Source organism: Salmo salar, chromosome 15, assembly GCF_965601325.2.
Source record: "Salmo salar chromosome 15, fSalSal1, whole genome shotgun sequence".
NCBI lineage: Eukaryota > Metazoa > Chordata > Actinopteri > Salmoniformes > Salmonidae > Salmo > Salmo salar.
Genome location: NC_138305.1, coordinates 80421293 through 80709650, shown reverse-complemented (window position 1 = coordinate 80709650; position 288358 = coordinate 80421293). Strand labels below are relative to the sequence as shown.

The window sequence follows — 288358 nt, the reverse complement described above, 5'->3', positions numbered from 1 at the left end:
ATAATTTCCCGTAATAGTCACTTGCTCCTTTTCCCATCTGCCTCTCTCTGTCTGTAATCTTTCTACAAATATTGATTTCCCGCTCCTCTCCAATAACTCTGATCAGGACACGTATATGCCCAGTCGTTACACATTTAGGATCAGAAATGGAAATAAGAGGGGGGTTGAACATGTTTCATTAATTCATTTCCCGTGATAATTCTTAATAGTTAGGTTATGTGTCATTTCCTTTGTCAGAAATAATTTTGTATTTGTTTTTTTAGTGCCTCCATGCAAGCCTGTTGTAGGTACTGCAGCTGGGTATTTTGTTATGAGGAATATAAACATCTTTATAGAATGATGATGACAAAAGCCATCAACAAGCTCATTATCTGGTGCCGGCCAAATCTGACTGGGAGATAAACCTCAGAAAACAGACTTCTGTTGAGCACAGGAACAAGAGAGCAGTCTGTTGTTCAAGGGGCTGATGGGGGTGATATTGTGTGGGGATGGGTAGTGTGGTAAATCTGTTATGTCGTTTGCTGTTCATTACTGTATTGATTTATTGTATTGGGTTTGGAGTTGTCCCCATTGCAGACAAATACAACACTCAGATCCATAACCAAGTCCTGCCCCGGCATACCTCACATTCCATCCCACTAAAGGATTCCCCTCATCATAACACTAACATGGTAGAGAGGGCTGTTAGACCCTGTCTAGCTGGACCAGGGATTGTTATAATTATACCTCATCCTCCATTCCCCTCCACACTAGGTGTAGAAATATGTTAATGTGACAGGTGAGGGCAAATCATGGATTTATGGGTTTGGTTTGTGAGGGTCAATTAAATAATTGTTTTTTGAGGGTCAAATTGCTTTTTTGTCAGTAACGTGCATAACTGCACTGTACATACAGTAGTCCATAGGACTGCAAAATTTATTATATTTTGTATTATCTAGTGTATTTTTAGGATTTGTGGGCTCAGGGCTATATAGGTCTGAATTCCACACTTCCATGAAGTCAGTGGCAGCATTGGCACAGTTAATAAATGATGGACGGACACCATCACACACGCCCCTCTCCCACCATCCATCTTCCTTCCTGCTTCAGGTGTCAAATTGTGGGTTTTGGGGCTGTAATTTCACAGAGCTGTACTCTTCCAGGTGATTGATGCATGGCCATGGTAAGGGAAAATTAACCACTGTGAAATCTAAAGTACCTTCTTGCTTTCATACTGATCGTGTTTGGCTGCAATCAGACGTTTATGTTTAGTGTGTCTATCCTTTGGGCCTGCATACCACCAATCAGGAGCCTGGTCTGTATGGAGGCTCGTTGCCCTGAGAACCGGAGCAGTGTGGAGTAGGATTCAATGATGTGTCTATAACAGAGGTCAGAGGTCATTGAAGAGTGCTGAGTTGACATATTGCAGGTTCCAGCCATGGATGCACAATCACACTCACACACTCTTCCATGTCCAACCATACAAGCACACAAACATACAGTATAAAGCAATGCACTTGAGTGAAGATGCTTCATAGCTCTTTTCATTCAGCTGACAGTTTATGGTATCCACTTAGATTACATTTAGGATCAATATGGGGATTTTGATTGATAATACTTATTATTCATTTGGACATTGAATGATTCAATCAATTAGACTTGCCACGTGTCACTTTTAATTACAAACTCACAGAATAATACACAGTTTCACAAATACAATAATGACTATTTGTTGAAAACTATTAGTGGAAATGATAGAAATACAATTCTGAAAGTACAGCTTGTCATATTAAAGTGAAAAGTAACAGCATAAATTCAACTAAACATTCATCCTCTTAATCTGGGACTGCCCTCTTGTGGAAGATTTGTCCCCGTATTACACACAAATTCAAATTTCACTGACACAAAGGGATTTTTGTTACAATACGAATAACACAGCATAAGCACATTTAATAACACAATAACAGTAGTTATATTACCAATAGTAATAGCTAATGCTTATTTAATAATGCTAGGTTTCCCTTCACCTGTTTATTTGTGAGATACGTAGGTAACTATGTGGTCCCTCAAGCTCCTCCAGGTCATCTAGGAGCAGAGCTGGATTGTTGAGGTAGAGAACATGGGCAGAGTAAGCCTGGTGGAGCTGGGCCAGGTTGAACATATACCTGACCCCTGCCAGGTGCCGTAGGTGACCCCGCTCTCTCTGTCCATCCTGGTCCACAGAGACTTTCACCAACTGTGGACAAAGGGACAGGAAAGTGAAGTCATAGCTGTGTATGAGAAATATCAACCTCAAACATATTTTGTTCTGCATTTTTATCCCTGACTTTTGCTGACAATGTGACCCTGACCAGGAACCGCTCAGGGGCATTACTCATTAGTACTTATTAGCCAGGGTAATGAATAATTAGCCTGACCTCAAGAGACTCAGATTCCTCCTCCTCCTCTAGGTCTCTGAGTCGTCTGGTGGAGTGTTCTCTCAAGGTGTCCCACAGGGCCTCAGCACTCACCTCATCTGACACACAATCAATCAATCAAACGTAATTTACAAAGCCCTTTTTACATCAGCAGTTGTCACAAAGAGCTTTAACGATCCCTAGCCTAAAACCCCAAAGAGCAAGCAATGCAGAGACAGAAGCACAGTGGCTAGCAAAAAACTCCCTAGAAGACAGGAACCTAGGAAGAAACCTAGAGAGGAACCAGGCTCCGAGGGTTAGTTCTGGCTACACAACACAATAAATACATAACACAGAGGCACATTGGTCACATGAAAAGCTACAGACAACACACTGCAAGACACTAGATGGCAATAAATACATTAGCAGTGGGAATTAGTCTGTTGAACCACTAGGCTAGATAATGGGACATTTCAGAAAGGTGAAATGGTGGACATCACAGTGCTTGCTTAGCCGGGCTGTACCACTTCCTCCCGCTCCAGTTAGAACACACTTGAATGCCTTCTGGAAACATTCCAACCAGTTTCGCCACCAAAAAAGGGTGCATTTGCATTCCTCATTTGCATACATCATTGTCACCTAAAAGGGAAGATGTACTTTTATATTATAACAGTTACCTCCCATGTTCTTCATCAGTTGTGTGTACCAGGTGGGTGAGGAAGTGTGGACAGGAGATGGGTTGAGGAAGTACTCAGCTGTCTCCTTCCCGAAGAGCCTACCGAGAGACAGCAGCTGATCAAACAAACACATACACACACCATGCCCTCAGTATGTCAACCCGTACTTTGCATCACACAAACAAACACTTCCGTCCAATTATATTGCCCACATTATATAAAAGCGCAGTGTTGTGAGGATTGTATGATTCCTACAGAGATTAATGCATTCTGAAAAAATGACCTGAGAAGACATACAATTCACACCCATAAACACTAATTCACTAATAATTACTATTACACACACATACATGTAATAGTGCCAGACATGCACACAAACATATACAGTTGGCATTGCTGTTATGATTTCAGTTGTCCTTGATGTCCTTTGTTTTAAATACATATATATATATATTTATATATATATTTTTTTGCATTGTTCTCTGCTTTTTTCTTCTGTCTTTTCCTTTTTTCTCTTCAGTTCATTCTCTTGGTTGTTGGTGCATTGGGGGGTTCTTGGGGGTCGGGAATGGAATTAATTGTTGTTGTTTTTCCGGGGGGGTTGCTGTGGGAGGGGTCTCGAATGGTTGAGGGAAGCTATTGGGGAACTGTGGGGGGATCTTGGAGGGTTCGGGTTTCACAAGATTGTGATCATGAAAAAGGAAACTAAACATATATTTTATATCACCATCATGCACACGCACCCTCACACATAAGGATGGCTCTGTTGCGGAAAGACTCATACATGTTTGATAGTGTCTTGATGCTGTATTGTTTGTCCTTCATGTTCTAATGCTTGAATGTTACCCCTTCCTTGTGTTTTTTGTAATACTTAATAATAAAGAAAAAAAGAAAAAAATAGCTGTAAGTAAACAGATATAATTGGAACATTTCACATCCACACAGTATGCATATGGTTCCAATATACTGTATGTGCAGCATACAGATCTACACTCGCTTACTTAAACCCAAAGAAACACACAGACATCCAGTACCTGTGCAGGTAGAGGCAGTAGTCCTGTTCAGTTCCAGCCCCAGTGTTTGGTTCAGACAGGCTGTGACTGGGCCCCAGAACATCTGTCTCAATACCCTGTGTGCTCATATCGACAGGGAAGCTGAACAGGCACAGGGATGGAGTCCTCAGTCAGCACCAAATTATTTGTATTTGGTTGAATGTATTAGTTATTTTCTGTAATTTCCAACTCATCTGTCTTCTATAATCTATACCCAGTGTAACAGCAACAAAGATAAACATCAAAGTAATCACACATCAGAGATCATACACTCCCTCATCTCTCCTGTCAACAGGAAGAATTACACAATCAGATCCCTAGCTGTTCGGTCCTCATTTAACACTGTGCTCATTATCACATGAAATAGAGAGGTGACAGGACCTCACCAATTCAAACAGATAGCTAATATGTAAAACCTACCTCTGTATTAGGTGATGAAAGCTGCTGTGCGGGGCTTTGTGTGTGTGCGCAGTTTGCTGCTGGGCTGTTTTTATGAAACAGAGAAACGCCTCTGTTTCACATCAGTGGTCAGTGTAGAGACACTGCATCTCTCAGCAGCTCCACAGGGCCCTGTTACTCTAGGGGCAGCGGGTTGTTGTTACGCCCACAGAGAGGTGATGGTTGCCAGGCTGCGGGTAGCACCTGATTCCCCTTGTTGGAAGAGAATACAAAAGCTCTCCTGACTCTCAATCATTCTCTCACTGTCTCCCATCCTGTCAGATGGAGAGACCTCCATCTGACAGGATGTGTGTGTGTCTGTTCCAGTCTAATTATTAACCAAGACTGCGCGCCCAAACTCGCCCTGTTAATCCCAAACCAATCACTAGTCAAAATGTAACAGAATAAATACATTAGTGAGAGACGACAAGCGAGGGGGGTGAGAAAGTCATCTTACATTACAGGCTGAGTAAGACAGAAAGCCTAATGCTTACTGGAAGAAAAACACGACATGCAGTGAATACCATAACTAAACAAATTCAGAAACAGAAAGAAAGTTAGAAACCACTAGTCAGATTTGTCACACAATTAGCATACAGATTCTCACATGCTTTGATCCACTCCATTTTCTCCATGCCAAAATTGTTGTGACATTAAATGTAACCGTTTCAATTAAATGTTAGACCAGTAACGCATATCTCTGCCCCTCTATAAATAAATGAAAACATCTACCTAGCCCTAGGCAGAGTTGCCATAACATGAGATTCTGGAGATAGCAGGAACAGTTTGATGGCTGAGGTCTCCCTTTCTCTCTGTGTTGACTAAGAGGTGCCATGCCCCTTCAACATAACTGATTTAAAATGGTGCTAGAAAGCTCCAGTCCACTCTGAACACCAGAGGAAATCAGTCATGCTGGGAAAAGGCAAAGGTCACAGGTATCAGGCAGCATCTGTCACATCCCTGGAAAGTGGAAACAGAAAGCCAAATTAAATGCCAGCAATAGTCGAAACAAAAATGTGACTATATAGTTGGTAAAGAAATGTATGCCCATATAATAGTGTCTTACAATAAACTGTGTAGATGTTTGATGATCATGATGTTTTTATTACCAATAGAGAAGATTTAGGCAAATGGGGATACCTAGTTAGTTGTACAACTAAACGCATTCAACTGAAATGTGTCTTCCACATTTAACCCAACCCCTTTGAATCAGAGAGGTGCTGGCAGATGCATTTCTCTCAGTGTTATGTCCTATAATTAACAATAGTTGCATCATTAATATTAAGTCATTTTGGCTTGGCTAATATATCAGTGGCTGTGTATCTATGTGTGTCTCTCTCCTGTGTCCACTCCCTTGCAGAGGTCAGACTGAGGTTGTGAAGGGGTTACCTCCAGTGGACATTCCCATGGGCTGGTGTCAGTTAGCATTTCCCTCCAAAATATAGGGTGATTGTGGGGCCTTCCGTACCCCTGCAGTAGCCCCCCCGTCATGGGGGGGGTCAGAGGACGCTGCACCATGTCATAACAGGTTAGCCACGGGCCGCTGCAGCTCAAAGCAGGGTTCCTGCAAGAGAACACGACATTGAAGAGGAACATACACACCATCACATACAGTATATATTCATTAACTTTCCCATTCCCTCTGGTAATGACATATAGAAACCAAGGGCATCCATGTAGGTGAACAAGGAGGATTCATTCCGGAAGGATGCAAACAATGAGAGATCTGAGGCTGGAGAAAATCTAAAGAAATCTATGGGGCTCATTATTCTCACACAAAATATAATTACGTCTTGATTAATCACTCAACTAGTTCATTCTCATTTCATTCTCAATCTTCACCTGTGCTCATATTAATGGGTATTCCCAGGCAGCGTCTCGCCCCCTAATAACATGCCCCACCACTGCCCCACCCTGGGGAGCGTTCTCATCTCCACGTGGTGACAAAGACAGGTTGTGATGGGGGAGGGCAGGAGATCTAGGGCGGTGGTCTCAAATTATAACGCCCTGGCTACCAGCATGTCTAGCATAGCATTGTGCACAGTATATTGTTAAGACAAACCCATTTAAAGTGACCATCAAGACTTGATTATTACTGTTATTTAGCCAGTAGCTATCACATATTTGACAAAATGACGCAAAAGTAGGCTACATTTTTTATAATTGCACATAGATTGAAGGCTGCTAGGACAAAACAACTGAGAAGATTCTGACAACCTAGTAATTTCACACCATAGATATTTCAGTCAAAACAGATCTCTCCCTCTTATGCTGTCAGAAATAATGGTACGGGCAGGGCCTATCATGGTTATTTAGTCTTTTTAATCCTTCATACACAGTATGTTGGTCTACATCCTGTTCTGTGCTATTTAATCATGCAAAAGAAAAAACGTAACTTGGGTTACTCTATGTCCATTAATAAAACTATTTGATTTGCTGTTGTTATACATTAGAAAAGTGAGTAATTGGACCATGAATCTCATCATTCTATCCTTGTTTCATATATCTATAGATGGAACATCATTTGTGAAACAGGGAGGGAGATCAATTTCAACTTGGCCTCCATAACTTGTCCATCTCTCACACGGAGCAGTTACCACCATGTGAGACCTTAGAGGACCTTCGCTCACCACACCCCAGCCTCGGTTACTTTGATTCGTTTCATATATCTATAGTTATAATATCAAACAGAGAAGTTGTCCATCATACCTTTAATGTTAATCTCACAATAACCACCATGTGAGACTCCTTTAGAGGCCATGACTATAATCAAACAAACCCTTGTAAGGAAGACAGTGGAGGAGTATTGATTCAAGGAAAGCAATCAACTCTAAAACAACAACACCCAGCTTCAGTTTCTCTCAGACAGCCACCTCTTGCCCAGTACAGAGTCCAACACCCTGCACAAAGCCGCAGCATGCCATGGCAACACACACTGTGCCACTCCTGTGACTCACACACATTTCTTGCTGGCACACCGCTGGTATTGTTCGGAGAAAAGCCCCTGAATGGTGACCTAAAACAGAACTATCTAACGAACGGCACCTGCATTTTAATATCCAACTACAGCTCCCTGTAACTCTGTCAACGTGCTATGGCGAGAGGATATAGTCCTTTTTGCCCATACTGTTACTCTTCTACATGGATGGACACCCATAGACTTCAATTACTAAATACAACCCCATTTTCATATTTCGCTAGAACTGGACATCCTAGAAGAGAGATATGTACTTACCCCTTGATGCAGTAGGCAGAGTGGTGGCGGTGGTGTCTGAGCTTTGCCCGGTGGCGTGGGCAGGGGGCACCCAGTGCTCCAGAACAGGGCCAGTGCCAGGTCAAACCACTAAGCAGCTCTGACACAGTGACACAGAAACACTACACTAAAGGGAGAGGGGGGAGGAAAGGGGGGTAGGAGAAATTAAATGAGAGGGACAATATAGAAAAGGACAGTAGAGAACATGGAAGAGATGAGGAAAACTAAAAACTAATATTTGTGGGAAATTGTTTCAAAGGAGACAGATAGATGGATGAAACAGGCAATGAAGGAGCGAGCTAAGCAACCAGGGTCGTTAAAAGAGAGCATCAAGAGGGAGGAGGAGAGTGAGTAGAGGAGGCAGGTTCATGCTGCCCCCTTCACTACACAACTGTACCCCTAAGTGCCCTTGTCCTACTATCACATGCAGGCTCTGTGAGGCTCCACCCACACAGCTTTAATTAACTCTCAAAATGAGGGTTTCTGAGAAACAACCCCTTTCTGCATCATGCTGCTTGTCACTATAGTAGGCCTACACATACAAGTGACGGACAAACATGTACACAAATAGATTAGACCCCCTCACAGACACTACATTGTATATCTGTACTAATATACATGCATAACCTCACTATCTCTAGTCACTTTCTTTACTAACACTCACGGTCAGAAATGAATGGTACATTATGTATTGTGTCATTCTGGAGACACTTTTATTGTAAATAAGAATAGAATATGTTTCTAAACACTTCTACATTCATGTGGATTCTACACTGAACAAAAATATAAATGCAACATGTAAAGTGTTGGTCCCATGTTTCATGAGGTAAAATAAAAGATCCCAGAAATGTTCCATATGCACAAAAATATAATTTAGCTCAAATTTTGTGCACAAATTTATTTACCTCCCTGTTAGTAAACATTTCTCCTTTGCCAAGATAATCCATCCACCTGACAGGTGTGGCATATTAACAAGCAGATTAAACAGCATGATCATTACACAGGTTCACCTTGTGCTGAGGTGTCACGATCGTCGTAATAATTGGACCAAGGCGCAGCGTGAGTAGCGTTCCACATCTTTATTATAATGTGAAACTTAGCAAAATACAAAAACAATAAATGAACAAACGAAACGTGAAGACAGTGAAGTGGAAATAGGCACCTACACAAAAACAAGATCCCACAAACACAGGTGGGAAAAATAACTACTTAAATATGATCCCAAATTAGAGACAATGATTACCAGCTTCCTCTAATTGGGAATCATACAAATCACCAACATAGAAATAATAACCTAGAACCCCACATAGAAATAATAAACTAGAATACCCCCCAGTCACACCCTGACCTACTTCACCATAGAGAAACAATAGCTCTCTATGGTCAGGGCGTGACAGTACCCCCCCCCCCCCCAGCCGCAAAACCTGAAACAAAATAGGGAGGGTAAGGGAGGTGATTAGTGTCTGTGGTGGCTCTGGTGGGGGACGAAGTACCCGCTCATCCCACCAGCATCGGGGGCGGTTCTGGTGCGGGACGAAGAACCCGCTCAGCTCGCGGATCCAGCCATGGACCCAGAGTGAACACTGTGCTTGGACTGTATCTCGATGCCGAGGAAGGCTCCTGCCATGGAGCGGGACTGAACACCGGCCCTGGCCTGGACATCGGTGCAGAGGAAGACTCCTGCCATGGAGCGGGACTGCACGCCGTGTTCAGAAGCTCCAGACCGTTGACCCTCGCCGAAGGTTCCGGACCGTGGACCGTCTCAGGAGGTTCCGGACTGGAAACTTTCGCCGGAAGCTCTGGACTGGAAACTGTCGCCAGAAGCTCTGGACTGTGAAGGCGCACTGGAGGCCTGGTGTGTGGAGCTGGCACAGGACGCACTGGGCTGTGGAGGCGCACTGGAGACCTGATGCGTAGAACCGGCATCAATGGTACCGGTTCAATGACACACCTCGCACGGCAAGTGCGGGGAGCTGGCACAGGACACACCGGACTGGGGACCCGCATTTCAGGGCGAGTGCGAGGAGGAGACACATGACGTACCGGACTGGAGAAGCGCACTTGAGGCCAGAAGCGTGGAACCGGCACAGGTTGCACCAGACTGCTAACCGGATCCTCTGGTCAGATGTTGAGCAGAACACACTTGCACAACATCTCACTCTCTCCCAACTTCGCCATTGCCACCCTGACAGTCTCTGGCTCTTCCCTCTGCTCAGTCACCAGCTCCATGTGCCCCCCCCCCCCCCACAAAAAAACTTGGGATTGTCCTTGTGCTTTCTGTAGCCGCGAACCCTGTCGTCGTCGTCGCTGTCCTCCATTATCTCCTTCCGATGTCCAGAAATCCTTCACCTGGTGAACACGCTGCTTGGTCCTGGTTTGGTGGGATCTTCTGTCACGATCGTTGTAATAATTGGACCAAGGCGTAGCGTGAGTAGTGTTCCACATCTTTATTATAATGTGAAACTTAGCAAAATACAAAAACAATAAATGAACAAACGAAACGTGAAGACAGTGAATTGCAAATAGGCACCAACACAAAAACAAGATCCCACAAACACAGGTGGGAAAAATAACTACTTAAACATGATCCCCAATTAGAGACAACGATTACCAGCTGCCTCTAATTGGGAATCATACAAATCACCAACATAGAAATAATAACCTAGAACCCCACGTAGAAATAATAAACTAGAATACCCCCCAGTCACACCCTGACCTACTTCACCATAGAGAAACAATGGCTCTCTATGGTCAGGGCGTGACATGAGGACAATAAAAGGCCACTCTAAAATATGCTGTTTTTTCACACAACACAATGCCACAGATGTCTCAAGTTTTGAGGGAGAGTGTAATTGGCATGCTGACTGCAGGAATGTCCACCAGTGCCCATTGCCAGAGAATTTAATGTTAATTTCTCTATCATAAGCTGCCTCCATTGTTGTTTTAGAGAATTTGGCAGTACGTCCAACCGGAATCACAACCGTAGACCACGTGTAACCACGCCAGCCCAGGACCTCCACATTTGGCTTCTTCACCTGCGGGATCGTCTGAGGGAGCTGGGGTGCTGAGGAGTATTTCTGTCTGTAATAAAGCCCTTTTGTGGTGAAAAACTAATTCTGATTGGCTATGCCTGGCTCCCCAGTGGGTGGGCCTGGCTGCCAAGTGAGTGGGCCTATGCCCTCCAAGGCCCACCCATGGCTGCACCCCTGCCCAGTCATGTGAAATCCATAGATTAGGGCCTAATTCGTTTATTTCAGTTGACTTATTTCCTTATAAGAACTGTAACTTAGTAAAATCTTTGAAATTGTTGAATTTTTATATTTTTGTTCAGTATACCATGATTACGGAGTCTTGAATTGTGAATAATGATGAGAGAGAAAGTTATTTGTGTGAGACAGACACACACATATCATACCCCTCTCACCATTACAATAACATGGGAGGTAGGCATTTTTGGGGGCTATGATAACTGTGTGTCTATAATTTTCTCCCTCATCATTATTCACAATTGATTCAGGACTATCCGTAATCATGGTAGCATCCACATTAATGTAGAAGTGTTCAAAAACATATTCTATTCTTATTTACAATAAAAGTGTCTCCAAAATTACACAATACATTATTTACCATTCATTTCTACTGGGCATAAAATAATCTGAAATACAACCAAAACAAACAGCAAATGCACCCAACAACGTTTTAGAGTCACAAGCTTGATGTAATCATTGCATGCTGGGAATACAGGACCCAATACTAAACTTTAGACTACTTTAATACACATAAGTGAATTCTTTTCCAATAATTTGGTCCCCTAAAATGGGGGGACCATGTACAAAAATGTCTGTAATTTCTAAACAGTTCCCCTGATATATTAAAGCTGACAGTCTGCACTTTAACCTCATAGTCATTGTATCATTTCAAATCCAATGTGCTGGAGTACATTGCCAAAACAACAAAAAGGTGTCACTATCCCAATACTTCTAGAGCTCACTGCGCATGTTGCTAAGACAATTCTTACTTTAAGACTCAAAACATAACTTTTTTGGCAACCCAACCAAAATCACATAGAAATGTGTGTTATAGATCTGTCATTCTCAATATAAATACAAGCAAGTCTAAGAAGCTGTAGATCAGTTCTATGTGTGCTATTTTATGTTTCCCGTTCTTAAGTTTCGGTTTTGTGGCTTTTACTATCGGTTTTGAACAAAAATACAATATTTTTGGTTGGGAAAGGGTATTTCACAGTGGGTTAGATGGTACAATGATTCTCTACACTATACTCGCTTGTTTTGTCACATAAACTGAGATTAGGTGAACTATTCGAATTTTAGCAACCAGGAAATGGCAGAGCGATGTCTGCATAGCGCATCTTTAATGTCTGTTGCGTAATATGGCTTGCGTAAGTCTACATTCATGTATATGGACCGAACGTCTTATTCCTGTATTCATCCTTTGTTGTTTTCTTGATGCATTCAGTGATGAATAAGAATGTGGCTTTGTGCAACATTAATTACAGTCTATATTACCCGTCTATATACCCTTAGCCAATTATAATTGAGATAATTAACCCAAGCATTATTAAAGGATGAAGGACATACAGTTCATATGATTTGGGTTTAGTAGACATCATTAAGGAAGTAATACATTGTCCGCATGCTATCATACCAATTTATTCTAATCAACACAATTTATTCTAGTCAGCTGGAGCATATCGCACAGGTGGACAACAGCAACCCTCCCTCATGCAGGATTTGAATTTGGCCTGACACTTGAGTACTATATCCTGTCAATGCCAGTCTGTTGTGTAACACCTGATTCTGTTGGGTTTAAAAACAAATGATAAAATCATATGAATCTCAGGCATAAATGGGGTTCTGGAAGTTGGTTCTACTTAATGCCAGCCAACATGTGGATCCACCAGTTGGCCTGCACCGTCCAGCCCAGTTCCTCGCACTTTGCTATCTGCTGGTGGAAGTGGTCCCGTGCGTTGTCCTCCCCCTTGTCGTCCTGCAGTGCGTCCCGGAGGTAGCGCATGTCCTCTGCAGCGCTGAGCTCAGGGATCCCCGTCAAGAGCATGAGGGAGAAGAGGGTCACCAGCAGGCGAGAGTGGGAGCGCAGGGACAGGTAGGCCTGGGTACATATGTCCTGCAAGTGGGGATAACCACTCGTTTGACACAACCACACACTTACACAAACATACACAAACTCAGAAGACAAGGATAGACAAAATAATAAATAACTCCAACAGTTATTTAGTCTTCACATTTAAAAGAAAGTGAGGACCTTCAGATAGGCAGCTTACCCTGAACTTCTGGAAGTAGAGACTGGGTTGACCTTTGATCCTGCCCATGACGTAGAGGAAGTCAGGAGTGAGGACAAAGGGGACCCTCTCCCTGCTAACCCCCAGGAACCGTTTGGTGTTCCCCAGGATGTGGCCAAAGTCAATGTGAAACAGATTCCCTTTGGAGCAGAAAAACATGCTTTACATTTTTAACTCTCCACTCACCATATCAAGAGGACATTGAATCAATCAACAAAATGTATTTTATAAAGCGCTTTTTATATCAGTAGTTATCACAAAGGTCTTTACAGATACCTGCCTAAAACCCCAAAGAGCAACCAATGCAGATGTAGAAGCACAAGGGACAGGATATGAAAAGGGACAGGCTGTTTCATTAAGACTGACGACCTTGCAGGTACTGCATGTAAAACTTTATATAAAAAACAGTTGCCACTGACAACTAAATGTACCTGCTTCAATCTGCTCAGAATACATACAAATGCTCATCTTTATTTTGGTCTTTGAACACTGGGCACAAATTAGATTTTGTCAAACAAAAAACAGATAATGCAGAAAAGGTGAACCTGACATGAGTGAAAAGGTCACCAAAGATGTATTTCTGGTGCTGTGTTACTCAACCATGTTCCCTTAAGGCCCACTGTGAATGTTTGAGCAGCTTGGCAAAATTAACTGCAGTTAGTACATCTAATTGGTGCACTAATTCGTCACAGAACACACATATGGTTGATGACAAATCAACAACAAATGTACATATTTTGAACCATTATAATTATTTATATTGGTACATTTTTCAAATGGATGTTAAGGATTCTTGTTAATGGAAGTTATTTGTCAAAATGAAAACCTGCATAGTGCAATTCATTGGATTCAATTAGGTTGCCAGTACCGGACTAGACTCTAGGACTACTAAAACTAAATAAAAACACTGGAGAATATTGAACCAATGGATGCATCTATTTTTTCCAATCCATATGTGTAACGGGCGTCGTAAGGATTAGACCAAGGTGCAGCGGGAACATGTATACTCATCTTCTTTATTAAATCAAAAGAAGGAAAAAAACAAACAAATCACGTATACAAAACAACGAACGACACTAAACAGTCCTGTCAGGTGCACAGACACAAAACAGGAAACAACTACCCACAAATCCCATAGAAAAAAAAACACCCAATTTAAATAACACCTTCAATTAGAAGCAACGAGGAGCAGCTGCTTCCAATTGAAGGTCAACCCCATTAACTAAACATAGAAATAGAAAGACTAGAACTAACATAGAAAAACACTAACCTAGAACATAGACCAAAAACCCCGGAACACTCTAAACAAACACCCCTCTTACATAATAACATAGCCCAACAAACCCCGAACCACATAAAACAAACACCCCCTGCCACGTCCTGACCAAACTGCAATAACAAATAACCCCTTATACTGGTCAGGACGTGACAATATGTGTGATGGGTCTGCACTCAGGCTACAATGGAAGGTTACCGTTGCGTGGGAGAATAAATATGTTTAGGCTTCTATGCCTTCATCAGTGGTCTACAAGCACTGCTACGGACTGATGAAGCCATATAAGCCGAATGTCACGAATCCCACCGAAGGTGGCTCCCCTGCCTGCTCGGGCGGTGCTCGGCGGTCGTCGTCGCCGGCCTACTAGCCGCCGCTGATCCCTTTTTCCTTTTCTGTTTGTAATGTCTTATTGGTTGCACCTGTTCCTTATTGTCTTGATTTGTGTTTATTTAAACCTGCTTAGCCCGCCCAGGTTTGTGCGGGATTATTTTCTGTCAGTGTGCTTTTTTGGATGTGCTGGCTATTCGCCGTAATTTATCTTTCCGGACTGTGTGCCCGTTGTTTCTGGGTTGGTCATTTTGTTCACGTGCCTGTTGTGTTGGCGTTGACCGTTTTCTGTACCGGGAAAAAATGTATTCATTTTTTCCTTACCTTTGCTCTCTGCGCCTGACTCCTACCACCACTCCTAGCAATTCGTGATACCGAAATATGTGCTGTTTTCTGTTTAGAATTGTTTTGTGGTTCGCACTAGCACCTTTTGTTATTCTTTCGAGCATCTATTAAATTACGTTTATTTTTGCATCTCGGCCTCCTTTGTATTCCTTTTCATGGTTTCAACTGTGTCTTCCATTCTTCTTTTCTGTTAGTGAAAGGTATAATACTATTCTCATTCTTACCTTGGTCTGTAATCATGATGTTGTCATTGTGGCGGTCCCCTATCCCCATCACATACGTGGCTACGCAGTATCCAGCACAAGAGTTAACAAACCTCTCCATAGCCTGATAGTGCTGAGATTAGGTGGGCAAAGGTCAGGGAATTGTAAAAGCATGAGCATAAAATGTCACAATGTCACTGGGGAAAAGCGAAATTACTTCTGTACAGTCTCTCATAAACTACTGTATCATGTCTAAGATTGAAAAGGGATTTGTGGAGATAGGAGGTATAGCTATTGATCCATATTGAAATGAGGGAAGAAATTGTGATATTTCTGTGTTATTTACAATCTCTTGGAGTGGACACTTGCCCTTGAGCCACTCAAACAGGGCATCGTTCTTGAAGGCTCCTGTTGTGCCTCCTTGGATCCTCTGCAGGGCAGCGATGGTGACGGCATCTCTCACAATCTCTATCATGCCTGAAAACAGATAAGTAAGTGGTTATCAATGATTGTGACACAGTGCATTTTCAATTAGAGACTGAATATCGAACTATTGTTAATGACCTATATTGTATCCTGTAGAGATGCAGCCATAGGGCACAAGATTCAGATCCAGTGATTTCTCCTGCCATATAGAATCCATCACCACCAGTGTCTGGAAACATCATACAAATGATCAATCAAATATAAGTCAAACATTACCTGACAAGGAAATAAGATACGTTTTAAGTCATATAATCACTTTTTAAATATCGTATTTTCCACCGATCATTTAGCTAGTCTTTACTCACCTGAATCACCAGCATGTCCTGTCGGAGGTCATCCCCTTGTTTGAAGATGATGCCTACAGGGGGACCAGAGGGGCATGGAGAGTCCATGGAGGAAAACTCAAGCCACAGAGGCTTCTTCTTGGAGGCCATAACCTTGCACCTGTCCAGCTAGAGTTGTGGGGATTGGAGGATTGGGAATGGGATTGGCCAGAGGGAAGCGACTGTTAACATATTATAATATGAAATGACAACCAACAACAGGAATTATTAAAGGTCATGAACAGTCAAAATCATGTTTTTCATGAACCAACATTGGAGAAGGACAACATTGGAGAAGGCCAACATCGGAGAAGGCCAACATTGGAGAAGGCCAACATCAGAGAAGGCCAACATCAGAGAAGGCCAACATCGGAGAAGGCCAACATGTGGAGGTGTGTTTGCAGAGGGGCGTGGTTTACATAGCTAGTTAGCTACTCTACTGGTGCCGACATTTGGCTGTAGGGTGTCAGCAAGTATAATTAAACGTTTATACTTCATCTATGGCAAAGATACTTATGTTTCCCTTTTCATCTGTGTCTGGTGTTTGCTAGTTACTGGCTAGCTAAGGTCTTCAGCCAGCATGGAACAAAATAGGAGGGAAGGATCGTTCAAAACTTAACGCAGTTGTCATGTCAACATATCCATCACTGTTGCTGTGAACCGCATCACAAGAGACATGTCAAATTGGAGATATACATTTTTTTACACAATTGATGCAATTTCAACGTTGTTTGACTTGCTTTGTTAATAACCAAATTTGATTGAGATCATTTTATTGCAACATTGCTCACTACACTATATCCAAGTTTGTTGATATAGGCGTTTCAAAGAGCTGTCAGTCAATGCAAGCTCATGAATATAAGCTCCATGCCCACTCAGCCTGTCTTTTCAAACTTCCTGGTAGTTAGCCATGAGAGAAAAAGTACTTCAAAAGGATATTTTACATGGGAATCAGAATGACTGTTAAGATAAATCAAGTTCAATTTCACCTCAGGACTCATTGAAGTTAGAGTGTAAAATACATGGGGGGGTTAGAATCACAGTAAGTTGTTTTTGTGACCCTGAGAGCAACAACACATTCTGGCTAAAATGTCCCTTCCTGCCATACAGACACTGAATTAACTTTACCAGGAGTCTGCCTGCTCTGATGCGTGGGTCAAAGGGCACTTGGAAGTCTGATGGGAGATTACATGTCCTCAGGAGCTCCTGAAGCCTCTGGGCAGCTGGGGAACAAACAATCTGTTACCAGCTTTATATGATTCGATCAAATTTGATTTTATAACACTCCAAAGGCATCTGTATGACCATTCCAACGTTCACAGCAATATATTTAGACCACTCTGACCCAATGAAATTTGTTCTATTTATATTCTATGACATGTTCTATGTTCTACATCCCAGTGGAGCCAGGCCAGAACCCCACCTGTGGATGGGAGGTCCGTCTTGTCAGGGTAGAGTCTCTTGACCACACTGGCCACCTCATGTAGTGCCTCCACAGCCTGCACCTGACTGATGAAACTGCTCAGCATGGCCTGGCCACAGCCCAGCAGGTAGGCCTCTAGCACCACAGCCATACGCTGGCGGAAGAACGGGCAGCCCGCTACCTCACTGCGCAGGTACCAGAAGAAGAAGTGGCCAATTCTCTTGCTCTGTACGCCAGAGGAAAGTTAATTGAAGTATATCTTACTATAGCTAATGTATGTTATTTATGCATTACAAGCATAGCAGGGTACAGGTTCACTCCCGTGACCCCAATAAATCACAGTCAATAATTTCCTTGGAAACTAAAACATAGAAGTTCACACACAGGTCACATACTCTGAGAGCTCTTTGGATGAGGAATCTAGCCAGGAAGCTGTCATGGTAAGGCTCCACTTTGAGAGTCTATGAAAAAGAGAGAAATAATAACACAATACTGGTCGCAAACATCCCAGTGTGCACAGTGAAAAGCTGCCCTTTGTGCTATGTCAATGTTTGCTGAGCAACATGAATGAGTGACTTCTTGGTAACAATCGTTACTCTCTTGTATTCTATCAAATAAAATGTTATGTTACATGCACCGAATACAATGGATGTAGACTTAACAGAGATAATACAATTGTCCAGTTCTAAGAAATACCAGGTAATAACCAGGCTGTAAAATAACATGTTAACCATAGATATCCTATAATTAAAGACTTATTTCAACTTGTTTTTTTCAATGTACAGAAGGACAAATCAATCATATGATTCCATCTATTCCATATTCGTCCCCTATTCAACGTACCTGCACCAGCTGCAGCAGATACTTCAGCATCTCATCATTAGACAAGCTCTCCAGTCTCTGGACAGCCAGCTTCCTGACCCTCTCATCAGCAAAGTCCACACTGAGCAGCTCCAGGGCCACGGAGACATCCAGGTCTGGGGGTTCCCAGTGACTCAGCAGCCAGTGGACATCCTGCACAGAGCTGGGTTTTAGCCAGTCTACGCTGCGCAGGAACTGGGGGAGGTTGGAGGCATACTGGACACTCTCCTCCCTGAACCTCCTCAGACGGGCCCTGTCTGTGGTCACTGGGGACGAGGAGGATCTGGCAAACGGGTCGCTCGCGATGGGAGACAGGCTTTTATCAGATAAGCTGGAGTCGGGTGAGGATGAGGGGAAAGACTGACCAGGAGAGGAGCAGGATCCAGGGGAGGTTGTGCTGTGAGGGAGAACCACAGGGAAACTGTAGCGGTCCAGGAGGAAGGTGATAGCCATGGATTCTGCCACGTCTGGGTTGGTGGCAGAGGAGAGCTTATCCGCCTTATAGGTAAAAGCCTCTTCCTCCATCTCGGGATAGGCCCACATGTGAAGGGTGTGTGGCCCTTGGCTAAGGACGGACCTGTGGTCTATCAGAAGGAGATTCACAAAGTACAGCAGCTTTCCCTTCCCTCTCTGGTGGTCTGGAGCTTTAAGACCAGAGGATGGGGACTTTAATTCCTTTGTTGCGGCACTATCATGGGTGCAAGCATTGATGGTCAGGCCCAGCTTAGCTCCACGGGGAAGATTCCTGAGGAGGATATCAAACTCCAACCACTCGTTCCACAGAACTTCATCAGCAAAGGCCTTGGGTGTGGAACAAACAGAGGTTACCACCTTGCTCCCGTAGAGGATAGAGGCCTCCACGTGGATGAACTGAGGAGGCTTGCCAGGGGGTTGGGGTATGTCGAAGCCCAGGAGCTTCACTCTGAACTTTCGGTTACAGTCCCAGAGTGAAATCATGAGGATGTCGTCCACATCCTTTCCCTCCAGGGCCAGCTCCTCGTGGGAGCTGGAAAGCCCAGTGAAGCTGTCCACAAGGGGCCAGTCTTCGGCCCTCACAGTGTCCTCATCAAGCTGCGCCATGGGGACCACAGACAGATGGAGCGCCTGCATGGACTTCAGACACTGCCGTACCCACAGGGAGTCAGAGAAAGGGAAGTCTCCAGAGAGGAACTCCTCCCTGCCACAGACCTTGAGAACCATGTCACCAGACTCACATTCCAGAGAATGGTCTACCATGATTTTTCGGAAGACTTTTATGAGACCTTCAGGTGTTATATTAATATCCACCTTTACACTGAAGCACACGTCATTGTGATGCATGGTGACTGATATCTTTCGGCTGAACTGTTCCTCCTGGATTTTTGGGACGGGGGCTGAGGTGGTCCATGGCTCTGTTGCATAGGCCCTGGCATCCCGCCTTCTTAGCTCTTCCTGGCGGGGAGAAGCCAGCTTCCTGCGTGTGAAGCTGAGCTCACCGAGCCTATTTGCTGCTACTGTATCCAGGTCATGGCCAATCAGGTTGACCAGGGTACGGTGGTGGCTCTGCCTCTCCTCTGTGTCATCTGGCTGAGGCGACACCACTATGCGAGCTACCTGTCGTCCCCGGGAGTCACGTGACCATGGTACATCCAGAGTCCGGAGAACCTGGCAGTCGTCAAAGATCTCATACCAGTCCTCTCCCTTGGGGTAAAGCAGTATGAACTTTTCAGGGTCCAACAGGCTTAATGGATCGGGATGGCAGTTCAGCTCTTGAGTTTGCATGCAGATACGAAGACGTAGCTGATGTACACTGCATTGTGCTGGTAGCCTCACCACTACCAGGTCTTTCTCTTGCCTCTCCCCAGCCTGGAGGCCCTTACCTGGGCGTAACTCACAGATGAACTCCAGGCTGTTCTCAGAGCAGCTGGCTCCAGACGTATCTGTTGCAAAATCTGCATATTCCCTGATGCCTTGACCAGAGTTCGATTCAGTAGCCATTAAATCTCCTAGACTAACAAGAAAAACAATGATCTAGAATTAAAAGCTTTCCTCGTTTTGATACTGTGCATTAACCGCACGCACACACACACACACACACACACACACACACACACACACACACACACACACACACACACACACACACACACACACACACACAATAGCCTACACATAATTCCCACCTTTCAATGAGACGGTTAATCTGAAATTGTAGATTAGAATGACATCTTACTTGATGATAGAAAGCTTTACTTTCAGATGAACTATATAAAATCTCACCTGAACAGATTTGTCCTTCACCACAGCAACAATGAATGACTGACTCCGTGTGTACGTACTTAAATAAAATTTCCCCTTCTGTAATTCTTGGATACTTCCTCATTCCTTTTTGAGTTGCTACCCATAAGTCAAGTCAAAGAGAAATAAATCCTTGTAATGGCCTGATAAGGAGTTCCTCTATTGTGGTCTGATAAGAGTTTACTGTAAACTGATCGGTAACCTAACAGAGGAAGCATTACCAGTAAAGTCCCTGTGGATTGAAACATGCACGCATGAAAGTACAGAGACAATAACAAAGCATTTGTACATTTGTGGAAACCTGTTTAGCTTGTTGTCACTCATAGCTCAAATGCTTTCCATCCTGGCATGTAAAAGATTTTTTAGTGAGTATACAAAACATTAAGAACACCTGCTCTTTCCATTACGTGGTCTAACCAGGTGAAAGCTATGAGCCGTCATTGATGTCACTTGCTAAATCCACTTCAATCAGTGTAGATGAAGGGGAGGAGACAGGTTAAAGAAGGATTTTTAAGCCTTGAGACAATTGAGACATGGATTGTGTATGTGTGCCATTCAGCGGGTGAATGTGCAAGACAAAAGATTTAAGTGACTCTGAACAGGGTATGGTAGTAGGTGCCAGGCGCACCGGTTTGTGTCAAGAACTGCAACGCTGCTGGGTTTTTCACGCTCAACAGTTTCCCGTGTGTATCAAGAGTGGTCCACCACCCAAATTGCATTGGAGTCAACATTGGAGTCAACATGGGCCAGCATCCCTGTGGAATGCTTTTGACACCTTGTCGAGTCCATGCCCTGATGTATTGAGGCTGTTCTGAGGGCAGAAGAATGGGGGGGTGCAACTCAATACTAGCAAGGTGTTCTTAATTCTCGGATGCTTTCTCTGGTGAGATTGATACGTCTTGCTGTCGGCACCTGGGCTGGTAACTTCCTTCTTGGGAAATCGCATTTGGGAGTTTTTGCATCTAAATTGCACCTGGGCTGGAATAATACATTATGGCCTTTCTCTTGCATTTCAAAGATGATGGTACAAAAAAATAGAAAAGAATGGTTGGTTTTTTCTTTGTATTATCGTTTACCAGATCTATTGTGTTATATTCTACAACATTCCTTTCACATTTCCATTAAAAACAAACGAATTGTGGGGTATAAAAATGAGGTAACACGCATGTTAAATCCCTTTTACATGTGGCAAAGAACTCACAAACTAAAAGAGACAAATGGGTGTTGACCTTCATAAATCAGGCAATGGGTACCAAAAAAATGCTCAAAAAACAAATATACCACTTACCACTATTAAGGGAACAATTTGGTAAAACTTGGTAAAACATATATATTTCAAAAGGAATTGTTTCACCATATTCAAACAACTTGGAGAAATGTTGGGGTTAAGTGGGTTAAAATATTCCTAGAAGTTACAGAGGGTGCACAGAGCAACATGTCAAAATGCAGAATTTTGGCACTTTAGCAAGTCTTCATTCATATTAGAAATCTGATTAAAGGGAACTTGATTTTATATAACAGGCTTTTAAAATTCAATATTGACGCACAATTTCTACTTAAAATATTAAAGGAACACAAAAGTCACTAATTTCATGGAACGACCCAGCAACCCTCTGGTTGCTGGCTCACTCCACCATATTTTTCCCCTTCAACCCTGACATTCAAACTGCACTTCTCTAGCCCTGAGGTTATCACATCCCTCCAGTTGATAACCAGTTGATCCAGCTGGAATGACTGTTTTAGTATTTGGGCATAGTTTTTGGTGGAGCAGTGTCCATGTTTATGCGATAACAGGCATGTAACACCAGGGGGTCCAAGAGAGTTTCAATGGCTCTGCAGAAGAAGAGAGGACATATGTAAAATACCAGCAGGTCAAATTATTCCTAAATTCTACCAGGCAACAGGGTAGTGATTGCAATGAGAACCACTACAACCCATTTGTAAATAGACAATGATCAATTATCATGCAATATCCACTGACACTCTCATCTGCATGAAAATAATATTTTTTATTTATTTAACAAGGCAAGTCAGTTAAGAACACATTCTTATTTACAATGACGGCCTAGGAACATTGGGTTAACTGCCTTTTTCAGGGGAAGAACGACAGATGTTCACCTTGGGGATTCGATCTAGCAACCTTTCAGTTATTGGCCCAACGCTCTAACCACTAGCATACCTGCAGCCTCACAATACATCTTGCAAATCAGGGTTCTGGCCGCCCGCAGGACAAATCCTGCCCACCAGCAATATTATTTGGCCCCCCAAATTAATTATGAATATTTTTTTCATACAAAAATACATATAATCATTTAAAAAATATATCAGAACCGAGATGCAAAAACTCCCAAATGCGATTTCCCAAGAAGGAAGTTACCTTACCTAAATAATGCGAAACTTACATTTTATCTTAACCCTTGTGCTTCGCTGAAAACTATTTTACGTCCATTGTGGTATGGGTCAGATTGACTCGCACAGTTTAAACACACTCAAGACAGTAAAGAATGAAGTAAAAACAGTCCAAACTTTATTTTGTCTTATCAGACATTTTAGAAAGAAGAAATACAAGAACATTTGATTTCAAAAACTCCCTATTTAAGAACTATTTGTTAAACATTTCCCTTCTCACAAACAAGCATTTTCTGTTTGGGGCTCATTTTTGAGTGTTTGTGTCAGAGATCTGCTGCTCTTGCACTGAAAAGGAGAAGCTTGGGAAAGATGTCTGTATCTGAATGTCTGTATCAAGGCACAAGGCGGGACCCAGATGCAGACACAAGAGGCAGATGGCAGGAGTCTTACAATGTTTATTTATCCAAAGGGGTAGGCAAGAGAATGGTCATGGACAGGCAAAAAGGTCAAAACCAGCTCAGAATCCAATAGGTACCGAAGGGCAGGCAGAATCAAGGTCAGGGCAGGCAGAATCAAGGTCAGGGCAGGCAGAATCAAGGTCAGGGCAGGCAGAATCAAGGTCAGGGCAGGCAGAATCAAGGTCAGGGCAGGCAGAATCAAGGTCAGGGCAGGCAGAATCAAGGTCAGGTTAGGCAGGATGATCAGGCAGGCAGGAAAGTAGTCCAGAGTCAGCCAGGGGTCAAAACCAGGAAGACTATAAAAAGAGAATAGAAAAGGAGTACGCGGAAAAACAAGCTGGTTGACTTGACTAAATATACAAGACGAACTGGCACAGAGAGACAGGAAACACAGGAATAAATACACTGGGGAAAATAAGCGACACCTGGAGACAATCACAGTAACAGGTGAAACAGATCAGGGCGTGACATGTCTGTATCGGGAGAGCTTGCTCCTGTAAAGACAGAACAAACAGAAAATACTGTCAACTTGAGGCCTAAATATCTCTGGATAAGCATTCATAATTATGTTAGTATTTACTAATTACAGTCATATAGGCCACTAAATTAGTTACTCAATGGGAAAAGTTGCATTTCCCCTCGGACACTATCTTATGGATGTCGCGTGAGATGGATGTGATTTGATGCGCAGGCAGTCCTCGATTGATTTGTGTGAAAGCAAGATCCTGTGGTTAATCTATACTGCGTTCAAATAGGAAAATTAGGACTCGCAGGCGTAAATCGATCCAAACATTGTTAGCAAATAAAATGCAAGTTTCTTTATTGTGCTGTATTCCTCTGAGCATACCACCCACAACGCTCACAAAGGCACGGCACTCCTGAGTGCACCTCTGAGATGGCTCGATGTCTGGAATTCAATTAGTTCAGGTTGAATTGCGGCCTCATCCAGCGAGGTTATCGTTTTCTTAGCAAGGGAGGATAATTATCCACCTGGGCGGACTTTGAGAGGATCATGTACAAACGCAATGATATCCTTGGGCATGCTGTAGCCTTCAAATCTGGTGGAGAAGTTGTCTGGTCCCTCTGCCTGGCATTCTTCATTGTGCTGAAGTGCAATAGCCTTCCAGATGAAAATCAAACAACTCAAACCTCCTAGTAAAGGCCTCAAGTTTTTCCACCATGTCCGCAACTGTCTTCCCTCTTCCTTATAATTGCAGATTTAACCTGTTTAAGTGACTGAATTGGTCAGCCAAAAAAGCCATGTGTGTAGCTTGCAGTTAACGCTTCTGTCTGGAGCGGGAGGCCACTTTTAAAGTTCCATGTTTAGATTCATAATGACGTCTGATATTTAATTATTCGCAAAACAGCGACATTTTCATTGTAAATAAGACACACTGGCTTGGCATTGGGAAAAGATGGTAAGATGGACACATATCACATATCATGAACACATTCTTCCCTGAAACTTCGATTTTCATTATCCACCTTTCGTTTGATGCTTTTTGAGAGCACATTTTCTCTTGCTATCAATCTAATTGTTCTGAACTAATGTTGACGTTAAAAACAATGGTGTAGCATACAGTAGGCTACGTAGACCCCACCAATCAATGCACATAGAAATAGACAAAGATAATAATAAATAGACACAGGGAGATTTTATGAGCATATTCAGATCGAAATGATTATGTTATTGTCACTGAGTTTATTATGTACTAATCCGATGTTTAACATGTTTCATTTGTAGTGTAGGCCAATTCATTGTGCTAATAGTAATTAATAGTAATTACTAATTATGTTCTGGCCCGCCGACTTGTAGCTCAGAAACAATTTGGAACGAGGCCAAAACTAGTTGATGAACCCTGCAGTAGATTATGTTTGAAAATGTGGCAGAACAATCAGTTGAAGAATAAACCCTGACAACAATCATCTATACTACAGATTGTGTGTATTAATCAGAAGTGCAAAAAACAATATGGGTTCATTATGTTGTCTTTCAATGAAACTGAAATAGAATGCCTGTCATGGTAAAAACATCTCTCAACTGAAGACAATTTCATTAGAGATATAACATGTATTCATTACATTTACATTACATTTAAGTCATTTAGCAGACGCTCTTATCCAGAGCGACTTACAAAATGGTGCATTCACCTTGTAAAGTGGAACAACCACTTTACAATAGTGCATCTAAATCTTTTAAGAGGGGGGGGGGGGGGGGGGTAGAAGGATTACTTTATCCTATCCTAGGTATTCCTTAAAGAGGTGGGGTTTCAGGTGTCTCCGGAAGGTGGTGATTGACTCCGCTGTCCTGGCGTCGTGAGGGAGCTTGTTCCACCATTGGGGTGCCAGAGCAGCGAACAGTTTTGACTGGGCTGAGCGGGAACTGTGCTTCCTCAGAGGTAGGGGGGCCAGCAGGCCAGTGGTGGATGAACGCAGTGCCCTTGTTTGGGTGTAGGGCCTGATCAGAGCCTGAAGGTATGGAGGTGCCGTTCCCTTCACAGCTCCGTAGGCAATCACCATGGTCTTGTAGCGGATGCGAGCTTCAACTGGAAGCCAGTGGAGAGAGCGGAGGAGCGGGGTGACGTGAGAGAACTTGGGAAGGTTGAACACCAGACGGGCTGCGGCGTTCTGGATGAGTTGTGGGGGTTTAATGGCACAGGCAGGGAGCCCAGCCAACAGCGAGTTGCAGTAATCCAGACGGGAGATGACAAGTGCCTGGATTAGGACCTGCGCCGCTTCCTGTGTGAGGCAGGGTCGTACTCTGCGAATGTTGTAGAGCATGAACCTACAGGATCGGGTCACCGCCTTGATGTTAGTGGAGAACGACAGGGTGTTGTCCAGGATCACGCCAAGGTTCTTAGCACTCTGGGAGGAGGACACAAGGGAGTTGTCAACCGTGATGGCGAGATCATGGAACGGGCAGTCCTTCCCCGGGAGGAAGAGCAGCTCCGTCTTGCCGAGGTTCAGCTTGAGCTGGTGATCCGTCATCCACACTGATATGTCTGACAGACATGCAGAGATGCGATTCGCCGCCTGGTTATCAGAAGGGGGAAAGGAGAAGATTAATTGTGTGTCGTCTGCGTAGCAATGATAGGAGAGACCATGTGAGGATATGACAGAGCCAAGTGACTTGGTGTATAGCGAGAATAGGAGAGGGCCTAGAACAGAGCCCTGGGGGACACCAGTGGTGAGAGCGCATGGTGCGGAGACAGATTCTCGCCACGCCACCTGGTAGGAGCGACCTGTCAGGTAGGACGCAATCCAAGCGTGGGCCGCGCCGGAGATGCCCAACTCGGAGAGGGTGGAGAGGAGGATCTGATGGTTCACAGTATCAAAGGCAGCAGATAGGTCTAGAAGGATGAGAGCAGAGGAGAGAGAGTTAGCTTTAGCAGTGCGGAGAGCCTCCGTGACACAGAGAAGAGCAGTCTCAGTTGAATGCCCAGTCTTGAAACCTGACTGATTAGGATCAAGAAGGTCATTCTGAGAGAGATAGCAGGAGAGCTGGCCAAGGACGGCACGTTCAAGAGTTTTGGAGAGAAAAGAAAGAAGGGATACTGGTCTGTAGTTGTTGACATTAGAGATATAACATGTATTCATTAGAGATATAACATGTATTCATTAGAGATATAACATGTATTCATTAGAGATATAACATGTATTCCCAATTATCATGCCAACAGATTAGTTTAAAAACATGATTCATTTTATTCAAAGAAAAAACAGAAATTGGATGTTGAACTTGAATAATCCAGATGTGATCATCTGAAAATCACCTGACCTTGTGTAACTTGAGCAAAATAACTATAAACAGCGAGTGAGTATGTATCAAGGCTGATGGAACATGTTATGACAGTTTCTATCCAGGAAATCTCACAAAGATAAATCAATAAATGAAATACCCCGGAAAGAAGGCAGCTGCTCCTGTAATAAAATGAAAACAATCATACTCTCAGAACATTAAATAAAATATACAAAACGTCCATCTATGACTTTAAACATGTACCCACATCACACTGTTATTGCCTCATCCTCACTGCTTCGCTAACAGAACCTGGGGACACAGGCACACCATCTTTCTTTCATTTTCTGCCTGAGTACAGAGAAAACATTTTCAAATGCAAGACTGAGAGCCAGTGGTGGGAAAAAGTACTCAATTGTCATACTTGAGTAAAAGTAAAGATACTTTAATAGAAAGTACACAGTAAAATACTATTAGAGTTAAAGTCTAAAAGTACCTGCTTTCACATGTACTTAAGTTCAGTGGTGGAAAAAGTCCTCAATTGTCAACAACAAAAAAGTAAATGCTGTACATCAAATTCCTTATTTAAGCAAAGCAGACGGCATGATTATCTTGTTTCTTTAATTTAGGGACAGCCAGTGGCACACTCCAACACTGAGACATAATTTACAAAGTCAGTCATTAGAGGCTGCTGAGGGGAGTACTGCTCATTATATTGGCTGCAACGAAGCAAATGGAATGGCACCAAAAACATATGTTTGATGTATTTGATACAATTGCACTTATTCTGCTCCAGCCATTACCACAAGCCTGTCCTCCCCAATTAAGGTGCCACCAACCTCCTGTGAAGTCAGTATTTGTGTTTAGTGAGTCCGCCAGATCAAGGGCAGTAGGGATGACAACGCATTATATTGATAGGTGCATGAATTGGACCATATTGCTGTCCTGCCTGAGCAATCGAAAGGTAACTTTTGGGTGTCAGGGAAATGTATGGGAGTAAAAGGTACATATTTTATTTAGGAATGTAGTGGAGTAAAAGTAGTCAAAAATAGAAATAGTAAAGTACAGATACAACAATTGATTTTACTTAAGTAGGACTTAATTTTGACTTAGTTACTTTACACCACTATTGAGAGCCACTCATGATGAGATATTGAAAGAGCATACAGCAAAAGAATGAGAACCTTGTCAATGAAAATAAATGATTAAAATACAATATCAAGTGCCTCAGTTTACACTACACAAACAATACACCAATAACAGTCAGTATAATATTATAAAACTGATCATTTTGGTCCCTACTGTACTCTTTGTCCTTACTATGTATCCTTGATAACCATTGTACATTTCCTTCCCAGGTTTTTATCTCTCCTCCCAACTTCAATGCTCCTCATCGTACCTCTCCTCAGTTGCCATATCTGGGAGACCCACGTCCTGTCCATGTCTAGCTCAGGGCGTTCACCCTTCCACCAGAAGAGTCTGGGAAACGCCTGACGCACCTCCCAGTTGCGGAGGCCATAGATGAGGGGGTTGATGCAGGGAGGCACCAGGATGAGAGCCAGGAGAGAAATGTGCAGGGTGCCGGCCGACAGCGAGGTCCCAGCCCCAGAGAGAGTCGTCAGGGGAGCCATCATGGCCCCTGTGCCCTCCAGCTCCCACAGAGCATCTGAGGTGATCTTGAGGAACATAGGGAGCAGCTGCAAGAACAGCATCCCACAGTAGAAAAGCACAGTGTTGCGTGCCTGCGTGTTCACCGTGTTGAAGGGCACCACAGCGTTGTGGGCGTCCTGGTACATCCGCACATAGGCAAAGAAGTAGCTGAGGAGGCAGAGTAGGGTGATGATGAAGCCCACCAGCTTGCGGGTGATAGCCGCTGCCCTGGGGAAACCCATGTGGTGTTCCACGGTGTCAGGCTCACATATGAGTCCAGAGGTTGCTGTGCCATATCCCCCCTCACCCAGGTGTAGTAGGGTGATGTTAATGCAGCCAATGCTGATGGACAAGACCCAGGTGAGGCTGATAGTGAGGCGAAGGCGCAGTGGGGTGAGGATGGACAGGTAGTTGATGGCATGGCACACATACAGGTATCGCTCAATGGCCATGCAGGTGATGGTGATGAGTGTGCAGAAGATACAGGTGCTGCCTGTGAAATACTGGATGAGGCACCAGGTGTCGAAGTTCATTGTCCTTCTCTGCCATAAGCAGTGAGTCACAAATGGGCCCAAATTGATGGTTTGCACAATGTCACTCAGAATCAGGTTCTTCAACAGGGCATAGCGTGGCTCCCAAGACAGGTCCTCCGAGCATCCAAGTCCAAACAAAGTGAATCCGTTAAGAGCCAAAGAGAGGATGGTGAGCATCAAGAACACACAAATCAGCACATTTACTTCATAATCAAATGGCATCATGGACAAAAAGAGGCATCCACCAAGGTCGAAGATGTGATTGTCATCTTCCGTTCCGTTCTCGAAAGGATGCGCAATGCATGGACCGGTGCGGTTGAACACCTGACTGGAATTCATGATTTAGGAACTCATGTGCTGTGGCCTAGCTGAGCGCATTGTTTTATTCTCTCTCTCTCTCTCTCTTGCTCTCTCTCGGTATCGATCACCCGCTTGCGCACTGGAGAAGGATGCTAAGGCTGTGTGTTACACAAAATCCACCTGTAGAATCAGTGGTTGCAGACTTTCATGTTATCTGTTGCTAATTTATCTACAGTCCCTTGTAGGCTACATGTTTAAATGTATATTTTATTTAGTATACTTTTATTACTCATTAGGTTTATTTTTGTCTTATTTATTTATTGCACTATTAGGCTATAAGCTAGTTACACTTTCTACTCAAATTGTAAAGACGTTATATCGATGGCTCCATAATCAACATGATATTGATCTTTGTGGGTTTGATAATACATTATAACAACAGCATCATCATCACCATCCTTGTAATTGACATTGTCATTATCTACTAGCCTTCTATATACAAATGGATTTGCTTGATTTAACAATGGCTTAAGTAATTGTATTGAATATATTCTTGTTTGGTTATAAATAGAAAATGCACTATCCTAAAAAAGCTGTATCTCATCTGCGGCAGCTGTGTGCATATAATTACTTAATTATTACTATGTAATTCGAAATGATGCGTGGGAGGTTGTGTGTGACTTGTTTTCAAGACAATCATTTATTTGATAATGAAAATCATTATCAAAGGTTTAACTTATTTGTAGGCCTAGTTCAAATCTATATTCTCAGCAATCCTACACATCAATTGGGTCAATGCACCAAAAGAGTGCATTTTGGGTAGTCTAATTTGCTAACAAAAAAAAAATTGTGTTGACCATAACAGGGTTGATGATTTAATCTTAAATAACCATAAATTCCCTTGCAAGTTTACATTTCTAGCCTATCTATGGGTAACACGGTTGACTTGTTATGCTTGACTCACACAGTTTTCCACCACAAAACGACCAAAAAGAGTAGAACCAGCTCACTTGCTTTTACTCTATGATTTGACTATTAGATGTTTCTTTTGAAAAAAAAAGAAAAAAGGAGTAGTAATATTAAAACGAGAGTTCAGTTCACATAATAAGGTTGACCTTAAAATGAGGGACAAATGTAAATTAATCACTAATCACATAATAAACTAGCAACGTTGTGGGGCTTGCTATAGCTGTCAAGGATACTCAAGGAAGCAGGAGGGGTGAAGTCAGGCGCAGGAGACTAATGTCCATGAAAACACGTTTAATAGGCACAATCCACAACTGCCAAAAACAGGTAAGGCAGGGCAACAATATAAATAACGGAACGAGCCCGAAAACAGAGTAGGGGCGCAGCCCAAAACTTGCAGCCTTACAAACAAAGGCAGAGGGAAAAAACACCTAGACCAGCCACCCCAGCCTAACAAACCTGACAAAAACAATCACGCACAAACTCAAACCTAAACAGAAAGACTAAATAACCCCCCCACTAATGAACTAACACAATACAGGTGCAAACCTAAACTAGACCTAACCAAAAGAAAATGAACAGAGGATCGGTGGCAGCTAGTAGGCCGGCGACGACGATCGCCGAGCACCGCCCGAACGAGGAGAGGCGCCACCTTCAGTCGACGTTGTGACAATAGCTCTGTAAAAATATTTTTGTGTTAGTGGAAGAAGTTTAAAAAGTTGCACTTTAAATAAATTATTCAAATAGTGAAATTATTTAAATTGCTTATCCTAGTAATTGTGGTCAGTAGTTGTGGTCAGTCGTTGTTTGGTTCAGTAGTTGTGTTGTAAATAGTTTTGTGGTTGTGGTCAGTAGTTGTGGTCAGTCGTTGTTGGTTTCAGTAGTTGTGTTGTAAATAGTTTTGTGGTTGTGGTCAGTAGTTGTGGTCAGTCGTTGTTTGGTTCAGTAGTTGTGTTGTAAATAGTTTTGTGGTTGTGGTCTATAGTTGTGGTCAGTCGTTGTTGGTTTCAGTAGTTGTGTTGTAAATAGTTTTGTGGTTGTGGTCAGTAGTTGTGGTCAGTCGTTGTTGGTTTCAGTAGTTGTGTTGTAAATAGTTTTGTGGTTGTGGTCAGTAGTTGTGGTCAGTCGTTGTTGGGTTCAGTAGTTGTGTTGTAAATAGTTTTGTGGTTGTGGTCAGTAGTTGTGGTCAGTCGTTGTTGGTTTCAGTAGTTGTGTTGTAAATAGTTTTGTGGTTGTGGTCAGTAGTTGTGGTCAGTCGTTGTTGGTTTCAGTAGTTGTGTTGTAAATAGTTTTGTGGTGGTGGTCATTACTTGTGGTCAGTCGTTGTTGGGTTCAGTAGTTGTGTTGTAAATAGTTTTGTGGTTGTGGTCAGTAGGTGTGTGCACTCCAATTAGTATAATATGTTACAAATCTTATGGTATTAATTTGTGGATGTCCATCATACATTTCGTATGATGTTACAAATTAGAATTATGAATGTTATGAATTCCAATTTGTCCGTGATGAGATCTGAACACCCACCCTTTGGGTTGCTCGACATTCGCATTACACACCTACCCATCCACCCTGACCAACCACCCTCCTTTCGTTTTTGCCTTAAGTAACCTTCTGTCTTATGTAACCATACCAGACGTAACATATCATACTCATTTCAGTGTCTCAGATATACATTTACTATGTTATGTCGAGTCTATGAGAGCAGGCTGCCTACCCAGGCCCAAATGCTTCTGCCAAATTTAAGGCCCGGCCCTGCCTGAAACCCAAAATCAGAAATAACTTCCTCCACTAATAAATCCATTAGCTGTTCCTCTCTGTCTGTCACTTGATTTCTCCCTGCATGCAAGCAGTACACTCTGCATACACTCTGCTCATGGTGGCTCTCAGTGTGTAGGTTTCCATAACAACAGCTTCGCTTGGGATGCTCTGCTCAATGAAGAGATGTGAGAGAGCTGTTAGCTACTTCTCATCACTCTAAATTCCGGGCAAAACTCAAGGAGCATTTTTTGTTAAATAATCTCTCCTGCTTTATATTTTTGATGAGGTTGAAGCACTTCTGACACCATGTTGTGATCTTAGTCAGATATGAGTGTGCTGTGCAGAAGAGAATAAGCAAATGACTCAGCTTCAAAATGTTAGTGATCAATTTAGTGATACTCGAGTTCTACCTGTACCCTAGCCCGATGTATAATGTTGGGGCCCATCGGGCTCGGGTCGGGTAGCAGAGCTCTACTAATAAGCATTAGAAATCTTTGCTGTATCATTCCAGGTCATTCAGACCGGGGAAGCATTAGAAATCTTTGCTGTATCATTCCATGTCATTCAGACCGGGGAAGCATTAGAAATCTTAGCGCTAGCTGTTCAGTCCAAACAGTTTCACAGATCATGGGAATTTGTCAACCCCCCCCCCCCCCCCCCCCCGTTAAGTGTTGCTAGGCAACAGTAGCCTTGGCAACACTGCTAAAGCCAGTGTGAGAAACATGCTAGCTAACAACAAACGTTTTTGTTTTAAACTAAATAAATACTGCACTATGACCCACAAAACGTATTTGCTAAATTCATGATAATGTTGTTAGACAAAGCAAGGAAAGTGAACTTAAGAATGTGATGTAGTTTTTTTGGAATCTGCAGTTGTTGTTGGTAAGTAATGCAGTAGATGGGTTACTAAAACAGCTCGTTCTATTGATTGGTCGAAGCTATTCCTAGTAGTGGAAGATTTTTGTCAGACTTTTTGGGGAGTCGTCAAAACCGCAGTTGTTTGCAAAAAGGTTACAGGAAATGTTGTTGATGTAGTTACTAACACAGCTGTAACTTATTATCAGAATAATATATTTTTGTTCAAACGCCAGATGAGTAATAGAGAAGTTAACAAAGACTGTCTAAGTTGTTGCAAAGCAGTCAAAGTAGCTGATTTGTGTCAAAAGTTGCATTATTGCATTTACAGTGAATGGAATATTGGAAGTGATTCATTAGAATGATGAGGAAATGCCATTTAAGTGAACAAAGATTGACAAAAAAGAAGGGCAAACAAAATACAAGTAACTCAATCCAGACCAGTCTACACGTTTTAAAGTTTGAACTGCGTTTCTAGCTTAAACGGTGTAGGAGTTGAGTGCTAAAGAATAACTATATAATAATCATTATTATGTCGATGATTTAAGTTGGGGCTTTTGCTTCGCAAGCCCCACAATAATAATCTTCAGGCATTACTGTGAAAGCTACAAAATAACAAGTGCTTTACAATTATGTACATTTAGGTGGTTAACACTAGAAAAGCCGGGCCTTGAGGGACCACGCTTTGAGCCAACGAGGAGTCATTTTGACTCAAACATTGTAACAGTCTAATAAATACATTTCATATATGCTATTCGAAAAATAAACCTTTGGTTGTATATATGAAGGTCTTGGGCAACATCAGAATACAAAAAAATATTATTTCAAAGAACACAACAGCATTTCCATCATTTTATGTTACTGTAGGCTATCTGTTGTCATGTGCTTCATGGAAAAAGTTATATTTTGAAATAGAGCTCATCTCTCTTCAATTTTGAGAATTATTTGGCAATGGTAAGGGTTTTCCAAACCTCAGAATCTGCTCTTTCTGATACTACAGTTGAAGTCGGAAGTTTACATACACCTTAGCCAAATACATTTAAACTCTGTGTTTCACAATTCCTGACATTTAATCCTAGTAAAAATTCCCTGTCTTAGGTCAGTTAGGATCACCACTTTATTTTAAGAATGTGAAATGTCAGAATAATAGTAGAGAGAATGATTTATTTCAACTTTTATTTCTTTCATCACATTCCCAGTGGGTCAGAAGTTTACATACACTCAATTTGTATTTGGTAACATTGCGTTTAAATTGTTTAACTTGGGTCAAGCGTTTCTGGTAGCTGGGTGAATTTTGGCCCATTCCTCCTGACAGAGCTAGTGTAACTGAGTCAGGTTTGTAGGCCTCCTTGCTCGCACACGTTTTTTCAGTTCTGCCCACAAATTTTCTATAGGATTGAGGTCAGGGCTTTGTGATGGCCACTCCAATACCTTGACTTTGTTGACCTTAAGCCATTTTAAGCCACTTTAGAAGTATGCTTGGGTTTATTGTCCATTTGGAACACTCATTTGCGACCAAGCTTAAACTTCCTGACTGATGTCTTGAGATGTTGCTTCAATAGATCCACATAATTTTCCTTTCTCATGAAGCCATCTATTTTGTGAAGTGCACCAGTCCCTCCTGCAGCAAAGCACCCTCACAACATGATGCTGCCACCCCCGTGCTTCACGGTTGGGATGGTGTTCTTCGGCTAGCCTCCCCCTTTTTCCTCCAAACATTACGATGGTCATTATGGCCAAACAGTTCTATTTTTGTTTCATCAGACCAGAGGACATTTCTCCAAAAAGTAAGATCTTTGCCCCATGTGGTTGCAAACCGTAGTCTGGCTTTTTTATGGCGGTTTTGGAGCAGTGGCTTCTTCCTTGCTGAGCGGCCTTTCAGGTTATGTCGATATAGGACTCGTTTTACTGTGGATATAGATACTTTTGTACCTGTTTCCTCCAGCATCTTCAAGGGTCCTTTGCTGTTGTTCTGGGATTGATTTGCACTTTTTTTCAGCAAAGTACATTCATCTCTAGGCGACAGAATGCGTCTCCTTCCTGAGCGGTATGACAGCTGCGTGGTCCCTTGGTGTTTATACTTGCGTACTATTGTTTGTATAGGTAAACGTGGTACCTTCAGGCATTTGGAAATTGCTCCCAAGGATGAACCAGACTTGTGGAGGTCTACAATTTTTTTTCTGCGGTCTTGGCTGATTTCTTTTGATTTTTCCATGATGTCAAGCAAAGAGGCACTGAGTTTGAAGGTAAGCCTTGAAATACATCCACAGGTACACCTCCAATTGACTCAAATTATGTCAATTAGCTTATCAGAAGCTTCTAAAGCCATGACATCATTTTCTGGAATTTTCAAAGTTGTTTAAAGGCACAGTCAACTTAATGTATGTAAACTTCTGACCCACTGGAATTGTGATACAGTGAATTATAAGTGAAATAATCTGTCTGTAAACAATTGTTGGAAATATGTATTGTGTCATGCACAAAGTAGATGTCCTAACCGACTTGCCAAAATTCTAGTTTGTTAACAAGAAATTTGTGGAGTGGTTGAAAAACAAGTTTTAATGACTCCAACCAAAGTGTATGTAAACTTCCGACTTCAACTATATATAGAAACCAAAACGTCTTTCCTGCATGTGACTGCGATTTGAAAAAGTCACTTTTTGGCACTCTGTAAAAAAATGACGTCCTCTTAAAACTGCTTTTAAACCAATTCTGTTTGTGATATAAAAATTCTTACAACATACACTACAAGGCCAAAAGTATGTGGACATCCGTGACTTTCAACATGGCATCATCATAGGATGCCACCAGTTCGTCAAATTTCTGCCCTGCTAGAGCTGCCCTGGTCAACTGTAAGTGCTGTTATTGTGAAGTGGAAACATCTAGGAGCAACAACCGCTCAGCCGCGAAGTGGTAGGTCATACAAGCTCACAGAACGGGACTGTCGAATGCTGAAGATAGCGTGTACAAAATCGTCCTCAGTCACAACACACACTACCGAGTTCCAAACTGCCTCTGGAAGCAACGTCAGCACAATAACTGTTCGTCGGGAGCTTCATGAAATGGGTTTCCATGGCCGAGCAGCCCTATACAAGTCTAAGATCACCATGTGCAATGCCAAGCGTCAGCTGGACTGGTGTAAAGCTCTCCGCCATTGGACTCTGGAGCAGTGGTAACGCGTTCTCTGGAGTGATGAATCATGCTTCACAATCTGGCAGTCCAACGGACGAATCTGGGTTTGGCGGACGCCAGGAGAACACTACCTGCCCCAATGCATAGTGCCAACTGTAAAGTTTGGTGGAGGAGGAATAATGGTCTGGGGCTGTTTTTCATTGTTCGGGCTAGGCCCCTTAGTTCCAGTGAAGGGAAATCTTAACACTACAGCATACAATGACATTGTAGACGATTCTGTGCTTCCAACTTTGTGGTAACAGTTTGGGGAAGGCCCTTTCCTGTTTCCTGTTTCAGCATGACAATTCCCCCGTGCACAAAGCGAGGTCCATACAGAAATGGTTTGTTGAGATCGGTGTGGAAGAACTTGACTGGCCTGCACAGAGCACTGACTGCAACCCAATCGAACACCTTTGGGATGAATTGGAACACAACAGAAAAACAGAAAAACAGAAAAGCCCATAGATGTATGCTCTGTTGGGTAAATAAATTAAACAAGCTCCAGTAGACTAATCTTTTTGAGTGTGAACTGTATTACTGTACTATAATCTATTATACTGTATGATATGGACTGGAATTATGCACATCTTTCAAACCATGATAAAGCAGGGAGAAAACATGCAATTCTGGTGCAGCACATGCGGCATACAAAGTTACAAGTATAGGCTAGCGAATTTAATTTGAATTTTGAAATATAAAAGCCCTATTTGTATAACCAGTAATAGGCTGACGCATACAGTATATACCGTTTATAATATTTCCCCTAATGTTATTAGCATACCTCCTCTTTCTCTCTATTGTTGCTTCATTCCTTCCTCGCTTTCAACAGTTAAATGAAATAATTTCCTTTGTCATTATCTTCATCATTCTGATGACATCCTTGAATAATATAGGACTAGAATTAGATGCAGAAGGCTTTCACTTCACTTCACAAAGATTGAATGGTTATGGGTCTAAATAAACAACTGCTATAGCCTACCACCATTGCGCGTTTGCTCTTCTTTCAAACAACCCGTGAGTTCTATTGGCTGTTGTATATAACATTCAGCAAACAAGAGCTTGCTTCCCTCTTCGAATAGTCTATTGGTATAAGAAATGCAAAAACAATAATGTCCAGCAAGCTGTTCTAGCTTTTCCTGCATGGGACTCCAAGAGCATGGGACTCCAAGAGCATGGCACTCCAAGAGCATGGGACTCCAAGTAGTGTTTTTTTTTTGATTAGCATGAGGTTGTAAGTAACAAAAATAAATCCCAGGACATAGACATATCTGATATGGGCTGAAAGCTTAAATTCTTGTTAATATAACTACACTGTCCAATTTACAGTAGCTATTACAGTGAAATAATACCATGCTGTTGTTTGAGGAGAGTGCACAATTATGAACTTGAAAATGTATTAATAAACCAATTAGGCACATTTGGGCAGTCATGATACAACATTTTGAACAGAAATGCAATGGTTCATTGGATCAGTCTAAAACTTTGCACACATACTGCTGCCATCTAGTGGCCAAAATCTAAATTGCGCCTGGGCTGGAATAATACATTATGGCCTTTCTCTTGCATTTCAAATACGATTGTACAAAAAAATAATGTTTTCTTTGTATTATCTTTTACAAGATCTAATGTGTTATATTCTCCTACATTAATAGACTATGCTGCAGCAAATGTAGGCCTACCTGTCACAATGCTGAGATGGGCTGTCTGTCCCCACCCTCATTCATCATGCAGAGGCCGTAGAGAAGGCAGATTTAGACATCACATATAGTTTAACAATTTCATTTCACACCATGCTTGTCACGTCCTGACCAGTAAAAGGGGTTATTTGTTATTGTAGTTTGGTCAGGGCGTGGCAGGGGGTGTTTGTTTTGTGTGTTTCGGGGTTTTTGATTTATGTTCTATATTTCCTATTTCTTTGTTTATTCTAGTTTTCTATTTCTATGTTGTATTTTTCAATGACCTCTAATTAGAGGCAGCTGGTTGTCGTTGTCTCTAATTGGAGGCCATATTTAAGTGTGTTCGTTTTTCACTTGTGTTTGTGGGTGGTTGTTCCTAGTATTGTCTGTGCACCTTACTGGACTGTTTCGTCATTTGTTTTGTTTAAGTGTCTTTTCTTTAATAAAATAAAGAAGATGATCAATATACCCACTGCATTTTGGTCCACTCCTTATGACACCCGTGACAATGCTGTTCATATAAATAACTTATTATGATTTACCGTTCTCGCAGTTATTTATCCCTGGAAAAGGGAGTGGTAAATCTCGGTAACCGGGTTCCCGCCATTCACCCCTAGTTTACACAGCGTTTACAACTGGACATTAAAACCAGCGTTCATTTACGGACAGTGTTTAATATAGACAAAATGACAATAGGCTAAATTGAAATGTCCCTTGCCTCAAATAACCTGTTTTGCCATTTTAGTTTTGCGCACAAGTTGCTAGGCAGAAATGTTAGACATAAATGCAAAAGATCTTGCCTATGTTTGAGCAGTCTTTCCCAACTCCAGTCCTGGAGTACCCCTTGGCAGCACACATTTTTGTTGTAGCCCCTGGCTAATTTGTATAAACAAAATGTCACATGAACATATTCAAACCCCCAGTTTTTGGGAAACATAGAAAAGGGTTGGCCAACCCTCTTGGAGAGCTCCCTCTAGGCAACATATTCTACAGTTCTACGGTATTTTAAAGGGATAGTTCACCCCAAATAATTATATATTTACATGTTTGTTTCTTATGGACAAGGAGAGACTGCAATCCATCCTATGGTTAGCCACTGCCACCAACCGTTGATATTAGCATTTTCTAACCAAAAACCAATGTAATTCAATGTCCCCCAGTTAGCAAACTCTAAATGTCACGTCCCAATAATCTCAAAGTATCTTCAAATCAAGTCATGACATTTTTAAGTGGGGGGTTCAACTGTAAAATGTTCCTGAATACACCCGACCTGTGATTTCTAAACATGTTTATTCCAAATGAACCACTGGATTCTTCCTTCCACTTGATGGAGAGGCATTTACACCTTGTTTCATCATGGACAATGTGGGCGTCATGACAGCAAAGAAACCCAGCTGTCTCCATGACAACAATAAGGTTTGCTGCTTATTTAATTAACACACTTAATCAAAGTAGGCACAGAAAATAAATCCTCCACACAATATAATAATGGATTTGATACAGTATATTGCCTCTTCTAGTCCTACTCTTTGCCCTCCTGCTTATAAATACAACATTGACTCCTGTGGGGGGCAACTAACTGTCAGTCCACTAAGCCGTCTCCAAGGACTGGGAAGTGTGAAAGGGACGGAGGGGAGGAGTACACATGCCTCCCCTAGCCTTATTTAGTTTGGAACGTCATGTGGTAGGTCTCGAGCTTCCAGCTGCTTTACTTGGAAATGTCCAAGAATAGAGTGAGAAAAAGAGGAGGATGGGGAGGGGTTAAGGGAAAGGGAGAGAGAGTGAAGAAGAGGCAGGGTGAAGGCATCGGGATCAGCTGGTTCCGTCTGTCAAGGATAGATTAGACACTTGGACTAGCAGAGGTGACATCAGTGGTCCCAGGAAGGGAGGCAGCAGAGGAAGGAGAGAGGAAGGAGAGAGAGAGGAGAGAGGGAGGAGAGAGGGAGGATAGAGAGGAGATGTGTTAACTGAGCCCTCTCCTTGGTATGAGGGAAGGAGGAGATAGATAGAGTCCGACTGCTATTTACGAGGTAGGTTGGATGATTAGAAGCCAAACAGACAGGTGTGTTGTTACACTTTGGATAGCTCAAAGTCTGTGATGACAGGCCACTGAATCTGCAGCTGGTACACAAAGACCTTGTTTTCCTAACCATGTTACACAGTAGTATACTGCATACTTGTGAACCACACTGCACAAGAGAAACGTAGATAAAGACTTCATAATTTGACATTCACTTTCACGCAAAGAGTAAGATCATTGCCCCAACAGTAGCCCTTTTCTGCAGTCAGATGACCTAGTGGCCTCATGGGTGGAATGTTATTAATATTTTTCATAATTTCATAATTAATAAACATTATTTTATTTTTTATGCAGAAAATCTGGTGTTTCTGGTGTGTCTATGTCAAGCAGTTTTGTAATATTTCAGTCTTCTGTGATGTATTTAAAGTGTAATATCGGGATGTGAACTGAAAATGTAATACATTTCAACTCTATATCTGACATGGTACATGTGTCTTCTTTTTTTAAGTCCATAACCATGTGTGTGAGGTGTATACTTTTGTTACAAAGTAGATTTGTTTAAGCCTACCAAGAAACACTGTGCGACCCTGATTTTGCCCACTGCAATAAAAAGTGAAGGAATTTTACGCAAGGCACAAAGGCTGTGTTTACACAGCCACCCTAAGAACGCAATTCTGATGTATTGTTTTTTTCTGTCCACACTCAGTTTTGAATGTGACCCATATCAGATTTGCGCATTCACACTGATGCAGTCTCTGAAGTAGGACACAGATGCAATACTCATTTCCTGTCATTGTTCCTTTATATCTGGGGGTAGTTGTCTTGGTACTGGCAGAACATGTGGAAAAAGCCACAAAAAAAATCCATCTGGACTGAGGTCGCATATGGAACATCAGAATTGTATGAGGTTTCAGATAAATCTGAACTGAAAAGATCAGATTCCATGAAAAGATCAGATACGTATCAAATATGCCAAATAATTAGCAAAAGATCTGAACTGGGTTGCCTGTGTTAAAGCAGCCAAAGTATTGTTGGACAAATTGTCTTATTTCAATGACTAGTGATGATTCCTATTGTTATAATTTTGAGGCTGTTTAAATATCTAAATGTATTCAGCTAGGGACCCTGTTGTTACTGTGTCTGTACAAAACCCTCTGACTAAAGCAATGAAGGAGGTTAAATAGAGTGGTTACATTTACTGTAATATACAATGAGTGTTAAAAACATGAGGAACACCTGCTCTTTCCATGACATAGACTGACTAGCTGAATCCAGGTGAAAGCTATGATTCCTTATTAAGGTCACTTGTTAAATCCACTTCAATCAGTGTAGATGAAGGGGAGGAGACAGGTTAAAGACAGATTTTTAAGCCTTGAGACAATTGAGACATGGATTGTGTACGTGTGCCATCCAGAGTGAATGGGCAAGACTAAATATTTAAGTGCCTTTGAACAGGTTATGGTAGTAAGTGACAGGTGCACCGGTTTGTGTGTGTCAAGAACTGCCACACTGCTGGGTTCTTCACACACAACAGTTTCCCGTGTGTATCAAGAATAGTCCACCACCCAAAGGGCATCCAGCCAACTTGACACAACTGTGGGAAGCACTGGAGTCAACATGGGCCAGCATCTCTGTGGAACGCTTTTGACACCTTGTAGTCCATGCCCCGACGATTTGAGTGGGTGCAACTCAATATTAGGAAGGTGTTCCTAATGTTTTGTACACTCAGTGTATGTCTCTGTGGTTGAATCATGTCATGTCACTCTCAGGATATTATGCCTATTTAAGGCATGTGCAAACTGACTTATCTTTGTAATATACAGTCATATACAGGTACCTGCCAAAATAAAGTGTCTTAAAAGGGCGCTGGGCCGCCAGAACATAGATTCTATAAGTGTCTGGAACTTTATTGGAGGATACCATTTTTCCACGAGAAATGTCATACTTTGGTGTTTTGTTGATGGTGGTGGAAAACAAAGTCTCAGGCACCGCTCCAGAATCTCCGATAAGTGTTCAAATGGGTTGAGATCTGGTGACTGAGACACACACACCCTTTAAACACATAATGCTTCTTTGAGACCTCTCTTTCAAAGTCACTGAGATCTCTTCCAGCCATGGTAGCCAAAATAATGGGAAACTGGTCAACCTAAGCATGATGGGATATTAATTGCTTAATTAACTCAGGAACCACACCTGTGTGGAAGCACCTGCTTTCAATATATACGTTGTATCCCTCATTTACTCAAGTGTTTCCTTTATTTTGGCAGCTACCTGTACAGTACATTCGGAAAGTATTCAGACCCCTTGACTTTTTCCACATTTTGCTACGTTTTTAAATAAAACATTTTCCTCATCAATCTACACACAATACCCCACAAGGACAATTCAAAAACAGGTTTTTAGAAATTTTAGCAAATGTATTAAAAATAAAAAACAGAAATACCTTACTTACATAAGTATTCAGACCCTTTGATATGACACTCAAAATTGAGCTCAGGTGCATCCTGTTTCCATTGATCTTCCTTGAGATGTTTCTACAACTTGATTGGAGTCCACCTGTGGTAAATTCAATTGTTTGGACATGATTTGGAAAGGCACACACCTGTCTATATAAGGTCCCACAGTTGACAGTGCAAGTCAGAGCAAAAACCAAGCTATGAGGTTGAAGGAATTGTCCGTAGAGCTCCGAGACAGGATTGTGTCAAGGCACAGATTTGGGGAAGGGTACCCGAAAATGTCTGCAGCATTGAACGTCCCCAAGAACACAGTGACCTCCATCATTCTTAAATGGAAGAAGTTTGGAACCACCAAGACTCTTTCAAGACTGGATGCCCAGCCAAACTGAGCAATTGGGGGAGAAGGGCCTTGGTCAGGGAGATGACCAAGAACCCGATGGTCACTGACAGAGCTCCAGAGTTCCTCTGTGGAGATGGGAGAACCTTCCAGAAGGACAACCATCTCTGCAGCACTCCATCAACCAGGCTTTTATGGTAGAGTGGCCAGACGGAAGCCACATTCATCAGATTCTCTAGTCTGATGTAACCAAGATTGAACATTTGGCTTGAATGCCAAGCGTCACGTCTGGAGGAAACCTGGCACCATCCCTAAGGTGAAGTATGGTGGTGGCAGCATCATTCTGTGGGATGTTTTTCAGCGACAGGGACTGGGAGACTAGTCAGGATCGAGGTAAAGACGAACGGAGCAAAGTACAGAGAGATCCTTGATGAAAACCTGCTCCAGAGCGCTCATGACCTCAGACTGGAGTGAAGGTTCACCTTCCAACAGGACAACGACCCTAAGCACACAGCCAAGACAACGCAGTAGTGGCTTTGGGACAAATCTCTGAATGTCTTTGGGTGGCCCAGGCAGAGCCTGGACTTGAACCCGATTGAACATCTCTGGAGAGACCTGAAAATAGCTGTGCAATGACGCTCCCCATCCAACCTGACAGAGCTTGAGAGGATCTGCAGAGAAGAATGGGAGAAACTCCCAAAATACAGGTGTACCAAGCTTGTAGCGTCATACCCAAGAAGATTCCAGGCTGTAATCGCTGCCAAAGGTGCTTCAACAAAGTACTAAGTAAAGGGTCTGAATACTTATGTAATTTTGATATGAGTTTTATTTTAATACAATTTCTAAAAATCTTTTTTTGATTTGTCATTGTTGGGTATTGTGTGTAGATTGAGGGGGGAAAAACAATGTAATCCATTTTAGAATAACGCTGTAACGTAACAAAATGAGGAAAAAGTCAAGGGGTCTGAATACTTTCCCGAATGCACTGGGGAACCTAAGAGTTGCACATTTTGGTTTTTGCCCTAGCACTACACAGCTGATTGAAATAATGAACTCATATTCAAGCTTTGATTATTTGAATCAGCTGTTTAGTGCTAGGCCAACAACCAATATGTGCACCCCTGGGGTCCCCAGAACCAAGTTTTTTACGCCAAACCCACCACTGGTGTGAGTGGCCAGAGCTCTATTTTCATGTCATCTGTCATCTGACCATAGCTCCGCCTGGAGTTTGATAATCGGCATTGGTACTTGGATTGGAACTGGTGCTATGGTCAGATTACATGAAAAATGTTGCTATTTGGCCACAAGCACACTAGTGGTGGGTTTGGCATTGAAAAACAGAAACATATACAGAAAAGTACCTCATACCTACAGTAAAATATGGTGGTGGATCTTTGATGTTATGGGGATATTTGACTTCCACTGGTCCTGGGGCCCTTGCCCTCAATGAACTTTACCAAGTACCAGGTCATTTTTGCCAAAAACCTGGTTGCCTCTGCTAGGAGGCTGACACTTGGCCGCAAGTGGGTCTTCCAGCAAGACAATAACCCCAAGCACTAATCAAAATCAACAAATAAATGGTTAATTGACCACAAAATCGCCATTATACAATGGCCATATCAGTCCCGGACTTGAACTCCATTGAAAACCTGTGGTTTGAATTGAAGAGGGAAGTCCATAAGAGTAGATGAAGGATATCAAGGATCTGGAAATATTCTGTATGGAGGAATGGTCTAAGATCCCTCCCTCCCAAAGTGTTCTCCAATCTCATGAAACATTTTAGAAAAAGGCTCAGTGCCGTTATCCTCACAAGGGAAGGGTGCTAGAGTAGAGAAAACAGGTGTTACGGGCGTCGTATAGAGGAGACCAAGGCGCAGCGTGTAGAGTGCTCATTGTTATATATTTTAATGAAAACGAACACTAGACAAAATAACAAAATGACAGCCAACAGTTCCGTCAGGTTAACAAACTAAACAGAAAGCAACTACCCACGAAAACAAAGGGAAAAACAGGCTGCCTAAGTATGGCTTCCAATCAGAGACAACAAATGACAGCTGCCTCTGATTGGAAACCATCCCCGGCCAAAACATAGAACACAACACATAGAATGCCCACCCACCTATCACACCCTGACCTAACTAAACAGAGAAAACAGCTCTCCTAGGTCAGAGCGTGACAACAGGGGTGCCAATAATTCTACTTGTTAAACAAAATCTCTTGCTCTGACCAATTTTATTAGTATAAACTAATATCATTTCCCCAAAAAATGTTTGCATACAATATAGCTCAGCATTTGTATTATTTATTTTATACAGACTTTTTTGCTCATATTTATGAAGGCTGCCAATACCTATGGATCTGAATGTAAATTGGACTCTATCATGTTTTAGAGGAGACCCAGATGCAGACAGTGTCGAAGTAACCAAAGTTTATAACTAGAACAGAGGCAGGCAAAACGAAAGGTCAAGGGCATGCAGAGGTCTGTAATCCAGATCAGAGTCAAAAGGTACAGAACGGCAGGCAGTCTCAGGGCAGGCAGATGTTAATAATCCAGGGCAGTGTGACAAGGTACAGAATGGCAGGCAGGGTCAGGGCAGGCAGAATGGTAAAAATTGGGAAAACTAGAAAACAGGAACTGTAGAAAACGACAGGAGCAAAGGGAAAACCGCTGGTAGCCTTGACGGACGAAACGAACTGGCAACAGACAAACTGAGCACACAGGTATAAATACACTGGGGATAATGGGGACGATGGGCAACACTTGGAGGGGGGTGGAGACAAGCGCAAAGACAGGGGAAACAGATCAGGGTGTGACGCTCTCAGATTTAAGTTTGGGCTAAAGTCCTTATTTTAAATTATTAGATTTGGTCTGGAATTTGATTGTTGCAGTTAGTGCTCTCTCTGTGTTGCGCTTTCATTTGCACTGCAGAATGTTTCAGTGTAGGATGAGTAGCATCATATCCCCACCATCAAAAGGTTTTCCTTTAGTTAGTCTATTTATCTGATCATTAACTTAACAACCACATTAAACCTGATTTGTTTTTGAATGAATGATCATTTGGTAGTGGTTCCTAAATCCTGGTCTTTTGTCACTGTACGGCTGTGTTTACACAGGCAGCCCAATTCTGATCTGCTGTCCAATTATTGGCAAAAGAGCTGATCTGAACGGTAAAAAGTTTTTTTCTTTTAATCAGAATTGGGCTGCCTGAGTAAAGGCAGCCTAAGTTACATGTAATCAATGACATATCGACCTGATAGGTGGATCTGATTTGTTTTTCACTTCACACTGTGAATTAGTGTTTCTCTTTGACAGTATGCTCTGTGTTGGTCTGTTTACTGTAATCATCTAAAGATACAGTGATAGATGCCTATTTGTATGTGTTTGTTTGTATCTTTGTGCACCGGTGAGTCCATGTGAGTTATTTGTAATAAATACATCACATAAGCAGAGGGTGGTACACTCAGCCGAACGCACCATTAGATGCACGCAGCCTGCCCTCCAGGCAGTGGCGATTTTAGCATGTAAATCTTGGTAGGGCAAAAAATACTAAAAGTGGGATGCATGCCAACAAAGCCACTACACAACACAACACTAATACATTAATTGCACTATAACGGTGACAAACAGTGCCCACAAACTGTTAGGGCCTACATGAAGCTGTCCCAACAGCAGAGTCCCAACAGCAGTCCAAACATCTTACCACTGCTACACCTGGCTTTCAGCGGAGCCTTGTCTGGCAGCAAAACAGTTCATTCAGCCTTGTAACAGCTGTCTGAGGAAGAAGTGGACCAAAATGCGGCGGAGTTAGGGTTCGTCATATTTAATTACACGAACACTATGCAATGTACAAAAACAACAAAACTGACAGCCAACACAGTCCTGTCAGGTGCAACCACAATGACAAGCACAATTACCCACGAAACACAAAGGAAACGTAGGCAACTTACGTGTGACTTCCAATCAGGCACAGCTGTAGAGGGTTGTGGTTGATTGGGAATCACACATAAGTTGCCTACGTTTCCTTTGTGTTTCGTGGGTATTAGGACCAAGCGGCGGAAGAGGAAGGAGCAGCAGGAGTACAGCGTGATGGACCAATGGACTTGGGAACAGATCCTGGACGGAGAGGAACCATGGACTCAGGCTGGGGATTATCGCCTCCCGCAGTGGGAGATTGAAGCGGCGAGAGCGGAGAGGCGCTATTACGAGGAGAGAGAGCGCAACGAGCGCGAGAGGCAGCCCCAATAAAAAAAATTGGGGGGGGGGCACACGGGACAGTCGGTGGAGCTGAGGTCGGAACCAGAGCCAGTCGGGATGACATTGGAGGTGAGCGAGGGATATGAGACAGAGACTGTGACGGGGTTAATGGGGAAATTAGGAGAGAGAGAGATGAGAGAGCTGCTAGTATGGTGCATAAAATACGGCATTCGCCCTAATGAGCGTGTCGTGGGAATGATGTCACCTGAGGCAGCTCTCCATCCTCGTCCTGAGGTGCGTGCTGGTTGTCTGGTAAAGACTGTGCCTGCGCCCAGAAACAGGCCTCCTGCATGTCTTCCCAGCCCTGCACGTCCTGTGCCTACGCCCAGAACCAAGCCTCCTGCATGTCTTCCCATCCTGGTCAAGCCCGTGCCTCCTCCACGGACCAGTACTCCAGTGGGTCTCCCTATCCTGGTCAAGCCCGTGCCTCCTCCACGGACCAGTCCTCCAGTGGGTCTCCCTATCCTGGTCAAGCCCGTGTCTCCTCCACGGACCAGTCCTCCAGTGGGTCTCTCCACCCTGGTCTCTCTTGTGCCACCTCCTCAAACCAGGCCTCCAGTGGGTCTTCCCAGACTGGTGAGTCCAGGGCCTGCGCCCAGAGCCAGGTCTCCGTTATGTCTCCCCAGCCTGGTGAATCCTGAGCCGGAACTGCCAGAGTGGCCAGACTGCCCGGAACTGCCAGAGTGGCCAGACTGCCCGGAACTGCCAGAGTGGCCAGACTGCCCGGAACTGCCAGAGTGGCCCTCCTGCCCCCCGGCCCTGCCCGAGGGGCCCTCCTGCCCCCCGGTCCCGGCCCAGCCCGAGGGGCCCTCCTGCCCCCCGGTCCAGCCCGAGTGGTCCGTCTGCCAGGGTCAGCCCGAGTGGCCCGTCTGCCCGGCGCAGCTATCGGCGCCATCAAAGTGGGCAACGCCGAAGGTGGAGCGAGGTCCACGTCCTGCACCTGAGCCACCTCCAGGATAGGTGGGTTGGGGAGGGAGGGTGTAGCACAGTGCCGTCGGTGACGGCAGCCACCCTCCCTTCCCTCCCTTATTGTTTAGGACGTGGCAGTTTTGTGTATGGGGAATGTTTGTATTGTTGATTGGGACTTCCAATTGAAGGCAGGTGTGTTGAGTTGCCTTTGATTGGAAGTCCTATATAGGTGTGTGTGTTTTTCTTTGGGGTTGTGGGTGGTTGTTTTTGCACTGTGTTTCTAGCCTGCAGAACTGTAGCTGTTGTCACCTTTTTTGTATTGTTAAGTGGATGCTTTACTCCTTATTTTGTAATTAAATATGAGTATTCACATACCTGCTGCGTCTTGGTCCATTTATGAAGACAGCCGTTACAAGCCTCATTTACTGCATTTAAAGAAAACATAGCTGATATGGCTGACTTGCTTAAACAAATGTGGTTTCTAATGACAATTGAGATGTACAAAATTGGCATAAGGGGACGACAAGTGGATAAGAGGCAACCCGGAATTTCGATTAAGACATTAATGAGCGAGCTAGGACGGACGTAGTCAATATAACTATTTGTTTAGCACTTTTGAAATGTACAGTGACAGAATTCAGAACATGGCCCATTACAGTTTTCCCCTTGTACACCAAGTCAGAACTGTAGGATAAATAAAGGGCGCATATAAGCAGACAATGAAAGCTCTTACAATATTCGATGATTACATTTCTCAAAAACAGGTTATAGGCTACATGTGTACCACCAAGTCAGAACAGTAGGCTAAATTAAGAGGAGTAAATAGACCGAATTATTAGGGTGAGGCACATGGGCTATTAACATCTTACTACACAACATACAATTAGTATCACTTTCTTAGCTACAGTATACATATCTCCCTGGCATTTTACATCATTTTTGCAGCAGCATACAAGACATTTTTGGACTCGTGTTGTGCTGTGCTCACTTGAACAGGAAGGTGGCACAGCGGTCCTTTGTGGGCAAATTTTGTCATCAAAGTCTGTCATTCTCTGGTGTTATGGTGCTTTCAAAACAACTGGGAACTCTGAAAAAAAACAAGGTCGCATCATGATGACATCATTGATCTTCAGGTCATGGCTCTAGAAAGAGGCCGGATTTACAATTCCGAGTTGGATTACCGTTCAAAACGTATTTTCCCAACCAGAGCTCGTTTATTCCCAACTTCCCAGTTGTCTTCAACTCACTGAAGTCAAGTTCTCAAGTCCAGGTTAACAGTTGGTTTGAGCGCAGCACAAATCATGCTTCATTGACAGCATGGCCAATGTTGAATGTTTATCATTTTAAACTTGGACAAGAGACCCTTAATCCCATATTTGGGACCACACAGCCACTGTCACTGATTCCTTCCAAACCACTCATTGTTGAATTAGCGATTTCCAACTTGTTGTGTAATGTTTATGTCCAATGGCCGATGATCACTGATACGTTCCAGCTATAATTTCTCTTCATTATTTGTCTTCATATTTAATTTTATTTTAAAAAAAATATTATTTAACCTTTATTTAACCAGGTAGGCAAGTTGAGAACAAGTTCTCATTTACAACTGCGACCTGGCCAAGATAAAGCAAAGCAGTTCGACACATACAACAACACAGAGTTACACATGGAGTAAAACAAACATACAGTCAATAATACAGTCGAAAAATAAGTCTATATACAATGTGAGCAAATGAGGTGAGATAAGGGAGGTAAAGGCAATAAATAGGCCATGGTGGCGAAGTAAATACAATATAGCACTGGAATGGTAGATTTGACAGTAGATGAGTGTGCAAAGTAGAAATACTGGGGTGCAAAGGAGCAAAATAAATAAATACAGTAGGGGTAGAGGTAGTTGTTTGGGCTATTTATAGATGGGCTATGTACAGGTGCAGTGATCTGTGAGCTGCTCTGACAGCTGGTGCTTAAAGCTAGTGAGAGAGATAAGTGTTTCTAGTTTCAGAGATTTTTGTAGTTCGTTCCAGTTATTGGCAGCAGAGAACTGTAAGGAGAGGCGGCTAAAGGAAGAATTGGCTTTGGGGGTGACAAATGAGATATACCTGCTGGAACGAGTGCTACGGGTGGGTGCAGCTATGGTGACCAGCGAGCAGAGATAAGAGGGGACTTTACCTAGCAGGGGTCTTGTAGATAACCTGGAGCTAGTGGGTTTGGCGACGAGTATGAAGCGAGGGCCAGCCAACAAGAGCGTACAGGTCGCAGTGGAGGGTAGTATATGGGGCTTTGGTGACAAAACGGATGGCACTGTGATAGACTGCATACAATTTGTTGAGTAGGGAGTTGGAGGCTATTTTGTAAATGACATCGCCAAAGTCGAGGATCGGTAAGATGGTCAGTTTTACGAGGGTATATTTGGCAGCATGAGTGAAGGATGCTTTGTTGCGAAATAGGAAGCCAATTCTAGATTTAACTTTGGATTGGAGATGTTTTATGTGAGTCTGGAAGGAGAGTTTACAGTCTAACCAGACACCTAGGTATTTGTAATTGTCCACATATTCTAAGTCAGAACCGTCCAGAGTAGTGATACTGGACGGGTGGGCAGGTGCAGGCAGCGATCGGTTGAAGAGCATGCATTTAGTTGTAATTGTATTTAAGAGCAGTTGGAGGCCACGGAAGGAGAGTTGTATGGCATTGAAGCTCGTCTGGAGGGTTGTTAACACAGTGTCCAAAGAAGTGCCAGAAGTATTCAGAATGGTGTCGTCTGCGTAGAGGTGGATCAGAGACTCACCAGCAGCAAGAGCGACATCATTGATATATACAGAGAAGAGAGTCGGCCCAAGAATTGAACCCTGTGGCACCCCCATAGAGACTGCCAGAGGCCCGGACAACAGGCCCTCCGATTTAACACACTGAATTCTGTCGGAGAAGTAGTTGGTGAACTAGTCGAGGCAATCATTTGAGAAACCAAGGCTGTTGAGTCTGCCGATGAGGATGTGGGGATTGACAGAGTCGAAAGCCTTGGCCAGGTCAATGAATACGGCTGCACAGTACTGTTTCTTATCAATGGCGGTTAAGATATCGTTTAGGACCTTATATGACCTTATATGACAAGGATTTGCCAGGAGATTGTCGACTTGATTCATGATGATGACTGCTAGCTAAGATTTTGAAAGTATCATGTTGACATGATCAGTCCAATCAAAGCTACTGTACATATAACGTGATTTGACGTCATTTTATCTGTGGCCAATGACCTTGAGCCTTCTTGGATGGGCACTTGTAATGTAACTCTATGGCAGCACCCAAAGGGCTAGAATTTTCGAGGTCTACCCTTAGACTTGGCAGTGACGTAGTGTCCCCATGAGTGACAGAACACTGAGCCAATCACGGCACAACGCTCCGTATTTTCTGCTGGCTTACCCCACCACCACAGAAAGCACTGAGCTAGGCTGAAACACCTACATTTTGGAGCTGCTTCACTCAAGAATTAAAAAAATAAACCATGTTTGTATGCGGCTTTATTAACTTAATGATATATTTTTTTTTACATCGTTTGCAAACTGATATGTGACACATATTAATGCCAAAATAACAGGCAAGCCCCAAGAAAACAAAAATATATATGTATATATTTTTTTTCTGCTAAAAATGTGGTCTCAAAACAGGTGGGCTCTGCTCCACCTGCCCTGAATGACGGGTCGCCACTGCCTCCAGGAGACCTACAACACCTGGTGTCGCAGGAAGGCCAAGAAGATCATCAGGTACCTCAGCCACCCGAGTCACGGCCTGTTCGCCTCGCTCAGACGCGGGTAGTACAGGAGCACCATGGCTCAAATGAACAGACTGGTCAATAGCTTCTACCCCCAGACCATCAGGCTGCGGAATAGCCACCACTAGTCAACCCCCCCCCCCCCCCCCCCCCCATTTAGCACTGTGTGTGCGTGTGTGGGGAGGGGTGGGTGTTGACTTTGATCGCTTGGTTAACAGACAGAGCTGGTATGCCACATGTATGTGAGGGAGACAGTCCCACCTCATGCCCAGCCCATTCCACATAGAACACTATCCTAATGTGTGTGTGTGGTGTGTGTGTGTGTGTGTTAGATCTGCTGTTATGATTCTCAGTTGAACCCTTGCCATAATAAATGTCAATGAGACTGCTACTCTTGTCCTAGTTAAATATGGGGGATAGGAGGGAACTTAAGGAAGAAAGGGGTAGGCAGTATGACTGAGGTGGAGGTTGTGTGGGATTGAAGTAAGCAGCAAGTGCTTTATGCCCAATCCGGATCATATTCCGACAAAGAGTTGCTAGATGAGGGGGTACTTATTGCGTACTCATAAAGCTGTGTATCAACCATATATCAGAAAGCCACTCTTCCCTGCAGTTCCATTAACCTGTCTGTTGTCTGTTGCAGCGGAGCCAGCCAACATACTGTAGAAAGAGTCCGTAGAGGGTGAAACAAAGAGAGAAAGAAGATCATTATATTTTAATGAGCAGATGTTTTAGGATTGTTTCGCTCATTCTGATTTTCCACAGATGTGATCGGATTTTTGAATTATTTTCAGATCTTTTTTTCATTGTGGGAAATGGTGTGGAATTGTCGACTGAAGCTGGACTAATGTTTACCTGGTTTGGATTTTGATGTTTAAGGCTCATATTTTGTTGTTGTGGCCCACACACAAACACTTGTCTTTTTTCAATTCTGTTTTTTGGATTGGCTTTTATGAGAGTGATATTAGGTTGCATTTATCATATACCAAACATCATGCAGTGTTATATGTACTGTATGCATTTCAATTCACGTTGTCGTTGTGTTCGATGTTGGTTAGGTTTTTCAAAGCCACCATGGTCACCAAACGTTACTGAGACAGTGGTTGCTGGCTAGACAGAAGATGGTGACAAAATGATTGAAAGTGACAAAGTGAGTAATTGATAGGTGGAATGCCTGCATATTTATATCCGTGTCACGGGGTAACCATAGTGACTAGTCATGACTTTAGGAGGATCTTTACCATGGCGGCCAGAGGGGGTCAGTACAAGGAGTTGTTGAAGATGGATGAATCAGTATTGTGGCAGAGTGGTGGGACATGGCTGTGATTAACTATCAACTCCCCCTGGAGGTGTTTTAAATCTCTGTCATATTGTTCCTGTTGAACCAATGGTTCAAGGAGCAAAGACAAAAAGAAATAGCCCCATCTTCCTTCATGACTTCTTGGAAATAATCTATATTTTTATTAATCACATGTAAAGACATTAAATAATATTGTTTGATTTTGATTATCTATCATGGACCTTTTCAATACTGTGCGTCCTGTTAATGGATAATTGGTTCTAGACTGAAATGCTAATTGAAAATAAGGTGCTAAAAATGGAACATTTGAGAATCAGGGGACAGGACACGGCTTCCCTTGTAACCCACCACACCAAGTTAGGGTTCAAGATCAACCAGAAAGAAAGCTGTTTGGTGCCCACACAGAGAATAGAATACCTAGGTGTCAATCTGGGTTCTCTCTCTTATCGGGCTACACTATCGGACCACCGCATCACATCGTTCCCGACAGTGCCTCTCCCTGTTCGACATTGGGGCACTCGGTCACGCTTAGAGTGCTGGGGTTGTGGCGTCCACCATCTCCACCACTGGGACTACTGAGAATGGGAGACTTCCAGCGTTGGGTATCTGACCAATGTCTGTGTACATGATGTCACCTCAATCAAAAGATAATGGTAACCTCATAATGTCCCTTGGTTCTCTGTCACTGGAAGAGCCCCTCGATATTTGTTTCTGGCACACCCCTAGAGGTAGTATCAAGGTGGTGACGGCAGACACCACTCACAGGGTGGGGCGCAATTTATGAAGGAAGAGCAGTAAACGGATAGTGTTTCTTTCCTTGAAAAATGTTCTACCCTGCTTTCGAATTGTCACATCCTGGTCCGGACAGACAATACGACCGTGGTGGCATTCATCGACCGCCAGTGTGAAGCAGAGTACACCTACTCTCACTACGCGTGGCTCATGTCCCAGGAGTACTGAATGAAGGAGCGGATTGGAGACTCCATCCACAAGTGGTGAACCAGATCTGGGAGAGATAAACTTCACACCCTTGATGTTTTCCACATTTTGTTGTGTTACAAAGTGGGATTAAAATTGATTTAATTGTCATTTTTTGCCAACGATCTACACAAAATACACCATAATGTCAAATTTGCCTTGTCACCTAAAACCCTCAAAAACATTTACAGATGCACAATTGAGAGCATCCTGTCGGGCTGTATCACCGCCTGGAAAGGCAACTACACCGCCCACAACCGCAGGGCTCTCCAGAGGGTGGTGCGGTCTGCACAACGCATCACCGGGGGCAAAGTACCTGCCCTCCAGGTCACCTACAGCACCCAATGTCACAGGAAGGCCAAAATGATAATCAAGGACAACAACCACCCGAGCCACTGCCTGTTCACCCCGCTATCATCCAGAAGGCGAGGTTAGTACAGGTGCATCAAAGCTGGGACCGAGAGACTGAAAAACAGCATCTATCTCAAGGCCATCAGACTGTTAAATAGTCTATGTATATAGACTTGAAATCACTGGACACTTTAATAAATGGAACACATAAACTTGAAATCACTGGCCACTTTAATAAATGGAACACTAGTCACTTTAATAATGTGTCACGCCCTGACCAGGTGAACTCGGGTATTTTGGGTCAGGGTGTGTCATGTAGGGTAATTTTCCTTGGTTTGTTTTCTATGTTTGGGGTTATAGCCTTGTGTTAGCTCTATGTGGGTTATTTCTAGGTTGGATTCTGTCGATTCCCAATCAGAGACAGCTGTCGCTAGTTGTCTCTGATTGGGATCACATTTAAGTTCCTTTTCCCCCACGCTGTTTGTGGGGTGTTGTCTCTTTGTTTTAGAGCAGTTAACGTATCGGCATTTTCTTGATTTTGTGTACGTGTTTATTTCAAGTGTAAAGAATAAACATGTGTTCGCTCCCAGCTGCGTTTTGGTCTGCTTCCTCGTCACCCGACGACGGTCGTTACAGAACACCCCACCAAACCAGGACCAAGCAGCGGGAGGAAAAGGAGCGCGAGAGATGGGCTCGCGAGGGGAAGGAGTTCTGGACCTGGGAGGAGATCATGTCGGGGAAAGGACCCTGGCGAAAGGATTCCCAGGTCGAGGAGGTAATGCCAGCCTGTGGACGGAGTCGCAGGCGGCGGTCGAGGAGGCCCGGAAGACACCCCCAATAAAAAAAAATTGGGGGGGGCTAATGGGGTGGTCCGGAAGGGCAGAGGAAGAGCCCAGACCACTGCTCTCGTGGGAGGAGACGGAGATGAAGCGGTTGATTGAGGACCTGCTGAGGGAAGATCTGGAGGATGAGCCATGGTATGCGGAGTTGCGCGCTGTGTCGCCAGTGCGCCCGCACAGCCCGGTGCGTCTGGTGGACATGCCCAGCACATGCCGTGCTAGGATGGGCATCCAGCCAGGACGAGTGGCTAAACCGGCTCCACGCTTCAGTTCACTAGTGCGTGTTCACAGTCCTGTCTGGCCCGTTCCTGTTCCCCGCACCAAGCCCACGGTGCGTGTCCACAGTCCTGCCCGGCCCGTTCCTGCTCCCCGCACCAAGCCATGGGAAGCGGAGTTGCGCGCTGTGTCGCCAGTGCGCCCGCACATCCCGGTGCGTCCGGTGGACATGCCCAGCACATGCCGTGCTAGGATGGGCATCCAGCCAGGACGAGTGGCTAAACCGGCTCCACGCTTCAGTTCACCAGTGCGTGTCCCCAGTCCGGCCCGGCCCGTCCCTGCTCCCCGCACCAAGTCAGTGGTGCGTGTCCCCAGTCCAGCCCGGCCCATCCCTGCTCCCCGCACCAAGTCAGTGGTGCGTGTCCCCAGTCCGGCCCGGCCCGTCCCTGCTCCCCGCACCAAGCCCACGGTGCGTGTCCACAGTCCTGTCCGGCCCGTCCCGGCTCCCCGCACCAAGCCCACGGTGCGTGTCCCCAGTCCGGCCCGGCCCGTCCCTGCTCCCCGCACCAAGTCAGCGGTGCGTGTTCCCAGTCCGGCCCGGCCCGTCCCTGCTCCCCGCACCAAGTCAGTGGTGCGTGTCCCCAGTCCGGCCCGGCCCGTTCCTGCTCCCCGCACCAAGCCAGTGGTGCGTGTTCCCAGTCCGGCCCGGCCCGTCCCTGCTCCCCGCACCAAGCCAGTGGTGCGTGTTCCCAGTCCGGCCCGGCCCGTCCCTGCTCCCCGCACCAAGTCAGCGGTGCGTGTCCCCAGTCCGGCCCGGCCCGTTCCTGCTCCCCGCACCAAGCCAGTGGTGCATGTTCCCAGTCCGGCCCGGCCCTGCTCCCCGCACCAGGTCAGTGGTGCGTGTCCCCAGTCCTGTCCGGCCCATCCCTGTTCCCCGCACCAAGCCCACGGTGCGTGTCCATAGTCCTGTCCGGCCCGTTCCTGTTCCCCGCACCAAGCCCACGGTGCGTGTCCACAGTCCTGTCCGGCCCATCCCTGTTCCCCGCACCAAGCCCACGGTGCGTGTCCATAGTCCTGTCCGGCCCGTTCCTGTTCCCCGCACCAAGCCCACGGTGCATGTCCGGCCCGGCCCGTTCCTGTTCCCCGCACCAAGCCCATGGTGCGTGTCCCCAGTCCGGCCTGGCCCGTTCCTGCTCCCCGCACCAAGCCAGTGGTGCGTGTTCCCAGTCCGGCCCGGCCCGTTCCTGCTGCCCGCACCAAGCCAGTGGTGCGTGTTCCCAGACCGGCACGGCCCGTGTCCGGTCCACCGGTGCCCAATCCTGTTCCGGTCGACGGCTCCGCTCCAGAGCCTGAGCATGCCGCTCCACAGTGGTCCAGTCCGGGCCAGAGGGGTAGGGCTAAGGTGGAGGCGGGGGAAAGCCTCCACCGAGGGTGAGGCGCCCACCCGGGTCCCCCCCCTAATAGACTTAAGTTTGGTGCGCCGGGAGTACGCACCGTTGGGGGGGGGGGGGGTACTGTCACGCCCTGACTAGGTGAACTCGGGTATTTTGGGTCAGGGTGTGTCATGTAGGGTAATTTTCCTTGGTTTGTTTTCTATGTTTGGGGTTATAGCCTTGTGTTAGCTCTATGTGGGTTATTTCTAGGTTGGGTTCTGTCGATTCCCAATCAGAGACAGCTGTCGCTAGTTGTCTCTGATTGGGATCACATTTAAGTTCCTTTTCCCCCACGCTGTTTGTGGGGTGTTGCCTCTTTGTTTTAGAGCAGTTAACGTATCGGCATTTTCTTGATTTTGTGTACATGTTTATTTCAAGTGTAAAGAATAAACATGTGTTCGCTCCCAGCTGCGTTTTGGTCCGCTTCCTCGTCACCCGACGACGATCGTTACATAATGTCACTTCAATAATGTTTACATATCTTGCATTACTCATCATCTCATATGTATATACTGTATTCTATACATGCTCATCCATTTATATATTCTTTACTTAGATTTGTGTGTTTTAGGTATTTGTTGTGAAATTGTTAGATATTACTTGTTAGATATTGCTGCACTGTCGGAACTAGAAGCACAAGCATTTCGCTACACTCGCAATAACATCTGCTAAACACGTGTATGTGACAAATAAAATTTGATTTGGAAAGCAGACTGAACCTGGTTTTTCTAAAGGACTTTGCCTGTGCTTTGCTCTATTCCTTTCCTTTTTATCCTAAACAAACTCCCTAGTCCTTGCCGTTGAAAAGCATAGCCATAACATGATGCAGCCAAAATATGAAGAGTTGTACTCAGCGATGTGCTTCGTTGGATTTGCCCCAAACATAATGCTTTATATTCAGAACAAAAACTTCATTTCTTTGACACATTTCTGCCTTATTGCAAACAGGATGCATGTTTTGGAATATTTTTTATTCTGTACAAGATTCTTCTTTTAACTCTGTCATTTATTTGATTATTGTGGAGTAACTACAATGTTGAACCATACTCCGTTTTCTCCTATCACAGCCATTAAATTCTGTAAGTGTTTTAAAGTCACCATTGGCCTCATCGTAAAATCCCTGAGCCGTTTCCTTCCTATCAGTCAACTGAGTTAGGAAGGACGCCTGTATCTTCGTAGTGACTGGGTGTATTGATACACCAAGTGTAATTAATAACTTCCCCATGCTCAAAGGAATATTCAGTAGGTGCCCTTCTTTGCAAAGCATTGGAAAACCTCTCTGGTCTTTGTTATTAAATCTGTGCTTGAAATTCACTGCTCGCCAGATAATTAATTGTATGTGTGGGGTACAAAGATGGGGTAGTAATTTAGCAATTTATTAGATTACTTGTTAAAGGTGCAATATGAAGAAATCGCTCCACCATTTCCTGGTTGCTTAAATTCGAATCATTTCAGTTTATGTGACAAAATAAGGAATGTGTAGAGAATCATTTTACCATCTAAACCGCTGTGAAATATATTTTCAATCACCAAAAATATTATATTTTAAGCTGTTTGAAGCTGGTGTACAAAAACTAAAGTAAAATACGCAAAAACAAAACTTAAGAATGGGAAGCATAGAAATAGAGCACATAGAACAGGTCTCACATTTCTATGTGAATTTGGTTGGTCAGCCAAAAAGTTACATATTGCAGCTTTAAGATAATGTTTTGTCCTGAAGTGATTTAGGCTTGCCATAACAAAGGGGGTGAATACTTATCAAACCATTATTCCACATTGACATTATGGGGTTTTGAGTGTAGATCAGTGGCACAAAGTCTAAATGTAATCCATTTTAAATTCAGGCTGGAACACAACAAAATGTGGAAAAAGTCAAGTGGTCTGAATACTTTCTGAAGGCACTGTACATCTCATTCATATTCTCGAAGAACTGGGGTTACGAAAGTAACCTTAGTTTCTCACCCTGGTTCAATAACTAGGAATACCAAAAGGTAGATGGCCTGTCAAAGGACCTGCCTCATTACGAACCTTTAATGACAATTAGCTTAATTTCCCTTTTAGTTCATGGAAAAATACAGCAGCTGTGTGTTACATTTTTCTAATTTATCTAAAGTGAAATGGCGATGGTGAGGATTTTAATGACATCATGGCCACCAATGGAAAGCCAGTCAATGAGGAGGAATGTACCGAGCTAATGAAAAACGCAGACTTTAACAAAGACAACAGGATTGATTTTGATGGTAAGACACACACGTACTCATACACAGGCTCAATTTTCTCCAATGGAAATAACATTCACATTAATGTATTGTGCTTATGAAACAGAAACTGGTAGATGACTAATGGTCAATAATAATATCAACTTTGACTAGTGATTGGTTTGGGATTAACGGGCAAATTTGAGAACGCAGTCTGTGGGTAAATAATTTGACTGGAAACACATATAGACACACACACACAGACTATTGTTGACATATTATGATGAATATTTAATCAGGATGTTATAGCACAAACAAGCATGGTAATGTGTGTAGGCAAGTTTATTTCTGTTAATTATTATTAATGAACACAAGTCATGACTAAACTCAACTCCCACTGTTCTGGGTTTCTCTACTACTAATATTCAAAAGAGAATACAGTGTTGAGGTCTGGAATCACAGAAGTACCACATCGAGACATGACATATCCAATCATTAACATGAAAAGGCTAATAAGACATTCATCCTCTGGTGACTGGACAAAAACAGGGTTGTGGTTCCCAAGTGACACAGTGGTCTAAGGCACTGCATCTCAGTGCAAGAGGTGTCACTACAGTCCCTGGTTCAAATACAGGCTGTATTACATCCAGCTGTGATTGGGAGTCCCATAGGATGGTGAACAATTGGCCCAGTGTTGAATTTTATTTAACTAGGCAAGTCAGTTAAGAACAAATTCTTATTTTCAATGACAGTCTAGGAACAGTGGGTTAACTGCCTTGTTCAGGGGCAGCTCTGGGATTCGAACTTGCAACCTTTCGGTTACTAGCCCAACGCTCTAACCGCTAGGCTACCCTGCCGCCCCGTATGGGTGGGGTATGCTGGCATTGTAAATAAGAATGTGTTCTTAACTGACTTGCCTAGTTAAATAAAGGTTCAAATTTAAAAAATAAATTGATGATACAGTGCTTTACTATCACTGAAAAAGGGATAAGGGATTGGCTTAAGTGGGAGAGGATCAAATTAACCATTTTTTCTGTGTTCCAGAATTGCTGAAAATTAACAAGACCAACATTTCTTTGTGACCCTATGCATTTGCCACTTCTGCTTGAAGAAAATAACAACTGTTTCTAAATAAAAAATGAAATACACACCCTCTTGAGTCTTGTCAATTAAAAACAGCAAAGAGTACACAAAAACACTACAGGAGAGTGAAAAGGGCGTTTGATAAAAGACAATACATGGAGGTTCTTCACCCTATCCTAGACACTGACCTTTTCAGTCATGTTGACTCTGTGGCTATACATATCTGTCCAACCCTTATAAGACGAAGGCTCTTCCCCTCCCTGCCACCGAACACTTCCCACCCAGCTGCCCCCTTACACCTGCTCCCTCAAGAAATGCTACCCCCCTCCCACTGTGTCTCTCCCCTATCCCTTCTTGAGTGACAACCCTGTGCAGAATGCTTTCAAAATGAACCTACTTTCATCTTTAACGTACGTTTCCAATGCCTTGTCATGTTGTTAGAGTAGACTGGATCATTGTCTACAATTTCTTTGTAGATCTGTATGTCTGTCTTCAGAAACTATCTCTCACGTTCAGTTTTGGTTTAACATTGAAAATGTGCCTAATGTGCCTTTGCCAAACATAATGTGCCACCATCACTCTAATGACTGCCTCGCCTGGTTCACTAACTACTTCTCAGATAGAGTTCAGTGTGTTAAATCGGAGGGCCTGTTGTCCAGACCTCTGGCAGTCTCTATGGGGGTGCCACAGGGTTCAATTCTCGGGCCGACTCTTTTCTCTGTATATATCAATGATGTCGCTCTCTACGCAGACGAAACCATTCTGTATTCATCTGGCCCTTCTTTGGACACTGTGTTAATAAACCTCCAAACAAGCTTCAATGCCATACAACACTCCTTCCGTGGCCTCCAGCTGCTCTTAAACGCTAGTAAAATCAAATGCATGCTCTTCAACAGATTGCTGCCCGCACCCGCCCGCCCGACTAGCATCACTACTCTGGACGGTTCTGACTTAGAATATGTGGACAACTACAAGTACCTAGGTGTCTGGCTAGACTGTAAACTCTACTTCCAGACTCATATTAAGCATCTCCAATCCAAAATTAAATCTAGAATCGGCTTCCTATTTCGCAACAAAGCATCCTTCACTCATGCTGCAAATATACCCTCGTAAAACTGACTATCCTGCCGATCCTTGACTTCGGCGATGTCATTTACAAATTAGCCTCCAACACTCTACTCAGCAAATTGGATGCAGTCTATCACAGTGCCATCCATTTTGTCACCAAAGCCCCATATACTACCCACCATTGCAACTTGTATGCTCTCGTTGGCTGGTCCTTGATACATATTCGTTGCCAGACCCACTGGCTCCAGGTCATCTATAAGTCTTTGCTCGGTAAAGCTCCGCCTTATCTCAGCTCACGGGTCACCATAGCAACACCCACCCATAGCACGCGCTCCAGCAGGTATATTTCACGGGTCATCCCCAAAGCCAACACCTCTTTGGCCGCCTTTCCTTCCAGTTCTCTGCTGCCAATGACTGGAACGAATTGCAAAAATCATTGAAGTTGGAGACTTATATCTCCCTCACTAACGTCAAGCATCGGCTGTCAGAACAGCTTACCGATCGCTGCAGCTGTACACAGCCCATCTGTAAATAGCCCATCCAACAACTACCTACATCATCCCCATATATATATTTTTTTCTGCTCTTTTGCACACCAGTATTTCTACTTGCACATCCTCATCTGCACATCTATCACTCCAGTGTTAATTGCTAAATTGTAATTATTTCACCACTATGGGCTATTTATTGCCTTACCTCCTTACTTAATTTGCACACACTGTATACAGATTTTCTATTGTGTTATTGACTGTATGTTTGTTTATCCCATGTGTAACCCTGTGTTGTTGTTTTGCCTTATCTTGGCCAGGTCACAGTTATAAATGAGAACTTGTTCTCAACTGGCCTACCTGGTTAAATAAAGGTGAAATAAAATAGAAAATAAAAAGAAATAAAACATTCCACTTTCTCCTCCGCTCTCCTATGCCCATATGACAACTATTCCCACTAGACAGTCAGTGTCCTTGGTTTCTGAAAACACTTTAGGTACAAAGTCCATAGAAAACTGTCATCTTGATTGTCTCTGCCTAATCCTGCTGAGGTCCTTGTTCTTGTTCTTCTTGTGATGAATCTTGAAAGACTCATGAAAATATGTGAAAGAGAAATAGGCGTACAACATGAGGTAAAGGAGCATGCAAAGTCAAAAAAAGAAAGGAGGACTAGAATAAAGACAGTAGGCACAGAAAACTTTCAAAGGCCTCTAACTGCGTATATAATGCAACATGCGATAGCAATGATCTTCTCATCACTTGATTGATGTCATCCATGATAACCAAAAAAGAGCTCTCAGCACTCAACAGCAACAAGAATGCTCTGACACTGCTCTGTCTCCAGGAAGAGGCCCCGAAGGATGCAAATACCAGATCAGTACAGTAAGATGCCATCCCCTAGGGCTCTGACAGCGCTGCCAGATGCAACAGCTTATCTTGAAGGCGTCTGGAATAAGAACCTAGAGGTTTTAAATGTGTAGCTAGTAGCACCTAACCAAATCCTTCTAGTTGAGTATATAGCCCTTAACCCCCCCCCCCCACTAACAACATGACATCCCATTCTACCTCAAGTAACTGCTCATCATAATATTCCCATATCCCACCCCTCCTCCTCCCTCTCCAACCCTAGGAAACTTCCACTATACAAGGAGAGTCAGGTCTTGAGTGGATGGCCGTACAACCAAAAATCATCTGGTATTCAGGGCACAGCACAGCCAGCTTCCAGCTCTGCAGCACTTTTCCACAGGGTTAGGGTTTCATACCCAGAAGGAAACGCCATCCCACAGCCACAACCCACTCTGGGCCCACCCTTCTTTATCAGCAATACAGAGGCCTACCTTTAGTTTACAGTATGGAAACTGTCAATCCCCATATTTGCTTGAACTCACGAGTGCATGCTTGAAGATCAACTACACGTTGTTTTAGAAATGACGTTTCCGAATTGATTATTTTCAAATGTTGTTTAAAAGGGCTTACTTTGTTCCCTTCTGGAAATCTGCAAAAGAAGGCGTAATGTTGTTACTTTGAGAGTGGGACCAGAGAGACCAGAATTTGTTTAGGTTGATGAGCAAAAACATTGTGTCTGACAGGGAATACCTAGGCCTACTGTTACATGCAGGTACCTTAAACCTGCTGCACTTACAATCACAAGACAAATGTTGCCTTTCAATAGTGACATCTACCTGAAAACTTCCTTATAGCAACGTTTACCCCGTCAATGAAATGATTGTAGCTTCAAGACCATCACTGTCCACTCCAGATTTCGATTGGCTTTTGGGGGCCTCAGAACCCTACAAGTTCAAGATTCTAAATCTGGAGTCCTGTGAGCACCCGGGGGTGTGTCTTAAGTGACCAGTTTAAAGTGTGTCTGAACTCTCACTTGAGGTTTAGTCTTTGTGTAGGGGTGCACACGGATTGACCACTCCTTTGGGATTTATTTCTGTGGATATTTGGGGGAAAGCTCATTCGCAACCATGGTAAGACCAATCATTTGAACACACAATTACATGAATAAAAGCATGAATAAAAGCATAATAAACAGCGAGTTTGTATAGGGTTACATTTACAAGTTACATTTGGATGGGCAATTAAGATGATTAATTTGCCTAATTTGGAAATAATTTTTTTGACCATCATTTTGACAATGTATTGTCTCTTGCAGTCATGTTCACTATTTCATAAAGGGTAAGGTATAAAACAACTAAAACAGTAGTAATTTCCTTAGACCATGATTATCTGGATCTCATCTTGATGAATAAAAATCACTAAATTGCTTAATTAACCAAATAATATTAAGTATTTATAGTAGTATTTCTGGAGCATGACTTTAGGAAAGTTATGCATGTTCAGCAGGCGCAGGCTAGATAGGCTATGGGTTTATGGGTGCTTATTGAGTAGATACTGAGTATCAGACTGTCACACAACCTAAAAGGTCCGGGAGCAAGGCTGTCCGGGTGCGGATTGTGTTAAGGCGACAAATTCCGTCGGGAATGTATATCCGTATGGCCATATACAGGGGGGGGGGGGGGGGGGGGGGGGGGGGGGTAATGTGTTGAGCCTTAAATAGCATGGCAAATTTGTCAGTATGCCTATAGGCTAAGGCTAACCCTTTTGTGGGGATACCTTTGTGAATGTCAATACGACAAAAATACACTCATCTGATAACATCACTGTTGCCCCCCAAAAATATAGATATAAGTGACCATTTGAGAAATTGTCACTACTATGACCTGACAAATGCGGCGCTGTTTTTCCTCTAGACTGATGCACAACAGGAGGCCCGCTCATTCTTGAGCGAGGAAATGCTTAACGGTGAGTAGGTCCATTGCAAAACCATGTTGCCGTTAATTAATAACTTAAATATGTCAGGTCTAATGAATACAATAATTAGTGTCCCGATACGTATCATCATTCCAGAATTCAAGGCTGCCTTCGACATGTTCGACACCGACGGTGGCGGTGATATCAGTACCAAGGAGTTGGGTCAGGTCATGAGGATGTTGGGCCAGAACCCGACAAGACAGGAGTTGGATGAAATCATTGAGGAGGTCGATGAGGATGGTGAGCAACGGCTGAATCCAAAATATACTATATATTAACCTACATTAATGTATGTAAGCTATATAGTTTAAATGGCACGTGTGAAGTGTGGCGCGTAATTAGGCTACTTTTGGGTAACGTATGCCCATGTTATGCTCAGGTGACCTGAGCATGATACATACCTCTTCATATTGTTGTACTTACCTGTTATTTTCGAGCTTGATGCATAATCGATCGGACCCTTCACCTCAGGCAGCGGCACCATCGACTTCGAGGAGTTCTTGGTCATGATGGTGAGGCTTTTAAAGGAGGACCAGGCCGGAAAGTCTGAGGAAGAGTTGGCGGAATGTTTCCGTGTGTTCGACAAGTATGTCACCGGTTTTAGGGTGAAGGGGTTACGTTTTACAGTTTACGTTCATATGTCAACAGGTTGTTAAACTCCCTCCAATATGTGTTGCTTACGCAGGAATGCCGACGGCTACATCGACAGAGAAGAGTTCGCCATCATCATCCGCAGCACGGGCGAGCAAATCTCAGAGGAGGAGATTGATGAGCTGCTGAAGGATGGAGACAAGAACGCTGATGGCATGCTGGACTTTGATGGTATGACAAAGCTACGACGCCTTTCATAATAATAATGGTGATGCTGATTGGACAATTAGCCTACATATTGACCAGCATTCTCATTTTATTTTTACATTTTTATTCCACCTTTATTTTACCAGGTAGGCTAGTTGAGAACAAGTTCTCATTTACAACTGCTACCTGGCCAAGATAAAGCAAAGTAGTTCGACACATATAACAGCACAGAGTTACACATGGAATAAACAAAACATACAGTCAATAATACAGTAGAAAAAAAGTGTATATACAGTGTGTGCAAATGAGGTAAGATAAGGGAGGTAAGGCAATAAAATAGGCCATAGTGGCAAGGTAATTAAGATATAGCAATTAAACACTGGAATGATAGATGTGCAGAAGATGAATGTGCAAGTAGAGATACTGGGGTGCAAAGGAGCAAAATAAATAAATAAATACAGTATGGGGATGAGGTAGTTGGATGGGCTATTTACAGATGGGCTATGTACAGGTGCAATGATCTGTGAGCTGCTCTGACAGCTGGTGCTTGAAGTTAGATAATGAACATTCATAATGAATGTTAGGCCTGTTATTGACCATGAATTACATCACCGTGATTTAAATGATAATTTTCATAATGGATTTGTCACTCTTTTTCAGAATTCCTCAAGATGATGGAAAATGTGCAGTAAAAGAGAGACTCAAGGACATCCCTTTGACCCCCTGCTGACCTATTCTGATCCTCTTTTGACCTAGTGCAATTCTCCCTCACTCTTCGCCCCTTACTGGTCCATTGCCTATGTTCGTCCACCTCGATTAAACTAAACCTCTTCAACAGACAGTCACCTGGTGGGGGTAACCAGGGCTTTTGAGCCCTTCTTGCGTGTGATTATGATGCCCCACTGACGCCAAGCTGCTGCTGTTCCCCCAAATCAGGATGTGAAATTCACTGCAACATCACAGAATGGGTCAGTGGATCACTTACCACATCAACACCCTCAAGCTGGGAGTTCAGTCTAGATGTAGTCTAGATGGGCAGCTTGTGATAGCTGCTTAGACCAAGGCCAACTGTTGCCACTTCACTGTAATTACAAACTATTGTTTGAACCGAGATAATACATGAACAAACACATGCTCACTGGTAGTTGGTCTGACATAATTATGGTCAGTACGCTATTGTTTTGAGGAATATCAATAAAAAAATATTTTATATATTTTTTCCCCCCCATTTTTCTTTGACCCACACAGCTATAAGGCGTAACAGATAAAGCTAGATCAGGCATATTTACTTATGGCAAAACACAAATTAAAAAATGAATATTATGAAATGATATGCCACACGGAACCTCCTGCCAAGTTTAAATTCTTCATCATTATACAAACTGAACTTTAGGTAATCAAATGAATTACTGATTACTGATACAGTGGGTTAAGGAACAAAGGACAAACATCAACATTTTCTCTACGTCATATTCATCATCTCCAGCACAATCCCAACATCAACACGTGAAAATGACCCGTTTCCATGTAACGATAAAGGAAGATACAGTAAGTTTCCAATGACATCATCAGCCAATTAGTAGGCAATGCCTACTCAAAATTGGTTAAAAGCACACCGATAATGTCATTGGAAACACTTACACTGCCTTCAGAAACTATTCACATCCCTTGACTTTTTCCACATGTTGTTGTGTTGCAACCTGAATTTAAAATGGATTAAACGTAGATGTTTTATCACTGCCTACACACAGTACCCCATAATGTCAATGTGGAATTATGTTTTTAGAAATGTTTACAAATTAATTAAAAACGAAAAGCTTGAGTCAATAAGTATTTAAATCCTTTGTTATGGCAAGCCTAAATAAGTTCAGGAGAAAAATGTGCTTAACAAGTCACATAAGTTGCATGGACTCACTCTGTGTGCAATAATAGTGTTTAACATGGTTTTTGAATGACTACGTGATTTCTGTACCTCACACACAATTATCTGTTTAGTAGTACATTTCAAACACATATTCAACCACAAAGACCAGGGTGGTTTTCTAACGCCTCACAACGGACACTTACAGTTGAAGTAGGAAGTTTACATACACTTAGGTTGGAGTCATTAAAAGTCGTTTTTCAACCACTCCACAAATTTCTTGTTAACAAACTATAGTTTTGGCAAGTCGGTTAGGACATCTACTTTGTGCATGACACAAGTAATTTTTCCAACAATTGTTCACAGACAGATTATTTCACTTATAAGTCAATGTATCACAATTCCAGTGGGTCAGAAGTTTACATACACTAAGTTGACTGTGCCTTTAAACAACTTTGAAAATTCCAGAAAATTATGTCATAGCTTTAGAAGCGTCTGATAGGCTAATTGACATCATTTGAGTCAATTGGAGGTGCGCCTGTGGATGTATTTCAAGGCCTACCTTCAAACTCAATATTTTTTGCTTGGCATCATGGGAAAATCAAAAGAAATCAGCCAAGACCCCAGAAAAAAATTGTAGACCTCCACAAGTCTGGTTCATCCTTGGGAGCAATTTCCAAACGCCTGAAGGTACCACATTCATCTCTACAAACAATAGTACGCAAGTATAAACAACATGGGACCACGCAGCCGTCATACCGCTCAGGAAGGAGACGCGTTCTATCTCCTCGAGATGAACGTACTTTGGTGCGAAAAGTGCAAATCAATCCCAGAACAACAGCAAAAGACCTTGTGAAGATGCTGGAGGAAACAGGTACAAAATAATCTATATCCACAGTAAAATGAGTCCTATATCAACATAACCTGAAAGGCCGCTCAGCAAGGAAGAAGCCACTGCTCCAAAACCGCCATAAAAAAAGCCAGACTACGGTTTGCAACTCACATGGGGACAAAGATCATACTTTTTGGAAAAATGTCCTCTGGTCTGATGAAACAAAAATAGAACTGTTTGGCCATAATGACCATTGTTATGTTTGGAAGAAAAAGGGGGAGGCTTGCAAGCCGAAGAACACCATCCCAACCATGAAGCGTGGGGGTGACAGCATCATGTTGTGGGGTGCTTTGCTGCAGGAGGGACTGGTGCACTTCACAAAATAGATGGCATCATGAGTATTATGTGGATATATTGAAGCAACATCTGAAGACATCATTCAGGAAGTTAAAGCTTGGTCGCAAATGGGTCTTCCAAATGGACAATGACCCCAAGCATACTTCCAAAGTTGTGGCAAAATGGCTTAAGGACAACAATGTCAAGGTATTGGAGTGGACATCACAAAGCCCTGACCTCAATCCTATAGAAAATTTGTGGGCAGAACTGAAAGTGTGTGTGAGCAAGGAGGCCTACAAACCTGACTCAGTCACACCAACTCTGTCAGGAGGAATGGGCCAAAATTCACCCAACTCATTGTGGGAAGCTTGTGGAAGGCTACCCAAAATGTTTGACTCAAGTTAAACAATTTAAAAGGCAATGCTACCAAATGCTAATTGAGTGTATGTAAACTTCTGACCCACTGGGAATGTGATGAAAGAAATTAAAGCTGAAATAAATCACTCTCTCTACTATTATTCTGACATTCACATTCTTAAAATGAAGTGGTGATCCTAACTGACCTAAGACAGGGAATTTTTACTGGGATTAAATGTCAGGAATTGTGAAAAACTGAGTTTAAATGTCTTTGGCTGAGGTATATGTAAACTTCCGCCTTCAACTGTATGTGAAATAAGTCATTGAGTATGAATATTACTTTCTTCCTCTTTTTACCTACAAAACATAGAAACACACCATTTTCACATATGTTGATGTTGGTGCTCATGAATATGACGTTGGAAAATGTAGAAACGTACCTTTAAGGCTCAAACACATCACACCTAATTTAGATCTAGTGTTCATCTGCCAATCATTCAGCACGCTGTTTTAAGGACCACCCACTGTAGATGTCTGACTGCCAACATTTCACATGTAAATTCAGTGCACACTCGGTTCGCAAATTAGGTTCAGATGTACTCTCGGCCAGCAAACCCTATAGGTGTGTCTGAGCCCTTAGTCCTGCGGAGATAATTAAAGTAACATTCAGAGGGTTTTATTCCATTCACAATAAGGTCCATCTACAGAATTTGTGCGTTCATTTGCACAAATTAAACAAAACATTTAAGTTTTGAAGCTATATCCATTGTTTCAAGGTGTAGAAATCAAATTGTATTGGTCACATACATTTCTTTAGTAGATGTTATAGCAAATGTAGCGAAAGTGAAACGTTTCAGGAGACAACCCATCCATGGATTAATATAGAAAGTCTACATTTGAACTCCGCTCTGGGCCCATGTCCTGAAATCTCACAGTAAAGGATGGATGAAAGCGTCAAGGAGTGGGAGTTACTTTATTCATAAATGTCCATTCCACCATTATGTCACTATCCTTACTGATAAACAGGACAACAATTCTCACCTAAGAGACATTTCCTCACAGGACCTAATGATTGATACTGTAATGTGATATCCTTCTGTGGATAAGGCAGAGTATACCATAAATAAAACTACTTTCTAGTATTAGATGTGTGTATGTTAATGGGGCGGCTGGTAGCCTTGTGGATAGAGCATTGGGCCAGTAACCGAAAGGTTGCTAGATCGAATCACCAAGCTGACAAGGTAAAAATCTGTCTTTCTACCCCTGATCCTAGGCCGTCATTGTAAATAAGAATTTGTTCTTAATTAACTGACTTGCCTAGTTAAATAAAAATAGAAAGTTGTCTATAGAAGGCATAAGCATTTCACATGAGCACAAACATATCTTTAGTCACAAGTGGATGGTCAATGAACAGTATCCACATCTGCAACAACAAACTTTAAATCCTAAAAAAAACATGTCAAATGAAGTGAAAGAGTAGTTTAAAAAAGGGAAAGAAGACGTATTTGCGGTGAAGGCCAAATCCCTCTACCAAAGGCCCTAAGAGCCATAGTTCGCTTCGTCAAAGGCCTTGCGGGCTCTCTTCAGCTCCTCGTTCATCGTCAAGAGGTCTTTCACTCTGGCAAACTTCCTTGGATCTTTCCGGATAAGAAAAACAATGTCCTCCACCTGGACACGGCCCTGGCGTCCGATGGACATGGCTTTGTGTGTCATCTCCGTGACGAATTCGATCACAAGGTCCTCCAGGATGTCCACTGACTCGGTGTAGGGATTCTGGTCATCTCCAAATCCATACATCATACACCGAAGTTCTTTAGAGAACAGCCTTTTCCTTTTGCCGTGGTTCCCATCGGCTCCACCCGCCCCGTCATCCAAATCCTCGTCAAAACCAGCTTCGTCTTCCTCCTCCGCCATCCTCACAGACCCAACGGTGTACTAGAGCTAGCAATTGTAGCTAACGCTAGCTGGCGATGGGATTATCTAACTAGTAACAAAACCCAGTGTGCCCAACGATATTTCGCAAAACGTGCAGGTTAGATGCAATTGGAGTCCTGGCCGTTTATTTGTTTTGTTGCGTTGTTGCAGCTTTTTGACTTTATATCAATGACAACAACTCCTCAACCAAATTGTCAATTTCTTCTTCGCTGTAGTTGCCGGAAGTAGCTACAGCAACTGGCTACGTTGTTTTGCTTGGAAAAAACAAAAATACTGCCACCTAGCTGCAGTGCTGGAGTCGGGCGCACTTGATTCAGGTCACCCATTGGACCGGGTAGGCAGAGTGATCCATTGCATTGGACCAAGGTCTACATTCCACCAAGCACCGACGCGCGTCTAGCAAGCAAAATCAAGTGCATCGCTGGTCTGGCTGCGCTTAGTCCACGTAGAGCCTGCGGTTTGTACTGATGAATCGATGCCGTGGCCCGTGTGTAGAGTGGACTAACGGCAACAACAAAGTAACGTTACTGTAATTTGGAAAGTAAAACAATGTTCAATTACTCTGTACAGCCATGTGTTTATATGCATCACTTGATAGCTAAGCTAGCTAGCCAACGGTACCTTATTTAGACGCAGCTTTGTATAGCAGTTAACAGGACCGGTCACACTTTGCTTAGCTAACGTTAGTTAGCTAGCTAGTTTACCTGCTTTCGCCGCCGTTCGCAAGCAGGTGAGTTCAGTCAGACAGTAGCTAGAGTTTAAAATGTTTTCATAAGATATCTGGTTCAGCTAGCCATTGTAACTAGCCAGCTAACAAGTTATCCACTGTCTTCCCCAGTGGCTTGCCCCTCCATATTTTATGTGCTTTGTTAGCCATGCCATATGGCTCAGGTTTATGTTTTCCAGTGCCTTCATCATCAGCAGCAATGCATCTATTTAGTTTGGCAACATAGGCTTATCTGAGATTATAGCTACAATATTAATTATGAGAAAAAAATCAGCACGTTCATGTACAGTATCCCCACAACACACTATGGCTGTGTCAGTGCTAACATACAGCTGGGAGTATGCTCATTACTCACTGATAAGACTGGTCAAACAGATTCCTCAACGCAGTCACATGCTCAGCCAGCAGCAAATTATATCAGTTATTTTGTCTTTAATTATATTGTCAACTTATCCCATCTTTTTCGCTCTTCTCTCCCTTCCCCGCTTTCAGCACATTGCTCCTGTTTGAAGACAGTGCCTCTGCAGTAGTTCCTGTGGGGAAGGGTGAAGCAGCACCATGGCTTGCCCTGTCCAGTTCCTATGCCGGGCTGTCCGCACTGTGGGCCTGGTCCTCGTTTACTATGTCTTCTCCATCGGCATCACCTTTTATAACAAGTGGCTGATGAAGGTCAGTCTGAGGCTGGCTCACACTCCTCATGCGACATAACATTGTGATCTTGGTATGTTTGCTTTGCATGCAGTGCCATGTAGCTTAACTCACTGTCACTGTTCCCATCCCTTTCCCTCTTTCTCTCAGGGCTTCCACTACCCACTGTTTATGACGCTGGTCCACCTCACCATAATATTCTGTCTCTCTACCCTGACCCGCTCGGCCATGCAATGCTGGACAGGGAAGCCTCGGGTCATGTTGAACTGGACAGACTACCTCACAAAGGTTGCCCCAGTCGGTGAGTGCATATATTAGAAGAATGTACGCCAAACAGTTTGAGTTGTATGTGACACGATATAATCAACATGGACTTCAGTCTGCATAATAAAAGGCATAGTCCGTCTGTGTGATAAGATACCACTGTCTGCTCTTCTCTCTACTAATCTAGGCTGTAACTACTTAAATACATCTTAAAGGGGCAATCTGCAGTTCAAACTATAACAGTGGTCACACCCGCCACCTATTTGGTAAATAGCTGAGGGATGGGGTTGGAGAAATGTATCCACTCTCAAATTCATAGACAGAGCTATGGATGGAAGGACTGACCATCCATGAGATCGAAATTATAGTTTTAACCATGTTTTCAGCCTATACAATGTTTGTTTACATTTGAGTCATTTTGCAGATGCTCTTATCCAGAACGACTTACAGTTAGTGCATTCATCTTAAGTTAGCTAGGTGGGATAACCACATAGCACAGGCATAGAAAGTAAGTCAAGTAGTACAAGTGCTGGTTCAGTTCTTTTTGTTATTTTTTTTGTGTGGGGGGGGGGGTTGAGGTGAGGAGGAGGATTATTTAAGATACTGTTTGAAGAGGTAGGGTTTCAGATGTTTTTGGAAGATGGGCAGGGACTCTGCTGTCTTAGCTTCAGGGGGAAGCTGGTTCCACCATTGGGGTGCCAGGACAGAGAAGAGCTTGGACTGGGCTGAGTGGGAGTAATTGTAAACAAAAACTGTATAGGCTGAAAACCTGGTTAAAACTATAATTTTGATATCATTGATGGTCAGCTGCCATCCCGTAAGGGTGGGAGGGCCAAGAGACCTGAGGTGGCAGAACAGAGTGCTCGGGTTGGGGTGCAGGGTTTGAGCCTAAAGGTAGGGAAGGGCAGTTCCTCTTGCTGTTCCATTGGTAAACACCATGGCCTTGTAGTGGATACAAACAAAGGCGTAAAACAACCATATACTGTATTTGAGGTTTTGAGGGGTATACTACAAAGCAGGATCAATGAGTTAGCCATCTAACTTGCCTAAATATAGATGCACTGAAAATGTGCATGGTCTAATCGACTCAACAACCAAAAACGCATCTAAGTTTAGATTTCATAAATGAACCAGAAAATCAAGTTATTTCTGGTTGTTAATCAAAGTTGGCTGACTAACTAATTGATACTGCTTTGTATACTGAAGAAACATGCAACAATTTCAAAGATTTTACTGAGTTACAGTGAGGGGAAAAAGTATTTGATCCCCTGCTGATTTTGTACGTTTGCCCACTGACAAAGAAATGTCATCATTTTAATGGTAGGTTTATTTGAACAGTGAGAGACAGAATAACAACAAAAAAATCCAGAAAAACGAACGTCAAAAATGTTATAAATTGATTTGTATTGTAATGAGGGAAATAAGTATTTGACCCCCTCTCAATCAGAAAGATTTCTGGCTCCCAGGTGTCTTTTTATACAGGTCACGAGCTGAGATTAGGAGCACTCCCTTTAAGAGTGTGATCCTAATCTCACCTTGTTACTTGTATAAAAGACACCTGTCCACAGAAGCAATCAATCAATCAGATTCCAAACTCTCCACCATAGCCAAGACCAAAGAGCTCTCCAAGGATGTCAGGGACAAGATTGTAGACCTACACAAGGCTGGAATGGGCTACAAGACCATCGCCAAGCAGCTTGGTGAGAAGGTGACAACAGTTGGTGAGATTATTCGCAAATGGAAGAAACAAAAGAACTGTCAATCTCCCTCGGCCTGGGGCTCCATGCAAGATCTCACCTCGTGGAGTTGCAATGATCATGAGAACGGTGAGGAATCAGCCCAGAACTACATGAGAGGATCTTGTCAATGATCTCAAGGCAGCTGGGACCATAGTCACCAAGAAAACAATTGGTAACACACTACGCCGTGAAGGACTGAAATCCTGCAGCGCCCGCAAGGTCCCCCTGCTCAAGAAAGCACATATACATGCCCGTCTGAAGTTTGCCAATGAACATCTGAATGATTCAGAGGACAACTGAGTGAAAGTGTTGTGGTCAGATGAGACCAAAATGGAGCTCTTTGGCATCAACTAAACTCGCTGTGTTTGGAGGAGGAGGAATGCTGCCTACGATCCCAAGAACACCATCCCCACCGTCAAACATGGAGGTGGAAACATTATGCTTTGGGGGTGTTTTTCTGCTAAGGGGACAGGACAACTTCACCGCATCAAAGGGACGATGGACGGGGCCATGTACCGTCAAATCTTGGGTGAGAACCTCCTTCCCTCAGCCAGGGCATTGAAAATGGGTCGTGGATGGGTATTCCAGCATGACAATGACCCAAAACACACGGCCAAGGCAACAAAGGAGTGGCTCAAGAAGAAGCACATTAAGGTCCTGGAGTGGCCTAGCCAGTCTCCAGACCTTAATCCCATAGAAAATCTGTGGAGGGAGCTGAAGGTTCGAGTTGCCAAACGTCAGCCTCGAAACCTTAATGACTTGGAGAAGATCTGCAAAGAGGAGTGGGACAAAATCCCTCCTGAGATGTGTGCAAACCTGGTGGCCAACTACAAGAAACGTCTGACCTCTGTGATTGCCAACAAGGGTTTTGCCACCAAGTCATGTTTTGCAGAGGGGTCAAATACTTATTTCCCTGATTAAAATGCAAATCATTTTATAACATTTGACATGTGTTTTTCTGGATTTTTTTGTTATTCTGTCTCTCACTGTTCAAATAAACCTACCATTAAAATTATAGACTGATCATTTCTTTGTCAGTGGGCAAATGTACAAAATCAGTAGGGGATCAAATACTTTTTTCCCTCACTGTACAGTTCATATAAGGAAATCAGTCAATTGAAATAAATGAACTAGGTCCTAATCTATGGATTTCACATGACTGGGCAGGGGCGCAGCCATGGGTGGGCCTTGGAGGGCCAATCAGAGTTAGTTTTTCCCCACAAAAGGGCTTTTTTACAGACAGAAATACTCCTCAGTTTAATCAGCTGTTCGGGTGGCTGGTCGCAGACGATCCCACAGGGGAAGAAGCCGGATGTGAAGGTCCTGGGCTGGTGTGGTGACGCTTGGTCTGCGGTTGTGAGGCCGGTTGGACATACTGCCAAATTCTCTAAAACGATGTTGGAGGCGGCTTATCGTAGAGAAAGTATGATTCAATTATCTGGCAACCAGCTCAGGTGGACATTCCTGCAGTCAGCATGCCAATTGCATGCTCCCTCAAAACTTGAGACATCTGTGGCATTGTGTTGTGACAAAACTGCACATTTTAGTGCCTTTTTATTTTCCCCAGCACAAGGTGCACCTGTGTAATCATCATTCTGTTTAATCAGCTTCTTGATATGCCACACCTGGCAGGTGGAAGAATTATCTTGGTAAAGGAGAAATGTTCACTAACAGGGATGTAAACACATTTGGGCTCAAAATTTGAGAGAAATAATATTTTTGTGCATATGGAACATTTCTGGGAATTTTTTATTTCAGCTCATGAAACATGGGACCAACACTTTACATGTTGCATTTATATTGTTGTACAGTATATTTCACCCCTCTGATGGGGTACAACAGTTGAGCTAATCTCATGAGGCATTCACCTTCCTGTCAGTAAGAAAGAAACCCTTTGTTAGTAGGAATAAAACAGTGTGCCATGATATGATCAACAGTCCTAAAAAGCTGTCTCTTTCAGCCATTGCAACAGCGCTGGACATTGGACTCTCCAATTGGAGCTTCCTCTTCATCACCATCAGCTTGTAAGTGTGTGTGTGTTTACTACAGTGGCTTCAGAAAGTATTCACACCCCTTCACCTTTTCTGCATTTTGTTTCAGCTTGAATCTAAAATGGAATACATTTACATTTGTGTCATTGGCCTACAGTACACACAATTCCCCATAATGTCAAAGTGGAATTATGTTTTTAGAAATGTTTAAAATGAATAAAAAAAGTTTTGAGTCAGTAAGTATTCAACCCCTTTGTTATGGCAAGGCTAAATAAGATCAGGAGTAAAAATGTGCTTAACAAGTGACATAATAAATTGCATGGACTCACTCTGTGCAATAATAGGGTTTAACATAATTTTTTAATGACTACCTCATCTCTGTACCCCACACACACACAATTATCTGTAAGGTCCCTCAGTCGAGCAGTGAATTTCAAACTCAGATTCAACCGCAAAGGCCAGGGAGGTTTTCCAATGCCTCGCAAAAAGGACACATATTGGAAGAGCAACAAAAATACACATTGAATATCCCTTTGAGCATGGTGAGTCAATCCACCCAGTCACTAAAAAGAAACAGACGTCCTTCCTAACTCAGTTGCCGGAGAGGAAAGAAACCCCTCAGGGATTTCACCATGAGGCCAATAGTGACTTTAAAACAGTTAGAGTTGAACAACATTGTAGTTACTCCACAATACTAACCTAATTGACAGAGTGAAAAGAAGTAATGCAAAGAAATGAACTATATGTCCTGAATATAAAGCGTTATGTTTGGGGCAAACACAACACATTACTGAGTACCTCTCTTCATGTTTTCAAGCATGGTGGTGGCTACATCATGTTATGGGTATGCTTGTCATCGGCAAGAACTATTAAGTTGTTTAGGATAAAAATAAACGGAATAGAGCTAAGCACAGGCAAAATCCTGGAGGAAAACCTTGTTCAATCTGCTTTCCAAAAGACATTGGGAGACAAATTCACCTTTCAGCAAGACAATAACCTAAAACACATGGCCAAATATACACTGGAGTTACTTACTAATATGACATTGAATGTTCCTGAGTGGCCTAGTTACAGTTTTGACTTAAATCGACTTGAACATTTATGGCAAGACTTGAAAATGGCTGTTTAGCAATGATCAACAACCAACTTGACAGAGCTTGAAGAATTCTAAAAAAGAATCATATGCAAATAATGTACAATCCAGGTGTGCAAAGCTCCAAGAGACATACCCAGAAAAACTCACAGCTGTATTCGCTGCCAAAGGTGGTTCTAACATGTATTGACTCAGAGTTATGAATACTTATGTAAATTAGATTTTTGTATCTCATTTTCAATACATTTTGAAAAATGTCTTAAAACATATTTTCTCTGTGTTATTGTGTGTAGATGGGTGAGCTGTTTTATTTATTTAATACATTTTTGAATTGGGGCTGTAACACAACAAAATGTAGAATAAATCAAGGGGTATGAATACTTCCTGAAGGCACTGTATGTATCTACCTAACTTTGATCATCAATGTTCTGAATACCATTAGAATGTCTTTGTATGTTTCCTCCAGGTACACAATGACCAAGTCTTCTGCAGTGCTCTTCATCCTCTTCTTCTCATTGGTTTTTAAACTAGAGCACCCGGTAAGTCAATTTCACTTGAGATAGGCTAACTGTTGTTGTTTCTTCTTGGTCATTATTTATCCAGTAGTATTTATGGGTGTTGCATGACAGACAATTGCATTTAAAATTCACTCTTTGTTCATACTACATGTTTGAAAGACAGTGTTCCTGCGTTCGCAGAGACCACATTCACAGTAAACGCTGCATATGTCGGTTCAATCGGAAATTACTTTTAAATGGTGCATTGTCCAAATCCGCGTTCGAATCCTGGCTTTTATAATAAAATGTTGCTGAACTTTGACGAAAAATAAGTACAATGTTCTGTATTTATGTTAAAAGTAGAACAGGTATGAAATGCAAAATAAGGCTTCCTTTTCACTCTGTCAATTAGATTAGTATTGTGGAGTACCTACAATGTTGTTGATCCATCCTCAGTTTTCTCCTATCACAGCCGTTAAATGTAGCTGTTTTAAAGTCACCATTGGCTTGGTTGAATCTGTTTGAAATTCATTGCTCGACTGAGGGACCTTCCAGATAATTATGTGTGGGGTACAGAGATGAGGTAGTCATTCATGCTAAACACTAGTATTGCACACAGGGTAGGTCCATGTAACTTTTTAAGCACATTGTTACTCCTGACCGTATTTAGCCTTGCCATAACAAAGGGGTTGAGTACTTTTTGACATTTCAACTTTTCATTTTTCTTTCATTTGTAAAAATGTAGCATCGAAGTTTCCCTTATGGCTCAGCTCAGGTGCATACATACATCATAGAAATATACATAATTTACACACACACACACACAGAAGTCAGCTCAGACAGATCCAGCTCCATCAGCAACAGTTTTTCATTTAGAATGGAAAATGAATGTGTTTATGCAACAAATGTTGGTGCATTGCATCACATCGAACCACATCGGTTCATTCCTCGAATCCAACCCGAATCGCACCGAATTGTTGTCAACTAAAACGTAGACTATCGTTCTGGTATTGTATCGGAGCCCATGTATTCAACGTTAGATACGTATTGAATCGTCTTGAAAGGGAAAGATGCACATCCCTTATACCTAGGTGTACTGTAGCCGCTCACATGGCTAGCCCATTCTCATTAAAGACTTTCTTACCACACCCCCTCACAAATTACACTGTGTAATATCTGGCTCATTCATTACTACAAAGGCAAGACTTGCCTCATTGAAGTCTCTGCGGTTGCAATCTTCCCACCAAGACACTCACTTTCCAATGTTCTAACGAGCTATAGGATTCAGTGAATGGATTCTCTTTTCATGCATAGGAGGAAGTTCCATTCCCTTCAGGTGTATCTAACTATGTGTATATGCACTTTGTGAAATGTGTGTGTATTTTATATATATATATGGTTGTGTACTCTGGTTCCATGCCCTTGATGTGAGAAGATGAGGAAGTGCATAATGTATGCATGTGGACGAAAGGTTTCTGTTCTGACCCCCAAGTTACTGTTTTTACAGAACCCATACCTGATCGTGGTGGTCCTTCTGATAGCCAGCGGCCTATTCATGTTCACCTTCAAGTCGACCCAGTTCAACCTGAAGGGCTTCATCATGGTACTGTTGGCATCGTTCATCGGCGGGATCCGGTGGACCCTCACGCAGGTCCTGATGCAGAAAGCAGAGCTGGGTCAGTTAACACCTAGTCTCAGATATCCCAAACCGGGAAACAGTGGATGTCGGAACATGGTTAATGTGGGAGGCAACCCTTCTGCCTAGGGAGACTAGTTACCGAGCGTCATTGTGTTGTTGTTTGGACTTGTCCTTTTATTTCCTGATTAGACATTCAGCCCAGTAACCCCACTCTTCCACATTCCACTCCCACAGGGCTCCAGAACCCAATAGACACCATGTACCATCTACAGCCACTCATGTTCATGGGCCTCTTCCCACTCTTCCTCTTCAACGAAGGTAAAACTTTTACTATGATTCTCTCTAACCTGTTTGTGATAATCCATGCCTGTCAGTCTGGGCATGACATAAGTGCCTCTATCTGTGTGTCAGTACCTATCCATTTCTCTCCATCTGATTCTGTCTGCAGGGCTGAGCCTAAGTACCTCAGAGAAGCTGTTCCGTGTGAATGAGCTCTCTCCCCTGCTCTACACTCTGGTCATGCTGAGTATCGGCGGATCACTGGCCTTTGGCCTGGGCTTCTCCGAGTTCCTGCTAGTCTCAAAGACCTCCAGTCTCACTTTATCCATAGCAGGGATCTTTAAGGTAAGGAGGGTAACACAGTATATCACAAGTTACCCTCTCTGTATCCCTTCAGCTCCCTCACTTAAATTGCTTCCTTTTACACCATCTCTCCCTCTGTCTCAAGCACTCCTTGTTTCACCTCCCCTACACTCTTTATTCAAAGTGTATTTTTCATCTCCCCCTAACGTACCCTCGCTGTCCCCACTAGGAGGCGTGTACTCTGCTGCTGGCAGCAGGCCTGATGGGGGACAGGATGAGTGGACTCAACTTGATGGGTTTCGCTGTCTGTGTTTCTGGCATCTCCCTGCATGTGGGGCTGAAGACCTACTATTCCAAAAGTAAGTGTTCATACAATTACTATATGTGGTATCCTACACTGTAAAATGAAAGCAAATTGTTGTCAATCTATCCCTGGTGTAGTCAGTATATTAGGTATGTTGTAATTGCTTGTTAATCAAGCCAGCGCTGCTGAAGGTACCGAGGGTAATGGAAAGGTATTTCAACAAGCTGTCATTCATATCCAGTAATTGGGTGTCCTTTTTCTAATGTACTCCAGGTAAAATTCACTCGTTGAGACAGCTGCCCGTTAAAAACAGCCAAGACCTGGAAGTACCACTATTATGTCATAATGAAGACGAGGGGGAGGAGACAGCTGCTGATGATGATAAAGAGCAGGAGATTCTACTCTGAATCAAACAAGATGGCTGACTGACTGTCTTGTTCCAGAGAGGCAAAGAGAAGGGATCACTGCCTCTACCTCCCTTTCCAACCGAAGTGCATGAGTTGAGGAGCAAACAGGTTGAGAGGAGATTCTGGAACACTTGGAGGACAAATGGAATTAAATTCAAAAAGTGTATTTATTGCAAAAGGTATAGCCAACGTGTTTTGGCTTTCGGCCTTCTTCAGAGAGGCCACAGAGGAACAGAAAGGAAGGCTTCCGACCCTCTACAGCCAACTTACTCCATGATTGTCAGTCTGACCAGCATTTGTCCAAAATCGCTGAGCATTACCGACAGTAACATGGACGGACACCCTAAACTTTATCAAATACATTTACTGTTGCCTTTTAAGGGCCTTCAGTGATGTGAAGGAGAAGTGTTTACCTTATAATGTGAAATGACCAAACCATATGTGCCATTATAATGATACATGTTTCTAGAAATGGGGGACCACTTGCCTAAACATCAGACTGTTACCATGCTTACTCCATGATTGTCAGTCTGACCAAAGTCGCCCTAAAAAAATAAACAATATTCTCTATAAGCCAAAATGTTGAATAAAATTATATTTACACATACTTTACTGCTTGAATGTGCTGTTGGTCCTTCTGGTGGTAGGTGGAGATAGGGTATCCACAGCAAAGTGTTGTTTACCTGACTTTTTGCGGTGCCGGTAGGTTCTGTCGTTTGTATTTTCAATCTCTTGACTCATTGCACGTGCTGCACAATATGTAAACAATAGCTGTTTGCCGTTCGGTCCGTGGTTCGGCTCGGCCATATTGGGCAAGTGCTCGTCACGTGCGAATTGCATCAGTATTGAAAATAAAAACAGGAAATAGAAACTGATATACAGACCAGTGTACTAAAGTCCATGTTGATAATACTTCCCTGTGGATATTTTGTATTAAATTAGGTCCGACATAGGGACAAAATTGGCAGGTGAAGTAAGTTAAACGTTCTGACTGTTTGGAAATACTAACCCTCCGTTAGAGACGAGTGTGTAAATATTTCATTTTAGTAATTTAGCAGACACTTATCCATAGTGACTTACAGTTGTGAGAGCACACCTTTTTCATACTGGTCCCCCGTGGGAATTGAACCCACAACCCTGTTGTTGCAAGTGCCATGCTCTACCAACTGAGCTACACATAACTCCACATTGTCAAATGCTAATTAAATGTCATTATTTGAGTTAAAGCGATTCTAAACAATTTGGTTGTCATTTGTTTATGTTGAATTGGGTAAGCACAGAGCTTTTGTTGCTGCTACTATGTACTGTATGTTATTAAATAAAACATTTGCACAATTATTCAGAACTGTATGCATCATTTCTTCACAGAGGTCTTTCAAATAGCTGTACTCTGTGTGTTATGTGGTCCTCACCTGCTGGCCGACCATATAATCATAATCAGATTTAACATGATGTGCACTGCCAGGCCTTCAGCTGCCTTTATTAGATTTTCTCATTTTGAATCTCATTTCATGAGGAGAGAGCTCCCTCTCATCAATCTGATTGCGTTGACTTAACTTATAAAACCTGTGGTCTTATGAGCACAATTCACTGGGTAGACAGAGATGGGCCCTGTCACTGAGTTTGGAAATGTGGTAACACTGACAACAGGGACGGACTGGGATCAGAAATCGGCCCAGGCCTTTCCATAACAACGGCCCATTATTTTCCTTGAGGCTCCCATACCGGCCCTATTTTTTCTCGAGGCGCCCATTATTAGCCAAATAATTTTCATTCTGTGCAAAACCCCCAATTTAGACAGAGGCACAAAGCAAAAGATGGACCAGCTCATCTGGCATTTGTCCGAACTGCCCTATGGCCAGTCCGTCTCTGACTGACATGGCTATGTGGTAAAACTGTCATCTCTATTGGGTTTATAACCAGAGTAGACCATGAATGTTTACATTCACTTTTGCATTTGCCATTTACTGTTTTCATTGGGTGTTGTGTTTTGGTCCAGTAAATGTTTATTTTGTGTAAGAACCCTTATTCAGTCTTATTCAGAAAACAACACTTTTTTACATTACTTTCTCGCCTTTCATATACTGTATTAACCTGCCTGTTGCCCCATTTTTTTCCCAGGTCGCATGCACCCCAGCTTCAGCACGTATACTAAAGTTCAAAGGAAACAATGAATTAAATAATGTCGATATTCTATTAAACATTATTCTTATGTGCTAAGTGAGGAGAGGCATCTGACTAGGCATGTTAAGTCAAACATGAAAGTAAGGGCTGTTCTCTTGGTAATTTACACGTCTCTGAAACAGTGCACCACGCCCATGTTCGGGTGTAGGAGGGCTGCCCGCAGTGTCGAACGATCATATTTCATCCCCAACTCCAGAAGATAGAACTTGATGGGGGAGCAAAGCAGTCCTAGCGGAAGTTCTGCCTGTTGACATCCTCACCTTTGGAATGCAAAAGTCTCATCTCTCGCTGAAGGAATAACCTGGACGTAACTTGCGACCCCAGGTAGGCTGATTGGCTCTGTAACATGTGAAATTGTTGCTACTTCATTGTTACACTGTAGGCCTACATCTAGTTTATATTAGCCTACGTGATATAGTAGGTGAGTCACAGAACATGCTTCGCAGTCGCGCCTGGTTTGCTCTCTCACTCGCATAGTGCAGGTAGACAGACTGAAACAAAGATGTAACCCAGCCCCAACATCGCTTATCGGTTCTATTTTGAGAGGAGTGTGAAACTCGGGATGTAGTTCAATGGCGGGGGTGGAGTGATAAATCTCAGCAACATTGTATGGCCGTGATGAAATGCCTTGTAGTGTCTCCCGCCCTAGGCTTATAGGAAGCGACCCCATCCACCTGCGAGGTCTACTGAAATAGGCAAGTATGTATGGAATTAATTAACAAAGAAATCACCTGGGCAAATAATTCTATTGGGGTTGTGGTTAACATGCCTTGCAACACTGCTGTCAGAAGTGGGGGCATGGTGTTGTCAGAGGTACCGGTAGTTATGTGAAAAGGCATTAAACAAAGTTGCAGCACGGATAGGTGCTTCCCAAAGGAGGGTCATGGTCAGCATGTTTGACTTGGAACCAGAGAGCTGGGCCTAACAATAGTCACCAAAAGCTGTTTTGTGAGAGAGCAAGCACTGGCAGTATGACACCTTATTTCTAGTATAGACCATTATTTCTAGTATAGACCATTATTTTCCTCTTTCTGGTATGCACAGGAGAACAGTTTTCATTGCATAACCGTAGGCCTACTTTGTTCTGTCCAGTGTCTGACAGACAAGAAGTATGGAAGAAATACAACAGAACCGTCGATTGATTTGCCCTCTACCCCAGTGTGACGAAACATAAAGTTTTACGACAATCAGACAAGTAGCTACATGTCAACACCCTCTGGCTGGAAAGGATGAGTGTACTGTACACATATATAGGAAAATAGTTGTCATATGTAAGCTAGGCCTTTGACTTCTGCAGAAGAGGGTAAAATAATATTACGGAATATTTTGACATTTAAAAATGGTTGTTGAACACAGTTTTTCGTGTGGACTGGTGCCCATTGCATGCCTAAACATGCACCCAACAGTTTCCTGATACACACACACACAGCTGTCCTCTCAGTTTAGTGTCTCTTCATGTTATCAGCCTCACATGACTGCATGCTTTGATGCTGGTGACCCAGCTCTGATGCCCCTCCCTGTCTCCTACCTCAGTCAGACACCTGCAGTATAATGGGTCTTAGAGTGGTGTCTGTCTGTGGAATTAGACCATTCAAATTAGAGGGCTGTCCTAATGGCGGGCAGACAGTATTTAAGCATCTGTACTGGCCTTGGTGTCAGTGGGATTCAGCATTTTCAATGTTCCCATTGGAAAAGCGAGGGACACTTGGGGCAGTGATGGTCCTGGTATTAAGGATGATGGTAATTGGCCAGCCAAATGACTGCTGTCACCATAATAACCGTTCGAATAGCGTTTAAAAAAATATAATTAAAATGAAATAAAAATATATATTAAAATAAAATATATGCGCGCCGAACCAGTCAAAAGTTTACTCATTCAAGGGTTTTGTAGAAATGTATTTATTTATTTTATTTAACTAGGCAAGTCAGTTAAGAACAAATTCTTATTTACAATGACGGCTTACCAAAAGGCAAAAGGCCTCCTGCGGGGACGGGGGCTGGGATAAAAAAAAATATGTGTGTGTATGCATGCATGTACAATTGAAGTCGTAAGTTTACATACACCTTAGCCAAATACATTTAAACTCAGTATTTCACAATTCCTGACATTTAATCCCAGTAAAAATTCCCTGTTTTAGGTCAGTTAGGATCACCACTTTATTTTAAGAATGTGAAATGTCAGAATAATAGTAGAGAGAATTATTTATTTCAGCTTTTATTTTTTTCATCACATTCCCAGTGGGTTAGAAGTTTACATAGACTCAATTAGCGTTTGGTAGCGTTGCCTTTAAATTATTTAACTTGGGTGAAATGTTTCTGGTAGCCTTCCACAAGCTTCCCACAATGAGTTGGGTGAATTTTGGCCCATTCCTCCTGACAGAGTTGGTGTAACTGAGTCAGGTTTGTAGGCCTCCTTGCTCGCACACGCTTTTTCAGTTCTGCCCACACATTTTCTATAGATTTGAGGTCAGGGCTTTGTGATGGCCACTCCAATACCTTGACATTGTTGTCCTTAAGCCATTTTGCCACAACTTTAGAAGTATGCTTGTGGTCATTGTCCATTTGGAAGACCCGTTTGCGACCAAGCTTTAACTTCCTGACTGATGTCTTGAGATGTTGCTTCAACATATCCACATAATTTTCCTTTCTCATGATGCCATCTATTGTGTGAAGTGCACCAGTCCCTCCTGCAGCAAAGCACCCCACAACATGATGCTGCCACCCCTGCGCTTCACGGTTGGGATGGTGTTCTTCGGCTTGCAAACCTCCCCCTTTTTCTTCCAAACATAACGATGGTCATTATGGCCGAACAGTTCTATTTTTTTTCATCAGACCAGAGGACATTTCTCCAAAAAGTAGATGTCCTAACCGACTTGTCAAAACTATAGTTTGTTAACAAGAAATTTGTGGAGTTGTTGAATAACGAGTTTTAATGACTCCAACCTAAGTGTATGTAAACTTCCGACTTCAGCTGTATCTCATCAGCCACCTGGTGGAAGGGACTTTGTAGATCTGAGGCTCTTTTTCCTGTTGCTTCCATCATCCTCCAAATCCCACCAACATGAGTGCAACTGGTCCTTGTTTGGGAACACACACACCAAAGCACGCAACAGGCTGACCAATACAAGGGTTGAAAAATTGGTGGCCATCCGGGCGAATTTGAGGCTTTTTGAGCATGACAATGAGGTTGGAAAGTAGTGAAGATGAGGCCTCAGACTGATGTTCAAGTGGAGGACATTGAGGAGGTCTAGGGAGAAGACATGGAAGCCTGAGAGGAAGACAACCAAAGCTTTAGTTTCTAGACTATCATTTTACAGATATATGTTGAAAATGTTTTTGGGAGATGGATCGTTGGGATCATCAATATTCCCTTTCTTTTGTTGGTCAGTGAAATCATCCAATGTGAAGTGTCAACTCATTTAAATAAAGTTCAATTCATAACAATGTTTTTATTTTTATTTCTATTGGAAGGATTTAAGCATTTACAATTGTTTACTTATGATAATGTAAAAGGTTTATGTTTCTGTCTCCATATGATATGGTAAATATATCCAATGCAAAAAAAATCTACATTTTAAATGGTATTAATATTCATTTAATATTCATATATTTTCTGTTAATTTCCATATATTCCCATGGCAAGTTTCCACCTCCTGAATATTCCCCAAAATGTGCAACCCTAATAGTGAAGACATCAAAACTATGAAAGAACACATATGGAATTATGTGTAACCAAAAAGACTGTTCAACAAATCAAAATATATATAAATATTTGAGATTCTTCAAAGTAGCCACCCTTTGCCTTGATGACAGCTTTGCACACTCTTGGCATTCTCTCAACCAGCATCACCTGAAATGCTTTTCCAACAGTCTTGAAAGAGTTCCCATATGCTGAGCACTTGTTGGCTGCTTTTCCTTCACTCTGCAGTCCAACTCATCCCTAATCATCTCAATTTGGTTGAGGTCGGGTGCCTGTGGAGGCCAGGTCATTTGATGCAGCACTGCATCACTCTCCTTCTTGGTCAAACAGCCCTCACACAGCCTGGAGGTGTGTTTGGTTTAGAGGTCGACCGATTTAAGATTTTTCAACGCCGATACTGGTTATTGGAGGACCAAAAAAAGCTGATCACGATTAATTGGGCGATTTTTATTATAATTTTTTGATATATATATATTTTTTTTTTCCTTAATTTATAAAAAAAAAAATTTCCTTTAATTTTTTAAAATTTCTTTATTTTAAATATTTTAACACATTTTTTCAAATTCTTTTCAAATTTTTTCTTTTCTATTTAAATGTATATATTTTTGTAATAATGACAATTACAACAATACTGAATGAGCAATGAACACTTATTTTAATATAATACATAAAATCTATTTAGTCTCAAATAAATAATGAAACATGTTTAATTTGGTTTAAATAATGCAAAAATACAATGTTGGAGAAGAAAGTAAAAGTGCAATATGTGCCATGTAAAAAAAGCTAACGTTTAAGTTCCTTGCTCAGAACATGAGAACATATGAAAGCTGGTGGTTCAATATTCACAGTTCTTCAGTATTCCCAGTTAAGACGTTTTAGGTTGTAGGAATTATAGAACTATTTCTTTCTATACCATTTGTATTTCATATACCTTTGACTATTCAATGTTCTTATAGGCACTATAGTATTACCAGCCTAATCTCGGGAGTTGATAGGCTTGAAGTCATAAACAGCGCTGTGCTTCAAGCATTGCGTAGAGCTGTTGGCAAACGCAGGAAAGTGCTGTTTGAATGAATGCTTACAAGCCTGCTGCTGCCTTCCACCGCTCAGTCAGACTGCTCTATCAAATCATAGACTTAATATAATAAATACACAGAAATACAAGCCTTAGTTTCTGGATTTGACCATATTAATGACCTATCATTTCGAAAACAAAACGTTTATTCTTTCAGTGAAATACGGAACCGTTCCTTATTTTATCGAACGGGTGGCAACCCTAAGTCTAAATATTGCTGTTACTTTGCACAACCTTCAATGTTATGTCATAATTATGTAAAATTCTGGTAAATTAATTACGGTCTTCGTTAAGAAGAAATGGTCTTCACACAGTTCGCAACGAGCCAGGCGGCCCAAACTGCTGCATATACCCTGACGTGAATGCGCTTTTGTTAAACATCACCCGTTTGGCGGAGTAGGCTGTGATTCGATGATAAATTAACAGGCACCATATTAATTATATGCAACGCAGGACAAGCTAGTTAACTACACATGGTTGATGATATTACTAGGTTAACTTGTGATTATGTTAAGAATTATTGGTTTTTATAAGATGCGTTTAATGCTAGCTAGCAACTTACCTTGGCTCCTTGCTGCACTTGCGTAACAGGTGGTCAGCTTGCCACGCAGTCTCCTCGTGGATTGCAATTAAATCGGCCATAATTGGCATCCAAAAATGCACACTAGCGATTGTTATGAACTTGAAATCGGCCCTTATTAATCGACCATGCCGATTAATCTGTCGATCTATAGTAGGTTTATTGTCCTATTGAAAAACAAATGATAGGCCCATTAAGCGCAAACCAGATGATCTGGCGTATCGCTGCAGAATGCTGTGGTAGCCATGCTGGTTAAGTGTGCCTTGAATTCTAAATAAATCACTGACAGTGTCACCAGCAAAGCACCATCACACCTCCTCCTCCATGCTTCACAGTGGGAGCCACACATGCGGAGATTATCCGTTCTTCTACTCTGCGTTTTAGAAAGACACGACGGCTGGAACCAAAAATCTCCAATTTGGACTCCAGACCATAGGACAGATCTGCCCTACCAAGCAAAAAGGCAGTAACTGCTCATTTGGTCAAATTAGTTAATGTAATTTTTGCTACTTTAAATACATGCTTAATCATGTGGACAAGTATCCTGCCTCTATTGTGGGGGTCATATTAGCAGTGACTGCATAAAGTTACTGTGAAACCAAGGTAAATAATAGCAATTTTTCTCAGTTCCACGCTATGAGCAGTTACTGCCTTTTTGCTTGGTAGGGCCATTGCTCGTTTTTCTTGGCCAAATCATGCGTCTTTTTCTTAATGGTGTCATTTAGTAGTGGTTTCTTTGCAACAATTCAACCATGAAGGCCTGATTCACACAGTCTCCTTTGAACAGTTGATGTTGATGTCTCTGTTACTTGAACTCTGTGAAGCATTTATTTGGGCTGTGTCTTCTGAGGCTGGTAACTCTAATAAAATTATCGTCTGCAGCAGAGGTAACTCTGGGTCTTCCTTTCCTGTGGTGGTCCTCATGAGAGCCAGTTTCATCATAGTGCTTGGTTTTTGCGACTGCACAAAGAAACTTTCAAAGTTCTTGAACATTTCCAGATTGACTGATCTTCATGTCTTAAAGTAATGATGGCATGTCGTTTCTATTTACTTATTTGAGCTGTTCTTGCCATAATATTGACTTAGCCCTATTTGGTAAAATACCATCATCTGTATACCACCCATACCTTGTCACAACACAACTGATTGGCTCAAACGCATTAAGTAGGAAAGAAATTACACAAATTAACTTTTAACAAGGCACACCTGTTATTGAAATGCATTCCAGGTGACTACCTCATGAAGCTGGTTGAGAGAATGCCGAGAGTGTGCAAAGCTATCATCAAGGCAAAGCGTGGCTACTATGAAGAATCTCAAATATAAAAAATGTTTGATTTGTTTAACACTTCTTTGGTTACTACATGTGTTATTTCATAGTTTTGATGTCTTTAACTATTATTCTACAATGTAGTAAAAATAAACAAAAACCCAGCAATGAGTAGGTGTCAACTTTTGACTGGTACTGTATATACTGAACAAAAATATAAATATAACAGGCTTCAATTTCAAAGATTTTACTGAGTTACAGTTCATATAAGGAACTCAGTCAATTTAAACAGATTAATTACGCCCTAATCTATGTATTTCACTTGACTGGGAATACAGATATGCATCTGTTGGTCACAGATACCTTTAAAAAAAAGATAGGGGCATTGGTCAGTATCTGGTGTGACCACTATTTGCCTCATGCAGTGAAACACATCTCTGTCTGTGGAATGTTGTCCCACTCTTCTTCGATGGCTGTGCGAAGTTTCTGGATATTGGCGGGAACTGGAACGCGCTGTTGTACACATCAATCCAGAGCTTTCCAAACATGTTCAATGAGTGACATGTCTGCTGAGTATGTAGGCCATGGAAGAACAGGGATGTTTTCAGCTTCCAGGAATTGTGTACAGACCCTTGCGACAAAGGACCGTCCATTATCATGCAGAAACGCCATCACCTGATGGTGGCAGATGAATGGCATGACAATGGGCCTCAGGATCTCGTCACGGTATCTTTGTGCATCCAAATTGCCATTGATAAAATGCAATTGTATTTGTTGTCCGTGGCTTATGCCTGCCCATACCATAACCCCACTGCCACCATGGGGCACTCTGTTCACAAAATTGACATCCGCAAACTGCTCGCCCACACAATGACATACACGCTGTCAGCCATCTGTCCGATACAGTTGAAACCGGGATTCATCCGTAAGGCACACTTCTCCAGCGTGCCAGTGGCCATCAAAGGTGAGCATTTGCACACTGAAGTCGGTTCCGATGCCAAATTGCAATCAGGTCAAGACCCAGGCTAGGTCGACAAGAACGCAGATGAGCTTCCCGGAGACAGAATTTCTGCACAAACTGTCAAACACAGGTTGTGCAAACCCACTGTTTCATCAGCTGTCCAGATGGCTGGTCTCAGATGATCCCACAGGTGAAGAAGCCAGATGTAGAGGTCCTTGGCTGGTGTGGTTCCACATGGTCTGCGGTTGTGCGGCCAGTTGGACGTACTGCCAAATTCTCTAAAACGATGGTGGAAGTGGCTTATGGTAGAGAAATGAACATTCAATTTTCTGGTAACAGCTCTAGTGGATATTCCTGCAGTCAGCATGCCAATTGCATGCTCCTTCAAAACTTGAGACCTCTGTGGCATTGTGTTGTGTGACAAAACTGCACATTTTAGAGTGGCCTTTTATTTCCCCCAACCCAAATTCCTCCTTTAAGTGAGCATGCTGTTTAATCAGCTTCTTGATATGCCACACCTGTCGGATGGATTATCTTGATAAATGCTCACTAACAGGGATGTAAACTAATTTGTGCAAAAAATTTGAGACAAGCTTTTTGTGTGAATGAAACATTTGAGATATTTTATTTCAGCTCATGAAACATGGGACTATCACTTTACATGTTGCGTTTCATATTTTTGTTCTGTGTATATATGTATATATTTTTTTACGCATGTTCTAAATCGGCCCTTTCCTAATCCATGGATGGAGATTTGGACTTGTGGAATTCTCTGTACAGGCCAATGATTATGATGGCGATTCTGATCTAACCATACATTTGCATATTTTTCCACTGACCTGAGATGATTGAAGGTCAATATGTAGCCTAGTGGGCTCACATTAACTAACTAGCTAGCTAACTTAGCTGGTTCATTTTTGCCCATGTGAGGAAGTTAGGCTACCTAGCTAAAATGATTGCTAGTCTATGAAAACAAAAATGAAAGGTGTACTGAATGACAGAGACATAGACCGTTTTGGTGTCCAAGTTTGTTTTCAGTGTATTAAACTGAGGATAATATTACCTTGTTGATTTGATTATGTTTAAGTTGAAATGGTGCTGGAAGAGCGGAGACAGTGGTCCTGTTGTCTTTGTGCTGACTTGCGGTAACTCTGAGGTTCTAAATCAGTAGTTGTAGAGTAAACTGTCGAATACATTAACTTTCTTGACCATGCTGCAGGTCAACTGTTTTAAGTGCAGTATTTGTCTTGTGGACTTATCCAGACCAATGTGGCTCTCCGGTTTTGTGATGAAAAAATGTATGTGTAGTTGAATTTATTCCGCCACTGTGACTGTTGTCACGGCCTTATTGTAAATCACGGTGGCGAATAAACTAATATGGCTTTTTATTGTCTTGGCTTCCCCAGTGATTTTTACCTACGCACCATGTAGGATTTTCGTAGAATCTGTCATGATTTAGGTTGTGGAATGGGACACAATGTGCTTACGTAAGGCCAATTTTTATATTTTGGTGTGTTTTTGCTGCATAACATGCAGAAGTTGTCCCTTTTCAGGTTTAGAAGAAGTGACTGCTAAATACGAACTCCCGTTCGTATAAACTGGTTAGCATAGCTAGCATACAGAAATCGTTAATGGTAGTCAGTTGTTTTTAACTGTAATGCAGTTGAATGGTAAAGGTGACATGAACATGTGTCAGGGTTGACATCCATACAAGCATTATACTCTGATTTTTTACCTCAACATAGTGTAAAATACACATAAACAATAGCCTAAATCTAGACTAATTTTGCTGGTGGGCAATGAGGAGACTTGGGATCTTTCCCCCATGGCTCTTTTCCCCCAGGTGTTTTCTATGGCAATTCCATTGTTTTGGTCAAGTTCCATTGAGACCTTCACCACGTCTATTGTAACAGTCAAATTGCCGGGGTTAAAGGTTCCAAGCCTGTTCTATTGATTCTGTTTTTATGTGTGCTGTTTCTAAACCCAGCGAGGCAACATCGTGGGACTTCCGGGAACACTTGCGAAGCAGACCAGGCTGGGGTTTGGGAAGTCAAAAAGAGAAGTGAAAATTTACCAAGAGAAAAGTCTTCCTTTAGTTGTTAATATTCTCAAAATCTAAAAGGCACAACCTAGATTCAAGACAATGTCTTAAGTAGTTGAACATGTTATTACTCCAACCACATGAAAGTCACAAACTGACATGTTGAAATTTTAGTCAAATTCAACTTCATAGGCCTCCTGAGTTGCGCAGCGGTCTAAGTCACTGCATCACAGTGCTAGAGGCGTCACTACAGACCGGGTTCAATCCCAGGCTGTGTTGTAGCGGGGCATAATTGGCCCAAAAATATTCAACTTAGATTGACGGCCTGCACATGCGCAGTTCGGCGGTAAACGACCGTTAGCTCAGTGTTGCCAACAGTTTTTCAGTGAGATCCATTATTGGCTCCTAGATTTGTCGCTAAATGACATTTTTACCAATTTTCCTTCCTGCGATTCCCGACGTAGAATTTTTTTTGCCTCTCCCGCCGCACACCCGCCCTCCCCTTGTGCTTCTCTGCCTGTGTGTGTGCCGTTGCTGTGACTTGTGTTGGACAGACAGCTTCTCTCACTCTTGAGTGGGAAAAGTTGCTTAAACCCTTTGTGTTAACTCCCCAAAGGCAGCCTGAAAAGTAGCTGAACTTGTCGCTAGAATCAAAACAATATTGGTTGGGTATTTTACCCCCTTTTTCTCCCCAATTTTGATCTTGTCTCACCGCTGCGGGCTCAGGAGGTGAAGGTGGAGTCATGCGTCCTCCGAAACATGACCCGCCTAACCGCGCTTCTTAACACCCGCCCGCTTTAACACGGAAGCCAGCTGCACCAATGTGTCGGAGGAAACGCCATTCAACTGACAACCGAGGTCAGCCTGATGGCGCCCGGCACACCACAAGGAGTCGCTAGAGTGTGATGAGCCAAGTAAAGCCCCCCCCATATTGGGTCACTCCAATATGATATCCTTATACGCGGCAGGACACATTCTGAATAACAATTTCAGACTCTCACACCTTGCTGTTGGAGGAACTGATATTGAACACAGTCCACCACCGGGAGCAAGTGTGCACCGATGCTTCGCCAGTAGGTTGTGGGGCAGTGTTCAGAGGTATGGCAGCAAGCTGACGCTGGAGCCCCCCATGGAGTGGCAAGCACATCAATGGCGCTCAGGGCGGTTCGCCTGGCACTCCAACAGTTCCTGCCCTACTTGGAGGGGAAGCATGTCCTGGTCAAATCGGACAACGGCACAATAGTGGAGTATATCAATCTCCAGGGGGGACTGAGATCACGGCACCGCCACGAAATGGCTCGGTAGCACTTGATGTGGGCTCAGACACACTCAGCGTTACAGCGGGCAGCGCACATCCCTGGGGTCTTGAACCGGGCAGCGGACATGTTTTTGAGAAATGGCCTGCCGGAGGGGGACTGGAGTCTACACCCTCAGGTGGTGTTATAGCTGTGGGAAAGGTTTAGGAGAGCGCAGGTGGACTTGTTTGCATCTCAGGAGAACACTCATTGTCCCAGCTGGTTTTTGATGTAGGACCCTCCAGGCCCTCTGGGTTTGGCCGGCAACAACACTTTATGCATTCCCACCATTTCCCTTGATCAGAGCTACGCTAGACAGGGCCAGTTTGAAGGGCCACCGGCTGCTCCTGATGGCCCCATACTGGCCGAGACAACCATGGTTCAGACTCCTGTTGTCTCTCCTTTCTGGGACCCCATGGCAACTGCTGCTGAGACCCGACCTGCACTCTCAGGCTCGGGGATGCTCTGGCATCCGGATCCACTCCACTTCTAGCTTTTGGCTTGGCCCCTGAGATGTGTAAATGCGCAAGTGTAGGCATTCAGGACAATGTGGTGAACACGTTGTAGAACGCCAGGTCTTTCTCCACCAACATGTATCAAATGCGGTGGGGCATATTCTGTACTTGGTGTGAGGGTCATAATATTGCCCCGAGTCGTGTAATGTACAAACGGTTTTACACTTTTTACAATCACTGATTGATGCGGGCCGAGCGGCGTCTACTTTGAGAGTGTATTTGGCTATAATTTCGGCGTGCCATGACGATGGCCACCCATTGCTCTCCAAAATTTGTGAAGGGAGCTGGATGCAGACGTCTACTAAGGCCCGCTCAGTGCCAAACTGGGACCTTGATGTGGCGCTATCAGTACTTGCTAGGCCACCCTTCAAGCTCCTGGGGTTAGCGTCTTTGAAGCACCTTTCCATGAAGGTGGCATTCCTGTTGGCTATTACCTCCACTAAGATGGTTAGTGAACTTCATGCTCAGTGAGTGCTGAATGTTTCAGAGTGGGTGCAGACAAAGGGAGTGTTATCCTATGGCCTAACCACTCTTTCTTGCCGAAGGTCGTGTCTGACAGACATGTGAACCGGCACTTACATTTGTCCGCTGGATTTTTCCCCAAGTGTGCTGAACCCAGTGAGGACACTAGACACTTACAGTTGAAGTCAGAAGTTTACACAAATACATTTAAACTCAGTTTTTCACAATTCCTGACATTTAATCCTAGTAAAATTCCCTGTTTTAGGTCAGTTAGGATCAGCATTTTTTATTTTAAGAATGTGAACTGTCAGAATAATAGTAGAGAGAATTATTTATTTCAGCTTTTATTTCTTTCATCACATTCCCAGTGGGTCAGAAGTTTACATACACTCAATTAGTTTTTGGTAGCATTGCCTTTAAATTATTTAACATGGGTCAAATGTTTTGGGTAGCCTTCCACAAGCTTCCCACAATAAGTTGGGTGAATTTTGGCCCATTCCTCCTGACAGAGCTGGTGTAACTGAGTCAGGTTTGTAGGCCTCCTTGCTCGCACACACTTTTTCAGTTCTGCCCACAAATTTTCTATAGGATTGAGGTCAGGGCTTTGTGATGGCCACTCCAATACCTTGACTTTGTTGTTCTTAAGCCATTTTGCCACAACTTTGGAAGTATGCTTGGGGTTATTGTCCATTTGGAAGACCCATTTGCAACCAAGCTTTAACTTCCTGACTGATGTCTTGATGTTACTTCAATATATCCACAACATTTTCCTTTTTCATGATGCCATCTATTTTGTGAAGTGCACCAGTCCCTCCTGCAGCAAAGCACCCCAACAACATGATGCTGGCCACCCCCGCGCTTCACGGTTGGGATGGTGTTCTTCGGCTTGCAAGCATCCCCCTTTTTCCTCCAACCATAACGATGGTCATTATAGCCGAACAGTTCTATTTTTAGTTTCATCAGACCAGAGGACATTTCTCAAAGTACGATCTTTGTCCCCATCTGAGTTGCAAACCATAGTCTGGCTTTTTTATGGCGGTTTTGGAGCAGTGGCTTCTTCCTTGCTGAGCGGCCTTTCAGGTTATGTTGATATAGGACTCGTTTTACTGTGGATATAGATACTTTTGTACCTGTTTCCTCCAGCATCTTCACAAGGTCCTTTGCTGTTGTTCTGGGATTGAATAGCACTTTTCGCACAAAAGTACGTTCATCTCTAGGAGACAGAACGCGTCTCCTTCCTGAGCGGTATGACGGCTGCGTGGTCCCATGTTGTTTATACTTGCGTACTACTGTTTGTACAGATGAACGTGGTACCTTCAGGCGTTTGGAAGTTGCTCCCAAGGATGAACCAGACTTGTGGAGGTCTACAGTTTTTTTCCTGAGGTCTTGGCTGATTTCTTTTGATTTTCCCATGATGTCAAGCAAAGAGGCACTGAGTTTGAAGGTAGGCCTTGAAATGCATCCACAGGTACACCTCCAATTGACTCAAATGATGTCAATTAGCCTAACAGAAGCTTCTAAAGCCATGACATCATTTTCAAGGAGTTTTCCAAGCTCTTTAAAGGCACAGTCAACTTAGTGTATGTAATCGTCTGACCCACTGTAATTGTGATTAAGTCTGTAAACAATTGTTTTAAAAATCATTTGTCATGCACAAAGTAGATGTCCTAACCAACTTGCCAAAACTATAGTTTGTTAACAAGAAATTTGTGGAGTGGTTGAAAAATGTGGTTTTAATGACTCCAACCTATGTAAACTTCCGACTTCAACTGCACGTTACACAGACTAAGCTGTTCGTGTGTTATGTTCACAGGCTCATCTACAGAACTCCACTGAAAGAGACTCTCGCATTGTATTGTGGATACTATTACTACAGCGTATCAGCTGGCCGGCTGTTCTTTGCTGTCTGCTGTGGTGGCACATTCTACTAGAGGAGTAGCTACATCGTGGGTCCTGCTCCGAGGAGTTCCCCTTGATAAAATGTGTGCCTCGGCCAGTTGGACGTCGTCTAGCACTTGCTAGGTACTATCGCGTCAATGCTGCTGCCGCCAACCAGGTCTGGAGAGGGCCGTGTTTAATGGGGTCAACCGCAGCACTACCCGGTACCCGGGACTAATCTGAAATTCTTACTTTGAATGTATCGTAACGAGCGGAAGGATACCATATTGGAGTGATCCTCTGAACCTTGATTACAGACATAAACTTGGTTGTTAGGAGTCGATGTTAACCTCTATGGGCTAGGTGGGACGCAAGCGTCCCACCCGTGGTGCACTCCATCAACAGCAGGTGCATTTCAAGAGCGGCAAATTTGAATCCAAATAAATGTCAAAATTCAAATTTTTCAAACATACAACTATTTTACACCCTTTGAAAGATAAACATCTCCTTAATCTAACCACGTTTTACGATTTCAAAAAGGTTTTACGGCGAAAGCATAAATTTAGAGTATGTTAGGACAGTACATTTACAAGAGTTGTGTGTAATGTTTTGTCAATTCAAAGACAGGGTCACCAAAACCATAAAACCAGCTAAAATGATGCACTAACCTTTTACAATCTCCAACAGATGACACTCCTAGGACATTATGTTAGACAATGCATGCATTTTTAGTTCTATCAAGTTCATATTTATATCCAAAAACAGCGTTTTACTATGGCATTGATGTTGAGGAAATCGTTTCCCTCCAATAACCGGCAGTCAAGTCAGCACCACAAATTAAATAATTCAAATTAGAAAACATTGGTAAAATATTATATTGTCATTTAAAGAATTATAGATTTACATCTCTTGAACGCAATCAACTTGCCAGATTTAAAAAATTACCTTACTGGGAAATCACACTTTGCAATAATCTGAGCACTGCGCCCAGAAAAATACGCGTTGCGATACAGACTAGCCGTCATGTTGGGGAGATCTAAAATCGAAAATACTATGTAAATAATCCATTACCTTTGATTCTCTTCATCAGATGTCACTTCCAGGTATCACAGGTCCATAACGAATGTAGTTTTGTTCAAAAAAGCTCATCATTTATGTCCAAAAATCTCCGTCTTGTTAGCACATGATCTAAGCCAGCCGGACTTCTCGTCATGAACGAGGGGAAAAAATATATTTACGTTCGTTCAAACATGTCAAACGTTGTATAGCATAAATCATTAGGGCCTTTTTTAACCAGAACATGAATAATATTCAAGGTGGACGAATGCATTCTCTTTTATAACGTATTGGAACGAGGGTACCCAACATGAACTCGCGCGCCAGGTGTCTAATGGGCCATCATCGTTCCATGGCTCTTGTTCGGTCAGATCTCCCTCCAGAAGACTCAAAACACTTTGTAAAGGCTGGTGACATCTAGTGGAAGCAATAGGAAGTGCCAAAATATTCCTCAGCCCCTGTGTTTTTCAATGGCGTAGGTTTAAAGGTAATACAACACATCAGGTATCCACTTCCTGTCAGAAAATGTCTCAGGGTTTTGCCTGCCAAATGAGTTCTGTTATACTCACAGACACCATTCAAACAGTTTTAGAAACTTTAGGGTGTTTTCTATCCATATATAATAAGTATATGCATATTCTAGTTACTGGGTAGGATTAGTAACCAGATTAAATCGGGTACATTTTTTTATCCAGCCGTGCAAATACTGCCCCCTAGCCCTAACAGGTTATTAAGGTCGAAACGGACTCAACCACACAAATGCTCGGGCATCACGTCTTCAGGGTTTCCACTAGATGGTGCAGCCACAAAGTCAAAATTGGCTCTATCATAAAAAATCATGAAAACAAAAATGTGCTTTTTGGTCTTAATTTAAGGTTAGCAGTGTGGTTCGGTTTCAAATCTGATTTTAAGAAATAGGCAGGATTTATGACGTTGTGGTAACTAGTGACGACCCATCTTCAGTCGCTGTTTGTTCTCAAAGAAATTCAGCATATTTTCTTTTACAGTTATGACTTATTTTATTTTAATCACTGTCTTCATCCATAACTGTTGGCTATACGGTAATTGTGCCTGTCCTAGCCACACTACCTGCCTAACCATTTGCTTAAGTGAGTTTCTTCGAGATTCAAGTTTGACAAAATGGCTTTCAACACTCTCATTTGTGCTCCCACAGGTTTTGACCTACGCACAGTACTCACCAATATTGGCAATAATCAAATCGTTTTTAACTATACTATTAGCTATGAGCTATGACCATTGTTTGCCTTCCTTTTTCAGGTTTCTATGTTTTAGTCGTCATGCCTCTTCACTGCCTCCGACCTGGCTGCCCAGCGCTGATGGTGCCTTACCTGGTCACTCTCCTGGTGCTAATGAACTCTGGAGTCCATAGCCAAGGTACCATGTACTTCATTACTAATACATCATCACTACTATGTATCAGATCATGTTTGTACCATGTGACCGTAGTATTCAATAGATGTTTTGTTCTAGCTGTAGAAGCATACAAATCCCCTGGCATTGTGCAATCTCTCTAGACTGACATGTAAATGTCTGACATGCAGACTCATGTTAGCAATTACACAAACTCCCAGGACACTAATGTGAACTCATTCACTCCTTTTTGTTGCCCACACACACACTAAGCTGTTTATGTTCGATAATCATATAATATAATAATGACCGGATAATATTATTGGCTGATATTAGTCATGGGTTTAAACAAAACAATTAATTTTGCCAGGTTTTTCAGTGTACCTTTTTTTATGTTTCATTATCAGTATGCAACATTGCTCCTTCAGAGCTCCCAGTGCAGTGATGACTGATCTCTGGGCTGTTGTTGTTATTCATGGGAGTGCGGGGCATTGACCCCAGTCTCCAGATCCCCTCTGATCCTCTGCCAGAACTAGATGCAGAGACAGGGGGACACTACTAAAGCATTTCCATGTGAACAGAGACCCTTGCCCCTTACCCCTGTCCCAGCCCCCACCTCCCTGAATGAAGACTGTGCCTAAAGTCAGGCATTAACAGGAAGTGCTATGATTCATATCTTCACTCCTCTTCTATGTCTTCGGTTTTCCCCATGACGTTGTGTATAAGGTGCCTTCAAACTGACCTTCAACCTAAGGCCCTAAACGGATTTCCTGTTCCTCTTGCTATCCCAGTGGAGAACACAAGGCCTGCTTTGAGCAGACAGGGGCAGCTGGAGAGGAGAGAGGAGGACAGAGAGTGACACATGAAAGAAGAGGATTGTTGGGAATCCCCCGTTGGAAATTATGTAGATGACCTGAAAACAAGAGACTGATTTGATTAGTGAAGGAGGAAGAGGGACGGGCGGCTCCTGCTCCAAAATTGGTTGTCTGAAAAAGGTTTAGAACCTACTAATAAATTCATTTTGGGGGGGGGAATTCCTTTGATCTTAGAACAGCCCACCACAACCACCCATTGCCAAGTTCACCGCCATACTCGTACCCAGAATCACTTCCACAGCAGATACACAGCTCAGTTGGTCTCTCACAACAAGTAATCATTGCATAGATGTTCACGTTTCAAGTGCCTCGTGTTGATTATGCTTTTGTCTGTGTGAGACACAAATCTGTTGCTCCAATCACAAGTTGATTGTTTTGTTCTGTGCTGTGGCGGGTATACTTCTGAATAGCAGTCTGATTTGTCGGATTGATTTGATGTTAGATGTGGACCTATTCCTAACTTGGGTGCGCGTGTGTGTTGGCTCCACTGCAGGGCGTCTGAAGCTGACAGTGCTGTCTCAGGATCGGCTGCAGATGAAGTGGAAGGAGGCTGAGGGGCCGGTCCAGGGATACAAGGTCCGCGTGAAGCCCATCTCAGGTGAGACAGCAGTACTGGTGTGTACTGTGAGGTTGAATCTAACTAAGAGTTGACAATGTTGGGTCACAATGACTCGAAGCTGGAATCCTTAATGGTGAAACTGTCACGTCCGTTTGCGATATTAAAACAACAGTGTTTCTTTCTCTCTGAAGTCATTGCACGCGTGTTAGAACAGCAGCATATGTACAGCATTTTTTTCACCCTGATTAGCGATGCACCCCACCTGGTTTGTAAACAAAATCAATAACAACGGCTATGTTGGCGGACAGTGGTGCTGTTTTCCCCTACGATACTACGGATTACATATTTAACCAAGACCACTTTTAAAAAAATGTATTTAACATTTATTTAACTAGGCAAGTCAGTTAAGAACAAATTCTTATTTACAGTGATGGCCTAGGAACAGTGGGTTAACTGCCTTGTACTTATGTACAGTATATAATTACCCAAATTAAAGTGAATTAACTATAGGTAAGTGCCTCAAATTATTTTCCATTGTGTTTCTTTTATTTGCCTCTTTTTGAATGATTTTCCAGCACCCTACAATTTCCCACCCAGCTGCCTGTTCTCCACAATAAAGCTGCCATGCTGTCCCTCCCACTTAACTCCATGCCATCTGGAGCCAGAGTTGATCAAAGCACTGGCCACTGGCTAGTAAACACCTCGCTCTAATTTAGTTGGAAACCGTTCACCGGTCAAGCTGACAGAGCCACAGGGTACAAGGGCTGCCCTGCTACTCTGTTTAGCTAGACGTCTCTCTCCTTTGTTCTACTTATACAACTCTCTTTACTTTACATTCTCATGTTATATAATAAATAGGTGTGTAACATTATTTCATAAGAGTATTTTCTCATTGTGTCAGCTCTCTTTCCACCCCCCCCCCCCCCTTCCACATTTGTTTCTCACTGTCATATAATCTTTTTGCTTTATCTCCAGTTCTCTGTCATAGCTGTGTCCAGACAGGTCTGTGATAGTAAGACTCAGATACGGTTAACAGTGAAACAGACATGAGACATGCCTGCTTACCCTGCAGCTCTCTAGAGGGAGATGAGGAGATAGGGGGGAACAGAGCAAGAGCGGAGGGGACCACTATGGAAGAAGCACAAGGAGACATTAGGGAATTTGGAGAGATGGGGACGATGAAGAGATTTGGCAGTGGGCTCGAAGAGGGAAAAGGAGTATAGTATATCTGGCTCAGTTGATGTTGTTAACAAAGCCTCAAGGAACAATAGATCTTTTTGATGTTTTGGCTGCTGCAGCGTGAACACACCTGGCTGTGGAGGCTCTCACCTGATAGCTTAGGGAGATATGCTATGGCTTATCCAACCACCTTCTGGGTCGTGACTCACACATTATTTTTATAGAACAACAGATAAGTCGTCTCTCATCCTTGTCGATTTGTTGCCTTTTTATAAAAAACGCTGCACATCTTTTTGTCAGCTTTAATTTTTCTTCTGCTCACTATCTCTTTCTACCATTTGTTGTGGTAACACCAGCTGTATATGTGGTCTGTCTATCAGTTGCTCTCTCACTTCTGTAACAATCTGAGAGACGGTCTGTGATGTGTTCATGTCTCTGTCCTCCAGAGGTTCCCCAGCCGGAGCTGATGCTGACGACCACGCGTGGCCGGGCTACAGTGGCAGGTCTGGACTCCAGCCAGGAATACGCCCTCCAGGTCCTAGTGCTCAACGGCACACTGGAGAAACTCATCGCCAAGAGACGCTTCACTAGTAAGAGATGGCAGCGGAGAGGGAGTGTTGGAGAGGAGGAAGAACATGGGGAGAGGGAATGAATGTAGAGGACTTAAAAGAGGGAGTTGAAATGATGTTAGGAGGAATGTAATGGCGGAGGTTAATGATGAGTAGAATTAGTATAAAAGAGGAAGCAGAGACTATGAAATTAAGGATGTGAAGGACAGGAGGAAGATGGATAAAGAGCCAGAGAGGGAGAGTTTACAGTAAGGGGGGGACTGGAGGGAGAGGGTGTTCGATAGAGTGGGAGGTTAGGTGAATGTTTGGAATGACCGGTATGGGGACATGAGAGCGAGAAGGAAAGAGTAACAGATGTTAGAGAAAGATTACTACTATACAGAGAAGGAGAGAGTGAAGGGCACAGCAAGGGAGAGCTGTACAGATACAAAGATCAAGAGTGACGACATAGGTCTACAAGAGTGGGTCTCATGCCCACCACCGAATTTTGCAAATTCCCTTAAAAACCGCAGTTGACCTCAGTGGGCTTTACCAAATTCACTTTATCTCTGGCTGGTGAACTGGTCATCACAAAGCAACTGTTATTCTCTGTCAGGTAACAAAACATATTATGCCTGTGGGTTGAGAAAAGAATGTCTAAATACCTGTGTGCCTTTGACGTTTTAATGTGTGTGAACACTTCCATGTCATTCCATTCCATGTAACCACACACCCATATCAGCCTTTCTTTCACAAGGGACTGTCTGTAATTGACACATCTTAAGAGGATTCTTGCACAATTACAGGTTGTGATTATTACGGGAGGGAGACAGAAGCTAGGTTTCCATCCAATTGATGACAGATTTACATGCAAATATTCTAAAATCTGCATAAAAACAATATGCTAATTTTCCCTCCAGAGATATTGCCATCAAATTGACTTGTTGCAGATTAAAGGGTGTGCGTGATGACGTAGTCCACATAAAATGCTTTTTGCTGTTAAATTCCCATGTACCGAATATACATTTAAAAAAAAAAAAAAGTTAAATGGGTTTCCATCGCATTTTCAACACTACAGTCGTGGCCAAAAGTTTTGAGAATGACACAAATATTAACTTTCATAAAGTTTGCTGCTTCAGTGTCTTTTAGATATTTTTGTCAGATGTTACTATGGAATAGTGAAGTATAATTACAAGCATTTCATAAGTGTCAAAAGGCTTTTATTGACAATTACATGAAGTTGATGCAAAGAGTCAATATTTGCAGTGTTGACCCTTCTTTTTCAAGACCTCTGCAATTTGCCCTGGCATGCTGTCGATTAACTTCTGGACCACATCCTGACTGATGGCAGCCCATTCTTGCATAATCAATGCTTGGAGTTTGTCAGAATTTGTGGGTTTTTGTTTGTCCACTTGCCTCTTGAGGATTGACCACAAGTTCTCAATGGGATTAAGGTCTGGGGAGTTTCCTGGCCATGGAAACAAAATACTGATGTTTTGTTCCCCGAGCCACTTAGTTATCACTTTTGCCTTATGGCAAGGTGCTCCATCATGCTGGAAAAGGCATTGTTCGTCACCAAACTGTTCCTGGATGGTTGGGAGAAGTTGCTCTCGGAGGATGTGTTGGTACCATTCTTTATTCATGGCTGTGATCTTAGACAAAACTGTGAGTGAGCCCACTCCCTTGGCTGAGAAGCAACTCCACACATGAATGGTCTCAGGATGCTTTACTGTTGGCATGACACAGGACTGATAGTAGCGCTCACCTTGTCTTCTCCGGACAAGCTTTTTTCCGGATGCCCCAAACAATCGGAAAGGGGACTCATCAGAGGAAATGACTTTACCCCAGTCCTCAGCAGTCCAATCCCTGTACCTTTTGCAGAATATCAGTCTGTCCCTGATGTTTTTCCTGGAGAGAAGTGGCTTCTTTGCTGCCCTTCTTGACACCAGGCCATCCTCCAAAAGTCTTTGCCTCACTGTGCGTGCAGATGCACTCACACCTGCCTGCTGCCATTCCTGAGCAAGCTCTGTACTGGTGGTGCCCCGATCGCGCAGCTCAATCAACTTTAGGAGACGGTCCTGGCGCTTGCTGGACTTTCTTGGGCGCCCTGAAGCCTTATTCACAACAATTGAACCGCTCTCCTTGAAGTTCTTGCTTGATGATCCGATAAATGGTTGATTTAGGTGCAATCTTACTGGCAGCAATATTCTTGCCTGTTAAGCCCTTTTTGTGCAAAGCAATGATGACGGCACGTGTTTCCTTGCAGGTAACCATGGTTGAATGAGGAAGATCAATGATTCCAAGCACCACCCTCCTTTTGAAGCTTCCAGTCTGTTATTCGAACTCAATTAGCATGACAGAGTGATCTCCAGCCTTGTCCTCGTCAACTCACACCTGTGTTAACAAGAGAATCACTGACATGATGTCAGCTGGTCCTTTTTGTGGCAGGGCTGAAATGCAGCGGAAATGTTTTTGGGGGATTCAGTTCATTTGCATGGCAAAGAGGGACTTTGCAAATAATTGCAATTCATCTGATCACTCTTCATAACATTCTGGAGTATATGCAAATTGCCATCATACAAACTGAGGCAGCAGACTTTGTGAAAATTAATATTTGTGTCATTCTCAAAACTTTTGGCCACGACTGTACTGATGGTTTTCTCACAAAAAAATGTGCGTTATATAGCGAGTGTGCCCATTCTGGTATTAGCATGTGGACTCTAGCCAACAGCACTGTACATGATGAGATTATTATTATGGATAACAGAGCAAGATTATTTTTGTCAAAATGGCAGCCAAGCCTCAATTATCATATCACCAGAATAAGACGCTCAATATTTATTGTAAAGGAGCATTAAGCTCATCACCTTGCAATTTCACCACACTGTGAAGTTAATTTATTTCCAGGGGCGCAACTTTGTTTTTAGAAGTGGAGGGGACATAATAATTATTCATTTTTTATTCAGTTGGGAAAACACTCGAACCAGCCTACCCGACCGCTCGGAGGCGTCCGCATGGTCCTAACGCACACCTGGTTTTGTATCACATTCCGATGATAAAACTGGTGGGGACAAAAATGCAATTTCAGAATGTGGGGGGATATGTCCCCCGTTCCATCCCCAGTGAAGTTGGGCCCATATTTATTTAATCTGTAGCCTAATAAACTGCATGAGTCCTAGTGGGAGGACCCCACAACATGTCATCATGTGACTCCCAAGTTTACTTCGATATGATGGTTATTATATCAATATTTGTGTATAAAAGCGTTTCCACCGACACAAAAAGATCCCAACTTGTCTAGTGTATTTTGTTTATGTTGACATTTGGAAAGTTTACGTAAAAATGTTCTGTTTCCATCAGGCATATGTCATGACATTTTTTTATCCGATGTACTTTAGTCGCATAAAAAGGTTGGATGGAAACCTGGTTTATGTAAAAAGCTGTTATAGGAACAAAATGCCCTTTAAATTTTTCTTATTGTTGCTAGCTTTTCAGTGATAGTGGGTTACTGTGTCAACAGAAGCGCGTTGGGACAAGTCAGACTTTGGTGTTGACTGGGAAACATCTGGCTGTCATTCAATAATGATCCTAGTCTGGGAGCTCCTTCCTGGCCTCTCTTCTCAAACCCCAGCCCCACTTGTTATTTCTATAGAAATGTCATACTCATTTTCTGTTGCACATTTTCTCAAGGCAACATTTGCCCTTTTCCCGGTGCTCTGTATGTGCTGGCATTTTATATTTGTCAAGCTCTGCATAAAAATGGTATGTTTAGAATGTACAATTATTTAGATTCATTTACTCATCTGCTGTTGTTCCACATTTCCCCTTTCCTTCTCAATTCCTCCTCTTTCTCCTCTTCCTCTCCTTCTCGTTCAACCACTGCTGTCATTACTCTTCCATCTTTTCCTCCTTCATTTGTCTATCCATGAATCTATTTCCTTTCTTCTGTTCTTCTGCTCTCCTCTCTCTATCCTGCCAGTTGAGGGCTTGCGAGAGGAGGAGTTGGTCCGTAGTGGCAGTCGTGAACAGCGGAGGAAGGCCCTACCAGGGGGGTCAGGGTCAGGTGAACTGGATGACCCCATAGAGGCCCTGCTAGCTGTACCCACTGTGGTCTACCATGAGCCGGCAACCACCACCACTACAGGTAGGGGGTGTTCTCACCCAGGGAGGGCTTTTAGGTCAAAGGATTTTACACTGTAGAGCAGGGGTATTAAAATCTTAACCTACAATCTCGAGAGTGCCACTGTTTTTCTTTTATACTTGATAATTAATTGAACCTACCTGGTGACGGCTAAATCAGTCTCTGATTATAATGGGGGAAAAAGCAGTGGAATTGTTTTTCAGGTCCAGATTTGAATTTGACGGCCATAGAGCAATGCCCAAGAACCTTACTCTGGCCAATAAGCACTGACGTTAATATAATGGTCATCCTCAATGTGCTGTAACAGGATTTTATGTTCCGAGGGTTATTTCACTTCCTGTTTACTGTTGTAATTGTATACGTCACACTACAGTGCTGTTGGCAAAAGGTATGCATACCATATCTAATATGTTCAGGTCTGATAATTGCTTTGTTTATGGGTGGCAACAGTGGCACTTAGAGAAAATACAAAACACAATCCCCTCACATCCTCCCCATAGTTGATATTGTGTTCTCCTCTCTGTTTCGCCATGGGCTCTGTCATTATGTGTGTTTAACTGGCAGAGTGGGGGTAGGAGCCTGGAGAGGCGCCTGTGTTCTCACACTAGGTCTGTAATGAGAGCGCTGATGCAGTACCACAGCTGTAAGCTGCCCTGTCCAGAATGGGAGATGGACTGCACTGGAGAGAAACAGGGCTGAGAGGAAACAGGGAGTAGACATGGGGTGTGGGCTAAGGGACGGGTACAAAGGGGTTTTACTAGTTCCCTGTATCTTAACAATGTCTCATAAGAACTGGAGATTGGATATTACTATGATCTATTCCTGAGTGTTTGTCATCATATAAGAACTGGTGGCCTGAAATGATTATGCTGTTGGAATTTCTGTCATAGACGTTGTTTCTTTAACACTACCAACTGTCAAATTGTGTATCTGTAGAACCTCCAACTACTCCAGAAACCACTAGCCAGAATAATGAGTTGGTGACAGAGAAGGCTCCCAAAGAGAAGAGGAAGAGGAAGAAAGAGAAGGATCGCTCCAAGGTGGACAATAAGGAGGAACAGGGGACAACTCAGGGGAAACCAGTAGAGGATGAGAACTCCGGCAGGGAGAAAGTCAGGAAGACAATCCCCACCCAGCCTGTCACAGGTACACCAACTTCCATCCATCCCACCTACAGCAAACAGTTTGTAAAAACACTATTATTATTACTTGAAGATGTACCAGGCAAAATGTTTTTGTTTAAAAAGCCTGTCTATGTATTTTCATTGTTGTAAGTGAAGTACCCTATTTAGAGCCCATAGTATGCACACTCTTCTAACGCTAAAAGATCAAGTTCAGTCCTAGAAGAGGGGTTTGGGCTTTACTTTGTCATCCTCAGCACTGCAATCATAGAGAAAATATTCCAGTGAGTGGCAATTTCAGATCTGATGACAGCGTTTCCTGAGGAGGGGAACACAGAGAGGACAGGATAATGATGGGGCCTCTGGAGCCGAAATGTGCTCGCACTCTCCTGTATTCCTCTGTAACACACACACACACACACACACACACACACACACACACACACACACACACACACACCTACTTCCAATACTACTACTAATGCATTCTCCTTAGTTTGGATCAGCCCGTTTTCTTGATTGGAGAGTGTTTCTTCATTAATCCAGGGGTGTCCACTCGGAAGGCCTTTGAGTGTGACACGACAGCAGCCGCTGACGTGGTCATGTTGGTGGACGGCTCCTGGAGCATTGGACGCACCAACTTCAGACGTGTCAGGGACTTCCTGGAGGGTCTAGTCACGCCTTTCCATATCGGCCCAGACAGGGTGCAGATAGGTGAGACACAGCAGACTCTTTCTGCTGAATTAGCGTTTTGGGTTTCTTATGAAAGGGTGTGTGACGTGATCTCATAATTAATATAATAATAAGCCACATATATAAGACGCCCCCAGGCAGAAGCCTTTTGATCTTAATGATTCTGTTTTGTACATTTTCTTTCATCTAAATCCTGGTGGTTTTGGCCACTTTCCTGTTTCTGCAGCTGTAAATACTAGACCTATAACAGAACTCTCCACTGTTAGGTTTTTACTTTACGGGACACCAATAACTGTCGTGTGGAGTGATATTAACAGTTTATTGCCCCTACGTTTCCCAGCCCTTTCTCAGTACAGTGGGGACCCTCGCACTGAGTGGCAGCTCAACAACTTCACTACCAAAGAGCAACTACTGGAGGCAGTCAGGAACTTCAGGTACAAGGGAGGCAACACCTTCACAGGCCAGGCTCTGCTGCATGTCCTGGAGGAGAACCTGAGACACGAGTCGGGAGCGAGGCCGGACACCCCTCGTTTCCTGATCCTCCTGACGGATGGGAAGTCGCAGGACGACGCCATCGCTGCAGCCAACCGGCTGAAGAACACAGGCGTGGAGATCATCGCTGTAGGTGAGATCTGCCCTGGTAGTGCAGCCGGTTACCTTTGAGGGTTTAGTTTGCATAATAGGAAGTACAGGAGTTTGTGTGGCTTTGTTTGTTTTTGCATGTTATTTATGCTTGGTTGTGTTTGTCAGTAATTTGTGCGTCTGTTCGTGAATGTATTGCCGTGTGAAAAAAGGACTGTCCCTGTGTCTTTCAGGTGTAAAGAACGCAGACGAATCAGAGCTGAGGCAGGTGGCGTCTGAGCCTCTGGAGATCAACGTCTACAATGTGAATGACTTCCCTCTGCTCAGCAAACTGGTGGACCGACTGGTGCACATCCTCTGTGGGAAGATAGAGGAGCGCAGCATTGCTAAGAGTGAGTTTATGCAAACTCTTGCAAAACTCTCTTTTTGTGAGAAAATACCAAGTAGAGTTTCGTCATTCTCTGTTTACTGCGTAGGAAACGAAAGGCCGACAGAGGACCCTATGCTCTACTACCCAAGCCCCACAGACCTGGAGTTCTCTGAGCTGGGCCCCAGGGAGGTGCAGCTGAGCTGGACTGGACCTACCCGACCTGTCCTGCAGTACAGAGTGGTGTTCCACAGCGCCGAGGGACAGAGCCCACAGGAGGTCAGAGATGGACAGAATTGTCTCATTTACAAGACATTGCGGTTATGGAGCTCTAGAACTTTAGTCTTGGGAAAAAAACTTGTGTCAACATGTAGCTATTTGGTGGTTTTGGCTGTGAGTGACTTGATCTGTGTGGCGTCTGTGTTCAGGTGGTTGTGACTGGGACCGTCTCCAGTGTTCTGCTGGGTGGACTCTCCTCCCAGACCCACTACCACATATCAATCTTTCCTGTCTACGATGACAACGTTGGTCTGGCCCTCAGAGGGACCATCACCACATGTAAGGCAGAACCCATCTGCCACATTCTTCACACATCATGTACTTCATAATGCAAATAACTACACGTAACCATGGAAATAACTTCTGATACATTCCCTCTACTGTGGAAATAACTTCTGATACATTCCCTCTACTGTGGAAATAACTTCTGATACATTCCCTCTACTGTGGAAATAACTTCTGATACATTCCCTCTACTGTGGAAATAACTTCTGATACATTCCCTCTACTGTGGAAATAACTTCTGATACATTCCCTCTACTGTGGAAATAACTTCTGATACATTCCCTCTACTGTGGAAATAACTTCTGATACATTCCCTCTACTGTGGAAATAACTTCTGATACATTCCCTCTACTGTGGAAATAACTTCTGATACATTCCCTCTACTGTGGAAATAACTTCTGATACATTCCCTCTACTGTGGAAATAACTTCTGATACATTCCCTCTACTGTCTCCTTCTCTCTCTTTCTCTCCTCTCCTGGATCATCAGTGCCCCTGGCCATGCCAGAGGGTCTGGAGGTGACCCCCTCGTCCCCCAGCAGTCTGAGGGTGCGTTGGGGTGCCACGGCGGGGGCCACTCAGTATATGGTCCTCTACTCCTCCCTCAGCCACGGAGAGCCCGACGATGCCAAGGAGGTGAGGTTATTGGAGTATGGCAGAGTGACGTGTGTAATATGTTGACGTGTGTGTAATATGTTGACGTGTGTGTGTGTGTGTAATATGTTGACGTGTGTGTGTAATATGTTGACGTGGTGTGTGTAATATGTTGACGTGTGTGTGTAATATGTTGACGTGTCTGTTAGGATCATTTTGTGTATTAAATCCCTGTCCCAGGTGAAGTTTGGGGCAGACCAGACTGATGTGATGCTGGGTGGTCTGATGCCAGTGACAGATTACTCTGTCACCCTGTACGCCCTGTATGACGAGGACCCCAGTGACCCTGTCACCGCCATCGCCACCACATGTGAGGGAGTCATCACTGCCTATTATGAATTAACTTTCAATCCATTAGTTTTATTTGTGTGTGTAATTGTACCCCTTTAGTCTCCCCAATTTCGTGATATCCAATTGCGATCTTGTCGCATCACTGCCACTCCCCAACGGGCTTGGGAGAGGCGAAGATCGAGTCAAGCGTCCTCCGAAACATGACCCGCCAAGCCACTCTTCTTGACCCGGAGGCCAGCTGCACCAATGTGTCGGAGGAAAGTTGCAGGCGCCGACCCGCCTCACGGAGTCGCCAGAGCGCAATGAGCCAAGGAAAGCCCCTCCCCCCAGGCCAAACCCTCCCCTAACCCGACGACGCTGGGCCAATTGTGCGCCGCCCTATTGGACTCACGATCACGGCCGGTTGTGATACAGCCTGGGATCGAACCCCAGGCTGTAGTGATGCCACAACACCGTGATGCAGTGCCTTAGCCCGCTGTGCCACTCAGGAGGCCCCCAATCAACCTTTTATCAACTCTTTGTCAACCCAGACAATGTTACAGTACTGATACGCGTGAAGTTTGAAAGATTTATGCGTTAAGTCCTTCCCATTTCACTCTCTTTCTATCCCACTCTCTGCATCCTTTCTACTCTCTCTCTCTCTCTCTCTCTCTCTCTGTAGACCCGTTGCCCTCCCCCGTCAGTATGCAGTTTCCCATGGTGAACCACAGCATGGTCAGGGTCAGCTGGGTTCCTGGAGTGGTCGACGTTCCCGGTCACAGAATCACCTGCAGCACCAACCATGGCAGTGATGTCAAACAGGTGCCCCCCATTTAACTACTGTGGAATAAAACACACCCTACTCAATAAACATGTTTTATTTTAAGATGTTTCCTTGATTGATTCATTTAGTATCTCCTTCTCTCTCTGTCACTTTCCCGCTCGCCTCTCTTCTCTCCAGGTGGAGGTGACAGGTGTGAACTCGGTGCTGCTACAGAACCTGTCCTCTCTGTCTAGGTACTTGGTGTCGGTGCAGTCGCAGTATGAGCAGGGCCTGTCCTCGCCGCTCACAGCCAACGTCACCACATGTAAGATCATGAAACCTAGCACATCACACACACATTTCCACATCCATACATGACCTGTGTATATGACAGAGATTGTGGTTTCTCCCCCCCTCCCCTCTGCCCCTCTATCGGTCTCTCTCTGTCAGTGAGGGTACCAGCCCCCTCTGATCTCAGAGTCACAAACTTCTCCGGAAGTGACATCACAGTTCGATGGGAGTCAGCCGCTGATGATGTTGTCTCCTACCTGATTAAATGGATCTCACTCAGTGGAGGGGACCTCAGACAGGTATGTGGAGGGGACCTCAGACAGGTATGTGGAGGGGACCTCAGACAGGTATGTGGAGGGGACCTCAGACAGGTATGTGGAGGGGACCTCAGACAGGTATGTGGAGGGGACGTCAGACAGGTATGTGGAGGGGACCTCAGACAGGTATGTGGAGGGGACCTCAGCTTGTCTGTTAAGACTAATAAGACGCACCATATTTCAGTGCCAGTTCAGCGCTGTGTTGCATGGATTTTAGTGTTACATTTGCTGTGTGTTTCAGTTGAGGGTGGATGGGGACAGCGAGGGGGCCATATTGGAGGGGGTGCAGGACGATAAGGAGTATCAGATTTCGCTGTCTGCCCTCTACGCCGACGGAGCACAGAGTGAGGCAGTGGCTATACGATACAGCACCTGTGAGTACAAAATACACAGATTGTCACAGACCTGGAGATGTTAATGGGGTCAATATGTAATATTGGGATGTAGTGTTGTAGTTCTCAGCTTAAAGAGCACGCGTTAATGTGTCCTAGTGTCAGGTGGTGGCCCTTCCAGTGTGTCCATCTCAGAGGAGACTGCGGTCAGTCTCCTGGTGAGCTGGGTTCCTCCCAACGCCCATGTACTGCAATACCATGTCTCCTACACCGCCCTGATGGGAGGAGAGACACAGGAGAGCACTGTGAGTAACACACACACACACACACACACACACACACACACACACACACAGGTCAGGTTAGGTTGGTTGTTACAGTGTTATGCCTCTGCAGGTGTTGGTTTCAGGCAGCGAGAGACGAACATTGCTGCAGAACCTGCTCCCTGACACGCGCTACAGCATCCTGGTCACTGCGGAGTACCGCGACCGAGAGGGAGGGAGCGCCTCCGCACAGGGCAAGACCAGTGAGTCACTTACACACTGTCATTAATAGTCTATCACCTGTGAATGCATGGTCTCGCATGCTCTAGTGTACGCAGACGCCCCGTCAGTCTCTCTCTGTCTGTTTCTCCAGTCAGTCTGCGAGTGAGCAGTGTCAGTGTGATGAGGTCTGATCACTCCAGTATCTGTGTGTCTTGGAGGCCTGTTTCAGCAGTCAGCGGTTACCGCATTGCCATCCAGTCTTTCAAAGGTAACAAGACCTTTTCTAGCACATCTCCAAGTGACACGGGTAGTCAGGGATCTTGGTTTTGGAGCTGCCATCCATCGCTGTTTCTTACAGGGATATTGTGTGTGGCGTATGGTTTTTCTCTATGTCCCTGGCTGTGTTTGGGAGCCCAGACAAGCAGACAAAGCAGGAGATAGTGGATGCATCAAGCAGCAGCTACTGTTTCACTGAGCTGGAGCCAGAGACTGTGTACCGCATCAGTGTGCACTCCCGCCTCGACACTGTAGAGGGAGCTGCAGTCTCCATTCTCCACCCCACAGGTCTGTATAACATCAGCATTGGGAAAGGGGGGATACCTAGTCAGTTGTACAACTGAATGCGTTCAACTGAAATGTGTCTTCCGCATTTAACCCAACCCCTCTGAATCAGAGAGGTGCGGTGGGCTGCCTTAATCGACATCCACATCTTCAGCGCCTGGGGAACAGTGGGTTAACTGCCTTGCTCAGGGGCAGAACGACAGATTTTTACCTTGTCAGCTCGGGGATTGATTGTAGATGTGAACAGATCACTGGGGTACATTCCTCTTGATATAGAGTGGATAGATGCAGCGTGAAACACTCAACGTAACATTACACATTCATGAAAGTAGAACTAGGTAGAAGTAATGAGCATTTGGATTTTGACCCCTACAGCATCGGCTCCAGCCAGAATCCCCATTCATCCCAGACTGCACCCAATTCGCAATGAAGGTACTTCTTTATATTACAGTTAACTGTACACAACAGAGCTATATTGACAGTGCTGTAACATAACTTTGTTTGTGAGTAAACACTGCCCTCTTGTGTTACAGTGTGCCCTGAGGTGACCATCAGAAACAGCATTGTAAAAGGTAGGGAAATTATGTTTGTAAAGTAAAAAGCTTTTGTCATATACTCATGGGTGTGTGAGACTGTGTGTGTTTCTGCACCAGGGTTCGATATGATGGAGGCTTTTGGTCTGACCCAGAGGGCTTACTCATCTGTGGAGGGGGTGGCTGCTGAGCCTTTTGTCTTCAATACGCTACACACCTATACTGTGTACAGAGACATCCAACTGACCCAGAGCACAGGGTGAGGCATTTACACACCACACACACACACACACACACACACACACACACACACACACACACACACACACACACACACACACACACACACAGGTCACTTATCTCTATATTGTCCCATCCACAGGTTCATCCACCCAGCAGGCTTTTCTCCAGAGCACACCATCAGTATAGCTTTCCGTCTGCTACAGGACACCCCCAGGGAGCCCTTTGCCCTCTGGCAACTCACCGACAACGACTTCCAGCCCAAGATGGGCGTGGTGCTGGACCGTGAGTCTGAGGAGAAGGATGGGGTTGAGGACTGCCATTTTGAGGGATTTGTAGTTTTTACTGTTTGTTGTGCTCAGGGATCTCACAAAATTTGCTTCAGCCATCCTGGCTGTTTACATTTTAAATTTTTTTGCGACTTAAAATTTGTGCATTCATGTTAAGATAGCTAGGTGAGACAACAATATATCACAGTACATTTTCCCTCAACAAAGTATTTATTAGCAAAGTCAGTGCCAGTAGGAAAAGACAAGTTGGTTTTCTTTTTTGGAGGGGGTTTAGGGGCACCGTGAGTTATTTAAGACACTCTTCAAAGAGGTAGGGTTTCAGACATTTTCTGAAGTTGGGCAGGGACGCCGCGGTCTGACTTTAGGGGGAAGATTGTTTACTCATCATACGGTGGATCATTTCCCCCAAAAAGTAATGCCAACCGTTTTTCGTCTCCCCCTTTCTCTCTCTCTCTGCCCCCCAGCTGTGAGCAAACTGCTGCTGTACTTCAGTCTGGACTACAGAGGGGAGGTTCAGGAGCTCACCTTCGACCAGCAACAGGTCCACAGGCTGTTCTACGGAAGTTTCCACAAGGTGAACGAGAGAGAAAAGACTTGATAAATAGAAGGAAGAAAGGGGGAGAGAAAACGAGGGGCAGTTCAACACCAAGACAATGCTGAGTTTTAGATTGTGATTAGAGAATGTGACCGTAGATAATGTGTTGTCTATGGTTGTGACATACAGCACGAGTCGTTCTAACACACCCTTCTGTCCTGTGATTGGCAGATCCACCTGTCTATCAGCCAGGTGAGCGTATCGCTGTCTGTGGACTGCCAGCATGTGGGTGAGAGGCCCGCGCGGCCCCTGGGGACTCTGCCCACTGACGGCTTTGAGACACTGGGCAAACTGATGAAGACCCGTGGACCACACAGCGGCTCTGCCCCAGTTAGTTGGATCAACACTGTTACTTTTACCCACACATAACATATACTGTAGTAACCAGACTACTGTAGTAACCAGACTACTGTAGTAACCAGACTACTGTAGTAACCAGACTACTGTAGTAACCAGACTCTTTGGGTTTTTTGCCTCCAGTTCCAGCTGCAGTCCTTTGAGATTGTGTGCAACACCACCTGGGCATTAGAGGACACCTGCTGTGATTTGCCAGGCCTGGTTAGTGACACACAGTAACTCTATTAAAGGTTATGGGAAATGAATAAATACCCACGTCTAGAGGAATATGGAGTTAATGACTGCATTAGAAGCGGAGGCCCTCTGGCATCCTGCCCTGAATATCACTAACTTCATTGACTGTAATCCTGCCTGTGTGACTATCTCAGAGGGATGAGGAGAGCTGCCCCGCCCCTGCCTATGCCTGCACCTGTACCTCCGACATTCCTGGAGCTCCTGGGGTCACTGGGCCTCCTGTGAGTCAGTGTTACAATGTTGCATTATGATTACAGCAGAATAAATGGATTCAATTAACTGTAATGTAGTTGTGAAGTTATTAGCAATTGCAATGATTTCATGACTGATCCTAAGATTATTATGCAACAATCCTTGTCCCTGTTTTTTTAGGGCAAACCGGGTCCTCGTGGAGAAAAGGGTGAAAAGGGAGAGGAGGGCCAAAAGGTCAGAGGTCGTGACACTTGTGAAGCCTATACAGAAGCGCCTGAACAGTTCACTATACACAGCTGAACCCCATCTTTATTGCATCATAGCCTATTTTCACATGTACTGTACACCATCATGTTTGTCAGAATGTGATGGTGACAGATTTTCCTATATTTTAACCTCTGTTCACCTCTCCTGTTTTCTCAGGGTGAGATAGGCCCTTCAGGGAAAATGGGGTCAGAAGGCGTTCTTGGGCCCCTGGGAAATCGTGGCCCTCGGGGATTGACAGTTCAGGGCAAAGCGGTGGGTCGATTTTAAATGATTATTTTAGAGCATCCTTATTGCTCTCCGTGTTTAGAAAGTGCTACATTGCTTCTTAAATGCATCTATCATGTTTGCCCTTTTGAATTGGAAAAATATGTTATTGTGATCAATTGTGCAATGTCAGCATATTGGACATCTGTGCCGTGTTATTATGCGATTACAACAATATGTATCACTTATAACCTCTGTCTGTTGCGTCTCTACAGGGACCTCCAGGGGCGAGGGGTGTGAAGGGGGAGGTGGGAAAGCCAGGTGGGCAGGTGAGTCTGATTTACAACATTCCCATTGAATAAACATAACAGCATATTATTTTGATTTTACCAGTCTCCCAACATTTGATTCACTGTGCTGTAGTTTGCATTATGGTTTTCTTCTTTGATCCCTCCACTTTCCTTCCCTATAATCTCCTCCCCTCCTCCATCCCTGTGTTTTCTGTAGGGTTTACCAGGTCCTCCTGGACCCAAAGGGAATGAAGGAGCCCCAGGCCCCAAGGTGAGCTCAATCGCAACCCTTATACAAACACGTTCCACAATCCATGCCTGGCGCTCAAGATTCCAAGTGTTTGTATTATTAGTTATGTGTATCAGTCTGAATCCAGCTCTGACCCTGACCTTTGCCTCCCCGGTGTTTTTCAGGGCATCAGAGGAGTTGAGGGGAACATGGGCGGACCGGGGATTACTGGATCTAGGGTGAGAATCGGATGAATGTCAAGCGAGACATACGTGTCATTGCTTTTCTAGTGATCTCTCTCTCTCTCTTGCTCCTCCCCTAATCCACCCATCTGTGTTTTCAGGGTTTCCAGGGTATGCCAGGACACCCAGGGGTTGTTGGAGAGAGAGGACCTTTAGGGGGGGTGGGGCCGACAGTAAGTACTGAGGCACAAACGGAGCTTCATACCCTGGGACTGTCGCATCCAATATACTGTTGAAAACAACAATCACGCCATCACACAATTTCAGTATGCTCAATGTTAACTCATTAAGTGATAATCCATTGTCTGAGGTGAACCAAATTGTATTTGTAGCGATAATGGTGATCAACTAGTTGATGGTAGTTTCCCTTTCTATTGACAGGGTCTTCCTGGGAATAAAGGTGAAAGGGGAGAAAAGGTATGTTTTTATCATGCAAGTTTGTCTCTGTGCAAGAAAATGTGTTTGTGCTCTCTTGACCCGTTGATTGACAGACATGCTCTGTGTATTAGGGAGAGCCTCAGTCCATGGCAATGATCTTCCAGCTAGTCACACAGGCCTGTGAGCAACTGGTGCACAGTAAGTACTGCAATGCTGTACTTGTGTTAATGTAAGGTGATGTTTGAGTGAGTGCACATAGTTGTGTGTGTGTATCTATGTGGACTTATTCACGATTGTTTTTCAGACGAGGTGCTGAAGCTGGATTTGTTCCTGAATGAGATGAGCCGTAAGCCTGTGCCCATTGAGGAGCCAGTGGGTCCCCCAGGAGAGCCTGGTATACCAGGGGGAAAGGGCCCACCAGGACAGAGGGGGAACCAGGGAAGACTGGGAACTAGTGGGGAACCAGGGAAGTCTGGATACCCAGGAGAGCAGGGTGAGGCCTTGGGTTTTACTGATAATTACTGGTGGTGGTGTTATATATTCAGTCCTGGTCAGACTTCTTAAGTGATAAGTGTCTCTCATCAGTGGTTCCTTCTTCCCTTCAGGACGTAGAGGTGCCCCTGGGGAGAAAGGCAGCTTAGGGCCCAATGTCCAGGGACCACAGGGAATCAAAGGATTTGCAGGTACACTCATCAGCTGTGTCTCTATGAGCAGAAAAATCAAGAAATGGTCCTAAAAGGTTCATTGCAGCTGTCAACTTAGTGATTAGGGTTTTTTGTGATTGTGTTTGTGCAGGTCTCCCAGGAGAAGCCAAGCTGGGCAGTCCTGGCCCTAGAGGAGAGGATGGCCAGACGGGACCTCCGGGCATCGCAGGAGCAGTCGGGCAGACAGGAGAGATCGGTCCCCCTGGTGTTTGTGATAGCAGTGGCTGTCATAGAGGTGCTCAGACACAAGCAGGTACAAGAGCCATATCTAGGACCATTTACAGTAAATATTTCCATATTGAAGATATTACCATAAGTGCTTGGAGATATTACCATGCTATTTTAATGTTTTGACTGCATGTCATTTTTCAGAGGACCCATATTTTGGATACCAGCCTTGAGCACGGAAGCTGAATTGTCTTGTGACATTGTGGTCCAGCTCCTGTCATCTCCTTCATTTTAAGTGGCCATAGAGCACTTGTGCCATTAGACCTGATGGACAGACTGGAGCTGACGAAGCACCACAGTGGAGCGTGTTTGGTGCATTGAAGCTCAGTGACTCAGAGACACATGCACCACTATTAAGGGGAAAAGGAAGTTGACATGGTGCCTCTTCTTCACTTCTCCTTCTCATGAAACACAAATGTATCAAGTGTTTCCACTTACATAAAAACTGATGAAAAGTACATTTTTAAGTATTTGAATAGGTCTACCTGTTAATAAACTCTCTAACATATTGTAAAGGCCTATGTTTTAATGGAGGCTATGTAGTGGATATTTTGGTAGACAGTAGGCCTATTGTTATAGTTAACTGATGTATGTTACCACCTTCGCACTGAAAATGTTAAATCTGTTCCTTACTATGTCCATGTTTTTGTACTCATGCACTGTAACATATTACTTGTTAAGCAGAAATTAAAATATGGTTACTATCTGTAGCTTTTTTTTTTTTACCTAAACTGCCTCAAAATGTTAATCCAAAGAGTTAATTTTGTAAAAAAATATATATTTTGTTTCAAACAAATGATATACTGTGAGAATGTCTTAATTATTTTATAGATATATACTGTATATGATAAATTGAATCTTGTTATTCTCATTATACACTAACATGCAGATTTCCTGTATTACATTTTGTATGTTGTCTCACAGGAAAGCCCTGTTTACAATTCCTGCTTCATGTGTAAATGGCCATTGGCAGTTGTAATGTTGCCATGTGTTCTTGAAAATATTTTGTTTTTTACTTTTTTTCTACTCCGAAGTGTGTGTGTGTGTGTGTGTGTGTGTGTGTTAGAGAGAGAGAGTGCATGAGAGACCAGCATTAGACCAGCTTTTACATAAATATGGTAGTCTAAATACTTAAACAGCAGGAAGCCAATTGAGAGTAATAAAATCATGACCTAAAAAAAGTCAACTGGCCTGAACTGTTTTTTTTTTTTCTTAATCCCTAAACAGTGGACCACTTTTGACTTGAATGAGATAATGATTATGTACTGCGAGACAATGAATGATAGGCTACTGTTACTGGTGAATTGAATTGAATTGAATATTGGCATGATCTGTATTATCCATTATAAACTGGATGGTTCAAGTTCTGAATGCTGATTGGCTGACATACCACAGGTGTGACAAAACATTTATTTTTACTTCTGTTAATACGTTGGGAACCAGTTTATAATAGCAATAAGGCACCTCGGGGGTTTGTGGTATATGGCCAATATACCACGGCTAAGGGCTGTATTCAGGTACTCTGCGTTGCGTCTTTGAACAGCCGTTAGCCGTGGTATATTTGCCATATACCACACCCCCTTGTGCCTTACTGCTTAAATATACCTCGTCAATGATATTTGATGCAAGAGCTCGGATGCAGAGTAGCCCACGTTTTACCAGCATGGAGAGGCCAGAGAAAGCCAGACTAGTAAATTGGGCCAAGGAACCGAAGTTGGGTATTGGATGAAGGCCATCCGCGCGTGTTCTGCAAACAATACAGCAGATGAAGGCGCGGCATGAGCGTGGAGAACGGACAGAAGTGGTTATGGACAGCTAGGAACAATGAGAAGAGCCGAGTGTAGAGGGAAGTTGAGGAAGAATGGCGCCAAGTGGGCCTACAAACCGTACTCTGCTGTCTCTGATGGAAATTGAACCCTGACGAGAGTGGGGATGAATTACCTGCGGTGGCAGGTGTGGTGAAGACTGACCAAGTCCGAGCCTCACCCCAATGGTCATGCAAAGTAGTGATGCGAGGGTTGACTCTAAACCCACAGTCACGGCAGGTTTAGGGTCACGAAATATTGTGTGAGGATAAAGGGTGTGTGGGTGGCGAGTGGGTTGAATAAAAATAAAACGATATCTTTAAAAAATCCCTAAATGTATAATTATTGTGCAATTTATATCTATAGCCTAGACTGAGTTTTTCATTCATTATTTTGTTGCAATTGTGGTGGGGATCATGATCCTGAGTTCCTGGAGTGCCCTGTAAGGGTGAAGGGGATTGAGGTGGCAAAAGTTAGAGCGGTCAATCAAATCTCCTATGGGGAGGCGATTAAAACGATTGAGAAAAGAAGGGATGCTAGTGAAGAGATTTTAGTGGATACACCACAGGCTGCAGTAAATGTTTGCTTCCAGACAAAATATACCCTGTTTGTTAAAAAGGTGGATTTTGTTGCGTTCATTGCCACAGTTATAAACTGTACAGCACAAGTCTCAAAGAAGTCTAAGAAACTGGACATTATTGTGGCTGTGGCATAAAAGGTTTTTTTGGTAGGTGTGGATGACTGGGGGTGATACCTGCTGGGTGGAAACGTATGGTGGTGTTGCCGTTTGTAAAACCAGGTAAAGGTCCCGGGCGGGCAGTTATAGGCCTATCGCACTGACATCAAACGTGTAAGTTGATGGAAAAGATGATAGTGAGTAGGATGATGTATTTCTTGGAAGTTAGGGGTTTGATGAGCGTAGCACAGAGTGGGTTCAGGAGAGGGAGGTCTGGCATGGATGCACTGGTGACAGTTAGTACAGAGATAGCCAAGGCCCTGACAATATAAGGTGATGACTGTTGTGTATTTTGACATTGACATTGAGAAAGCTTATGATACCATGTGGAGGGAAGGGTTGGTGATCAAGCTGAGTTCATTCTGGAGACGTCTGTATAACTGGATCATGGACTTCCTGTTAGATCGAGTCATACGGGTGTGGGTGGGTCAGAATTGTCAATGCCGTTTGAAGTGAACAATGGTCCCCAGGGAAGGGTGGTTAGTCAGATGTTGTTCACCCTGCTGATAAATGACATATTAGAAGACGTGGGTTTAGGATGTCTGTGTCCAAGTCCTGCTTTATGGTGTTTTCTAGGAGGAAGGTTGAAGATGTTAGGCTGAAAATATACAGTCAGGATATAGGTAGGGTGTCTGAGTTTAAGTATTTAGGTATGTGGTTTGATGAGAGGCTTACGTGGAAGAGACATGTTGAGTATATTGAAATGAAGTGTAGGAAGGTGCTGAACCTCATAAGGGCAGTGGCAGGATATGATTGGGGGTCGGATAGACAAACACTGTTATATATGTACCAGACATTGCTTTTAATTTAATTTAACCTTTATTTAACTAGGCAAGTCAGTTATGAACAAATTCTTATTTACAATGAAGGCCTACCAAAAGACGAAAGGCCACCTGCGGGGACGGGGGATGGGATTAAAAATAAAAATATATGAATATAGGACAAAACACACATCACGACAAGAGATACAACACTACATAAAGAGAGACCTAAGATGACAACATAGCAAGGCAGCAACACATGACAACACAGCATGGTAGAAACACAACATGACAACAACATGGTAGAAACACAACATGGTAGCAGCACAAAACATGGTACAAATATTATTGGGCAACAGCACAAAGGGCAAGAAGGTTGAGACAACAATACATCACGCAAAGCAGCCACAACTGTCAGTAAGAGTGTCCATGATTGAGTCTTTGAATGAAGAGATTTAGATGAAACTGTCCAGTTTGAGTGTTTGTTGCAGCTCGTTCTAGCTGCAGCGAACTGAAAAGAGGAGCAACCCAGGGATGTGATTAGGTCATCTTTGGATTATGTGTGCTTTGTATATGGATCGGCAGCCAAAACAGTACTACAGTGCATGGAAAGGATACAGTCAAGGGCCCTGAGATTGTGTGTGTAGTGCCTTCAGGACAACACCTGTTGAGGCATTGCAGGTAGATAGTGGGGAACTGCCACTGAGGATAAAGCGGGACAAACATTAGCGTACTGGGCGAGGTAGAAAGGGAGTTCAGAAGGACATCCTGTGGTCACGTCAACTGGGGAATGCTGGGAGTGAGGAGGGGTTAAGCAGAGGGCACACGGGTGGACAATCTGGCAGAAGGTGGTAGAATATGGACTGGGGGAGAGATTGCATTGGAGAACATTCCTCCGTGGCTGTTCCAAAACAAATGTAGGTGTGGACATGATTGAGGGCAGGAGAGAATGGAGTAAGGACGTGAGATGGTGTTCGGAGAGATATATAGATAATCGGTTTTATTCGTTTTTAAGGCTATATACAGATGGTTGAAAGGATCCAGTCAGTGGAAGGGTGGGGGCAGGGGTGTATATTCCAGATTTCAATGTTAGAGTATGTAAGCGGTTAACTGGTTATGTGTCAGTGTATGCGGCCGAGTTGATGGCCATGATTATAGGTTTGAGATGGGTGGAGGAGGTGAAACCACTCAGAGTGATGATCTGCTCTGATTCGGCTGCAGTGTCGAGTAGTGTGAAGACGGGCAGGTCAGATAGGGGAGACTTGTTTGTGGAGATGATAGTGCTGTTGGAGAGGATGGAGTGGTGGCAAACGTTTGTAGGGTTCCCGCCCATGTGGGTGTGAAGTGTAATGAGAAGGTCGATGTGGTGGCTAAGAGTGCAGTGAGGAGAGAGGGGGTAGATATTCAGGTCAACTGGGCCGCAGGGAAGTCAAGTCCTTGATCCGGCCAAAAAGGCTCAGTCTTTGGCAAATGGAGTGGGATGCTGGTAGTAAGGGGAGGCAATGTTATTGCATGTCGATATCAGTGAGTAAAGGAAGAGGAGGGAGCATGGGATGTAAGCGAGAGGAAGTTGTGTGGAGTAGACTACGGTTTGGGCACACAGGTTTGAATGTCACGTTGTGGATGATAGGGAGACATGAAACAGGTCTGTGTGATGAGTGTTTAGTGGAGGAAACGGTGGACCATGTGTTCATATTTTGTGAATTGTATGACTTAGATGGGGAGAGATTGTGTGATAGGGTTAGAGAGGCTGGACGGGGTTGGGGTTTGGGTGGTGTAGTGGGGGGAGGGAAGTGGTGTCTAGGGCTCTATTTCACTTTCTTAGAGGAACATGACTAATGAAGATCATTTAATGTAGTTAGTCTGTGACTGGCCTCACACTCCGGTGGTGATGTATGCACATTGAACGTTGGATGCGATCTGCCAACCCAATGCCGAAGAAGAAGAAGAAGAAGAAGAAGAAGAAGAAGAAGAAGAAGAAATCCCGTACAGTCAAATATATTTATAACTACTGTATGTGGCGGCACCTAGTGGTATGTATAATATTAGGAACCAAATTTTGAAGAATTTGTTGCAGGGGTCAATATTTTACAACGCACCCGCATCCGGCTCAACAACATTCTAACCAACATGGCAAGCCGAAAAGGTTCACAGCAGAGCCGGGGAGGTGGTGATAAATACTCGGTGTTGTTGCCCACTTACAATGAACGAGAGAATCTACCGCTTATTGTGTGGCTATTGGTAAAATACTTCGGTGAAAGGTAGATCATTTCAGGTTATGTTGTCCAGAGTGTGTGACAAGATGTCAGTGATGAGCTGTCACTAAAATCAGATTTTCCAAGAGGGGACAGCCCTCATTGGGATAGTCAATGGCTTACTTTTGCAAACTGTTGCGGGTGAGTATAATTTGTGGAACATTCCAACAGGAATCTGTTCCAAAAACTTCTAAAGTATTAGGTTGCCAACAAACAACGCATCCAAAGTAGCATGATCAATTCACCTAGCTAACTAGTTGCCAAATACGCATCAACTCACCACGTAGCTTATTCCCTAATGTTTGTCCATAGGCTACCAGAGTGAGAACAGACATTTTTCGGGAATAAACGCGGTGAGTGAAAAACGTATTAAATAGCCCATTCCCTACCCGGTATCTTATTCTGCCGCTATACAACTTTGTATATACTAAGTTGATGGAACGTTCCACAAATTATACCCACCCATCTTTTGCTGTGATTACCAGCCGCTCATTGATTATTTCAGCTAATGACATACCCTCTGATTTGTGTGTGTGCCTATGTGTGTGTGTGTGTGTGCATATTTGAAAGACTGACTGAAATTCAAGCTGTAACTGGAACTATGATGGTGCTCATTGTTTTCATCCAATGTCAGATTAGCATTTGTTGTGTGATGGTTTGAAACGTCTTTTTACTTATTCACAGTGGATACGACTACGAGATTATTGTCATTGATGATGGAAGTCCAGATGGGACACTTGAGGTGGCAGAACAACTGCAGAAGATATACGGAGAGGACAAGATAGTAAGTGAATTTAATAGATGAGTTGTTATTTTTTTTATATACTTTAGCATTCACTGCTGGCATAGCAAGACACTAATTCACTCTCTGCTCTTTGTGGTTATTTTTCAGCTCCTTCGACCAAGAGCAAAGAAACTAGGGTTAGGTAAGTGTCACATACTCATTCATCGGAGTGAACACCGTGTTATTGAACACTATCTCAGGTACACATGTCAGGTAATGTCCTTTTAATTCTGCATTCAGGAACTGCCTACATCCATGGCATTAAACATGCCAGAGGGAACTATGTCTTCATAATGGATGCAGACCTCTCCCATCATGTGAGTGGATCTCCTGTATATCTGGACAATACAGTATCAGAGAAGCAGGTTGGGATAATGGCACCGGACCCTGTACATACAATAATAACAATTTAAAAATGTTTCCAAGAACAGGCTATTTTCTAGTCCCTTTTTCTAATCAGGAGGTTACTTGTGGTGTTACATTGCTTGGTTGGATATTTGTATCAAAATGCTTCATTGCCAGGATAATCTTTTATGGAATCCTTTGAATGCTTACATCCTAAAATACATAATTTTATCTTTCCTTGCAGCCTAAATTTATTCCAGAATTCATAAAGTAAGTCTATCTATTTTAATTCATCGCAAAATGTGAATGTGCATATTTTTGGGGAAAATGTAGAACATAGAATTCTGAATATAGTATTTCTGCTAGCAATCTACATCTCTACCATATGATCGTCTGTTACCAAGTATCTGATGTGAATGTGTTTGTCTCCAAGGAAACAGAGAGAAGGCGGGTATGACCTTGTGTCAGGCACCCGATACAGAGGAGATGGGGGCGTATACGGATGGGACCTGCGCAGGAAACTCATCAGGTGACTGCAGGGGCACACTCCCGTCTGCTACATCTACACTACCATTCAAAAGTTTGGGGTTACTTAGAAATGTCCTTGTTTTTGAAAGAAAAGCTACTTTTTTTGTCCATTTTGTTGTAAATGACTATTGTAGCTGGAAATGGCAGATTTTTAATGGAATATCTACATGGGCGTACAGAGGCCCATTATCAGCAACCATCAGTCCTGTGTTCCAATGGCACGTTGTGTTAGCTAATCCAAGTTTATAATTTTAAAGGCTAATTTATCATTAGAAAACCCTTTTACAATTATGTTAGCACAGCTGAAAACTGTTGTGCTGATTTAAAGAAGCAATAAAACTGGCCTTCTTTAGACTGGTTGAGTATCTGGAACATCAGCATTTGTGGGTTCGATTACAGGCTCAAAATGTCCAGAAACAAAGAACTTTCTTTTAAAACTCATCAGTCTATTCTTGTTCTGAGAAATGAATGCTATTCCATGTGAGAAATTGCCAAGAAACCTAAGATCTCGTACAACGCTGTGTACTACTCCCTTCACAGAACAGCGCAAACTGGCTCTAACTAGAATAGAAAGAGGAGTGGGAGGCCCCGGTGCACAACTGAGCAAGAGGACAAGTACATTAGAGTGTCCAGTTTGAGAAACAGATGCCTTACAAGTCCTCAACTGGCAGCTTTATTAAATAGTACCCGCAAAACACCAGTCTCAATGTCAACAGTGAAGAGGTGACTCCGGGATGCTGGCCTTCTAGGCAGAGTTGCAAAGAAAAAGCCATATCTCAGACTGGCCGATAAAAAGAAAAGATTAAGATGGGCAAAAGAACACAGACACTGGACAGAGGAACTCCGGCAAACAGGCAAAGCGTCAATACAGGGCTAAGATTGAATCGTACTACACCGGCTCCGACGCTTGTCTTATGTGGCAGGGCTTGCAAACTATTACAGACTACAAAGGGGAGCACAGCCGCGAGCTGCCCAGTGACACGAGCCTACCAGACGAGCTAAATCACTTCTATGCTCGCTTTGAGGCAAGCAACACTGAGGCATGCATGAGAGCATCAGCTGTTCCGGACGACTGTGTGATCACACTCTCCGTAGCCGATGTGAGTAAGATCTTTAAACAGGTAAACATTCACAAGGCTGAGGGGCCATTAGGATTACCAGTGTATGTGCTCCGGGCATGTGCTGACCAACTGGCAGGTGTCTTCACTGACATTTTCAACATGTCCCTGATTGAGTCTGTAATACCAACATGTTTCAAGCAGACCACCATAGTCCCTGTGCCCAAGAACACTAAGGCAACCTGCCTAAATGACTACAGACCCGTAGCACTTACGTCCACACCCATGTGGACCAAGTGCTTTGAAAGGCTGGTAATGGCTCACATCAACACCATTATCCCAGAAACCCTAGACGCACTCCAATTTGCATACCGCACCAACAGATCCACAAGTGATGCAATCTCTGTTGCTGTCCACACTGCCCTTTCCCACCTGGACAAAAGGAACACCTACGTGAGAATGCTATGCATTGACTACAGCTCAGCGTTCAACACCACAGTACCCTCAAAGCTCATCACTAAGCTAAGGATCCTGGGACTAAACACCTCCCTCTGCAACTGGATCTTGGACTTCCTGATGGGCCGCCCCCAGGTGGTCAGGGTAGGTAGCAACACATCTGCCATGCTGATCCTCAACACTGGAGCCTCTCAGGGGTGCGTGCTCAGTCCCCTCCTGTACTCCCTGTTCACCCACAACTGCGTGGCCAGGCACGACTCCAACACCATCATTAAGTTTGCAGACGACACAACAGTGGTAGGCCTGATCACTGACAACCATGAGACCGCCTATAGGGAGGAGGTCAGAGACCTGGCCGGGTGGTGCCGGAATAACAACCTATCCCTCAACGTAGCCAAGACTAAGGAGATGATTGTGGACTACAGGAAAAGGAAGACCAAGCACGCCCCCATTCTCATCAACGGGGCTGTAATGGAATAGGTTGAGAGCTTCAAGTTCCTTGGTGTCCACATCACCAACAAACTAGAATGGTCCAAACATACCAAGACAGTCATGAAGAGGGCACGACAAAGTCTATTCCCCCTCAGGAAACTAAAAACATTTGGCATGGGTCCTCAGATCCTCAAAAGGATCTACAGCTGCAACATTGAGAGCATCCTGACTGGTTGCATCACTGCCTGGTACGGCAACTGCTCGGCCTCCGACTGCAAGGCACTACAGAGAGTAATGCGTACGGCCCAGTACATCACTGTGGCTTAGCTGCCTGCCATCCAGGACCTCTACACCAGGCGGTGTCAGAGGAAGGCCCTGAAAATGATCAAAGACCCAAGCCACCCCAGTCAGACTGTTCTCTCTACTACCGCATGGCAAGCGGTACCGGAGTGCCAAGTCTAGGACCAAAATGCTTCTCAACAGTTTTTACCTCTAAGCCATAAGACTCCTGAACAGGTAACCAAATGGCTAACCGGACTATTTGCTTTGTGTGCCCCCCAACCCCTCTTACGCTGCTGCTACTCTCTGTTTATCATATATGCATAGTCACTTTAACTATACATTCATGTACATACTACCTCAATTAGCCCGACAAACCGGTGCCCCCCACATTGGCTACCCGGACTAACTGCATTGTGTCCCACCACCCGCCAACCCCTCTTTTATGCTATTGCTACTCTCTGTTTATCATATATGCATAGTCACTTTAACCATATCTACATGAACATACTACCTCAATCAGTTCGACTAACCGGCGCCTGTATATAGTCTCGCTACTGTTATTTTTCACTCTTTTTTTTTTTTTTACTGTTGTTTTTATTTCTTTACTTATCTATTGTTCACCTAGTACCTTTTTTAACTTAGAAATTGCACAGTTGGTTAGAGCCTGTAAGTAAGCATTTCACTGTAAGGTCTACACCTGTTGTATTCGGCGTATGTGACAAATAAACTTTGATTTGATAATCAAACCCACAAATGCTGATGCTCCAGATACTCAACCAGTCTAAAGAGGGCCAGATATTTTGTTTCTTTAATCAGCACAACAGTTTTCAGCTGTGCTAACATAATTGCAAAATGGTTTTCGAATGATAAATTAGCATTTTAAAATGATAAACTTGGATTAGCTAACACAACGTGCCATTGGAACACAGGAGTGATGGTTGCTGATAATGGGCCTCTGTACACCTATGTAGATATTCCATTCAGCCGTTTCCAGCTGCTATAGTCATTTACAACATTAACAATGTCTACAGTCGTGGCCAAAAGTTTTGAGAATGACAAAAATATTCATGTCCACAAAGTCTGCTGCTTCAGTGTCTTTAGATATTTTTGTCAGATGTTACTATGGAATACTGAAGTATAATTACAAGCATTTCATAAGTGTCAAAAGGCTTTTATTGACAATTACATGAAGTTGATGCAGAGAGTCAATATTTGCAGTGTTGACCCTTCTTTTTCAAGACCTCTGCAATCTGCCCTGGCATGCTGTCGATTAACTTCTGGGCCACATCCTGACTGATGGCAGCCCATTCTTGTATAATCAATGCTTGGAATTTGTCAGAATTTGTGGGGTTTTGTTTGTCTACCTGCCTCTTGAGGATTGACCACAAGATCTCAATAGGATTAAGGTCTGGGGAGTTTCCTGGCCATGGACCCAAAATATCGATGTTTTGTTCCCCGAGCCACTTAGTTATCACTTTTGCCTTATGGCAAGGTGCTCCATCATGGTGGAAAAGGCATTGTTCGTCACCAAACTGTTCCTGGATGGTTGGGAGAAGTTGCTCTCGGAGGATGTGTTGGTACCATTCTTTATTCATGGCTGTGATCTTAGGCAAAATTGTGAGTGAGCCCACTCCCTTGGCTGAGAAGCAACTCCACACATGAATGGTCTCAGGATGCTTTACTGTTGGCATGACACAGGACTGATAGTAGCGCTCACCTTGTCTTCTCCGGACAAGCTTTTTTCCGGATGCCCCAAACAATCGGAAAGGGGGTTCATCAGAGAAAAGGACTTTACCCCAGTCCTCAGCAGTCCAATTCCTGTACCTTTTGCAGAATATCAGTCTGTCCCTGATGTTTTCCTGGAGAGAAGTGGCTTCTTTGCTGCCCTTCTTGACACCAGGCCACCCTCCAAAAGTCTTTGCCTCACTGTGCGTGCAGATGCACTCACACCTGCCTGCTGCCATTCCTGAGCAAGCTCTGTACTGGTGGTGCCCCGATCGCGCAGCTCAATCAACTTTAGGAGACGGTCCTGGCGCTTGCTGGACTTTCTTGGGCGCCCTGAAGCCTTATTCACAACAATTGAACCGCTCTCCTTGAAGTTCTTGATGATCCGACAAATGGTTGATTTAGGTGCAATCTTACTGGCAGCAATATCCTTGCCTGTGAAGCCCTTTTTGTGCAAAGCAATGATTACGGCACGTGTTTCCTTGCAGGTAACCATGGTTGACAGAGGAAGAACAATGATTCTAAGCACCATCCTCCTTTTGAAGCTTCCAGTTTGTTATTCGAACTCAATCAGCATGACAGAGTGATCTCCAGCCTTGTCCTCGTCAACACTCACACCTGTGTTAACGAGAGAATCACTGACATGATGTCAGCTGGTCCTTTTGTGGCAGGGCTGGAATGCAGTGGAAAGGTTTTTGGGGGATTCAGTTAATTTGCATGGCAAGGAGGGACTTTGCAATTAATTGCAATTCATTTGATCACTCTTCATAACATTCTGGACTATATGCAAATTGCCATCATACAAACTGAGGCAGCAGACTTTGTGAAAATGTAATATTTGTGTCATTCTCAAAGCTTTTGGCCACGACTGTACACTGTATTTCTGATCAATTTGATATTATTTTAATGGACCAAAAATGTGCTTTTCTTTGAAAAACAAGGACATTAGTAGTGTAGGTTGTTGGCTGTCATTTATTCTGCTTATACAGAAGGCAAGTATTAAACTCTCATCTGTGTGTGTCCCTCCCTCTCTAACAGTCGGGGAGCGAACTATGTCACACAGGTGCTGCTGAGACCTGGGGCATCAGACCTGACTGGCAGCTTCAGGTAAGGGGCTAAATGTAAATAGGTGTGAAGAACAGCAGGCACAGTAATCACACCGACAGTTGAAGTCGGAAGTTTACATACACTTAGGTTGAAGTCATTAAAACTCGTTTTTCAACCACTCCACAAATTTCTTGTTAACAAACTATAGTTTTGGCAAGTCGGTTAGGACATCTACTTAGTGCATGACACAAGTAATATTTCCAACAATTGTTTACAGACAGATTATTTCACTTATAAGTCAATGTATCACAATACTAGTGGGTCAGAAGTTTACATACACTAAGTTGACTGTGCTTTTAAACAGCTTGGAAAACCCCAGAAAATGATGTTATGGCTTTAGAAGCTTCTGATAGGCTAATTGACATAGTTTGAGTCAAATGGAGGTGTACCTGTGGATGTATTTCAAGGCCTACCTTCAAACTCAGTGCCACTTTGCTTGACATCATGGAAAAATGAAAAGAAATCAGCCATGACCTCAGATAAACTGTTAGACCTCCACAAGTCTTGTTCATCCTTGGGAGCAATTTCCAAATGCCTGTAGGTACCATGTTCATCTGTACAAACAATAGTAAGCAAGTATAAAACACCATGGGACCACACAGCCGTCTTACCGCTAAGAGATTAACGTACTTTGGTGTGAAAAGTGCAAATCAATCCCACAACAACAGCAAAGGACCTTGTGAAGATGCTGGATGAAACAGGTACAAAAGTATCTATATCCACAGTGAAACGAGTCCTATATCGACATAACCTGAAAGGCCGCTCAGCAAGGAAGAAGCAACTGCTCCAAAACCGCCAGAAAAAAGCCAGACTATGGTTTGAAACTGCACATGGGGACAAAGATCGTAGGGGGAGGCTTCCAAGCCGAAGAAAACCATCCCAACCGTGAAGCACGGAGGTGGCAGCATCATGTTGTGGGGGTGCTTTGCTGCAGGAGGGACTGGTGCACCTCACATAATAGTTGGCATCATGAGGAGTGAAAATTATGTGGATATATTGAAGCAACATCTCAAGACATCAGTCAGGAAGTTTAAGCTCGGTCGCAAAGGAGTCTTCCAAATGGACAATGACCCCAAGCATACTTCCAAAGTTGTGGCAAAATGGCTTAAGGGAAATAAAGTCAAGGTATTGGAGTGGCCATCACAAAGCCCTGACCTCAATCCTATAGAAAATTTGTGGGCAGAACTGAAAAAGCTGTGCAAGCAAGGAGGCATACAAACCTGACTCCGTTACACCAGCTCTGTCAGGAGGAATGGGCCAAAATTCACCCAACTTATTGTGGGAAGCTTGTGGAAGGCTACCCAAAACGTTTGACCCAAGTTAAACAATTTAAAGGCTAATTGAGTGAATGTGAACTTCTGACCCACTGGGAATGTGATGAGAGAAATAAAAGCTGAAATAAATCATTCTCTCTACTATTATTCTGACATTCCACATTCTTAAAATAAAGTGGTGCTCCTAACTGACCTAAGACAGGGAATTTTTACTGGGATTAAATGTCAGGAATTGTGAAAAACTGAGTTTAAATGTATTTGGCCAAGGTGTATGTACATTTCTGACTTCAACTGTACTTACATACAGGTACATCTTCCTTTATCAGTGTGCCAGTTTGTGTTATCTCACTGTTTTGTTTTTTATGCATGGTGTTCTCAGGCTTTACAAGAAGGAGGTACTGGAGAGTCTGGTGGAGAGGTGTGTGTCCAAAGGCTACGTCTTTCAGATGGAGATGATTGTCCGTGCTAGACAGCTGAACTACACCATTGGAGAGGTGAGGCCTTTTAACCCTTTGTGTGTTTTTTGTGTTGTGGGTTTTGTGTAATTTTGTTTAGTTTCTTAATCATGAGATGTTTTATTTGTTTTTACTGTCGAGGACCACATTTGGACACAGTGTTTTAATTAATACTTTTAAGCGCTATCCTATGGGAATACATTATACATCTGTTGTATATGTTTTTACCCAAATAAATTAAGTTCTGTTTATCATGTCAATAGGTTGTATGTAGCTTAGTTAAAGAGACAGTTTTATCTACTTTCCCACAGCCTGATTAACTTGTGGATACCATTTTTATGTCTCTGCGTGCAGTTTGAAGGAAGTTGCTATCTAGTGTACAGTTGCTAACTAGCGTTAGCGCAATGACTGGAAGTATATGGGAACACTACCTCTAACTTTCTACATACTGGAGGCAGATACATAAAAATGGTATCCTGAAGTTCATCTGACTCTTCATTGCCAAAATCCAATCTATCCCTTAAACTATATTTTTCCTTCTTCCAAACAGGTTCCAATTTCGTTTGTGGATCGTGTTTATGGGGAGTCTAAACTGGGAGGAAATGAAATAGTGTCGTTCCTGAAAGGACTGCTTACTCTCTTCGCGACAACATGATTTATGATGCTCTAGGTTTGGACTCAGCACTGCTTTTTAGTTTTTCAGTCATGGCCTTTAGTGCAGTAATTAACCTACATCAAAATCAGTGGCGTAGGACGCACCCCCGCAGCCCACGCGAGGCGGGGGCCCCCAAGATTTAGGGAGCATCAAACCAACTTTTATTTTGGTTGGGGCACCCCTAAAACTCAGGGAGCCTCCCAGAAAGCAAATGAACACTTCATAAGCCCTGGCAAAATGTTTAGAATTACAGGAAATTTGCTTTAAAACGGCAACATTTTCTCTCACTCTCATGGCACAATGTATAGAATAGCATAAGATTAGCTATAAAAGTGCATATTTTTCTCTCAGCCCCATGGCAGAATGTGTAGAATTGAAGCAAATTTGCTTTAAAACAGCAACATTTTCTCTCAGGGGTGGGGGTGGGGGGGGGACCTCGCGAAATTCCAGTATGTCACTGATAAAAATGAGAGTAGGGGAAATGGACAGACTATGCTCCTTTCTATGAGTAGTTGATTATTGACAAGTCAAAGCACAGAAAGTAATACATTAAAATATTCAATCTTCACTGCCTCTGCTTCAGATGGATCTCCAATCATACATAAAGATGTTGAAGCATCAAGCTTCTTCCTATGTATTATTGTAGATTGATTAACTGCTTTCTGTTCATTACTTTCACATTTTGGTGGGTTTACACTACCGGTCAAAAGTTTTAGAACACCTACTGATTCAAGGGTTTTTCTACATTTTCCTATATTTTTCTCTCAACCAGCTTCACGAGGAATGCTTTTCCAACAGCCTTGAAGGAATTCCCACATATGCTGAGCACTTGTTGGCTGCTTTTCCTTCATTCTGCGGTCTAACTCATCCCAAACCTTCTCAATTGGGTTGAGGTTGGGTGATTGTGTATGCCAGATCATCTGATGCAGCACTCTCCTTGGTCAAATAGTCCTTACACAGTCTGGAAGTATGTTGGGTTATTGTCCTGTTGAAAAATAAATGATAGTCCCATTAAGCGCAAACCAGATGGGATGGCATATCGCTGCAGAATGCTGTGGTAGCCATTCTGGTTAAGTGTGCCTTGAATTCTAAATAAATCACTGACAGTGACACCAGCAAAGCACCATCACACCTCCTCCATGCTTCACAGTGGGAACCACACATGCGGAGGTCATCCATTCACATACTCTGCGTCTCACAAAGACAAGGCGGTTGGAACCAAAAATCTCTCTTGGACTCATCAGACCAAAGGACAGATTTCCATCGGTCTAATGTCCATTGTTTGTTTTTTTTGGCCCAAGCAAGTTTATTCTTCTTATTGGTGTCCTTTAGTAGTGGTTTCTTTGCAGCAATTCGACCATGAAGGCCTGATTCACGCAGTCTCCTCTGAACAGTTGATGTTGAGATGTGTCTGTTACTTGAACTCTGTGAAGCATTTATCTGGGCTGCAATCTGAGGTGCAGTTAACTCTAATGATCTTATCCTCTGCAGCAGAGGTCATTCTGGGTCTTCCTTTCCTGTGGCGGTCCTCATGAGAGCCAGTTTCATCATTGCGCTTGATGGTTTTTGCAGCTGCACTTGAAGAAACTTCAAAGTTCTTGAAATATTCCACATTGACTGACCTTAATGTCTTAAAGTAATGATGTACTGTCATTTCTCTTTGCTTATTTGAGCTGTTCTTGCTATAATATGGACTTGGTCTTTTACCAAATAGGGCTATCTTCTATATACCAACCCTACCTTGTCACAACACAACTGATTGTCTCAAACGCATTAAGAAGAAAATAAATTCCACAAATTAACGTTTAACAAGGCACACCTGTTAATTGAAATGCATTCCAGGTGACTACCTCATTAAGCTGGTTGAGAGAATGCCAAGCCTGTACAAAGCTGTCAAGGCAAAGGGTGGCTACTTTGAAGAATCTCAAATATAAAATATATTTTGATTTGTTTAACACTTCTTTGTCTACTACATGATTCCATATGTGTTATTTCATACTTTTGATGTCTTCGCTATTATTCTACAATGTAGAAAATAGTAAAAATAAAGAATAACCCTTGAATGAGCAGGTGTGTCCAAACTTTTGACTGGTACTGTATATATTTAAATATAAAATCATAATCACCAAAGTAGTGCACTGACCCTTTACTAGTCCTTAATTAGCAGACCGAGATAGCCATCTGTGGAGCCGTTGACAAATAAGTCTCCGGAAAAATATAACAGCACCCCTACCCCCAAACTACTTCCTTATGGTCAAAGGGTATGAATACTTTCTGAAGTCAATGTAATTCCGCTTTGATATTATGGGGTATTGTGTGTAGGCCAGTGACACAAAATCTCAATTTAATCCATTTAAATTCAGGCTGTAACACAACAAAGTGTGGGAAAGGTAAAGGGGTGTGAATACTTTCTGAAGGTAATGTATGTAAGTACAGCTGATAGACTCGAATGTACCCGACCACGGCTCTGCATAGCCTAGAGCAGTGGTCACCAACTGATCTCCATGGAATTCCTAGTCGATTACAAAACATTTCTGTTAATAAAACCCCAACGATAAAGCCTTGGTTCCTGTTTTGTATTGGGTTTTTTTGCACTGTTGGCAGTAGGTAGACTTGATTGAACAGCCCAAGTGCCAGGAAGGCAAAGTGTTCCCATTTTGAACCATTTCATGTGTCTGAAGGTAGAACTTCGCCTACCCAGTAAAGAGCAAATCAAGTGCAGTTATAGGCCTACCACTGGCCAATCACATAGCTCAGATCACTGTATCTACACAGTTTTCTCCATAGACTGAAAAATGAAGCCTTGAATGCACAGGAAAGTTGATGTGAGATTTCAAAACTTTTAAACAATGACTAGAGAGAGACTCGACCAATACAGCGAAGGGACAGTGTCGGTGATTCGGGTGAGAGGCAGCTTCACCGCTGCTCCCTCCCTTCCCTCAGACTGACCATCAGATGCAGGCCATCAGTCCAGAAATATAATTGCAAAATGGTCTGAAAAGAACAACATTGTAAGGGCAATTTAAGCATAGCCAATATGCATTGATTATGTATTGGGCCTATAGCCTACTACACATACCTCATTGCTTTGTAACTGTTTTTAATTGGTTAATATTGCATAGGCTTACGTTTTTTTAAGTCATGTTTGTAAAACAAATCTGAGCGTTAGGTCTCGGCTTGCATTTTGACTCAAAGTGCTCTCGCTTTGGATAAAAGCTTGATTTAGACAAGGTTGGTGACCACTTGCCTGTAACATATTTATTTTACACTAATAAGGTGAATGTATTGACATATAGAAGGCCTAGCCAGCATATAAAGACCTATTCATTAACCAGAAGAGCAACTTGGCTGATAAACATTTTTTTTGTCACTCAGGTCCAATTTGTTTTGTTTTACCTTTATTTAACTAGGCAAGTCAGTTAAGAACAAATTCTTATTTTCAATGATGGCCCAGTGGGTTAATTGCCTTGTTCAGGGGCAGAATGACAGATTTTGACCTTGTCAGCTCAGGGATTCGATCTTGCAACCTTTTGGTTACTAGTCTAATGCTCTAACCACTAGGCTACATGCCGCCCCAATGGGTCTGGTCTAGACCCAGACCCGTTTGGGTATGGGTCTAGGTCTGGTTGTCGTTGGGTCTGTTTGAGTCCGGGTCCCCCTTTTAAATAATGATCGGGTCTGTCCGGGTCTGATTGTCCTCAGGTCCGTTCGGGTCCGAACCCGAGAATACCTCTACTTGGAAGACAATACATGCACAGCAAGAAGCTGAGAGACCTCCAACGAGGCCATGTTATATTATCCATGTCATACTATCACCAATCAATTGAAATCCAGTATTCACATGATGAGGTCTCTCCATCCACCCCCACCCCAATCTCTCCAAGGGGCCCATGCTGAAATGGACAGAGAACAATATGCTCTCAGGCTTGGTAGCTGCCCAGTCTCTGAGGAAAGTAGTCCCGGTGAGTTAAGTGCCAGCATAGAACAGCGCCACCTACTGTTCTCATAGCACTCTGACATTGGGCAAGTGCAAAGGCACTGTGTTAGTACTGAGGCACTGTATACATCCGACCCTCTGCAGGGGAGGGCGCCAGTTGTAGCTAGTCCTAACGCATGCGTTCACGCTCAACTAGAGGGCGCCTCCTGTTGGTTCAATCTGGTAATTGCAGATCGAGCTTGTTTACCCCAATCCCCCAGGCATAGACTTTGACAGACGTTGAAGAACGACCGAGACCAAATTCTGAGGCCTGTCTTGCACGGTAAGAGGTTACATTTGATTACCACACAGTAATTTAGTTTTATAAGTCTCGACTCATTTTGATATCACAATTAGCTTTTTATGCTAATCAAACATATGTCACTTCCGCCCTTTCAATTGCGCCATTTTGGATAGGGCAGTTTATAGTCTAGGATGGGTGTATTGTCTTTATAGGGAAGAGATGGGTATGCATTATTATCAGTAAACAGTCACAGAGTTTACACAGTTTTGGATGAGGGGTAACTACGTCGTAATATTTAAAACAACGCTACTTTATCTTTTCCTGCAATGGGCATTTTCGATGTTTATCTAGCTAAATGAGTTCCAGCGGCACTTCATCCCCGGCATCCGAGAAGGATACTCTGTGTCGGATAGTGAGAGGAGTCGAGCTCCCTCACGGTGTGGTGTGACCGCTTGGAGAGTAGACGGCAAGGCGGTTATTCCCGGCTGCTTATTTGGAGGAATAGGAGGGAACGTGAGTGCCCAACGATTTATCTCACCGTTTCTCGTAATTGAAATCATTTACACCAACGGGACCACCGTATTTCAAACCAGGTAAACTCGTCACTCCGCTTTTCATACAACATCGCTAGCTAGGAGGGTTAACTACGATGATGCGTTGCCGCTATTCGTTCTTTGCTAAGGTCGGCGAACAATGTAGACTTAAGCTTTATGTCTTGATGATAACAAATTGAACAATATTACGTGGAGTGATATGATGCCGTATATCATAAGTTGTCGGTGACATTGTACCACTTTTGGCCAGCTAAACTTGGGCACCGAGTAACGCTCAAAATCAGCACCTACTGAAGAGCTCATGCGGAGCTCCTTTCTAGTACTCTCATGTAGCAGCTGCTAGCTCGCTGTGTTTTACTTGCGCTTCCCTTTGTGGTGGGTGACTAGATACTGCGAGGAAGCAATCAGCTATCGTTCTGGTAACAGTATTACCAAGTCAGACGTTATTAAGGTGTAGAACCATGAGGTATGATACACGTAGTAGCTAATCGTGTAAGAAATATTAGTATCCTCTTTCATTGGTCGACCAGATAGCCATATACGATATTCATCATTGACTTCAATCAAAGCCATCATTTAGCCAAATTGAAGGAGGGAGACGATAGCTCGTAACCTCCTCTAACGTCACTCCTAGTTAATAGACACATTTGACCTTTATCAAATGTAATGGTATTTCCCCCCCCCCCCCCCCCCCCCATTATTTAAAATATAACTGAACCGGGGTGTTATAATCTAGCTGGCAGCGAACTGGTACGTTAGTCAGACTCATTCAGCAACTTGCCTACAGCGTGTGTGTATAGGTGACAAGGAGTTGTGATCTGCAGGTCGCACATTTGATTTTGAATGTGGAAACACAAGTGACGTCAGATGGCTAAGTAGTCTCACCTCACGTTATTCACCTCACAATTATCATAATGGCTATCTGAAATAATGTTGCCAGCAACTTATATAAGGTGTCAACATGGTCTTCGAGGTTGGTTTTATGCTGGTACTCTATTGATTTAACCATATGTTCCCATGGTCCCTGTGTGAGGGCCATCAGGAGAAACAATGTGGTGGTCCTGATTTAACCTTAAGGTCATTTAGATAGGTGTTCTACTTAAATGCCAACTCCCTTCTTTTTGGTGTGTGTATGGTCATAGGTGACAATTTGCTAAAAGAGGATATGACTGATACAATCAACTTTTATTTTTGTAAACAATGTGAGTTTGGAGGATCTGATGGTGACCAGAGGGAATGTCGTCATTGATGCTTTGAGGACAGAACACACTTATAGATTTTAGGTAGTCTATATTTTACCCATTAGGCCTAATATAGACTATCTCCTTTTGTGCTATCCTCCTCTTCCTCTCCTCCTCTTCCTCTCACCTCAGCTGTAGAGAGTGGCTATTCTCTGCCAGCTACCCACCCAGCCCCCACTCCCCTCCCCCCAAAAATACACTGCAGACATATTGTAAATGTTGGGCTCTGCTGCTGACTCAATAGGAGGCGCCATTCCGTGATTGCAGAGAGGCTGCAAAAAGGGGGCAGGCAGAGCAATGGAAGCCTTACATAATGGAGGCAGAGCTGTCCTCTAGCGCCATCTACAAGCGATGGGAGAAAGCATAGGAGGGAGTAAGCCCAGCCAGCAAGGGAGTCAGACAGACAGACAGCCAGGCAGACGGCATTCAGCTCAGCAGCACTGTACCATAGTTGCATCTTAAGGAACATACAACTAGAGCTATGACATCACTGGATAGGTGAAGAGTGTTTGGTCTCATGCTGCTTGTCACTAAAGCATCTTGTCCTATCTGACCTTTGACCTGAGTAGAGAATCCATTCTGCAGTGTTTTGATTGTTTAGCGTTGACTGGAATATATAACAAACCAATCAGTCCAGACAGACATAAAGATGGTGGTAGGATCATTATGGATAGACATGATGAGTAATGCCGCTGAGGAAAATGATTGATGGTTTTATGACGAAAGGTGGCTAACAGACAGCTAGTTCTCTTGTAGCACATAGGTGCACTAGTCACTCCAGTGATTATGTTAATGTCACTCTAGTGTAATTCTTTGGGATGTGTGTTTCGTTCACCCTGGGTAACACTAAGGTTTTTGTGTTGGGTCTGCGGAACTCTGCTCTCTACAACAATGCTTTGTACATATGTTGACCTACCTGACCTCACCTATTAGTCACACCTGTGTCCCTCCCTTCTCCAAGTGGCCAGCATGTTCCAGCTCCCGGTCAACAACCTGGGCAGCTTACGGAAAGCCAGAAGAAATGTCAAGCGGGTTCTGGGAGACATCGGCCTGGAGTTTTGTAAAGACCATATTGAGGTGAGCAGCACATGGAGTTCACTATTATCTGTGAATGAGCATCATGCCTTTGACCACACTGTTTTTTCAAACTTTAAGAAATAATAGCTCATTCATGAATAGCTCATTAAACAATCAGTCATTGTTTCAGCCATCAACACAGGAGTTGTCAAATGTCTCACGTTTATGATGTCCATCACTTTGTCAGTTTGTTATATTAAGCCCAGTCCACAACCATAATAACTTTCCCAAAGGGTGTGGCCTTTAAAACCCCTCCTAGCAAATCACCTCTATCTGACTTGGTTTTTATTGATGTATATATTAATTGTGATTATGTCATTCTCTCCCCTTAGGACTACAAAGACTATGTCCCTAATGAGTTCTACATCAAGCACACCACCTGGGATGATGTGTGTATGTGGGATCCTTCACTGACCAAAGCTCAGGTGAGTGGCTCACTGGAACCCACTGTTCATTGTATTGTTATTGTGTCTGCTTATTTTCAATAAACAATGCATTTACATTTGATTAACATCAACAACTGACTTGCCACTGTCGTCTTATTTTCCCCTTGTCTCCCAGGACTACAGATCAAAGCCTTTCTGTTGTTCCGGCTGCCCCTTCTCTTCCAAGTTCTTCTCGGCGTACAAGAGCCACTTCCGCAATGTCCACAGCGAGGACTTCGAGAGCCGCATCTTGCTTAACTGCCCCTACTGCACCTACAATGGGAACAAGAAGACCCTGGAGACGCACATCAAGCTGTTCCACATGCCCAACAACGTGGTGCGACAGGGTCCCGGAGGCATGCAGGGGCTAAAGGATGGCATGCAGCTGGGCAAGAGGCCTGGAGAGAGCATCGAGCAGGCGGTGTACTACTGCAAGAAGTGCACCTACAGGGACCCGCTTTACAACGTGGTGCGCAAGCACATCTACAGAGAACACTTTCAGCATGTGGCCGCACCCTACCTGATTAAGCCTGAGGAAAAGACCACACCTAACGGTGCTGCAGCAGGTGCGGGCACAGGGAACACAGACAGCAGCAGCAACACCAATGTCAATGCTAACAGCAACACCATCCACTGCAAGCGCTGCCTCTTTGTGCTACGTACCTATGAGGCACTCGTGCAGCATGTTATTGAGGACCACGAGCGCATTGGTTACCAGGTGACTGCCATGATTGGTCACACAAACGTGGTGGTGCCACGGGTCAAGCCTGTCATCATGGTATCCCCCAAGCCGGGAGAAAAGACTGTCATTGGTGTAGGACCCAAAGGTCAGCTGGTGACCACCACTGTGGGGGGAGTCCGCTCCCTTCCCACCCAGCAGCTCAGCAGGATCGTCATCCCAAAGCCAGGCCTAAGCTCAACGGGACTCCTGTCTGGGTCTCACCTGAAGCAGGGGGCTTTTGGGTTAAAGAGTGGGACCACTCAGTCCTTCTCTATAGGTGGGCAGCAGGTGAGAATCACTCTACCTGGCAATGCACAGGTCTCTGTGCCCCAGCATTCGCAGGCTGCCAAACAGAACCTCCCTGGTGGCTTGCGGAGCCCCATAGTGGTGAGTTCCTCCTCGTCTACACTCAAGCCCACCCAGCTGAACTCCCGGGTCCAGGCAGCTGCCACCACGGTGGCCTCAGTCACAGCCAAGGGGAAGGGGGGCACTTCAGTCCTGGGCACATCTTACACCCAGAAGTGGAAGATCTGCACTATCTGCAACGAGCTGTTCCCTGAGAATGTGTACAGCTCGCACTTTGAGAAGGAGCACAAGGCGGAGAAGGTCCCTGCAGTAGCCAACTACATCATGAAGATCCACAACTTCACCAGCAAGTGTCTGTACTGCAACCGCTACCTGCCCAGTGACACTCTCCTCAACCACATGCTGATCCACGGCCTGTCCTGCCCGCACTGCCGCGCCACCTTCAACGACGTGGAGAAAATTGTGGCACACATGCGACAGTCCCACCCGGACGAGACGGTGGGGCCCCGCACTGACTCCCCTCTGACTTTTGACCTCACTCTGCAGCAGGGCAACCCCAAGAATGTCCAGCTGATTGTCACCACCTACAACATGAGAGACGCACCAGAGGAGTCAGTGGCCTTCCATGCCCAGAGTGCCTCCTCTTCCACACAAACTGGCAAGAGGACAGTGCCCAGCCAACCCCCAAAGATGCCCTCTGAATCCGAAGATGGTTCGCCTCCCAAGAGTGCACCTCAGGCGGCCGTGCCGTACAAGAAAGACGTGGGCAAGACTCTGTGCCCGCTGTGCTTCTCCATCCTCAAGGGCCCCATCTCTGATGCACTGGCACACCACTTGAGAGAGAGGCACCAGGTCATCCAAACAGTGCACCCAGTGGAGAAAAAACTCACCTACAAATGTATCCACTGCTTGGGTGTGTACACAAGCAACATGACTGCCTCCACCATCACACTGCACCTAGTGCACTGCCGTGGTGTGGGAAAGACCCAGAACGGGCAAGACAGCAGGCCTGCGCCCTCCCCCAGGGTCTCCCAGGCTCAGGGCACTGCCCTCAAACGGGCTGGCTTTGAGAACTGTGACCCTAACGACCCAAAGCGCCGTAAGCTGGCGCCTGGAGAGCATGAGGGCTCTGCGGCTTTTGTAGAGAACCCAGACGATCCTGTCAACCTGGTCCTTGACCCCAAAGGCCACGAGGATGAGTCGTACGAGGCGCGGAAAGCCTTCCTGACGCAGTACTTCAACCGTGAACCCTACCCAATGCGTAGGGAGGTGGAGAAGCTAGCCGCCAGTCTGTGGTTGTGGAAGTCTGACATCTCCAGCCACTTCACCAACCGCAGGAGGATATGCACGCGGGACTGTGAGACCCAGAAGGCCAAGGTGTTGCTGGGCTTCAACATGCGGGAGGTCAGTCGGCTCAGTCACGAACTGACCTTTGACCCTGAGTGCTTGTCTGAGGGCAAAGAAAGTGGAGAGGCAGTAGAGAGGCGGACGTCTAGGACGTGTATCGGGCGGTCTGAGCAGGCCATCCTGCGCATAGAGGAGAGAGCTGCGGCTAACGATGGTACTACACACCAGGAGGGTACGCCAACAGGGTCTGACAGTGGGGCCAGTGCCACCACCCAGCCCAACGGTGGTGCCAAGAGTGACCAAAACAAGATAATCGAAAGCACCTTAAAACAGAGAGGGCCTCAGTATCTCTCAGAACCCATCGCTATTGACTCAGACAGCAATGAGGATGAAACGGATGATGGTGACGAAGAGGATGATGAAACAGGAGTAGTAGAACTGAATTCCACGGGTAATGACAGGCTGGCTGCAGAGGGAGAGGTATTAGGGACAGGAGCCCACTCCAGCTCAGACCTAGAGGATATGGAGGATGGGTCAGAGGAGGAGGATGAGGAGGAAGAAGAGGGTCATGTTGAGAATGGATATGGCTCCTCGGCGTTGCCGGAGAGACAGGTTAAAGGGAAGGAAGCTATTGCCAAACTGGGACACTCGGAAAGTGGAAAAACAAGTGTCCAACTCGGCAAGCAGCAGGTCTGACTAATGGACACACACACAGGCACACATAAACAAATAACACGCACACAGATAAGTTACTAACATGTGATCCATGCCAACAACTCTGCCTCACCAGAACTCTAGAGCTGGAAATGGTCAATGGTGACATGAGGGACCACGAGGGGAGAGTGTTAAGGAGAGCTTCTTCCCTTTTCACTTCAACAAGCCATCCAATGGCGTTTGGTCAAGTCAAAAGCCAATTGAAGCTGCTCTGCAGTGAGAAGTAGTTAGGAGAGACATAAGATTTGTGAACAAAGATTCAACTTTTCCTCCAGGGGGAAAAAAAAGAAACACTGAAGATGCACCAAACGATAGGAAATGGGTTGCCTTCTATTTACTTTACTACAAAATTCAAATAAGTACTTATTCTTGTCCAATTGGCCACAAGTTACAGTGTGGCAAAAACATTTGAGTCATTACAAGTTACTAGGTTTGAAGTAAAACTAGACTATCCCAAATGTTTCATTTAGTCATGCAGGAATAGCTCATGTATATTTGTACAGTCTTTTAGACATGTTTGGAGAGAAGTTGCTGTAGATGTACTCGTACAATATTAGCTATTCTTTCTGTATACAAGCTAGCCTCTTATGTTCTACATTGGTTCGCTAGACGATAGATGTCGCTTTGGTGGCTGGTATTTTCTGTATGTTTTTGTTTATTTTTTTAATAAAACCATTACATTTTTGCTAAATAATATATCTATATATAAATGCAAATTTAAATGAACATAATCGATTGCTTTAGTTTTTCGGTCTTTGCTGACGATTGATTGATTGTACTTTTTTATTTGCAGTATAACTTTGGTTCTATTAAAGAAACTGTTTCTCATATCTTTATCCTCCCACTTGGTTAGAGTAAAGGGGCATTTCAACTGTTCTCTGTAGCTCAGTGTTTTGTAGTCTAGATTGTACTTGCTTTGTCTCTTTTCATGTACCTACCTTTTTACTTATTCCCCCCCCTCCCCCCGAGAATGGATGTTTGCTGTCGCCTGTGAAACTGAGAGAGCATTTGCTATTAATTACTTTTCTGTGGGTTTTAATTTGTGATCTTCAATTTGTGTATTTGTTTTTGTTTTACATTTTTCACTTATGAACAATAAAGTGCTATATTGTGCTTCTCACAGTTCTCCTAATCTTGCCTTTTTTCCCCCCCATTTCCTTTGTCTTATTCTCTTTCATGTGACACACCCCTTCATGTGACACACCCCTTTATGGACACTATGTACTGTTGTTTCAAGAAGTAGCACCATAAGTTAGGTGTTCCAAATGAAACTCACAAACAGTCACTGGTGGTGACATCCTGTTATCGCAGGTATTTATAGAGAATCCTAAACAAGGTTTAGGTCTGTAATATATGGGGTTCCAATGCTTTGTGAATTGTTTTATTTGGCTATGAGCTATGCTAGTCTGTGAAAGTGACTGGAGAATGATGTATCTGAACTAAATGCACCCAATGGTGAGATGTTGATGAGAAGTCAACAGTTGGGCTCAGAAGAGAATGAATGTATTAGGCTAACCCATTGGTGAGGCGCACCAATGTGTATCAATCAGGTGCCAAACCAAAACACAATGACTGAATCCTATTGACTACCTTTGTTTGATTGTGTTGTCAGGATCATTTATAGATGAGGAAATCATTATGTTACAAATGCGGGGGTGTATTGTGCTTATGTTCCATACCATAGACAGGCTGACAGTCACTTGCCTCCTGGTAGGAAGGATATAAAATGGAGCGAAATTGCCCCTCTAAAGAGAGAGAGCACCCTCTCCCTTGCTGGCTTGCTCAGTGTTGCTATGCTGGTATGAGGAGCAGCAGGGAGGGAGGGAGGGAGTGGCAGGGGGAGGTTGAAGGGAGGCGGGGGAGGCTGGAAGAGAGGCCTAGCAGACTGGGGGACGTGGAGGCCTCATCTGCAGTGCTGTGAGCAGCAGGAGCGCTAAGCAGATTGAGGGGGAAGGGAGACTGAGCGAGAGAGGGGGGAGGAAGGGAGACTAAGCGAGAGAGGGGGAGGAGGCGAGGGGGGAGGGGAGCAAGGGAGGCAGACAGGCAGGCGAGGGGGGAAGGGAAGGATGTGAGAAAGGGAGGGAGACAGGCGAGAAGGAAGGTGAGGAATGAAGACGAGAGGGAGAAAGGGAGACCGAGAGAGAGAAAGGGAGGGAGGGGAGAACGGGAGGGAGGGAAGCAAGGGGGAAGGGGAGAGAGGGAGAAAAAGAGAGGGAGGGGAGAATGGGAAAAGAGGGAGGGAGGGAGTGAAAAGGGAAGGGAGTGAAGGGGGGAGCGGAGAACGGAAGGGAGTGAAGGGAGACTGGGAGGGAGGGGGAGGGGAGTGAGGCGGTGAGGAAATGGAGCTATGACTGGCGCCCCCTGGAGTTAGAGACTAGCTCTTGTCTCTGTAATGTCTAGTGTTAGACAGCACTGCAAGCATTGAGACAAGTGCACCAAAGGTTAGGGACAGTCAGCAGAGGTATTTTTGACGTTAAAGCAGAGGGCACAAATGCCACAGGGGATGGGGGGACATGTACCCCCAATATTCAGAACAGGTCGATTCCCCCAGATCGATTTCTTTAAAATAAAAAACACGTTATAAACAATGGTAAAATGTGTTGAATTGCAGGAAATTAGCTTTAATGGTCGACTTTGGGCACGAAAAACAGTCCAACTCCACCTCTTTCTCAGTTTTCAAATCTGTGGGGGTTCATCGATGTGTCATCTGGTCATGCTTGCCCCGATATAGCTAGTTCGTTAGCTAAGCTAGCCACTTGTAGCTAGCCAGTAACTCCTCCACTATATTTTGATGTCATTTCAAAGGATTTGTTTTTGGACGGAAGCTGTAGAGATCGGTAAGAAATGGCACTTCTGTAGCCAAATATCTTATTCATAATCTTGTTTTTAAGCATTAAATGACCTGGTATAATTAAGCAATAAGGCCCGAGGAGGTGTAGTGTATGGAAAATACACCACGGTTAAGGGTTGTTCTTACGCACAACACAACGCGGAGTGCCTGGATACAGCCATAAGCCGTGGAATATTGGCCGTATACCACAAACATCTGAGGGTGCCTTAATAATGCTGTTATAAACGGGCTACTAACGTAATTAGAACAGTAAAGTCGATCTTCAAAGTAACTGTCCAATCTTTCCAGATTTCTATTAAATTTGACCTATAATTAATTGCAATATGAGTGAAATACACTTAAAAAAATATAAAAACACAGAATGTAAAGTGTTGGTCCTATGTTTCATGAGCTGAAATAAAAGATCCCTTTTCCATGTGCACAAAAAGCTTATTTGTCTCAAATTTTGTGTATACATTTTTTCACATCCCTGTTACTGAGCATTTCTCCTTTGCCAAGATAACCTATCCACCTGACAGGTGTGGCATATCAACAACAACAAAAAATAAAATGCATGATCATTACACAGGTGCGCCTTGTGCTGGGGGGGCAATAAAAGGCCACTCAAAAACGTGCCGTTTTGTCACACAACACAATGTCACAGATGTCTCAAGTTTTGAGGGAGTGTGCAATTGACATGTTGACTACAGAAATGTCCACCAGGAATGCTAATTTCTCTACCATAAGCCACCGCCAACGTCGTTTTAGAGAATTTGGCAGTAGGCTCATCTGCCTGCTCGTTGTCCTCACCAGGGTCTTGACCTGACTGCAGTTTGGCGTCGTAACCGACTTCAGTGTGTAAACGCTCACCTTTGATGGCCACTGGCACACTGGAGAAGTGTGCTATTCACGGATGAATCCCAGGATCAACTGTACCGGGCAGATGGCAGACAGCGTATATGGCGAGCGGTTTGCGGATGTCAACGTTGTGAACAGAGTGTGCCATGGTGGAGGTGGGGTTATGGTATGGGCAGGCGTAAGCTACGGACACAGTTGCATTCTATCGATGGCAATTTGAATGCACAAAGCTAATGTGACGAGATCCTGAGGCCCGATGTCGTGCCATTTGTCTGCCATCACCTCATGTTTCAGCATTATAATGCACAAGCCCCATGTCGCAAGGATCTGTACACAATTCCTGGAAGCTGAAATTGTCCCAGTTCTTCCATGGCCTGCATATTCACCAGATATGTCACCCACTGAGCATGTTTGGGAAGCTTTGGATCGACGAGTACGACAGCGTGTTCCAGTTCCCGCCAATATCCAGAAACTTCGCACAGCCATTGAAGATGAGTGGGACAACATTCCACAGGCCCCAATCAACAACCTGATCAACTCTATGTGAAGGCCATGTGTCGCGCCGCATGAGGCAAATGGTGGTTACACCAAATACTGACTGGTGTTCTGATCCACGCCCCTACATTTAAAAAACGTATCTGTATTCCCAGTCATGTGAAACCCATAGATTAGGACCTAATGAATTAATTTCAATTGATTGATTTCCTTATATCACAAAAATCTTATAATTTGTTTGCGTGCCGCGTTTATATGTTAAAATCCATGTTTTCATGTTGTATATCTTTTAGTTGTCGCATTAAATGCTTTCTATATTTGTATATGCATTTCTACAATTTAAAATTTGTTTGAGGTTTTTAAGTCATTGAAATGTGGAACTATTGACATTTTTTCATATTGGCCCATGCATATTGTGTAATTTAGGCTACTGATAGTCCCTAACTATATCAAATGTCCAACCAAATGACCATGGGCATTACGTTCTGGGTCGTGTGCAGCTGCGCTCAGAATTGCTGATTACTTGGGTGCTAACTGCCAGCTGTGGGCAGAATTGAAATAATGTTGCGTGCAAAAAAACCCGGAACTCGGAAATCTCCGACTTCCTTCAGTTCAGGACAATTGGAAACTAATTATTTATTTTTTTAAATAGCTGTGACTGGGAAAAATCTTTTTGAATGTCATCGTACTCAGAATTCCAATTTGGGAAATCTGGCCTCTTTCTAGAGCTCGAACTTGCCGACATGAAGATCACTGACGTCATGACTTGACTTAGGTTTTTCTGAGTTCCCAGTTGTCTTGAACGCATTGAACGCATCACAAACGCATCCAAGGAAAACTGTTATGGTAGCCTTCATTGCACGACATACCATTTTTCCTATCATCTTGCAAATCTCCGTTTTTGACGAGACTTACTTTATGACAAAAATGTTCCTATTTACACATTGTAGTACATTTTGACACTAAAATAAATGTTTCTGACTCATATAATCAATGTTACAGGCCGTTTTCAAATGAAAAGGTTGCTTTTTATGAGCAGTCACTCTTTAATGCTGTCATGGTTTTCCCATTTATAACAAAGTTTTACATCTTTATAGGGGGTTCATATTGATGGCTCGATTGTCTCATCATCATGACAGTTGTCCAATTTCTTGTGAATCTTGGGACAGAGGCAGTGGAGCACACTATATTTGAAAGAGAACACAATGAAATACTGTAACAGGGGTAAATGGAAACATATTGCAGTAAGTGAGTTGAAAGGAAGAATAAATACATTATATTAGTTAGATGTGATATTATATGTCAAATCACAGTATTTGAAGACATCAAACAGATAAACCATACATATTCTGTGATGCTTCATACTGTACGTACATTTGAAATTGCTGAATTTAGTCTTTTGATGACGATTGTCTGCGCTAACACCAGATGGCCACAAGATATCGCAATTTCATAAGATACAAAGAGCTATGAGTGGGAAAGGAGTGGAGCAAACTCACCTTGGCCAAGGTGAATTTGTGAATGTTTATATTTGATTTACTTTATAGACAGAAATATATCACCTGTAGTTCTTAGGGCTACTTTGTTTGTACTAAAAACACTTTACCATTATAAAATACACTTGAGGCATTTATTCACAATTTAGGACATGCAGACAAACAGAAAAACAGTTAGACAAGATTATTTGATTATGTGGACAAGAGACAAACATTGATTGACTTTTCGGTTACGTCATATAAACTAATACGTTGTTACAGGTGAAAAGTGATCAAGATAAGTTGTACTTGAATCTTACTAGCGGGAGCGCGCCTGTTGGGAACGAGTGCAGTTTCCTGGGTGCGTGAAAGCGTCACACAGGACAATGAAGTGGTTAGCTGGGGATGTGGCGAGTATGAGAAGATAAATTACAGCAGGTTGGTTGGCTGGCGTTGTCGCATTCTCGGAGGAGGACAACGCAAACGAGGGAATTAAAGTGTCTTATGAGGACACACAGACAACTGGAATACCTGTGTTGATATAATTTGGGATATAGGGGAGTGCGAAGGAGACGAGGGCAGCCCCGCGAGGGCAAGTGTGTGCTGCTGTGGCGGTCCTGCTAGCGAAAGATGAACAAGCACCACCGAGTGCCGAGCAACCGAACTCTGAGCTCCGTGGAGGTGAAGAGCAAGGTGCGTTGCTTGCAATATTAGCTAGAAAGTTGCTAGTATAAAACAGCTACTATGTAACTATTGTATTAGTTATTGAAGGCTCTTAGCTTGCTACTTGCATATGATGGCAAAATTTGCCTGCTAAATGGCTTGTCAGCAAGTTATGTTGTAATATAATTGTCTCGTCTGCGCCAGCTAGCTGTACCAGTTTGCTTGCTAGCTAACGCGTTAGTTGGCCAGCCAGTGATTTATCCAGCGAACGAACAAGTGTGAAATTTGGATTGGTATGAGGAAGGTATGTGTTGTTATCCGATGCATGGATGGATGTTTTACCACATTGTCTTATTTGTACGAATGAAATTATTATGCCGTGGTCGGAACCCTGTCAAAAGCTTTGGAGATTAGGCAATGTTGTGACTGTACCCAGCCACTCACGTAATGAGCGAATACTTGTCAACGAACCACACATTGCTGTGGTTGAGTTTGCACAATATGTTATACAATTTTATATGATCTGATTGGATGAATGTTTGTTTACAATGAACTAACTCAAATAAGCATACTGAACAAGCTTCAAAAGCATCTGAGAGACACATCTGTGATTGCATCGCCTACTGTCTGGTTGTTAATTAGGTTTGCTTATCGTTTATGAAGGTTGTTGGCCTAGAGTGCTGACAAGTCATTCAGCTGTTTATAGTCCCGTGCGCAGGTGCCAAAGGCACAAGAGATCTTGGTTCCTTCCGCATAGGATTGCTAATAGTAAACAAAAAAGTAATTGCGCAGTTTGGGTTCATAATTCGTACCTCCTAAATAGCTACATTTTCCATTATTGGGATCATCCCAAAATGTAATATCCAGTCTTACTATTGGAATGTCACATAATAGTAATAGTAGTAGTAGTAATAATAATGCAGGGGTCCCTTCATCCATTCAAAACACGAACTTTTTCATCAGCACATGTTATGAGATGTTGTCAAGACTACAGACATTAGTCTCATGAAAAGGATGACGGTGGTACCAATCCCCAGTTTCCCAACTGAAAATAATGAAGAATACAATTTGTTTGTGGTCTTCAGCCTGATTAGACAATGGGGCGCTAATCAACCGTACAAACTCAGTCCCCCGCACTGTGCAGCAGTAACCACAACACTGCTGGTCGCTGGGGGCACCTTCGTAATGCAAAAAAGGGACGGGAGGGTCCAACCCTTGTCTTTCAACTCCAATGTTACACTTTGGCAACAGGCATTGCTCCAACCATGTCGAACAAAACATGTTTGTGGTAACTGCCCTCACTAATAGAGTACCACCAACAAGAGTTACTGTCACCAGTGTAATTGATTTGGTAGATTTCAGGTAAGTATTTTTCCTATCGATGTGACAGCGACAGAGATGGGTGTGTGAGTCCCTATTTCTGTAATTATAGACTACTATGACATACACAGGCACAATCATACACACATCTGCATTTTGAACATTTAACTGATGCACAGATTGTACTCTTTTTCACACATATGAGCCAAGGACACATAATCAGAATTTGTACTAAATGAGTGATGCTCTGGTCTTCAAGACTCGACCTATCACATAGTGGTCCTGAGTCAATTGTTTGAGATTAATTTGATAAAAGGTTGAATTTTGTCTTTACACTTATAAACCATAGAAACACATTGAATAACACACTCATAAATGGCAAACAATAATACATCATAAGGTTTTGAAGTGTCTGTCCTATATCAATGAGGTATACGAGCTCAGGAAATATTGTAGTTTTTTTAGACACATATTTAACCCCTTTGTTTGTTTGCACAAAACGACCTATATACAGTGCATTTGGAAAGTATTCAGAGCCCCTGACTTTTTACACATTGTTACGTAACAGCTTTATTCTAAAATTGATTTAAAAATTCCCCTCAATCTACACACAATAGCCCATAATGACAAAGTTAAAACAAGTTTTTAGAAACGCTTGCAAATGTATAATTTATTTTTAATTTCCATAATTATTCAGACCCTTTACTCAGTACTTTGTTGAAGCACCTTTGGTAATGATTACAGCCTCGAGTCTTCTTGGGTATGACGCTACAATCTTGGCACACCTGTGTTTGGGGAGTTTCTCCCATTTTTCTCTGCAGATCCTCCCAAGCTCTGTCAGGTTGGATGGGGAGCGTCTCTACACAGCTATTTTCAGGTCTCTCCAAAGATGTTTCAATCGGGTTCAAGTCCAGAGTCTGGCTGGGCCACTCAAGGACATTCAGACTTGTCCCGAAGCCACTCCTGCGTTTTCTTGGCTGTGTACTTAGGGTCGTTGTCCTAATGGAAGGTGAACCTTCGCCCCAGTCTGAGGTCCTGAGCACTCTGGAGCAGGTTCATCTTTCCCTCGATCCTGACTGGTCTTCCAGTCCCTGGTGCTGCAACCACCGTGATTCACCGTAGGGATGGGTGCCAGGTTTTGTCCAGATGTGACGCTTGGCATTCAGACCAAAAAGTTCAATTTCGGTATCATCAGACCAGAGAATCTTGTATCTCATGGTCTGATGGTCTTTAGGTGACTTTTGGTTAACTCAAAATGGGCTGTCATGTGCCTTTTTACTGAGGAGTGGCTTCAGTCTGGCCACTCTACCATAGAGGAACTCTGGAGAGCTGTCAGTGACCATCGGGTTCTTGGTCACCTCCCTGACCAAGGCCCTTCTCCCCCGATTGCTCAGTTTGGCCGGGCAGCCAGCTCAAGGAAGAGTCTTGGTGGTTCCAAACTTCTTCCATTTAAGAATAATGGAGGCCACTTAGGGACCTTCAATGCTGCAGGAATGTTTTGGTACCCTTCCCCACATCTGTGCCACGACACAATCCTGTCTCTGAGCTCTACGGACAATTCCTTCCACCTCATGGCTTGGTTTTTGCTCTGACATGCACTGTCAACTGTGAGACCTTCTATAGACAGGTGTGTGCCTTTCCAAATCATGTCCAGTCAATTAAATTTATCACAGGTGGACTTCAATCAAGTTGTAGAAACATCTCAAGGATGATCAATGGAAACAGGATGCACCTGAGCTCAATTTTGAGTCTTATAGCAAAGGGTCTGAATACTTATGTAAATAAGGTATTTCTGTGTTTTATTGTTATTACATTTGCAATTCAAATGTAATAACAATTCGTTTGTATAAGTTACCTTCAGATGAGTCCCGTGACACTGTGGTGGTCATGGAGAGAACACCACCGTTTTTAGGGATGTCTCATGGTTCGACAAACACCTCTGTAGCTCGGCCACCTTCCACCTCAGATGCAAAAGGTCAATATAGGCGGATGTGGTGGATTGAGATGCAGCCGAGCTTATTAAACTGACGGATTTTGCTGGGGATTTTTTTGGTACTTATACAGAACAAAAATATAAACTCAACATGTAAAGTGTTGGTCCCATGTTTCATGAGATGAAATAAGATATTCCAGAAATGTTCCATCCTCACAAATAGCTTATTTCTCTCAAATTTTGTTCACAAATTTGTTTACACCCCTGTTAGTGAGCGTTTCTCCTTTACCAAGATAATCCATCCACCTGGCAGGTGTGGCATATCAAGAAGCCAATTTAAACTGCATGATCATTACACAGGTGCATGTTGTGCGGGGGACAAAAGGCTACTCTAAAATGTCCAGTTTTGTCACAACACAATGCCACAGATGTCTCAAGTTTTGAGGGAGAGTGTAATTGGCATGCTGACTGCAGGAATGTCCACCAGAGCTGTTGCCAGAGAATTTAATGTTACTTTCTCAACCATAAGCCACCTCCAATGTTTTAGAGAATTTTTTATAATGTGTCCAACCGGCCTCACAACAGCAGACCACATGTAACCACGCCAGCCCAGGACCTCATATTTTTGTTCGGTGTGGATTTGACATATTTACTTATTCCAACCACTGTGTAATGTTTTTCTGTTTTGTCAAAACTGTTTGCTGCCAAATTCTTTCTACAAACACCAAGGTCATTATCCTTTCTCCTATCCAATCTTTTAACTGCGGTCTGTCTGTGTCTCTGTCTGTCTGTCTGCGCATTCCTATATGTCCCAGTTTGGGGCCGAATTCCGTCGGTTCTCCCTGGACCGGTCGAAGCCGGGCAGATTTGATGAGTTCTATGGACTCCTGCAGCACGTGCACCGGATCCCCAACGTGGACCTGCTGGTGGGTTATGCCGACGTCCACGGCGACCTGTTGCCAATAAACAACAATGACAACTACCACAAGGCCATCTCTGTGGCTAGCCCACTGCTACGGCTCTTCCTGCAGAGGAAAGGTAAGAAAGGATCAATCAAATTTATTTTACATCCAAAAGCAAGCAATGCAGAGGCAGGAGCACAGTGTCTACAGAACTCTGCCTTGAAGGTAGGAACATAGGAAGAAACCTAGAAAGGAACCAGGCTCCGAGGGGTGGCCAGTCCTCTTCTGGCTATACCGTGTAGAGAAGGATCGCACAGAGCCAGGGGGCAGGTCAGTATGGGGCAGAGGGAAGGATTATGTTACTCTTTTTTTTTATTGTATCTTTTTACTGCTGTTTGAACGTCTATGGTGATTGTAGTGAATTGCTTACTTGATATAAAAAAACAAGCTCTTGTCATGTGAGATTCAAATCACATTTTATTAGTCACGTGCTGAATACAACAGGTTACAGTGGAATGCTTACTTACGAGCCCCTAACCAACAATGCTGTTTAAAAAAAATACGGATAAGAAATAAAAGTAACGAGTAATTAAAGAGCAGCAGTAAAATAACATTAGCGAGACTATATACAGGGTACCGGTACAGTGTCAATGTGCGGGGGCATCGGTTAGAGGTAATATGAATATGTAGTTAGAGTTATTAAAGTGACTATGCATAGATGATAACAACAGAGAGTAGCGGGGGGGGGGGACAGGCAATGCAAATATTCTGGGTAGCCATTTGATTAGATGTTCAGGAGTCTTGTGGCATGGGGGTAGAAGCTGTTTAGAAGCCTCTTGGACCTAGACTTGGCGCTCCGGTACCGCTTGCCGTGCGGTAGCAGAGAGAACAGTCTATGACTAGGGTGGCTGGAGGCTTTGACAATTTTTAGGGCCTTCCTCTGATACCACCTGGTAAAGAGGTCCTGAATGGCAGGAAGCTTGGCCCCAGTGATGTACTGGGTCGTTCGCACTACCCTTTGTAGTGCTTTGTGGTCGGAGGCCGAGCATTTGCCATACCAGGCAATGATGCAACCAGTCAGGATGCTCTCGATGGTTCAGCTATAGAACCTTTTGAGGATCTGAGAACCCATGCCAAATCTTTTCAGTCTCCCGAGGGGGAATAGGTTTTGTCGTGCCCTATTCACGACTGTCTTGGTGTGTTTGGACCTTTCTAGTTTGTTGGTGATGTGGACACCAAGGAACTTAAAGCTCTCAATCTGCTCCACTGCAGCCCGTCGATGAGAATGGGGGGGTGCTCGGTCCTCTTTCTTTTATAGTCCACGAACATCTCCTTAGTCTTGATCACATTGAGGGAGAGGTTGTTGGCCTGGCACCACATGGCCAGGTCTCTGACCTCCTCCCTATAGGCTGCCTCGTTGTTGTCGGTGATCATGTCTACCACTGTTGTCATCGGCCTATTTAAGGATGGTGTTGGAGTCATGCCTGGCCATGAAGTCATGAGTGAACATGGAGTACAGGGGGGAACTGAGCATGCACCCCTGAGGGGCTCCAGTGTTGAGGAGCAGCATGGCAAATGTGTTGTTACCTACCCTTACCACCTGGGGGCGGCCCATCAGGAAGTCCGGGATCCAGTTGCTGGGGGAGGTGTTTAGTCCCAGGGTCCTTAGCTTTTTGATGGACTTTGAGGGCACTATGATGTTGAACGCTGCACTGTAGTCAATGCATAGCATTCTCACGTAGGTGTTCCTTTTGTCCAGTTGGGAAAGGGCCGTGTGGAGTGCAATAGAGATTGCATCATCTGTGGATCTGTTGGGGCGGTATGCAAATTGGAGTGGGTCTAGGGTTTCTGGGATAATGGTGTTGATGTGAGCCATGACCAGCCTTTCAAAGCACTTCATGGCTACAGACGTGAGTGCTACGGGTCGGTAGTCATTTAGGCAGGTTAGATTAGTGTTCTTGGGCACAGGCTGCTTAAAATATGTTGGTATTACAGACTCGGACAGGGAGAGGTTGAAAACGTCAGTGAAGACACTTGTTAGTTGGTCAGCGCATGCTCACAGTACACGTCCTGGTAATCCGTCTGGCCCTGAGGCCTTGTCAATGTTGACCTGTTTAAAGGTTTTACTCACATCTGCTGCGGAGAGCGGGATCACACAGTCTTCCGGAACAGCTGGTGCTCTCATGCATGTTTCAGTGTTATTTGCCTCGAAGCGAGCATAGAAGTAGTTTAGGTCGTCTGGTAGGCTCGTGTCACTGGGCAGCTCTCGGCTGTGCTTCCCTTTGTAGTAGAGGTCGGCCGATTATGATTTTTCAACGCCGATACCGATTATTGGAGGACCCGGGGGGGAAAGCCGATACCGATTAATTGGCCTATTTTGAAAAATGTTTTTTTTTTGGGGGGGGGGGGGGGTGTAATAATGACAATTACAACAATACTGAATGAACACTTATTTTAACTTAATATACTGCTCAAAAAAATAAAGGGAACACTTAAACAACACATCCTAGATCAGAATGAAAGAAATAATCTTATTAAATACTTTTTTCTTTACATAGTTGAATGTGCTGACAACAAAATCACACACAAATAATCAATGGAAATCCAATTTATCAACCCATGGAGGTCTGGATTTGGAGTCACACTCAAAATTAAAGTGGAAAACCACACTACAGGCTGATCCAACTTTGATGTAATGTCCTTAAAACAAGTCGAAATGAGGCTCAGTAGTGTGTGTGGCCTCCACGTGCCTGTATGATCTCCCTACAATGCCTGGGCATGCTCCTGATGAGGTGGCGGATGGTCTCCTGAGGGATCTCCTCCCAGACCTGAACTAAAGCATCCGCCAACTCCTGGACAGTCTGTGGTGCAACGTGGCGTTGGTGGATGGAGCGAGACATGATGTCCCAGATGTGCTCAATTGGATTCAGGTCTGGGGAATGGGTGGGCCAGTCCATAGCATCAATGCCTTCCTCTTGCAGGAACTGCTGACACACTCCAGCCACATGAGGTCTAGCATTGTCTTGCATTAGGAGGAACCCAGGGCCAACCGCACCAGCATATGGTCTCACAAGGGGTCTGAGGATCTCATCTCGGTACCTAATGGCAGTCAGGCTACCTCTGGCGAGCACATGGAGGGCTGTGCGGCCCCCCAAAGAAATGCCACCCCACACCATGACTGACCCACCGCCAAACCGGTCATGCTGGAGGATGTTGCAGGCAGCAGAACGTTCTCCACGGCGTCTCCAGACTCTGTCACGTCTGTCACGTGCTCAGTGTGAACCTGCTTTCATCTGTGAAGAGCACAGGGCGCCAGTGGCGAATTTGCCAATCTTGGTGTTCTCTGGCAAATGCCAAACGTCCTGCACGGTGTTGGGCTGTAAGCACAACCCCCACCTGTGGACGTCGGGCCCTCATACCACCCTCATGGAGTCCATTTCTGACCGTTTGAGCAGACACATGCACATTTGTGGCCTGCTGGAGGTCATTTTGCAGGGCTCTGGCAGTGCTCCTCCTGCTCCTGCTTGCACAAAGGCGGAGGTAGCGGTCCTGCTGCTGGGTTGTTGCCCTCCTACGGCCTCCTCCACGTCTCCTGATGTACTGGCCTGTCTCCTGGTAGCGCCTCCATGCTCTGGACACTACGCTGACAGACACAGCAAATCTTCTTGCCACAGCTCGCATTGATGTGCCATCCTGGATGAGCTGCACTACCTGAGCCACTTGTGTGGGTTGTAGACTCCGTCTCATGCTACCACTAGAGTGAAAGCACCGCCAGCATTCAAAAGTGACCAAAACATCAGCCAGGAAGCATAGGAACTGAGAAGTGGTCTGTGGTCCCCACCTGCAGAACCACTCCTTTATTGGGGGTGTCTTGCTAATTGCCTATAATTTCCACTTGTTGTCTATTCCATTTGCACAACAACATGTGAAATGTATTGTCAATCAGTCTTGCTTCCTAAGTGGACAGTTTGATTTCACAGAAGTGTGATTGACTTGGAGTTACATTGTGTTGTTTAAGTGTTCCCTTTATTTTTTTGAGCAGTGTATAATACATCAATAAAATCAATTTAGCCTCAAATAAATAATGAAACATGTTCAATTTGGTTTAAATAATGCAAAAACTAAGTGTTGGAGAAGAAAGTAAAAGTGCAATATGTGCCATGTAAGAAAGCTATCGTTTAAGTGCCTTGCTCAGAACATGGGAACATAGGAAAGCTGGTGGTTCCTTTTAACATGAGTCTTCAATATTCCCAGGTAAGAAGTTTTAGGTTGTAGTTATTATAGGACTATTTCTCTCTATACGATTTGTATTTCATATACCTTTGACTATTGGATGTTCTTATAGGCACTTTAGTATTGCCAGTGTAACAGTATAGCTTCCGTCCCTCTCCTCGCTCCTACCTGGGCTCTTACCAGGAACACATCGACAACAGCCACCCTCGAAGCAGCATTACCCATGCAGAGCAAGGGGAACAACCACTCCAAGTCTCAGAGCGAGTGACGTTTGAAACGCTATTAGTGCGCACCCGCTAACTAGCTAGCCATTTCACATCGGTTACACCAGCTTAATCTTGGGAGTTGACAGGCTTGTAGTCATAAACAGCGCAATGCATTGCGAAAGCTGCTGGCAAAACGCACGAAAGTGCTGTTTGAATGAATGCTTACGAGCGTGCTGGTGCCTACCACCGCTCAGTCTGATTGCTCTATCAAATCATAGACTTAATTATAATATAATAAACACACAGAAACGAGCCTTATGTCATTAATATGGTCGAATCCGGAAACTACCATCTCGAAAACAAAACTTTTTTTTCTGTCAGTGAAATACGGAACCGGTCCGTATTTTATCTAACGGGTGGCATCCCTAAGTCTAAATATTCCTGTTACATTGCACAACCTTCAATGGTACGTCATAATTACGTAAAATTCTGGCAAATTAGTTCGCAACGAGCCAGGCAATGAACGTAAGAGCAGTGACACAATTTCATGTTAGCAGGCAATAGTAACTAAATATGCAGGTTTAAAAATATATTTGTGTATTGATTTTAAAGAAAGGCATTGATGTTTATGGTTAGGTACATTGGTGCAACGACGGTGCTTTTTTCGCAAATGCGCTTGTTAAGTCATCACCCGTTTGTCGAAGTAGGCTGTGATTCGATGAGAAATTAACAGGCACCGCATCGATTTATATGCAACGCAGGACACGTTAGATAAACTAGTAATATCATCAACCATGTGTAGTTAACTAGTGATTATGTTAAGATTGATAGTTTTTTATAAGATAAGTTTAATGCTAGCTAGCAACTTACCTTGGCTTCTTGCTGCCCTCGTGTAACAGGTAGTCAGCTTGTGGAGTGCAATGTAAGGCAGGTGGTTAGAGCGTTGGACTAGTAACCAGAAGGTTGCAAAAAAGAATCCCCGAATCCCCCCTGAACAAGGCAGTTAACCCCCGTTCCTAGGCCGTCATTGAAAATAAGAATGTGTTCTTAATCTGACTTGCCTAGTTAAATAAAGGTGTAAAAAAAAGGTGTAAAATAAAAATAATTAAATGTCAAATTGGTGGCCAAAAATACCGATTACCGATTGTTATGAAAACTTGAAATCGGCCCTAACTAATCGGCCATTCCGATTAATCGGTCGACCTCTACTTTGTAGTCTGTAATAGTTTGCAAGCCCTGCCACATCCGACGAGCGTCAGAGCTGGTGTAGTACGATTCAATCTTAGTCCTGTACTGACGCTGTGCCTGTTTGATGGTTCGTTGGAGGGCATAGCACGATTTCTTAAGTGTCTGGGTTAGAGTCCCGCTCCTTGAAAACGGCAGCTCTAGCCTTTAGCTCAGTGCAGATGTTGCCTGTAATCCATGGCTTCTCGTTGGGGTATGTACGTACGGTCACTGTGGGGACGACGTCATTGATGCACTTATTGATGAAGCCAATGACTGATGTGGTGTACTCCTCAATACCATCGGAGGAATCCCGGAACATATTCTGGTCTGTGCTAGCAAAACAGTCCTGCATTAAAGTCCCCGGCTACTAGGAGCGGCGCCTCTGGGTGAGCGTTTTCTTGTTTACTTATGGCGGAATACAGCTCATTCAATTCTGTCTTAGTGCCAGCCTCCGTCTGTGGCGGTATGTAAACAGCTACGAAAAATACAGATAAACTCTCTAGGTAGATGGTGTGCTCTACAGCTTATCATGAGATACTCTACCTCAGGTGAGCAATAGCTCAAGACTTCCTTAGATTTCGTGCACCAGCTGTTATTTACAAAAATACCAATTCCGCTGCCCCTTGTCTTGCCAGAAGCCACTGTTCTATCCTGCCGGTACAGCGTATAACCTGCCAGCTGTATGTTGATAGTGTCGTCGTTCAGCCACGACTCCGTGAAGCATAAGATATATATTACAGTTTTGAATGTTCCGTTGGTAGTTTAATCTTGCGCGTAGGTCGATTTTATTCTCCAAAGATTGCTCGTTTGCTAGCAGAATGGAAGGAAGTGAGGGTTTAGTCGATCGCCTACGAATTTTCAGAAGGCTGTCCGCCCTCTGGCCCCTTTTTTCTCCGCCTCCTCTTCACGCAAATCACAGGGATCTGGGCCTGTCCCGAGAAAGCAGTATATCATTCGCGTCGGGCTCGTCAGACTCATTAAAGGGAAAAAAAGGATTCAGCCAGTCCGTGGTGAGTAGTTGCAGTCCTGATGTCCAGAAGTTTTTTTTTCTTATCATAAGAGACGATAGAGGCAACATTATGTAAAAAATAAATAAGTTATAAACAAACAAAAAAACAGAATCGGTTGGGGACACGTAAAACGTCAGCCTCCTTCTCCGACTCCATTGTTAGATTCCATGTGTGTAATGCCACAGTCTTTCCTCCTAAATCTCTGTGCTTTTTTGTTGCATTTTAGCTAACCCTTTTTCTAACCTTAACTTTATTATCCTAACCTGCTGTGTTAATTATCATAACCTGCTTCTTAAGTTTTCCCAAACCTGCTACAAAAAGTCAATTTTGACAAAAACTGTACCCTACTAGACAAAATAAATTAAATGTTTTCTCTTACTTCATGTAGCTAACACATTCATGCTTCGCTTATTCCTATCTGATTTATAAGATACAAACAACATACTGAATTAGACCTACACCAGCACTGGTATCAGGATGTATTAGCTAGCTACATTTGCTCGGACTCAGTACATTTATTAGCTAGCTGACTGGCTAGCAAGCTAACTAGCGGTTAGCATTAGCCGTTGATATGATTTATTTTAGCCACAACTTGCTAAGAAAAGACAAACTAGCTGTTTGCAGACTGTAAGATACAAAAACTAATAGTGTAATTATAGAATGTGTGTGGATTTATATTAAGAAGCGAAGTGGAAAGCAGCATCGTTGTCATCAAATCGAGCTTTATTTATACAGCACATATCAGACATGGAATGCAAAGCAATGTGCTTACATGAAGAAACAGAAAATAAAAGCCTAAATATTTACTACATTACAAACATAAGATTAAAAAAAGAAATGACACGAACTGAACAATTTAAAAACAATTTAAAAAAGGAAAAGCAAAGCTAAAAAGATGTTTGAAGATCTCTTTTTCTGTTAAACGTTTCAGCCCCCCTCAAGTTCTCTGACAGGCTATTCCAGAGGTTGGGTGCATAGTAACTAAAAGGATGCCTCTCCATGCCTCTTGGTCCTAGGCTTTGGGATAGTTAAAAGGCCAGTGCCAGAGGACCCGAGGGACTTACTTAAAAGCATGTCTGACATGTATAGGGGTGCACAATCGTGGATTGATTTAAAAACCAATAGAAGAATCTTAAAATTAATTCTACAACTCAGTCAGCCAGTGCAGAGAACTTAAAACCGGTGTAATGTGTGATCTCCTTCTGGTCTTGGTCAGTACCCGTGCTGCAGCATTCTGTATGTTTTGTAGTTGACCAATGTCTTTCTTGGGTAGACCAGACAGGAGAGCCTTACAGTAGTTAAGACTGCTTGTAATAAAAGTATGGATGAGTCTCTCTGTATCAGCCTGAGAGAGAAACAGCCGAACCTTGGCAGTGTTCCTCAGATGGTAAGAAGCTATTTTGGTCATATTCCTAATGTGTGAGCCAACATTTTGTTCAGAATCTAAAATAACACCTAGGTTTTCTACCTGGTGTCTTGTCTTTTTTGCCTGTGAATTAAAATGTGTGGCTAGATTCTCTCTCTGCTTTGGCTCCAACAATAAGTACCTTGGTCTCCTCTTGATTTAGGTGGCTGAAGTTGTCAGCCATCTAACTATTTAAATCACTAGTATAAGAATTTATCTGTGGAGCTAAAATCCTCTGGTGACATAGAAATGTTAAGTTGTGTATCGTCTGTGTATCAGTGAAATTCAATGCTGTGCTTTCCAATGATGCTGCCAAAGGGGTTAGATATATCTGAACTGTACCGGACCCAAAGTCAAACCTTGTGGAACGCCATATGTGATATGTATTTTCTCTGAGTTATGTTCACCAAGGTTGACAAACTCTCACCCTGTTAAATGGGTCCTAAACCAATTTAGAACTGGACCTGATAGGCCAACCTACCTCTCCAGTCTATCCAGAAGGACATTATGGTCAACCGTGTCAAATGCAGCAATTAAATCTAAGAGTACAAGGAAAAAGAGCGGTTTGGCATCTGTGTTGGCTATAAGATCATCTACCACTTTAATTAATGCTGTCTCTGTGCTGTGGTGGGCACAAAAAACAGATTAAAAAAAAAATACAGTTGGCACTTAAATATTTTAACTATTTGAACATCAATTTTGCTTAAGAATGGAAGGTTGGAGATTTGTCAAATTGCTAAGAGCAGAAGAATCTAAATTACTTTTCTTCAGAAGGGGTTTCACCATTTTTAGTGCAGTGGGGAAAGTGCCTGAGAACAGAGTGATTAACAGTAGCTTTCACTTCTTCATATATGCAATTAAAAACTATTTTGAAGTAGGTGGAGGGGATAGGCTCAAAAAGGCAGGTAGAAGGCTTAAGTTGGGATATCACTTTCCTGAGCATGTCTGTGTCAATCAGCGAACATATATCCATAGTGCCTTTGTGTGGTAAGCTAGGGCATATATCATCAAACTTCTCATCAGGTCTTGCTTGACTGATACCCAGCCTAATGTTGGTTATCTTATCTCTGAAATATGCCACAAACTCATCACATTTAGATGTGGAGGAAAGTTCACAGGTTTGCAGGGATAGGATTTGATCAGGCCGTCAATGGTCAAGAAGAGCACTCAAATTATTAATAGTGATCAAGTTAGAAAAAGGAGCCCGTCTGGCATTTTTAATTGCCTTGTTAATATGTGACAAGTTGCTCTCTCAGTATATCATAATAGACCTGCAACTTTGACTTTCTCCACTTCATCAACATATTGTTGCATCTGTTGCATTTATCATGCAGACTGAAAAGGGAACGATCAGCAAACGATCTCGTGGTCCAGCCACTGAGGTATAATAAGAACTGGAGACTGTGTCCAAACTGTCTGACTGTTTAAGATACTCTACTCATGTTCGCATACACCGATTCATGGACCGTCTATATCCGGGGTGCATCTGGTCTATTCTTACCAACATTGCATGCACACTAGCACTCATTGCGCACAGGGAGCAGTGAGAGCAGCAACAACATCACGTTATCCAAAAACATGGCCGACATCAGATGAATATAACATTTTCATATCTTTGGATTTGATAAGATCCTGGACCCTTGGGTCGAGCAACAACAACTGCGCTCCTTGAGTGATGGGGCAGGCTTGGTGAGAGCGAGACGACTCAAGTAGCGTTTAACAAGCCTAACATTTGAAATGCGTTATAGAAGATAAAGTAAAAACCCAAACCGGTACGTGCATCAACACCGTTATATAGTAAAATACGGTATACTGCCCAGCCCTAATTTAGCCTTTGCTATAGTACCATGGTACTATAGCATTCTGGACATTTTGATAGTCGTTGAACAATGAATTAGGCCTAGTTGTGTGTGTCCATTCAGTAAGTTTTTCACTGAGGTGATAATTGCTGTTTTTAGTATGGGTGTTGAACTCAGTCTTTAGTCCTTTTTGTCATAATTGAGTGTTCAGTGCAATCTGGTCAATCCAGAGAGACTGGGGCAGTGGGGGGTGAGTCTAAGCTGTCTCAATGTGCCATATGACCTATAGATGCTAAGCCTCTTTGTCAGGGGGGGATTACAGGGGTCACTGTGTCACGCTGTGTGGGCCCTGTGTTTCAATTACATGCTAGACACTAACGTCTTTGGCTGCAGCAACTCACCCCTCACACACACACACACTCTTGAAATCTTTGCCCACCGCCTTTACCCAACAGTGTCGGAAGCAGTTCATTCTGACTGCCTAGTAGTGCTGAGCGGTTAGTGTTTTATTATTTTAATGTTTTTACATTTAACGTGGGTTGAATGATGTAACACAGAATAAAACAATTAATACAATTCCCAGCTTATCACTTATTAACCATTATTTATTATTTTACTTTAATAAAATATTTTAGTTGTATTTGTTTTATTTGACCTGGAGTCATTATCTCGTCTCTATAGAGCTGCTGCCTATGCTGTCTGACAAAAATCACTATTTTAGTAGTTATTCAAAGTAAATAATGCATGACTGCTGAATACCTACTATGAATCACTTAGATCATGTATTTTCAGGTAGAGATGCCTCGCGAAGCAACTGCTCTCAGTCCCTCTCCAGCACACGTTCTTTTGTCTCTTCTCTCCCTTTCCATCTCTGCCCCACACTAACCTAACATAGCAGGAGTAAAAGAAACGCACAGACCGGATAAGTAGGCACGCAATGGATTATGGCCATTGTAGTTAATTACCACATTTTCTGCCCTTAAACTATGTACAATATTGGCCTGTTGGCATGGTTACATCGCACAGTTTGGGATTGGTCTGATGAATCTTTAGAGAAACTTCGCATTGAGCTCACAGGAAAAAACTGAACGAAATGGAATTCAAATAATTTAACTATGTTGGTCAATTTGTTGTTTTAAAAATGTCACTTAATACTCCACACTACTGCATGGCCATCGGAAGTTGTAGGATGTGGGTCTATGTATTGTCTTCCTTTACTAATGGTTTCTGGACTGCTAGGCTAGACGATGGTAGGGTTCTTAATATCAAATGACGATGCCTGTATCAGCGTTGTCTCTTTCTCTGGGCTCAGTCTGTGTTAGGATGTTAAGAGCAGGTTGTGCTCTTTAGCTGCCTATTGCTGTCTTTACTCCCCCTCTGCAGTCTGGGAATTCTTTCTAGGCTGTAAGTTTGTTTGAGAAGAACTCATGGGGGTTATAAAAGAGCTGTATGTGTTTAGCCAGAATGTTTTCACTCTAGCCATGGCTGACCTTGTCACTGTGGAAGTAAACTTGACTTTTTAAGCAAGTGGCAGACTTTTTTTTTCTTTAAATCCAGATTAAGAACAAAGTTGTCATTGTATTGATGTTTTGATGAGCTGTGTGGATGTGGAATATTGTACATGTTGATGGGGATTCTGTGGAATGTGTGTGGAGTTAATATGTTGGCAACACACATTTTAAATATGCAGGGGTATTCAAATAATATGAATGAAAGATGTTCTTTGTATATCCACGTGCCGTTTGTGGGCTTCAGATGTGGGGGTTGTGAACTTTTTGGACATGATATATCTCTGGTAATGTATGAAATCATTCTTGGGCAGTGTTGGCTTGCCTTCTTTAGGCCTATTTGAGTGTGTGTCCAAATGATTGATTTCAGTATGTCAAGCTATTGATGATTGAAATGACCTAGTGATTCTCTCTCACTCACTCTTACACTCACATGTTTTCCAATCAAAATCCTATTTTTCCTAAACCTAAGTGTAACCCTTAACCTAAGTCTTTGTCCTTGTGGGAGACCTGGGAAATGTCCCCATGAAGGAGAACTTCTTGTTTTGCTATCCTTTTGGGGATTTCTGGTACATAATGAGGATAGTAATATAAACAAGCATAGAAGAAAAAAAAACAGTCTTACTCGTAATGGTGGAAAAAATGTAGTTGTATATTTCGGGATATAATATCTGACGATGTATTTTGACAATATAGCAGTAATTTTTGTGATATTTGGCTGTACCTGCACTAAAACTACAGTATTTTTCATTCGTACTGTAGCTGGTTCTCCATCTTCTTTTTATATGGTGAGCCAACATGTTTTCAGCACTTTTATTTCCATGACTGATCAAAACTCTCTTGTCCCTCTGCAGCAGGCATATGGTGAGCAATATGTTGGAACATAAAATCACATTATCAAATCGCAATACATATAGAATAGTGAGAATCGCAATACATATCGTATCGGTACCTAAGTATCGTAATAATATTGTATCGTGAGGTCCCTGGCAAATCCCAGCCCTGAATCTTACACAATGTCTGGATGGCTGTAGTGCAGCCAGTCCCATGCCTGTTTACCTGTTGCCATGGTAGCCCTGAAGAGGCCTGTGCACCATTGTATTAATGGCCCTGGGTATTGTTTAGGGATGATGGGAGCTGCAAAGCCTGCTGGGGTAAATACCCACACACACAGACAACAAACATTGACAGTTTTTATACTTTTTTTTCTTCTTCTGTCACTTGTGAAGTTAAAGGGTTATGTTTATGAATGACACTGTTGCTTCGGCCTGCATGACAAATTGGTTGGATTTAAGGTGGTCAGTTGTGAAGCTGCTTTATTTGTTCTCAGTGCAGTATGTTCTGACATAGACTCCTCTTGTTTCCTTTTTACTGAATGAGACCAGCAGGAGAGCAGTGTGCCTTCCCCTATCTTCACCATGTCATACAGGCACACTGTTTTTGCTGAGGTCAGTGTAACAGTGTTTATGGTGGTCAGCCAGACAAAGAGAGCTGTACTCCTCTGTTCTCATCACTTAAACACTATTTAGATAATGTGCTCTTTTTGGCTGGTGCCAGGGCGGCGCAAGTGTCAAACGTACGTCAGTTGCCGATTTCAGGCATGCAGAAACCAGCGCTCTGGTATTTTCCACCCTTTTCGTAAGATTATGCAATTTACCTGTCTAACATCAGCTCGCTTGTGCTGAGGTGGGAGGGGTGGCAATATTTGAGGTGTGTCCTTAAACGAGCGCAAAAGTGACAACTTCATTTAGCGCGAATGGGGAAATTTAGCGGCACCACTGTTGGTTATGGCATGGATTTTGACAGCGGAAGCGCTGCCTATCCAGTAGGGATGTGAAAAATGAACAGGGTTGCATAACATTTAAACAGCAAAAAAAAAGCATTGGTTTTCTGTTAAACAGACCTTCTCTGGAGATAGTTTTGAAGCGCCATTGAACAGGCATTTTACTTGTCTGTAAAGGAATGCAGCTTTTGAAGTGGTACTAACGTCCATCACTAGACGACCAGAACTGTCAATCAAGTAATCTCGAGCTGCCTGTTCACAGACCACTCTCTCCTAAAAAAGTATTTTTAAAAGTTTGTTGAACACTGTGACATACCAAGACATTTTAGTAGAAAGAAAACACATCTTCCACTAGGAATCAATTCCTAAGATTCAGTATTTTTTTGGAATGGAGGAGACTGATTAGTTGCCGTACTTCAGAGAACACAAACACTTGCATGTTTCATAGCGAGCGAGAGAGGGGAAGGGCACAGTATAGGCATGTCTGCCACCAGGCAGATGGAGTCAGAACCATGCACTAGGACTATCTGTCGGCAATCAAAAGCTGTATTTCGTAATGGAATGCTGCAGGTCACAATTCCTTGATTTAAAAAAATATATATATTTTATTTGATCCTTATTTTACCAGGTAAGTTGACTGAGAACACATTCTCATTGATAGTTACGACCTGGGGAATAGTTACGCGGAGAGGAGGGGGGATGAATGATCCAATTGGAAGCTGGGGACGATTATGTGGTGATGATGGTATGAAGGCCAGGTTGGGAATTATTCAGGACACCGGGGTTAACACCCATACTCTTACGATAAGTGCCACGTTATCTTTAGTGACCACAGAGACTCAGGACGGCCGTTTAACGTCCCATCCGAAAGACGGCTTGCAAAGTCTCAACTTCAGTAAAGCAGTAACTTAACGTTAACGATCCCAGTTATGTTTAAACCTTCACACCTCTACTAACCAGCTGTGATGTACAGTGCCCGTATACCCATGGAGCAAGATTTTTTTGGGGGGGGTTTTGTGCCCGTGAACCTTGTTTTTAGAATTATTCTTTTTGTAAAACCATTTTTAGTTGTTGATTAAAAACCAAGCATTGCGTTCCCTCCCCACAATGAAGGCTGTTTTCTTTTTTTTGGTCTTGCCCATTGCATTCGCAGGTTAGTGTTTTTCGTCATTTATCTTGTTCTGGAGGCAGCTCTGCAGAGTGGTCACTAGCTTGCACAGCTACGGTCATAAAATCTGATTTTAAATCTACCCTTAACCACATTGCTAACCCTAACTTTTTAAACCTTAAAATTAAGACCAAAAAGCCAATTTGTTTTCATACATTTTTACAATATAGAGAATTTTGACTTTGCAGCTGGCCCAGCTAGTAGAAATCGCTAAGTTCTGCATCAAGGACAAGACTCATCCCAACAAACATCAACTTGCAATGCATTCGCCATGTACCCAAGACTCTCAAGAAAAGGTTTGGCTCGTGAGACCACTTTGAAATAAATCTTAATCACCAAAGCTTTATGAAAAGATCAAGTTTGGGAGCAGCAAAACAGTGAGCGGACATCCCCTTTTTATCTATGTACATTATTTTAACCAGTTTCTTTTTTTTTATGTGTGTAAAACCCCCTTCATGCATGCTACATGCACATCATGGAATGAGAGATGAGATGATGCAGGCGACCCTGGTATTTAGAAACATTGAAGTTATTTTCCTTTTCATTAGATTAAAAACCAAGCACTCAGTAAGTTACCCCAACTTGAAAGCTGGTTCAACAGCAATGCGTCGGGTGTCTTCCTTATCCAGGCCATGTATTAGCCAAGTAGCCTATCCATAAAAGGTTTCTTAATGGTCTTCTCCTGAGGCTTTTGCATTATTCACAATTCATAGGCCGTACCTGCATACTCCATTTCGCTTGTAGCTTATCCATCACAATTTCCAAAGAGCGCGTCTTGTCCAGTTAACAAAGGTCCTACAAACATATTCAAATTACTCAGTCCTATAATGCCATAGCCTATCCACCATTGATATCCTGCTTACTGCGAAGTGCCTCGCACACCGCCTACAATACATTTTTAAGGGGAGCCTAGTATTTATTTTTTCTGTAGAAATGCAATGCCTAAAGGCATGTGAATGGTCAAGCCCTCGTCCCACCTACAACTTATTTATTCATCGAAACACACCCCTATCGCACCACCGCCAGCTATTGCGCCCATTATTCCCACTGTAAAAATAGCTAAAATATTGTAGTGTGACCTATAGCGCTATTACTAGCACTAAAATCTACCGTTAAGTTTGTTAATATAGAGCCCAATGTGTGTCCATCAGTGACCACAACAGTTTGAACCTCCTGGTCTCGTTGTGGTTACCATCATTATCATTAATAAATGCAGACCTCTGTAGGGGACACCACTCTCAAATACAGTAGGTAAGCTTTGCTATCAGTTGTCACTGGAATGGGTTTGTCAGACAAGTGGAACACAGGGTTGTCGTAATAGAATTCATTGTTTATCTGTGTCTGTCATACAGAGCAGAACACTCCACCCTCGCTTCACCTTCTGTCCTGTCCTCACAGCATGAGGCTGTCCAGGTTTCCATACTGATGGAACCCAGGTACTCAGGGAAGATGGGTGTGTTTTGTTCAACTATGACATCATCGTCATAGTTTCAATTATAAAAAGCACAAGGGTTTTTATGAGGGCGAGTGGAATTACTGTGCTGTTCGAGCAATGACTGGCAAAGTAATTATTAACTATGACTCAAAGAGAACAACACTACATAGTGTTTGCGTACACGATACAGTCTACCCACACAGTAAAACAATCGATGAAGCATGATAACTGAGTTTAAGGGTGACCGAGTAAACAGAGCATGGAGACAGAAAAGTAATGAGGGAGAGAGAGCGAAAGGAAGAGCAGTGAACAAGTGAGTGAAGAATGCAGTGTGGATGGAGGCAGAGTGAGGCCTTAGATGGGGGATGGGGAGCTGGAAGAGGAGGGGGGCTTCATTGAGTGGAATGTGGCTAGCCTCTGATCACCACTGCTGGGCAGATTGAACAGGACAGCATACCGTACACAAGAGTGGAGCCATGGGACAGGAGTTAGCTGGACCACCCCGCTAGGGAGGGAGGGAACAAGTACGGGACAGTGGAGAGGGAGATGGCAGGGGGAGGGAAAGCGAAACAAAATGACCAAGGGATGAGGGACTCAATTGGTGGGAAAGTACAGGTGGTATTGTTTGCCATGTTGGTCAAAGGGCAGTGCTTTTATGTATTGTAGTACTGTACTAGCATTTAGAGATAAGAAGGTAGATTTCCTCAACGGATGCTATCTGTTTGTAGGGCTGGGTGTTATCCTGATCACGATATGAATGTTGGAGATATGCATATCGTTTGGATTTCATAATTCCTTGATATTTACCCTGGTTCTCCACATACTACAGCCTACCAGGGTAACACTCATTTGGCTGCTAATATCTCCAATGGAGCCTGTTGTGCCACCCGAACATGTCCAATATAATTAAGGCTTATTCATATTCATAAACGCTCATTTACACGGTCCTATTGTTATCCATGATGTGACGGGAATTTGTCTCTATTGTCCAGCTCCTAGTTAGGCAGATAATGCCCTATACAATGTATATCTGACTATACACTAACATTTCCTCTTCAGAGCCTAGATCAAAGTGACAGCCGAGCTCCCTGTCTTTGATGAACTCAAGGAGGATGAGACCGAGAGATGCACTGTGAGTGAGAGAGAAAGGTGTTCTGAGCCAGGCTAGCCCATGTGCCTCCTCCTCCCTCCCCTCTGTCCTCACCCCTCTCGCCATGGAGACTGCATGTAGCAGGCTGCAGCAGGAAACTGGAATACAGCACAGGCATGGTCCAGCATCACCAGCAGCAGTCAGTCAGACAACCGAGAGAGGCAGGGAGAGACTGCGAGAGGCAGGGAGAGACTGCGAGAGGCAGATGTATGCCCCAGGAAGAACTCTGCCGCCCCAGGAAGAACTCTGCCACCACTCCTGAAGAAATTCCTAGTGTAAACAGTTGATGAGTGATAAATTGCTTGAACTTTTGGCCCATATGCTGGGTGTGTTATTGTTAGAGGTGTTCCGAATAGTCGGACAAAACAAGTATTGTAACGGATATGGGCAATGTTCTGGATCAGATTATGATCCAAGTATTTTTTTCAATTCCGTCATCGGAATGCAAATTTCTTGACTTGACAAGTTAAATAAAATAAAATTCACACGTCAGTCAAGTGAGGTGCTACGTGGTCTAAACTCAACTGGCTAGTTTGCCTGTGTGTAAAGAGATGGGCGGGCTGTATGTTGATCTTGCTTCTCTGATTGGAAAGTGAAGCTGTATTTCTCTGTCCACTTATTTCATAAGTTCACCCAATCACTTTCACTTCTCTTATTCGGTCTGATCATTGACTGCTGCTGTCTCCTGTTAGCCTGCTACTAAGATGCAATCAATGTGTCTTTAATATCTAACAAGCAGGGCGAGGGTAGGGGAAGAAATATGAAATGCAGATGCGGCTCCTAATCTGCAGCTTGTTTGGTCTATAGACTTGCAGGGAGGTAGACATTTTGGCAAAATCTACTTCGACATATTAAAACATTTCTGTTTTTTTCCCGATCACGACTATCAACTGTCAATTTACAAAACAACTACGAATAGGGTTGCACAATTTGGTGAATATTCAGAGGTGGGAATTAACAGAAAATATATGCGAATGAATATTAATACCATTTAAAATGTAGATTTCTTTTGCATTGGATATATTTACCATGTCAAATGGAGACAAACATAAACCTTTTACCTTATCATAAGTAGACAATTGCAAATGATTAAATCATTCCAATAGAATAAAAAAAAAACGATTTAGTTACGAATTGAACTTTAATTAAATTAGTTGACTTTTCACATGGGATTTCACTGAACAACAAAATAAAGGGAATATTGAATGATCCCCAATGATCCATCGCATATCGCAAAAATGTTTTCAACATATATCTGTAAAATGATAGTCTAGAAACTAAAGCTTTGGTTGTCTTCCTCTCAGGCTTCCATGTCTTCTCCCTGGACCTCCTCAATGTCCACCTCTTGAACATCAGACTGGGGCCTCATCTTCACTCACTTTCCAACCTAGTTGAGGATGGCTCGTTGTCAGGCGCAAAAACCTCAATATTTCAACCCTTGTCTTTGGTCAGCCTGTTGCATGCTTTGGTGTGTGTGTGTGTGTGTGTGTGTTCCCAAACAAGGACCAGTTGCGCTCTGAGGTGGCTGATGTTGGTGGGATTTGGAGGATGATGGAGGCAACAGGGGAAAGAGCCTCAGATCTACAAAGTCCCTTCCACCAGGTGGCTGATGAGATATGTTGGTACGACTGCCATATTGCATCTCCATCCCAAAGCCCTTGCTTGGAAGTGTACATCGCCAGACTGCTAAGAACCTTGCCCTCATTCAGGCCAAGGTGGCAAGACACGGTAGTGATGACACCATAAGCCTTGTTGATCTCTGCACAAGACAGGATACTCTTGCCAGCATACTTTGGGTCCAACGTATGCTGCAGTATGTATGGGTCTTCACGCTTTTTGATGCATTTCAGAACTGCAGTTTCCTCTGCTTGGAGCAACAGTGAAGTGGGCAGGGCAGTACGGATTTCTTCTCTTAGATCTGCAAGAAGTCTGAACATCAGATAGGATGGCATTGTCTCCCTCAATCCGTGCAATGGCTACTGCTATAGGTTTCAGGAGTTTCCACTCTCTCCCAAAATACATCATCCAGGAGGATCCTCTTGATGGGGCTGTCCATATCGGGAGACTGTTATGGCCATTTCTTGGAGAGACTCCTTCCCCTCCAGGAGACTGTCAAACATGATGACAACACCACCCCAACAGGTGTTGCTGGGCTGCTTCAATGTGGTGCTCTTATTCTTCTCACTTTGCATGGTGAGGTAGATTGCTGCTATAACTTGATGACCCTTCACATACCTAACCATTTCCTTGGCTCTCTTGTAGAGTGTATCCATTATTTTCAGTGCCAAGATATCCTTGAGGAGCAGATTCAATACATGAGCAGCACAGCCAATAGACCAAGCAGCCTTCATGTTCGCAGCATTGTCTCTCACCAGTGCAAATACCTTCTGTGGTCCAAGGTCATTGATGACTGCTTTCAGTTCATCTGCAATGTAGAGACTGGTGTGTCTGTTGTCCCTTGTGTCTTTGTTCTTCTCGAATACTGGCTGAGGGGTGGAGATGATGTAGTGAATTATTCCTTGCCCACAAACATTCGACCACCCATCAGAGATGATTACAATACAGTCTGCTTTCTCTGATTTTCTTGACCTTCACTTGAACTCTGCATCCAGCAAATCAGTAGATAAAGCATGTCTGGTTGGAGGGGTGTATGCTGGGCGTAGAACATTCAGAAATCTCCTCCAATACACATTGCCTGTGAGCATCAGAGGTGAACCAGTTGCATACACAGCTCGAGCAAGACATTCATCAGCATTTCTCTATGTTCCTCCATTGAGTCAAAAAAACCTTCTGATTCCAAGAGGACCATGAGCTGTTGCTATAGATATGGTGTCTGATTCATCATTTTCATCTCGTATAGAAGTAGAGGGACTTTTGTCAGAGGTTGCTTGTTCTGAGCGCTGAGGGAACTTTATGCACTTGGCCAGATTCTGCGTCTTTGTTGCATTCTTCACATGTGATTTGGCACAGTATTTGCAAATGTACACAGCTTTTCCTTCTAAATTAGCTGCAGTGAAATGTCTCCACACATCAGATAGTGTCCGTGACATTTTCCTGTAAAGATTAGAAAAAATGGAGTAAAAGAAAACCAAATACAATTCCATGTACAGATACAGTTGAAGTTTACATACACTTAGGTTGGAGTCATTAAAATGCGTTTTTCAACCACAAATTTCTTGTTAACTTCTTTGGGCTAGGGGGCAGTATTTTGACATCCAGATGAAAAACGTGCCCAAAGTAAACTGCCTGCTACTCAGGCCCAGAAGCTAGGATTGGTAGATTTGGATAGAAAACTCTAAAGTTTCTAAAACTGTTAAAATGATGTTTGTGAGTATAACAGAACTTATGTGGCAGGCGAAACCCCGAGGACAAACCATCCAGCAAGGAGGCCTACAAACCTGACTCGGTTACACCAGCTCTGTCAGGAGGAATGGGCCAAAATTCACCCAACTTACTGTGGGAAGCTTGTGGAAGGCTACCCAAAATGTTTGACCCAAGTTAAACAATTTAAAGGCAATGCTACCAAATACTAATTGAGTGTATGTAAACTTCTGACCCACTGGGAATGTGATGAAAGAAATAAAAACTGAAATAAATCATTCTCTATTATTCTGGCATTTCACATTCTTAAAATAAAGTGGTGATCCTAACTGACCTAAGACAGGGAATTTTTACTAGGATTAAATGTCAGGAATTGTGAAACTGAGTTTAAATGTATTTGGCTAAGGTGTATGCAAACTTCCGACTACAACTGTTAATAGTTAAGCAGGTAGATTAAACAACTCCTTTGTAAGATAAATGTTTTAAAATGAAACATGTATGGGAACAGGTGAATTAACAATGTTAGCAGGCTCTAGCAAGCTAAAACCCACATGGTAGCAAAAACAAACCAGCAGAAATTAAGTTAGAAATGATTTATACACACTTTGCAGTATTTACTAGTTAACAAAAAATCATGTATGTCATTATAAAATATATTCACCCCACCCAGTATTGTAATCAAAACTTACCAGAAAGCATGTAGTCCTTGGCTCACAGTGTAGTTGTGTGGGCTCAATAGCATCTCATTACTGTGCAAGATCTTGAGAATCAGCTGTACATGTGATGGAAAAGTGCACTGTACATGTGATGGAAGAATGCACTGTGCATGCAGAGGGTTGCAATTCCATTGAATTGGGGATAGTGTAACCAAAATATGCCACAAGACCTAAAATTGCCTTGTGTACCCCATAAAAAAAGGTTCACTGTTTCAAGCAAACATTTTTTGATGAATTTAAGCAAAATTCCCGGGCTGAACTTTTCATGGAAAATTCCGGAAATCTACTGAAAAGTTTCAGACCCTTTGCAACCCTAATTACGAATAGGAGTATGGCCATGTTGGCACAACCCCTAGTTATTGTATGACCATTATATAATGATAGCAATGTAGCTTAGTCAGCGTTTTATTTTGTCTATCCCTTCTACATCTGTCCCGTCTCTTTTCCCATCTACCGTTAAATGTTTCACCTACACACTAGTCTCTGCTCCCCACTTCCCTTTATGAAAGGCCTGGCTTTACCCCTCTTGCTCTCTCCCCCTCGTTCTTCCCATTGCTTTTCTCCTTATCCTCCCCCCTCTCTCTCATGCTCTCCACTGCTGTTCTCTCTTATTCCTTCTCTCCCTCCTCTTATCAGCACACAGCTCTTTTTATCTCGGCTGTACCAGGGAGGTATGTTAACTGCTAGCCTGAGGACTCGCACCAAATTCTTCTGCTGCTCTGTCGTTCGCTACATACTTTAGTCTGAGACTGCCATCATTGAAGTCGTCTGTGGTGACGAGGGCTGTTGTACAAAACAAAGTCATCAGCGATTAGATCGTCTGTAACCAATCAGAGTATCAAAGCCAATAACACATTTTCAAACTGCCGCTTTACCCTTTACCCCCGTGTTTTCTGGCTCTGGCCCAACCCATCTGTTTCTGGACCAATCAGATGACCCCCGAATGTGTTGGCATTCGGTCAAGGGTCGGGGAGGTATTCGGATCCAGGCTCATTGCGGAGAAGAAACTAACGTTTGCGGGTGTAGCGTTTGGAGTCTGGGTAGTCAGGCAAGTTCACTGAACCCAGAATAGAAACACTACAGGATTATTTTTTTCGCCCCTCACCCTTCCCCCCATTCTTTAATGATCATTCATTATCCTCTCCTGCACTCACCCCCTCCCTCAGTCACCCCCTCACGCACTCCCTCCACGTTTTATCGCTCTGTGACTGGAACCCCATGGTACTCACCATGTTGGGGATATCAGGGCCTGTTGTCAACATATGGCTGTTTCTAGAGCAGTTCTTGTTGGGGAACATTCAGAACAGATGCAAAACAGTGTTCCCTATAGAGTTCAACACCTTGTCATGTCATTTTGAAAATGTTCAGTTCACATGTACAGTTAAACTCAATTCAATATCTGTATTTAGATGACTGATGATTGTGTTTTCATCTTTATTAACTCACAGTACTCTAACGGTCATGGGTGATTGACAGTCCTGTTGCTCTGTGAAGGTAATTGTGTCACCTTGAGCATGGGGTCACATTACACTGCCATGGCCCTCTGCTCTGTCTGTGACTAACAGACAGGATGTCCGGAGGCTCCGCCAGGGATCATGTCACCAGATATAGATATTGTAGCAGTACCTTTTTGGAAATCAAGTCATATTTTATTGGTCACATACACATATTTAGCAGATGTGATTGCGGGTGTACCGAAATGCTTGTGTTCTTAGCGCCAACAGTGCAGTAATATCTAACAATACATACAAATCTAAAGTAAAATAATGGAGTTAAGAAATATATAAATATTAGGACGAGTAATGTCGGAGTAGCATTGACTAAAATACAGTATATACCTATTGAGTGAGTAAAGCGGTATGTAAAAATGATTAAAGTGACTAGTGTTCCATGTCTATGTACATAGGGCAGCAGCCTCTAAAGTGCAGGGTTGAGTTACCGGGTGGTAGCCGGCTAGTGATGGCTATTTAACAGTCTGATGGCCTTGAGATGGAAGCTGTTTTTCAGTCTCTCGGTCCCAGCTTTGATGCACCTGTACTGACTTTGCCTTCTGTCTGGTAGTGGGGTGAACAGGCAGTGGCTCGGGTGGGTGATGTCACAGGAAGGCCAAAAAGATCATCAAGGACATCGGGTGCTGTAGGCAGTGTGTCCCCAGTGATGCGTTGGGTAGACCGCACCGCCCTCTGGAGAGCCCTATGGTTGCGGGCAGTGCAGTTGCCGTACCAGGCTGTGAAACAGCCCGACAGGATGCTCTCAATTGTGCATCTGTAAAAGTTTGAGGGTCTTAGGGGCCAAGCTGAATTTCTTCAGCCTCCTGAGGATGAAGGATGAACTTGAAGCTTTTCACCTTCTCCACTGTGGTCCCATCGACGTGGATAGGGCCTGTTTCCCTCTGCTGTTTCCTGAAGTCCACGATCAGGTCCTTTGTTTTGTTGAGGGAGAGGTTATTTTCCTGGCACCACTCCACCAGGGCCCTCACCACCTCCCTGTAGGCTGTCTTGTCATTGTTGGTAATCAGGCCTACAACTGTTGTGTCGTCAGGGAGTACAGGAGGGGGCCCCTGTGATGAGTATCAGCAAAGTGGAGGTGTTGTTTCCTACCTTCTCCAACGGGGGGTGGCCCGTCAGGAAGTCCAGGACCCAGTTGCACAGGGCGGGGTTCAGACCCAGGGCCTCAAGGTTAATGTTGAGCTTGGAGGGTAGTATGTTGTTAAATGCTGAGCTATAGTCCATGAACAGCATTCTTACATAGGTATTCCTCTTGTCCAGATGGGATAGGGCAGTGTACAGTACCGTGGCGATTGCATGGTCTGTGGATTTATTGGGGTGGTATGCAAATTGAAGTGAGTCTAGGGTGTCTGGTAAGGTAGAGGTGATATGGTCCGGAACTAGCCTCTCAAAGCTCTTCATGATGAAAGAAGTGACTGCTACGGGGCAGTAGTCATTTAGTTCAGTTACCTTTGCTTTCTTGGGTACAGGAACAATGGTGGACATTTTGAAGCAAGTGGGGACAGCAGACTGGGATAGGGAGAGATTGAATATGTCCGTAAACACACCAGCCAGCTGGTCTGCACATACTCTGAGGACGCGGCTAGGGATGCCGTCTGGGCCGGCAGCCTTGCGAGGGTTAACCCGTTTTGAATGTCTTATTCACGTCGGCCACTGAGAACAAGAGACCACAGTCCTTGGGAGCGGGTCGCGTTGGTGACACTGTGTTATCCTCAAAGCGGGCGAAAAAGGTGTTTATCTTGTCCGCTGAGAAAGACATTTGTGTCCGCGACGTGGCTGGTTTTCCCTTTGTAATCCGTGATTGTCTGTAGACCCTGCCACATACGTCTTGTTTGAGCCGTTGAATTGCGTCACTTTGTCTTTGTACTGACTTTTTTCCTGTTTAATTGCCTTACGGAGGGAATAACTACACTGTTTGTATTCGGCCATATTCCCAGTCACCTTGCCATGGTTAAATGTGGTGGTTCGCACTTTCAGTTTTGCGCAAATGCTGACATCTATCCACGGTTTCTGATTTGGGTAGGTTTTAATAGTCATAGTGGGAACAACATTCGCTATACAGTTTGTGATGAACTGTCACCGTGTTATTGTCAGAGGCTACCCGGAACATATCCCAGTCTGCGAGATCACAACATTCTGGAAGCATGGATTCCGATTGGTCAGACCAGTGTTGAATAGACCTTAGCATTGGTACTTCCTGTTTGATTTTCTGCCTATAGGAAGGGAGGAGCAAAATATTGTCGTGATCTGATTTGACGAAGGGAGTGCGGGGGAGGGCCTTGTAGGCATCCCCGAAGTTGGAGTAGCACTGGTTGAGTGTTTTAGCAGTGCGAGTACTACAGTCAATGTGTGTTGATAGAACTTCGGTATGATGTAGACAAAATATCTCACTGACTATCCATGATGAATAGGGCCAGGAGCTGATGAAGATACCTTTTTATGAGGATTAAACACTGTATTTATCAAGCGCCTCAGAGTGGGAGTGCTGGTCTATGACAAGGTCCCACCTGTCCATATAATGTTGTTTATTATGATCTAAAAGGCTAAACTGATTCTAGATTGGCACTTCTATCCTAAGACGGGCCTTGACCCCAAAGATCGATCGAGTGAGTTTTTATGTGACTATTGTTTAGGTATAATGTAGTAAGTAGTGACTCGAGGTGGAACTCCTTAACGGAGAGGAGAGTCTCTACTTTAAACAGACCCTGTGGGGGTTGGAGATGCATTAGCGCATTCCATTCATAGTACACACTTGTGTGCAAGAGAGAGTTTGAATGTCATGTCTCCCTCTGCTGCTCTGTTCTCTTTAATCTTGGCCTGTTTTTGCCATTCTCTCTCCAATGACTCTATTCAAACGGTGTGTGGGAAATCATAATAATCATAGCATATTTTGAATAGCTTAGCTGTATAGACCCATGAAAAAGGTCTAGCTATTGGATTTTATCCAGTATGCCAGGGTTGGGGTTGCAGTCATTTTGAGTTTTTGAAAAGGGGTGCCATTTTTTTTTTTTATTCAAATATTTTTTATTTCTGTTTATTTCCAGAGTTTATGACTGAAATTTTAATTGACCCCGACTATGTCTCCTACACAGGTCTGATGTTTAACAACTCTATTGATTCCACTAAATGACTCGCATTCAGCCTACAAAAACAAACACATAAAACCAAATAGCTTTGTACCCAACCCTCACCTAACTCCTGAGTGTTTGTATTTACTTCCTCCCCATTTACCACTGATTGGTTTGATTAATTATTAACTCACATATACAGTGCCTTTTGACTGGTACTGTACCATTCATGCTACGAAGAAATTCACATTCTATGGATGCTAAAAGAGGTCTTAGTTTTCTCTGGAAATGTTGTTAAATATTCATTTAACCTTCAAACAACCAACATACAGCCTTCATTAAGTATTCACACACATTGACTTTCTCCACATTTTGTTGTTACAGCCTGAATTTAAAATGTGTTAAATGTAGATTTTGTCACTGATCTATACTCAAAACCCCATAAGGTCAAAGTGGAATTATGTTTTTTGAATTGTTTACAAATTAATTTAAAATGAAAAGCTGAAATGTCTTGAGTCAATAAGTATTCAACCCCTTTGTTTTGGCAAGTCTAAATTGGTTCAGGAGTAAAAAATGTGCTTAACAAGTCACATCAATTCCATGGAATCACTTTGTGTGCATTACTAGTGTTTAACATGATTTTTGAATGACTACCTCATCTCTGTATCCCACACATATACAGTTATCACATACAAAGTTCTCTCAGTCTAGCAGTGAATTGTAAACGCAGATTCAACCACAAAGACCCCGGAGGTTTTCCAATGCCCCGCAAAGAAGGGCACCCATTGGTAGATGGGTAAAAAAACAAACATACATTGAATATCCCTTTGTGCATGGTGAAGTTGTTAATTGCACTTTGGATGGTGTATCAATACACCCAGTCACTACAAAGATACAGCTGTCCTTTCTAACTCTGTTGCCAAAGAGGAAGGAAACTGCTCAGGGATTTCACCATGAGGCCGATGGTGACTTTAAAACACTTATAGAATTTAATGGCTGTGATAGGAGAACTGAGGATGGATCAACATTGTAGTTACTCCACAATTGACATAGCGAAAAGGAAGCCCATAGAGAATATAAAATATCCCAAAACATGCATCCTGTTTGCAACAAGGTACTAAAGTAATAATGCAAAGAATGTGGAAAAGCAATTCACTGTTTGTCCTGAATATGAGCTATTTCGGTGTCTAAAGAAAGTATTCTGACTCCTTGACTTTTTATGCATTTTGTTACGTTACAGCCTTATTCATAAATGGATTACTTTTTTTTAAATCCTCAGCTATCTACACACAATAACCCATAATGACATACAGTAGCAAAAACACGTTTTTAGAAATGTATGCAAATGTATTACAAATAAACACACCTTATTAACTTAAATGTTCAGACCCTTTGCTATGAAACACCAAAATTGAGCTCCAGTGCATCCTGTTTATATTGATCATCCTTGAGATGTGAATGTGTTAATTCAATTGATTGGACATGATTTGGAAAGGCACACGCCTGTCTATATAAGGTCCTACAGTTGACAGTGCAGGTCAGAGCAAAAACCAAGCCATGAGGTCGAAGGAATTGTCCGTAGAGCTCCGAGACAGGATTGTGTCGAGGCACAGATATGGGGAAGGGTACCAAAACATTTCTGCAGCATTGAATGTCTGCAAGAACACAGTGGCCTCCATCATTCTTAAATGGAAGCAGTTTGGAACCACCAAGACTCTTCCTAGTGCTGGCCGCCCGGCCAAACTGAACAATTGGGGTAGAAGGGCCTTGGTCAGGGAGTTGACAAAGAACCCAAATGTCACACTGACAGACCTCCAGAGTTCCTCTGTGGAGATGGTTGTCCTTCCGGAAGGTTCTCCCATCTCTGCAGCACTCCAACAAAGCAAGCCTTTATGGTAGAGTAGCCAGACGGAAGCCACTCCTCAGTAAAAGGGACATGACATCCCGCTTGGATTTTGCCAAAAAAGGTACCCAATGACTCTCAGACCATGAGAAACAAGATTCTCTGGTCTGATGAAACCAAGATTGAACTCTTTGGCCTGAATGCCACGAGAACCTGACACCATCCCTATGGTGATGAACAGAGCAACGTACAGAGATCCTTGATGAAAACCTGCTTAGAGCGCAAGGTGGCTACTTTTTAAAATATCAAATAACACTTTTTGGTTAGTACATGATTCCATATGTGTTACATCATAGTTGTGATGTCTTCACTATTATTCTACAATGTATAAAATAGTAAAAATAAAGAAAAACCCTCATGAGTAGGTGTGTCCTAACTTTTGACTAGTATTGTATGTAAATGAGATTTCTGTATTTCATTTTCAGTAAATTTGCCAACATTTCTAAACATGTTTTCACTTTGTCATTATGGTATATGGTGTGTAGATGGGTGAAAAAAAAAGTCAATTGAGTCGATTTTGAATTCAGGCTGTAATAAGTCAAGGGGTATGAATTATTCCTGAAGGAACTATGCTCACTACATTGCATTCCTGAAGTTTGAGTACTGTATTTAAGGAGCATAAAGGTGAACTCGTATCTACACTGCTGGTGTTATTTTTGTTTACTTAATTATTAGTCTGCTGACTTCCAACCATTGTACATAATGAGGATAACTCATAAACTGACTCAAGACACTGAATGTGACAGTGACCCCGGCGGCCCTGCCCTAGGGAAATGTGCTGGGACATATGACAGTGGGGGACCCCCAAAGGGACTCTCACCAAGAGCGTCACAGATGATTAGTCTGGGTCCATGTGGCTTTAGCGCCATAGTATTGACTATTTACACCCGCTTGCTTTATCGACCATAGGAAAACAGCGATGGCGGGTTGGAGAGAGAACTTAGGAGGGGTCAACTCTTCGATTTGGTGTGTGTGTGTGTAAAAGGCATGTTTGTTTGTGTGTAGTCTAATGAGACTGAAAGCTGTGCTTGCTGCTTTAATGAGATATGAGAAGGGATTGGTTTTCACTGGCATCAGTTGTCAGAGAGAGGATCATTAGAGTCAGAGAGAAACACTCAAGGGATGGAGCAATCAAATCTACATATATTTGCCACATACGCCGAATACAACAAGTGCATACCTTACCGTGAAATGCTTACTTACAAGCCCTTAACCAACAGTGCAGTTCATGAAAGAGTTAAGAACATATTTACCAAATAAAGTAAGGATAAAGTGACTTTGCATAGATGATGAACAGCGAGTAGCAGTAGTGTACAAAACAAATGGGGGGGTGTCAGTGTTTGTGTGTAAGCAAGGGTAAGTTCTGGTTTGTGTGGGCTGTTATGCAGCAGTTGGTGTGCGTGGCTGTTTATGCGACTTATAGAACAGCTTGTCTTTGAGGCTGTATGAGTGGCCCTCACGGGCCTCCTATTCTACACTATATCCTTGACTATAACCTCATTGTTAGACTTTCCTTTTGATATTTGGGGGGACTGTGTGAAAGAGGAGAAAAATGTAGACATTCACTGGTATGCTTGACAGGGACCAGTCTGCCAGACCTGTGCATGCCTGTCCTTTAGAAATGCCCTACTGTGTGTAGATGTAAACATACCTCTGTGTGAATATCACACATACTTTTGTATATATAGTGTATGTGGACACCCCTTCAAATTAGTGGATTTGGCTATTTCAGCCACACCCGTTGCTGACAGGTGTATAAAATCGAGCACACAGCCATGTAGTCTCCATAGACAAACATTTGCAGTAGAATGGCCTTACTGAAGAGTTAAGTAACTTTCAACGTGGCACCGTCGTAAGGATGCCTGCTTGCCAATAAGTCAGTTTGTCACATTTTGGCCCTGCTAGAGCTGCCCCAGTCAACTGTAAGTGTTATTATGTTGAAGTGGAAACTTCTAGGAGCAACAACGGCTTAGCCGTGAAGTGGTAGGCTACACAAGCTCACAGAATGGGACAGCCGAATGCGCGTAGGGCGTGAAAGTCGTCTGTCCTCTGCAACACTCACTACCGAGTTCTAAACTGCCTCTGGAATTAACGTAAGCACAATAACTGTTCGTCGGAAGCTTCATGAAATCGATTTCCATGGCCGAGCAGCCGCACACAAGCCTAAGATCACCATGCATAATGCCAAGCGTCGGCTGGAGTGGTGTACAGCTCGCCGCCATTGGACTCTGGAGCAGTGGATACGCGTTCTCTGGAGTGATGAATCACGCTTCACCGTCTGGCTGTCTGACAGACGAATCTGGGTTTGGCGGATGCCAGGAGAACGCTACCTGCCCAAATGCATAGTGCCAACTGTAAAGTTTGGTGGAGGAGGAATAATGGTCTGGGACTGTTTTTCATGGTTCTGGCTAGGCCCCTTAGTTCAAGTCAAGGGGAACTCTTAATACTACAGCGTAGCACATTCTGTGCTTCCAACTTTGTGGCAACAGTTTGGGGATGGCCCTTTCCTGTTTCAGCAGGACAATACCCCCGTGCACAAAGCGGCGTCCATACAGAAATGGTTTGTCGAGAACAGTGTGGAAGAACATGACTGGCTTGCACAGAGCTCTGACCTCAACCGTTGGAATGAATTGGAATGGCGACTGCGAGCCAGGCCTAATCGCCAAACAACAGTGCCCGACCTCACTAACGCTCTTGTGGCTGAATGGAAGCAAGTCCCCGCAGATATGTTCCAACATATAGTGGAAAGCCTTCCCAGAAAAGTGGAGGCTCTTATACAGTAACAGCGAAGGGGGGACCCAAAAATAATACGGATGATTTTGGAATGAGATGCTCGACGAGCAGGTGTCCACATACCTTTGGTCATGTAGCGTATTAGCTGGATGCTTCAAAAACATTGAGTCTGGATTATTGTGTGTGTTCATATATTTTAACTCAACATTCCAGTGTGTTTTTGTGAATATGTAAACCTATAATTTGTTTTGCAGTTATTCGTCCTGGTAATAAATGTATGTCTCATGGGAATTGAAATGGGATACCGCTTCTCTGTACAATTGATCCTTTGTTTTTCTTGTTGGTATGGGGAGGGGAGGAGGGAGTACCTGTCAGAATCTGAGTTCTGGAATCCTTATCTTCAACCTGCCTGGACCCTATCCCAGATCCACACAGTCTATAGTGACAACGTAACTATCCCTGGACAATTATAGATGATGCTGAGGTGCATACAGTATATCCACATCACCTGAGCAAACTTCAGTGTACACTACGTTACAACACCATGGGGTACGGAAACATGTCTTTCATTCTAGGACATACAGTACCAGTCAAATGTTTGGACACACCTACACCTACTTTTTTTCTACATTGAGATGGTTTGGGATGAGTTGGACCGCGGCGTAAAGGAAAAGCAGCCAACAAGTGGTCAGCATATGTGGGAACTCCTTCAAGCAAAGCTGTCATCAAGGCAAAGGGTGGCTACTTTTAAAGAATCTCAATTATAAAATATATGTTGATTTGTTAAACACTTTTTTTTTGGTTACTACATGATTCCATATGTGTTATTTCATAGTTGTGATGTCTTCACTATTATTCTAAAATAAAAATAATTACAATAAAGAAAAACCCTTGAATGAGTAGGTGTGTCCAGACTTTTTACTGTGTGTGTGTGTGTCTATCCAGCGGGAGAGAGAAAAGACAGAGCGATCGATAAAGGGAATGAGTGGGGCACACAACACAGGAGGGAGTTAATGTTTATGATAATGTTCAGCATCTGTGTGCTGGTAGTTAACCATTAGAGAGCCATTGCCTGGTTCTCTCTGTCCTCCCAGACCTTTGATCTAGTATAGAGCCCTGTCCCTGCTCTGAGCCATGCTCAGGTATGTCCCACAGCAGCACGGTCGCCATGAGTAAGCCTGTGAGGAATTCAGAAAGCCCTTTCATGAAATAGAGACCGGAGTCTACGCTTCCATTTACTCCACATGAGGAATAATACCAGGGAAGGGAGGGCAAAGGAAAGCACTGAAACAAGTCTAGTGAAAGGAGGGAGTTGCTCTAAGCTAAGTGAAGCCTCAGGCTTAGAGCAACACAATTGCTTTTGCATAACTACAGTAAAGTCTGCATTAGAATGTCAGTAATGAATTATAGTTCCACCATGATAATGATTGCCAGTAAGCATTTATGGGATGATATTGGATCCCATCTGCACTGATGTGATATTGATGTGGTTGGTTCTAATACATATTATGTTTTCCCCTCTCTTTTTGCAGAGGAAGCAGACTACTCTGCGTTTGGTACGGACTCTCTGACCCGTCCTAAGAAGACTGTCCTAGCGGCCGTGTTGCTGCGGCCTGATGCCAACCGGAAGAAGCCCCCTGTGATCATTAGCCTGCCCAGGGACTTCAGGCCTGTCTCCTCCATCATCGACGTGGACATCCTCCCTGAGACCCACCGCCGGGTGCGCCTCTACAAGCACGGCCAGGAGAAACCATTGGGTTTCTACATCCGCGACGGCTCCAGCGTCCGGGTCACACCCCAGGGTCTGGAGAAGGTGCCTGGGATCTTCATCTCCCGCATGGTGCCTGGGGGCTTGGCTGAGAGCACTGGCCTGCTGGCCGTCAACGACGAGGTGCTTGAGGTCAACGGCATCGAGGTTCAAGGCAAGTCTCTGGACCAGGTGACTGACATGATGATCGCCAACAGCCACAACCTCATTGTGACGGTGAAGCCTGCCAACCAGCGCAACAACATCATACGGAGCAGTGGTGGAGGGGGTGGGGCGGCTTCCGGGAGTTCGGGTCGCTCTTCCGACAGCGGCGCCAGTTTCTACGGCTATTTCACCCCGGGCGCTGCCATAGCGACGACCCCAACTCACATCATCCAGAACTTCCACCCAGAGGAGCTAGAGAGTGATGAGGATGATGAGGACCTGGTGATAGAGGCAGATGGGGAGGCTGTGCCCATCCCACGGGCAGCCTCGGCCAGCTGCAGCATGCCCTCCCTGCCCCGCTACGAGCCCCACCTGAACCTCCGCGCCACAGCCAACGGAGCCCTGGCCTCCAGCACCGGTTCACTGAGCACGGTCAGCACGCCCGACAGGGGCCTAGAAGGAAGGAGCCTTGAGGAGGACGGCACACTCATCACACTGTAGACACATACACCCTTCATACTTGCACAATAATTACGGCACACACACATCCATACTTAAATAGTTTTACTCTTGCTCTTATATGCAAAAACATAGTCTTGCACATACATTCAGATACCTTCATGCATACACAAAGAACACAAACACCAAGACCTACGCATGCGTGCCATAGTATCGCCACAGCCCTCCCTACACTGTGACCGACAGACACATTAATTACACATGGTGTTTTTGTGGAAGGGGAAACTCCTGATTCAAAACCACAAAAAGCACTTGTTTCTATTTCGGGAGGGGGAGACCCTTTCTATATTCTTCCTCTTGAGGGCAGGAATGAGAGGGTATTCTCAGTTGTGTTTTTTTTTTCAATTTTGTGAACTGTACGAAAGGACTGATTTAATGAAAGAAGTGGGCAAATGAATGCGCATATGTATGCTCTGACCTCTCCCTAGCTATTCTACCCTGGCTTGTTAGATAGAAGAGACTGTGTCTTGAGCACATTTGACAATCTGCTTTTGCCTGGTCACTTTGCAAATGACAACAACCCCTCCCCTAGGTGATTACAGCATGTGGGAACTAAAGCAATGGCTTCCATCCTACCTGTTACCATAGTAACCAACAAAGAGCAGAGGTCTGCAATAATACATTAATTTAGTCTGATGAGAAAAAACAAATATGGGCCTCTTTTGTGTGGATCCGAACAGGGTTAACCACTATCCCTTTTTTTTTTACCCCCCAAGCTTTTAATGTTGATAATCATTAAAAACCAACTATAAGCAATTATGCGAAGCAACTGGACTTTCGAAAATCTCTAAGGTTTAATGCTGTTTTTTTTTTCTCCAGTTTTATTTCAATCAAATGATTTACTGTATGATTTTTATTTTGTGGAAAATAAGTGTACCGCAACATACCATATTGGAATTCTAAGGACCCATGGGTAAGGACCATATCTCTACATTACTGTCATCGGTCAATAATCCAGGATGTTGTTGTGTGGGTGAGGATGAAACATCTTTCTTGTTTTTAGTTTTTATTGAACTTTTCTTTCCTCATGACAAGGGCTATTTCCCCACTTTGTCTATAAAGCGTGACAGTATGTGATTGTATATGTGATTCTCTGATTTCTCTGACCATGACTCTTCACTCTCAGTATGTTCCTCATGTTCTCTCTTTTTCATCTGTCTATGTTTTATATGGGCGGAAGTACATGTAACCAATAGGGTGGGCTTTCTTAGTTTTCCATCTCTAACTTCACTTCGATGTGGCCTGAATCATTCGTGTGTGAACAGTGCCCTCACTTCATATACAGTATTTGTCCCTATTTCAAAGAATGTAATACTGGTATAGATTGCACATGAATAACTGGACTGTGACTGATGTTACATAACTTAGAGCTAGGACACTAATGCCCCAAGAGAGGAGGGATGGAACTGTTGAAGAACCAAGTCGGCAGGAAGAAGTTACTATTTTGACACACTCTCACACATACCGACCCAGTCTCTGTGTTTGCACCTTGTGTTTGAGTAAGGTGGAGTTCGATTAGCGCTACGCATTGTGTAACTTGGATCAGGTGAGGAAGTGCGTATTCTCACCTGTTGCTGGTCACATGTCTGTCACCTGATGTCTGTACCTGTGGTTGTTCAGGAAGGTCAACACCAGCAAGGTGATTAGAATGCCGGTAGCATAGATCCAACAGACTTGCCCAAAACACTAGACAGTTTTTCACTGCAACACCCCCCAGCGAAGAAAAACAATTGCAGCACCCCTGCCCACAAGCTACTTCCCGTGGCTATGCACCAAACTACAAATGCTTAACGTGAAACTGATCAGGCGAGTACTGCAGAACGTCTTCATTCAAATAGATTGTAGTTTTATTCTCTGTGTTATTAGTTGCCATTGAGCTGTTGTGAAGTATATTTGGGAATTAACACTAAGGCTGTACTCAACATGTAAACAGTAATAGAAGCTAACATACTCCTTTGAGAGCAGATGGGGAACTGATGTGCATCATTTCTCATTGATTTTGGCTTTTGCTATGGGAAACAAAATGTACTGGGAACAGTTGCCTTACTCCCCTCTAACCCCCTCTACTGAGCTGGACTGCAGTCTGTCTTACAGGCAGAAAAACGTAATGAGAATCATAAACACTGGATCCGTGATCGAACATCTGCTCAGAGCAGGTTATGTGAATTGAACTTCCACTCATACTGACTCATTGACACTGAGGTACTACTCCATTCTCTGTTATGGTACACACAGTGTTGAAGAGTTGCGATTTGCTTTGTCTCTCATTCCAAACAGTTCTGTAACATTCAAAGCATGACGAGTGACATTTTGAATGGCCGAATTTTAGAAATCTGTTTAATTTATTTTTAACTACACAGGGCATTGGGATTGTTACCACCGCTATTTATTTTGTAGTCATGTTTCAGCATAGCAGTGAAAAGTCATATGTTTAAATTTCATTTGTGTAACTGATCCACTATGTTAATTCATGGTTGAAGTTCATGATCTCATCTATTCCTGGTAGGTACTTCTTCTTGTCCTATTTAAAAGTAGTTTGATTCAATTGTTTTCCTGTACAAGCAGTTTATAGGGGTGTAGATTATAACTCACTTTGACAGTTTTTTTTTCCCCCCCTCCCCATACTGTGAATTCCTTTATTCCTGGAGAGACCCTGTGTTTCAGAATTATTTTGGTTTGTGTCGGTTCGTTTTTTTTTTTAAGATAATGAGCAAGGATTTTTGCTTGCTAGATAAATCCTAAGGTATAGATTTGTACTGAACATTTTCAGTATTTTCTTATCAATACTATATGATGTACATTTTTATCACATTTAATGAAAATGTTTTAAAGTAGTAAAGAAATGTATGAATATAGATGCACATGTATAATTGTTGATTCCATGAGCTGGAAAAATAAACTAATATGTAGCAATCATTGACTATACGTTTTGTTTCTTTTATTATTACAAAAAACAGCATTTTAAATAATGTAAAGCTTTCAAGACCCAAAAGTAACATAAAATGCTGAGGATCATATCATGTTCAAGTGCTCCCATCATATCTTGTCATGTTCCAGACTTGGGACCATTGGCTTGGGCACAGTTGAAACATAGTAGCAAAGATGCTGGTAACGCATTCAGTTGTTCAATGGAAGAGGTATCAGCCTTTCTCTTTCCATCATGTTTCTAGAAAACAAAAAACAATTTTTTTACCTAACTAGATAACCCCAGATATTTTTGGGCTACACTGCTGCTTTCAGAAGAATCCTGATCAATTAAACTTGTATTAACGAGTCACGTCGGGGCTAAAATATTATCTGTACGAAATATGTATAAAACCCTTATCAGCATGACGTATTTCAGGTTTTGTTGGGGGAACTGAAGGGATCATTCGATCCAGTGGAGGGGGCCAAAGCGTCAAATAAAATCACTTTAGAATCACGTGACGTGACGTGTAAACAACATGGCGACTCAGTGCTGAGGTAGCAGCCCTAACAAACTCGGTGGATAGACACACCGATAGCCTGGTTTCGTTAGCATTTCTCTCGCCTGCATCTACGCAGGGTCAGGCCAGAGATGCCGGCCTGAGAGAGGAGCAGTTATATCAAAAGATGCAACAGCAACAACGTCTTGCTCAACAACAACACCAGAAGCAGACGGAAAGCACAAAAACCAAGAGCATGTTTCTGTCTAGGGCGCTGGAAAAAATCCTGTCGGATAAGGAGGTGAAGCGGAGCCAGCACAGCCAGCTGCGTAAAGCATGCGAAGTGGCTCTTGGTGCGTGAGTTTCATTTTTTTTTTTTATTGGTGGACGTTGCATCCTTGGTGTTATTTCTTCAACGTAATATTTGAGCTACTTAACGTTAGCCCTTCCGTGATAACTTGTTCATTTTGTTTGTTAGCGAGCTAGGTATGGCGTTCAATGGCCTCCTGTCAAGGTAGCTAGCTTGCTAGCCAGTTCGATTAGCCAGATTGGTGGCTAGATAGCTACTAACACCACGCAGCATAATGTTCAATGCTTCCAGTCTTCGAAAACTGGGTAATGATCGTGGAGCCTTGTCATAGATCTGACTGCATGTGAACACTAGGCTATTATATTCAGTCATATGCTATGTCTTCAGATTGCATTATCATCCCTGTCAACTTTGACAGCTAGCTACCTAGCTAGTTGGCTAACGAGTTAGCTTGCTAGCTAGCCATTGGACCAATCATTGTACAGTACGTAGCACTGTCACCTTCAGTCAGCTGGCATTTACTTCAATCAGGATATTCTGACGTCTATTTTCCACTGAGCAGTGGAGGGATAGTTTTACACACCCACGCATTGCTTTTGTTCTGTGTTTTTTGTTGTTGTTGATAAATACTGCTAAATTGTAAACATGTTGGAGACATGGCAGCTGTACATTTTTACTGTTAATGAGTACACGTGTGTATTTTACTGTAGTTGAATGCCGTTCTGAACTAACAGTAATAATGACCATAGTTGCTGTTGTCCAAAAAAACACGAGGTTCTTGAGCAGGGTCTAACCCAGTGATGTGTGTAAACCCATCATTGGTCTAATCTAGAAGAATTTCTAGCTCGATGTTTAAAGCTACCAGAAATTCCAGTTGGGTGATGGCATACTTCCGGGAACTTTGAAGCCTATTGTCCAGTCACTCCCTCATTTATTTTGAGATGGAAATAAGTTTGCGCTTTGACCCGGTCCTGCACTGTACATTATTTATGATTCATGGCAGGTAGACAAGCAATGGTTTCCTATTCACCACTTAGATTCCAGGCGACACATTGTCACAGACAGGTAACCCCATACTGAAGTAGCTCCAGATTCATCAGGTGGGTAAATGTTGACTTTGCTCCCTTTAAATGAATCTCTCCATATTTACATTACCCAGCCCATTCATAGACTATCATATTTGGTACACTAAACAGTTTACTTAGGCTCTAGTCTATTCATTGCATACTTCTCGTTGGCATAGATGTTGCGTTCATCCTGGTTTGGAGTGGTGTTGGGAGAACCTGCCTGTCACCGCTACACTTCATTGCCCAAGTTCTTTGTTATAATGAGCATTGTTAATCTGATAACATGTTATAATGAGAGTGCCACAATGAATCTTTATCCTCCTCTGACAAATATTAGCCACTCTTTTTCACAAACTGAGTGGCCAATGGACTGTGGTTCCCCCTAGTTTGTGTACGCACACACATGCCATCGAGCAATTAGGCTAAATGTCCTGGGGGGGGGGGGGTTCCACTTCCAACAGACACTGTCTGGCACCATAGTTTGTTCATTTGCGCTTTACTGCACTGTAATGTATCCTAGGTTGTGACATTTAGACTATTGCACAAGTTGTATATCCTGATTATATTTTAAAGGGGAGATGAGCGACTGGAGGTGTCCAGTGGTGCAATAATTATAATGCTGCTTCCACATATAATGTAATGTTTATAGATCCCACAGGTAATGGAATGTTTGTGGATCCCAGATGAGCCTTGGGAGATTGAGGGCATCTTTTTTTTCCCCTTTCTGATTAAGAAGTTTTCACATGTACAATACAACTTAATTGTCCATAGTAACAACGGAAATGTCCCCCCCCACCCCCAGAGAGCACACAGACACACAGTTGAGGGGCACAGGGTCAAGCTGCAGTTGAGATAACTGCCGTAGGCTATTTCCTCAGTCCATAGTCTATGCTCCCTGTTCTGCTGTTAGGCATGCCTTGCCTTGAGAACAACTTTGTGTGTCAGCAGTTGCCAAGAATATCTGTATGTGGAGTCCTTGGGTATAGCAGCAGTTGGTCATCTGGATGTGTGTGATACAGCCCTTGATCACATCTGGCCTTGTATGCTAATGCTTAGGCCTAATACATAAGCAAAATTGTGACGTTGACTGGTGCATTTAGGCCTGTTTCGACAGAGCTGTTATGAGCACAGGCCCTTATGTCACAACTTTGACATATCAATATCAAGGGGATACGATTGTGTCTGGTCATTAGCTAGAGGTTTATGGGTTTTGCGGTGGGGGGAGTGTAGGCCTACTTTAATTTAAGTTCGCCTAACACCATAATCTCAATTGTTTGAAGTCCGTTTGATTTGTTTTTGCTAATGTAACTGTATAAATGGGTATGTAGATACTGTCATTTCTATGCTACTGAAATGAATTGAGTCACAGAGGAGACACTTCTGAGGGGTATAGTACAAAGCAAGATCAGTGAGTTGGCTAGCTAACTTTGACAAAAACAACCAGAAAGAACTGTTGATTTTCTGGTTCGTTAGGAAACCTGAACAGGTACGTGTTTTGGTTGTTGAGTCAATTATACCATGCCTATTTCAAGCTTATCTTTCTAAAAGTTAAAATGTATTTCAGAACATGTAGGCAAGTTAGCTGGGGGAAATTCCACCATAACAGAGTGGCGCTGGGACCCACTTTTTCTTTTTTCAATGTATGCCAACCAAAAACCATTAATTGGAAAGTTTAACAAATCATGCTCAAGTCTACTTTTAATAATTGCCACTGAACATTTTACTAAAACACATTTACTTGAGGAACAGTGCAGGTAGAAAGTTGGGTAACAGAATAACAATAAAATCTCATTCTGTTTTTTTATGTGACCACGTTCTCCAAAAACTCTAAATTATCTACTCCGAATTAAGATTGAAATATGTCTGCAGAAAGAATGTGGTGTCAGCTACGATATGATGTCTTTTAGTTATTGAACTACAGTAACAGAAGTGGATCAAAACCTGGTAACAGAATGTCATCATGGGTCCTTGATCTGTACTATATAGAAATGCGTTCTTATGAATGTCATTCTCTTCATGGTGATGTGTCCTGAACTGGTACACACATTTTGCAACCCTACTGGCATGCATAGTATTAATATCATCCCTCTGATTACAATGTAGAGCAAGATATACACTCTCTTCTGGACCAGCTGCAGCTTAACTAGGTCTTTCTTTGCAGCACTTGACCTTATGACTGGACAATAATTAAGATAAACTAGAGCCTGCTGGATTTGCTTTGTGGAGTGTGGTGTCAAAAAAGCAGAGCACCTCTTTATTACGGACAGACCTCTCCCGATCTTTACAACCATTGAATCTATATACTTTGACCATGACAGTTTACAAACTTAGGTAATACCAAGTAATTTAGTGTCTTCAACTTGGTCATCAGCCACACCATTCATGACCAGATTCTGCTGAGGTCCAGAACTTAAGGAATGATTTGTACCAAATACAATGCTCTTAGGTTAAGAGATGTTAAGGACCAGTTTATTACTGGCCACCCATTCCAAAACAGACTGCAACTCTTTAAGGGTTTCAGTGACTTCATTAGCTGTGGTTGCTGATGAGTGTATGGCTGAATCATCAGCCTACATGGACACACATGCTTTGTTTAATGCCAATGGCAAGTCATTGGTAAAAATAGAAAAGAGTAGAGGGCCTAGAGAGCTGCCCTACGGTACACCACACTGAGGCTCCTGAGTGGCGCAGCGGTCTAAGGCACTGCATCTCAGTGCAAGAGGCGTCACTACGGTCCCTAGTTCGAATCCAGGCTGTATCACATCCGGCCGTGATTGGGAGTCCCATAGAGCGACGCACAATTGCCCAACGTCGTCCAGTTTTGGCCGGTGTTGGCTGTCATTGTAAATAAGAATTTGTTTTTAACTGACATGCCTAGTTAAATAAAGGAAGACCTTTTTAATTTTTTTATTTATATACATATATATTTATTTTCAATGACATATATGACATTAGAGAAGCTTCCATTAAAGAAAACCCTCTGAGTTCTATTAGATAGCTCTGAATCAACGATATGGCCGAGGTTGAAATGCCATAACACATAGTGGTTCCTCCTTTAAAAGTTGTGAGTTTATGCCGCGGGACTTAGAGGTACCCAGCGTCACGGCTTCATTGCTCCAGACCACAGCAGGGTGGAGTTAGAGCACTCATTATGCTTTTGGGTCCCAAGATTTTTATGTGAACAATCATATTGAGTGGTTCCTATGACGAATTTGACGTTATGCCACCTGTCGCTGGTGACTTTCTTAAGCAAAGATGTCTGACAAAAACATTACGGTGGAAGCAAATGTAAGTAATTCTAATGTCATAACGAGTCAAGCAAAAAATGTACAATTGAGAGGAATATGTTAGTCTTACATGCTGACCAGACCGGACACGTCGCGTGCGCGAGCGTCGCAAAATAAATTTAGAAATCCATGTTATTAACCTCTTAGGGCTAGGGGGCAGTATTTACACCGCCGGATAAAAAACGCACCCGATTTAATCTGGTTACTACTCCTACCCAGTAACTATAATATGTATATACTTATTAGATATGGATAGAAAACACCCTAAAGTTTCTAAAACTGTTTGAATGGTGTCTGTGAGTATAACAGAACTCATATGGCAGGCAAAAACCTGAGAGATTCCTTTACAGGAAGTGGCCTGTCTGACCATTTATTGGCTTTCTTTGACATCTCTTTCCAAAACAAAGGATCTCTGCGGTAACGTGACACTTCCCACGGCTCCCATAGGCTCTCAGAGCCCGGGAAAAAGCTGAATGTCGTCATTCCAGCCCCAGGCTGAAACACATTATCGCCTTTGTCAAGTGGCCGATCAGGGGACAGTGGGCTTAGGCGCGTGCACTGGTTGCCCCCGTCTTTCTTTTTTTTCCTCTATTTACCGAAACGCAGATTCCCGGTCGGAATATTATCGCTTTTTTACGAGATAAAAATTGCATAAAAATTGATTTTAAACAGCGGTTGACATGCTTCGAAGTACGGAAATGGAATATTTTGAATTTTTTTTGTCACGAAATGCGCCATGCTCGTAACCCTGATTTACCATTTCGGATAGTGTCTAGAACGCACGAACAAAACGCCGCTGTTTGGATATAACGATGGATTATTTGGGACCAAACCAACATTTGTTATTGAAGTAGAAGTCCTGGGAGTGCATTCTGACGAAGAACAGCAAAGGTAATAACATTTTTGTTATAGTAAATCTGATTTTGGTGAAGGCTAAACTTGCTGGGTGTCTAAATAGCTAGCCCGTGATGGCTGGGCTATGTACTTAGAATATTGCAAAATGTGCTTTCACCAAAAAGCTAAAGCTGTTTAAGTGTTCCCTTTATTTTTTTGAGCAATATATATAAAACATTTTCTTACCGAGCCTTTCCAAAAGTCCACGCAAGTTTCTTCAACTCTCTTCTGACTGTGATTAGAGCGATGTTGATGTTGTGCCGTGATGCCAGCAGATTCCAGATTGCCTTTGCCGACCGCTCATCGTCTTCATTCATCAGTGAGTCGATGGAAATTTAATGCAATGTAAAAATGTGCAGCATACAGTAAAGACCAACAGTCGATTTATTTAATTGTTATTTTTAGCATTTTTTGCCTACTTTACAGTATTGTCGCCTACTGTACCTGTTTATTTTCCTGGGCTTTCGAGTTTGGCGTAAAACGGGCATCTGATGATAGTGTTTGCGAATAGCACTGTCCGTTACCAAAATCCCCAAGTCTACCAGTATTTTTGAAATATCTCCAGTAGATTTTCCGATCCTCCTTAAAGCCCTATGCTCAGTTAATAAATGAATAGAGATCCTGGTCATAGTGCTACAGTATGTTGTACAGCATAATCAAAGTGAGGACAATCGGCGATCTGCTGTATACTTATAGCAAGCATATTGTAACCTGAAAGTCACACCTTTCCTCACCCCGCCCAAAACTCCACCCTTAAACAGCTGGTTTTTGAATGGTAACTGTGTTATCTAAAAAAATGACATTGCGACCAGAGAACAGACTAAATGGATTTCGTTTTCATCAAGCCAGCTATAAGCAAGTGATGTCTGCTAAATAATCAAGTTAGGTTTCTCCGTAAATAAAGAATTCTAAATAACAAACGGGCTTTATTTACAAATTAGTGAGAATGTCTCACCCCATGTTCAAGAATTGCCTTTTTCTCGCTCACTCTAGGTTAAATGAAAACGAAATCTCCAAAATATTGTTACTTTTTAAACAAAGGAATATTATTATTATTAATTAATTTAGAATTATATAAAAAAACGTAGATATAAAAGCCTATTTTAGATATTCTAAATTAATTAATTATAATATTCCTTTGTTTAAAAAGTAACAATATTTTGGAGATTTCGTTTTCATTTAAGTATGAGTGACTATGATGGTTCGTTGTTAGCATTTCCTGCCGAAGTTTTCCCACTTTGCCAATGAAATAATCGCCGACATCAAATGGCTTATTCATCACAAAACCATCTGATTCGATGAAAGATGGAGTTTCTGCCCTTAATTTCATTTAAAGTAATTACAATTTTTCATATCATTGATCTTGGCTTCATAATACAGTTTCTTCTTCTTTTTGAGTTTAGTCACATAATTTCTCAATTTGCAGTAAGTCAGCCAGTCAGATGTGCAGCCAGACTTTTTAGCCACTCCTTTAGCCCCGTCTCTTTCAACCATACAGTTTTTCAATTCCTCATCAATCCATGGAGCCTTAAACAGATTTTAGTCAGGTTCTTAACAGGTGCGTGTTTATCAATAATTGGAGGAAGCAATTCATCAAGTGCAGCGTCTGGATGCTTTTTATTAATCACGTCAACAAATATTTTTAACATCATCCACATAAGTCTCATTTCTCTGTCATTGTTATAATGAATTCACATACAGAACTGATGTGCTCTCTAAATAAGTGCTGTCTTCTTGCCGTTGTCCTGTTTAAACTCATCAAGCTGACCCTGGGAGAACTGTGAACTGTTCTTCAGGTCCTGGTCCTCTGGTCAGGTCGTCCATTCTTTTATTAGTTGATGTCATCAGTATTTGGACAAGATGCTGGAAGTTATTTTCTTGTTGTAACAACTGCTTGTAGAACTGTTTTTGTAAGTTTAAAAGATCCTTCACCTGTGATTGACACCACTCTCCTCAACGGTACTCCCACCGGTTTTGGTCTTTGTCATGGTAACAACGTAGGTTATGCTGTTACTCCTTGCAGTTCCAGACAGGGCAGGTCACAGGGAAGACTGAAAACAACAACAACAACAACAAAAAGCAGGGGTCTAGACAGCCACAAGCCCGGGACAATCCGCAGTTCCAGCCACAATGGCTAAACAAGTCGCGGGTTGTGTTCAAGCTAGCTTGATAGGCTGCAAGCGAGTAATTTCTCGCATGAAATAGCCTTCATTTCTCAGAACAAGAATAGACTGACGAGTTTCAGAAGAAAAGTTATTTGTTTCTGGCCATTTTGAGCCTGTAATCGAACCCACAAATGCTGATGCTCCAGATACTCAACTAGTCTTAAGAAGGCCAGTTTTATTGCTTCTTTAATCAGAACAACAGTTTTCAGCTGTGCTAACATAATTGCAAAAGGGTTTTCTAAAGATCAATTAGCCTTTTTAAAATGATAAACCTGGATTAGCTAACACAACGTGCCATTGGAACACAGGAGTGATGGTTGCTGATAACGGGCCTCTGTACGTCTATGTAGATATTCCGTAAAAAATCTGCCGTTAAAACCTGTTAGGGCTAGGGGGCAGTATTGACACGGCTGGATAAAAAACATACCCGATTTAATCTGGTTACCACTCCTACCCAGTAACTAGAATATGCATATACTTATTACATATGGATAGAAAACACCCTAAATTTTCTAAAACTGTTTGAATGGTGTCTGTGAGTATAACAGAACTCAAATGGCAGGTCAAAACCTGAGCGATTCCTTTACAGGAAGTGGCCTGTCTGACCATTTCTTGAACTTCTTTTCCATCTCTATCTTTTACTAAGGATCTCTGCTCTAACGTGACACTTCCCACGTCGTCCATAGGCGCTCAGAGCCCGGGAAAAAACAGAATGTCGTCATTCCAGCCCCAGGCTGAAACACATTATCGCCTTTCTCAAGTGGCCGATCAAGGGACTCTGGGCTTATGCGCGTGACCCGACCGCTCCCGCCTTTGTGATTTTTTTCCTCTGTTTGCCGAAAAGGAGATTCCCTGTCGGAATATTATCGCTTTTCTACGAGAAAAATGGCGTAAAAATTGATTTTAAACAGCGGTTGACATGCTTCGAAGTACGGTAATGGAATATTTAGAATTTTATTGTCACGAATTGCGCCATGCGCGCGACACTTCTTTACCATTTCGGATAGTGTCTGGAACGCACGAACAAAACGCCGCTATTCGGATATAACGATGGATTATTTTGGACCAAACCAACATTTGTTATTGAAGTAGCAGTCCTGGGTGTGCATTCTGACGAAGACAACAAAAGGTAATCAAACTTTTATAATAGTAAATATGATTATGGTGAGTGCTAAACTTGCCGGGTGTCTAAATAGCGAGCCCGTGATGCCTGGGCTATGTACTTAGAATATTGCAAAATGTGCTTTCACCAAAAAGCTATTTTAAAATTGGACATATCGAGTGCATAGAGGAGGTCTGTATCTATCATTCTTAAAATAATTGTTGTGCTTTTTGTGAAAGTTTATCGTGAGTAATTTAGTAAAATGTTAGCGAATTCCCCGGAAGTTTGCGGGGGGTATGCTAGTTCTGAACGTCACATGCTAATGTAAAAAGCTGGTTTTTGATATAAATATGAACTTGATTGAACAAAACATGCATGTATTGTATAACATAATGTCCTAGGGTTGTCATCTGATGAAGATCATCAAAGGTGAGTGCTGCATTTAGCTGTCTTCTGGGTTTTGGTGACATTATATGCTGGCTTGAAAAATGGGTGTCTGATTATTTCTGGCTTGGTACTCTGCTGACATAATCTAATGTTTTGCTTTCGTTGTAAAGCCTTTTTGAAATCAGACAGTGTGGTTAGATTAACGAGAGTCTTGTCTTTAAATAGCTGTAAAATAGTCATATGTTTGAGAAATTGAAGTAATAGGATTTTTAAGGTTTTGAAAATCGCGCCACAGGCTGCCAGTGGCTGTTACGTAGGTGGGACGCAAGCGTCCCACCTAGCCCATAGAGGCTAACAATGTCTACACTGTATTTCTGATCAATTTGATGTTATATTAATGAACAAAACTTTTTTATTTTCTTTCAAAAACAAGGACATTTCTAAGTGACCCCAAACTTTTGTATGGTAGTGTATATACACATTGATTCTTGAATATGAATTATGAATGCCTCATGAGCTTAGTTGAACTGTCGTACCCCACCAGAACCCAAAATATAAGCCTGGTTTATGCCAATGTTTGTAAACATTGTAAACGTAAACAATCAAAACATGCCTTAAACAATCATTTTGATATCTTGGATGGTCAGTCCTTGCATCCATAGCTCTGTCTTTGAGTTTGAGTGGTTACATTTCTCCAGGCCCATCCCTCAGCGTTTTACTAAAACTGAGGCAGGGTGTACACTTTGTTTAGCTGCGGATTGTCGCTTTAAGGTAAATGTTCGGACATCGCTAATCTTGTTCCTTTTGTCTTCACAGATGAAATTAAAATCGAGCTTGAGAAGCAAAAGTAAGTTCCAACCCCTTTCCATCTTTTATATTTATATTTCATGGGCAAGTGATTGGTTTTATGCACCTATTAAGCAGTCACCACTGTTATTAGTGCTTTTTAAGTTAGTAATGTCCTGAGGCCTGCATGATTTAATCTGTATTACATTAACATTTTAGTCATTTTTCAGACGTTCTTATCCAGAGCAACTTACAGTGCATAAATATTAAGATTATAGTTCCTGTTCTCATTTACCTTTCCTTTGGCCTGCAGAGATGGCACTGTGGTCCCGCCCCGAGCAAACTACATTGAGGCTGACAAATATGTGCTACCTTTTGAGCTTGCCTGTCAATCTAAGTCCCCACGCATTGTCAGCACCTCGTTGGACTGCTTACAGGTATGTAGTGATGGGGGAAGAAGTTACATTGGGATATTATTTTGGATGATACAGTGCCTTCGGAAAGTATTCCGATCCCTTGTTAGGTTACAGCCTTATTCTAAAATTGATATACCGTAATTTCCGGACTATTAAGCGCACCTGAATATAAGCCGCACCCACTGAAAATGTAAAAAATAATATTATTTTTGAACATAAATAAGCCGCACATGTCTATAAGCCGCAGGTGCCTACCGGTACAGTGAAACAAATTAACTTTACACGGGCTTTAACGAAACACGGCTTGTAACAAAAATAAATAGGCTTTAACGAAACACGGCTTGTAACAAAAATAAATAGGCTTTAACGAAACACGGCTTGTAACAAAAAATAAAACATTTGCAGTAAGCTTTAGTTGTCTTTTTGCACTGAGTCAATTCCTCACGCTGCTGTTTCCAACGTCTTATCGACTCATTAAGACCAAGCTCCCGTGCAGCAGCTCTATTTCCTTTTCCAACAGCCAGATCAATCGCCTTCAACTTGAAAGCTGCATCATATGCATTTCTCCGTGTCTTTGCCATGATGAGGGTGACAAAATGACTACCGTAATCAGAATGATGGGAAGTTTGAGAGCGCTCGATTTAATCTAAACAGTAAACAAAAAAGTTGTTTGACCTTAACCCGTTCGGCAATTTCATTGGTCTAATGAAAGCTTCATGCCGCCAAAAAACTGAGCACGTCACAGAATGTTTTGTTTTTTGGAGAAAAAAAAATTGTAAGCGGGAAAAATCAATTTTTAGCCGCATCATTGTTTAAGCCGCGAGGTTCAAAGCGTGGGAAAAAAGTTGCGGCTTATAGTCCGGAATTTACGGTAATAGTCCCCCCCCCCTCAATCTACACACAATACCCCATAATGACAAAGCAAAAACAAATTTTCAGTTTTTTTTTTGCTAATTTATAAAAAAATAACTGAAATGACATTTACATAAGTATTCAGACTCTTTATTCAGTACTTTGTTGAAGCACCTTCTGCAGCGATTACAGCTTAGTCTTCTTGGATATGACGCTACAAGATTGGCATACCTGTCTTTGGGGAGTTTCTCCCATTCTTCTCTGCACATCCTCTCAAGTTCTGTCAGGTTGGATGGGGAACGTTGCTGCACAGCTATTTTCAGGTCTCTCCAGAGATGTTCGATCGGGTTCAAGTCCAGTCTCTGGCTGGGTCTGAGGTCCTGAGCGCTTGAGCAGGTATTCATCAAGGATCTCTCTGTACTTTGCTCCGTTCATCTTTGCCTCGATCCTGACTAGTCTCCCAATCCCTGCCGCTGAAAAACATCCCCAGAGTATAATGCTGCCACCACCATGCTTCACCATAGGGATGGTGACAGGTTTCTTCCAGACGTGACACTTGGCATTCAGGCCAGAGAATCTTGTTTCTCATGGTCAGAGTCTTTGTGCCTTTTGGCCAACTCCAAGCGGGCTGTCATGTGCCTTTTACTTGGGAGTGGTTTTAGTCTGGTCACTCTACCATAAAGGCCTGATTGGTGGAGTGCTGCAGAGATGTTTGTCCTTCTGGAAGGTTCTCCCATCTCCACAGAGGAACTCTAGAGCTCTGTCAGTGATCATCGGGTTCTTGGCCCTTCTCCCCCGATTGCTCAGTTTGGACGGGCGGCCAGCACTAGGAAGTGTCTTGGTGGTTCCAAACTTTATCCGTTTAACTTTTCTGGCGCAGGCGTTCCGCTAGCGACTCACCTCAACAACATCCGGTGAAATTGCAGAGCGCCAAATTCAAAATACAGAAATAGTCATAATAAACATTCATAAAAAATACAAGTGTTATACATCGGCTTAAAGATTAATTTATTGTTAATCCAGCCGCTTTGTCAGATTTCAAAAAGGCTTTACGACGAAAGCATACCATGCGATTATCTGAGGACAGCGCCCCGCTTACAAAAGCATACAAACATTTTACAACCAAGTAAAGGAATTACAAAAGTCAGAAATAGAGATAAAATTAATCACGTACCTTTGAAGATCTTCATATGGTTGCAGTCACAAGAGTCCCAGCTACACAATAAATGTTTGTTTTGTTCGATAAAGTCCCTCTTTATATCCCAAAAACTCTGTTTTGTTGGCGCGTTTTGTTCAGTAATCCACTGGCCCAAAGGCGGTCAAAACATGCAGACGAATACATCCTAATAGTACCGGTAAAGTTCGTGAAAACATGTCAAACGATGTTTATAATTAATCCTCAGGCTGTCAATTGTTTAAATAATCGATAATATTTCAACCGGACAATAGCGTATTCAATAGAAAGGAAAAACAACAAAGGGCGCGTAATCGGTCACGCGCGCAAACCAGCTCTGCAATCTTCCTCAGTCCACTGACAGAAAGGTCTCATTCTTCTTTATTTTTCAGAAAACAAGCCTGTAACAATGTCTAAAGACTGTTGACATCTAGTGGAAGCCATAGGAACTGCAATCTGGGTCCTAACCCATTAGATACTCTATAGGCATTCAATTGAAAATGCCCACATCAAAAAAATCCCACTTCCCTGATGGATTTTCCTCAGGTTTTCGCCTTCCATATCAGTTCTGTTATACTCACAGACATTATTTTAACAGTTTTGGAAACTTTAGAGTGTTTTCTATCCAAATCTACCAATTATATGTATATCCTAGCATGCTTCTCATCCAGATGTCGAAATACTGCCCCCAAGCCATAAGAAGTTAAGAATGATGGCGGCCACTGTGTTCTTGGGGACCTTCAATGCTGCAGAAATGTTTCTGGTACCCTTCTCCAGATCTGTGTCTCGGAGCTCTACGGACAATTCCTTCAACCTCATGGCTTGGTTTTTGCTCTGACATGCACTGTCAACTGTGGGACCTTATATAGACAGGAGTGTGCGTTTCCAAATCATGTCCATTCAATTTAATTTACCACAGGTGGACTCCAAGTTGTAGAAACATCTCAGTGATGATCAATGGAAACAGGATGCACCTGACCTCAATTTCGAGTCTCATAGCAGGGTCAGATTACTTATGTAAAAACATTTCCAAAAACCTGTGCAGTATTGTGTGTAGATTGTTGAGGATGTTTTTTTATTTAATACATTTTAGAGTAAGACTGTAACATAACAACATGTAGAAAAAGTCAAGGGGTCTGAAGGCACTGTATATTGTATCGTTTTGACAGTGTCACAATATTATTTTTGAGCTAGTTGGCTGTACCTGCATCAAAACTGCAGTATTTTTCCTTCACAGCTTGTTCTCCATCCTTTTAAAATATGGAGCCACTTTGTTTTCAGCACTTTTATTTCCATGTCTGATCAAATATGTTTAACATGGATTTGCAATTAACCTGTTGGGGCTACAGGTTAGCAATGAACCCCGAGCCGGGATTGCTAACAAGGCTGGAAATTCAAAACATCAAAAATCTAATAATTTCAATTTCTCAAACAATCAACTATTTTACACAATTTAAATGATAAACATCTCCTTAATCTAACCACATTGTTCGATTTTCAGAGGCTTTACGGCAAAAGCATAAAGTTAGATTATGTTAGGACAGTACATATCCACAAAAGTACAAACATCCATTTTCAATTCAAGGTCAGGCGTCACCAAAAGCAGAAACCAGCTTGAATTATGCACTAACTTTTGTCAATCTCCATCAGATGACACTCCTAGGACATTATGTTATACAATACATGCATTTTTTGTTCCATCAAGTTCATATTTATATCCAAAAACAGCATTTTACAGTAGCGTGAAATTCAGATTTTTTTCTTCTCTGAAATGCTTCCGGTGAACATAACAAAATTACTATTCGAAAACATTGGTAAATTATAATATTGTCATTCAAAGAATAATATATTATCATCTCGTAATTGCTACCGAATGGCCAGATCTCAAAATAACTTTACTGGGAAATCACATTTTGCAATAAACGGGGTGCTATGCTAAGAACAACAGGCTATGCTATACAGTTAGCATCATCTAAAATCGATAATAACATTGTAAATACCCCCTTACCTTTGATTATCTCCATCAGAAGGCAGGATCCCAGGTCCGGAAGGCATTCCAGGTCCGGAACAAATGTGGTTTCTTTTGACAAAGTTCATAATTTATGTCCAAATAACACCAAGTACTTAGCGTTCATTATGCTCCCACAAAACGTGGTGGGGGACTGGTAAAATCACGCCGAAAAGCTAAAAAAAAACCTAGTAAATAATCTATTTATGTCCGTTCAAACATGTCAAATGTTGTTTAGCATTAATCTTTTGGTCCATTTTTAACGTTAAACATCAGTAATATTTTCACACAACCTATCCTATGTCTAGATAAAAAATGATGACAAACTCACGTTTCTCAGATTTATGCGCAGGCGTAAAAAAATGAAGTGATGACATGTCAACTTCCTTGGATTCTAATTTGCTCTCTGTTTATCATAGACGCTTCAAACAACTTTATAAAGATCGTTGACATCTAGTGGAAGCCGTAGGTGTTGCGAAATGAATCCTTTCTCACTATGGTATCTATAAAACAATGACACTAAATAGTACAGTCACAGAATTCACATTTTTTTGGATCTATTTTTCACAGGTTTTTGCCTGCAATATGAGTTTTGTTATACTTACAGACACCATTCAAACTGTTTTAGAAAATTCAGAGTTTTTTCTATCCGAATGTGTTAATAATATGCATATCCTAGCTTCTGAGTTGGTGTAGGAGGCAGTTAAAAATGGGCACATATTTTTTTCAAAATGTCTCAATACTGCCCCCGAGCCCCAACTACAGTATCAAATCGCAATACATATTATTTTTAAAATTTAATTTAACTAGACAAGTCAGTTCAGAACAAATTCTTATTTTACAATGACGGCCAAACCCTCCCCTAACCCGGACGATGCTGGTCCAATTGTGCGCCGCCCTATGGGACTCCTGATCACGGCCGGTTGTGATACAGCCTGGGATCGAACCAGGGTCTGTTGTGACGCCTTTAGCACTGAGATGCAGTGCCTTAGACCACTGCGCCACTCGGGTCCCCAAATGTATATAGAATCATGAGAATCGAAAATACATATCGTGTTGGTACCTAAGTATCGTGATGATATTGTATCATCCCTGGCCATTCCCAGCCCTACAGGTCCTCAAGTTTACACATTAAAGTATGCACACGCCCGTGTAATTGTGAGAGGGAGCTGGGACTCAATTGTGGGTGGAAGGTAATTTTAAGTCCCTACTTGTAAGTGCCACTGGTTGGAGAAGTTCAAATGTTGTTACCCCTGTTGTGCAACTCCTCGGAGTTGTGCTCCTAAATATCAGAGATGTATACATTCTCCGCAATCTCTCATCTCTCCTTTCCCCCCTGTTGCAGAAGCTCATTGCGTATGGCCACATCACAGGCAACGCCCCTGACAGTAGTGCTCCAGGGAAGAGGCTCATCGACCGGCTGGTGGAGACCATCTGTAACTGTTTCCAGGGCCCACAGACAGACGAGGGGGTGCAGCTGCAAATTATTAAGGTGAGTTTGTCAGGGACTCCATTCATCTTAAACCTTTCCTTTATTTATAGCCTCATATTTATACCGATGTACCATATATAGCCTAGTTGCCTCTCAGGACAAATTGCTGCCCATTATTTCCCACCTCCCATTCCCCACTGTGATACTACAGGTATATCCGGAGGCAAATCTGTCTTTTATGGCTGTACAGAATGCGTGATGCATAACCAGAGCTCATTTAAGTTTCACATAGTGGAACTCCAAAGTTGAGGGTCCAAAGTCTGTCTTGTTCACACAAGCCACCAGTATTGTCACTGTTGATAACAGGTTTTATTGGACTGACCAGTCTTCCTACCGTATTTGAACATCTATAATTCACAAAGGTAGTGCAAGACATGATTTTCTTCTATTTCCCCTGACTGTTCTGACCCCCCCCCCCCCCCTCCTGTTCTCCTCCAGGCTCTCCTGACTGCAGTAACCTCCCCTCACATTGAGATCCACGAGGGGACTGTTCTACTGACTGTGCGTACCTGTTACAACATCTACCTGGCCAGCCGCAACCTCATCAATCAGACCACCGCCAAGGCCACGCTCACACAGATGCTCAATGTGATCTTCACCCGCATGGAGACACAGGCGGTCAGTATACTGTCCAGACCAGCCCAGTTCACTCTCATATTTACTTGTTCATACATGCAGTCATCTAAACAAAGCGCTCGACTCCGTCTTAGACCCTGGTCTGTATCCTCTTAAAGCAAGCTGATTGAGTAATGGAGATTAAAGAAAATCTTGATTGTCTGGAAATGGAGACCTTCCTTGTGTCTCAATAATTTCTCCATAAGTGTATTTGTCAGTGTGTTAACTGTCTGTCTCCTAGCCGACTGGCTGACTTGTTCATTGGCTGTTATTTACATGTTGTTTGGTGTTCCGGCTAGTTTTATTGATCATGACCTGTCTGTCCATCTCCCTGCATCTATACAGGCTCTGGAGTCTCACGAGCAGGAGAAGGATAGACTGTGTTTGCCCCATCAGAACCCTTCCACTTCCCCTGGGCGGATGTGTGGTTCCCCCCGGTCAGACCGCACCCTAGACTTAAGCGGGACCCCCTCTCCTGCGGCCAGCACCCCAGACCTCCATACCACGCCCCTGGCCTCAGACACACCCTCCGTCAATGGCCAACCAGAGGAGTGCAGGACTGAGGAGGATGTGGCTGTTACAGAGGAGAAAAGGGAGGAGACACCACCTCCAGGTATTGGCTTTGAGTATATTTATACTTGGCGTCGATCAAATGCTTCTATTGCATGACATTTCGGAAGCCTACATCATCCTCATTCATTTGACACGTTCTTTTCTCATCAACAGTTTTTGAAGATCCAGTTTCAGAGACCCCAACAACAGTAAAACAGCCAGTCGAGGAAGGGCATGAGGTGGGGCAGGGGGAGAAATCAGAAGTAGGAGAGGAGGAGAAACCAGAAGTTGATTCAAAGCCAACAGAGCAACCAACGAGTGAGGTGGAAGAGGAAGTGGCTCCAGCACCTGAACCAGAGCCACAGCCCCAGACCGCACCGGGTTAGTCATTGGTTGTAACCATAGGTGGTGTGATTGGACAGAGTTTGTTAATCAGGGCTTGTCTTGGTCTATCATTTACACACCTGTATCTGACTGGACTTTTCCACCTCTCCACACAGAAGGGGATCATCTGCCTGAGCAGACCATGGTGGCGCCCCCTAGACCCAGGACAGATACGAACCAAATGAACGGCATTATGGATGACCGTGGTTCAGTGTCCTCTACAGACATCCTGGTGAGTTAGCTCTTATCCGTGGAATGAGGATGGATCACATCAAAGGTTCTATGGGAGAAAACAGTGATTTGTGATTATTTTTGCCCCTATGCATTATACATAGTTTTGGTAGTTTAGTTATACATTGACAATTGCGTTGTATAGTTTGAGCCTGTTCTGTTTAGTTATTTGCTCTCTGTCTTTAGGATGCAGAGTCTATGCAGGGTGGCCAGAACACTGCTCGTTTCTCCCACATTCTGCAGAAAGACGCCTTCCTAGTCTTCCGCTCCCTCTGCAAGCTCTCCATGAAGCCCCTGGCAGACGGACCCCCTGACCCAAAGTGAGACATGATCCACTTGTCCTTCAGCCCCAGTTTCCCCTCTGTTCAAATGCACAACTCCTCCCTTGTTCCCATCACCTAATCCAACTCAAAGTTTCTCCTGGCTTTCTCTACACAATACTATGTACAGTGCCTTCAGAAAGTATGAACACCCCTGGACTTTTTTCACATTTTGTTATAAAGTGGGATTCAAATGAATTTAATTGTCTTTTTTTGTCAATGATTGACATAAAATACTCATGTCAAAGTGGAAGAAAAATATTTATCCAAAATAAAACAATATATCGACTAGATAAGTATGTCAACCCTGCTAAAAGGTGAATTTGTCTCCGAGTGTCTGGTGGAAAGCAGACTGAACCAGGTTTTCCTCTAGGATTTTGCCTGTGCAGCATACCCGTAACACCATGCAGACACCCCCATGCTTGAGAATATGAAGTGTTACTCATTGATGCGTTGTTGGATTTGCCCCAAACATAACGCTTTGTATTCATGGACAAAAGTGGGACATATTTATCAGTTTTACTTTAGTGCCTTGTTGCAAACATGATGCATGTTTTGGAATATTTGTATTCTGTACAGGCTTCCTTCTTTTCACTCTGTCATTTAGGTTAATATTGTGGAGTAACTACAATGTTGTTGATCCATCCTCAGTTTTCTCCCATCACAGCATTAAACTGTGTAATGGTTTTTAAAGTCACCATTGGCCTCATGGTGAAATCCCTGAGTGGTTTCCTTCCCCTCCGGCAACTGAGTTGGGAAAAATACCTGTATCTTTGTAGTAACTGGGTGTATTAATACACCATCCAAAGTGTAATTAATAACTTCACCATGCTCAAAGGAATATTCAATGTCTGCTTTTATTATTTTTACTGATCTACCAATAGGTTCCCTTCTTTGCGAGGCATTGGAAACCCCCCTGGTCTTTGTGGTTGAATCTGTGTTTGAAATATACTGCTCAACTGAGGGACCTAACAGATCATTGTAGTCATTCAAAAATCATGTTGAACACTATTATTGCACACAGAGTGAGTCCATGCGACGTATTATGTGACTTGTTATGCATATTTTTACTCCTGATCTTATTTAGCCTTGCCATAACAAAGGGGTTGAGTACTTATTGACTCAAGACATTTCAGTTTTTTCATTTGTAAACATTTCTAAAAACATAATTCCACTTTGACATTATGGGGTGTTGTGTGTAGGCCAGTGACACAACATTTAACTTGAATCCATTTTAAATTCAGGCTGTAACAACATAATGTGGAAAAAGTCAAAGGGTGTGAATACTTTCTCAAGGCACTGTAAATAGCTTCCACTTGGTATATAGACTGTTTTAAAGATCAGTATACCCAGGTTTGCTGGAGGTTTTACATTCGTGACTGGGCTTCTTCAGTTGCTGTAATCTAAAACCCTAAGGCTAGGAGTCTGAATAGGCAAATGAAAGCTGAGCCTGATCACTGCATCCAAACGTATTCGACAGTGACGTGCTATAATTTAAACCTAAATAACTGTATTGTACTAAGGCTATAAACTGTACAAGTCATTCATATACTAAACTGTTGAATATTTATTTACACTTCCCACAATCTCCCTTTCTTTGGCTCTTTCCCATGTCCTTGTCGTCTCTCCTTTCTCCAACTCTCATTTACCCTCTTCATTGCCTTTTCCTGTCTCCTCTCCCCGTCTAACTCCTTCTCTCTCCCCTTACTCTCTCCCCCTCTCCTCAGGTCTCATGAGCTGCGCTCCAAAGTGGTGTCTCTGCAGCTGCTGCTGTCTGTGCTCCAGGGGGCAGGGCCTGTCTTCCGCACCCACGAGATGTTTGTCAATGCCATCAAGCAGTACCTGTGTGTGGCCCTCTCCAAGAACGGGGTGTCCTCTGTGCCCGAGGTGTTTGAGCTCTCCCTCGCCATCTTCCTCACCCTGCTCTCCCACTTTAAAGTCCACCTCAAGATGCAGATCGAGGTTCGGGATACAGGATTTATATATTTTTATCTGTGATTTTGAGTCCTTATACTCAATTCAAAATGGGCAACAGAATGGAAAATAAAATTACTGATGCAACTACTTACCACTTTTAATTCCCTCACTCCCACCCTCACTGTCCCTACCTCTCCCAGGTGTTTTTCAGGGAGATTTTCCTGACCATCCTGGAAACATCATCCAGCTCCTTTGAACACAAGTGGATGGTCATTCAGACCCTCACACGGATATGTGCAGGTAAAAACACACACAAGCCTGATGGACACATTTAGTGTGCATTGCTGTTTATGTACACTACCGTTCAAAAGTTTGGGGTCACTTAGACATGTCCTTGTTTTTGAAAGAAAAACACTTTTTTTGTTCATTAAAATAACATCAAATTGATCAGAACTATAGTGTAGACATTGTTAATGTTGTAAATGACTATTGTAGCTGGACAGGGCAGTTTTTTTTTTATTGAATATCTACATAGGTGTACGGAGGTCCATTATCAGCAACCTTCACTCCTGTGTTCCAATGGCACGTTGTGTTAGCTAATCCAAGTTTATTATTTAAAAAAAGCTAATTTATCATTAGAAAACCCTTTTGTAATTATGTTAGCACAGCTGAAAACTGTTGTTCTGATTAAAGAAGCAATAAAACTGGCCTTTAGACTAGTTGAGTATCTGGAGCATCAGCATTTGTGGGTTTGATTACAGGCTCAAAATGTACACCACTGTGTACTACTCCCTTCACAGAACAGAGCAAACTGGCTCTAACCAGAATAGAACGATGAGTGGGAGGCCCCAGTGCACAACTGAGCAAGAGGACAAGTACATTAGAGTGTCTAGTTTGAGAAACAGACGCCTCACAAGTCTTCAACTGGCAGCTTCATTAAATAGTACCCGCAAAACACCAGTCTCAACGTCAACAGTGAAGAGGCGACTCCGGGATGCTGGCCTTCTGAGCAGAGTTTCAAAGAAAAAAAACATATCTCAGACTGGCCAATAAGAAGAAAATATTAAGATGGGCAGAAGAACACAGACACTGGACAGAGGAAGATAGGAAAAATGTTTTAAGTTTGAGATGTTCGGATCACAAAGAAGAACATTCGTGAGATACAGAAAAAAATTCAAGATGCTGGAGGAGTGCTTGACGCCATCTGTCAAGCGTGGTGGAGGCAATGTGATGGTCTGGGGATGCTTTGGTGGTGGTAAAGTGGGAGATTTGTACAGGGTAAAAGGGATCTTGAAGAAGGAAGGCTATCACTCCATTTTGCAACGCCATGCCATACCCTGTTGACGGTACTTAATTGGAGCCAATTTCCTCCTACAACAGGACAATGACCCAAAGCACAGCTCCAAGCTATGCAATAACTATTTAGGGAAGAAGCAGTCAGCTGGTATTCTGTCTATAATGGAGTGGCCAGCACAGTCACCGGATCTCAACACGATTGAGCTGTTGTGGGAGCAGCTTGACCGTATGCTACGTAAGAAGTGCCCATCAAGCCAATCCAACTTGTGGGAGGTGCTTCAGGAGGCATGGGGTGAAATCTCTTCAGATTACCTCAACAAATTGACAACTAGAATGCCAACGGTCTGCAAGGCTGTCATAGCTGCAAATGAAGGATTCTTTGACGAAAGTCAAGTTTGAAGGACACAATTATTATTTCAATTAAAAATGATTATTTTTAACCTTGTCAACATCTTGACTATATTTCCTATTCATTTTGCAACTCATTTCATGTATGTTTTCATGGAAAACAAGGACATTTCTAAGTGACCCCAAACTTTTGAACGGTAACGTACATATACCAAATTTTTATCTTCACTCCCCCCCATCTTAAAACCCTTCACCCCCAGATGCTCAGTGTGTGGTGGATATCTACGTAAACTACGACTGTGACCTGAACGCTGCAAACATCTTTGAGCGGCTGGTGAACGATCTATCTAAGATTGCCATGGGGAGGAGTGGCCAGGAGCTGGGGATGACCCCTCTACAGGTTACCTCAAAGATGTTGACATCATGCTTGGATTTTGTCTGTTGTTTAGCTGTTTCTCTGGGGTAGGAAGTATTTTTGAGCTCTGTAAATGATGTGACAGACCGGTTAACATGAGACATATTGCAGGAGCTGAGTCTGCGTAAGAAGGGTCTGGAGTGTTTGGTGTCCATTCTGAAATGCATGGTGGAGTGGAGCAGAGACATGTATGTCAACCCCAACCTGCAGGCCAACCTCGGTGAGTATAATGAGCATTGTGTGTGTCTAGTAGGGATTCCGTTAGGAAAATGTTGTGCCGGACAAATGACTGGGAAGATTTCAATTTATCGGACATTTGGGAAATTTGCATTGGGTGTGTAACTCAGGACATCCGTCCGCACCATCAATAAACGAGGGATATTGACCAAATGAGCCACATTTTACATGTCCTTAAAAACAGCCTTTAACAAATAATAAAAACACTACCTTGTGTTTCGATGTGTAGCATATGCAAGAATGTATAGCCTAATGTTTTTTTACTTTACTACAACAATTGTCCACTTCACGGTTCAGCTTGGAGATTTCAGCACTAAATGCATCAGGGCATTATATGTATTGGCTTTAAAGATAAGCATTATATTGTTAGATTATAGGAGTTACTCTGGTAGGCGTAAAACATTCAACCTCAAGTGCAATTGTCGGAGTCAGTTCTTCTTAGGCCTGCAGTACAAAAGGCTAATAGCCACATCACACCTTCACAAATGTTTCTAAACTTTATTAGATTCATATCAAATCTAAGTCTTGCCATTGTTTATAGGGAAAATACAAGCTGGATCTTATATTGTGGCAAACGCAACATTACAATATGAGCTTAATTTGTTAAAAGAAAAAGACTCAACAGAATGAAACAAAACACTTTCAAACTGGTTTAAACATTCACCAAAGTTTTGAACACGCTATATTGCAGCAATTACCAAGAAAGCCTAGTGCCTACCGTACCCAACAAATGACTGCAATAAGCTAATGATATTTATATTACAACAAGCCTACTTATAACTTATCTCAAATTAAATACGGAGGGCACAGACAGTTCGAACTTAATTTAGCCAACGAAAATATATCAACTGAATGAAAAACAATCCCTCTTGCATATTTAAAGAAATGGTTTAGATTAATACATGGGCCTACAATAATAATTATGAAACAAATAATTATAAATATTAGGGGGAAAAAATAAAGTAAAAAAAATGCATCCTACCAGAATAGCGGATTGCACAGTAGCCTGCATTTGGCCGCACCAACGTTCTTGTCATATTTGTCCACTACAATATTAAAACTTGTACTTATGGAGGACATTCCCCTTTTAGGCTTTTCACTATTGGCATACTATCTTACTTTCATTAGGCCTCCATCTTGAAAATCAACAGTACCCAAGGCTCCTCGCTCTCTCTTTCCTCAGCAGCAGGTGTGTGCACGTAAAAGCAGTGCGCAAGGAGTTAGACAATGGTGCTGAAGTGCAAAATCTGAATTTATGACATGCATCCCTGGACAAGTTGGCCGGCTACAATTGTATTTATCTGATTTTATTTTACCGGTCAAAAGCCTTCAATTAACGGCTAACGGAAACCAAGGTGGTGTGTGTGTCTAGCAGCACCTCTCAGCCTAAACAGTGTGTATCTTGACCCTTTTGTGTGTGACCCAGGCCAGGAGCGGCCGTCAGATGGTGAGGGTCCGGAGCTGAAGCTTCCTGACCACCTGGCGTCTCGTAGAGACAGCGTCAGTTCTCTGGACTCCACCATGTCATCTAGTGTCCAGTCCTCCCAGCCTGACCACCCAGAACAGTATGAGGTCATCAAACAACAGAAGGACGTCATCGAGCACGGCATTGAGCTGTGAGTCTCACACTTTGTCCTTCCCTTTGACTTTCTTTATTTTACTCTGTCTATATACAGTATCAGTCTGGGAGGTAGTGTTAATTTCGTCAACAATAACTGATGAAAAATATTCGTCAACCACCTATTTTTCCTGACGAAAGCTAATGACGATACTGAGACGAGATGCCATGAAAAAAACTGTCACAAATGAGTTTTCATTTTAGGTGACAAAAATGTAGTTGTGGAAAAAGTACCCAATTGCCATACTTGAGTAAAAGTAAAGATACCTTAATAGAAAATGACACAAGTAAAAGTGAAAATCACCCGGTAAAAAACGACTTGAGTCAAAGTATCAAATGTACAAGTATACATCATTTTTAATTGCTTATATTAAGCAAAGAAGACAGCCACATTTTTCTAGTTTTAATATATTTACGGACGGCCAGGGGCACGCTCCAACATTCAGACAATTTACAAACAAAACATGTTTTTAGTGAGTCCGCCAGATCAGAGGCAGCAGGGATGACCAGGGATGTTCTCTTGATAAGTGTGTGAATTAGACCATTTTCCTGTCCTGCTAAGCATTCAAAATGTAACGAATACTTTTGGGTGTCAGGGAAATTGTATGGAGTAAAAAGTACATCATTTTCTTTAGGAATGTAGTAAAGTAAAAGTTGTCAAATATAGTAATGTACAGATACCCCCAAAAAACTACTTAAGTAGTACTTTAAAGTTTTTTTACTTAAGTACTTTATACCACTGCAATAATGTGACTAGACGAGAATTCCACATGAGACTAATGCACATTCAATTTGACATGAAGCTCCTTTTCATCTGTTTTGTCCAGATATGCAGAATATTTAATGCAATCCTCTTATTGGCAGATTTAACGTGTTTAAGGTACGCGTTCTTATTGAACTGATCTGCCTGACTCCCACACAGCTCCCGGGTGGTCACTTCAGTCACTCGCTCACTTCAGTCACTCGCACAGCATGGACACTTCAATTGTAACCTACCTCAACTAGAAACAATTGTTTACTCTCTTACTTTCACATAGGCTATTTTTGCTTTGATCACATAAGCTCTATTTTTCCGTCTGTGCTGTTTTTCATCTGTTTTGCCACACTCGCGGTCCGCAAATGCCAGTGCAGTTGTATTTCCCCCCGATTTGAAATGTTTATGCTATTTCCTGAATATCAGTATCACATTAATAATTCTGACATTGTTGGAAACTGTATATTCTCCCATTTTTAAGGGAATCACTGTTATTTACCCTCATTGTAAGGTTATGATTGGGGGGAAACAGCTCTGTATGCCTAAATTGTTTAATCTGTAGGAAAGGCTTTGTAGCCTGTATGGTAAATCATGGCCGGCATTGGTTACAATCTTCTACAATAGCAGTGTGCCAGCTATTTGAGGGGATAGTAGGCCTAGTTGAACCAGGCTATCTTAATGTGTACATGATGGAAGTTAAATATGAATTATTTAATGGGGGAAAATACACTGACTAATGTGACTAAAATACTGACTAGTCAACTGATAACTTAAACTAAGGATGAAATGACTAACATATGACTAAGACTAAAAGGTATTTTAGTCAAGACTATAAGACTAAATCTAAAATGGCTGCTAAAATTAACACTGCCTATCTAGTTATACAGTATATCTGTAGTAGCCATAGATTATTTGTCTCCATCTCTCAAGTTTCAACAAAAAGCCCAAGCGAGGTGTCCAGTTCTTACAAGACCAAGGCATGCTGGGGAACACAGCAGAGGACATTGCCCAGTTTCTGCACCAAGAGGAGCGCCTGGACACAGTGAGCACCTCACCACAACCTTGTATCACTGTACAAACATGAATGCAACAACCGGAAGTTATTGTGATGTGTTCGAACTCGAGTTTGTACGAGAAAAGGTTGTCATTGTAGATGCCAGATCTTCATTGTAAATGCCAGGTTGTCATTGTAAATTAGAATTAGTTCTACCTTTTACATGGTTATATTTATATAAAATACATAAATAAAAAGGTTTGTCAGAGTTTCCTATCTCTGACACAGCTCTTCATCATTTCCCCATCTCTCCTTTCTCTTCTCTCTAGACCCAGGTGGGGGAGTACCTGGGGGAGAACGTGCGTTTCAACAAGGAGGTGATGTACAGCTATGTGGACCAGCTGGACTTCTGTGGCCGGGACTTTGTCTCTGCTCTGAGGGCTTTCCTGGAGGGCTTCCGGCTCCCCGGAGAGGCCCAGAAAATTGACAGGCTCATGGAGAAGTTTGCTGCCCGATATCTGGAGTGTAACCAGGGGTAAGGGAGACATGTCAGTGACTGTTTGCTACCAGCAGGGGGAGGAGTTGAGTTTGCATACACGCTCTGGAAACATGTCATCGAGAACATCCTCAATTATAGATACTGCGTGGACGTGTAGCCTCTTTGAATATTCATTATGTAATTTCCAGTGGTTTACTGATGCAGCACCTTGTTTCCTCAACTGGCCCTAACCTCTTGCCCCTGCAGACAGACTGAGTTTGCCAGTGCAGACACAGCCTACGTCTTGGCCTACTCCATCATCATGCTCACCACCGACCTGCACAGTCCACAGGTCAGAACACCATCCAATCAGTCTATTTAGCCTATTCATCTATCCATACACGCACTTGCAGTTATTTGTATTCACTGTTGTTCCTCACCGTTATTTGACCTGTACAGGTGAAGAACAAAATGACCAAGGAGCAGTACATCAAAATGAACCGTGGTATCAATGACAGTAAGGACCTGCCTGAGGAGTACCTGTCCTCCATATACGATGAGATCGCTGGCAAGAAGATCGCCATGAAGGACAGCAAGGAGCACACTATCACACCCAAGACTAGCAAGCACAGTAAGTAGAGATAACAGGGATATGACAAACCAGAGCCAGATATATTTAGAGTTGGGACAACTTGTAGAATTGGGAATATTGTTCTCATCCTAGGCATTCACTTATGAAGCATTGCTTATGAAGCATTGTTTAAATATTCCCAGTGTTATTAGCATTGAGCGTGGGAAATGCCCTTTACAAGTGAAGTATAATTAATGTTAATGGTGAGCCTACATGTCTGCCATAGAATGTTGTAGTGTCATGTAAATGCATCAGAATTCAGAAACATCAATGTCCTAACGCTCTAAATATATGGCTCTGTGACAGACGATCTAAAACTGTATTATCATCAACTGAACACCTACACCACCCAGCTTAGTGGGAATTGTAAGGCCACAAGTTACCGTGAAGAGTATGTGTTGGTCATGTGATAATCTAGGCACTCTCTCTTTCTTTTCAGGTGTAGCCACTGAGAAGCAGCGTCGTCTACTATATAACGTGGAGATGGAACAGATGGCCAAGACAGCCAAGGCCCTGATGGAGGCTGTGAGCCACGCCCAGGCTCCCTTCTTCAGCGCCACCCACCTGGAACACGTCCGGCCCATGTTTAAGGTACTGGAGAGCCACCCTCGTAGTGACTATGTCCTCTGTAGTTCACTTGGTAGAGCATGGTGCTTGCAACACCCGGATAGTGGGTTCGATTCCCGGCACCACCCATAAGTAAAATGTATGCACGCATGACTGCAAGTTTCTTTGGATAAAAGAATGGACTAAATGGCATATACTATTATAGTATCACCTCATTAGGACTACTGCACCACCATCTGCAGTGGCTGGGATGGGTAATGCTTGTGAATGTGTGCCAGAAGGTGTCTGTATGACCAATGCTCTTCGCGGAGGGAAAGGATTCAAGTGTGTGCTCTGCGTGTGTGTTTCAGTTGGCGTGGACCCCTCTCCTGGCAGCCTTCAGCGTGGGGCTGCAGGACTGTGATGACCAGGATGTGGCCTCTCTGTGTCTGGAGGGGATCCGCTGTGCCATCAGGATCACCTGTATCTTCAGTATGCTGGTCAGAGGCCACAGCAAAATAATTGAATGTATCATCCTAACACCCTTTACTATCCGTGGAATAGGATTCATTTTGTTAACCCCCCATCAAACATATGGTTCTATGCTCAACATGAACTTGAAACTCCTTGAAAAGCCTGTTTTGTCTGTGTTTCTTTGAATGACTCGTCTGTCTGTGTCTTCGGCGCTGTGCAGTTGGAGAGGGATGCTTATGTCCAAGCCTTAGCTCGGTTCACCCTGCTCACAGCTAGCTCCAGCATCACTGAGATGAAGCAGAAGAACATTGACACCATCAAGACCCTTATCACTGTGGCCCACACAGATGGAAACTACCTGGGCAACTCTTGGCATGAGGTAGGTCAGGGCTTCTCCCAACCTGGCTTTCCCAACCCTGCCCCTCATCTCCTCTTCTGTGAGTCAGATATCCACCCCATATATCTGTCTGTCTCTATGCAAACAAATCCAGTGGAAGGAGAGCATAGCACTTGACTTGGTAGAGACGTCATGAACAGAACATGGAGGCTGACCTCTAACCCTTGGCCTGTGTTTCTCTGTGCAGATCCTGCGGTGTATCAGCCAGCTGGAGTTGGCCCAGCTGATTGGCACGGGGGTGAAGACACGCTACATCTCTGGAGTGGTCCGGGACAGTCAGGCCGGCATCAAGGGTTTCCCAACCGGGGGAGAGGAGTTCATGCCCCTGGGACTGGGTAGGTCACACAGGGCTTTGAAAATCAGGGACCGTTAGTGTGTGTGTGTGTGTGTGTGTGTGTGTGTGTGTGTGTGTGTGTGTGTGTGTGTGTGTGTGTGTGTGTGAAGATGTGGTCCTCTAAACGGTGTCCACCAACTCTGCCCAGAGTGGGTGAAAATGCACTTTGGTGATGAAACTTCACTTCCTTATGTTATAGAAATACATTTTACCAAGACAAGTATGAATATTCATGTTCTAAATCGTTCAGTGGGGTCTTTCTCTAACATATCATTAAAGGAAAACTTTTTAAAGAATTGGAATTTCAAATAAAAATAAAGCGTATATACTAAAATATGAAAATACTATATTTCAAAATCGATATCCTTCTTGCCTCCTATATTGTTTTATATCCTGCGGATTCGAGAAGAAAGATGACGAGTTCAAACTGGGAAAGTGAGTCAGCCAGTGGCCTTAATTCTTGCATAGAATCCATCCTAGCTGGCGAGATGCAATTTGACTGATTTTCGACCAATTTATTTTCTCTGGACTCCATTGATGTAGTCACCCTAATTCTGGCCATCCTACAAGGGTAAAAAGTCCAGTAACTTTTGAACGGAGTATGATGGAGACGTGAGGTTTGGACCATTGGTTTTCTTAGAGGATTATCTACCCAACATATCATTTTACCCATTGGTCAAAGATGGATTTTTGATTGGACACCCTATCCTCTGTAGCTTAGTTGGTGGAGCTTGCAATGACAGTATAGTGGGTTCGATTCCCGGGACCACCCGTGTGTAAAATATATGCACGCTTGACTGTAAGTCACTTTGGATTAAAGTGTTGGCTAAATGGCATAATATGTTAAATAGTGTGTCTGAAATGGGTTTCTTGTTGCAGGGACCCTGGTGGGAGGTCCAGACAGGAGGCAGATGGCTCATATCCAGGAGTCAGTGGGAGAGACCAGCTCTCAGAGCGTGGTGGTGGCTGTAGACAGGTGAGAGATGCATGTTCAACGTACATCCATGGCTGCAGACATCTGTTCTTTATCATTTATGTCCATGGGATTTTTGGAAGTACATGTCTTGTAAATCTGACCTGTGTTTGTTGTTTGCAGGATCTTCACTGGTTCCACAAGGCTGGATGGAAATGCAGTTGGTAAGTGGATCTGTGTGTTTCTCCACGTGTGTGTGTGTGTGTGTGTGTATCTGACTGGCAATGCGTGCGTTTACTGATGTTGTTGTCCTGTGTCCTTTTCCTAGTGGACTTTGTGCGGTGGTTGTGTGCGGTCTCCATGGATGAACTAGCCTCTACTCACCAGCCGAGGATGTTCAGTCTGCAGAAGATAGTAGAGATCTCCTACTACAACATGAACCGCATCCGTCTGCAGTGGTCACGCATCTGGCAGGTCATCGGAGACCACTTCAACAAGGTGAGCTCCTATCTTCAGGAAGGAAGGTGTCCTGGAACCATATTCCTGGACTAAGAAACACTTTAAATTGAGATGGTCCATTGAGAATTGTTAGTCCAGCAGTAGTCTAAATGTTTTAATCTAACCTGATTGTGCAGAGACTTAGTCTATCAAGCCTCCAGACTAACATTTTCCACTGGCTGTAATGGTGCTACTATCTTTTTCAGTTGGTGGCACCAGCCCATGATTTGGTCTGGTCACACCATTTTGTTTTTTCTGCGGCATACACAACATAGATTTTTCTAAATCACCTTATAACGTAATTGACAGCGCTTTAGACTGTGTAATAGACTACTGAGATGGTAGGCTATTCAATAAATAAGTTGTTTCATCTAACATGTCCAAGCAGGAATGAATGATCCAAGATATTTTGATGTGCAACCTAATCCAGTGATTGTCATGAATTGTGGGTTGACAATAGGCTATTGTTATATTGTACTGTTGAAATAGGCCTCCAGAATTTTGTTGATCAAAAGAGATGAATCTTTATGTGCACTAATATCATAGGCTAATTCACCACATGAGGAAGTGAAAGCTCAATGCACATTAGCTAGATCAGGAACACTAAATATAAAACCTACTGCTAGTAATCATGTATTAATCTAAGTCCAATGAATGTCCTAAAAAGACTTTGTAGTTGTAGCTTGTTACCTTATGCACTCGCATTGGCCTACTTGCACTTTGTATCTTAAAGCCAAATCAAATATCTTGGTTGTATAGTTGCTGTTACAGTTGCTGTTGAACTCTATTAAAGAGATGACAAATACAAATGATATCCACAGAAAGTTGAGAACAACAGTAGTTACCTCCAAAGGTAGGTATTTTCCCGCAGTTGAATTTTGAAAAGTTCTACAATCAGAAGCCTTTTTTCTCTATCCTGGAGTCCACATTGGGGGAGAGGGAGAGAGAGTGGCTTGCTCATTACAGCAGCAGGCCCCAGGGAAACGGGCCCAGGGGCAGGGCGGACACTTTCATTACAGGAATCATGAGGATAATGCACTATACTGGTTTTCGACACCCCAAAAAATAGGACGTTTGGAACTTTTGAGTGAGGTGACCATGCAATGAATGTTCAGCTCGCACTGATGTGTCAAGTACATTTTTTTACTTGCACAGCCAAGTCAAAAGGGTCGCAAAAACAAAATGTATTGTGCCCTGCTATGTACTGACTGTGGATCTATGCCTGTGCGTCTGCTCCTCCACCAGGTGGGCTGCAACCCCAACGAGGACGTGGCCATCTTTGCGGTGGACTCTCTGAGGCAGCTGTCCATGAAGTTCCTGGAGAAAGGAGAGCTGGCTAACTTCCGCTTCCAGAAGGACTTCCTCCGGCCATTTGAACACATTGTGAAGAAGAACAGGTAGAGACTTGACCAGGGGAAAGAGGGGGAAGGGAGAGTTATTGAGAGAGGAAAATGTGAGAGGAGTAGAAGGAGAGACGCAGAGGTCATTTGGAACAATCTAGGGGATATGATGGGGAAAAACCCTGCCCGCACAGAACCAAATCCAGCCTACACACTCGCTACAAACACTTGACTCCTTGTCCCTCTCTGTCTTTCCTCCACAGATCTCCCACTATCAGGGACATGGTGATCCGCTGTGTGGCCCAGATGGTCAACTCCCAGGCAGCCAACATCCGCTCCGGCTGGAAGAACATCTTCTCTGTGTTCCACCAGGCCGCCTCGGATCACGACGAGAACATTGTGGAGCTGGCCTTCCAGACTACTGGCCACATAGTCAGTGAGTACCGACACTTTAGGACTGGGGCTCAACCATTGTTTTGTCTCAAAGGGCATGGCCAGCTCGGTGGAGAAATGGACTGCTTGATAATAATTCTCCTTTCTCTTCTCCAGTGAACACGTTTCAGCAGCACTTTGCAGCAGCCATAGACTCCTTCCAGGATGCAGTGAAGTGTCTGTCTGAGTTTGTGTGCAACGCTGCCTTCCCTGACACCAGTATGGAGGCCATCCGGCTCATACGCCACTGTGCTAAATATGTGGCTGAACGGCCGCAGGTAGGCATCCCACAGAATTCCAAAGCACATCCCAAACCTAGATCACAAAGTACTAAAGTGCTTTCTAATCAAGCCTGCAACCGAACAGCATTTTGGAGTGGATTCTTTATTTGCATCATGGTTAAGTACATGATGGTGCCAGTCCATCATGATAATGTTCCTCTGATGGGTCTTCCCTGTCTGTCCCCAGGCTCTGCGGGAGTACACCAGTGATGACATGAACGTGGCCCCAGGGGACCGGGTGTGGGTGAGAGGCTGGTTCCCCATCCTCTTTGAGCTGTCCTGCATCATCAACCGCTGCAAGCTGGACATCAGGACAAGGTAAGGAATCTGACCCGTAGCTCACCCTACATGTGTAGAGGCACCACAAATGTAATCCTTTGAGCCCAATAGAAATTCATGTACGCTTGACGTGTGTGTCTTTCTGTCACAGGGGTCTAACTGTGATGTTTGAGATTATGAAGAGCTACGGACACACCTTTGAAAAGCACTGGTGGCACGACCTTTTCCGCATCGTCTTCCGCATCTTCGACAACATGAAGCTCCCTGAGCAGCAGACGGAGGTGAGAGGCTGTAGGGATTGTCATTGGTTCCACTGTATGACTGTTTGTTTTGAGTAGGCATTTCTGTAATGAACACTGGCTTTTGCATCAGTCACTCACTCAACCTCGTGATTTGTTGTGTTGGTCGCCTGTGTGTATTTTGTGTCTTGTGACTTATCGTAGAAGCATGAGTGGATGACCACGACCTGTAACCACGCCCTGTACGCCATCTGTGACGTCTTCACCCAGTTCTATGAGCCTCTCAGTGAGGTCCTGCTGGCTGACATCTTCACTCAGCTGCAGTGGTGTGTCAGACAAGGTGGGTCCTATACTCCCCACAGAGAGGGGGAAAAGAGAGCAGATGACTCACACAGAGACACACACCAGAGAGAGGGGGAAAGAGAGCAGCTGACTCATACAGTCACACACCAGAGAGAGGGGGAAAAGAGAGCAGCTGACTCACACAGAGACACACACCAGAGAGAGGGGGAAAAGAGAGCAGCTGACTCACACAGAGACACACACCAGAGAGAGGGGGAAAGAGAGCAGCTGACTCATACAGTCACACACCAGAGAGAGGGGGAAAAGAGAGCAGCTGACTCATACAGTCACACACCAGAGAGAGGGGGGAAAGAGAGCAGCTGACTCACACAGAGACACACACCAGAGAGAGGGGGGGAAAAGAGAGCAGCTGACTCACACAGAGACACACACCAGAGAGAAGGGGAAAGAGAGCAGCTGACTCATACAGTCACACACCAGAGAGAGGGGGAAAAGAGAGCAGCTGACTCATACAGTCACACACCAGAGAGAGGGGGGAAAGAGAGCAGCTGACTCATACAGTCACACACCAGAGAGAGGGGGGAAAAGAGAGCAGCTGACTCATACAGTCACACACCAGAGAGAGGGGGGAAAGAGAGCAGCTGACTCATACAGTCACACACCAGAGAGAGGGGGGAAAGAGAGCAGCTGACTCATACAGAGACACACACCAGAGAGAGGGGGAAAAGAGAGCAGCTGACTCATACAGTCACACACCAGAGAGAGGGGGAAAAGAGAGCAGCTGACTCATACAGAGACACACACCAGAGAGAGGGGGAAAAGAGAGCAGCTGACTCATACAGAGACACACACCAGAGAGGGGGAAAAGAGAGCAGCTGACTCATACAGTCACACCAGAGAGAGGGTGGAAAAGAGAGCAGCTGACTCATACAGTCACACACCAGAGAGAGGGTGGAAAAGAGAGCAGCTGACTCATACAGTCACACACCAGAGAGAGGGTGGAAAAGAGAGCAGCTGACTCATACAGTCACACACCAGAGAGGGGGGGGAAAAGAGAGCAGCTGACTCATACAGTCACACACCAGAGAGGGGGGGGGAAAGAGAGCAGCTGACTCATACAGTCACACACCAGAGAGAGGGTGGAAAAGAGAGCAGCTGACACACACACACACTTAACTAATTCAATTCAAGCTGTATTCACTGTAATATTCTTTGTGAAACATTTACCAGGAATTTGAAGTTGGGTGACGTAATGGTGAATGGCACCACTATTTTCTCTCCACTACCCCAGATAATGAGCAGTTGGCCCGGTCAGGGACTAACTGCCTAGAGAACCTGGTCATCCTGAATGGGGAGAAGTTTAGCCCAGAGGTGTGGAACGTCACCTGCTCCTGTATGCTGGACATCTTCCAGACCACCAGCCCACACGCGTGAGTTCTGCTGCTGGCTGTTTTGTCACCCTGATGTTTTCACTTTTGCAACCCATCACCATACACAGGCATCCAACAGTAATTCTCAATGTGTTTTTAAATATTTATTTGCACACATAAACCAAAAACGCACTGTTATAGTAAGAGATGCTGATCTTGTATTTGCGTTGCATTACAAGAACAAGTCTGATGTCAGATGTTGTAGTCATGAGCAGAACTTTCAGCGGGCCATGGTAAGTCATGGACACAGGAAACCCTTCCTACAATAGACCACATGACTGATGATGTGCACATTCTATTTTCTCCTCTCAACAGCCTGTTGACATGGCGACCAGCTGGTCAGGAAGAGGAGGCTGGTGATGGGAAACACATGGTGGGCAAACAACAACATTTATGAAGCTTCAGATGGGCTCAATAGCTTTAATTTGACTAACTATAGACACACATGAGTATATGGCAGTGATTTGACTTTTGAAAATAAGTATCTTGCCGTTTTGTTTGTGTCACGAGTTGTTTTCTCTCAAACTTACTACAGGATGTAGATTTTGACACCCAATCCCAGAGCAGCTATGACAGAGCCCTGTCAGAGAGAGGAGGTCAGAGCCAAATGTCCACTGCCAGCGATGAGACCTGGAAGGGTAAACCCCATGCCAGTATGCAACGAATTACAGAAACCTTTTGACCCTCTCACCTCAATTCACATTTCTATCTTTATATGTACCTCATCCTCCTCCTTGTCGTGTTCCACTTTTCCACATTTGACCTCAGTCTCTCATGGGTTCCTATCTGTCTTCCTGATCCCGCTGTGCTCTGTGTCTGTGGCAGGAGTGTCAGACCAGAAGCTGTTTGCTGGACTGCTCATCAAGTGTGTGGTGCAGCTGGAGCTGATCCAGACCATTGACAACATTGTCTTCTACCCGGCAACCAGCAAGAAGGAAGATGCCGAAAATATGGCTGCTGCACAGGTTTGTCATAATGGAGCTAAACTACAATGGCTCGAAACTGAAGTCATGACCCTTATTCACATTTAATCAGGGCTTTTATGCATCAATTTAGTAGGGTGTTTTGGGTGTACTGTATGTTGTTGGAGGATTGACCTAGACTCTGTGCTATGTCTCTCCCAGAGGGATGCTCTGGAGGAGGCTGCAGAGGAAGGGGACCCTGGGCAGGGGGAGCAGGGCATGTACAGACACCTCTCCTCCCAGCACCTTTTCAAGCTGCTGGACTGCCTGCTGGAGTCACACACCTTCGCCAGAGATTTCAACTCTAACAACGAGCAGAGGACTGCACTCTGGAGAGCAGGTGCGTTCAACTGTCTGTGTGTCTGGTGTGTTCAGATGATCTGTCATACAGGATGCTCTTGTCATCTCTGTGGTATGTCCATCTAATTTCATATGTCTGTCTGCCTCTCTCTGTGTCTCAGGATTTAAGGGGAAGTCGAAGCCCAATCTGCTAAAGCAGGAGACCAGTAGCCTGGCCTGTAGCCTGCGTATTCTGTTCCGCATGTACTGTGACCGGCAGCTCCAGGACTCCTGGCCTGACATCCAGACACGACTGCTGCTGTGAGTGTCCTGGGGGAGGGAAAGACAGGGAGAGGGATCATGTTGTGAAAGCTCTTTACAATTGTAAAGTGACTTTGGGTCCTTGAGAAGCGCTATATAAAGACCATGTATTATTATTGTTCAATTTGTAAAAGTTACTTGTGCTACTTGAACAACAAGACTAGCTTGAATGTAAATGTGATTACATCATGTCATCCTTAGTCTTCCTGATTGGCCCATCTGTAATAGGTTCTTCATCAATGGTTTGTGGGGGTGTTCCCCCTCTGGCAGTGAGATATGTGGTAATGTTGGTCCTGTGTGTCCTGTCCTCTCCTCAGCGTGTGCAGCGAGGCCCTGGCCTACTTTATCAGCCTGACCTCTGAGAGCCACAGAGAGGCCTGGACAAGCCTGCTCCTCCTGCTGCTCACCAGGACTCTTCGACTGACCGACATCAAGGCACACACTCATTTATTCACAAGTTACACACACTACATACACATGGACTGAAATATTTGCCCCACAAGATTGATCTGTTTTTTAAAATGGTAATATTACCCTATGAAGACTGTTTGTGAGGGACTGTCTGCAAGCACCATTTCAACTATCTACCCCAAGTCAGTAAAAGCGATGAAACGAAGACTGTCCATTTCCCCTGATGTCCATTTGGAGTAACCTAATAGTGAAAATGGTTTGATTATTGAGCAGTAGGACAGACCTTCATTGGCCTCTTTTCCCCTTAGGCAATGAATTTGACTTCCGTAGAGGAAGGAGTCAGATTATTTGACAGTTTGTCTGTGTAATGACCTGGGTATGTAAAAGAGGACATCAGATGTGTGCAGGCAGACCAGGGACAGCCCCGGGGCCTTGGGATACCTCGGCTACATTAAGGATCTCTGAATTAGACTCTCGGGTTCAGTGTAGATTTCCCGTATAGGGTGTCCAATCAGTTAACCTGAGCATTGTTCTTACTTCTTGAATTATATTCAAGTTGATTTGGGGCAGCAAGTAGCCTAGCAGTTAAGAGCGTTGGACCAGTAACCGAAAGGTTTCTGGTTCGAATCCCCGAGACGACTAGGTGAAAAATCTGTCTGTGCCCTTGAACAAGGCACTTAACCCTAATTGCTCCTGTAAGTCGCTCTGCATGAGAGCGACTGCTAAATTGCTAAAATGTAAATTTGAGTAACAAAAGGAAGGTTGCTTAGGTACCAACAAGTTTCTGCACATATCAATCGGATATGAACAGGAAGTATGCAGCTTTAGGGGTCATTCTGACTTTGATTAACAAATGTTTCCCCTTTGCAAATCCCACCAACAGGTGTATTACCTGGTCGTATTTAAACAAACAATGTTGACTTTCAACTTTGGACATATTTCAAACAATTCAGTCTTTGACATCACACTCCACTCGAAGCTTAATTTTCATATAGCTTTTCGATGCTAAATAGCCTGCTCTTTTCCCCCTCTTCAGTTCAAGCCTCATGCCTCCTGTTACTACCCGCACCTGTGTGAGATGATGCAGTTTGACCTGATCCCAGAGCTCCGTGCCGTTCTACGCCGTTTCTTCCTCCGCATCGGCTCCGTCTTCCACATCGCTGCACCTGAGATGGGCCAGCCACGGCCCCCGGCGCCCTAGGAGGGTCTAGAGATGGAACGGGGAGGCTGGTGGGACTCTGAGGTGTATGGGAGCTCCCCTATCAGAAGTAGGGGAATGTGTAGTGATGCAAGAAATCAAAGCAAAGATTGTTACCCTCAGGGGCAGATGCTTTGAAAGTCATCAGTTCCTGTTTATCTTCTGCAAAGGAAAGGCTTGGAGTGTTGGTGATAAGTTCCGGTGCCCTACTGACTCCCCCTAGAAATTCTAGAGCCCTTGCTGGGAGAAAAGCACTGTGACGGGACAGAGCGCTCTACTAACTGTTTCTCAACACTCTGACGTTAAATGTCAAATGTAATGGAAAATGAACTACAATTATTTATTGATGCTATTATATATATATACACACACACACAGTGCATTCAGATAGTATTCAGACCCCTTGACTTTTTCCACATTTTATGTTACATCCTTATTCTAAAATGGATTAAATCGTTTTTCCCCTCATCAATCGACACACAATAATACCCCATAATGACATGGCAGAGGTTTTTAGAAATTTTTGCCAATGTATCAAACATTTAAAAAAAGATCACATTTACATAAGTATTCAGACCCTTTACTCAGTACTTTGTTGAGTCTTCTTGGGTATGATGCTACAAGCTTGGCACACCTGTATTTGGGGAGTTTCTCCCATTTTTCTCTGGTTGGATGAGGAGCGTTGCTGCACAGCTATTTTCAGTTCTCCAGAGATGTCGGATCGGGTTCAAGTCCGGGCTGTGGCTAGGCCACTCAAGGGACATTCAGAGACTTGTCCCGAAGCCACTCCTGCGTTGTCCTGTTGGAAGGTGAACCTTTGCCCAAGTCTGAGGTCCTGAGCACTCTGGAGCAGGTTTTCATCAAGGATCTCTTTGGACTTTGCTCCATTCAACTTTCCCTCGATCCTGACTAGTCTCCCAGGGCCTGCCTCTGAAAAACATCTCCACAGCAAGATGCAGCCACCACCATGCTTAGGGATGGTGCCAGGTTTCCTCCAGACGTGACACTTGGCATTCAGGCCAAAGAGTTAAATCTGGGTTTCATCAGACAAGATAATCTTGTTTCTCATGGTGTGAGAGTCTTTAGGTGCCTTTTGGCAAACTCCAAACGGGCTGTCATGTGCCTTTTACTTAGAATTGGCTTCCGTCTGGCCACTCTACCATAAAGGCCTGATTGGTGGAGTGCTGCAAAGATGGTTGTCCTTCTGGAAGGTTCTCCCATCTCCACAGAGGAACTCTTGAGCTCTGTCAGAGTGACCATCGGGTTCTTGGTCACCTCCCTGACGAAGGCCCTTCTCCCCAGATTGCTCAGTTTGGCCGGGCGGCCAGCTCTAGGAAGAGTCTTGGTGGTCCCAAACTCCTTTCATTTAAGAATGATGGAGGCCACTGTGTTCTTGGGGACCTGCAGAAATGTTTTTGGTACCCTTCCCCAGATCTGTGCCTCGACACAATCCTGTCTCAGAGCTCTACGGACAATTCCTTCGACCTCATGGCTTGGTTTTTGCTGACATGCACTGTCAACTTCGGGACCTTATATAGACAGGTGTTACCACAGGTGGACTCCAATCAAGTTGTAGAAACATCTCAAGGATGATCAATGGAAACAGGATGCACCTGAGCTCAATTTTTTTTAATTTTTTTTTATAAATGTGCAAAAATGCCTAAACCTGTTTTCACTTTGTCATTATGGGGTATTGTGTGTAGATTGATATGCAAGATTTATTTATTTTTTAATCCATTTTAGAATAAAGCTGTAATGTAACAACATTTTGAAAAAAGTCAAGGCACTGTGTGTATATATATCTATCCTGTACCTGATTTTGTTTGTCCCATTTGTTGATTTGATTACTTTCTGTTTTTAAGACTGAACAAACATGCATATCCAAATGCTAAAGCAAATAAAAAATAATTACTGAATATGCTGAAAAGTCCACTGGCAGAGAGGCTCATTGGAAACCTGTGTCGATAAGCAAATGATAAGACAGGAAAGTATCCTCAGTGTCCCCCATTGTGATGAGCTTGTTGATCTGATCCAAAAATATTGTAACTGATTGGCCTGATACCAAGGCTCATCCCTATTACTGTCCCTTTTCGTTATGTAAAATGTCTTCTAATTTGACGTTATTGGTGGTTGGTTTTTGGCCTCCTGTGTTTTTTGTATTGTAGTACAACCTGTATTGAGCGTCCCACGCTAGGATGACCATTGATGGGAATGGCTGGCTGTGTTCGGGGCTCCACTGGTTCCAGAGAGAGCCCTAATGGATAAGCCCTATGGCTGCACTTGTTGGGTTGTTCCCCTGCCACCATTCCCCATTAATTACATTGTGTCAATCACTATGGGCTGTTTTTAACATTCCCTATTTTACTCATTTGTTGTTTTTTATAATTATTTTATAGTGATTATTACATGACAGTTTACTTGAGGGGCTCGTTGAAAGGTTACTGCATGTTCTTTTTCACATTTCCTGTTTTCTCCCCAAACTTGAGTCTTGGAGGGTTCCAATGTTCTGAGCGCAAAAATGTATTAATTGCTATTTTCTAGAATGAATCTATTGTCCTGTAAAGGTCTACAAGGCAAAGCCCATGGTAAATAGCAAGGATGAGATTTTATTATCCCATCAAACGGTTCTATTTTTCTATTTTCCCTGTTCTGTTTTACACCTATGGAGTCTGTGTGAACAGAGCCCTCTCGTATTAACTTTCCAGTACTTTCTCAGCCTGTCAGTGAAAATACACCAGACAGGAGAAAGAATGAAGCAAAACCAAACGTTTCTCCTAAACATGTCGGTGTATAGCTATCCACTTTACCATTTGTAGTTTAATACTGTCTACATTTTTTTTTGAAACAAGGATGTATGTCATTATTTGAAGTGCATTTAAATATTTTTGAGAAGCATTCCTCCCCCTTCCAACTATGGAATTCTACTTTTCCCTAAAGATTGGGGATCTATATATAAATATACAGTATATGGGAGAAATACAAACTGTAAAATAAATATACAAATAAGTGCTATACATATTGTGATGTAATCTTCCAAGCATTTGGTGAAGTATTCAATAAACCTTGAATTCAGCTCTATAGCAGCACTTTTGACTTGGGTTGGTTGTTTCAGTGGATGGAAAGTGTGAAATAATCTCAACTGTTGTAGGTTAGTGTAGCGATTTTTGACAATGTGTTTCTAAAGATGACCAGTGTGGCGCTGTAACCCCCCCCCCCCCAAACGTCCGAATGTGTCGAATGCAATTGGTGGGTAACAAAGGTTACCATGGAAATTCGTAACATCCTTTGTTTGGGGTTTAGCCACAGAAAAATTAACAAAATCTAACCTGGTATAGCTACAGTCAATGTTCTGGTACAATTAAATCTGTATGTTTCATTTACTTCTGTAAAGACTCAAACGTTTATTGAGAAAGAGATGTGTATTCATTTTCATCATGTAAACCCTAGTATGTTTGGAACCAGTGAGTTCTCTTTTGATTATGAAAATGTTAGGTCGAAGAGGGTTGACCCTCTTTTGGTAGGGTGCTAGCTAACGTTAACTTCTTAAACTCTCTATAGCTCGCCAGCTGGCTAGTTTATTCCACACAGGCAGCTTTTCATGGAGTTGGATGAAGTAGGAGTCATTCAATGTCTGTGAGCGGAACAGCTATCTAGTAATGTCAGCTTTAGCCAGCTAACCTAGCAAATACTTTTTACAGTAATGTTAGTTAACAAAAAAATTGAAAGCAAGCTTGCCAGAACAGCAGATCCGATCCCCTTGCTTACAGCAGCACTAGGGTCAGACAGTCTTCCTCTGAATGACAAAACGGTTAAAATCTAGTACAATCTTCTCGGTGTAACAGTAGGGATAATTTGGCATACAGTGCATTTTTCATCCCTGGATTGAGGTACGTTTTCCAAGCCATCTCTCACATCAGTTCGGTGGTGTCTTAAAGGCGATGTCTGCCTTGACCGTGCAGCATTTAAGATGATATAGCATCTGCACAAGTCAGGGCATTCATAATTCTTGCGCTTCACAGAACAGAGATGTTGTGAAGGAAGTGAGTTTGTGTTTATACAGAACCTCCTGCCCCCATCTACCATCACGACAATGCAGAGCTGTACTGGAACCCTCCACATTGTTACAGAATTTGGGTGATGCAGTATGGTGCTCAATTTTGCCTCTGCATGCCTCAGGAGGCTCTGCAAGTGCTTCACACCCATACAGCGCCTCCAACCACATTTTCTGATCAAGCATAACTTGGCTCTTAGTCTACATGTGAAGCCTGTCAGACCCTAGTGCAGTTGTAAGCAAGCGGGTCGGATCTGCTGGTTAGCTAGCCAGTCAGTCTGCGAGTGCTCCTCTTGCTCCAGCGGAAATGTCGGATATGATCCTATTTGCTGATGTTTGGATTTCGTGCCAACAATTCAAGTTTCTACAGTAAGCGTTTCGTATTGGTTAGCTAATCAGGTTGAATGTGCGGCTTTTAGTAGCTAACGTTACCTCCAAGCTAGCTAATTGTATGAGACAATGTTTACGTCAGCTAAAGAACCACTGCTAGCTAGCCATTCTCATAAAATTAAATGGGAAAGACGTTAGCTAGCTAGTCAGAGGAAATATGACATTGTTACAAGCTTAGCTAAGCGAGCTAAACAAGCTAGCTACATTTCCTTCGGTCTTATGCAAAGAAATTGTGAATTTAGACCAGTTTCAGTAGCCAAAATAGACATTTCAGGTGCAAGTCACAAGCCCAAGATAGTCATACAAGATGACTGGCGACGAATTATAGCACGGACATTTAAAAAAATATTAGGTTAAATCGGCCTCGGCATATTGCAAATGTAGCCAACTACCTTTTATGTTAAAATTGTAAAAACCATAGCCGATGTTACCCAACAAGACATATTGCTGTGGGTGGGTGCAGTGGTTAAAGGTCTCCGACATAAGTGTTGATTGGTGGGAAATGGGGATTGGCTGCGTTTACACAATTCTGATCTTTAAACCACTAATTGTTTGTTTGACCAATCACATCAGATATTTTCACAAAATGTATTTTTCACAGATCAGATTGTTCAAAAGACCAATTAGTGAGGAAAAAAAAGATCAGAATTGAGCTACCTGTTTAAACGCAGCCTTAGTTACGTATTGGATTGAGAAGTCTGGGCGCACACACACGAGAGCAGGGGATTCACGACAGATAGATACTCATACCACATCGAAATAGTTCATTTCCCTTCTCGGATTTTGACAGCAGGACTGGTACAATAGGATTTTTTAAAGCAGCTCAGTGAAGTGTTGCCGTTGAAGATATTCCATTTTTGGTGTAGGTAGGTAAAATAACAATGTCCGTTGTAGACCGTCTTGAATCCCCTGTTTATAACTAGCTACGTGATAATAACATTAGCTTGTTCTTCGCTAAGTAAGACACAAATCAATGGCCACTTTGATGAAACCTCAATACAAACGAATTACTGTATTATGTTTTGATAAAGTTGGAAGGTTACTGTCAGTCTCTAATTTTTCAGTATTATTTGCCCTCAAAATTATATGGACGGGCTGTCATTTTATTTGATAAAAGTTACATTAAACGCTCCATGGAATTCTGAGAATTTAGCAACACGTGCTGGTTAGCGGTGGCTTATGTAAAGTTAGTACGCTCAATAGTACAGCCAATGCAACAAAGTAACCTACTAACTAGTAATTTCTAGTGTTCTTATTTTCGATTTAGTCATCTTTGCTTGGAGTTCCCACTTATAAAATAGACACTTAACGCTCCAGCCGTACTAGATAGTGACATTTTGGACTATTATTACAATTAGAAAAGGTAAGGTGGGTGAGAGTGTATGAGGAAGGTAGATGCACCTCGTTTCTCCCACGTGCTGTTTTGTGAAGGGTTATAACAACAGGGGTCCTTACTATCCGGGATCCTTGTGGTGTCACTACTCTATTGACATGACATTTTAAAATGGTTAAGGTTTTATGGTTAAAGGTTAGGGTTCAGGACCAACAGTGGTCTTACAAGACACGAATGCGCAAAGTAATGAAGAAATAGGGTATCTACAAACGGGGTTGGTTAGGTTACATTATACATGTAATCTGTTCCAGTCACTAGTTAGTTACCTGTCCCAAAATGATCAGTAATGTAATTTTGATATTACCCAAACCCGGTCAAATAATCGTATTGCTTTCAGTTACTTTTGCATTACTTTCCAGGCATTTTTCTGGATAAAAAATGGGTTTAGTTGGTGAATGTGGCAGCCCATTCGGGCTGGATTTTAGAGGCCCCCATTTTGGCGGTGTAGAGACATTTCTTTGTGTTTAAGACCATTTCCTGCAATTCAACAAATTTGGCCATGGAGCTGAGAGAGAATTTAAGTTTAAAACTAATTTTCTGCAATTCTATTCATTTTGGCTTGGCTAATGCTGTTTTTATTTTTTGCAACAAAAAAAATAACAAAACCATTGTTTTGGGAATTTCCAATTCTCCCTGACTGTCCAGTTTTTTTATTTTGGTAATTGTTAGTTCTCAAAGATTATATTATAAAAAATATATAGATAGGTCCATTTTATTTTTTTCTACATACTTTATATCAGGTTGTAGTCATTACAAGTTCGCACTTTCCATCTTGAAAATTACATTTTGGATTTAGGTGTTTATTGGCAGAAAAATCCCTGCTTTACCCATAAGAGGCATTAGAAGAAAACAAAAAGGATCCATTGAATGCATTTGGTGTGTCATCATAGTGGTCTCTGACTTGTGGTCAGATTCACTCAGGTGGAACAAACTTGAACTTGCACCTTTTATTCAGTGCTGAATTTAATGTAATTGAGAAAACAGAAAGGTGTCAGGTTTTTTTCTCGCACACATCTTTTCTGAATTTTAAAGTGATCCAAGACGTAATCTAGTTTTTCTGAAGTATCTTTTATCTGAATACAGTAGTTTTGCTGGTAACGTAGCTGTTTAATTTGTTTGTAATTAGGTTATATGGAACTGATTACATGTAATTGGTTATTCTCGAACCCTGTCAACAAAAATGTTTTTGTAATTGTTTTTGTTCTTAGTTTGGGGTTTACTTGTGAAAATAAGTTAATCACTGTTAATACTTATCTGACTACAGGTTACTAAGTAACATTAGGTTAACTGTTATGTGTTCATACTATATATATGTTTATCTAATACTGGCTATTCTTGCAAATTAGAATGTGTATTAACCTACATGGTAAAATAAAGGTAAATAAAGTCTGTAGGAAGTCAGAGCACCATGCCCTGTCACGACTGTTCCAAAGCCATGGGGAAAAGGGAGGTTGTCTGTGGGGGCAGGCAGGTAATGACAAACATTGCCATCTGTTTCATCCCCAATTAAAGCGATGCACTTTGACCCCACCTGTCGAGGTCTAAATTTGCCCACAGCAGCTCCCCTCCTCCCCAACCCACCTATGCTTATTGTATTGAATTATGTTCATTATGATCTCTATTGTTCTCTTACCACAGGGTCTGAGCCATTGCACCAGCCTTGTTTTTTGTCTTCAAGACATCCATTTTCTGAATACAAAGAATGACACCGATTTGAAAAAAATACAGAGGCCTGATCTGAAGGGGTGTGTCATTAGCAAGTAAAACTAAGACCCGGGGGCAAAGAAGAAACCCAAGGAAACAAATTATGACTTACAACAACAGAGAACTGGTGGTATACTATATTACCTATAAACTATCACAGAGAGACTACCCCTTCAACCACATTGGGCTCACAGAAGCTCCCAGTCGGACTGAGGGGGGACAGGCGGAAGGGGGGGCGGCAGTCACGACACACCCCAACGGCGCAGCGAACGGGACGAGTCCTGGGACTCCACCGCGACAGTCTCCCCCCTCGTCCCCTCAGCGGACAATGGGCCTGGACGCAGTGAAAGAGGCATTGCGGGACTCTGCCAACGAGTTTGAGCTGCGTTATGCCAGAGCGTTCAGTGACCTGTCCTCCCAGCTGCACATCACGCCGGCCACAGCCTACCAGAGCTTCGAGAACGTGATGGATGAGGTTTTCCGTGACGGTGTGAACTGGGGACGTGTGGTGGGCCTGTTTGCCTTCGGAGGGGCCCTCTGTGTAGAGTGTGTGGAGAAGGAGATGAGCCCACTAGTGGGACGGATTGCAGACTGGATGACTGTCTACCTGGACAACCACATCCAACCCTGGATCCAGAGCCAAGGAGGATGGGTGAGTCATGACTGAAAGATGTGTTTTGGGGAAAGGGCAGGGGTTAATTTTAGCTCGTTTTTTGAAGCATCAGTTCCAGAGGTCGTTGATAACATTATCAGATTGTGCACGTTAGCACCCGTTGTCTCTGTGTGTTGCATCATGTCAGTTTGTGTGAGCTGTGTGTATCTGGTGCCTGACCTCTGATATGAGAGGCTAATTTGTCAGCCAAGGAGAACCCAAGGAGAAAGAACCAGAGAGAAGATGGAGATGTTTCCCTCTGGTTAGCTGGGCATTGATCAGCTTCTTTGAGTTTTCAGCTGAATCGAAGTGAGCTCTTATGGCTGAGATCGAAGTCTTCATGGGTGGGATGAAGTATAGGCTTAGGCTAGGCTTTACAGATCGCCCTTTGTTTTCCCCTGGTTGTTTTTCACTTTCTCCTCTGTTCTGAGCCATCTGCCTGCAGATGAAAGCAGTGTTTTCTCTTGGGTCAGCTGAGAGAGGGGTTGTCCTGTTCCTGGTGGGTGGGTGGGTGTGTTATGGGATGGAAGGAGGACACTGTTAAGGTCTGCTCTTTCTCTTTGTGTGGGCTGACATTTGATTGAGTGTGGAATGGGAAGGGGATGTTGGAACAGTCTCAAACGATGGGTCTTATGAAAACTAGCATTTGATTGGGTACATTGTGTGGGTAGGGGCCATCAGATTGGATGGCGTGTCTTCTGTTGCTTGCAGAGCTGAAATTGATTTTAAATCATTTTAAAACAGGCAGATGACTGACACAGCTCTGCATCTGTCATATTCTGCCATCACACCCAGAAGCACCAGAATAAATGCCTCAAACCACTAGACGCTTTTAAAGTGAATAGTAACTCATCACTTTCAAGGTCTCTATTTAAACAAAGTCCAGGCTGTGTTAATGTTTGTGCAATTAATGCTGATAAAACACCCAAGCACATGTCCCTTCCTACACCTGAGCTCTCTCCCCGAAGCACCTTAATGAATCTGAACATTGTTCTTGATGTCATCAGGTGTTGAATGTTGCTGAAGGCATGAATGGCAAGAATATTGAATGGAATAGTGTGTTCAGTCAAGCAGATTCAGTCAAGTAGTTTAGTTTCACTTCTCCTTGTGGTGTTGGAATAGCACCTCGGTCAGATGTAATTTCCTCAAAGTGTGTAGTTTGGTAGACACACACACGCATCCCAAATTCAGTTTGTTTTGCCTTCAAGCCATACAATACTAAGTGATCACAACATGCATTCCTCGGACCCATACTCCTATGCACACACATTAACATACTGTTTATCTTCATGTTATGTGTGTATCTCGCTTATACCGGGACAGTCCCAATTCATCATTCCATACTGGTCACAAAATGCACACAACTCTGAAGTAGCTGAGAGAGATTTGAATTTGTCTGTTCTCTTCATGACATAGAAACCAGCTAACACTTGCCTCTCTGAGTAGCACCTGGGACATCCCCGCACTACTGGGGGGGGGGGAGGGGGGAAAAAAACCTATATTTCCCGATAACAAATGCCCACTCGTTTACTTATTTCTATCTAACTCTCTTATGTGGTTTTCTTTTGTCACACTAACCTGTTGAACCACCTACACATTCTCTTTGTTCCTGTCCTCAGGAACAAAGACACACACACACACACACGCACACACACACACACACACACACACACACACACACACACACACACACACACACACAGCCGTAAGCAGCTGTAGGATGTATAGAGAAGCTATTACCTGATTGTGTCGTAAGAGAGAGCGGCTAGTCCAGGGGTACTCCAATACTATTTGAGAAGGTCGATTACCACAAATGTCCCTGCTGACTCCCATTTTTTATTTGTGTAAGATAAGGGAACTAAGAGGAAAGAGGGTTTTGAAACTGAATGGAAGGAGTCAGTAGATTGAGAAATAAGGACAGGGAGTGAGGTGGAATCCTCATTGAGTGAAAGGGAAACGTGTTAAGCCTTAGACACACCAAGGATACTGACTGCAGAGAGGTACTTAGAACCTCTGCCCGGAGTGTCGGCAGTCAACTTTTTGTTCTTCAGATAGCACAGATCGTATGCCAATCAGCCTCGTTAAAATCCTCCAGACCACAAGTTGGCAGTAGCTTAAGAGATGTTTAGCTGGTGCCTGCTGTAGATGGCTAACTTTGGCGAACTAGCAAGCTGCGCTAATGTTGTTGCTAGTTAGAATTTCTAGTAATCCCATATTGATACTAGCCAAATGGCCACCACTAGATTACTAGTGTAGCTAGCAACATAATTAAATCACAATGGATTTGTTTTTGAATGAAGCAGCTGCCTGTTTCGCTGCCGAGAGTCAGTGGAACAGCTAGCGATGTTCTAACTGGCAAATGTCGACGCAAACGTTAGAGGTATTCAGATACTTTGTTTTAGTTCGAACAATTCTGATGAAAAGCAGGTGGATTACACTGGGGAAAATGCTCTCGTTCTTACTTGTCACTCCTGTCGGCTCCCCCACGTGGAGGTTTGTGCGCTCTGATTAGCTCAGTTGCGTTATCGGCCACTGACGAGAAGGGCGATTCAACAAGTAGAAACCGCAAGCTCGGCGGAACGCAGCAGGTATATCTTTTGTTCTAGCAAGAGAACATCAAAAGCTGGGACCAAGAGACTGAAAAACAGCTTCTATCTCAAGGCCATCAGAGTGCTAAATAGCCATCACTAGCACATTAGAGGCTGCTGCCCCATATACATAGACTTGAAATCACTGGTCACTTCAATAACAGAACAATAGTCACTTTAATAATGTTACATATTTTGCAGTAATCATCTCATATGTATAATGTATTCTATTCTACTGTATCTTAGTCTATGCCGCTCTGACATTTCTCGTCCATATATTTATATATTCTTCATTCCTTTACTTGAGATTGTGTGTATTGTTAGATATTACTTGTTAGATATTACGGCACTATTGGAGCTAGAAACACAAGCATTTCGCTACACCCGCAGTAACATCTGCTAAACACATGTATGTAATGTAGCCTACTGCTATATGGCCTGTACAGGAGGGATGGAGAAGTGGTGGGGTAGGCAGGCAATGGAGGGAGGGAAGTGCGGGTTGTAGGGAGAGAGAATGCCAGAGGGGGTTTGGGTTATTACCAATTATGGGTGAATAGTATCTGGATGTGCTCGGTAAATGCTTTTGTTCTGACTGCGCTAGAGTAGCACACCCCCCTGCAGGTACACCTGAAAGACAGGCCCCCCATATAGCAAATGAACATGTTCTTTTTTTTTATTACAGGAAATATATTTTGACAATGTGTAGATTAGCTCTAAAATGTATCTGACTCATGGCAAAATGTGTAAAATAGCACAAGATTATCTATACAACTGCACATTTTTCTCTCTGCCCCAAGGATTCAATAACGGAAAAAAATTGTTTGGAGGGGGGCTATGCTCGGACCTTGCTCTGGCAGACTAATGTAGTAATTGATAACTCATTTGGAATGTCAGTGGGAGAGAGCAGCTCTGAGAATGATAGTTGGGACTGGGAAGAGGGGGAGGACGCAAATAGAGAAACTATTCAATTTCCTGCGTTTATCCTTTGTCTCTGAGGTCTTCATGAGTCTCCTGTGAAAGTCTTGTTCTACCGTTTGTTTACCAATCCGACCATCCATCCATCCATTTCTCCTAATTTCTTTCGATCCGTTTGACTTGATCACCAATCACGGCTGACGGTATCCTCCCCCACCTCTCCCCTGACAGGTGAAGCCTCTTATAACCCCCTCCCACCTTCGCATCCCTGGTCACCATTTGCGTTTTCGTGTGTACATTTCATAATATAACTTGTGTTTAGTATGTTGTCTCTGAATTAAAATAAAGTTTGCGTGAATGTGTTAGCTTTTTGTGCTGTACTTTGCATTATGAGAAGGAATAGCACCATGTAGACCATTCACCTGCCCACCTTTAACAAAGGACCTCTGGCTGCACACACACGTACCCCCCACACACACACGTACCCCCCACACACACACGTACCCCCCACACACACACGTACCCCCCCCACACACACGAACCCCCCACACACACACGTACCCCCCACACACACACGTACCCCCCACACACACACGTACCCCCCACACACACACGTACCCCCCACACACACGTACCCCCCACACACACACGTACCCCCCACACACACACGTACCCCCCACACACACACGTACCCCCCACACACACACGTACCCCCCACACACACACGTACCCCCCACACACACACGCACTGTAATGCGGTTTGCTATCTGCTGTGCCCAGCTGTCCCTACAGGTAAAGTGCTGCTATGTAAACGCATAGTGACAGTCATTGTCATCGATAGATTGTAGATGATCTGGACGTTGTCTGTCTGTTTCTCTGACCTACACAGTGCACAGAATACTCAAAGCCTTGTTTGCAGTTCTTCAATGGTAACAGTGTTGTGTGCTCAAAAACAACAACCCCCATTATGTTTTATGTTGAGTATAAATTGTTTACTTGTGTTCAGTCTTCCATCCATGTATTTTTTTGTGTGTTGATGTTCAGTGTGAGTGATGGTGTCAGTGACTGAGTGACAATGGCAGTAAACAGATGGTGTGATTCCGTCTCCCTCAGCCTTGTTACAAAACCATCAGTCTAAGGCAGTAGGTTTGATGCTGAGGGGAGAAGAAGAGACTGGGCCAATCCATTGCACTGGGATTGTAGGGGGAGCGGATGGGGGGGCTCTGCTCAACTCACCTTCAAGGAAGGTTGGTTGCTCCACTCCTCCGGGGTTGGACGGGGATCCAGCCACCATGACCTGTACGCTACAGGCTGGATGAGATTGCAGGATGCAGCCAGGGGACAAGACACTAGTCAGTGTCTAGGGATCCAGTGCATTCGGAAAGTATTCAGACCCCTTGACTTCATACACATTTTGTTACATTACAGCCTTTTTCTAAAATTTATTAAAACGTTTTTTCCCTTCATCAATCTACACACAATACCCAATAATGACAAAGCAAAGGCAGGTTTTTATAAGTGTGTGTGTGTGTAATAACTGATCACATTTACATAAGTCTTCAGACCTTTTACTCAGTACTTTATTGAAGCACCTTTGGCAGCGATTACAGCTTTGAGTATTCTTGGGTATGACGCTACAAGCTTAGCACACCCGTATTTGGGGAGTTTCTTCCATTCTTCTCTGTAGATCCTCTCAAGCTCTCAGGTTGGATGGGGAGCGTTGCTGCACAGCTATTTTCAGGTCTCCAGAGATTTTCGATGGGGTTCAAGTCCGGGCTCTGGCTGGGCCACTCAAGGACATTCAGAGACTTGTCCCAAAGCCACTCCTGTGTTGTTTTGGCTGTGTGCTTTGTTGTCCTGTTGGAAGGTGAATCTTCACCCCGGTCTGAGGTCCTGAGCAGGTTTTCATCAAGGATATCTCTGTACTTTGCTCCATTCATCTTTTCCTCAACCCTGACTAGTCTCCCTGTCACTGGAAAAACATCCCCATAACATGATGCTGCCACCACCATGCTTCACCGTAGGGATGGTGCCAGGTTTCCTCCAGATGTGACACTTGGCATTCAGGCCAAAGATTTCAATCTTGGTTTCATCATACCAGAGAATCTTGTTTCTCATGGTCTGAGAGTCGTTAGGTACCTTTTGGCAAATTCCAATGTCATGTGCCTTTTTTTTTACTGAGAAGTGGCTTTGGTCTGGCCACTCTACCATAAAGGCCTGATTGGTGGAGTGCTGCAAAGATGGTTGACCTTCTGGAAGGTTCTCCCATCTCCACAGAGGAATTCTGGAGCTCTGTCAGAGTGACCATCAGGTTCTAGGTCACCTCCCTGACCACGGCCCTTCTCCCCCGGTTGCTCAGTTTGACCGGGCGGCCAGCTCTAGGTAGAGTCTTGGTGGTTCCAAACTTCTTCTGTTTAAGAGTGATGGAGGCCACTGTGTTCTTGGAGATCTTCAATGTTGCAGAAATGTTTTTGGTACCCTTCCCCAGATCTGTGTCTCGGAGCTCTAGGGACAATTCCTTCGACCTCATGGCTTGGTTTTTACTCTGACATGCACTGTCAACTGTGGGACCTTTATATAGACAGGTATGTGCCTTTACAAATCATGTCCAATCAATTGAATTTACCACAAGTGGACTCCAAGTTGTAGAAACCTCTGAAGGATCATCAATGGAAACAGGATGCACCTGAGCTCAATTTCGAGTCTCATAGCAAAGGGACTGAATACTTAAGTTATTTCTGTTTTTATTTTGAACTAATTTGCAAATATTTCTAAACCTGTCTTTACTTTGTCATTATGGGGTATTGTGTGTAGATTGATGAGAAGAAAAACATATATTTTAGCACAAGGCTGTAATGTAATAATGTGGAAAATGTCAAAGGGTCTGAATACTTTCCGTGTAGATGGTTGTGTTGACAACAGTGGATCTCTGGTCTGACTTCGTATGTGTTAGTTTGTGTCTGCGTAATGAGGTCTTGCCCAATGGTGCCGTCCATTTAGCGGCAACTCCCCTCGCTTTACAGTGTCTTTTAGAAAGTGTTCACACCCCTTGACTTTTTCCACATTTTGTTCCAGCCTGAATTTAAAATGTATAACTTTTTTTTTTTTTTTTTTGGCGCAACTACCTCCACACCTCCATTTAGAGCGAAAAGGAGAACACCATGTTCTTGAGAATCTCCCCTTTCCGTAGTGGGGTCATACTAGTTTGTAGCCCAAACGGTTTGAATGCTACAGACAGAAGTTGGCACATCGGCGGTACCAACTTCTGATGCGACCTGTGACACTTTTGGGGGTCGTAGACCAAATGGAACACACCATCATGTTTGTGAGCGTCTCATCTTTCCATAGAGTGGTTATATTAGATTGTAGCCCCAAATGTTTGGACGCTACCATTTAAAAAAAAATATATAATATCATGGTCTGACAAACACCGCTGTAGCTCGGCCACCTTCCTGATGCGGAAGGCCGACATCGGCGTATGCAGTGGATTTGAGATGCAGCCCATGCAAAAAAAGAAATAAAATCTAGCTAAAACTGATGCATTTTATGGTGATAGTGGTCGCTGCATCATGTTATGGGTATGCTTGTTTGTAATTGCGATGGTCTGGAGAGTTTTTCAGGATAAATAAACTGAATAGAGCTAAGCACAGGCAAAATCTTAGATAACCTGGTTCAGTATGATTTCTGGGAGATTAATTCACCTGTCAGCAGGACAATAACCTAAAACACAAGGCCAAATCTACACTGGGGTTGCTTAACAAGACAACATTGAATCTTCTGGAGTGGCTGAGTTAGATTTTCAAAAAGATTTAAGTAAAAGCTATGGCAAGACCTGAAAATGGTTGTCTAGCAATGATCAACAACCAATTTTGAAATAGCTGGAAGAATTTTGAAAAGAATAATGAGCAAATGTTGCACAATCCAGGTGTGGAAAGCTCCTAGAGACTTACCCAGAAAGACTCACAGCTGTAACCGCTGCCAAAGGTGCTTCTACAAAGTATTGACTCCGGGTGTGAATACTTATGTAAATAAGATTTCTGTATTTCATTTTCAATACATTTGCCAAACTTTCTAAAAACATTATTTCACTTTGTCTATGGGTATTGTAGAAATCAATTTTGAATTCAGGCTGTACCACAACAAAATGTGGAATAAGTCAAGGGGTAGAAGTACTTTCTGGTGGCACTGTATAGCCTCTATCAGCCAGCGATGTGGAAGCCTGACCTGCAGCACTACTGGCTCACTTGGTGTACTTCAACGCAGCTTGCCATCCAACTTAGCATCACCACACTGAGCAATGAGCCATCACTGTGCTCTATATATGGCTGCATGCGTCTGATTCTGCACGGAGCTCCAGACATCCAGCTGTGCTGATCTGGCTCAGTCTGTGTGCAGCAGGGTGGTGGTGGCTAGGTCTTCTGCAGTCGGCAGGCGGAGTCTGGGGCATCATGTAACCTACTGTACAACCGTCACGCTAATAGGGCTACAGGCAGCAGATGCATTACTGTTGCTACTGCTGGGCCCTGGAGACATACAGCCAGGACTGTTTGAGCAGCGTTAGTTAGCTACCTGAGATGGGGCCACAATGACTCAGCGACACCATGAATGTCTGCTGTGTGTTAGTTGTATAGAACTAGAGCAGCAGCAGTCTGTTTTTTGGTGCACTCTTGGTGGAAAAATTGGGCCTGCTTGGCTGCTGCTCTCTCTGCTCCAGTTCTGAGCAGGCTTAGTGTGGAAAATCAGGTCATGAGCAATTCTTTTCCCCCCTCCCTCATTCTCACTCTTTCCCTCATTTTCTCCCTTTCTCTGCCTCTCTCTGTCCCTCTGAATATCTGCCTCTTGCTGTTTCTCTTATTTACTGCTTTATTCGACTCTATAGGCTACATCTAACCCCTCTCTTTAGCATGTTCTTCTCTCGCTCTGTCTTCTCATAACTCATATCAGATTATGGGATTAGTGTGGTAGATGTGATGTATGAAACTGACAGATGGTGATAATGGTGCCCAGGAAATATGACAGAATCTGATGGCACTGTAATGACGATAAAGCTGACTATAATCATAATGATCATTACCAACCAGTCGCATAACAAGGTAATAACAACAAAGCCATATTGTAGAATGTTTTCTTTTTTTCTTTCCGTTCCTGCCCTTATTGCACCCCTCACTATCTCATTAATCTCTTCCTCTGGCATACATTATCATGTTCTCTTCTCCCTCTCTTTTTCTCTCTTTCAGACAGATGGTAGGTCTTTGCCGCTTTTTGTAAGGGGTGTTAGTGGGGGCGAGTGTTTTTTGGGGGTTCAAGTTTATGTGGTGCTGCTGGTGACATTTCTCTGTGTGGCGGCTGTGGTCCCTTTTTTTCCTAGACTGTACACAGTGCAGTGGTGACAGAATGGGGCTGCGCTGCTGGTGAGACCCAGTGAGAAGGGGAACAGATTGGTGTCTGAGCCTGAATGTCCTGACTCATTAATCTCGTCTTTAATTCATGGATTCACCTCCGGATGGATCAGCAGGGACACATATACAAAAACCCATTCGAAGACGAGAAAGGGGTCAGACCCTCAATGCCAGCTCCGTCATGTATAGAACCTACAGTAACTGTTACAGCCACCTGGGATGTCACCATAGGACCTCATCTGGGTTCAAGTTCCTTGATCCCTATTTACCTCCTTACCAGACCACATCCTAGCTAATGTATTGTTGTCTCTAACTTCACCCTTGCGTGGGTGTTTTAATTAAAGGGGCATGAATGGCAGTGTTGCTTAGTGTGGACTCTTGTGTTTAATCAGACACCAGTCTTTATAGCTAGATGGTGTTCTCCTTGAGCAGGCAAAGTTAAAGGCAGAACAGAACCTACCCCCGGGGACTTGCCTGGTTTATTAACCCATCCCCTCCCCCACACTGCAGTGCCCCATGGTTTGGCACAAAGCCCGACTCTCACACTCTCTGGAGGATGACTGTCTGCCAGTCCTCATAGCTAATTATGATGATCTGCCGACAGGCATGGTGAGTTGTTTTCTGAGGGTGGGAGCAGTGCCTCAACTCTAGTCTAGTTTCGCCCTGTATGCTTCAATGCAGCATCACATGATGGCAGATAAAGGGTCAAACTGTGATCATTATGAGCATATTCAGTTCACCATATTTGGCCAGCAGCAAGATGTCCTGAAACGCCACGGTTACTCAAAAAAGAACAACTCTGACGATGTGGAATTGTACTTTTGCACCAGAAGCACAACATGTCCTGTGTGTTGCAATAAGCAGGAAGAGTTGCTTTGGACTAGACTATAGCTGGTCTAGTGACAGCTTGTTCTTTACACTGTCATCCTCTCATGTTAAAATCCCCCCTCAGCTCTTGATTGTAACCAGCACCCTGTCTACGGTCACACAACTGGGTCAGAGAGAGAGACTTAGTTCGTTATGACTCAGCAAAGGTCAGAGGAAATTCAAAACATGTCCAAGACATGTCCTTCTTATGAGGTGATGTACTCATTACTCAAGTACTGGATTCAATTCAGATCTCCAGTCCAATCACTGAAGAATGCAGCATTTGACAGGACATCCGGCCAGTGTGACCAATAGGTTTTGCAACCCTCCATTGTCTTTCTTTGGGCTGGTTTAAAGCGGATTCTGGCTTTTTTTTTTCTATTTAGAGGCCTCTCGGTGCTCAGGGCCATGCCAGCATTCTGGAGTTCACAGAAGTAGTTGAACATTCTGGATTACTTTCTGCATTTGAATGGAACGTTCCCCTTTAGCATTGTTTTAATTCTTTAGCAACCATGTCCTGCTGCCGTTTTTCCCTTTTGCTTGCCAGACTGAAGCTTCTATTGAAAGAGACCTGACCAGATCAGCTGCTGCTGAGTTGGTTGAGAGGCTCTGGCCAATTCAGCCTCTCTGGGGAATTAAGGGCTCTATTATGGAGAGAAACACTTCGGTTTTGAAGTTTAGACTCCAAATATTCCTTCAGTCTCTAAAGTAACCAATTTCATTAAAACAGTTGAAGTATTCTGACTAATCTAGTGCACAGTTTCACCATGGAGACATGGTTACAGGTCATGATGGTGGTGCAACAGTGAAGTAACCCATTACAAACTCAGGGGCCGGTGTTGATTGCCTTAATGTTCTGTCCTCTCAGGAATCTAGTCTTGGGCAATCTATCAGATCCGAGCACACCGATCAGCTGCTCTCTGGTAACCATGGCAACATTCAAATGAAATCTTGTTTTTACTCTGTCCCACAAACCCTTCTCTTTCCCTCTTCCCTCTTCCACCTTTTTCTTTCTTCATCTAACGGTTGAAAAACACCGAGAGAACCTGAGGTTGGAAAACACCTTAGAATGGCTGCTGCTTAGCACATAGCATCTCTGGGGAACAGGTGCTGCTTAGCACCTAACATCTCTGGGGAACAGGTGGAAAAGTCTTTATGGAGAGAGCGAGCAAGTTTAGGCTTAGCTACCTTGCAGTAGTGACTGAGACCGAACCAGTCAAAGACGTACACATAAATATTAATGTGTCAGTGTGATTTACTGCCTGTAATTTAACATGTAGGCCTTTTCAAAACCCAGTTCACTAGGAAAGTGTGGTTATACAGTAGGCCTATATAGATTCAATCGTGTGTGTGTGTGTGTGTGTGTGTGTGTGTGTTATAGGCATGTCTGGGCAGGTACAATGTGCTTCAGACATCTATAAGCACTGATGACTACAGGGTTGAGTATGTTGCTGCCATGATGGATCGCAGGAAGCAGAGTGGAGCTTAGAGATCTGAGTACTATTGCTCCATTGTGCAAGACAAACAAAGATACATATGAGCATAGATGGTATGGTTGAAAAATAGGGAGATGGTGACAAGTAGCTATTTGGCAGAGGTGAAGTGAAATGTAGTAAATTTCATGAAAACAATGACACATTGTCTCTGTACTCTAACATGCCTTATCGTAATCATGAACTGCAATCTTTATTCTCTACACCCACAACATTCCACCCATACCTCTTCAAGGAGTTCTCACAGGGAGCGATACTCTCCATGGCTTCACCTCTTGTGAAGTGCTGCTGGATCCTGTGCTAGTTACATGTTGACATGCCTACAGTAGCTTGGTTTGCCCCTGGTTGTTTTTTTAATTGAAGTGTTTCCACCGGAATCAATTAGTCAAGTGTGCGGTGATGAATGTGAACACTGGGTGTAATTGACAGTATTCATGGGAGTATGTTTGTATCTGTAGCCCTGCAGTATTGTCTGTCTGGCAGTGCTAGCTGAAGGTCCTCAAGACTGGTCATTTTTTGCGTTTCGTTACCTCTCTGGCCCTGATAAAAATGATTCTCCGTCTCTATTGCTCTGTTATCTGCCCCCGCCATGTCACCGCCCCACTCTTTTTCTCAGAAACGGCCTCTCCTAAGAAATCAATCTCTCCGTTCTTCAGAAGCCCTTTACCAGACGCACACACATGCGTGCAGTATAGTAGACGCTCTTATCTAGAGCACCTTACAGGAGCAAGTAGGGTTAAGTGCCATGCTCAAGGGCACATCGACAGATTTTTTTTTTCTTCACCTAGTCGACTCGGGTATTCGAACCAGCGACCTTTTGCATACTGGCCCAACACTCTTAATCGCTAGGCTACCTGCCACCACACATGTATACACACCAACATAGCCGTCTTGGCGTTGTCCTGCTGTTTCTGTGCTTCCCTCTTCCCATATTCCGTTGTTAAGTTTTCTGTATTGTTGAAGTCAGCAGGGAGGAGGAGTGATGATGTATCACCCTGTTAGAGCGGAAGGAAGCGGGGTGTCAGACGCACACCACACGTCTTTAATCAAATCAGCATGTTTGGAATGTCTCCAATGATTCTGTCTTATTTGAGGCTGTGTCTGATTGGGCTCTTCTGAGTCCCCATATGCATGTTCAGTTATGTCAACTATTTGGCTTATATAGTAATCAGTTTTGTTTCAGAATATTTATTTATTTATTTTACTGCCCAGTCAAGACTGTCCACTATTCACTGCACTAAAGCACCCACCCCAGCCAGCCATAACATCAGTGCCAGACAAGCGGATGAATCATCCAATGGGAGCTTGTTCCCTCTTGTGGCTGCAGCCAGAACTGCAGAATGTTATGTCAATGTTCTGGGTTGTTCTCGAATGAATTACTGGAAGGGGTGGGCTAAGGATGACACCATGGTGGTGAAATTGTCAACAAGGAAAGATATTCACTTGGGGGTTACTGCAGTTCAAATTAACGGCATGGGGAGGTTTTGTGATGGTGGAGGTGCTGGTGACATTTATATTTTTGTCTGTAGTATTGATGAAAATGTCAGAACACCCCCCCCCTCATTACTATTGTAGCTTGGAGGTGTAGGGACACTTGTGGTTGTGAGGGGTGGGGATTGATTTTGTGTGTGGTTGTAACTTGTCTCAACAGACACATTAAGCATTGCCAACTAATTCTGGTTACTTTCTAATCCGATTTGGCTCTGATTTTAAGATTACTGCATATGATAAAGGGTGTAATTTCACCTAATTCTGTTGAGTTTAGGGAGGATCTCATGTCTAATGCTGTTGAAGTGTTGTGGTTGCAAGTTCACCTTCCTCATATAAAGCCTCTTATTTTGCTATAGGCCACCAAGTGCTAACAGTCAATATCTGGATGATGGTGTATATGATGTTAACATGACCTGAATATAGACTGGTTTTCATCAAGCTGTCCGCTCAAGTGGAAGCTTCTGACTGTAACCAGTGCCTGTAATCTGGTTCAGATTATTAATCAACCTACCAGGGTGTTTACAAACACTACAGGAACTATATCATCTACATGTATTGATCACATTTTTACTAATACTGTAGAACTTTTTACTAGTGCTGTATCCAGACCCAGTGGATGAAGTGACGATAATATAGTGGCTCTATTTAGAAAAGCCCAAGTTCCAAAGGCTGTGTCTCAAAATAGTGTATAAGAAATCATACAAGCCGTTTTGTAGTGACTCCAATGTTGAAGATGTAAAAAGGATTTGGTCTGATGTGTGTAATGAGAAGCTTTCAGACGCTGCACTTGATGCATTTACAATGTTTCTTCCAGTTATTGACATGCACCTATTAAAGCGACTCTCCGGTACTTTTGTAGTAGTTCTGGACATGGCACTAACGAGCCAGAAGTGGTCCCTGAAAATGGCATACTATGTCACATATGGGCACCATGTCATTGCGCTCTGTGTGCATCTTGCTAGCTGTCACTCAAATGGCGAGGGGCTGAAGCTCATTGACTAGAACTCGAGTTCCTAGGGAGCTGGCCCAGAGTATTTATTACACATTGACACATCCAGCCTAGAGTTGGAGGTTAAAAGATACTTGGTATTGGCCAAAGTTCCAGAGCATGTCTTTAAAACCTCTTAAGGATCCTCCCCTCTTTAAACATTTTCGCCTAAAATGTCATACCCAAATCTAACTGCCTGTAGCTCAGGCCCTGAAACAAGGATATGCATATTCTTGGTACCATTTGAAAGGAAACACTTTGAAGTCTGTGGAAATGTGAAAGGAATATAGGAGAATATAACACAATAGATCTAGTAAAAGATGATGCAAAGAAAAAAAAAAAACTTTTAGAATTGTTTTTTATGTACCATCAATGAAATGCAAGAGCAAGGCCATAATATCGTTCCAGCCCATGTGCAATTTAGATTTTTGCCACAAGATGGCAGCAGTGTATGTGCAGAGTTTTAGACTGAACCATTGCATTTCTGTTCAAAATGTTGTATCAAGACTGTCCAAATTTGTTTATTCTTAACTTTTCATGTTCAACATTGTGCACTGTAATAGCTACTGTAAATTGGACAGTGCAGTTAGATTAAGAAGAATTTAAGGTTTCTGCTAATATCAGATATGTCTATATCCTGGGAAATGTTCTTGTTACTTACAACCTCATGCTAATCGCATTAGCCTACGTTAGCTCAAACGTCCCGTGGACGGGACACCGATCCCAAAGAAGTTTTAAGAAACTGACTGTTAAGGCTCCATGGACGTGAGCCATCATATTCATGCATGAAAGATCTTGGTCCGTCAATAATGAGAAGCCATCTCTTATTGACGACTCAAATGGAAAGCTACTGAAGATGGTAGTAGACTACATTGCCACTCCTCTTTGTCATATCTTTAATCTGAGCCTGGAGAAAAATGGTGGTTCTCAGACAATCAGATTGCTGCCGGATCCTAGCAAAAAAAATAAATTGATAATTTGACCAGATCCAATGCTTCAGTGCAACCTTTGATCTTATTGATAATAATCTGTTATTGGAAAAACAGATGTGTTATGGCTTTACATCCTCTGTATTATAATGGGTTGAGCGCTATCTGTCCAATAGAACAGAGCGTTTTCTGCTTCTCTAATGTAAAATATATCAAGTGTGGTAATCCACAAGGCAGCGGTCTTGGCCCTTTACTGTTCTATTTTTACTAATGATCTACCACAAACTTTAAACGAAATTTGACGAACTGACTTGTTGGGAAGGTGGCATCCTATGACTGTGCCACGTTGAAAGTCACAGCTCTTCTGTAAGGCCATTCTACTGTCAATGTTTGTCTATGGAGATTGCATGGCTGTATGCTCAATTGTATACACCTGTCAGCAACAGGTGTGACTGAAATGGCAGAATCCACTAATTTGAAGGGTTGTCCGCATACTTTTTATTTTTGTATGTATACTTACCCCACCGGACTTGCCACCAGGGGACTCTTCACAGTCCCCAAATCCAGAATGAATTCAAGGCCACCCACAGTATTGTATTGAGCCATGATCACATGGAACCCATCTCAAATTACTCAAGCAAAACAAATAAAACAGCACAACGCCTCTACCCTATCTGACCTAGTTAAGGTAAATGTAGTAATGTAAGTCTGTTTTTAAATGTGAAGTATTTTTGTCTAATGTATTTTTTGTTATGCGTCGGACCTGCTGTCGCCATTGGCTGTTGGGGATCTAAAACTCTTAAACGCTAACTCCCTCTCTCTCTCTCTTGTCTCCAGGACCGGTTTGCAGAAATCTTTGGGAAGGACGCTGCAGCTGAGAGCAGGAAGTCTCAGGAGAACTTTAAGAAGTGGTTGCTGGCGGGGATGACGCTGGTTACAGGAGTCATCGTAGGGTCACTCATTGCTCAGAAACGCCTGTGAGAACGACAAGCACAGACGCCATCTTGTAGGGGGCGAAAATGAAGGAACTTTTTTTACTTTCGTATTTCTCCTTTTATTTGCCAAGAAAGGACACGTTTACGGTTTAACTTTACATCCCACAATGCACTGAGGTCTCTCTGACAAACTGTTGAGATTAAAGAGAGAGTGATGGTCACTATAATGTTACCCTCATCAAACACCTCCCTGCAACACAAGAAAATGGAGATGGATAGAACTGTCTTGGACCAAATGTTCCTCAGTTTCCTTTTTACTCTTGCCTGTATCTTCTCCAATTGCTGTATTCATTTGATTTTACAAATTGACTTTGATTTTGCATGATGTGCTCCATCTATAGGCAAGTCTGTGCTGATGGGGCTAGTAAATTCCATCTGAGTTTTCTTGTTGATGGTCTCTAACCCCCACCAGTATGATGGTTGCCATATGGACAGACAGAAGGAAAAACTTGCCACCTGTAAAAGAAGGGGGGGAAATGGCACTGAAAATCAACATCTGTCCACCTCAGTGTAGTTTTGACATGTCTGCTTTGTAGATGCAGTGCGCTCCAAACAACCTAGCCAAAAGACAGCCAAAATCACACTCAGTAGCTCAATATATTAATTGTAAATGTATATATATTTTTTTCATCTCCAAGTTGTAAGTGGTTAAGTGTAACAAGTGATTGAGACAGTTTTCGATCTTGACTCTAGTACACCACGTCAGGCGCATTGACCTGAAATGAGTGAGGTGATACAATTTTTCCGTGTGTGTTCATTGGTTTGTGTTATTTTTTTTTAAACCATTAAAACCCACGTGATAATTTCCTGTCCTGATGCTGGTAAATGCGTACCTGACACACACACTGCCCTGGCTAGACAGAAAACACAAGGTGCACAACAAACTAAGAGCCAGGGATGAAGAGGAGTATTCTAGCAGCTGTTGGTACAAAGGCTGTTTTCTTTTTATAATGGAGAAAAGGATTGTTCAGTATTTACGACTTGCAACACAGCCTAATGATGATTTGTCTCGCTAATAAGATAGCTGAGTGACGCAGAAACTTTTATTTAGTGGGTTAACAGATCCGTTAGACTTCTAACGTGCATATAGCTCTTGAGACATGAGGAACTGTTGGCAGGCAAGCTTCAGGGTGGGACCCATTCAACCTGCCACCTCTGTCTCCGTGCCTTTGTGTGCACACAATGTGGCACATTCATTTCTGTTCTCCCTGTCACGGCAGCTGAGGGCGTGCGTCACTCAACACAGGCCCACCTGCTGTTCAGAGCACATCTCCTGTCAAACCTAGTCGACAGAGACGGAGGAAAACCATTCCTTAGTTTCCAAACATCTTTAATTTAAACACTGTCAGTCAGGAGGGTGTTTGTCATCTGGCGATTTTTATGGTGTCACGCTCCTGAGCTGACAGGAGAGAGGCGGGATGGGTGCAACCCATCTACTCACATTCTAACCTATCTCTGATTCAGGGAACGGAGCCCTAGGGACATAGGGGGTCCTCTTGTGTAGCAGGTACAGTTGTAAACACAGTCCACACTTACATCAGCCAGAGGCTCCTGTTTGCAGCCGTTTCCTGTTTCAAAGCTGGATTGATGCTCTCACACTTGCAGTGTTTTTTTTTTTCCCCACACATTTTTATTTGAAAAGTGTAGCAGAGCTATGTTTGGACTGAAGGCATAACTTTTTTTCCTATGCTGTATTTTATGTCAAAGCCCTGAGTATGTTTATTCAGCCTGTGTTTTCTATGCATTTCCTGCAAACTATTGGTGACATAACAGATTTAAAAGTACATGTCACATTTGTCTGCTTTTCTCTGTTGGCAATGAATAACTTTGGTTTCATTAGGAAACATTTCTGACTGCCAATAACCTCTTATATCAGAGACAAGGTTTTCACTTTACCTATGACTAAATGCTACATTTAGATAAATATTCACCAACTGATCATAAAACACTATTTCATCACATATCTGATTTGATACATTCCAATACAGTATATATTTTTCTAGTTTGTGCCCCACAAAAAGCTGCTTGCAGGCTTTTCTGCAATGTTACCTTTTATGTGAAGAAGTTCCCTCCACCTATGAGATTGTGTGCATGCGTGGAATGGACTCTGGCAAATGTTTGCAGGAGGTACAAGAAGGAATTTAAAGCGCATTGACACAACTATATATACTAGTTATTTAAAACAATGATTTAGAATAGTATCATAGCTTAGTAACATATTTAAGAAAGTTACTGAAATGTTATTTAAGATATTTAGGGGCAAGTTTAGTGTCCCTTCAAAATGGCCACGTCACAGCAGCCTAATTTATTTTTTCCCAATCATTTTCAGTTCTGAATTGGGGCTGTGTTTAAATGTATCCTTTGTATTTGTGTTTTAACTGCTGAAATAGTTATTTCCCCATTTGATAGCTTAAAGCAGGGGTATCAAGCTCATTCCATGGAGGGTAAAGTAGCTGCAGGTTTTTCCTTTCAATTATGTGCCAGGTGTGGAGAGCTCATTAATTAGTGACAAGGGAAGAGCACAGACACTCAGCCTTCTGGAATTAGTGTGATACTTATGGCTTAAAGGAGTTAACATGTTCAATGGTCTGTCATACAATTTCAATGTAATGTGTAGATTACATGAAACCAATAAAGACCCATCTGGAACATGAAGAACACTGAATTTTTATTTCTACTGAACTAAGATTCTTTGCAATTTTAACTGATTTTAGGGAAGGAGAACAGAGGCACAAGAGTCTGTTTAGACACACTGACCATTTGAGTAGAAATTCCTCTAAAGAGTTTCACAGCAAGGGGATAAAACACATAGGCTGTGTTTTTCTTTTAGGGTCCTGACATATTCACTTAAGGACAAACCAGACACACAACCACTAAAGCAGAAATTAGGTTGAGGACAAGCAGCCCATAATATTATACAGTTATTTTCTCAGAGGGAGAGAAGGAAACAACCAGTTTAGTTATTTATTACTTAAACAGTAAGAGAATGGATTCAGCTGGATGAATTGCAGTTATGGTGGCTGAACAGAGGCTCAAGGTGTCAAGTCGAACCATTCTTCCTTCCTGCAGGGGTCTAGTCCCTTCCTTTACTTCCATTGTTTGTTCTTGTAGTCCCACTGGGCAGAGAAGCCCTCAATTGGGTTTACCCGCATATCCAGCATCCTCTGGATCTGCTTAGCCTGCCACTCCTCACCAAAGGTATGAGGTTGGGGTGGGTACACTGTGGGACACACAAAAGAGAAAGAGAACAGCACGTTTAAGGATGGAACAATCACCCAGCCATGTGATAATGGCTTGAGGAAGTTTAGCAATCAACCTTGAGAAATGCAGTTTCATCAAAATAGTTTAGACATGGCATAAGGTTGAAGGAATGAGGCATCTGGAGAGCATGCTCCAAATGTTAAAATACCCTTTAAGTCTTACTATAGTGGCACTGCCAAAAGACCACCAGACCAGTGATGCCAAAGACTATGAACATCCCACCAATCACAGTCTTCCACTCATGGGACGGCCTCTTCATCTCAGGATAGGTATGGTTGAACTTCAGCCTGTACACTGGGATACAGAAGGAGAAATATTAAGAATGGCAGGATTAAAGGCTGTGAAATGAGAAGGAATGAGAGAGGGGCTTACAGGCGATTTTCTCCTCCTTGGACAGTGCAGTCCAGGGACCCTTCTCCTTCTGTTTCAGGCTCTTATCTGTAGAGTCCAGGACGTCCTTCCATGGTCTGTCTGGCAGAGGGGTGTCCAGACGATCCCAGTACATTGGCTGTGACATGTCCAAGTTGTCGGAGACCTCTACAGTACAGGAGATGGGACACATCGTTGATAGAAAGTATGTGCAGGAGAGTTTGCGGTAAGGACCTCAGGTATTTGTGCTTGTAGCACCATTCACTACTTGTAAGTCAACACCACCATCTGCTGATAATAAATGCAATGGCACAGCAGGCCATGCTATTTCAAATGTACCTAGCTTGAATAAAAGGGTCTACACAAAACCAGGGCTCTCCAACCCTAATCTAGCACACCTGATTCTAATAATTAGCAGGTTGATAAGCTGAATCAGGTTAGTTACAACTGGGGTTGGAGTGAAAATATACACCAGGGTAGCTCTCCCGGAACTGGTTTGGAGAGACCTGAACTAGGCTGTGTAGGGACTTAAAACATTTGAAAAAAATATTAAATCAATTATGCCTGCAGTTCAACGTCAATGATTACCCTGGTGGTCATGGCTTGACATCCTCGCGCCACTGTTTGTCAGTGCCAAAACTGCTCGCCTGGAAAGCAAGCACCCCACACATCCTTTTGTCAGGTGAAGCATCTGAAAGACAGGTGAGGAAGAGACAGAACAATATTCATCCAATAAAATGTCTCCACATAACTGATCAGTACAAAAGTGACCAGGTATTTTAACAATAACCCAGACCTTCCCTCTCTGCGCAATGCTGTAAAAACAAAGGTTAAGATGAAATGGCCTAGTTTCTTTACGGACTTCTAAGACTAATTTGCAATCACAGAACAAGTCAAATCCATGGGCTAACTGGCTACTGAAGTTGCAGCCCACAAGCTCACCTTCAGAAAGTGATTAAGAATTTCTTCTGACACCTGTTTATAGGCTATGCACTGATTGACTAATCACTCTCACCTGTGCAAGGCTAACCCTTCTCAAATCAATTAAAATCAAATGTTATCGGTCACATACACATATTTAGCAAACGTTATTGTGGGTTTCATGACTCCAACGGTAGATGTTGGGATCTGTCAGTGTGTGAGAGAATGGCGGAAGCGGATACTGACTTTGAATTTGATGGCACTAGCAAAGATGACAATGAGGGTGCTGAAAATACTGGATGGACTACAGTCGCTAAAGCATGGATAACGAGAGCTAAAATCACAGTTAAAACGCTGTCTAGTTAGCATACTCCTCATGTCGCAACTACTTAACAGTTTTGTAGTAGGAGTGCAGTTTGAGGATGGGAAGATGTACCTGGGAGATCCGCTTTGATGTTGCCAAGATGGTGAAGAAAGTGATGGGTTCTGTGGAATCTGTGAGGGGGACCAGGAGTGGAATTTTGTAGATTTTTTGGTAAAACAAACGGAGCGTGTATTGCGCCTCACAGAATCAAGGAGACTGCTTTCGATTTTCAGAGCAGGGCACCAATCAAGGGTGTTATTTCTGGAGTCTTTGGTGACGTTGGGGCTGAGAAGAATGAACATTTATGAAGTAGTTGGGGCTTGACGATTGACGCATATGTTCAATGAAAAGAAAATAAAGAGCATGTCTGTGTTACAGTTTTTGATGTGGAGCCGCTCCCTACACATGTCAAGATGGGATATGTGAGTTACCCTGTGAGGGCATTTGTCCCCAGGTTACTGCAGTGTTCCAACTGCAAATCATTTGGGCATGACATTGTGTCAAGTGTTTGCAGAGAGCATGATTTGACTGATTATTTTTCCTGCAGAAGATGATGTTGGATGTCGCAATTGTGGTGGGGAGCATGCACATGACTTCTCTGAATGTCCTGTAAGGGTGAAGGAGGCAGAGATGGCTAGGATAAGAGATGTTCAGCGTGTCTCCTATGCCGAGTCAGCTAGAAAATTCAAGAATGTTCTAGTGGCTTGGTTGTCCCGGAGACACCACAGTCCAGTGCTATGGGTGCCGTTCACAAGGTGCAGGATACCCTTGTCGTGAAGAAAGTAGATCGTTTGGCATTTATTGCTATGTCGATAACCTGCACTGCAGGTGTGGAAAGATCAATAATCATTGTATCTGCAGCTGAACGCTTCTTGGGAATGAAGGATGTATGGCTGCATGGCTTGCTGACTGGAGCAGTAGTTCCGTCCTCTTATGTCACCAGATCTGAGTAGGGCCCTGAGTGTATTTTGAAGGACTGAGCATTTTTGGTTTGTGTTTTGTATTACTGATGTTGGAGTGGATTAAAGGTCCCGCACAGTAAAATAAAATAAAATGTTATTTGTCACATAAATAAACAGGCAGCGTCATCCTACTTCCCAATAAAAAAAAATGTGCATGAACAACACATCACCCATCAAATTTTTACGCTATTAAAATGCTCAGAATTGAAGAAATCGTACATTTTCTACCATGTAACTATCAGGAAGCCTGAAAGAACAGGCTGAGTGGGCGGGGAGTTTATATTCATGAGCTCGCCTTGACTGACAGTTGTTTGAAACACCATTGTGGTCGTTGCCAGGTAACAAGGTAAATAATGGGCCACGTCCTTCCGAGCCTAAATAGTATAGACCCTGTCCGTATTAAATAGAATGTCACGACCCTGTTCACCTGTGGGGAAAACAACCTGTGGTTACCTAGGTTACCCCATTGGCTCACAGCAAAAACTTTACCTTTTTCAAACGCAATTTTCTTGTTCTCTGATTTGTTTTAGTAAATTACAAAACTACATTTAAGAAAAGTACCACATGTCTAAAGATTACTTTTCAAAATGGTCTGCTTCCGAGTGTTCTCACTACTTAGAAAAACATAATATTGTATGTCTTCATTCATGCCCCTTTTCATGACGATGCTAGCAGTCCCTCGAGTGAGTACTAGCTCGCTACCGACCAGAACATTAAGCTTGCCAAGACCAACAACACAAACAAACGGACTATATGTAACCGATGTGAAATGGCTAGCTAGTTTGAGGGGTGCGCACTAATAGCGTTTCAATCGGTGACTTCACTCGCTCTGAGACCTTGAAATAGTTTTTCCCCGTGCTCTGCAAGGGCCGCAGCTTTTGTGGAGCGATGGGTAACGATACTTCGTGGGAGGCAGTTGTTGATGTGTGCAGAGGGGTCCCTGGTTCCGGGCGAGGAGAGGGACGGAAGCTAAAACTGTTACATATACAGCTACGAGTCGTGAGTGGATTTACAAATGGCAAAGAAAATTCAAGGAGAGGGAGTACAAAAATGGTCAGATTAATACTGCCATTGAGATAAAACAAAACATGACCTTTTTCAAGGTCAGTCTCACAAAAAGAAGCATTCTTGCCTTCTAAGACCCGCTATTAAAAGTGCTCTGAACAAATTAAAGGAATCGTTCACAAAAATTGGCACATTCTAAGATCCGATGGCAGTATTAGTAATGTGTTTTCGGACCATCCCTTGGTCATATTCTCGCGAGGCAGAAATCTGAGATCAACTGGTAAACTCTGATTTACCACCCCAAGATATCCCTGTACAACGTCTATTTGCGCCCCAACTGGATGGAAACTACTAGTGTAATGGCTGTGCTCAATGCAATGGCACTTATAAATATAGATCCTTCAAACACCCACAAACAGGGAAAACAGATCCCAATCAAAGGTGTTATCACGTGCTCCCCTAAGGCAGTTATTTATCTTGTGGTAAAAATGATGTGGGTAAAACAAAGCGCAAATTAAAAGTACGAATCTTGGAGCATCGAAGCACCATTAGGTGCAAAAACTCAACTTACCTAGTTGCGTCCCACTTTTTGGAAGAAAACCATTCGATTTTGTCCCTACGCTATATTGGCATCGAACATGTCACCCTCCCTAGGAGAGGGGGTGACCTCAATAATTTATTGTTAAAACGAGAGGCTGCCTGGATCTTTAATTTAAAGACCCTTGCTCCCTTCGGTCTCAATGTAGACTTTGATCTGAAGCCATTCTTGTGATTATTGGGATTTTGCTATTGTAAATGTTTGTAGGCCTATGTAGCTAAATTGTATCTATGATCGTATGCTAACCATTTATGTTTTTTGTATGCTATTTTAATATATAACAATTAACCAATGATATCAGGCCACACCCGGCCATGATTACAGACACCTGTGTGTGTCTTTTGACACTATATAAATGAGTCACCCCACAGTGTTTGTCATTATACCCTGATGAAGACAGCTTGTCTGTCGAAATGTTGGACATTAGGTTATTACATTTTTGCATATGAGCTCCAAGAGTGTGCGGCTCTCCTTTAAATTTTTAAGGGTTCTTGCCAGCACCTCACCTAAATAAGTGTGTGTTTCTTTCACCTCTGAATCAATGAAGATAGCCAGTAGTGGACTTGTGATATTTGTTTGCGTTTCTTCTGACCAGAGGGAGCAGGTGTTCCGTGTCACGCAGCTTGGGTCAAGATCTGTTTCTTGCTTTGATCTTAGGAACAGGGCACCGTTGAAAGGAGGGATTTCTGGGATAGAGTTAAATGTGGAGTTGAAGCAATTGAAGTTGAAGATTCCTGGTGTTTGTGATGCCTGTTGTTTGGTGCGACACAGACCAGGTGGTAAGCGTGGTGAAATGAAGGAGTAGCTGTCAGTCCTTTTGAGTCAGTCTTTACCCGACAGTCATGTTAGGATATCAGTTGTCCTGTTAGAGCTTTTGTGTTGAATCCACTGTACTGTTTCAGGTGCAATGTTTATGGTCATGTCGCAGGAGTTTGTAGGAGGGAGATTCCAAGATGTGGGAAGTGTGCAAGAGGGCATGGGATAAACGATTGTGTAGTTTCGGTGGATAAAGTGTGTGTGTGTGTGTGTCAAATGTAGGGGTCCAGCACAGAGGGAAAGGCCAAAGAGTGATATATGCTTCAGTAAGGTTTGTTTCTTAGTGTTCATGGCAATGGTTATCAACTGTAATGCAGAAATGGAATGTAAATCCCAGAAAATAGATGTTGTGGAGGCAGCTGCATAGAAGAATTTGGGTATATGAAATTTGACTTCAAAAGAGTTACAGGGTGTGTTGAGTGGTGGTGTCCTGTCCTTCCAGGCCGTTGTTCAAGAAGAATGGTAGAAAGTTCCGGTCCTTTAAGTTTGTTTATTTCCGTTTTGGGTTTCCCCTCTTATTTTCCACATCCAATAGTGAATGCAGAACTTACAAATGAGCGAGAAATAACAAAAGGTTCAATTACTACATACCATTAACAGGTTAGTGTTTCCTCACGGCTATATCTCCATGTTACAGCGCTTGTTTACGGAAGACAGACGGAAGAGGTGACCACCTGTGCTAATTGGCTATCTAGCATGCCCTGAACACCTGTGTGTGTAAACGTAACTGGGCAGGAAGTGTAGTTGGTAAACTGGAGGCACACAACGTATGGATCTGTGTAAGTCTGTTAACGTTACAGTAAGTGTCTGTTTTTTTATTGAAGTAACATTTTTATATTTGGTGTAAAGTCTCTTCAAATGGTCTTAAATTTCATCTTTGCATTGCGTAATTGTTAGGTTTTTTTCCGTTATGTTTACATATTTAGCATTATTCATCTCATATGTATATACTGTATTCTATAATACTTTATTTTAGTCTATGCCGCTCCAACATTGCTCGTACAAATATTTATGTATTCTTAATTCCATTCCTTTAGATGTGTGTTGTGAAATTATTTGATATTACTGCACTGTTGGAGCTAGAAACACAATCATTTCGCTACACCCGCAATAACATCTGCTAATCCTCTTATGTGACCAATAAAATGTGATTTGATTTTAGAGAAAAAACAAGGAACTCCATGGTGTATAGTCTGTTTCTATTTCTTACGATTCCAATGTAATGTCTTAGATTACATACAGCGACCAATTTGGAACATGGAGAGAACGCTGACATTTTATTTTGATGGTTTGGGAGGGATAAGGGGAAAGGCCAGAAGACATTCATTGAGGAAAACTCAAAAAAATTCATGACTTGTTCCTAAAGGACAACATCCAAATAAATGTTAGCCTGTAAGTTAATCTAATGGTGTCCCTTGCCTGTAGTAAAGCTGCTCAGAGCGTCCGGCCATACATGATCTTTAACTTGTTTGCCATCCATCTTCACTCCTAGACTTTTTAATAGTTTTCTACAGAAAATGTTAATGTTCTTTGCAATTTTAGGACTGATTTTAGCGAATGAAAACACAAAGGTACAAGGATTGATTTAATATTTTTGTTGTCATTGAGTTGTGTTTACACATTCAATAGGGTGGACCATTTTGGAGTAGAATATCCTTTGTTAATGTTGAATGTGTCAGGACCACCAAGGCAATGGCACATCTCACAATACTCACTTAGGGCCAAACTAGACACTACCCCAGGAACACTAAAGCAGAAATTGGGTTGAGGACAAGCAGCCCATAATATTATACAGTTATTTTCTCAGAGGGAGAGAGAAGGAAACAACCAGTTTTTAGTTATTTATTACTTAAACAGTAAGAGAATGGATTCAGATGGATGGATTGCCGTTATGGTGGCTGAACAGAGGCTCAAGGTGTCAAGTCGAGCCATTCTTCCTTCCAGCAGGGGTCTAGTCCCTTCCTTTACTTCCATTGTTTGTTCTTGTAGTCCCACTGGGCAGAGAAGCCCTCAATTGGGTTTACCCGCATATCCAGCATCCTCTGGATCTGCTTAGCCTGCCACTCCTCACCAAAGGTATGAGGTTGGGGTGGGTACACTGTGGGACACGCAAAAGAGAAAAAGAACAGCAAGTTTAAGGATGGAACAATCACCCATCCATGTGATAATGAATTGAAGTCTATCAATTTTTGCAATCAACCATGAGAAATCTTACCATAGTGGCCCTGCCAAAAGACCACCAGACCAGTGATGCCAAAGAAGATGAACATCCCACCAATCACAGTCTTCCACTCATGGGACGGCCTCTTCATCTCAGGATAGGTATGGTTGAACTTCAGCCTGTACACTGGGATACAGAAGGAGAAATATTAAGAATGGCAGGATTAAAGGCTGTGAAATGAGAAGGAATGAGAGAGGGGCTTACAGGCGATTTTCTCCTCCTTGGACAGTGCAGTCCAGGGACCCTTCTCCTTCTGTTTCAGGCTCTTATCTGTAGAATCCAGGACGTCCTTCCATGGTCTGTCTGGCAGAGGGGTGTCCAGACGATCCCAGTACATTGGCTGTGACATGTCCACTGAGTCGGACACCTCTACAGTACATGAGATATAGGACACAAGATAAGTGAAGGGGAGGTTGAGGTAAAGGGAGCGGTGGTAAGGTGGGGTGTAGAGGTTTATAGACCTCAGAGCATTGTCTCACGTCAGATGGTGTCACTCCTACGTGACACTTGTCCCTCAACCAAATCAGATCAGTGCAAACGGCCATCATGCTATCTGACGTGAGATAATGGACCTCAGAGAAGAAGACTACACTGGGTGGAAAGCAGGGACGGATTACGAAACAGGCACGCAAGGCACGTGCCACGGGGCCCCCATATTCCTTTTTGGGGGGGGGTTGGGGCCCCACTGGAGGTCGGGGGGCCTCCAGATAGCATATGATAGCAAAATGTGTAGAATTGCAGGAAATTAGCTTTAAAATGGTAACAAATGTTGAGAGGAGCTATTAAACACCAACAAAAAAAATATCTGCCCCATGACAAAAAGTGTAGAATTGCAGGAAATGTTCTTTAAAATTGTAACATTTTCTCTTAGCCTCATGACAAAATGTGTAGAATAGCATTATAAAACAGTATATTTTTTGCTCTGCGCCATGGGAAAATGTGTAAATGCAATAAATTAGCTGATCAAAGAATAGTACCGTGGTGGCCATGGCTTGACATCCTCGCGCCACTGCTCGTCAGTGCCACCACCGCTTGCTTGGAAAGCAAGCACCCCACACGTCCTGTTGTCAGGTGAAGCATCTGAAAGACAGGTGAGGAACAGAGACAGAACAAGATTTATTCCCCGTCAAAATATGTCTCCTCTTAACAGACCAGTACGTCTGGAGACTCCCTCTCATGGTGACTAGGTATTTTAACAATAACCCAAAACTTCCCCTCTGCACAATGCCGTAAAAAAAATGGTTACTGATGAAATAGGAACTTCAAAGGCTATTTGCAAAAGCAGATCAAGATTTGGCATGAGTCCTCAGATCCTCAAAAAGTTATACAGCTGCACCAATGAGAGCATGCTGACTGGTTGCATCACCGCCTGATATGGCAACTGCTCTGCATCCGACCGCAAGGAGCTACAGAGGGTAGTGCGTACATCACTGGGGCCAAGCTTCCCCCATCCAGGACCTCTATACCAGGCGGTGTCAGCAGAAGTCCCTAAAAATGTTCAAAGGCTCCAGCCACCCTAGTCATAGACTTTTCTCTCTGCTATGGCACGACAAGCGGTACCAGAGCGCCAAGTCTAGGTCCAAAAGCTTCTACCCCCAAGCCATAAGCCTGCTGAACAGTTAATCAAATGGCTACCCGGACTATTTGCATTAACTCCCCCACCCCTTTTTTACGCTGCAGCTTCTCGCTGTTTATTATCAATGCATAGTCACTTTACCCCTACCTACATGTGCATATTACCTCAATTATCTCAACTGACCTGTACCCCTGTGTAACAGTGTAGGTTCCGTCCCTCTCTTTGCCCCAACCCGGGCTCGAACCAGGGACCCTTGCACACATCAACAACTGACACCCCACGAAGCATCGTTACCCATCGCGCCACAAAAACCGTTGCAAGGGGAAACCCTACTTCAAGTCTCAGAGCGAGTGACGTCACTGATTGAAACGCTATTAGCGCGCACCACCGCTAACTAACTAGCCATTTCACATCGGTTACACCTGCACATTACATTTACATTTTAGTCATTTAGCAGACGCTCTTATCCAGAGCGACTTATAGTAGTGAATGCATACATTAAAAAATAAAGTTTCATTTTTATTTATTTTTTTGTATTTATTTTTTGTACTGAGAATCGAACCCACAACCCTGGCGTTGCACACATCATGCTGGTGTTGCAAACACCATGCTCTACCAACTAAGCCACAGGGAAGACTGACTTGGTACTGGTACCCCCTGTTATTGTTATTTTATTGTAACCTTTTATTTAATATTTAGTAAATATTTTCTAAACTCTTTATTTTTCTTAACTGCAATGTTGGTTAAGGGCTTATAAGTAAGCATTTCACCGTAAGGTGTTGTATTCGGCGCATGTGACAAATAAAACGTTATTTAAAATCCATAGGCTAAGTAACTAGGCTAAGACATTACAGCCAAAAAGCACAAGCTCACCTTCTTCTTCTATGGTATTATGGCATCTGCAAACAAGCGTTAAAGATTTATGCCGCCACCTACTGTAAGGGTGGCAAACTATAGAAAAAATAACACTGTGACACAAAAAGGGAAGGGAAGAGGAAAAGGGAAGAAAAATTGCCCTACCAACTAACCCTACACCCATTAAAACCTCACCACTATTCCACTACTCAGTCCTACTGATACTACACCATGCCAACAGCCTGGGAGGACGGGACACTATCGTTCAACACACCTTGTAACTCTTCTGCAGTAAAATCTTGTACACCCAAGTCATTCTCGGCAACTGCCACCACAACATCTACTTTCTGTGATTTATGTTCCATTTCTGCGGTACAGCTGAAAACTAAGGCTATTAAAGCTAATAAACCAACCTTACTGAAGCACATTATTCCTATCATTCTCTATTGGCCTTGGCTTACTCACAGGGATCCTCTCAGGATTCCTCGCCCTGTACCCATCTTCCTCTACTACTCTCTTCACTGCCTCAGCATACGACACATTCTGTACTACTCAGATCCTGGCAACCTCAACCTGTCTTTCTCTCACCAGACACCTCTGATCTCCAGCAACATGGGTACCCCTACAGTTAACACACACAACTTTTTCCACCAATACTACACATTCCTTTGTCTCATACCCTCCTGCACACTTCTCACATCTAGGAATCTCCCTCCTACACACTGCTGCAACATGACCATAAGCTCGGCACTTAAAACACTGTAATTGGTTTGGGACAAAAGCTCTTATCAAAACTCAGCAGAACAGACAGTGTCTTCTCTGTTTCACCACGCTCTCCACCGGGTCTGCGTCGCACCAAATGGGGGTCCCAGACACCGGGAATCTTCAATTTCAGTTCACCCTCCTCAGCACTTTATGCCACCCCTGTTATCACTACTTTCAACAGCGACCTGCTCCGGAGAGCAAAGCCATTCACAGTTCTTGTCCCTAGTCGCGTGATGCGGACCGCCTGTTCTCTCTGGACGGCAGAAACAGTCCCCAATCTCTTCTCCACCCAACCTGACACCACATATGGATCAGCCAGAAGGCAGGGGTCCACTTTCTCCAAACATGTCACTCCTACTGGACCAGAATCATCTGCTTCATGACCTCCATTGCAAGGCTCGGACATAGAAGGCTTCTCCACACCTTCCTTCCCACACAATTCATCCTCACTCTCACCCAATTCACCTCCAGAGCTACTGGAATACTGCTCACCCCACTGGCACTTGACGCCACTCACCCTCGCCCCATTGTCTCCCTCGGAACTCAACTCCTGATTTATCAGGGGATGCTGCAGCCTACTTCCCGTGGCTATGGGCTAGCCCCATCTAAACTTAATGTAAACAAATGACAGAAGTTACATGCACAACTGGCTTGTTGCCTTTAAAATAGATTTAATGAACTTATTTAATTTAAAATCACAAAAATAATAGTGTTTTATTGTCTAGTGGGCTGTATGAATATTTCAAAGCCTCATTACCCTTGATTTGATAATGGACTCTTTGAAAGAGACCATGAAGTTGCTTGGCACCAATATGTTATTTATGGTAGGTAGGATTAAAGGTCTTGTTATGGTGCCGTAAGGGGCCTCGGATGAACTTAAAATCCAGGCTTTGTCTGGACACCTACAGTTAATTACACTTTAGACCCCATTTCGAGGCTTACAGTAAACTAGATCAGAGGGGTATACTACGAAACAAGTTTGAGGAGTTACCGAGATAACTTTGGTCAACTCTGAGTTCAACTCGGGAAAACTGACACCACGAAAGTGGCTCACCTTTTAGCCAGGTACATTTCTATGGAAACAAAGTCTTCAGAACTAATTTGCTCCAGGGCAGGCTAACTCAGGGCAAACTCTATTTATCCTGAATGAAGTGCCTGAGCCGCAAGTTGAGGACCAATGAAATCATATTCCCTCACTCTCGCGAAGATTGCATCATCATCCCCTTCATTTGAGTATTTGTTTTATTATATACAGTTGAAGTCGGAAGTTTACATACCTTAGCCAAATATATTTAAACTCAGTTTTTCACAATTCCTGACATTTAATCCTAGTAAAAATGTCCTGTCTTAGGTCAGTTAGGATCACCACTTCATTTTAAGAATGTGAAATGCCAAAATAATAGTAGAGAGAATGATTTATTTCAGCTTGTATTTCTTTCATCACATTCCCAGTGGGTCAGATGTTTACATACACTCAATTAGTATTTGGTAGCATTGCCTTTAAATTGTTTAACTTGGGTCAAATGTTTCGGGTAGCCTTCCACAAGCTTCCCACAATAAGTTGGGTGAATTTTGGCCCATTCCTCCTGGCAGAGCTGCTGTAACTGAGTCAGGTTTGTAGGCCTCCTTGCTCGCACACACTTTTTTTTCAAATTTTCTATAGGATTGAGGTCAGGGCTTTGTGATGGCAACTCCAATACCTTGACTTTGTTGTCCTTAAGCCATTGTGCCACAACTTTGGAAGAATGATTGGGGTCATTGTCCATTTGGAAGACCCATTTGCGACCAAGCTTTAACTTCCTGACTGATATCTTGAGATGTTGCTTTAATACACCCACATAATTTTCCTTCCTCACAAAGCACCCCCACAACATGATGCTGCCACCCCCGTGCTTCACGGTTGGGATGGTGTTCTTCGACTTGCAAGCCTCCCCCTTTTTCCTCCAAACATAAAGATGGTCATCATGGCCAAACAGTTCCATTTTTGTTTCATCAGACCAGAAGACATTTCTCCAAAAAGTACGATCTTTGTCCCCATGTGCAGTTGCAAACCGTAGTCTGGCTTTTTTATGGCTGTTTTGGAGCAGTGGATTCTTCCTTGCTGAGTGGCTTTTCAGGTTACGTCGATGTAGGACTCGTTTTACTGCGGATATAGATACTTTCGCATCTTCACAAGGTCCTTTGCTGTTGTTCTGGGATTGATTTGCACTTTTCGCACCAAAGTACATTCATCTCTAGGAGACAGAACGCGTCTCCTTCCTGAGCGGTATGACGGCTGCGTGGTCCCATGGTGTTTATACTTGCGTACTATTGTTTGTACAGATGAATGTGGTACCTTCAGGCGTTTGGAAAATGCTCCAAAGGATGAACCAGACTTGTGGAGGTCTACAATTGTTTTCTGAGGTCTTGGCTGATTTATTTTTATTTTCCCATGATGTCAAGCAAAGAGGCACTGAGTTGAAGGTAGGCCTTGAAATACATCCACAGGTACACCTCCAATTGACTCAAATTATGTCAATTTGCCTATCAGAAGCATCTAAAGCCATTACATAATTTTCAATGAATTTTTAAAGTTGTTCAAAAACACAGTCATCTTAGTGTATGTAAACTTCTGACCCACTGGAATTGAGATACAGTGAATTATAAATTAAATAATCTGTCTGTAAACAATTGTTGGAAAAATTACTTGTGTCATGCTCAAAGTAGATGTCCTAACTGACTTGCCAAAACTATAATTTGTTAACAAGAAATTTGTGGAGTGGTTGAAAAACGAGATTTAATGATTCCAACCTAAGTGTATGTAAACTTCCAACTTCAACTGTATATATACCTATCACATTGCACATTTAGTAATGACAGAATGCATTTGAAACTTCATGCACAGTAAAACCTTTGTAATAAAATTATTTTATCATAAGAGTTAGATTTTTTTTGATTGTGCATTAACCTCTACGGGATCGGTGTCCCTAAACCGGGATAATGCGATATGCGATAATTTGACTAGAATTACGTTGTAAACAACAGCCAACTTTCCGGGACATAGACATGTCTTATACGGGCAGAAAGCTAAAATTATTGTTAATCTAACAGTGTCCAATTTACAGTAGCTATTACAGCAAAAAAATACCATGCCATTGTTTGATGATAGTGCACACCAACAAAACACTTTTATCAAGGCAACTGGTTTGATACATTCATAATGTATCAATAATGTACTTATATTCAGTAATCTTGCTCTGATTTGTCATCATGAGGGTCCCAGAGATAAAATGTAGCATAGTTTTGTTTGATAAAATCAATTTTTAGGAACTGGATTCTACAGTTTGACCCCACTGCTGTATCTGGCTCCACACCCACCCCACCCAGCCATCTAGATGTGTGAAGGTTAGTGTATTTTCTGTAGGGAAGCTAATGATCCATCACATATGACATTCCTGGGAGTGTGTAAACTTATTTTTTTTTAATCACCATAGCATTTTTGTATATTCTCTATAGTTATGTACTTGAAAATGTATAAATTGACCAATTTGGCACATTTGGGCAAACTCCTGGCAGACTTGACACAAAATATTGTGTAGTGATGTAATTCTTTACTGGATCAGTCTGCACACTTTGCACACACACTGCTGCCATCTTGTGGACACCATCTAAATTACAACTTGAATCCTATCTCAATGTATGGCCTTTCTCTTGTATTTCAAAGACTATGGAACAAATTATTTTTTGAAAACTAATGTTTTCTGGTTTGTATTGTCTTTTACCAGATCTAATGTGTTATATTCTCCTACATTAATTTCACATTTACACAAACTTCAAAGTGTTTCCTTTCAAATGGTATCAAGAATATGCATATCCTTGTTTCAGGTCCTGAGCTGCTGGCAGTTAGATTTGGGTATGTCATTTTAGGCGGAAATTGAAAAAGGGTCTGATCCTTAAGAGCACACCAAAGTACAAAGAAGGCATTGATGTTTCAGCATTGTCTCAATGAAGAGTTTGGCATTCGACTAGCCATGTGTGACATGTACATGCAGTTACAAGCCTGTTAGAGTTAAGCCTTTCGCAGGCTTCCCAGTCAAAACCGTTTTTCTTGAGGCAAATCGAAGTTCGGTAGCCGAAGTCTAGGCCCCTTCGTTGGTGATTGGTCAGCAGTACTACTCCTATTAGGAGTGGGAACTATGGATGGGATTCTTCAATTAAGTGTTTCTTGTCATTTAACAAGACAACTAGTTTTCATGCAAATTTTTTCACTTGAGAAATACTGCAACAAACAATAAGTTAGATGTAAAATTGCGTGACTAAGACCTCTTAGGTAAAAAATGTTAAAATGAATTTCAGATTTAGATTAATTCTGGCTATGTTGTTGCTACGGCGTCTCAAGAGTGTTTTTCAAGCAAAGTTCTTTGAGTATGCTTGACTTTCACCTAGCTGAGTTCTGCCAGGAGCAAACCAAACTTAGTATGTGGGCATCTTTTGCGGAAAGCGCACGAGCAATATCCACCGTCGTAATACGGATGAAGCCTGAGATGGAATGTGAAGCTAACTGAAGCTGGCTAGCTTTAGAACTCCCTGAGTAGATCTAGCTTTCATCGTAGTATACCCCTAAGCTAATTTGTTTGTATTGCAAGAGTCTAAAATGGTCTCTCTCTCTCAGATTCAGATAAGCTCTATTAGCATGAATGGCAAGGTGACTGTTGCTCACTCTCTCTCTTTCACACACACACACACACACACACACACACACACACACACACACACACACACACCCCCCTGAAGCCAATAAAAATGGTGGAAACTGGCAGTTGGTCAACATCAGCAACCATGTCACCACGTCCTTAATGACCTCCACACACAGTGTGGTGGACTGTCAAACAGACACATCCATTACATTACCCACTTTATGAGACCTTTATGCAAAAGTGTTTGACATAACTTTTGAGTGTTGTTCTCTAAAAAATGCACAAAGAAACTATCTTGTGCAGACATATTATCAAGGAGTACAGTGTGAATTGATGTCCAAATATGGAGTTGTGTCTGTCTTCTGCGGTGGAGATGTTTACAAATTTAACTTGTGGAGTCTTGAGTTGACGCATATGGCCAATGCCCTGATGCATCATCTCAAAAGGCATTGAGGGAGATTACAATTATTTGGATCCAAATACAATACTGCATGCTATTAACACAATCCCTTTCACTTTCCCTCCCACAACAGCCTGAGTTGGTATGTTACCAATGATCATGCCTTTCGTGCATTTCAAAGCATTTTTGTATTCTAGAAGTCTGTCTGCAGAATCTGTGTTAGAGTTCATGCATGCCCACTCCTGACCCGAGTAAAGGGTCTAAATGACCACCCCACCCCGCTCCTACCTGACCCAAATAACCAGTCCTCTTTGACCCCAGAAGTTCAGAAGCATTCAGCTACTCACAGTTGTCCTGAGAGTGGACTTTCAGGTAAAAAAAAGATGGACAAATAAGAGCAACCCCTCTTCACTTTGCTCTGGCACACTGTCGCTGTGTCTCACCCTTGGATCTTATCGCCAACAAACAATCACACTGACCAGGAAAGGGGGGTGAGAGAAGGGGAGGGCTAGAGGCAGGGAGGAGGCGGGTGAGAGTTTAGACCGAGAGAGACTAAACGAGTGCAAGTAAACAATCTGAGAAAGCATGTGATGTTACTGGCAGACTGGACCAGGGCTAGGGTTGCACTGTAAAATATATTTCACAGCCCCTATATTTGAGGCTCCTGTCTTCTCTCTATCACTCTCTTTAATAATCTTCTCCTTTCCACCTTCACAGATCTTACAGAAAACTCCACAGTAACAGAAAGAGGGAGCCATTGGAATGCAGGCAGGTCAACTTTGGGTCAGTTTATACAAGAAGGAGGGATCTTAAAGAAGAGTTGCTTTCACAGTGAAGAGTAAAACATCCCTAGAGAGAGTGAGATACAGAGAGGCCATGTGAAAGGCTGAAATAGTGTGACCAAGAGAGAGTGAGAAAATGTGAGCCGTCACAGTTTGTGATAAGGGAAAGATGAGGGACGACATGGATCAAGTTCAGGCCTGATTTAGGTTTAGCTATGCAGGACCTGGGCCAGTAATACCCCTGGCAGTTGTTTGACTGCTAGTATGTGATTCACAAGAGGGCAACCAATGGTGGAGGCCGCTGAGGGGAGAGAAGGGGAGTGGCAAGAGGGGTGAGTTATGGACAGGCTGGCTGCACAGTACTGTATGCTGTTGCTGTTCAGCCAGCAACCATACACAGCAGCTGTTCAAGTATTTTTTGGTGAAGGTCAATGTTACAGCAACCATACCCTCTTTGGCAGTACAATTTACTTTGCTCTTTTAGCAGAACAATGTAAGCTAATGACAAAAATACTAGTCAAAATATAGTCATATTCTTGAAATAATAATACAATCTATATTAGAAACTGGGTGGTTTGAGCCCTGAATGCTGATGTGCTGACAGCCATGGTATATCAGACCATATACCATGGGTATGACAAACATTTATTTTTACTGTTCTTTTTACGTTGGTAACCAGTTTATAATAGCAATAAGGCACCTCGGGGGTTTGTGGTATATGGCCAAGCGCTGTATTAGGCACTCCACGTTGCGTCGAGCTTAAGAACAGCCCTTAGCCGTGGTATTTTGGCCATATACCACAACCCCTTGGGCCTTATTGCTTAATTAACTCAGAGCCGGCCAATGAGATTCCGACAGTCTGTAAAACTGTAACTGTCCTCTGATTCACTGATAAACAGTGTTTTTGCTGGTACATTACATAACCCTCAGAGTTCACCTTACCTCTGGAGCACAAGCAACCAGTGTCAGCTTAATTGGGGAGGACGGGCTCATAGTAATGGCTGGAGCAGAATAAATGGAATGATATCGAACACATCAAACACGCGGTTTGATGCCATTCCATTCACTCCATTCCAGTCCTTATTATGAACCGTCCTCCCCTCAGCAGCCTCCTGTGCTCTGGAGTAACCCTCTCACTGTTTGTCTCAAATGTTGATGGTTTGTATTATGTAACTACACTCAATCTGCTTGCTGATCTTTCATTAGCGCTGGTTGTGTTTTTACTGCGATGGTAGACGGAAATGGAGATGTCGTCGATGTGATGTGTACATGCTTTCATGTGCTTCAATTTATAGTACATGATTATTCACCAACAGGAGTGTGCTGCAGACCAATGGTTGTTAGAAATACAAAATGGATAAATAGTGAAAAAGTTCAGCCTTAAATCTTCATGTTAGTTATTTTACTTCTCAATGTTACCGCAATTTAATTGTGGTTACTACATTTAGCCACAAGATGGCAGCATGAATGTATCCTTAGAATCAACCGTATTGCCAGGGATTATTGGTGTAGCATGGTCATGTATGCCTAATACAGATACATTTCATCTGTTGGCATTGTATTAACTTGTCAATCAGGAGGCTGTCAGAGACCAAAAACATGTACTCACAGAGCTCTAGTCCCGGATACAAAGATAAGGCTACTGGGATTTGTTTTTCCATGGATTTGGTGGATAAACTGAGGCTGTACCATGAGTTATTAGGAATTAGTCAGAACGTTGTTTTTCTCAATCGGAAGTGGATGATCAGTTGTATACACAAGAGCCTTATTGGATATAACAAGGTGTGTGACAGGCCTGATCCTGTCTACTATACAGTGCCTTCAAAAGGTATTCACACCCCTTGACATTTTCCACATTTTGTTGTGTTACAGCCTGAATTTAAAATGGATTAAATTGAGATTTTTTTGTTGTCACTGGTGTATGCAATATCCCATTATGTCAAAGTGGAATTATGTGTTTCCAAAATGTTTCCAAATTCAAAGCTGAAATGTCTTGAGTCAATAAGTATTTGACGCCTTTGTTATTGCAAGTAAAAATGTGCTTCACAAGTCACATAATTTGTTGCACGGACTCACTCTGTGTGCACTAATAGTGTTTAACATGATTTTTAAAAGACTACTTACAGTTGATGTCAGAAGTTTACATACACTTAGGTTGGAGACATTAAAACTTGTTTTTCAACCACTCCACAAATTTCTTGTTAACAAATTATAGTTTTGGCAAGTCGGTTAGGACATCTACTTTGTGCATGACACAAGTACTTTTTCCAAAAATGTTTACAGACAGATGATTTCACTTATAATTCACTATATCACAATTCCAGTGGGTCAGAAGTTAACATACACTAAGTTGACTGTGCCTTTAAACAGCTTGGGAAATTCCAGAAAATTATGTCATGGCTTTAGAGGCCTCTGATAGGCTAATTGACATAATTTGAGTCAAATGTAGGTGTACCTGTGGATGTATTTCAAGGCCTACCTTCAAACTCAGTGGCTCTTTGCTTGACATCATGGGAAAATCAAAAGAAATCAGCCAAGACCTCCACAAGTCTGGTTCATCCTTGGGAGCATTTTCCAAATGCCTGAAGGTACCAGGTTCATCTGTACAAACAATAGTACGCAAGTATAAACACCATGGGACCACGCAGCAGTCATACCGCTCAGGAAGGAGACGCGTTCTGTCTCTTAGAGATGAACGTACTTTGGTGCGAAAAGTGCAAATCAATCCCAGAACAACAGCAAAGGACCTTGTGAAGATGCTGGAGGAAACAGGTACAAAAGTATCTATATCCACAGTAAAACGAGTCCTATATCGACATAACCTGAAAGGCTGCTCAGCAAGGAAGAAGACACTGCTCCAAAACTGCTCTAAAAAAGCCAGACTACGGTTTGCAACTGCACATGGGGACAAAGATCATACTTTTTGGAGAAATGTCCTCTGGTCTGATTAATCAAAAATGTAACTGTTTGGCCATAATGACCATGTTTATGTTTGGAGGAAAAAGGGGGAGGCTTGCAGGCTGAAGAACACCATCCCAACCGGGAAGCACGGGGGTGGCAGCATCATGTTGTGGTGGTGCTTTGCTGCAGGAGGGACTGGTGCATTTCACAAAATAGATGACATCATGAGGCAGGAAAATTATGTGGGTGTATTGAAGCAACATCTCAAGACATCAGTCAGGAAGTTAAAGCTTGGTCGCAAATGGGTCTTCCAAATGGACAATGACCCTAAGCAAACTTCCAAAGTTGTGGCAAAATGGCTTAAGGACAACAAAGTCAAGGCCATCACAAAGCCCTGACGTCAATCCTATAGAAAATGTGTGGTCAGAACTGAAAAAGTGTGTGCGAGCAAGGAGGCCTACAAACCTGACTCAGTTACACCAGCTCTGTCAGGAGGAATGGGCCAAAATTCACCCAACTTATTGTGGGAAGCTTGTGGAAGGCTACCCGAAACGTTTGACCCAAGTTAAACAATTTAAAGGCAATGCTACCAAATACTAATTGAGTGTATGTAAACTTCTGACCCACTGGGGATGTGATGAAAGAAATAAAAGCTGATATAAATCATTCTCTCTACTATTATTCTGACATTTCACATTCTTAAAATGAAGTGGTGATCTTAACTGACCTAAGACAGGGATTTTTGTCTAGGGTTAAATGTCAGGAATTGTGAAAAACTGAGTTTAAATGTATTTGGCTAAGGTGTATGCAAACTTCCGGCTTCAACTGTATCTCTGTACCCCACACATACAATTATCTGTAAGATCCCTCAGTCAGGCAGGGAATTTCAAACACAGATTCAACCAGAAAGACCAGAGAGATTTTCCAATGCCTCGCGAGAAGGGCACCTATTGGTAGATGGGGGGGAAAACATAGACATCTTTGTGCATGGTGAAGTTTTTAATTACACTTTGGATGGTGTATCAATACACCCAGTTTATACAAAGATACAGGCGTCCTTCCTAACAGTTGCCAGAGAGAAAGGAAACCGCTCAGCGATTTCACCATGAGGCCAATGGTGACTTTAAAACAGTTACAGAGTTTAATGGCTGTGATAGGAGAAAACTGAGGATGGATCAACAACATTGTAGGTACTCCACAATACTAACCTAAGTAAAAAGAAGGAAGCTTGTACAGAATAAAAATATTCCAAAAACATGCATCCTGTTTGCAACAAGGCACTAAATTAAAACTGCAAATACAATCCAATACATTACTGAGTACCACTCTCTATATTTTCAAACGTAGTTGTTATTAAAAAATAAACGGAATGGAGCTAAGCACAGGCAAAATCCTAGAGGTAAACCTGGTTCAGTCTGCTTTCCACCAGACACTAGGAGATTAATTCACCTTTCAGCAGGACAATAACCTAAAACACAAGGCCAAATCTACACTGGAGTTGCTTACCAAGACAGTGAATGTTCCTGAGTTACAGTTTTGACTTAAATCTACTTGGAAATCTATGACAAGACCTGAAAATGGTTGTCTAGCAATGATCAACAACCAATTTGAAAGAGCTTGAAGAATTTTGAAAAGAATAATGGGCAAATATTGTACAAACCAGGTGTGCAAAGCTCTTAGAGATTTACCCAGAAAGACTCACAGCTGTAGTTGCTGCCAAGGTTCTTCTTACAAAGTATTGACTCAGGGGTGTGAATACTTATGTAAATGAGATATTTCTGTATTTTATTTTCAATACATTTGCAAAAATGTTGAAAACATGTTTTCACTTTGTCATTATGGGGTATTGTGTGTAGATGGGTAAGAGAAAAACAAATCAATTTCATCCATTTTGAGTTCAGGCTGTAACACAACAAAATGTGGAGTAAATCAAGGGGTGTGAATACTTTCTGAAGGCTCTGTAGATGGTTTACTGGTATCTCTGTCTCAGTCTCACATGGAGGGTTAACCTTTGAGCTAAAAATCCACTTGAGTTTTCTTTTTAGAGTAGATATTTTAGGCATACACTCGCACACAACTCATCATAGTCACATGCTCACACATGTTCATAAATAATCTATTGTACTATGGTACAGCTACAGGATGTGAATGTGGTGATAGTAGAGGTGAGGGTTTTCTTTATGTTTTTGTTACGTTGGCTGTTGGGCATGACATTAACAACAGCTGCGAGGACAAAACAGAGGGCTGACATAAACGTCACAGGCCAAGGACCCCCACTAACACACACACATGCACGGATGCGGCACGTGTCCCCCTGATTCATTCATAGAAACTAAGCATAAACCGTGACGGTGCACACATCCACCCCACCCCCCATTCGATTCCCCTATTGTCCACCCCCACCCCCCTATTGTGACCTCCTGCCTCTCACTGCCTCCCCCATTAGAATTTTAGATTTGAGCGTTTCTCTCTCTAGAGGAAACACGGAGGCCATTCTGCATTTTTTTCTCTTTGTTCACGTTTCTCTTGTCTCTTTTTATAACAATAAAAAGGCAGAAATGAAGATTGAAGGAGGAATTAGCCCCTGACTGTCAGTTTGAAGTCAATCTGGCACACAAGCAAACGACAGACGCCACCCTTGCTAACCACCCTAAAGGCAGATCCCTAAACCGCACTCACTACAACATCCATCTGATGTGAAGAGATAATAAATATTCAACCCACTGGTTTCTGACACTTATCTCTGCGGAGTGACTGCTGCTATAAGGGCAACGCTCTAAAGTTCTCCATTATCTATGAAACATCCTTATTGATTAAAAATACTGCTTTTATTTTATTTACCCTGCTTACAGAATTTGGTTTCTGTGGCAACTTCCAGTTTTATAGAATGAATACCGATATTAAAAATGTGGATTATCTGTGTACATCAGGAAGTTGTCAACACCAACCTGGCCATGTGTTAATGACTTCCTCTATTTCCAGTACTTAATGAAATAAGTCACAATTTATCATCACACATTCTGTGATGTACACTGAATCGAGCATGCACCAAACTACCACAGGTTATTTGTTATCTGCATGCAGGAGAAGGTGATGGAAAACACTGTAAGCAGCATCTCAAAGACAGAGAATATATCATGGGTCTAGTGCTATAGATTTTCTTCCACACATCTGTGTGGTCCGCCGCAGTCATCCATGGGATTTCATCAGACTATACAGTACATTATCTCTGGGAGCAGACCAGGCTCTGGCTCTAGCTGAGGCTGTCATGGTGGCCCCTACATGCCCAGGCTAGCTGAGTCGTCTCGTCTCTCCCATAGAGCTTGTTCCCATGTTGGCTCCCTGGCCCTGGCAGCACAGGACAGTCCCCTCCTTTGAAGCCCGGTGGCCTGATGGGTAAGTGGGTCAGATTCCCATCATAAGCATTCCGAGGCTGGTTCATTTTTGTTCTCCCTCTGCTGCCATATTCTGCCCTGCTGCTTTGTGCTCTTTTTCGGATTGTCCCTTCCCTTCCCTTCCCTTCCCTGGAACCCCTTTCTAAGGGGATATCGATGCGTGCAGGGGGATGTGGACCTGGATAATGATGAATGTGCCATGGAGCCACTGTTGTGAGTCTAGTGAAGACCTCGATTAGTGCCTCATCACTGTTTGTTGCGTTGGTTTCTCTTCATTAAAATAAACTAGAGGAAGGGGGAGCACTGGTGCACCACAATAACATTGTCAGTTGTCATTCTTATCCAGGGCAAGTCACCTAGGTTGCAGTTTTACATATGATCTACCTAATGACGCAAATTGGGTTAAGCATCTTGCCTGAGGGCAAAGAATAGCGTCCTTCATTCTACTTGTTGTGGCTCTAAAATATTTGGCAACAAGTGCTGTGCCATACCGGATTAGGCTACTGTTTTTCATCGATTTTTATTAATTCATTAAATTAACTCATGAAATTATCTCATTACATTGTATTACATCATACATAATAAAATAAACTTCAAAACAATATAACTTCTGCACCAAATCAAATTAGTTTGTAAGTAAAACGTGGCAGTTGGACTTTTTTCTTCAGTCTTTTGTATTCCAGACGAGTTGGTCTTTGCAGACTTGTGTCCATTGCCAAGGCAGCGTAAGGTCCATTCTGTGCATGGCCTTAGAGTTAGGGGCCTTCCTTTGGGTGTCAGAGAGTGTCCTGTGCCTCTGAATAATCAGCTGGGACACAATGCAGGGGGAAAGCACCAGAGGGTCTGGAGAATCTTTATCCCAATTAATCTACAGGTCAAACCACCCATTCTGTCACTCTTTGTTTTTAAATGGGTTCAAAGAAGGAAACATGGTGGAAATGAATCAGCTTTCATTTAATTGATGGTAATGGGTTTCCCTAAAGTGAGACAGGAATGGTAAATGGTCACTGGGTTATGTCCAGAATTGGAGCAGCTCTTTGAGTGTCTTCCTGCACACCTGTAGACACTGATGAGTTAGGTCAGGATGTCACCGCAATAGCGATGGAGGTCACTGGTATGTTGCTGTATGTACAGAATAAGTGAGGGTAGCAAAAATAAAAATAGATGTTCAATATACACTCCGCTTGCTCTTCTGTTGTGCTAGCGAACATGGCATATTTATTTCAACTTTGTTGGGAAGCAAACAAGGCCACTGCTCCAGGGCATGTGTGTTTGCGTATCTGTATGTGTGTGTGTGCTTGTGCCATGCATGTGTTCATTTGTTGGCACACTTTCTGTGTCAGAGCGGCTTGATTTTGAACCTACTGAACTGGTCCTGGGTGTCAAAATACAACAATCTATTAATACACAAAAAATATACACTCATAGACTCACACACACTTGCTTATCGCATTCCACCGTGCACATAAAGTCAGCCACTCTATATGTATTGATGGTGTAGTACGGTGTGCCCTCACATTGACTTAAATACGCTCAAACAAATAGTTAAAAAGCACTCCACTCATAGTCACATGTTGGCACCTCCCACTCACCGCACAACATAAAGGAGAAGAGGTGTGTCTGGAAAATAGCCAAGAATTCTCTGTGGAATGCCATTAGATCACTTTGAGACAGGTGACCTGGAGAGATCAGGAGCTTGGCAAAGGCTGCAGACAGCCCAAGGTGGTTCGGGCTAGAATGGGAAGACCCTGGTACTGTATGTGTCGCATGTTATTGCTTCATTTTGTATCTCAATTATGAAATTGTTCACAACCCCATGCCCCCTCTACTGTGCAATGGGGCCTGTCTGCTGCATAGGGTGGCCTGTCTGCTGCATAGGGTGGCCTGTCTGCTGCATAGGGTGGCCTGTCTGCTGCATAGGGTGGCCTGTCTGCTGCATAGGGTGGCCTGTCTGCTGCATAGGGTGGCCTGTCTGCTGCATAGGGTGGCCTGTCTGCTGCATAGGGTGGCCTGTCTGCTGCATAGGGTGGCCTGTCTGCTGCATAGGGTGGCCTGTCTGCTGCATAGGGTGGCCTGTCTGCTGCATAGGGTGGCCTGTCTGCTGCATAGGGTGGCCTAGTTCTTTCTTTCTTGTAATTTATTCTAGTCAATCATTCTAAGCTTTGCGTGCCTTGACTGTCAACTGTGGATTTAAGCAATAGTATTGACATGAGTGATGAGAATAATCTTTATAAACGCAATACATTTCGGTTGCTAAGGTTTTTTTATTCAGGTCAGCAAATAGAGCTGATGATATTCTGTATACTCCTTTGGGATTCTGCTGTAAATTCCAAAGATTAGTGAAGTATAGGTGCAGCAGATATTATGAAATTGGTTGAACTAATGGCTTAAAAGGTCATAAACAAGTATCCAATCCAAACTTGTCCGAACCGCTGTCACTGCTCAGTGCTGATTCAGTGGCGTTCATAGTGGAGTGTCAGCCATAATTACACAGCTTCAGGACAAATATATTATCTCTGATCTATTATTCATTCCTTTATGATCCATAATTCATAATTTGGTTAAGGGTCCTTATGCATCGAGTCTCGACTGTGTTCCTTACAGCAGCATGACGGCTTCAGCCACACATCTGTCCCATATTAAAGTAGGGAGAGCGAGAGTGAAAGAGAGTATTGGGGGATGTAGGGCAAGTGTTCTGGTGAGGATGGAGGGGGTGATCATGACGTTTTTCTTCCCGGGCCCCCTTTGTGATCATGGCCCAGTCCCCTGGGTTCTGAACCCTGTCTCTGCTGATCGACCCAGTAATGAGTGTCTGTGGGTGTGTGTGTCTGGTCGGAGTGTGTTAGTGTGTGTGTGGGGGTTCAGTGACTTCACAGAGAGAGAACACAAAGAACCCCGGTGAATGCAGGTCTGACCTCCGAACCTGAGGCGTCTAGTCACACCCATTCGATCCCTCCCTCTATCCCCTCATCCTTCTCTCCTGGGGCACTGCTTTTGCCCATATGGAGGTGTGGAGATGCAGCTGGTTGTCTGGTGAGAGAAGGAAAGTGGAGGTGGATGGTTAGCAGGAAGGCACTGAGGGGCGTGTGGCTAAAAGAGAGGGATGGACAACAACAAAAAATACTTTGTTTTAACCTTTGGCACAGTTTTATGCTATTGTCAGATGTTGAGTCACCCTGGCTTGCTCTTTAGCTAAGTAGTTTTAAATGTATTACCACTCTTTGTAGGCTTCTCATCATCTACAAAGCCACTGTTTTAATGACATTTATGCAAATATAAATATGATAAGAAACACTGACTCAAATTCTACAGAAATTCATAGAAATTGTGTATTTGATGGGTTTCTGGGTTTTTGTGCTTTGCAACACTAAATACATATTTTTAGAACTTCGACATATTACTGGAATAGATTGTAGCAATGTAGATATTTATCCATAACTATCTTCATACCTCTCTGCACCGGCTGTAAATCTCCATCTGTCGCAACTGTGATCACCTGACCCTAAACTGACAAGACCTTTAGCCCCAGCCTCCTACTCTGCCAACAAACGAGCAGGCCTGATGGTCTGTTACCCTATTAGAGACACACACACACACACACACACACACACACACACACACACACACACACACACACACACACACACACACACACACACACACACACACACACACACACAAATAAGTAGCCCTCAACGTGCAAAGTCTCAAACACACACAGAGACACTCAAGTACCTTGACTGTGGATATAATGTCAACACAACAGCAGTCAGCAGCCTTGACTTTGTCTCTGTAGGCCCTATGTCTCTGAGCCCCTCCTCCTCCCCCTTCCTCCCCAGGTCCCTGTGATGATAGGGGGAGTGGGTGGGTGAATCTGTTTAATTCAGAGTGTGCCTTGGCAGCTTAGCATCTGCTGACCCCCTCCACTGGGGCTGTGTGGTGAAGACCCCTAGGGACCAGGGCAGGCCCAAGGCCAGGAGGCAGAGAGATAGGGGGATACTGAGGTATTGGGGTGGAGGGAGAAGGGGGAGGGGCAGAGCATGGGGATATTAAAGGGAGAGAAAGTATTGCGTCTTTCTACCTGTATAATTGAACAAAGGATTCTTCTTCTGTGTGAAATAAATAACAGAAAATGGGTTACAACACATAGCAGAACATACCAAAATCCCCTCAACATTGTTCCCACATGTTGGTAAGCTTGTTTTGTTTTTTATATGCCTCTGAGTTTTAGTGGAGCTGGAATGAGTGGCTGTAAACTGTGTGATGTCAGTGTTTCTATTCTCTCCCATTCCAGAGTGGGAAGGTAATGGAGCTGCGCTGTGCTCTGCTGTTATAAAACCCTAAAGAACTTTGTGGTCAGGTTCTCTGGGATGCTCTGCTGCTGGGGCATTTTCTTCTCTGCTCAGGTTTGCGAAACCCAAACGAAGTTCATTACGTTTCTTCAGCTCTAGTGTGGACTGTCTCTGTTTTGCCTGAAAGTCTGTCTGTTTTGTATCAAGTGTCTGCCAATCTTCCATCGGTTTGTGGGCAACACTTAATTTTAAGGGATCCGTATTACAGTGTAATTACATAAGTAATTACACTGTAACAGTGATTGTAATAATTAATAGTTACACTGTAATAGCATGTAACTGGTGGTAATTGCAGTCTGTAATTACAGGGGTGTAACAACGAATGTTTGTTACCATGCTAGTTACAAATGTCAACGTTTCGGATAGCATCACAACGCACCATATTTCTGCCTGTACAAATCAGGTGATAAGTGTTAGCCAATTGTAAACTGACCACTCATTGACACAACTCTGCAATAAAGGGCTCTGGAGTCTGATGCCCAGACCCAATGCCAAAAACATGGGTTCACAAACGGTTCACATACAAAAATACTTTAAATTGTTAAATCATTTAACAGTGCATTTGACAATGGATAAATTATATTAACCATCAAAAAACCGAATTGTAAGCCTATTTATCTTGGTTGAATAGTGGTTTATAAATGCACTTAAAATGGTCATTTGACAAGCTCTTATTCCATCATACAACCTTGCAAGGGTTTCACTGTTGGGGAACATTCTCACCTTTGGATGGGATTTTTTATGTATCCCAGGAATTAACGCATGTCGAGATCTGCCCATCTGCGCAACACGCTTGAAATAAAGAAGACCTCGAACGTGCCCGCATGTGTTGACACTGAGGTCATGTAACAGTGTGCAAAGAACAGGGTTGAGAAGGTCAGTGTGCAAAATCCAGACACGAAAGAAACAAAGTGTTGTAGGTCAAAAAGTATAGAAAGTACGTTTTCCATGCAATTTGTTTTGCTTGTTTGGATACATTAATTCTGCTGGATGATTTAGCATAGGTAGTTAGCTAGTGTTTGCTAGCTAGATAGCCTAGTGTTGGCTAGATAGCTAACTGTAGTTAGCCAGATAGAAAATGTTAGCTGGCATCTTTGTTGGGCCTACCAATTAGGCTAGCTAGCTAGTTACCATCTACAGAATAGACTTCCCATGCAATCGGTTGAGTTGTTTTTGATTAGGTAGCACACTAGCTAGCAGGCTAGATTTCGAACCTTGACTAGCTAGCTAACTAGCTAGCGTTAGCTGGGCTCGATGGTCTTATCTTCCCTGAACCTTGTTCTCAGGATATCCGTTACCCAATGGTATTACGTGAGACACACCCAGCATGTTAACGTTAGCTAGCTAGCTAATTAGCTAGCCACTTGTGTCAACACACAATGAGTAACATTAGTTCCTTTCATTGTAGCTAAACATTAGCTAACGTATTCGTGTTAGCAAGCACTATGCTAGCACTATGCTAGCTGGATAACACAACAACTTGCTAGGTAGCTAGCTGGGCCTAGCTAGATATATGCCTAAACTATAGAAATTATGATGATAACTAGGGGTCATGTAGTGTCTTTGCTAAATTGTCATACATTATTTTTCACTACCACAGATTCTCACAAGATATGAAAACGATTGCAAGAAAGAAACCGATGGTCAGTCAGAGACAGAGTTGGTGATTTCCATTGTTAGTTGTAATGTTAAAAAGGGAAGAAAAAACAATCCAATTTTTTAAATCCTTATTATTTTGTAAGAAATGTAAGGTATTTTTACATGTTGCAATAGTTGTTGCAAAAGTTGACTAAAGTAGAAGCTCATCTTTTCTTTGTAGGTATTTTCACTTGGTAATGAATAATAAGGTCTCAACCAGATGACGCCAGAGGGGATGGCTGCCGTTTTACGGGCTCCTAACCAACTGTGCTATTTGGTTTGTTTTTTTGCATTGTTTGTAACTTATTGTGTACATAATGTTGCTGCTATTGTCTCTTATGACCGAAAAGAGCTTCTGGACATCAGAACAGCGATTACTCACCTCGAACTCGCCGAATCTTTTTTCTTTAATGAGTCCAACGCCAAGGACATACTGCTTCCCCGAGATTAGGCCCAAATCCCCGTCATTTGCTTGAAGAAAATACGGAAATACAGGGGGCGGATGTCAGGGTGCTTATGAGAATTCTTTGGCGAGTGGGTAAACCACCTTAAGCATCCGTTCTATTGGCCAACGTGCAATCCCTGGAAAACAAACAGGATGATCTACGATCGAGACTATCCTACCAATGGGACATTCAAAACTGTAATATCTTGTTTCACCAAATCGTGGCTGAACGACAACACGGATAATATAGAGCTTGCTGGGTTTTCCATGCATCGGCAGGACAGGACATCATCTGGTAAGATGAGGGGTGGGGGTGTGTGTCTATTTGTCAATAACAGCTGGTGCGCGATGTCTAATATTCAAGAAGTCTCGAGGTATTGCTCACCTGAGGTAGTGGGTTCTACAGCTTATCATGAGGTACTATCTACCAAGAGAGTTTTCATCTATATTATTCGTAGCCATCTATTTACCACCATAAACCGATGCTGGCACTAAGACCGCACTCAACGAGCTGTACAAGGCCATAAGCAAACAAGACAATGCTCATCCAGAAGCGCCACTCCTAGTGGCCAGGGACTTTAATGCAGGCAAACTTAAATCTGTTTTTACCTCATTTCTACCAGCATGTCACATGTGCAACCAGAGGGAAAAAAACTATAGACCACCTTTACTCCACACACAGAGATGCATACAAAGCTCTCCCTCGCCCTCCATTTGGCAAATCTGACCATAATTCTATCTTCCTGATTCCGGCTTAAAAGCAAAATCTAAAGCAGGAATTATCAGTGACTCGCTCAATACGGAAGTGGTCCGGAAGATGACGCGGATGCTACGCTACAGGACTGTTTTTCTAGCACATACTGGAATATGTTCCAGGATTCATCTAATGGCATTGAGGAGTATAGAACCTCAGTCACCGGCTTCATCAATAAGTGCATCGGCGATGTTGTCCCCACGGTAACCGTATGTACATATCCCAACCAGAAGCCATGGATGACAGGCAACATCTGCACCGAGCTAAAGGCTGGAGCTGCCGCTTACAAGGAGCGGGACACTAATCCGGACGCTTATAAGAAATCCCGCTATGCCCTCAGATGAACCATCAAACAGGTAAAGCATCAATACAGGACTAAGATTGAATCCTACTACACCGGCTCTGACGCTCGTCAGATATGTCAGGGCTTGCAAACTATTACGGACTACAAAGGGAAACCCAGCCGCGAACTGCCCAGTGACGCGAGCCTACCAGACGGGCTAAATGCCTTTTATGCTCGCTTCGAGGCAAGCAACACTGAAGTATCCATATGAGAACCAGCTGTTCCGGACGAGTATGTGATCACGCTCTCCGTAGCCGAAGTGAGCAAGACGTTTAAACAGGTCAACATTCACAAGGCTGCGGGGCCAGACGGATTACCCGGACGTGTACTCGGTCCATGCGTGGACCAATTGGCAAGTGTCTTCACTGACATTTTCAAATTCTCCCTGACCGAGTCTGTAATACCTACATGTTTCAAGCAGACAACCATAGTCACTGTGCCCAATAAAGCGAAGGTAACCTGCCTAAATGACTACTGCCCCGTAGCACTCACATCCGTAGCCAGGAAGTGCTTTAAAAGGCTGGTCATGGCTCACATCAACACCATCAACCCAGAACCCGTAGATTCACTTCGATTTGCATACTGCACCAACAGATCACGCAATCTCAATCGCACTCCACACTGCCCTTGACCACCTGGACAAAAGGAACACCTATGTGAGAATTCTGTTCATTGGCTACAGCTTAGCGTTCAACACAATAGTGCCCTCAAAGCTCATCACAAAGCTAAAGACCCTGGGTCTAAACACCTCCCCCTGCAATTGGATCCTGGACTTCTTGACGGGCCACCCCCAGGTGGTATGGGTAGGCAACAACACATCTGCCACGCTGATCCTCAACACTGGGGACCCTCAGGGGTGCGTGCTTAGTCCCCTCCTGTACTCCCTGTTCTCCCATGACTGCGTAGCCAAGCACGACTCCAACACCATCATTAAGTTTGCTGACGACACAATAGTGGTAGGCCTGATCATCGACAATGATGAGACAGCATATAGGAAGGAGGTCAGAGACCTGGCAGTGTGGTGCCAGGACAACAACCTCTCCCGCAATGTGAGCAAGACAAAGGAGCTGATCGTGGACTACAGAAAAAGAAGGGCCAAACAGGCCCCCATTAACATCAACAGGGCTGTAGAGGAGCAGTTAGAGAGTTTCAAGTTCCTTGGTGTCCACATCACCAACAAACTATCATGGTCCAAACACACCAAGACAGTTGTGAAGAGGGCACGACAAAACCTTGTCCCCCTCAGGAGACTGAAAAGATTTTGTATGGGTCCCCAGATCCTCAAAAATTTATGCAGCTGCACCATCGAAAGCATACTGACCGGTTGCATCACTGCCTGGTAATGCAACTGCTCGCCATCTGTCCGTTAGGCGCTACAGAGGGTAGTGCGTATGGCCCAGTTGTCAAAGACTTCAGTCATCCAAGTCATAGACAATTTCTCTCTGCTACCGCACAGCAAGAGGTACCGGAGAGCCAAATCTAGGTCCAAAAGGCTTGTTAACAGCTTCTACCCCAAGCCATAAGACTGCTGAACAATTAATCAAATGGCTATCTGGCCATTGACCCCCCCCCCTTTGTTTTTACACTGCTGCTACTCGCTGTTTATAGTCTATGCGTAGTCACTTTACCCCTACCTACATGTACAAATTACCTTGACTAACCTGTAACCCCGCACATTGACTCTGTACCGTCACCCCCTGTATATAGCCTCGTTATTTTAATTTAATTTTGTTACTTTTTATTTAATGTTTTACTTTAGTTCATTTTGTTCATATTTTCATAACTCTATTTCTTCAACTGCATTGTTGGTTAAGGGCTTGTAAGTAAGCATTTCACGGTAAGGTGTTGTATTCACCTGTTGTATTCGGCGCATGTGACAAATGAAGTAATTATATAGAAATTGCTCAATAGGTAACTAGAAAGTTACACTTGACTTTAAATAGCTAAATCCTGTTTAATAACTAACGACAACCTAGTATTTATGCAGATATTACTCTATGGTGTATTAGTGTGTTTATTTTCTCACTTGGAAGGCGCTTTCAGAAGCTGACTATTAGATTGTTTTAACTATCTAAAGCCAAATTAAACTAATTCAGACAGGACAAACCGTTCAGTAAGGGAGAGGAATGGTTAAAAAAAGGGAATGTTTCCGATTATGGAGTGTAGTAATTACATTGTACTTATGCAGATATTACATGTACAGTGCATTCGGAAAGTATTCAGACCCCTTGACTTTTTCCACATTTTGTTAGGTTACAAACTTATTCTAAAATGGATTGCATTTTTTTCCTTCGTCATCAGTCTATACACAATACCCCATAATGACAAAGTAAGAACAGGATTTTTTTTTTTTTTTGCAAATGTATAAAAAATAAAAACTGAAATTTTACATTTATATAAGTATTCCGACCCTTTACTCAGTACTTTGTGAAAGCACCTTTGGCAGCGATTACAGCCTCGAGTCTTCTTGGGTTTGACACTACAAGCTTGGCACATCTGTATTTGGGGAGTTACTCCCATTATTTTCTGCAGATCCTCTCAAGCTCTGTCAGGTTGGATGGGGAGCATCGCTGCACAGCTATTTTCAGGACTCTCCAGAGATGTTCGGTTCAAGTTCGTGCTCTGGCTGTGCCGCTCAAGGACATTCAGAGACTTGTCCCGAAGCCACTTCTGCGTTGTCTTGGCTGTGTGTTTAGAGTCGTTGTCCTGTTGGAAGGTGAATCTTAGCCCCAGTCTGAGGTCCTGAACACTCTGGAGCAGGTTTTCATCAAGGATCTCTCTGTACTTTGCTCCGTTCATCTTTCCCTCGATCCTGACTAGTCTCCCAGTCTTTGCCGCTGAAAAACATCCCCACAGCATGATGCTGCCACCACCATAAAGCTCTGAGACACAATCCTGTCTCAGAGCTCTATGGCCAATTCCTTCGAGCTCATGGCTTGGTTTTTGCTCTGACATTCACTTTTAACTGTGGGACCTTATATAGAAAGGTGTGTGCCTTTCCAAATCATGTCCAATCAATTTAATTTACCACAGGTAGAAACATCTTGAGGATGATCAATGGTAACAGGATGCACCTGAGCTCAATGTTGAGTCTCATAGCAAAGGGTCTGAATACTAATTTAAATCATGTAATAAAAAAAAGAAATTATGAATTTGCAAAAATGTCTTAACCTGTTTTCACTTTGTCATTATGGGATATTTTGTGTAGATTGAGGGAAAAAATAATTGAATCAATTTTAGAATAAGGCTGTAAAGTAACAAAATTTAGAAAAAGTCAGGGGATCTGAAAACTTTCCGAATGCACTGTACTTTGTTGTGTACTTGTGGTTACATCCTCTCACTTGGATGGCAAGGAGGTTCAGGTTGTCATAATGGGTAACGTATACATTCATTATTTGTTATTATAATCTGGGTTGACACCCGTATGGTAGACCACATTCCTGGGTAGGTCATTAGAACCTATTGAGCTTCCAACCTTTAATCTCGGACACCCAGCGCATCTGTCCACAAGAGATTACAACCTTGTGACAATTATTACTTAATCGGATGCAGCTGAGATGGAACTAAACACTAAATTGGGGAATTTAGTAGAAACTTGCCCATTTGTAACAAGCAGGGTAATAAGCATTTTGTTACACCTCTGTAATTAAAGGTTGTAATTAGTTCCAGTTACATGTTATTACAGTGTAACTATGCATTATTACAA

General features: G+C 43.2%; 13 protein-coding genes across 20 annotated transcripts; 8 read left to right on the top strand and 5 right to left on the bottom strand.

The window, feature by feature from the left end:
• Nucleotides 1–1632: 1632 nt before the first annotated feature.
• On the bottom strand, nucleotides 1633–4753 carry si:rp71-17i16.6 (uncharacterized). Its single transcript, XM_014145945.3, has 5 exons — nucleotides 4525–4753; nucleotides 4087–4206; nucleotides 3053–3150; nucleotides 2397–2494; nucleotides 1633–2215 (listed from the first exon to the last, which is right to left on the bottom strand). Exons 2-5 carry the CDS (start codon nucleotides 4191–4193, stop codon nucleotides 2003–2005), a joined length of 516 nt encoding a protein of 171 aa, XP_014001420.2. The 5' UTR covers nucleotides 4194–4206; nucleotides 4525–4753; the 3' UTR covers nucleotides 1633–2002.
• A 5474-nt stretch (nucleotides 4754–10227) lies between these two features.
• Nucleotides 10228–20922, bottom strand: si:rp71-17i16.5 (phosphatidylinositol 4,5-bisphosphate 3-kinase catalytic subunit gamma isoform). The gene is made up of 11 exons (XM_014145947.3): nucleotides 20619–20922; nucleotides 18342–20349; nucleotides 17894–17959; nucleotides 17499–17724; nucleotides 17204–17298; nucleotides 16058–16204; nucleotides 15831–15921; nucleotides 15613–15743; nucleotides 15288–15399; nucleotides 13098–13255; nucleotides 10228–12940 (listed from the first exon to the last, which is right to left on the bottom strand). Exons 2-11 carry the CDS (start codon nucleotides 20334–20336, stop codon nucleotides 12683–12685), a joined length of 3279 nt encoding a protein of 1092 aa, XP_014001422.1. The 5' UTR covers nucleotides 20337–20349; nucleotides 20619–20922; the 3' UTR covers nucleotides 10228–12682.
• Nucleotides 20923–63609: 42687 nt separating this feature from the next.
• Nucleotides 63610–67233, top strand: LOC106572105 (troponin C, skeletal muscle). Its single transcript, XM_014145948.3, has 6 exons — nucleotides 63610–63761; nucleotides 64545–64596; nucleotides 64702–64845; nucleotides 65077–65191; nucleotides 65291–65427; nucleotides 66064–67233. The coding sequence occupies exons 1-6, from the start codon at nucleotides 63759–63761 to the stop codon at nucleotides 66093–66095; spliced, it is 483 nt and encodes a 160-aa protein (XP_014001423.1). The 5' UTR covers nucleotides 63610–63758; the 3' UTR covers nucleotides 66096–67233.
• A 2515-nt stretch (nucleotides 67234–69748) lies between these two features.
• On the bottom strand, nucleotides 69749–70950 carry taf13 (TATA-box binding protein associated factor 13). The gene is given in 1 exon segment (NM_001140921.2): nucleotides 69749–70950. A coding segment is annotated over 1 exon segment (375 nt). The 5' UTR covers nucleotides 70704–70950; the 3' UTR covers nucleotides 69749–70328.
• Nucleotides 70951–71008: 58 nt separating this feature from the next.
• On the top strand, nucleotides 71009–81953 carry slc35h1 (solute carrier family 35 member H1). 3 transcript variants are annotated; one of them, XM_014145950.3, is made up of 10 exons: nucleotides 71009–71242; nucleotides 71944–72120; nucleotides 72250–72400; nucleotides 76063–76126; nucleotides 77653–77725; nucleotides 79191–79359; nucleotides 79557–79640; nucleotides 79771–79946; nucleotides 80134–80263; nucleotides 80482–81953. In XM_014145950.3, exons 2-10 carry the CDS (start codon nucleotides 72010–72012, stop codon nucleotides 80613–80615), a joined length of 1092 nt encoding a protein of 363 aa, XP_014001425.1. In that variant the 5' UTR covers nucleotides 71009–71242; nucleotides 71944–72009; the 3' UTR covers nucleotides 80616–81953. The 3 variants fall into 3 exon arrangements, with proteins under 3 accessions (XP_014001425.1, XP_014001428.1, XP_014001427.1); XM_014145953.3 differs by having other exon boundaries at nucleotides 71106–71265; XM_014145952.3 differs by having other exon boundaries at nucleotides 71106–71454.
• A 1003-nt stretch (nucleotides 81954–82956) lies between these two features.
• Nucleotides 82957–119470, top strand: col20a1 (collagen type XX alpha 1 chain). The gene is made up of 41 exons (XM_014145949.3): nucleotides 82957–83123; nucleotides 98908–99024; nucleotides 100369–100473; nucleotides 102060–102203; nucleotides 106141–106305; nucleotides 107239–107448; nucleotides 107970–108137; nucleotides 108457–108741; nucleotides 108932–109090; nucleotides 109175–109344; nucleotides 109494–109623; nucleotides 110119–110264; nucleotides 110463–110592; nucleotides 111235–111374; nucleotides 111514–111640; nucleotides 111766–111905; nucleotides 112165–112297; nucleotides 112415–112560; nucleotides 112652–112781; nucleotides 112892–113008; nucleotides 113158–113304; nucleotides 113677–113733; nucleotides 113835–113873; nucleotides 113955–114093; nucleotides 114217–114359; nucleotides 114829–114938; nucleotides 115131–115289; nucleotides 115440–115517; nucleotides 115685–115771; nucleotides 115923–115976; nucleotides 116166–116261; nucleotides 116489–116542; nucleotides 116721–116774; nucleotides 116918–116971; nucleotides 117076–117147; nucleotides 117356–117391; nucleotides 117484–117550; nucleotides 117657–117845; nucleotides 117958–118035; nucleotides 118148–118309; nucleotides 118429–119470. Exons 2-41 carry the CDS (start codon nucleotides 98928–98930, stop codon nucleotides 118455–118457), a joined length of 4746 nt encoding a protein of 1581 aa, XP_014001424.3. The 5' UTR covers nucleotides 82957–83123; nucleotides 98908–98927; the 3' UTR covers nucleotides 118458–119470.
• A 4198-nt stretch (nucleotides 119471–123668) lies between these two features.
• On the top strand, nucleotides 123669–133234 carry dpm1 (dolichyl-phosphate mannosyltransferase subunit 1, catalytic). The gene is made up of 9 exons (XM_014145955.3): nucleotides 123669–123847; nucleotides 124526–124625; nucleotides 124734–124767; nucleotides 124866–124942; nucleotides 125215–125240; nucleotides 125404–125499; nucleotides 130490–130558; nucleotides 132212–132326; nucleotides 132838–133234. The coding sequence occupies exons 1-9, from the start codon at nucleotides 123717–123719 to the stop codon at nucleotides 132940–132942; spliced, it is 753 nt and encodes a 250-aa protein (XP_014001430.1). The 5' UTR covers nucleotides 123669–123716; the 3' UTR covers nucleotides 132943–133234.
• Nucleotides 133235–137058: 3824 nt separating this feature from the next.
• Nucleotides 137059–144667, top strand: adnpb (activity dependent neuroprotector homeobox b). Of its 3 annotated transcripts, none has more exons than XM_014145957.3 (4): nucleotides 137059–137201; nucleotides 139919–140034; nucleotides 140367–140459; nucleotides 140596–144667. In XM_014145957.3, exons 2-4 carry the CDS (start codon nucleotides 139927–139929, stop codon nucleotides 143527–143529), a joined length of 3135 nt encoding a protein of 1044 aa, XP_014001432.1. In that variant the 5' UTR covers nucleotides 137059–137201; nucleotides 139919–139926; the 3' UTR covers nucleotides 143530–144667. The 3 variants fall into 3 exon arrangements, with proteins under 3 accessions (XP_014001432.1, XP_014001433.1, XP_014001431.1); XM_014145958.3 differs by lacking the exon at nucleotides 137059–137201 and adding an exon at nucleotides 137235–137675; XM_014145956.3 differs by lacking the exon at nucleotides 137059–137201 and adding an exon at nucleotides 137235–137755.
• Nucleotides 144668–149537: 4870 nt separating this feature from the next.
• Nucleotides 149538–189548, top strand: LOC106572110 (partitioning defective 6 homolog beta). The gene is made up of 3 exons (XM_014145959.3): nucleotides 149538–149898; nucleotides 153937–154159; nucleotides 185729–189548. The coding sequence occupies exons 1-3, from the start codon at nucleotides 149836–149838 to the stop codon at nucleotides 186607–186609; spliced, it is 1167 nt and encodes a 388-aa protein (XP_014001434.1). The 5' UTR covers nucleotides 149538–149835; the 3' UTR covers nucleotides 186610–189548.
• A 504-nt stretch (nucleotides 189549–190052) lies between these two features.
• LOC106572111 (ADP-ribosylation factor guanine nucleotide-exchange factor 2 (brefeldin A-inhibited)) lies at nucleotides 190053–230484 on the top strand. 2 transcript variants are annotated; one of them, XM_014145962.3, is made up of 39 exons: nucleotides 190053–190384; nucleotides 200060–200090; nucleotides 200343–200466; nucleotides 205825–205971; nucleotides 206410–206589; nucleotides 206932–207199; nucleotides 207313–207519; nucleotides 207639–207754; nucleotides 207940–208073; nucleotides 209801–210035; nucleotides 210191–210290; nucleotides 211895–212034; nucleotides 212161–212269; nucleotides 213713–213902; nucleotides 215589–215700; nucleotides 215982–216187; nucleotides 216398–216482; nucleotides 216590–216761; nucleotides 217201–217352; nucleotides 217679–217807; nucleotides 218002–218160; nucleotides 218366–218513; nucleotides 219392–219488; nucleotides 219609–219649; nucleotides 219754–219923; nucleotides 221169–221320; nucleotides 221527–221699; nucleotides 221813–221973; nucleotides 222164–222294; nucleotides 222407–222536; nucleotides 222699–222834; nucleotides 224089–224227; nucleotides 224543–224600; nucleotides 224763–224865; nucleotides 225053–225192; nucleotides 225352–225529; nucleotides 225651–225789; nucleotides 226107–226224; nucleotides 227237–230484. In XM_014145962.3, the coding sequence occupies exons 1-39, from the start codon at nucleotides 190219–190221 to the stop codon at nucleotides 227399–227401; spliced, it is 5541 nt and encodes a 1846-aa protein (XP_014001437.1). In that variant the 5' UTR covers nucleotides 190053–190218; the 3' UTR covers nucleotides 227402–230484. The 2 variants fall into 2 exon arrangements, with proteins under 2 accessions (XP_014001437.1, XP_014001436.1); XM_014145961.3 differs by having other exon boundaries at nucleotides 224763–224880.
• A 1160-nt stretch (nucleotides 230485–231644) lies between these two features.
• bcl2l1 (BCL2 like 1) lies at nucleotides 231645–253911 on the top strand. 2 transcript variants are annotated; one of them, XM_014145964.3, is made up of 3 exons: nucleotides 231645–231818; nucleotides 234871–235588; nucleotides 251096–253911. In XM_014145964.3, the coding sequence occupies exons 2-3, from the start codon at nucleotides 235040–235042 to the stop codon at nucleotides 251237–251239; spliced, it is 693 nt and encodes a 230-aa protein (XP_014001439.1). In that variant the 5' UTR covers nucleotides 231645–231818; nucleotides 234871–235039; the 3' UTR covers nucleotides 251240–253911. The 2 variants fall into 2 exon arrangements, with proteins under 2 accessions (XP_014001439.1, XP_014001438.1); XM_014145963.3 differs by lacking the exon at nucleotides 231645–231818 and adding an exon at nucleotides 232400–232705.
• A 297-nt stretch (nucleotides 253912–254208) lies between these two features.
• LOC106572114 (cytochrome c oxidase subunit 4 isoform 2, mitochondrial) lies at nucleotides 254209–255576 on the bottom strand. The gene is made up of 4 exons (XM_014145967.3): nucleotides 255472–255576; nucleotides 254887–255051; nucleotides 254677–254808; nucleotides 254209–254473 (listed from the first exon to the last, which is right to left on the bottom strand). The coding sequence occupies exons 1-4, from the start codon at nucleotides 255572–255574 to the stop codon at nucleotides 254340–254342; spliced, it is 534 nt and encodes a 177-aa protein (XP_014001442.1). The 5' UTR covers nucleotides 255575–255576; the 3' UTR covers nucleotides 254209–254339.
• Nucleotides 255577–261377: 5801 nt separating this feature from the next.
• On the bottom strand, nucleotides 261378–270581 carry LOC106572113 (cytochrome c oxidase subunit 4 isoform 2, mitochondrial). Of its 2 annotated transcripts, none has more exons than XM_014145965.3 (5): nucleotides 270390–270581; nucleotides 262748–262850; nucleotides 261975–262139; nucleotides 261765–261896; nucleotides 261378–261647 (listed from the first exon to the last, which is right to left on the bottom strand). In XM_014145965.3, exons 2-5 carry the CDS (start codon nucleotides 262848–262850, stop codon nucleotides 261514–261516), a joined length of 534 nt encoding a protein of 177 aa, XP_014001440.1. In that variant the 5' UTR covers nucleotides 270390–270581; the 3' UTR covers nucleotides 261378–261513. The 2 variants fall into 2 exon arrangements, with proteins under 2 accessions (XP_014001440.1, XP_014001441.1); XM_014145966.3 differs by having other exon boundaries at nucleotides 270331–270487.
• Nucleotides 270582–288358: the final 17777 nt, after the last annotated feature.

Coding starts and splice junctions, on each gene's coding strand:
- si:rp71-17i16.6 (XM_014145945.3), bottom strand. CDS start 4,193: ATGAGCACACAGGGTATTGAGACAGATGTTCTGGGGCCCAGTCACAGC. Junction 2,495..3,052: donor ACTGATGAAGAACATGGGAG/GTAACTGTTATA, acceptor ATTGTGTGTCAG/ATGAGGTGAGTGCTGAGGCC. Junction 2,216..2,396: donor AGGAATCTGAGTCTCTTGAG/GTCAGGCTAATT, acceptor CTTTGTCCACAG/TTGGTGAAAGTCTCTGTGGA.
- si:rp71-17i16.5 (XM_014145947.3), bottom strand. CDS start 20,336: ATGGCTACTGAATCGAACTCTGGTCAAGGCATCAGGGAATATGCAGAT. Junction 15,744..15,830: donor CTCTACAGGATACAATATAG/GTCATTAACAAT, acceptor ATCTGTTTTCAG/GCATGATAGAGATTGTGAGA. Junction 15,400..15,612: donor AGTGTCCACTCCAAGAGATT/GTAAATAACACA, acceptor ACCTAATCTCAG/CACTATCAGGCTATGGAGAG.
- LOC106572105 (XM_014145948.3), top strand. Junction 64,597..64,701: donor GAGCGAGGAAATGCTTAACG/GTGAGTAGGTCC, acceptor TCATCATTCCAG/AATTCAAGGCTGCCTTCGAC. Junction 65,428..66,063: donor TGGCATGCTGGACTTTGATG/GTATGACAAAGC, acceptor ACTCTTTTTCAG/AATTCCTCAAGATGATGGAA.
- slc35h1 (XM_014145950.3), top strand. CDS start 72,010: ATGGCTTGCCCTGTCCAGTTCCTATGCCGGGCTGTCCGCACTGTGGGC. Junction 72,121..72,249: donor ATAACAAGTGGCTGATGAAG/GTCAGTCTGAGG, acceptor TCTTTCTCTCAG/GGCTTCCACTACCCACTGTT. Junction 79,360..79,556: donor GATGCAGAAAGCAGAGCTGG/GTCAGTTAACAC, acceptor CCACTCCCACAG/GGCTCCAGAACCCAATAGAC.
- col20a1 (XM_014145949.3), top strand. CDS start 98,928: ATGCCTCTTCACTGCCTCCGACCTGGCTGCCCAGCGCTGATGGTGCCT. Junction 108,138..108,456: donor CCCAGACAGGGTGCAGATAG/GTGAGACACAGC, acceptor TACGTTTCCCAG/CCCTTTCTCAGTACAGTGGG. Junction 113,734..113,834: donor GCACCCAATTCGCAATGAAG/GTACTTCTTTAT, acceptor CTTGTGTTACAG/TGTGCCCTGAGGTGACCATC.
- dpm1 (XM_014145955.3), top strand. CDS start 123,717: ATGGCAAGCCGAAAAGGTTCACAGCAGAGCCGGGGAGGTGGTGATAAA. Junction 123,848..124,525: donor GTAAAATACTTCGGTGAAAG/GTAGATCATTTC, acceptor ACTTATTCACAG/TGGATACGACTACGAGATTA. Junction 124,768..124,865: donor AGCAAAGAAACTAGGGTTAG/GTAAGTGTCACA, acceptor TTCTGCATTCAG/GAACTGCCTACATCCATGGC.
- adnpb (XM_014145957.3), top strand. CDS start 139,927: ATGTTCCAGCTCCCGGTCAACAACCTGGGCAGCTTACGGAAAGCCAGA. Junction 140,035..140,366: donor TTTGTAAAGACCATATTGAG/GTGAGCAGCACA, acceptor CTCTCCCCTTAG/GACTACAAAGACTATGTCCC. Junction 140,460..140,595: donor CTTCACTGACCAAAGCTCAG/GTGAGTGGCTCA, acceptor CTTGTCTCCCAG/GACTACAGATCAAAGCCTTT.
- LOC106572110 (XM_014145959.3), top strand. CDS start 149,836: ATGAACAAGCACCACCGAGTGCCGAGCAACCGAACTCTGAGCTCCGTG. Junction 149,899..153,936: donor CCGTGGAGGTGAAGAGCAAG/GTGCGTTGCTTG, acceptor TATATGTCCCAG/TTTGGGGCCGAATTCCGTCG. Junction 154,160..185,728: donor GCTCTTCCTGCAGAGGAAAG/GTAAGAAAGGAT, acceptor CTCTTTTTGCAG/AGGAAGCAGACTACTCTGCG.
- LOC106572111 (XM_014145961.3), top strand. CDS start 190,219: ATGCAACAGCAACAACGTCTTGCTCAACAACAACACCAGAAGCAGACG. Junction 213,903..215,588: donor ATCGAGCACGGCATTGAGCT/GTGAGTCTCACA, acceptor CCATCTCTCAAG/TTTCAACAAAAAGCCCAAGC. Junction 218,161..218,365: donor TGGGCAACTCTTGGCATGAG/GTAGGTCAGGGC, acceptor TTCTCTGTGCAG/ATCCTGCGGTGTATCAGCCA.
- bcl2l1 (XM_014145964.3), top strand. CDS start 235,040: ATGACTTACAACAACAGAGAACTGGTGGTATACTATATTACCTATAAA. Junction 235,589..251,095: donor TCCAGAGCCAAGGAGGATGG/GTGAGTCATGAC, acceptor TCTTGTCTCCAG/GACCGGTTTGCAGAAATCTT.
- LOC106572114 (XM_014145967.3), bottom strand. CDS start 255,574: ATGCTTCACCTGACAAAAGGATGTGTGGGGTGCTTGCTTTCCAGGCGA. Junction 254,809..254,886: donor CAAGGAGGAGAAAATCGCCT/GTAAGCCCCTCT, acceptor TCTGTATCCCAG/TGTACAGGCTGAAGTTCAAC. Junction 254,474..254,676: donor CTTTTGGCAGTGCCACTATA/GTAAGACTTAAA, acceptor TGTGTCCCACAG/TGTACCCACCCCAACCTCAT.
- LOC106572113 (XM_014145965.3), bottom strand. CDS start 262,850: ATGCTTCACCTGACAACAGGACGTGTGGGGTGCTTGCTTTCCAAGCAA. Junction 261,897..261,974: donor CAAGGAGGAGAAAATCGCCT/GTAAGCCCCTCT, acceptor TCTGTATCCCAG/TGTACAGGCTGAAGTTCAAC. Junction 261,648..261,764: donor CTTTTGGCAGGGCCACTATG/GTAAGATTTCTC, acceptor CGTGTCCCACAG/TGTACCCACCCCAACCTCAT.